At 50.2% G+C, this 288,358-nt stretch overlaps 2 protein-coding genes across 4 annotated transcripts; both read right to left on the bottom strand.

Moving 5' to 3' along the window:
- Positions 1–58,715: 58,715 nt before the first annotated feature.
- LOC138528692 (zinc finger protein 271-like) lies at positions 58,716–222,367 on the bottom strand. Of its 3 annotated transcripts, none has more exons than XM_069640549.1 (3): positions 220,377–222,367; positions 172,113–172,196; positions 58,716–63,267 (listed from the first exon to the last, which is right to left on the bottom strand). In XM_069640549.1, exon 3 carries the CDS (start codon positions 63,262–63,264, stop codon positions 61,942–61,944), a length of 1,323 nt encoding a protein of 440 aa, XP_069496650.1. In that variant the 5' UTR covers positions 63,265–63,267; positions 172,113–172,196; positions 220,377–222,367; the 3' UTR covers positions 58,716–61,941. The 3 variants fall into 3 exon arrangements, with proteins under 3 accessions (XP_069496650.1, XP_069496652.1, XP_069496651.1); XM_069640551.1 differs by having other exon boundaries at positions 220,393–222,367; XM_069640550.1 differs by lacking the exon at positions 172,113–172,196.
- Positions 222,368–233,069: 10,702 nt separating this feature from the next.
- LOC138528695 (zinc finger protein 271-like) lies at positions 233,070–284,428 on the bottom strand. Its single transcript, XM_069640554.1, has 2 exons — positions 284,255–284,428; positions 233,070–237,099 (listed from the first exon to the last, which is right to left on the bottom strand). The coding sequence occupies exons 1-2, from the start codon at positions 284,276–284,278 to the stop codon at positions 235,969–235,971; spliced, it is 1,155 nt and encodes a 384-aa protein (XP_069496655.1). The 5' UTR covers positions 284,279–284,428; the 3' UTR covers positions 233,070–235,968.
- Between the last annotated feature and the right edge of the window lie 3,930 nt (positions 284,429–288,358).

The following is a 288,358-nucleotide window of genomic DNA, read 5'->3' as shown; positions in this document are numbered from 1 at the left end:
ACGATGTTACCCAATTAATTCTGTAAGTGCTACTCGGTAATAGTAAAACAATTGCCAATGGATTCCTAGGAAATGCAATATTTCAAACCTGGTCGATCCTATCAACTACATTGTCATGATCTCTGCTTCCAAAAGATCAGGACTTGCCCGACTCCCTTGGAAGCAGACCCATAACCCCGGTTCCGAGTGCCAGCCAGTCCCAATTGGGACCTTTTGGACCCTGTCCTGGCGCCAGTGCCACCAGGCTCATAAAGATGCCCAGTCCCAGCGCTGGAAGCGCCGGGCTCATAATGCTTGGGTGGACTTACCTGCAGCAGACCATGCTGCTTACTTACCTGCCAGTTGAACCCCTGATCCTCTTCTGTTTGGGACTACTTTTCCTGTTGGGTGGGGCAGGAGCCACTCCCTAGGTTCAGAACACTGGAACTCTTCTGGAAAACAGGAACTCTTTTCTTACCTAGGCGTGGCTGTGGAAGGAGACACCTAAGCACTACAGGAGACTATTTAAACCACACCCGATGGATGAATCTTGCTTTGCGTTATTCTGCATTCTCTGCAGCAGAACGCTCATCGTGTCTTCTGCTTCTGATCCTGGGCCTAAGGGAACAAAGGCTTACCATCCTGGAATCCAGTCTTCAGCAGCACCTGTAAAGACAAAGAAAGAACAGGTTAGCACTACGGTCTTCAGTGGCAGCGCATCTCTTACCTGGTCCATCGGCTGTCACCAACGCCTCGCGCTGCATTCCGGCATCTGAAAGACAAAGGCTTACCTACTCTTCGCATGCTCCGGAGGTCTTCGCACTGCATTCCGGCATCTGAAAGACAAAAGCTTACCAGCTCTTCGCACGCTCCGGAGGCCTTCGGCGCTGCATCCCGCATCTGAAAGACAAAATAAGGTGCGTTTAAAGACATTGGGCAACTTTATTACTCACGTGCCATTACTCCTTCCCACGCCGAATCCAGTGGGTATTCCAGCACCCTTCAGCTTCTCAAAAGCTCCGAACTTGTACCTGCAAGATAAAAGGGACAGTTAGTGCGCATCGTGAAGCAGGCTACAAGCGCTTACTTACGTGCTTCCAGGCGCTTCTATTCCTCACGCGGGTTCGATCCTCAACTCTCATCAGCCCGCCATCCGCCATCGCCGGAACCCTGCAAAACAAGAGATATCATTACAAAAGACTTTTAAGACATTTGAAGTGCCCAGAACTTACCGTTCGTGCAGTTAACGACGGACAGCAGTCCTCTGAGGTCAAGAGGCCTGCACCCTTATCCAGTGAAGAAACTGGTTATGGCACCCTGCCCCGAGGCAGATGGAGAGCTCGGCGTTCACTTACCTAAGGTGAGGGCGTTAACCTTTGGGGTTCTACAGGAGAAGAGAAAGGGAAGAGGAGAGAGGCACCCAATAAACCCAGTTCATTAATCCCATATTTTCTATCTGCAGACATCTTACTCTTCGAGTCAGACATACAGTGCACAGAGGTCCAGCCCAAAGAGCCAGCCGTGTGTTACACATCACCTTAGAAGATACGGTATACGCCCAGTCAAGACCGGCGCCTCTACGGGAATCAGGTGAGCGTTACATACATCACTTCAAAATGTCCTCACCCTCTCACAGTTCCACAACATGTGAATCAGCGTACCTCTCACTTTCCCACAACCCCAACATTTATCACAATCAACCAGACCCAAATCACACATGCGAGCAGGGGTCCAATAGATTTTACCCAAAATCCTCTGATGTATGTAACGTAATTGCAAATCCGTTTTTGCCCATACCGTTACTCTCCAAACCTTATCCCATTCAACCAATGTCAATTCTCTACCCAACTCCTCCATCCATGACAATCTCAGCTTGTCCCACGAATCGATCCACTGCACATCCAACCGCATAGCACACAGATAATCCAAAACTTTCCTAGACCCACAGGTCAGTAGATTAAGAACCCCAGGCTCCTGCAATAGCAGAGCATCCAGCATCCAAATCCTTTCAGACATCAAACACGACAAATCATCGTATCTCCTCAACTCTCTATTTCGTAATCCAAATTTCTCTGCGAGCCCACCAAAAGGAACCATTCCGTCATCACCCCAAATATCCCAAATTTTCAAGATACCTCTGCTAATCCAACTTCTCCAATTCAATGGACTATTATTTATCTGGAGACCAGGGTTGTTCCAAAGGGAGGCCTCTTTATAAATGAATAACCCTTGCTCATTTCCCACAATTAGAGACATCAATGCCACTTTCGTCGCCAAAACTGTCCTCAACAGGCACATTTTCCCTGGCAACTTTCCAAACGAATATAAACACTTAATGTCATATGGGAGGAAGTTTTGCACCTCAATCTGCACCCACCAAGGCAGCTGGTGCAGATCACTAACAGAATAGCTAGACACCCTCTTTAAAAGGAAACCATTAGCATAGTTTTTAAGGACCGGATAGCCAAAACCTCCATCCTTGACACTGCGAGTCATAATATAACGAGGAATTTTAGCCTTCTTCCCCACTCCCCAGAGTAAATCTTGAAACAACCTATCTATCCGCTGCAACACCTTCCTCGTGAAAAGTAAGGGCAAAGACTGAAGAACATACAAGACTTTTGGTAATAAAATCATTTTAATCACGTTAATCTTAGCCCAAATGGTCAACATGAAACGTTCCCACCTCCTAATATCCTTCCGAAGCACCTCCACAGGTTTGCTACATTATACTCAACCAATTTCCCAACATCCCGGATAAGATGTATGCCTAAATATTTAACACTCACATTTTCCCACTTACAATCCCAATCCAACAACTGTTCATGCCTAGGTGAGCTTTTTACCGGAAACACCTCAGTCTTCCCCCAATTAATCCGATAGCTAGACAGCCTACCTACTTCCTCAAAAATGCCCTTCAACAAGACTCTTCCCTCAGCAGGATTACTCAAAATGACTACAACATCATCAGCATATGCCAGCACCTTAAGTTCCCCATCCCCTACACACAAACCTCTAATTCCTCCATGTTGCCGAATATACGCCAACAAAGGCTCTAACACCAAATTAAACAGCAGAGGGGACAAAGGACATCCTTGTCGTGTGCCCCTAAACAGTGTTAATGACTCTGAAAATCCACCATTTACACACACTTTCGCTGTTATTCCCATCTGCAAAGACTGAACTGCCCTAACAAACAGAGGCCCAAACCCCAATTTCAACAACGTGTAATTTAAGAACTTCCAGTTCACCCTATCAAACGCTTTTTCAGCATCCAGAAATATAAGTAAAACATCATCGGTCACAGAATCTGGCAAGTTCAAAACGTTCAGCAACATTCTAATATTATCATACCCATAACAATTCTTCATAAATCCAGACTGTGAACGATCGATCAAACCCCCCATATACTCACTAAGCGAACAGTCAGAATCCTAGTGAAAATCTTCCTATCAACATTAAACAAAGAAATAGGTCTGTAATTACAGCATCTTGTCACATTCCTGTTGTTTTTTATGGCCTGGTACTACACACTTTTATCTTTGGTTAATGACATACACAAGGGGGTGGGGGGTGGGGCTAATTTGATACGAGAAGGATCACACTTAATATGGACTGGAGTAAAGACAATATGGAAAGAGACATATGACATTGATGCTAACGGTACTAATATAATGCAACCTTCAGAACATACCACTGCAGATCCAACAGGGGTTTACCTGTCACGTTTGAGTATAAATATGAGTAATGATTATGAATTGAACATATATGATGGCGACTATTATTGCCCAAGTGATGTAACCAACACAAGTATGCATGCAAAGACAACCATAAACCCTACCTCATATTACGCTGCTGCTACTGATGAGTATACACATGCCATATTGAACAGCAATGATACTGCCTGGGCTGGAATGTTTCCAATACATTACCAGAAAGTGAGAAATAATAAGGAAGGGGGGAAAAGGAGAAGAAAAAGTGGGGTGCAAGGGAAAAGATATGACATTTATCATGACCTAGGGTTAGATAAATTGAAGATCCCCGGCACCCAGATCAATCAAATAAATGGTATTCGGACATGAGTGCCACAGCGAAGCAAGCAATGAATGAAAGCTGCTATGTCTGTTCCCTCATCCGGCATGCATCAGGAACACCGAAAATGTTGGTACCACAGGAAGTGCCCTTGTCGGAGCCCCATTGTTTGATTCATTTGGTTTTGTGCAGGATGAAAAGCACCTTCCAAGCACACACCGTCACGATGGAAAAACTGGAAAACGAGAGAACATGCACAAGCAGACGCCAAGGAGTAATCTGCCTCAACGAGCCATTTCTTATCATCAAAGGGACGAGGTATGCACAAAATAAGTGGCACGATGAAACTATCGAATGCAAGGCAGAAGCACTCTGAGGCCTACCTGATGACACCTTCCAATTGATAAAGAGCATATGCACCCATATCTGGTCGCAACACGTAACTAAGTTAACGTGGGTCACAACCTTGGAAAAACCTATAAAAATACAGAAAGAAGGGCCACATGAACTGTGCTTCCATGGGAAGGGAAAGTAAACATGAGGGAGGTAAGAAAGTGCAACAAGACAGTGATCATACCCGACATGAAGAAGGGTACTGCAGCACTCATGGACATGTGTTAGATTTGCGGCAAACAAGCTTACCTGCACCTCCCTGCATCATGGAAAGGAACTTGTGCCTTAGCCACCCTCCATACAGCCCTGATGGTAATACCAAAAAGCCATATCCAAGGAGCAACGGGAGAATCGGCTGTCATATCGGCAGCAGGACAATTGGCTGAACCATCGACAGCGCCCCAACTAATGATAACAGAAGCTCCAGTTTACGAACTATTGTCAGAAGATGAACTAAAGAAAAAGCTATCACGAAGTAACAGGTCCTCTAATTACATCTCATCAAAATCATTGAAACTCCATGCTGAGATCCCGCAGAAGTACACGCTCTTTTCGTCTGCAGAGATGTTTTTCGCATTACTCCTTGCTCCGGGACTCCAAGCACGATCAAACACCAAATGGTTGCAGATAGTGCGCTGGGAGCTCATCCAGCTGGCTAACGACACTGAAGAAGGATTTAATGTTATAAAGATAGAGTTCCGCGCACTGCGCCTGATGACAATGCAAAACAGATATGTCCTAGATCTCCTCACGTCGATGGACGGTGGTGTTTGGCGAAAAATTTGGAGGGGGCATGTTGCACATTCGTGCCAACTGAAGATGCTGATAACGGGACACTCTCACATGTGATAACAGCGGTACATAATTTATGAGAGAGGATGAGAAGCGAAGGAGGGGCAGAGGAATGTACGTGGTTTGACAATATGTCCAGCTGGATAACATCATGGGTAAATGGGGCAATGAAAATACTCGTCCCCATCATCGTCTTTGTGCTCCTATTCTTCTGCGTGTGCCAACTGGGACTCCAGTGTTGTGAAAAGAGCATGCCTACCTCAACCATGATGATAGTAACAATGGGCCGACCGACAACGGTAGCTACTATGATAGATGCACAAATGCAAATAGGGGAATATACTACACCACAATACAGGATAACAGCCATTTACAGGAAATACGGGGACCGGGTTGATAATTTGCACCACACAACAATAAAAGAACCAGGGGAGCTACAATGGTACAGAGAGGTATGGGTGGACTTAGATGGAGATGGTGGGATCTACTTGATGTGTACACCAGATGAATATGCAAGAAGAGGGAATAGCTTAAGAAGTGTATGCAGGCAATAGATGCCAATAAAGGGCACCCCAGCGTGGGACGAAGCAGTTGCGGAAGCTGAGTACTACCAAAGGGAGAATGAAAAGGATAAAAAATAAATATTTGTTACTTTAGATGTAACGAAAGGGGGGAATGTATCAGAGTGAGGGGCTAGCAGGCCCCTCTCATCCTTCACTTCCCAGTACGAAACTTGGACCAAGTGCCTCCAGTAGTGGGTTTGCCCCCTTGCCCTTATGCAATGTTAACCTAGGTTGACTTTCGTGTAGATGGGACCACTGAGCAGGACACAGGGCATCCATTTTTGTACCTCCTTTCGACTCCATCTTGGTGACCAGGCCTCACTGTGATAGTACGAAACGCTTCTCTCCCTCTCCTCGCTGCAATCAGGCACACCGAGCACATGGCTCCCACCCTCGTTCTCACTCTGACTGGAAAACTCTGCAGCTCCATTCTCACATTGAAGCCAGAGGTATTTGCAACAACTAATAAATGTAACACATCCCTCTTCCTCTAAGATCACTGTCCTGCATGTGAACCGGCATGAACTAAGGCCATAGCTCGTCCATCTCCACAAATGTGTCCTTACCCCCACACCCTCGCCAGTGTAAACTTACTGCCATTCCAACCTCGTGTCCCTGCAAGATATTCCTTTCATGTGCCAGACCACTGACCTCACCATGATGCCACCCAGCAGACCCCCAACTAACATTAAACCCATGCTGCAGTATATCGTGCCCAGTACTAACAAATGCCACATACCTAAGATTCTTGTAAGCATAAACCTACACTCTGGTCATTGTATTGTAGTGGTCAAGACCCCTAACCTATGACTTGTATAATCCAGATGATATAGAAACCTGAGTGACTTTTATAGAGACATGATAACCTACTGAGAGTCTTTTTGAACCACTAGTATTTAGTTCATGCATCGTAGAGAATGAGTTATGTTAGCATAGATAGTGACCACCCTGTTTCACAGCGACCTGACCTTCACCCATCCGGAGCACAGATGTCTGACGTCCATCCTCCCACCAACCGAGCAACCAACCAGAAGGACGAGATACCACACCTAAAACACCATCCTAGCTGACCAATCCAGGTCCAACGTAGTATCATATGTTAGATGCATCATTGTACCTATATAATGTACTGTAACATTAATTTTGCCAGAGCACTCTCAGAGATCTAGATAAACTTTTCCTTGAACTCTCGCAGCCTGCTCTCTTTGCCTTATTCCCCATCTGGGGAGTGTCTGTTTTATTATCTTGCACGTTGAAGACGGGGAGGGCACAAAGACGCGTCACAGTGACATTTCCCTATAGGAGCACAGAATCATGTTGGGATGTCATGATCTCTGCTTCCAAAAGGTCAGGGTTTTCCCAACTCCCTTGGAAGCAGATCCATAACCCAGGTTCCGAGTGCCAACCAGTCCCAATTGGGACCTTTTGGACCCAGTCCTGGCGCCAGTGGCACCAGGCTCATAAATATGCCCAGTCCCAGCGCTGGAAGCGCCAGGCTCATAATGCTTGGGTGGACTTACCTGCAGCAGACCATGCTGCTTACTTGCCTGCAAGGTGAGCCTCTGATCCTCTTCTGTTTGGAACTACTTTTCCTGTTGGGTGGGGCAGGAGCCACTCCCTAGGTTCAGAACACTGGAACTCTTCTGGAAAGCAGGAACTCTTTTCTTACCTAGGCGTGGCTGTGGAAGGAGACACCTAAGCACTACAGGAGGCTATTTAAACCACACCCGATGGATGAATCTTGCTTTGCGTTATTCTGCATCCTCTGCAGCAGAACGCTCATCGTGTCTTCTGCATCTGATCCTGGGCCTAAGGAAAAAGGCTTACCATCCTGAATCCAGTCTTCAGCAACACCTATAAAGACAAGAAAGAACAGGTTAGCATTACGGTCTTCAGTGACAGCGCTTCACTTACCTGGTCCATCAGCTGTCACCAACGCCTCGCACTGCATTCCGGCATCTGAAAGACAAAAGCTTACCAACTCTTCGCACGCTCCGGAGGCCTTCGGCGCTGCATCCCGCATCTGAAAGACAAAACAAGGTGCGTGTAAAGACATTGGGGAACTTTAATACTCACGTGCCATTACTCCTTTCCACATCTAACCCAGTGGGTATTCCGGCACCCTGCAGCCGCTCCGAACTTGTACCTGCAAAATAAAAAGACAGTTAGAGCGCATCGTGAAGCAGGCAACAAGCGCTTACTTACGTGCTTCCAGGCGCTTCTATTCATCACACGGGCTCCATCTTCAACTCACTTCAGCCCGTCATCCGCCATCGCCGGAACCCTGCAAAACAAGAGACATCATTACTAAAGACTTTTAAAGACATTAGAATTACTCGAAACTTACCGTTCGTACAGTAAACGACGGACAGCAGTCCTCTGAAGTCAAGAGGCCTGCTCCCCTTATCCAGTGAAGAAACTGGTTACAGCACCCTGCCCCGAGGCAGATGGAGAGCACGGCGTTCACTTACCTAAGGTGAGAGCGTTAACCTTTGGGGTTCTACAGGAGAAGAGAAAGGGAAGAAGAGAGAGACATTCAATAACCCAGTTCATTAATCCCATATTTTCTATCTGCAGACATCTTACCCTTCGAGTCAGACATACAGTGCACAGAGGTCCAGCCCAAAGAGCCAGCCGTGTGTTACACATCACCTTAGAAGATACGGTATATGCCCAGTCAAGACCGGCACCTCTATGGGAATCAGGTGAGCGTTACAGAACGCAAAGCCTACCTCAAAACTCCCGTCCAGGCGCTATGGAGACCTCGGATACCGACCAGCTAGCCCAGTTGCTTGGGGAACTAAGGGCAGAAGTGCATGCAGCCCGTCAGGAAACGAACGCTCTAAGAAGGGAACTGATTATTTCCAAGGAGCGAACAGATGATCTCGCTAGACAATTGCTACAGTCACAAGCCGGACAGACCCCGTTACCCGCATCTGGGGGAAATCTTCCTTCTACATCCTCTATGAATCCAGTGCAGATCAACCTACCTGAGAATGTACCTCTGGCTCCGCCCGAACGATTTTCTGGTGACCCAAAGAGGTTTGCAGTATTTATCAATCAGTGCCGGTTGCATTTCTTATGCCGGCCAGCAGCCTTTCCAACTGATCAAGCTAAAGTAGCTTTCGTGCTTTCGTACCTTAGTGGCAATGCGGCAGACTGGTCGATCCCTCTAGTAAATCAAGATGATCCGGTCCTCCATGATTTTCAAGCTTTTCAGCTCAGTATGGAAAAACTGTTCGCAAGACATTCACAGGGGCAGGCCTTGGACAATGAGCTTCTTTCGTTGCGACAAGGTAATCAAGACCTTTTGGCTTATATTGCGTCTTTCAACAGACTGATAGTGGAAACTCAATGGCCTGAGGACAAAAGGATTACGCTGTTTTATAGAGGTCTACGTGGATTAGCTGAAAGATGTGTTAGCCCAAGTAGTGAATCCCCCACAAGATTGTTCGGACTATATAGACTTAGTCGTTCAAATAGATCACAGACTGCAGAACAGGAAGGCCGATCGTTCCAAGTTTGATGCTCGAGTATTTTCCAAACCGCCAACTCCTTCCAAAACAATAGACTCCGGGGAACCCATGCAAATAGGGGGCCTGAAAGGTCCTCTAACACAAAAGGAGCGGGAAAGGAGAAAACAGTTGCAATTATGCCTATATTGCGGAAACTCAGGGCACTTTCTTCGAGACTGTCCGGTGAAACCTGCCAAGTAGGCAGTAGGAGCTGCAGTTACCAAAGTTACAAACTCTGAGCAGGGAAACGACCTCGCCCGACAAGAATAGAGGTCCTCTTGCCGAGCGTGAAAACCAGTTCCGTGACCTCGCATTTCGTGATAACTATGGTCCTCATTAGCCCTGATAATCCGGATCGATTACATGCAATTGAAGCTTACGTCGACAGCGGTGCCATCGGCAATTATGTGGATCATGAAATGGTTTTCAGGATGAATCTAACTCTTTGTCCCAAGGCTGTAAAGGACGTCATTACTACGGTGGATGGAACGGAGATAGCCTCCGGACCAGTAACGCATACCACTCAAGAAGTGACACTAGTAAGTCAAGATGGACACCATGAGAAGATCGTGTTCGATGTGATAAAGGTTCCTCAGTTTCAGATTATTCTAGGAATACCTTGGTTAGAGAAACACAATCCTCTGATCGATTGGCGAGCAAGAACGGTCCAGTTTCCAGAATGTGTCTCTACTTGTCACCCTCCACCTGGTGTTGCACTGACAGCAATTTCTTCAGAGACTCCCCAGTTACCTCCCGAATACCTAGAATACCAAGATGTTTTCCGGAAGGATCAGGCTAACTCTCTACCTCCTCATAGGTCTTATGACTGCCAGATAGACCTGATACCTGGTTCTACTCCTCCTTGTAGTAGAATTTATGCCCTCACCGAGCCTGAGAACCTTCACCTGCGACAATACCTGGATCAATACCTGGCAAATGGGTTTATTCGTCCTTCCAAGTCCCCTGCTTCTTCAGCTTTGTTCTTCGTCCCAAAAAAGGAAGGAGACCTTAGAACTTGTATAGATTATCGCTCCCTGAACCAGATCACCGTCAATAATAGATATCCGTTACCTTTGATCCCTGAACTCCTGGACCAAGTCAGAAAAGCATGCATATATACAAAGCTGGATCTTAGAGGAGCCTACCACTTGGTACGAGTAAAAGAGGGCGATGAATGGAAGACGGCCTTCCGCACCAAATATGGGCTATTTGAATATCAGGTCATGCCCTTCGGACTTTGCAATGCCCCGGCCGCCTTTCAATATTTTATGAACAATGTCCTCAGAGAGCTCATAGATGTGTGTGTTGTTGTTTACATTGACGACATCCTCGTTTATTCTTCATCGGAAACACGTGAAAATGGTCCTCGAAAGATTGCGTCAACACAAACTTTTCGCTAAGTTGGAAAAATGTGTTTTCAACGTGACTGAAGTTGAATTCTTGGGATTCATATTATCACCTAGCGGAGTGCGTATGGATTCAAAGAAGGTTGATGCAGTTCTCAAATGGCCATCACCATCCTCCGTAAAAGGTGTGCAAAGCATGTTAGGCTTCGCTAACTTTTACCGCAGGTTTATCCCCGAATTTTCTCGAATAGTCCAGCCCATCACTGCCTTGTTAAAGAAAAACAAACGTTTTGAATGGTCTACCGAGGCGGAACAAGCTTTCCAGGATTTGAAGACTAAATTTATCTCTGCACCAATCTTAAAACACCCTCGCCCCGAACTCCCCTACATCGTGGAAACTGATGCTACAAGCCTTGCCATGGGGGCAGTTCTATCACAAAAGGACCCGGTAACCAATCAGTTGCATCCCGTGGCATTTTGGTCCCGCAAATTCTCGCCTCCTGAAATCAATTACACGATTACTGACAAGGAACTTCTGGCTATCAAGTCTGCCTTTAAGGCTTGGCGGCATTATCTGCTGGGGGCCCGACACACCGTTACTGTGATTACGGATCACCGAAACCTGCAATATTTGAAAACCGCAAAAGCCCAATCCTCTAGACAACTCCGTTGGGCATTATTCTTTGCCGAGTTTGACTTCATAATTACCTATCGACCTGGTACAAAAAACTGTAAAGCTGATGCCCTTTCTCGGATGGGAGTGGAAGAACACTTGATCAACCCTAAACCTGTACCAATCATTCCCGAACAAAGAATTCTGGGTGTAATCGCCACACAATCCATAGAGGAAGTTAAGGATAAAGCCAGGCTACTGGTAACTCCAGCAGACATACAGAATTGGAATCTGCAGGGAAAGGACTTTGCCGTAAAGGACAACTTATTGTATTTCCAAGAACGATTATACCTGCCCAGCACAGATTTACAGAAAAAAGTAATCTCTTGTTATCACGATTCTTTAATGGAAGGACATCCCGGTATGGCCAAGACCTCAGAAAAGATCAAGCGCTACTTCTGGTGGCCGTCTTGGAAAAAAGATATCAGAGACTTTATAATGTCCTGTGGAGTATGCGCCCCAAAACAAGAGTCAAAAGGAAAGACCAGCAGGCCTCTTACGCCCTATTGACATCCCACCTCGCCCTTGGCATACGCTTTCTATGGACTTCATCACCGATCTACCTCCATGCTCCGGATACAATACGATTCTAGTAATCGTGGACTTATTCTCCAAGATGGCGCATTTCATTCCGCTCAAAGGCTTGCCAACAGCAGCAACTCTGGCCCGAGAATTTCTCGAAAACATCGTCCGACTGCACGGTTTTCCTTCGGTTCTAATTTCGGATCGAGGTAGTCAATTTATTTCTCATTTTTGGCGCAGTTGCTGTCGGTCGGCTCACATTGATGTGAGACTATCGACCAGTCACCACCCTCAGACCGACGGACAAACCGAGAGGACCAATCAAACTCTGGAACAGTATTTACGCTGCATGCTGCAACAAACTGAAAAAACTTGGAAAGACATCCTTTGGATAGCCGAATATGCCTACAATAACTCTGTCCATTCGGGAACTGGGAAAACCCCGTTTTTTCTTTTATACGGCAGTCACCCTCGAACCTCGGAGTTGGATCCCCTCCAAGATCTTGAAACACCAGCAGTAGACTACCTGCATTCTACAATCACCCAAGCCTTTAAGGAAGCTGTTTCTCACCTTCAAAGGGCTAAAGAACAATACAAGAAAGGAGCAGATCATCATCGGAAGGAAGCCCCTCAATATCAAGTAGGGGATCAAGTCTGGTTATCCACCAAATATCTACCTCTAAAAGGGCCACGCACATTCAACCCAAGATACCTTGGTCCCTATTCCATCACTACCATAGTAAACCCAGTAGTGGTCAAGTTGGACTTGCCCCCGCACATGAAGATACATCCGGTCTTCCACGTCTCTCTATTAAAACCCGTGCAACCTCAAACCCGACTAACTAAATCTCCAAAACCCATCCTAGTTGATGGAGAACTCGAGTTTGAAGTCAAAAGCATTCTGGACTCCAAGATCTCCAAATCTAAACTATTTTACCTAATTGACTGGAAAGGCTACGGCCCCCAAGAGAGATCCTGGGAACCTGCTGAATATGTCCACGCTCCTCGCCTAATCAAAAGATTTCACCGAACATTTCCTGACAAGCCAAAACCCCCGGAGAAGCCCGGTTTGAGAGGAGCCTTGAGGGGGGGTACTGTCATGATCTCTGCTTCCAAAAGGTCAGGGTTTTCCCAACTCCCTTGGAAGCAGATCCATAACCCAGGTTCCAAGTGCCAACCAGTCCCAATTGGGACCTTTTGGACCCAGTCCTGGCGCCAGTGGCACCAGGCTCATAAATATGCCCAGTCCCAGCGCTGGAAGCGCCAGGCTCATAATGCTTGGGTGGACTTACCTGCAGCAGACCATGCTGCTTACTTGCCTGCCAGGTGAGCCTCTGATCCTCTTCTGTTTGGAACTACTTTTCCTGTTGGGTGGGGCAGGAGCCACTCCCTAGGTTCAGAACACTGGAACTCTTCTGGAAAGCAGGAACTCTTTTCTTACCTAGGCGTGGCTGTGGAAGGAGACACCTAAGCACTACAGGAGGCTATTTAAACCACACCCGATGGATGAATCTTGCTTTGCGTTATTCTGCATCCTCTGCAGCAGAACGCTCATCGTGTCTTCTGCATCTGATCCTGGGCCTAAGGAAAAAGGCTTACCATCCTGAATCCAGTCTTCAGCAACACCTATAAAGACAAGAAAGAACAGGTTAGCATTACGGTCTTCAGTGACAGCGCTTCACTTACCTGGTCCATCGGCTGTCACCAACGCCTCGCACTGCATTCCGGCATCTGAAAGACAAAAGCTTACCAACTCTTTGCACGCTCCGGAGGCCTTCGGCGCTGCATCCCGCATCTGAAAGACAAAACAAGGTGCGTTTAAAGACATTGGGGAACTTTAATACTCACGTGCCATTACTCCTTTCCACATCTAATCCAGTGGGTATTCCGGCACCCTACAGGCGCTCCGAACTTGTACCTGCAAAATAAAAAGACAGTTAGAGCGCATCGTGAAGCAGGCAACAAGCGCTTACTTACGTGCTTTCAGGCGCTTCTATTCATCACACGGGCTCCATCTTCAACTCACTTCAGCCCGTCATCCGCCATCGCCGGAACCCTGCAAAACAAGAGACATCATTACTAAAGACTTTTAAAGACATTAGAATTACTCGAAACTTACCGTTCGTGCAGTAAACGACGGACAGCAGTCCTCTGAAGTCAAGAGGCCTGCTCCCCTTATCCAGTGAAGAAACTGGTTACAGCACCCTGCCCCGAGGCAGATGGAGAGCACGGCGTTCACTTACCTAAGGTGAGAGCGTTAACCTTTGGGGTTCTACAGGAGAAGAGAAAGGGAAGAAGAGAGAGACATTCAATAACCCAGTTCATTAATCCCATATTTTCTATCTGCAGACATCTTACCCTTCGAGTCAGACATACAGTGCACAGAGGTCCAGCCCAAAGAGCCAGCCGTGTGTTACACATCACCTTTGAAGATACGGTATACGCCCAGTCAAGACCGGCGCCTCTACGGGAATCAGGTGAGCGTTACAGGGATTGGTAGAGAACACAAATACAGTATGGCAGTATGATGTCCGTCTCCACAGGATTGGCTGGTCCCGAGCTGATGCTTCGTGTGGCACGTGGGTTAGCCGGACTCATCTGGGAGGCGCAAAGGTCCGGTCAGCTTGGCGGGAGGGGGTCAATGTCTCTAACTAAACTACTTAACATGTTCTGGCACAGAATGAATAATGTAAGACATAAACAACCCCTAGAATGTGGGGTTACCTATAAATTGTACATGCATATAAACACATTCCAGTACAAGCCTTTATAGCGGTGAGAGGTGCAGGGGTCCTGCTCTCCAGGGCATTATCAGTGAGTTAGATCTGAACGGTATTCAAGGGCTCAAGACATTTGATTGATAGGTGTTAGTTTGAGATGAAATATATGAGTACTTAGAGCAGTTATATTGGGGGCACTCTAGGGTGGTCAGCGACTTTAGGTCAAACTTCTGCTTTGTGAAAGTGGGAATGGAGGGGCACTGGGGCAATCATGCAATAACTCCCAAGGGTGTGGGTGAAAGGAGCAAGACCAGGTTTAAGAAGATAGATGGGTTGAAGCGCAGTCACACACAGAGTGATGAGCTCAGAGGAAGGAAGAAAAGAATACACTGTTGAATTGTAACACTTTGTACTAGAGCATCCGTGAGACATGGGTTTGTCTGACACAGGCACCGGAGGAGAAGGTGGGGGCTGTCAGTGTTCACTGTTTGCAGCACTGCAGGAGGGGAGAGGAGGCTTCAAATTAATCGGAATGCTGCCTTCTCCAAAATGGAGTCAGAGGTTTACACAAAATTGACTCTGCCTGGGTCCCGCAGTAGGCCACCTTCTAATGGGGCCAGGACTTCTTCTCTGGCACCAGTGATAGGGGAAGGGAGGCACACCCCCTACTATCACAGGAGCAGGTGATCGCTTCTGTGTTGAATGTATGGAGGGGGGCAAAACGACCCCTCCTTCCCTACAGCATACATAAGCATTATCTGATTTACTTTATTTTGTGCCCTATACTTGACTGGGTAGGGCTAGCAAATGTTTATATTGGATTTGACGTTCTATAAACTGTTTGCTTGCTAAGCCTTGGCTTAAGAAAGGTCTTTCATTTTGACCCAGGATCTCTCCATCGCTGTGTCTCTCTCTTGCCCAGCAGGTCAAGGAGAGCGAGGCCAAGGCGAAACCAGAAGAACTAGGATAATGCAATTTGCTGTAGAGCAAGAAGTCCAGTCCAAGTGAATCGGTGATCCTGTGGGGCAGAGGGAGCATGAGCATTTAAGGTGCACTTGGAGGCCCTGAGAGTGGATCATGCAACAGCGGCAAGGAGAGTCCCTGATACCCTCCCTAGGCAGTCATAACCAAGCATTAGGAGGCAAGCCTATTGCAGAGCAGAAGCAACGGAATCAGAGAAGAATTTACCCAGAAGAAAGATCCAAACCCGGATGAAGCCATGACTTTGCAGACAGACCAGAAGAAAAGGGACAGTGCAACAGTACAGAGCGGGCAGGAAATAAAGAACCCAGACCACTGACAATCAGTGAAGGGCAAAACAGGACAGGAGAAGATTAGAGAAGCAGGAGGACGAAGCAAACACATGATAACATGGTGGGCACAGGTGTGCCAGTCAAGGAAGCATGACAAGTGAAACTGAGTGGCTGCGGTGACATAGAACATGTTCTAAATGTAGCAAAACAGGGCACCTAGCAAATACCTGCAGATATATCAAGCTATTGATATATAGAGAAGTGAGCATTCAACACCACAAGGCGACTTGATCCTGAGTGTTGGTCAGAGGAGATGCACCAACGTAAGGGGAAAACCGTACTAAAGAGTGAGCAGGTGGATAGAAAATCGGAAATGCTTTCAGAGAACTATGCTGAAAAGAACAGTACAAGGAGAAAATAACTTTTGTTGACATGACCTGAAAAAGAAATTCAAAGACCAAAACATATACTGGAAAACTGTACATAAATAAAAGTAGGCCTGAGAAAGAATGGCTGAAAGAAGGAAAGGCCAAAATATTAGCTTGCCCTTTAAGGATTTTTAGTAGGTAAATGCCATACTCTGCGTCTCCTACTTAAGCATTGCTAATATTACCCTAGAAGAGGATAGTAACATTATAATATAATTTACTCGGCCTGCAAGGGACAAGGGACAAGGTCTATGCCAGGTAATGCTTGTACATAGTATAAAGGCAATGCGTATTTAGACAGCTAGAATGCTTTTCACACACAGTGCATGTTTTCCAGGTTTTCAAAGTTCCATTGGACATAGACCTTAACAAATTATATGGTAAGTGTCTGCAATACAAAAACGATTTTGCTGAGCACTTGTACAATCCAACCCAACAATATGACAGTGGGGTATGTTGCATGCAATTTTGTATGTACTACAGAATGATAGTGTACATGCAGATTCACAACATTTTCTTAATTTCCCCTAATATTATGTGGATGCTTTAAATATGTTTTGCTTTCAAAGTATTATGGGTATGCAAATATCCCAGTGAATGCGTTACTGCTACACTCCCCCACATTCTACAGAGCGCTGCCAATTAGTATTGGAGGCTAGCAGAGGAGCCAGAGAAGGATACGCGTGGGGGAGGGTGGTGTGATGCTGGAAATGCATTGGAGGGACAGGTCCTCCTTGTCTTTGTCCTATGCCGCCTTAAACTATGTGTTCTTCTAATTTTCTGCACAGGAGTCCAGGTTGGACACCTGGCAGTGCAGTTCTTCATTTTGTTCTTGGTGAACAGTACCCATGGGACACCCGAAGGGCACCCATGGGTAGGGGCGCAACCCGGTACTCTTAGTGTATGTTTTTGAGCACATGTGTGTTGCCCAAAGAGCAGGGTATAGGCTGGTGGCAGCTACATGTTGATGTGACAGTGCCTCTAGGTATCCTCCATTTTTGGGTTACCCATGTCCTGCCATAGCAATCAATGGAGTCCTACGCAAAGGTAAGATGGCTACTGGTGGCCTCGTGGTTTCCTTTGCCTTACCCCCTCGTTTCTCAAAGTCCCTAGAAGCCCAGGCTCTAGTCCCATTTCCTGCACGGTTGTTGGGTGGAAAGACCATATATGGTTTTTGGGCTGCCTCACACCAGACTGGCTGGAGCCTTCCCAGGAGCTGCATATTGTGGGTACACCCTTGTGGTGGAGCCTACCTGAATTGAGTGAGTAGTCATTATGCAGTCTGTGCTGTGTCTGGTTTTGGTTGTGTGACACATGCCTGAGCAAGCCCTGACTGATACTGGAATGAATGCAGTGTGGTGCACTGAAAGGCTGGGTAGTAGCCCCAATCCACAAACTATGTTGTGGGTGTCTGGTTTCTGGTGAATAGCCTGAATACCTGTGAGCCTGACTGGGTGCTGCCTGCATGAATGCACTTGTGTGTGATTGGCTGGCTCAGCCTGAGTGAATTGGGAGTGTTTAGTATAACAGGGGCCCTCACACTCACCTCCTTGTCAGAAGCTGTAACAAGAAACCTAAAGCTGAAGCTGAATTCATCTTAAAACCTGGAGTCAGGTTGGAGGAAGAAGTCTGCGGCTGCATTTCTTCAACAAATCCGAAAACCACTGTGCTGGCTCAAGAACTGAACCAGAGAGGGCCTTGATAGGTGACCTCTTTCTGAGCTGCGAGCGAACATCGTGCAACTGCTGCTCTTCACCCGAAGTATCCTGTAAACCAGTCCTGTGTGCCTGCTGTCCAGAGAAGGGGTCTTCGTGAGTCCAGAAGAGAAGTTCCTGAACCTCTTGAAACCAAGTAGTTTATCTGTGGTGCCCAGGATGCGGACGAATGTTGGTGACCGCTGGAAGTCAGGTTGCTGAATATCACAAACAGAGACCACTGCAAAGACTGAGAGTGCTGCCTAGCTGACACTGCTTGGTTCCCCCTTTCTTCTCTCCATCGACATCCCAGTGACTCCTTCTTCCATATGGGGGACGTCTTCGAGACGTTTTGTTGAGTAAGGCAAGATATGATATGATATGATGTGGCATGTATAATGCACCTGTACACAAGTGTTTCTAGGCGCGAAAAAAGAAACTCCCCCACTTCGCCTGCCAAGGCACCCAAGGTACTGTGACGAGGAAGAGCATCTCCATCCTCAGGAATCATCCAGGGGTCGCAGATTCATCTGGGATCCTGTTCTACGGTGGCTTCCCAGGTACTTTGGCGTAGTCGGTCCTGTAGAAAATAAGCAGAGTATTATGGAACGTATTTTGACTGGGCTGTAATATACAATCTAAAGTACACCTTAACGTTTCCCTTACAGGTTGCTCGGCGGGGGGGATCCTCACACAGTATTGCCCATCTACTTTAAAGAAAGCAATCGGCCAATGTTCCTAACCTAATCTGCCTTTCTACAGTAATGTCACAGCCATTATCCAGTGCTTTATGACTCCTGTGCTTTTCAATACCTGTCAGCAGTTGGTGCATTCTAAATTGAATCTAATGTACATGGTGGTACCACATAGGTGTGTATATATTTATCCTTATTAGGATAGTGTTGCCTGAGTGCAAAGTGTGTTATTTATTGATGTATATATTTCCTTGAACCTTATTTTATATAAAATAACTGTGTTAGCACTGTGTGTGGACATTCCTTTGTGGGGGCTTGGGGACTCACTGTACTTAAGAACCTGCCTGCATCACCTCCCTTGAGTCTCAGCCTTGGTTGCTCGTCCATTGCTGCCACATAGAGAACCTTGGCTGGGGTGCTCTGTGCTTGTACCCCAAACGTACATGGACAGAAATACAGATACCCTGCTCCCGTCTTTACAGGTGGGTGGTGGGGAATGGCACTGGAAAACAGTCCATGGGGGTGAAGAACAAATCAACATCTTTTAAAAACCAAGCCAAAGGTTTCGGCAGTACAGTGCAGTGAAGGAAATGTGTTGTTTGGTAAAGGATACAAAACTCTAGTCCTAATAGTAGTCTAGGAAACTGCACCTCCTGTTTCTTCCTTTGTTCAGCTGCTGTGGGCTTTTCACTATAATAATGTGTTCTTCCTTTATTGCCTCTAGCATACCGTGCAACTTTTTTAACTGATAACAGTGACTTGCAGAAGAGGTTCCCTAACTACAGGAAAAGGTACAATGTGCTGTACCTCTGAGCATTGCAGCTATTAACTTAAAAGGCTAATATATGTGATTGTCTTCAATGGGGCTCAATAAGAAACCTCAGTAAGGCTCTTGTTGAATGTTCTCTAGGCTGTGGCGTGGAAGGCCGGTCAATACTATGGGCTGCACTATGTGCCCTGTCATTTCACTTCCTATGTTTGGGTTACAGGCAAGGCTCTAATAAGAATGTACTCCCTCTCCCTACTTGCAATCAAATGATTATTCAGGAGAAAACAAGTAATTAGCTTTGCCAACTGGGATACATGATGCTAATTAAAATATGTTATTTCCCTTTAAAATGTGTAATGAGATTGAGTAGTAATATTATTAGAGTCCTTTCTATGTCACTGACCAGATAGTCATTTCTTCAAAAATATCACTGGAGCTTTGTGCCTAGAAGTCGGGGCTAGCTCCTGTATGTACATTGTTTCCCATGTTGGTGCTTAGGGAGTAACATGGGTGGTGTCTATGCCTCTTAGCTGCAAGGCTGGTTTTGAGTAAGTGTGGTCACAGCTCTGGTCACAGGGCAACGTAATGTGTCTTGAAAGCAGAGGCTCAGGCATTCTGATCCTCACTGCTTCTCGTCTCTAAATGAGCAACATAATGGCCCTCATTAGGACTCCGGCGCTAAACCATGGTGCTATTAGCACCATGGTCCATGCCGGAGTCCGCCGTGGAGAAAGGGGGAATTACCATCCCATTCCAAGGTTGGTGGGGTGGTAATTCCCCCTTTCTCCATGGCCCTTCCCCATTCCCATTTTTGCCCCATAGGGCTCAATCGCAAATTGCGGTACCGTAATTGCCATCAAGGTCCCTTTGCGGGTCCCTACTTTAACGGCTGGTCCAGACCAGCCGTTAAGGTCGGGAGTCGCAAAGGGACCTCGTAGTAAGGCATTGAGGGGTTAACGGCGCTGCAGCCTTTTACGGCGCCGTTAATCCGTTAACGCCGGGGTCGTAATGACCCCCAATGAGTGTAATTATATACTGAATTTAAATTGCAAATTAAGATGAGTCCCCAGTCTTTATCATGACCCAGCGCAGTGCAATCTTTAAAAGCAGTTCACGCTCTATAGTGAATATCCGAGGTGAACCATTGCGTATCAGACTGAAACCTCTGTAAATACGCCCACAGGGCAGTACAAGATCATTCTCTGAGGTAAACTGTAACTAGTTTACACCCTTTAAGAAGTTGACCAGTTTCAGCATTGCCAGGTGACTATGCCACCTTCCTCAGGAGTGGGAACACCATCTCAATCGGGGCATCACAGATACAGGATGCCAACACACGCCTACTATTCTAGCTATGTGCAGTCTTCAGGAGACATAGACAAAAAGAAAACAAGGTTATCTAAGCATTTTAATAGAGGACACAGGAAAGGAGACACTATTGTGGTTTCCAATCATTGCTTATAGAGAGACTGAAGATCTGACAAATCACTCACCATCTACTCGGAACGCTGCCATCTCCAAAATGGAGTTCAGGACCCTCGCCTGGACCTCCTGCCTAAAGGTGGTGGCCTTGAGATAGCCACAACGGATAAGGCAAACCCAGTTGGCCATCTGGCGGAAACCTGTGTCTGCAATTTCCAGGCCCACCATGATGGTGTGGTCCGACGCCACCTCACCTTCCTGGAGGATCTCCAAAGCTTCATCCCGTTTGTCATCGGGGAGGAAACCCAGGAGCAGAGCCATCTTGTACCAAAGCTCCCGGTCGTATCTGGCCACGATCGCTAAGGCGTTTACCGTTGCCGCCGCCGATTAGATTACCTTTCTACCCATGGAATCCAATTTCTTCCCCTCTTCGTCCTGGGTACAGATGAAGAAGACGACAAACTCAATTACTTCTTCCTGCCGGCCGCTGAGACTACAGAGTCGGCAACGGTTGAGACCGCAGACACATGGGTGCAGGTTCCAGCACCTGGTACTTTTTCTCAAGACAGTCTTTTTTCGCTGGGGCTAAGGCAGGGTTTTTCAGCAGCACAAACCCCTTTCCCCAGACGTCATCTAGGAGCAGTACTGACAGGATAGTCTTCCTCTTTGCCTCCTGGCGTTGGTACAGGAAGACCTCCTTCTTCTTCTCCTCCGGGGTGAGCTGGAAAAATCTCAGAAAATCTGATGCCCAGGCAATCATGGAATGAAAAGATCCCACTTCAATAAGTGGAGAAGCTCTCAGCACCGGGGATGCAGGATCTCTGAGTCCTGCGCCTTATAATGTATCCGTCGTCACCGTGTCCGTCCCCATGCACCTAGAGGGGGAGGGCAGTGACGGTTGGCATGGAGGCGTAGGATGTCTCCTCCTCCTCTTCACCGTTGGCTGCCCTGGTGTCAATGGGGTCACTGGTGGTGCCACTGGTGGAGCTGTCAGCAACCTCTTCTGATTCTCTGACACCAGCATGTGGAGTGCTGAGAGGATATCCTGCGATAAGTCTCAGCGCCCATGTTGTCGTCGTCACTGCTACCTCCGCCTCCGGCGGGCATCTCTTTGACATTCTCATCATCATCGTCACCACTGTGACGTCCTCGTCGAACGAAGAAATGTCTGTGTCCTGGAGTTCTTCTACACCCCCCCACCCCGCCTGTGGGTCCTGAGGGGTCGGTCGCAAGCTAAGGTCTGGCATCCTCTTCTCCGGAATCTTTTCTATTGGCTTGAATGAAGACTATCGCCTGGCAGGGAGAGACACTCTGGACGGGGTCAGCTACTTTTGCCTTTGAAAGGGAAGCCATCACCATCTTGATTTGGCCTGGATCACCAGGGCCTTCACGGGCAGGTCAGCCATATTGTCCTGCTTGGCCTTCTCCTTCATGGGTAGTTCGGACACCTTGTCCTGCTTGGCCTTCTAATTCAGGGGCAGTTCAGACACCTTGCCCTGCTTGGCCTTCTCTGGTGTCTCCCGAAGCTTCCCCGGGGTAGCTGACTTTCTCTTGGATAAAGAGCTGGAGCGGTGGCTGGAGATCGAGGGCAACAGTGATGATGAAAGCGCCCTGACCATTGCGCAACCCGCTTGTGTGGTGACCCCGACAGAAGCGGGCTAGCAGTGCTTAGCCTTGTGTTGGGCCCCCATTGATGGAGAGCCCTCAAAGGACTTAGAAACCCGCTCAGGTTGGCTGGATCCGGAAGAGTCATGCCCCTGAGAATCACCCAGGCTAGAGGGCCTGGTCTTGAGTCACGTCGCAAACCGGATGTGTCGATCCTTCATTGTGCGCTTAGTAAAGCCACAGCAGATCTCACAATCTTCTTCTTTATGCGCCGGGTGTAGACAATACAGGCAGTGGGAATGCTTGTCATCTGAAAAAACATTCTGCAAACCGCATCTGGTGCACAGCTTGAAGAGGGAAGCTCTGTCCTTCTTCTCCTCCAACATGCTCCGGCGGGTGTAGGCCTGAAGACGTGTGGAAGCTTCCTAGAAGAACACTCAACAATTTCTTCCCTTGAGGCGCGATAAAAGATGCCAAAAACTGGTCCACATTAATCAGAAGGATAAGCGATGGAGCACACAGGCTCAATTGAACGGGAAACAGAGTTTTCCTAGTAAAAAATGCAGAAAGCTCGAAGAGAGAAATGTGAGGCCTCCCAATACTTGAACGTGCAGTAAAAATCAGAATATGGCTGCCAGAGGAGGGGCTTAGGTAGAGGGCGGTCATTGGCTGGGGGCAGTATGACCCAGAGCTCAGTGATTGGTTTATATGAGAAAAGACAGTTTAGAAACAAAACTGAAACTGTTTTTTCTTTTACTGAGGATTCCCAGCCTGACGAAGGGGAATGTTCATGAGAATGTGAATCCATGAAAGACCCCATGCTGGAGAAGGCTACCTTACACAAATAGGCTAAATGCTAAATATGGCTCCTGTGAGAAACCTAGGGTGTTTTCCCAGGTAGAGCCCCGTAATCCCTTATCCAGGTGGCCAGGACACGGCCATCGCTGTTGGATCCAGTTCCTGGGGGTGCACCAGTGAAGGAGCATCACCTGGATAGGGGAACCCGGGGTTATGCTCGGGGAAATGCCCCAGGTGGGACGCAGTATTTTACCGAGGACAAATGAGAGGAGGACAAAATCCTTGAGGCCTTTGTAGGCTGTATTACATTTGCACACCTTCCCCCAAATGAATCCATCTTGTCCAAAAGCAATGGCCCCTCCATATCTGATAAGTCTCATAGGTGCCCAAACCCTGCTGCCATCAAAAACCACAACTCCCAGAATCCTTGCTATCCTGTCTTCTACCCAGATATTCCCAATCATTCTTCTTCACGTCCCTCTGATAATTCATTCCCGAACACCCAATGCATCTTGACAAAACACTACGGTTCCCACAATCCCCTTTGTTCAGTTCACAATCCCAGCTATTCCCCTTTGCTTCACAAAGCTACGAATCCTGTCCTGTTATCATTTTCCGAACTCCCAGTCAAATGTGACCAACAACAACAGTTCCCGCAAACCCTCTTACTCATTTCCCAAACCTTACAAAAAACACTCTTCTGAGATCACCACAAACACCTCTAATACGTGCTTTATAATCCCATGCAACAACTCTCCTCTCTATATCCCGAAGGATATTCTGGGCCTCATTCCGAGTATGGAGGTAGTCATGGCGCTATTTGCCCCATGACTACCTCCTATACTGATGCCGACTACGACTTGGTTCAATGGGGACTTACCAGTGTAGTCCGACCTTTGCGGGACCGGTAAGTCCCCATTGAAATATCCATTCCCCATTCCCATTAGAGCCCTCAGAAGGCTCAATGGGAATGGGGAAGTAGCTTATAACGGTACCGCAATTTGCGGTACCGTTATTAGCTCTGAAGTCCCTTAACGGGTTCCGTCCATAACGCCTGGTCAGACCAGGCGTTAAAGGAGGGACCTGCTAAGGGACCTCGGAATAGGGCGCAAAGGGTTTACCGGCACCGGGGTCCTTACCGGTGCCGGTAATCCCTTTGCGCCCAACTCAGAATGAGGCCCTCTGACACTCTAACCCCACCACCCCATTTTCTGACACAAACACTTTTGACCGACCAAACGACAATGAAGCAACACTAAAACTGTTTACCTGACATGTCACAACCCAAGGGTCAGGCAAAGTCAGGCAATTGACAAGAATCACCTACACTTGACGGCCTTTTCCCTTCCTCACAGGTATAAAAGGTGGAGCCTGAAAGCACACTACAACAAAGGAAAACCGCACGACATGAGAACTACCTCAGCACAGCAGTTCAAGAGGAGGAGAAAGACGGCACATACCGAGGGCGTTACAAGGACACAAGCGACCTCCCCCTTTCCGACTAAGCCCGTTAACCCTCTGCATAAGGAAACGTAAGGCCACAAACAATAGCCAGTGTGTGTTGCAGCAGATGTCAACGATACATGAGACCCTCCTCTGCTGATAACTAAGCCGGGAATAGACGCTGGTCTCCGGAGTACCGACCTTGACTCCAGATATTCCGAACAGCCAAGCGGTTAATTAAATTCAGCGAGTCGAGGGTAGAACTGATGAAAACCGAACTGTGTTGAGTGAAAGCCGCAAAGTAGCAAATTGAGAGAAGTTCAATGAACTGTTAAGAATCAAGGGGAGACAGCTGCAGAGGGGTTCGGCACCATGTGGGTGCTCACTCGAAAGACTGTGGTCTATCCTGTGTTTAGTGAAACTGCAAATACCAGAAGGCCTTGGGAAGGCTGTAAAGGATTGGATAAAGTGGTCATACAGGGGTCTTGCAAAATCCTCTGTACATTTGAAAGACTTTGACCGTCAGGTGATTACAAAAGGTATGATTGATGAAGTTGGAAACTTAGGGGATGGAATGAATGCTACAATTGCAAAGAGTGGGTATGTTTCAAACGTACTGTTGTCGGAAATATTATTACACTGTACAATCAGCGCAAGAACATACGCAAATTATTTTTGTCTCGGGGGATCTTGGGGTGAAAATTTATGTTCGAACGGGAATCGAGGACGTAACTCGAATAAACAACTGTTCCTGTAAATAGACCAGAGATTACTAAAGGCTGAAAAACACATAAGCAAAGAGACAGAACAGTGGAGAATAGGCAAACTCAGGGAGCTTTGAAACTGAGAAGCAACGCGCCGAAGCGTGGAATGAGATGCCAGATATGCAGTCCCTGGCAACGGAGGCAGAGTCTTCTGTGGAGAGCTGAACAACAAGGCTGAAACGCTGCAGGAAGTGCGGTCTTCCATGATGGAAGGAGTAATACCCGGCTTCAACAATGCCAAATGGACCAACGTCTCTTGTGAGACATGACAGTATGCCCCCGCCAAAGGGCAGAGGTGCTGGGCTTCCCAGGGTGGCTCCTATAAAAACGCTGGACCAGACGCAGGGCATGGACTGCAGAGGTAGGCTCCCAAGACCTCTCAGCAGGAGAGTACCCCCTCCAGTCCAGAACATACTGCAGCCAACCATGGCGATAGCAGGAGTCACAGATCCCAGCCGCCTCAAATTCTGCACCTGCTGGAGTAGCCACCGGAGGGGGACAGGCACCACAACCCTGCTGAAAATGGTCTGCCACATTCTTCTTGAGTTGGGATACATGGAAGACTGGATGAATACAGGCCCAGGACACAGGCAACTGTAGACATAAGGCCCAAAGTTGGAGCAACACTTTAAAAGGGCCAACATAACGGGACAACAATTTAGAAGGAACTAAATGCCTCCGTAGACATCTTGACGATTGCCACACCTTACCCCCAGGGAAAATGACAGGTGCCGGAGTCTGATGCCGATCAGCAAATCGTTTGACGCGTTCCTGAGCTTCCACCAATGATGAATGCACCTTCTGATGCCCTTGATGAATGATACGCAATAAACTATTGATGTCCGGAAAAAAGGTTGCAGGAGAGCCCACAACAGGAATGCATACAGGATGGAAACCGTATGTACAATGAAAGGGACTGGTGCCAAGAGAAGCATGAAAGGAATTGTTGTAGGCAAATTCGATGAAGTCTAATAATTCTGTCCAGTTATCTTGAGCTGTAGAAATGTAACATCGGCAATACCCTTCCAAAGTCTGGTTCAGGCGCTCCGTTTGCCTGTTAGTTTGCGGATGAAATCCTGAACTCAGGGCGCGCTTGATGTGAAGGAGGGCACAGACGTGCCGCCAATACTTGGAGGTGTATTGTGGCCCAAGTTCCGAGATGATGGTCTCTAAAAGCCCATGTAGGGTAATGGTATGCAAAATGAAAATTCTGGCCATTTGAGCCCCTTTAGGAACTCCAGGAAGAGACACAAAATGGGCCATTTTGGAGAACGAATCAATAGTCACCATCACTGCGGTACATCCATTAGAAAGAGGCTGATCCGCAATAAAATCTGTCAAGATAATTTGCCAAGGCCTTACTGGTATGGGCATCCTGGTAAGGCTGCCCAAAGGGGATTGACGTGGCCAGTTAGACTGTAAACAAACAGAACATGCAGCAATGTAATCATGAACATCAGAGACGAAACTGGGCCACCAGAAATGACGCTGTATGATTTCGGTAGTATTATGAATTCCACGGTGACCTGCCATAGGGGTATCTTGACACATATGAAGCACCATCTTCTGGAGCTCTGAAGTTGGAATAAACATTGTCTGTGCCTTGAAACAATAACCTTGCTCCTGAGTGAGATCAAGTTGACGGAGGGTTTGTGGCTCCTTTATTCTCATCTTCTGGGTAGCTTTAGAGACAGACTAGAGAAAATCTGAGATCAAATGGATGAATCTTGCCTTAGGGAAAATGGGTTAAATTCAAAACTGTGTGAATCATGCAGATTCTTTCCTCGGCAAGTAGTCTGCCTTAAGATTAACTTTACCCGGTATAAACGTGAATATGACGTCATACGGGCATACGAGGAAAAGAAATGAGCCCAACAAGCTTGTCTGCTGTTGTGAGTTTGCGCATATTGTAGCGCTCTTAAATTATGGTGGTCAGTCTGCACTTCGACGGGATGTGGAGCCCCCAGTAACAAATGACACCATTCTTTGAATGAGCATTTTATGGCCAACAGTTCTTTTTCTAGCACTGCATAGTTCAGAGAGTTTTTGAAAGGTAGGTGACTGGACATTATTCATCCTGGAGATTCTCCTGAAGAAGAACCACACCCAAGGATTGATGGGAAGCATCAGATTCAATGATAAATATCTTGATTGGTCGGGAGCGAGAGGAATAGGAGCAGTGGTAAACTTGATCATCAAAGGCGTGTTGGGCCTCAGTGGACCACTTAAAGGGAATCAATTTTTTGAGAAGTGTAGTCAAAGGAAGTATTAAAGCAGAGGCATTCGAGATAAAACGCAGATAAAAATTGGCAATCCAAGTAATCTCTGGATGTCTTTGATACAAGCAGGAGGAGACCATTCCAGAATCAGAGACACCTTCTGCAGGTCCATAGACACCCCTTGATTGGACAAGATGTACCCCAGGTAAGTAAACTTGTCCCGATGAAATTTGCACTTCTCCAGTTTACAGTATAAGTGGTTCTTCTGAAGCTGGGTTAATACCTCCTTAACATGTACCACATGCTCTGAAGGGGATGAAGAGTATATCAGTATATCATCAAGATAGACTATTACACAAAAAAGTAGAATATCTGCAAATAATTGGTCCATGAACCTTTGGAAGATGGCTGGGGCGCTGGATAATCCGAAGGGCATCACGCAATACTCGTAATGCCCGAACGGGGTATGAAAAGCCGTCTTCCACTCATCGCGAGGTTTAATTCGGATGAGGTGATAAGCACCTCTAAGATCCAGTTTTGTAAAGATCATAGCCCCTTTGACAGCCTCCAGAATGTCCCGTATGAAGGGCATCAGATAATGATCCGGTATTGTAATCCGATTTAGTCCATGGAAATCAATACAAGGATGGAGTTCTGTGGTGTTCTTGGGGATGAAGAATAATGAGGCTCCCGCTGGGGACATGGATTCAGTAATCAATCCATTGTGTTAATTGGTCAGAAAATATTCCTTAAGAACATCCTTCTCTCTAGCCGAGAAGATATACATACGACCAAAAGGTATGGGTTGGTCAGGGACCAGCTTAATTGTGCAGTCATCCCTCCAGTGAGGAGGGAGTTCAGAATAATCAGAGGTTGAAAATACTCCACGTAATGAATGGTACAGTTTTGGGATCTCTTGAATCCGATTTAAGACAGTGGTGTTGGTTTCAAGTTTGGCTTGCGTCGATGCAGGATGAAAGCCCACCGCTCCTTGAGAAAGACAGTGTTCCAGGCAATATTCATACCACAGAACATTTTTACCAGCTGACCAATTGATATAGGGGTTATGCATTCTAACACAAGGTAGACCCAAAATAACAGGATAATGAGCTGTTCTTATGATGTCCAGTATGATATCTTCCCCATGTGGGGCTATCTGCAGAGGCCATGTTTGTTCTCGGATGGGTCCTGACATGAGGGGGCTATGATCCATCTATTCGACCGGAATAGAAATGGACTTGGGCGACTGGGGGAAGCCATGTTTAGAAGCCCAAGTGTCATCAATGAAATTCCTCTCTGCCCCACTGTCTACCAAAGCGGGTACATCGATGGATTGAGTGGAAGCGCTTTTAAACATATTCATCAGAACAACCATGGGAAAGTCAGGTATTTCAGTGACTTGAGACGAAAAACTGGATGATGAGGATCCTACCAATTGTTCCCGAACATTGGTTCCCCTTACGGACAGGTTCTGGCGTTTCCCTGCCACCTGGGAGGAGCAACTGGACAGCTCTGTAACAGGTGGTCCTTGGATCCACAGTACATGCATAATCCCAAACTGCGGTGATGAGTACGTTCTTCTGGAGATAAAGGACCCCTAGCAGCACTGATTTGCATAGGTTCATCAGGAGCAGAAGTTTTATAGGTCGTGGTTTGGAATTCCGATGAGGTCCGAGACCCTCTGTGCTTCTGCTTCTCTTGATGCCGTTCCTGGAGACGATAGTCAAGCTGCATTACCAAAGAAATCATTTCAGCTAAATGACTTGGGCGAGGACCTTGGGACACCTCGTCCTTCAGTTCTTCATTTAATCCCCAACGAAAGAGGGTGATCAAAGCGTCATCGGGCCATGCTGTGTCAGCCGCCATTTTTTTGAATTTGGTTATGAAGCCTAACAAGTTGTGAGATCCCTGCTTGAAATCTAGTTAATGCTCTTGAGAAGATATCGTAATTTCCTGACGCCCAAACATGGCTCTCAAACCGTTTGCAAACGCTGAGTAAGAGTATATAATTGGATTATTTGTAGTCACTAAAGGAGTAGCCCATGCCAAAGCGGGACCGGTAAGATGTGAAATGATATGGCCAACCTTATCTCGTTTGGTAGGAAAAAATGCGGCTTTGAAGGCGAATTTTACCGTGCATGATTCTAGAAATTCTTTTAATTTGTGGGGATTTCTGTCAAACCTCACGCCTGGAGGGAGTTTGGAACAACTAGGCGATTTCACCATCTGCTGGTGCAAAACCGCGTTTTCTTGCTTCATAGCCTGAACTTCGACTGTCAGAGAATGCACTGCCGCAAATAACTTCTGCTGCTGCGCTTGATCCATTCCGAAGCGTAATGATGCCCTGATAACTGATTATATAATCTTTGGGAATGGCTTACTGTAATAATCGAATATCAAACACTGTCAAATCTATATTGATCAGTATTAAACTCACCTAGAACAGGGTCCACCGATCTGAATCTGGGGCAGCTGCAGTGATGAAACTGAAAGCCTCCTGGAGGTCCACTTCCTTCCCGTAGCTAATTGCGCCAGGAAGGGGTGAGAACACCAGGGAAACCCTCTGGGAATAAAACCCTGTCTGCGATGCGGATAGGTGTCCTAGTAGCTGAAGCGTTAATGCTGTCTTCAGGCGTAATCCAAAGGAATGGCTACATCTAGCAGTAAACAGATAGAGAGAGAGAGGGAATAGATTAGTGCTGCAGGGTAGATGATAACCCTAAAGAAAGACAAAAGGCCCTGAATACACAAGGTTATTACCAGAAGTGGAAAGTCGTGTGCAGAGAAAAAAGATCCGCAAATCTTCCTAGAAGGTTTGTTCTGTATAGATGTAGCGAAAAGAGTACACAATGAACACCCTGATAGCTGTGGGAACATAGGTCTGTAATACTATGAGTGAGCTTGCAACAGAAGAGAAAGAATCTTACCGCCGACGCACCAGCGTCTTTCGTGAGCTGTAGCACTGTCTGTTGCACTGTCTGGAGATCTGAAATGGAACGCGTGCGCGCGTCTATGAAGGAAGATGGCGTCTCAGGTTGCTGTAGCAACTTTGGGGACGGAATAAATGCTACGATTGAAAAGAGTGGGTAAGTTTCAAACTTACTGTTGTTGTAAAAATGATTACACTGTGGAATCAGCGCAAGAACATACCCAAATTATTTTTGTCTCAGGGGATCTTGGGGTGAAAATCTATGTTCGAACGGGAATCGAGGACGTAACTCGAATAAACAACTGTTCCGGTAAATAGACCAGAGAGTACTAAAGGCTGAAAAACATATAAGCAAAGAGACAGAACAGTGGAGAATAGGCAAACTCACGGAGCGTTGAAACTGGAAGAGAAGCAACGCGCCAAAGCGTGGAATGAGACGCCAGATATGCAGTCCCTGGCAACGGAGGCAGAGTCCTCTGTGGAGAGCTGAACAACAACACTGAAACGCTGCAGGAAGTGCGGCTCGCCATGATGGAAGGAGTAATACGGGCAATGCCTACCAGGCTCGAACGATGCCAAAAGGACCAACGTATCTTGTGAGACATGACAATTGTTCAATAAACACCCTTGAACTGTGATCACTTGTGTCTGTCTTTACTGTTGCCACCATGAGTTCCTTGTTTGTTTGTTTGTTTTATTTGTAATGCACAAGAATACCCTAAGGTAACAGGGCGCAGCAGTTACATGGATTTGCGAAACTTAGTTACATCAACGATAGTATGTACATACACATGAGCACAAGAAAATGGCAGGAATATATACACATATACAAATTAACACAGGTAAATACAACATATACAAATGGCAATGGATATGCAAGACCTAAGGACTCTGAGTATTAGATGGCTTGCGTCTTCAGCCAAGAGATAGTCTTGGAACGGAAGTTTTGGTAAGGTAAATCCATTCTGAGAGTTGGTGGTAGGGAGTTCCACAATTTGGCTGCTTTCACTGGGAAATTGTTGCCTCCTATGGTGGAGTGTTTATAGTTAGGGACAGAGAGGCAGTCTCTATATACTGATCTTGTGGGTCTCAGAGACGTCTGTCTGTGAAATCTGTCAATGAGGTAGATAGGAGCAGCATTATTGAGGGGCTTGTGGGTAAGTGAAGCGGTTTTAAGGAGAATTTTATCCTTGATGGATATCCAATTGTTCTGTTGGCTGTATACTGTGATATGGTCCCTTCTAGAGATGCCTAGCGCCGCTCTAAGAGCGTTATTCTGGAGAATTTGTAATTTACCAGTGGTAGCTTTTGAGGACCCAAGATAAAGAGCGTTACAGTAGTCCAGACGGGACAATATAAGGGCTCTGGCAAGGGTCAAGCAGCTGGAGTCAGATAGAAAGGGTTTGGCTGCACGGATCAATTTGCACGTGTAAGCCGTGGAGGATGCTAATGAATTCACCTGTCTATTGTAGGAGAAGTTGGAATCTAAGTAGAAGCCCAAAGTTTTAACTTCATTTCCTACCCTGATAGTGTTGCCGTCGATCACGAACGATGAATAGGCAGGGCTTAGTTTCTTTAGGCTAGCCGTAGAGCCCAGGTTGATGAGTTCGGTTTTATCATTATTCAGGCATAGTCCATGTGTGGCCATCCATGCCTGGATGATGATGTACACCCTATTCACCAAGGCCAAATCCTTCGTATAATCTCCAGAAAGCGGAAGGAGGATCTGGGTATCATCTGCATAGTTAGTGTAGGTGACACCGAGATGATCCAGATCATCGAAAAGGGGCTTAGTAAATATATTGTACAGTGTGGGGGAGACACAGGATCCCTGAGGTACGCCACAAGTGATGGGTATGGGGTCTGCTGCATCTGTGGGCGAAAAAACCCTCATGGTTCTGCTGTTAAGGAATGATCTAATCCATGTGATGGCCTCGGCGGAGAAGTGAGCTGATGTGTGTAGGTGTGTGCAGAGGACAGAGTGGTCGACCAAGTCAAAGGCTGCAGAGAGGTCGAGGAGGAGGAGTAGGGAAGCTTGGCCATTATCTCTGAGCATGTCAATCTGTGTTTTAAGGTCAATAAGAGCCGTCTCAGTCCCATGTTGGGGACGGAAGCCTGATTGTCTGGCTCCTAGCAGGTGTTGTTCTTCCAGGTGCTTCTGTATCTGTACATAGGCGACCTTGTCCAGGATTTTTTGCAGAAATGGTACAGTCGTTATGGGTCTATAATTTGTGGGAGTGGTTGGGTCGAGTGTGTTTTTTTTTTAGAAGAGGCAGTACCCAGGATTGTTTTAGATTGGTTGGGATAGATCCGGTAGAAAAGGAGGCGTTGATTAGCTTTGTGATGAAAGGGGAGAGGTTGCGGGCAGCATCTTTGATAAGCTGTGCCAGGCACAAGTCTCCCTTGCAGTTGGAGGGTTCCAGAGACAGGATGGTTTTTTCAACTTCCAGTACGGTCACCTTAGTGAAGTTGAAACGGGTGGTATCTCTTGAAGTCTGCTTTCCAGGTGGTTTGGCCTGGTAGGGGTTATTCAAGGATGCTTTTTTACAGGAGATTTTGTTTTGTAGAGTAGCAATTTTATTGGCTAGAGCCTTTTGGATTTCTGAACACCAATTCTTATCTTTAATGCATGTATCTGGTGGTGCTATGGGGGTTTCTACCTCTTTTAGGATAGAGAATAATAACTTCATATTTGATTTAGCTTGAGAGATATGGGAGTCGAAGGAGGTACGTTTAGCTAGGAAGATTTATTTTTTGTACAAGGCCGCTAGTTTAGTGAGTTTGATTGTATTGGCTGCTGAAGGGACTTTTTTCCAAGTAGCCTCGCAGTTTCTTTTTTGTTGTCTTAGGTTTTTAAGGAATGTTGTATACCACTTATTCAGATGCATTTTGGGCTTACTTGGCCTGAGTTTAAGAGGGGAGATTAAGTCCAGTGAAGTGGACATAATTTTGTTATATTCCTCAACCAAAGTCTCAGGGTCCAAGTTGTCAGGGAGTGTGTTGAGTGTAGGGAGTAAGTTCGGGATAAGTCGCTCCACAGTGATACTCTTTTTATTTCTCGTGAGTGTGGGTGGAGCCCTACTGGTCGGCATAGGTGGAGGTCTAGTGGTGGAGAGTGAGAACGATACCAGGTGGTGGTCAGTCCAAGCAAGGGGTGAGATGTCGGTTATGTTAGCTAGACAGTTAAAGTCTGCGACCCAATCAAGTATTCTACCTTGGGTATGGGTAGGTTTCATGCTTCTTTGGGTGAATCCTAGTTCGGTAAGTGTATTAAGTATGGTGAGGGCAGGTTGGTCTTCTGGGTCATTGAAACCCATGTTAAAGTCTCCAAAGGTGAGTACCTGGGTGGCATGTTTAAGGTTGGTGGAAAGGATGGTATTAATGTCCTCGTCAAAAGTGCCTATTGGCCTGGAGGGCGATAGATCACATGAATGTTAAGAGTTTGGGCATTGCTAATGGGAACTTTGACTGAGAGTAATTTGCAAGACGGGGCATTGATGATGGTAGCCAATCTCATAGTAAGACTACATTTATGGATGATGTCCACACCTCCTCCTCTAGAGTTGGGTCTGTCGTGTCTCAGGATGGAATAGTTTTCTGGGACTGCAAGCATAAGCATAGGGCCAGCTGCCGGATGGAGCCAAGTCTCTGTGATAGCGAGGAGGTTGATGTCTTCTTTGAGGATCAAGTCTGCAATTTCAGTTGCATGAGCTACTAGCGATCTGGCGTTAATCAGGGCTCCCTTGATTTGAGGGCTCGCTGTAGTTGTGGCAGTTGAGGTGGGAGTAGATTCCTGTGCTATTTTAGTACTGCTCAGAGTGGTGGGACTGTGAGGGGGTTTAGGGTGGTAATTCTGAGATGAGTTAGGTTTAGGGGTGTTTAGGCTAGTAGTCGTGGATCTTAGTCTTTGAGGCATTAAACGGGCGAGTAGCTTGTAGATTTTATCTAGTCTAGCTCTGAGTCTTGAGATTCTGTCTATGGTGAGGCAGGGGCGGCTATTAGGTAGCACTGGAAGTGAGTCACCACTTATACCATGTATATCTGGAGGAGAGCTACTGGTGGATTTAATGTTAGGTATAGTCGAATACATAGTGAGTGGAAGTTGGGGTGGCATGCTGAATAGTACTGTAATATTTATAAGGAGCAAGGAGCAGGCAGACAGGCAAATAAACAGGGGAGACATGCTAAGAAGTTATAGCAAATATGTTCATGGAGGGTAATTAGTCTGGTGCTTGGGAGAGAGACTTGGACTAGGGTCGATGGAAGGATATGTCTCTTGGACTGTGTAATGGCAATGGACGTGTCACAGGGCAGGGAGAGGAGCTGATTGCAGTTAAGGGAGTGGGTAGTCTCAGTGCTCTTGAGGCGTGTATCTCTTGCACAGGCAGTGACAGAGCATCAGTGAGCACTATAAAGGAGCTGACCATGCATTGGCAGTGCTATGCCACCATGAGAGGCTGACATTATTTGGAAGAAAGCGGATTGTTTGGGGTGCACGTAGGTGGCACTTGGAAGTAGTCTAGGAACACTGGTGGCTAGTAAGCAGTAATGACCTGTGGGCAGGATATGCTTGCATTATGAGCCATGCTAGCAAGCAGTAATGACCTGTAGGCAGGATATGCATGCATTATGAGCCATGCTAGCAAGCAGTAATGAGCTGCGGGCAGGATATGCATGCATTATGAGCCATCAGAAATCTAGATAAGGCAATAGGGCAGTCTGGCATGAGCAATATGTAGAGTCAAGACTGGGTTAAGGTGACGTGTAAACAGATGCAAATCAAACAGTACAGGTTCACCTAGAAGCACTAGATCCCACTAGGGTAGAAATGGCAGGTATCAATTGAACAGTAAGCGTTCACCAAAATTCGAAAATTACAATAGAGGTTAAAGTGGCAAATGCTAACTTTGGTATGTGCAAGCAACAGCTGTTGAGCAATGTGGAGTCACCTAGCTCTGCAGCGTTATTAGGGACTGGGTTATAATATACAGACAGAAGGTGCCGATTGACACGACGGTCCACTTAGGGTCATGTTCAAAGTAAGTATAGTTTGCAGGGCAGTGACTATAGTCAAGACGGGTAACCAAGAGGTGGTATAGTGTTCCGTGACAATGACATTTCTTTTTTTGAATTTTCTTTTTTACAGACACTCAGAGGAGAGTGTTACTGATGATATGTGAGCAGTGTAAGAGTTATTTGGAGCAATGAGTGGCTAAATAGTACTACCGTTAGGGAGTGTGTTATTACGCTTACCATATCGTAGATGAGTTCCAAACTTATTAGGCTTGCGATGTGATGTTCAAGGAGCAGGGGTTCCGGCCTAGACTCTAGCCATGCTCGTGACAGGCTCAGGACAGGTCCTGCTCCTTTGTGTGTGCTCCTTCGTGGGCTGTTCTGGCATTCGCCTTCCGGTGCCTGATTGGTTGCTATAAAGGAGTGTGGGCCAATGGGTGATCCGGCCAGGATCAGGAAGCAGGGGCAGGTCAGGTAGCTGCACGCAAAGCCCGGCGGCCATTTTTCATTGGGGCATCCTCGAGTGTGGCAGTGGTAGCTCGGAGTATGTGCTCGGCTGGATCCTTTGGGGCATTTTCTGCTCACAAAAATGGTTTTGCATGCCTAGGTGTCACATGCAGAGAATTATAGGGCGATGTTTTCAGTTTTAAAAAAAATGCTGATTTGAGCGCAAGATATGGCATAAGTGCCACAAAGCCTACCTTGCGCTGGAACTGGAATCCCCAGCTCTATTCCAAAGCGGGGTCACTGCTCCTGCAGTGAAGGAGCTCCTGCTCCATAGGAAGGGGACGAATGGGCCACCACCTTACGCTATTACATTACATTCAGGATAGGAGAAGGTCTAGCTTGCACAAATAATTGAAATGCAACATGTGGCTGAAAAACACAACTAGGCTAAATGCAAGATATTGCTACCTTACACTAATACGCTAATGTTTCCTTGTCATGTGTCCAAGGACACAGGCCAATCAGAGGTAGCGAAAAGCAGGCAGGGCCTATGGATTACTAACTGGAAGCCAGGTAAAACCACTTACAAAGGACAGGCCCCCCTGACTCCCTCAGCCTATTGCTATCAAGATGGGAGGAGAGAGGAAAAAGGAACAGAAACAAACAGCGGGCTACACCCCCAAAGGCAGTCGCCTCCAGAAGTTGAACCAGCACTAAAAGTTTGGAAATTCCACTAAAACCACAGACCAAACCCCCCAAAAAGAACCCAAACCAGCTGGAAACTTCTTACCAGGTGCTTGCTGTTCAGGATGCCTATGGATTACTACCTGCAAGCCAGGGAACACAATTTACAAAGGAAAGGCACCCCTAACTCACTCAGCCAATTGCTATCAAGATGGGAGGAGCAAGGAAAAAGGAGCAGAAACAAACAAAGGACTACACCCCCAAAAGCAGTCCTCTCTAGAAGTTTAACCGGCACACAAACGATTTGGAAATTCCACTAAAAACACAGACAAACCCCCACCAAAAATACTACAAACAGCCTGGAAACGTCTTACCCGGTTTGGTAATGGGTGGTTCACAAATGAGATTAATTGTGTGTCATCCACATAGTTGCAGTAGGAGATACCAGATTTATTGGTGATGTCAAGTAGGGGTGTCATGTAGATGTTGAAAAGTAGAGGTGAGAGTGTGAATCCTTGGGATACTGCACAGGTAAGTGGGCGAGGTTGGGAATTATAGGGGCCCAAGATGTAACACTATTAAACCTCTGCATAGGTAGGGAGATGTTGAAAAGAGAAAGATACAAGATTGATTTAATTTGTATTTATATAGCGCTATATGACAAAGCGATGTACAGAGCTAAAATCTGTACAAGTGATGTAAAACAAAATGAAAAGCACAGGTTAACCAGTAAGCAGGAAGGTTTTAAGATGTGAGCAGAACGAAGGAAAAGAAGACAAAGATTGAAGAGAAAAGAAAGCACGTTCCGGCATTTCGGGGGCCAATAGAAAAAATAACAGAAATAGGAATTTGCACAAGGATGAGGAGGAACAGTAATAACAAAACATGACTGAGAACGAAGTGGACGTGATGGAACATGAAAAGAAATAAGAGAAGAAAGATAAGGGGGTAAGACTGTGAAGACATTTGAAAACCATACAAAGAAAGTTAAACAACAAAGAAAGTTAAACAACAGCCGTGTCTCAAAGGGGAGCCAGAGCCAAGAGCAAGGGCAGTAGAATCGCAGGAGGATAACGAGAAAAAAAGGCAAGCAGCTGAGTTATAGATAGAACAAAAAAGAGGGAGATGAACTGCAGGAAGACCTAGTAGAAGAGCATAATGGTAGGGAAAATAAAGAGAAGGAAAAATAACTTTAGTAGCAGAAAAGGAAAGAAATAGTCTAGCCTTCCAAATATTGAAAAGCTGGAACTGACAGGAGTGGGAGAAAGCAGAAATATGAGGAGAGAAAGAAAGAGAAGAGTCGAGAATGACCAAGATTACAGGTAGAAAGAGAAATAGAAAGAGAAGGAGGAAAGGGAATAGAGGGGAATGCAGTGCCATAGCAGGGAAGAAAAGAACTTCAGTCTTGGAGGGGTTTAAAAGAAGAAACCGCACCGTGAAGTACACTGAAGTACTGTTGGCTGCTGGCTGCGTGCGGGCGCTCTCCCCATTTGAAAAGTTGCCAGGATCTTGTGAGCCGGAAACCTTACGGACGTCCTTTCCTGTTACACTGTGCTGCCTGACCTCCAAAAGAGGTGTTTCCTAATTTGCCAATCCGCCCTCCTGGTGGTCACCGCCTCCTTTTTGGAATGAAATACCAGATCCCTCGCGCACCCGCGCCGCGCACCGTGAAGTACACTGAAGTACTGTTGGCTGCTGGCTGCGTGCGGGCGATCTCCCCATTTGAAAAGTTGCCAGGATCTTGTGAGCCGGAAACCTTACGGACGTCCTTTCCTGTTAAAATGTGCTGCCTGACCTCCAAAAGGTAACTGGACTATTGTTAATATACACAACACTACTCTTATAGTGTTTACGTACTTAGGGGGTCATTACGATCCAGGCGCTAATTGCGCCTACTTTACCACCATGGTGTAAACTATGTTTACACCATGGTGGATGGCGGATTTACCGCCCCATTCCAAGGTGAGTGGGGCGGTAAATCCCCATTTCCCATTTTCCCTTCCCCATTCCCATTTTTGCCCCATAGGGCATAATAGGAGTGGGGAAGGCGCTAATTACGCCACCGTAAATTACGGTGGCGTAATTAGCATCATGGCAGGTTAGCGCCATGGATTTTAATGGCTGCTAAGAGCAGCCGTTAAAATCAGAATAGGCGTTAAGGGTTAACGACAGCGTTAACCCTTAACACCTGGGTCGTAATGAGGCCCTTATTAGCCTGATAGTTCGTGTCCTCTTCACATTGTGTTGTTCAAGTGCCACAAGTCACGCGATACTTTCACGTTGTGCCCCCGTGTTATTTTTTCCACGTTGTGACCCCGTGCTGCTCTAAAATTCTATGACACGTGTCTTTCTCACGTGTACATACGTAAGTCATGTTGACAATTGTTATTTTAGTTTTTTCTTTCCCTGATTGGCTCTTCTCTTTTCTTTTGCCTAGAGGTGTGTCATAATTTGCCAATCCGCCCTCCTGGTGGTCACCGCCTCCTTTTTGGAATTAAATACCAGATCCCTCGCGCATCCGCACCACGCACCGTGAAGTACACTGAAGTACTGTTGGCTGTTCGCTGTGCGCGGTGCGGCTCGCGGGGACTGGCTCTCTGCTTTTTCTAGTAGTAAACCTGGGGTAGGAAATTGATTTTTTTTCCTGTTTAAATCATGTGGTTAATTATTCTTGTTCTGTGTTATTTATAGTTCAAGAACCTCTAGAGCTTGTTGTGCCAATTACTGTTGCATTATGGATTTGGCTTTAAGAAATGGGAAAAAGAGGAGGGAGTGTTCCTCTAAAACCCTTCCCTCCGCTGACTCTCCAAAAAACGTAAACAAAAAGAAAAAATTTAGCCCTGTAACCTCACTTAATGGTAAACAATCGTTTCTATCTATGTCAAATCATGACGATGTGTTGAGACCATTTGATGAAGTTGACACTATGGGCCTCATTACACGGATGGCGGTAAGGGTTAACGGTCACCGTTAATGGTACCGGTGACCGTTAACCCTTACTGCCTTAATACGAGGTCCCTTTGCGGGTTGGAGACTTTAACGCCTGCTTTTTGCAGGCGTTAAAAACCAACCTGCAAAGGGACCAGGGAGCTAATTACGGTACCGCAATTTGCGGTGCCGTAATTAGCACCTTCCCCATTCCCATTATGCCCTATGGGGCGAAAATGCGAATGGGGAAGGGCAATGGGGGAAGGGGGAATTACCGCCCCACCAACCTTGGAATAGGGCGGTAATTCCCCTTTCCACCATGGCGGTGCCAGTATTTACCGGCATGGACCAAGGTGCTGATAGCACCTTGGTCCACCGCCGTCCGTGTAATGAGGCCCTATGTCTGAAAAACAAATCGTACCCGTTGGGTCTGGTGAAATTTGTTCGTTAAAAAAAGCAAACGATAATATAACCAATGATCCTTTTGATACAGAGGAACACACTTGCAACATTCAAAACATAATTGCTGACATCCATGACAATAGATATTTACCGATTTCTGACATTTCTATGCTTGCACCTGTAATTATGTCAGACTTAGACAAAAGAGTGCGTTTATCACTCGGCCCCTCCACTCCAGTTTCTACTCAAGGCATGCGGATGGAGCATGTACACTTTCACAAATCTAACATCAAAGAGTTCAATTATCAGTGTACAGACTCAGGAAATATTACAGAGAAAATTGTTGGGCAATTTCCGTCTACCAGTTCGCCTTCAAGAGATCCGTGTCTAATCCACTCACACAAAACCCACTCTTTGAGCAGAAGAATACTTCGGCTCCTGTGTTTAACCTTTCCAATGTACCCGTCATGCCACAGACTCAAGGAACTATTGAGGAGGATTGCTTTGAACAAAAAATCAATGATCTACCTATCTTCATGAAAATTTTAAACTTGTTGGATCGTGGTCATGAATAATCGCATCTTCTATTGCAAGAGTTACAAAGGGAAATGATAAAAAACACTTCCCACATCACCAAAATTGAAGGCTACATCTTGGCACAAGAAGCATGGCAGGGCTATCACATGAACTGCAAAGTGAAGGATGCTGCAGAAACCTACATCCCGCAGGTTGAAAAAAAACAAATGGGTACGGAAACCTCTGACGATCCAATGTTACTAAACGGTGTACCAGTGTCTTTTGCACAAATATTACAGTGTAAGGTTGAAAAAGTAGAAAAAGAAGAGGATAAGGAGTCATCGTCGGAATTTGCTAAGATTGATCATCTGGAAGTTGCTATATTGCAACACGAAAGATTGATACAAGTCGAGAACATCTTGGTCCAGATGAACTCCAAAAATAATATTCTAGACATGCTAAAAGAGGATCAAACCCCCAATGACAGTAAAGACTTGGTAGAACTTGTACCGGACAGTCCGACGATTTTGATTGATTTAATGGATAAAGCCATGGCCAAAGAAGAGCCTCAAGAAAGCGCTGAATCTCAAGCAAAGTTCTATTATACATCACGAAGATCCAAGAAAAATCACTTAAAAGCTTTAAAAAGACGTCACAAAAATAAAGGAATTTCCCTCAAAGACGAGAAAAAAATGCATGATCTGTCTAAAGAACTCTCTTGTGGAAATAAAGAATCCATAAGCACTAACTTAGGTGCTATTTTGGTGAGCTCTCCGGAACAAAAATTAAACTTAAATGAGTTAAATGAGGAGAGCAAAAATGCCCTGCAATTGAAACCATCTCCTATTCATGAAATCGCTCTTAATCAACTGGCTACTCAAAAAAAAAAACACAGAAGCAGCTCGTGAAACATTCTAATGTGGAAGTTGTTGACATGAAAGGAAAAACTAATATGGAAATCGAATCTAAGGCGCAGTCTGAGTTGATGGTTCAACACCATTTAACTTCATTTTTTACTGACATTTCCTCAAAAAAAATCGAATGGGTTCACTAGAAACATAACTCTCAAAAGTAAGGAGGACAGTCATGGAGAGACTGCGTCTACTGCGATTGAAGAAGAAAAACACTCAAAAACCATGCATAGCAAAGAAGTGTTAGAAAAAATCGCCATATTACTAGAATCAATCCCCAAAGAAGAAGGCTCTTGCATAGATATTCACATAATGCAAGGTCAATTGGTTGAAAAGGTTCTGCAGACGAAGGATCCTAGTCAATCTATATCTGATTCCACAGTATCTGCCCTCACTAAAAACATTCTTCCAGAAGCAATCATACAACAAGACCAGGATGGTCAAACAAGGGCTGAATTTATAACAACAAATTACCATGCTGGGTGTGATTTGCCCGAAGAATTGAAAGAGAGCGCTGATGAGGCTTTTCAACAAGAGTGCCCTAATGAAGTAGAAGAGAATCAAACCATCCAGCAATTCCAGAATATCCCCTCAGAAATGAAAAATACAATTGGATGGATAAGTGACGTCAAAATCAATGGGACAGCTCGCATTAACAGATCGTTCCTCATGAACGCCTTATATAAAATTCCTCCACTCAGAAATTTTGTTACGAATGACATAGAATGGATTAGATTGCCGAATATAAACAACAGCAGGATGCTGTCTAAAATGTCTTCTCCCATAATTGCCAAACTGATGTGGGATCACCAAAGTGATCTTTTGATCCTTGGTTTGGCTATGGTTGGTTTTCCACAAATAAATATTGCTATGGACTTTCTGGAGTACCAACCACCTCCTCCGAAACTAAACAGTGACTTCACAGACTCCCTATCTGTGGATAATGCATCGAACAAAAACATTTCGGAACAACTTTCTGCCCTGACTAATGCCCTAAATGGGCTCAAATGGCTGGAGCCTCTCATAAAGTCTGCTGCTAACATAAGTAGATCTACAGCCTCTTCATAAAGTCATGAGCTTACCATTGTGTCGTGGAACTGTTGTGGGCTACTTAATTTACTGAATTGGAGAAGAGCGGCAGAACATAAAATCTTACCTAATATCTTACTTATTCAGGAGTCTATGGCCACGAAAGACATCCAATTTGATGGCTATAAAACCTTTTCCCACCATGCTAAAAAAGGGGTGAAAGGGAGACCTACTGGTGGCATTGCGATCTTGATTGACACCCGTTTAAATTTTACCATCAATAATATATATGAATTGGATATGTTCATTATGTTGGACATTTCCTTTATTTTTAAAACGAATGAAAATCTATTGTTGGTCTCCCTTTATTGGAATCCCGTTCAACTCCAAATTGAAAAAGCGGTTGAGATCTTAGGTGATGCCCTGAACCTTGCACTCTGCAAAGCTCCATCTGCAGAAATCCTTATCGGAGGAGATTTTAATTCCCATATGGGATACCTTGGCATCTCTAAGAGTTCCTACTCACACCATCATCATTCCTCTAGTCTAAAAGGAAAGATTTGGTGTAAATTCCTTAAAACCTGGAATATACACTTAATTGCCCACAGAGACACTCATTGTAATGTCACTTGGAAAAGGGGAAATGCAAGTTCATGGATCAATCACATATTTGCCTCAAATGGACTTTCTCGTTCTATGACTAAAACAAACACCCTTAGGACTGATATGGGAGATCATGTGATGATCACCACCTCAATTCGGAACTATTTTACTTTGTGTCCTCCAGTAGCTCAGTTAGCATTAATTCAAAGTCACAGACCAGGTGCCTCAATTAACTGGTATCCTGCTCCATGCAGAGATTTCACATTTCTTGTCAATAGAAACCTCTGGAAAGATAAAGCACAAAATGGCATGTTTAACTCTGCAATCCTAAAATTGAATTGTGAAATGATTGCCACACATTTGGCTAAAGGTTTTTTTCGTAAGTTTGAGCAACTCTCCTGTGAATATAACAGAGATGACTTTTGTGCTAAGATAGCAGTTCTAAAAAGTAAGAAAAACCCTCATATATGGATGTTAAAGAAGTCTACATGGTGCTCCAATGCCGAGTATTTTGCGCTAAAAAAAAGGTTCTATTTTCATATAAACAAGCAGTAAGGGAGATTCATGATGCTAACAAACTGCTTCAAAACCAAAACATAGTAACTCTTCTTTGCAATCGCAAGACTAAAGACATATGGAATATGATAAGATCTCTAGACAAAGAACCAACGCGTGAGTTTGTCTCTGGCATTGATAGTGCAACCTGGACTTCTTTTTTTCTCGCCAAATATGCTCTCCCAGAAAATTTTAGCGTGCTTGATACTCCACCTGACTGCCATTTACTTCCTAATATTTGTCCTTGGGGAAAGAATGACATACTTGAGGCTATTCAGAAATTAAAACGTTCTAAATGTGCAGGTCCTGATGGACTCCCTCCTTGTTTAATAAAGGACGATCCTTTATTCTGGGCCCCTATTTTTCTTATGATTTTCCAAGAGATATTTAAATCTAAAAGGATGCCGGAGTCTTGGCTTACTTAAATTATCATCCCCTTACACAAAAAAGGCTCAATTGAAGACCCAAATAATTATCGTCCTATAGCGATCATTGATGTCACTGCGAAAATATTTGCTTCTCTAATTCTACAAGAGCTTGAAATATTTGCACGCAACCACGATTCATTGTGTCTGGCGCAAGTGGGATTTCGCAAAGGGATGGGAACTCCCTTTAATGCGTGTTTGATGGCTCATATTATATCTCATTCTACTTGCCCGTCTCATGGCCCTGTTTTTGTTGCCTCCCTAGACCTGAAAGCTGCGTTTGACAGGGTTATTAGGAGCAAATTATGGGAAAAATTGCGGAAAGCAAAATTCCCCCAATACCTCATTACTCTTATTCAAATGTTGCACTTTAGAACTAACTTCAAAGTTAGAATTAACAGGGAAGGCTCACTAACCCAAGCTTTTCCATCTTTTACAGGTGTTAAACAAGGCTGTAATTTATCAGCGATACTATTCAATCTCTACCTCCTAGATATAGAAGATCTATGGAATGCTAAGAAGTTGTTTGCAATTCGTATCGGAGCCTTTACCTTGTCTTGGTTAGCGTACGCTGACGACATCTTATTTTTTGATCGGACTCAGTCAGGTCTTCAAGCTAAACTTGATTGTTTCATGCAATATTGTAACTCTAATAATTTGGTAGTCAATACTCAAAAATCTAACATTATTATCTTTTCAAATAAGAAAAAAGTACGTAAGTTTGTATGGAAAATTGGTGTCTCTCCAATTACAATTAGTCCCACTCTAACATACTTAGGATTGATTCTCTCTAAAAATACCTCCTATAAATTCACGAAAGAACAATTGATTGCAAAAATTGCTCCATTAAAATGCCAAATGAAAATCCTACTAAAGAAAATTTGTACATTTTCTCTATTGCCACTTTTGGAATTTTATTCAAAAAAAGTTGAAGCCATTTTATTATACGGAGTCGAACTTACCTTACATGACCTAAGGCCATTATTGGACCAACTTCAAGAGCTTATTTGGAAAGATGTATTAGGCTTACCTTTATCTATACCTAATGCTGTGATAAGACATGAGTTAAGGATTAATTCCCTTTCCTCCAGATACAATTGGCGCATGTTAAATAACTTTGCTAAAATATTATTTCCTATTAGAAACTCGCTCTACATGGGGCTAAACAGAATGTTAACAGTTAACAACCCTCCCTCTATGGTGCAATTTAAAGAACGCATGCTAACTTTACTGGATAAGATCAATCTCCCAATGGAAGATTTGGAACTTTTTCAAGAGAAAATCAAGAAAAAGCTATTGCTACAGGATTGGGGCGATACCTTTACGAAAATGGAAATCTACCCTTCTTGTGTGGAATATCGCAAATTCATACATAAGCAGAAACCATGCATGTCTTATCTAACACTTTGCCCCTGTTCTAAGGTCCGTCGGACTTTTATGCGCTTCAGGCTAGATTTAATTCATACTCGATCTAGAACGAAAAACTGGTCTAAAGATACATTGGCTGACACCAAAGAGGTTTGTAGTTTTTGTAATCAAGCTCTGGAGACTTTAAAACATCTGTTCTCATATTGCTGTTATTTTGAAAATGTACGATGCATTCTTATAAAGTCCTTGTGCAAGCTAATACGATTCTAGCTAGAGAGTGGATTTGGACTAAATGTATGTGGGGATTAACGGACACTTCTGTAGTAAAAACAATAAACCTTGTAAATACCATTGAGAAAGAAGTGGAAAATGCATCTCTTTTTTAGAGAGCTAATGAATTTTGAGAATTGTTGGTGCTTAAATCAAGTGTACTCTTGTACAAATTTTAATTTACGAATTTGACATTCTATGTTCAACATGTTATATTGATTCTGTTCATATTACAATATCTTATGTTGTCTGATTTTAATAATTTTGTATTGTCTGAAAGAATCACAAATTATTTGTAAGGTCTATATTTTTGACTAAAAACAAATAAAGTTTAAAAAAACAAAAAAAAAAAAAGAAGAAAGTGAGTCGACATCCAAGACTGAATTGCAAGAAAGCAAGAGGTAAGAGAAGAGTGTTTTCCAAGCCCCACTGTCCTCCTTCAGAACCATAAAGCAGCACAGGTAGAAGCCATCCCCTATGGTGGAGGAAGAAACTGTCTTGATTGCTTTCAAAGCCAGGAGCATGGACACTTTTTTGAGATGTTAAAAGCTGGAGGCAGCAACAGAGGTGGGTGTTGTGGGAGTGGGTCTTGGTTGTCTGTACACAAAGCAGACTACAGATATGGTACAATGATCTGATGCGATACAGTAGCAGACCAGAAGGAAGGAGATTCTGCCCCCATCTGGGGAATCAAGGTAATGGGCCTGGAGGCTGCCAATTATTCACCATGTCGGCTAAGGACGGAATTGATCTGAAAATATTTTGCTCACCTCTGGGATTTCTTAGAAGGAGCCTATGAAGAGGAGCCCCACAAATGATGCCTCTGGGATCGATTCTGGAACACCTGGAAGGATCTGGCATGACCACTCTTCTGAACCGAGGTGGATGACTGTATTGAGAGGGCTTTGCGATGGCCAACTCAGCCTTCTCTTTGTGCAATTCCTCATATGTGGTGGGAGAAAAGCCCATCAGACGAGAGGGTCTTTACCTGTTCCTCTGACTCCATATCAATTTAGCTCTTCTAAGCCAGGCCCATGAGCACAAACAAACCAGGCCCATGAGCCTATCCAAGCCAGGACCAAGGACATAGCCAAACCAAGTCACATGCCCCTAGAGGCAGTATCTACATGCCCAGTTACCAAGTTCACAATATCAGTAGGCATCTGACATCCCAACCAAAAACTGGTGTCTCCTTTCTACAGGACAGTTGTGGGCAAACTCTGTCTCTTTCCGAAATGTTGCCTTACATAAAGCTGGGATCGCACCAGAGTCTACTTGTCCGAGGTGAACTGTCTGGTACCCTGCATCCCGGGCCTTATCTTTTTTGCCTGAAGGTGTCAAGGAGGGCTGGAATGCTGAAGATGCTGCTTTGAGAACGGTTTCCCCTTAGCAGAGACCGATGATCACACTGAGGAATGTTTAGGCACATTGAAGGACAGGTACAACTTTTGAGGGAGTGGTACTGTACATTTTGCATTCAGCTTCTTATGAACAAGAGCTCCTGAATGGGGGGCCTCCCACATCTTCCTGACCTCATACAGCACACCAGCCTTAATAGGAATATTTCATTTCTCTGTTTTTGAAGACAAAGAACGGTGCCAGTGTTCCTGTTTCGTGAAGGATGGGGTTGAAATTAGGAATCTCACATCCCAGGGACTACATTACCACCCTAAGCATTTCATGGAAGGCCTTCAGAGGGTGTGGTGGGGCTAACATCTAGATGAGCAGACAGAGGGTCAGCCAAATCAGAACCAATAAGGCATAGAGGTTGCTAGGATTGTAGGGCTCACAAGAAACATGGAACCAGGCAGAACTGATGGGGCTGCAGGCAGTAACGCTGCTGCTGTGGCTAAAGACTCAACCACTGGATCTTAACAAAAAGGTAAAACATAAGGCAACACCACTGACCAGCACAAAATCAAAGCAAAGCCATCCAATAGCCCCTTATGCCACAGCCAACAGCAATGCACAGCATCCACAAACACTGCGTGCACCATCTTACATAACCACATCTTCCACTCACCCCGTGGCTCAGCAAAAAGTAAAGAACACTGTCGCACTCTCAGCAGCACACCGAATGTAATATCAACACCACCAAAGCATCCACCCACAGAAGAAATCTAAACTAGAGCTATCAAACCCCAGGCCATCATCCAGCCACCCAAAGAAGACATCATGCCTTAGGCAACCACATTAAATGGTTGACTCTCCCAAGAGCACAGCTTAGGTCAACCAGCACACATCCAACACTCACGTACTGACGTAACCCAGAAAACAAGTTGCAAAATGCAAAATCAGACCCTCTCCCTACTGGGAACACCAAATAACAGCACCTGTTAATTTATCAAGAACCAGAACAAAGCTAGAGTCAAGCTAGTCTATCCCAAATATTGATCCTGTTGCAGAATAGAGGGAACTCCCTGGAGCATCATCCATGCATGCATTACTAGAATCCAGCGAAAGCCAGGGAATACCAGACAACCACTGACCACTCAGAGCACAGCTAACACCAGAGAAGTTCCTCACCCTAGTGACTACTGATGGAAAACACAGATCATCTTCTTTAATTAACCATACAAGTACAGAACAGAAATAAATACATTGAATAAAAGAATTTTAAAACCTTAACACATACTGATAAATTTATAAGACAGAATAAGAGTCATAAAACATAACAGTCCCATGGAAAATAGCACGGGTAATCACAGTGACGATTATAATTGATAAGTGGCTATAAATTGAAACAACAAGAAATTAGCAGTATTGCAAATAGCTGAAGAGATTAACAATTAAAACAACAATACAACTAATGCTGTAGTTGAAAAACTATTTCAAATGTGCAATACAGAATCAATCACAATAATTATTATATTTAATTACTAGAAAACTGCATACCAATATCAAATTCTGGTATTCAAGGTCCATTTAAATAGAAGAAAGAGGATTAGGAACAGCAGTGGATAGGTAACCCTAACCTTATAATAGTGCACAATCAAGTTGCAACCAGGCACTATAATTCATTATTTCTTGGATGAGTCCATAATGCCTCATGGCAATGCCAAGATCCTGCGCTTTATCCAACAGGCCTGGACAAAATATGTGGAAAACACAAAGATGACATTTAGGTCTTTTGATTTCTTGCACAGAGCTTATTCCTCATTTAGAGACTTTATTCCTCTATTCCTTAAATATGTTATGTTATGAAAATATATATAGCGCAAACTATCACCAACTAGGGCATCATGGCGCTTAGGCAAAGATCGAGAGATACAGCAATGGGAAGAAAACAATTGAATAAAAAAAATAGGCCAAGAACAAGAGAGTTTTAACAGCACACCGGAATGAAAGATGGTTAGAAATGGAACGGTGGGAGTGAGACAAACCGTTTCACAGCTAAGTGGCGGCTACAGAAAAGGAACGTCCCACCAGATGGGCGCGCTTAAAACCTAGCACATCAATAGAGCAGGCTGCACCAGAGCACAAGGCATGAGAGGGAATATAACGCTTGAACTTAGACTGTAGGTATTGTGGGTCTGTATTGTAAAAGGCCCGATGGACCAGGCACAGTGCCTTAAACTTGACACGCTTGACAACTGGAAGCCAATGCAAATACCGAAAAATGTCTGACGTGAAGGAGAGCTGCAAGTCCCAACAGCGACCCAGGTTGCCACATTTTGCACAATTTGTAGGCGGTGAAGGAGATACGCTGGTTGCCCAAGATAAAGGGTGTTGCAATAATCGATAGAGCCAGAGACCAAAGACAAGACAGCCAAAGGACGAAGGTGCTGAGGAAGATATGGAAGAACCTTATGCAGGATGCAAATTTTGAACTGGAAAGCCTTACATACTGCACTAACCTGGTCACCTATCAACAAAGATGCTGATAGCTTGACACCAAGATCTTTTACTGTGGCTGAGGGAGCTGGTAGAGGGGAAAGCTCATCCGGCCAGAATGCTGTGGACCATGGAGAAGAATCGAGTGTAGCACCAACCACCAGGACCTCCGTCTTATCGCCATTAAGATGGAGCCAGTTACTACCCATCCACGCATGTATGGCCTGAAGTCACCCCGAGAGGGACGGGTATGCCCAGATGTGGTTCCCGAGTCTGCCCGGCCTATAGACTCAAGCTACTCCTCACTGATGAGGCCGAACAAGGCTGAAACATGTCTGGGGATGCTTGTGGTCTCGTGCAGAAGGGATGTGACCTAGCAGTTCTGGCTGGACCGCCACTTTTGGGGTAGGACCAATCCTGATTTGCGTATGGTTTTTCCCCTTCTGTAATGGCTTGGAAGGCTGAAAAACGATGGTCTGGAGGTTTCCCAGAGCTATGTCTGTGGTTATGATTAATTCAAAACCTTCCAGTCATCATCTTTTTGTTTTTCTAAAGTCACCCCGAGTGGGACGTGTATGCCCAGACGTGGGTCCCGAGTCTGCCCAGCCTAGAGACCAAAGCTACTCCTCAGTGAGGATGCCCAACAAGGCTGAAACATGTCTGGGGATCCTTGTGGTCTCATGCAGAAGGGATGTGACCGAGCAGTTCGGGCTGGACTGCTACTTTTGGGGTAGGACCAATCCTGATTTGCATATGGTTTTTCCCCTTCTGTGATGGCTTGGCAGGCTGAAAAACGATGGTCTGGAGGTTTCCCAGAGCTATGCCTGTGGTTATGATTCATTCAAAACCTTCCAGCCATCACCTGTTTGTTTTGCGAAAGACAAGCACGACAATGCTCAACAGTGGAAGCGAGGGCCAGGTCAAGAAGGACCAAGATTTGTTTGTCATCCGCGTAAGGGTAATACCAAAAAACAAGAGTGGATATGTTTAACTAGAGGGAGAATATATACATTGAAAAGAAGAGGGGAGAGGGCAGACCCCTGTGGAACTCCACACATGACGGACAGAGGAACAGAGGTGAATGGTTGAAGAGAAAGAGATTGAGAGCGGTCAGAAAGAAAACACAGGAACCACTCAAGGACCTTGCCAGTGACACCAACAGCAGAAAGCCTATTGATCACCATATCATGGTCTATAGTATCGAACGCCGCAGAGAGGTCGAGAAGGAAAATATACATTTATATTTTTGATACCTGCCCCTTTTTGCCTAGGGTACAGAAAGAAAAAATGTTGTAAGGTTTTAAGGGTTTCAGGACAAGATGAACATTGATCGGACTGGTGCTCATTCCAACAAGACTTAAACGAAACGATTGGCAAAGTGCTCAATCTCAATTTCATGTATAATGACATTTTGAATGGATTGTTAATTGAACACAGATTGTCCAATTCCTCTTGGTCCTCCACCGACCCGCTCCCTTCAGCTTCCTCCTCACCTCAGCTACTTGTCTCCAAGCTGTCTTGGAGCAGGTGTCTTCGTGAGAGGTAGTCCTTTTCTTTCTTTCGATGTATCTGCCTGCCTCGAGAGAAAGCGACAGTGGCCGCCTGTAAGCTGCAGCACTGTGGCTCCTATCCCGGGAGAAGGCTGGATATTTGGGGAAAAAGCCCAAAGGCTGAAAAAACCCCTTCCGTTGGATTAGTTGAGATGCAGTGTTCCTCTAAGCCAGAGAAGGGATGATGGAGATCTGTTCCCATAAACAATATCAGAGCTGTGTCCAAGCAGAAGCTGTAGCGGTGCCTTGGCAATGGAGATTGGCAAGTGAAGTACAAAGCCGGCAGCTTCCAGGAAGACCCAGGAAGGAGTAAATACAATTCTGCTTCCAAGATGTCAGAAACGAACCGCAGGAGTGAAAACGGCAACAGCCGAAGCGGAGAGGCAAGTCGGGAAATCAGACCAGTAGCAGAGCCGCAAAGAGACTCAGCAGAGAAAGAAAAACCGAAAGAAGCCAGAGCGTGTAGAGTGAATCACGAAGACAGAAGGGCGGAAGGCAAGAGAGCCACGAGGAAGAAAGGGAGCGCGGCCAGGAGGAAGAAAGAGAGAAAAGGGAAAGAGGAACGCTTCAGTGAGAAGCAGAAAGTATGTAACTGTGACCGTGTAACCAAGCAGGGAAAGGTGTCCTAACGGTTGCAACGCTCCGTCCGCTGGGAGTACAAAGGCTATGTACCTCCCAGAGGCGGCCATGATGAGAAAGACTAGAGCGCTACTTCCCCGTGTTAGAGAACGTGACAGAACAGTCGATGGCGGGGAAGCCGTCAACGCGGCAGCAACCGCCAACAACTCGGGCGCATGACAGTATGCCCCCTATTAGTTCCGTGGAACCCGGGTTTTCTCGAGTGGGCTCGATGAAATCTGTCATGAGGCAGTGGGGCGTGCGCAAAGGAGGCAGGTTCCCAGGAATCCTCCGATCTTGGGTACACTTTCCGGGCGATCAAGTACTCAAGCCGACCCCGGTAGTAACGGGAGTCACAAATCCGAGATACCTTGTATTCAACTTTGTCACCCCCTCGTATGTCCCTATGACAAGAAGCCGGTTTGCTCGACTTATCAGGAACAAAGGTCTTCAGGAGGGAGGAATGGAAGACATGGTGAATGCAGCTGAGATTGGGGGTAGTTTGAGTTTGTTGGCTACTGGGTTCATCTTAGCCAAGATGGGAAAGGGTCCCAAGAAACAGGGAGAAAGTTTAGAGGGACAAACCCAGCGAGGTAGATATTTGGTCGAGAGCCATACTTGAGTGCCTTCTTTCCAGACCGGCAATCCCTGCAATGTCTATCCGCTTGTTCTTTATAAGTCTTCATACTGGTTTCCAGGCTGAGCTTCACTGCCTTTTGTGCTTCTGTTATGTTTGCTAAAGCAGCTTCGATGGCAGGTAAGTTCCAGGGTTAGGAGGTACTGGATGTATGGAACGTGGATGGAGACCATAAGTGCAGTAAAAGGGAGACAGTCCAATTGCCGTGTGTTTTGAGTTGTTGTAAGTGAATTCTGCAGTCGTTAGTAACTGTACTCAATTGTCCTGATGTTGATTGCTATAACACCTGAGGTACTGCTCTAACGTGGCAGTGTGCCGCTCAGTCTGCCCGTTAGTTTGGGGGTGGTATCCTGAGGACAAAGCCCACTCCATGCCTAACCTGCTACAAAGGGCCTTCCAAAACTTCGAGATATACTGACTTCCGCAGTCGGAGGTGATTTTATCCGGTAGACCATGCAAGCGGAATAAATCTCGAACAAAGGTCTCTGCCATGGTGGTAGCTGTAGGCAGCCCATTGATGGGAGAGAAATGTGCCCTTTTTTTTAGGGTATCCACTGTGACCATTATACAGGTACAGGAATCGGATTCTGGGAGTTCCACGATAACATCCGTGGAAATGTGGCCCCACGGGCGAGATGGATCTGACCCCTGTTTCAGGAGACCAAAGGGTTTGCCAGTGGGATACTTGTTCATGGCACACACACGACATGCTCGTAAGTATTCCCTCACATCGTTTCTTAGATTGGGCCGATAGAAGGGTCTACCGATAAATTCAGAAGTGTTGGATTGGCCCCTATGTCCTGCTGTCTTGTTGTCGTGACACCAACTGATGACCTTCTTGCGCAGGGATCCTGAAGGTACATACAGCCGGTTGTTGTGAAAACAGAGTCCTTCCTCCTCCTCGTAGGGAATAGCGGTATGCTTGAAGAGAGTCGATCGTTCAAAAACTGTGGCTTCCTTAACCTCTTGCAGAAACGTGTTGGTATGAGCCAGGATTATGTTCCTGGGGAACATTCGCTCAGCTGGATGCAAACTGGAGTGGTTAAAGGAACCCTTACGTGAAGGGGCATCCGCCAAGGTGTTTTGCGAACCCGGAAGATAAGTAATCCTGAAGTTGTATTGAGCGAAGAATTGCGCCCAGCGGGCTTGGCGGGAATTCACGCATTCCATAGACTGCAGAACGCAAAGGTCTACTACCATCCTCCTTCCCATGTTCTCCCTCCTCTTAGCCTTCCCCCTCTAAGCACTTACTCTTATCATCTGTTCCCTGGACTTTTGATAGCAGCTTGTCTGTCTCCCCTCCTCCCCTCCTTGTTTTTCTCCCTCCTCCCCCACCCCTGCTCTTTACATTTTTCTCTGACAAATTTGCACAGTAGCGTGTCTTGTTCACCTCCTTCTCCCTCTCATATCCCACTGTGCCCCCCTCCGACCCCTCCTCTTGTATACCACCTGCATTACATCAATTGTCATCAGACATAGTAATGTTACTGCTTGCTTTGTTCTCCTTTTTTTTTGTCTCCCTAAAAGGGAGACAGTCCAATTGCTGTGTGTTTTGAGTTGTTGTAAGTGAATTCTGCCGTCGTTAGTAACTGTACTCAATTGTCCTGATGTTGATTGCTATAACACCTGAGGTACTGCTCTAACGTGGCAGTGTGCCGCGATCCATCCCTTCCCTCTTGCCTTACTTGTTCTATGCACTTGCACTATCAGAAATGTCAACAGGCCTATTACGGTAGTTATTTTTCACATTCTGTATTGTTTCAAGGACTTTAACTGAATGTAACTGTATTTTCCTATGTTCCCTCCCTCCTTGAAGTGCTTTGAAACACATTGTGTATAGGCGCTATATAAATCAATATGATCAACAGTCAATCAATCAATCAATCAATCAGTCCTGAGCAGAAAAGGCTGTTGACCAACTAGTAAAAGATGATGCCATTCCTCACATGCTTGCTTCATGGCTAGCAACTCCTTTTCCAGGGCAGAATAGTTGAGTTGGCTGGTGGTAAGTGTCCAAGAAAGATAGGCTATAGGGTATTCGGTGCCTTCCTCCTCTTGTAATAAAGCAGCTCCAATGGCAGCAGCCAAAGCATCGGTTTCCACGATAAACGGCTTGGATTGGTCGGGTTGCTGTAGAATTGGAGCGGAAAAGAAAAGGGTCTTGAGACTGTGAAAGCTGTTATCTGCTGTTGAGGACTACAGAAACCGCCCAGGGTCCTTTTTTAGAAGGGAAGTGATGGGAAGGACTACCTATGAGAACTTGGAGATAAACCGTCTGTAGAAATTTGCCAGACCGAGAAATCTTTGTACCTCCTTGACGGAGGATGGAGCGGGACAGTCGAGTATGGTGGATACTTTCCGTGGATCCATGGTGATTCCATGTTCGGACAGGACAAATCCCAAGTAGGAGATTGAGGAAGCCCCAAAAACACACTTATCGGGTCTGGCGAGTAGATGGTTTGCCTGAAGACAGTCCAATACTTCTAGCACACGCTTGTGATGTTCTTTTGGGTCGGTAGAATAGACCAGGATGTCGTCTAGGTAAATAATGACCGATATTAACATGAGATCGGAAAACATCCGATCCATGAACTGCTGGAACACTGCAGGTGTATTTACCAGCCCGAACGGCAAGACCCGGTATTCATACAACCCGAAAGGAGTGCAAAAGGCTGTCTTCGATTCGTCTCCTGAGTTGATGCGAAGCAAATGGTAAGTGTTACTGAGATCAAGCTTAGTAAACATCTTAGCCCCTTGCACAGCTTCAATGATATCAGTAATCAAGGGCATAGGGTAGTGATCTCTGACGGTTACTTTTTTCAGGTGTCTGTAATCAATACAGGGCCGAAGATCTGCTGAATTCCTCTTCGAAATGAAAAACAAGGATGCTCCTGCAGGAGACTTGTATGCTTGGATGAGACCATTGTGTAAGTTGGCGTCCAAGTAACCGTGCAGAACCTGTTTCTCGGTTTGTGAGAGAGAAAACATGCGTCCAAACGGAACCAGTGCATTGGGTTCCAGGTCTATCGCCCAGTCTTCGGGCCGATAGGGAGGAAACTCGACTGGTATCTTCTCCTTGAACACCTGGTGGTACTGTGCACAAAATTGGGGAAGCGCATGCACTCCTATGTGACCCTCTAGAGATGCCGCCGTCGCATGTACTTTGCTCTAGTTAGTGAGTGGAAGACAATGCGCTTGCAAATGGCGGATTCAAAACATAACTGATTAGCTGCCCAGTCAATGCGAGGATTGTGCTTTCTGATACCTAGAATGATAGGGAAGTGAGCCGCTCGTATGATGTCGAACTTGTGCATCTCAGAGTGTTGTTAAACAGTAACCTGCAGTTCTTCTGTAGTATGAGTTATAGGTCCTGAGGAGAGAGGAGAGCCATCCATACCCTCAACCTTTTGTCCTTCTTTACGAACAAGCCTCCGAAGACCCACCTTCTCCGCCCATACTGTATCGACGAAGTTGCCCGCCGAACCGCAGTCCAGGAGGCCCAGAGACTCGACTTGGCGATGATCGATGTCCACTAGTACTGTGACCACCATCAAACGGGAATCTTCTTGGACTCCAGAGGATGAGATAGAGAGGGATACGTAGTGACTAAGGCCTGTGACTAACACCCGGAAACTTGTCCCTTCTAGGACCGAGGGTGTTCGTTTCCCGACCGCTGTGGCGGTACCTCCGAACAATCCTTGAGGAGGTGTTTATATGAGCCACAGTACGCACACAGTCCCTTCTCTCGTCGGCATCTTCTCTCTTCGGAAGTAAGTTCTACCCTGGTAGCACCGATTTGCATTGGTCGCGCTTTGGAGAGTGAAGGAGTGGTAATAGGGGAGGACTGGGATTCTCCGACGAAGGGGCTCCCTCAGTGACATCATCGCTCCATTTCTCTCTACTGGAGGTGGTATTCGATCTGTAATACAGAGGACAACAAATCCGGGAACGTTGGAGGTCTGGAAGAACCAGCCAACTCGTCCTTTATCTCATCTTTTAAGCCTCTGCGAAAGAAGGCATATTGTGCTTGTTCTGGCCAGCCTGCCCCAGCTGCCAGCTTCTTGAAGGTAGTGATGTAAGAGAGGAGATCCAATGAACCCTGACGAACATCAAGTAGGTCTTCACAAGCCGTGAAAGTCAACTATGGCCATTCAAATGTCTGCTTGAGAAGGGCCTGAAAACCTCTGAAATCTTGCAGAATAGGATTGCCGCTGGTGACCAAAGGGGTAGCCTATGCAAGGGCATTACCAGTCATGTTTGAGATGAGAAAGCCAACCCAAGACTGGTCGGTGGAAAAAGCACAGGGTCTGAAAGTGAAATACATTGTACAGGCTTCAAGGAATTCTTTAAGCCTCTTAGGTGTTCTATCGAATTTACCCGAGGATAAGGTCATAGGTGATAGTTCAGTCGGTTGTTGTTCACGACAGGTTATGAGCTGCCCGAGGACCGTGTTTTATTTCTTAACAGTCTGTAGTTCCTGTGACAGTCTTTGGATAGCTGTCCAGAGCTCCTAGACCTGTTCTGCTGTGGCCATTGCTGTCTTCGGGTGTTGCAAGCTGTCCAATTCCTCTTGGTCCTCCCCCGACCCGCTCCCTTCAGCTTCCTCCTAATCTGAGCTACTTGTCTCCGAGCTGTCTTGAAGCAGGTGTCTTTGTGAGAGGTAGTCCTTTTCTTTCTTTCAAGGTATCTGCCTGCCTCGAGTAGAAGCCACAGTGGCCACTTGTAAACTGCAGCCCTGTGGCTCCTATCCCAGGAGAAGGCTGGCTATTCGGGGAAAAAGCCTAAAGGCTGAAAAAACTCCTTCCGTTGGATTCGTTGAGAGGCAGTGTTCCTCTCTGCCAGAGAAGGGATGATGGAGATCTGTTCCCGTAAACAATATCAGAGCTGTGTCCAAGCAGAAGCTGTAACGGTGCCTTGGCAATGGAGATTGGCAAATACAGTATGAAGCTAGCAGCTTCCAGGAAGACCCAGTGAGGAGTAAATACAATTCTGCTTCCAAGATGTCAGAAATGAGTCACAGGAGTGAAAACAGCAAAAGCCGAAGCGGCGAGGCAAGCCGGGAAATCAGACCAGTAGTAGAGCCTCAAAGAGAAGTGGCAGAGAAAGAAAAACAGAAAGGAGCCGGAGTGCGGAGAGTGAACCGGGAAGACAGAAGGGCAGAAGGCAAGAGAGCCGCGAGGAAGAAAGGGAGCGCAGCCAGGAGGAAGAAAGAGAGAAAAGGGAAAGAGGAACGCTTCCATGTGAAGCAGAAAGGATGTAACTGTGAGCGTGTAACCAAGCAGGGAAAGGTGTCCTAACAGTTGCAACGTGCCGTCCGCTGGGAGTACAAAGGCTATGTACCTCCCAGCGGCAGCAATGATAGAAAAGACTAGAACACTACTTCCCCGCATTAGAGAACATGATGGAACAGTCAATGGCGGGGAAGCCGCCAATGCAGAAGCAACGGCCAATAACTCGGGCGCATGACACAGACACACTTCTATAAGGCTATCTTGCTTTATTTTTAAATAAGAATAGTCTGTTAACAGTGCCAAATACTTATTAATGTTCTTCCCTGTGGTCCACTCTACATGTGTTTCAATGACAGTTCATCTACATTTCATGGTGATCACAGAAGGATTTATCCACAACTCCCCCAGATGTACCCGGTGTAAGTGATCCCTTAGGAGTTTACACCATGGAAGGGAACATGCATGTTGGTGCCCCAGCAGATCTAAGAGGGCTTCCTTATATTTAATCAAAAGTGGATTGGTGGATCAAATGTGTGCCCAACAGAGTACTGGTTTCAATTGGATATAAATACCAATAGATGGTAGCTCAAGTTCTAAATGGAGTGGCATATTTGGTGAGCTGTAGGGGAACAACTATGAGCAGCTTTTTTATAAAATAGTTATCAATCACGCTCAATCTAGGGTTGTTGGAGTGCTCCCACAATTCTGCACTGAGCATCACCGCTGGTAGGCCCTGCATTTGACAGATATCAAACCGTTTGTCAAAGATTTTTCAAACATCAAGATTGCACTGCTACTTTTCCTTAGGATCAAGTTGGTTTATATCAATAAGGTTTTGCTAATTCGTGTTTCACCCAACCCTGATTCTAGTTTCCCTTATGGATAGCTTCAAGCGAGAACGAGATCTAGAGTTTTCCCGTAGCTTTGGAAATCCTATAAATGTGCCTTACAGACTGCTCAGTTTGTTTATAATTTGGGCATATCCCGTTGTTTCTACTAAGTAAATTACTTTGATATAATTTACTTTGTTTAAATTACTTCGAAAATACTTTGATTTTTTGGGTCGGTTCATTTCCTCATCTCCCCTTCCCCTTCATGAACACCCCCACCTCAAACCCTTCCCCACCCTCTTTACCCCCTTATACAAAAATACTTAAAACCTCAAAGTATTTTTGAAGTTATTTCCACAAAGTAAATTACATCAAAGTAATTTACTTCATGGAAACAATGGGATACAACACATTATAAAAAAAAGCTGGGCAGTCTGTAAGCAAAATGTATAGGATTTTCTTAGTTTTGGAGGAGATAGGGGAGGCGTGCCCTAAATCAAGTCCTCCTCAATAGTAACAAGCATTTCATGTAAGGGTTCATACTGAATGTTTAGATCAGCCAAAATGAACAAAATTGTTTTGTTGAATTTATCCTCCACCCAATTGGCTACCAAATGTGATACAATGTACCCATCCCATTTAAGCCACAAGGTCTGCACTGTTATAGATGTTGAATAGCAAAAATGTATCACCTCCTGGGATTTCAATGTATAGGCCTTGTATATCTGGTGAACCTGTATGGATACATTTTATGTGGGCTACAGGTTTCCTGGAAACATACAAGTCTAAAGATCAAATGAAATTGACCCAATTGAGGTCGTCCCGATATGTGTGCAGGCCAGCTATGCTCCAAGACACCAGATTCAGCTCCTGCATAAGATCCCTATCTTGTGTTAATCCAATAAACTGGCAAGCGGGTAGGGAAATGTCAAGCACTTATTAATGCAATGTTGAAGGGTGTCAGTTTTGGGATGGGCAAGGATTGTTGGCACTCCTCTCAGTGAGAAGGTCTGCTGGAGGAATAGTGCTTAAGTACATTGATTGCAAGTTCCTCATTGAGGAAGATCATTTTGTTGTAATCTTGGCCACCTTGCCCAGTGGCGTGAAAACTCCTAGCTTCAATAGTATCAGCTCTCATGATTGACACGCAGTGTTTCTGATGGCGTATCCAATAGATGCATTTATTGATAAAACTGTCTTTCCCCTCCTGTTTTCCTGACATTAATTTTGGTTCATTAGTAATGTATAATACTCCTCCTCTATGGTTATAATCATGATTAGCGGCAAATGTCTTTTTGAAACTGTGGGCCTCATTACAAGGTCGGCGGTAACCCGCCAGTGCTACCGGCGGGTTGCCGCCGACCTCTAACACTGTTCCGCCGACTGAGATACCAGTGCCACCGGGACATTACAAGTCCCGGCGGCCTGGGATGTCAGGTGGCAGAAAGTGTAAGTCCCCATTCCTGTGGAGCCCTACGGGGCTCCACAGGAATGGGGACAGCGAAGCACCGGCTCTGGTGCGTCAATGAAAAACATGCCTGCAGGGGCCGGTGATCTCGGCAGGCCAGACCTGCCAGGAGCACCGTCCTCTGCATGCATTCTCGTAGTCTGGTGATCCGGAAAGGGTACCAGTACGTTGCTACCAGCACCATTATTTCTGGACCGCCAGGCTTAAAATGAGCCCGTATGTCTTTTTGGCATATAATCTCCCCATGGCCGATAACCATTCCACACACCAGTATGAGATACATAACCTGAGGTTTGGTGGCTTTTTATCAGACAGTTTCTAGGTGGAATATGCCCCCTGATTGGGGAAGGATTGCTTCAATATGATTTTCAAACACCTGGAACATTGGATTTGGTTAGTGGGAATTTGATTAGTTAGCAGTAAATGGGTAGATACAGCCATCCTAGGTGGCAGCCGACCCATAGGTGGATTCATCAGAGTAGTTAGGTTTTTCAGATCTTACTTAGCTACGCCAAACTCCTTTTTAAATCCCCAATAGATTGTCACAAACACCTAATTTGAGCCAGTAACAAAAGGCAGTTAGATCAATTCCTCAATGTGGGCACAACATAAGGGGTCTGGGACTTGATTGCCATTTTGCTCATCATGGTTCAACATAGGGGTGGCAACAGTATTATCTGGATTAAGGTCTGCTATACCAGTTCACTGCTCCTTGACCAAATGAGTTAGGGATCAAAGCGATTGGAAATTTAAATTCCTTCAGTGATAAGAAACAGGACTTGCAAGGAGTCTTCCTCTTCTGAATCACCAGTTGATGGTTGATTTTCAGAAAAGTGGTTACAATGCATCTCAACTGGAAGGAAAACATTACACCCCCCCATTTGGTTAGACAGTCTTGGGGTCACAATAGGATTGCAGTCGAAGAATTATGCCATTTAGCAATATCTTTACATGGCTTAGATTTAGAAAAAGATCCTTTAGTTTGGTGGGGCTTCACAGAGCCCTTGCATGTTGTTGCCTTCGGTGCTTCTCGCGGCTTATCTGAAGCAGGGAGGTCTGATACAGGTGCTGCAGCTGTACCATTAATATTGTCTAAGAGGCCCTCAATCACATGTATTAACGAGTTTACCTCTATTAAGAGAGCAACCAGGGGGGCCACTTTCTTTGGGCCATTGACAGGTGCATCTTTAGTCTGCCCCCCTAGCCCCCGTGCTGCCTCTTGACTTCTGAGTACTTTAACTGTTAGTTGTCCAAAGAACCTGTATCAAATGAAGTAAGGAGGCATAGCAAGGGCTGTATTGAAAACATACAGCCTTACATGATCGCAGACCTTCGCAGAGTGCAGCGGACTGTCTCACCTTTTTCTTCAGGCTTCGGTGAGTGCTTGATATCCAGCATCCTTTGAAGCAAGTTGGGCTGGGCTAGCAGAAAAGCAAAGCAACATTACATGGTCCTGTGGAGGATGGATTTTTCCTTGTCCCAAGGCTTTGCCAAGGGCTCGATAGCTAGCATGTATTTGAGCATGGAGAGCGGGCCAACAGACAGGAAAGCAGCAGTACAGGATCCTGTAGAGGTGGTCGACTGCCGCAGACTGCCTTGCCCTTGTCCTCAGGCTTCGGCGAGGGCTCGATATCCAACTTCTGAATTTAGGCAGCAGTTGGTCAACCAGCTGAGCTATCATACCAGAAATGGTGCGTCAGCCATGAAGGTTATACGTAGATATTCGCTGTGGGTGCTTCACCCATTAACTGTTTCTGTTTAAAATCTTTATAATATGCAATAATCATCCAAAAGGTATCCTGGAGCCGAGTGGTTGGACCACAGGAGACGGCAGCAGGGCTGCTGACTGTGGACATATGCATGATTTCCAAGATTCCCAAAAGATCTGATTGTCATCAGGAAATGGAACAGTGGTTGGAAGGGAATTCCACTTGTTGACCCTAGGCTTAAGATGGAGCACTATTTTCTTTGCAAAATATCTCCTGCTTATAATTACAATTAATAATGCATTGTTGTCATGCAAGTCCTTCCCCAACATACACATGGCTTTTAACTATATGAATGACACTTATCTCGCTCTGTACAGTGGTGAGGGTTTCTCTCCAGTGTGGGATCTCGTATGAGTCATTAGGCTTGATGCACGATTAAAGTGTTTACCACATTCTGTACACCCATAGGGCTTCACCCCAGTATGGATCCGTTGATGGCTGCTTAGGGCAGAGGGATCACTGAAGCTTTTCTTGCATTCTGTGCATTGATTTGGCTTCTCACCAGTATGGGTCCTCTGATGCACAATCAGAACCGAGATACAAGTGAAGCTTTTTACACACTCTGAGCACTGGTATGGTCTCACCCCAGTATGGGTCATCTGATGCCTCTGCAGATGTGCGGTCTGAGTGAAGCTTTTATCACACTCAGTACACTGGTATGGTCGTTCCCCAGTATGGATCTTCTGATGTAGCTGCAGATATGAGTTATAAGTGAAGCTTTTCTCACATTCTGTACACTGGTATTGTCGCACCCCAGTATGGATCTTCTGATGCTTCCGCAGATTTGAGCTCTGAGTGAAGCTTTTATCGCACTCTGTACACTGGTATGGCCGTTCCCCAGTATGAATCTTCTGATGCAGGTGTAGATATGATCTAGAAGTGAAGCTTTTATCACACTCTGAGCACTTGTATGGTCGCACCCCAGTATGTATCTTCTGATGCTGAAGCAGATTTGATCTCTGGATGAAGCTTTTCTCACACTCTGTACACTGGTATGGTTGGTCTGCAGTATGGATTTTCTGATGCCTGTACAGGTGTGACTTATAAGTGAAGCTTGTCTCACACTCTGTACACTGGTATGGCCGCTCCCCAGTATGGATCCTCTGATGCTGCTGCAGATGTGAGCTATACGTGAAGCCTTTCTCACACTCTGTACACTGGTATGGCTGCCTCCCAGTATGGATCCTCTGATGCTGCTGCAGATGTGAGCTCTGAGTGAAGCTTTTCAGACACTCTGAGCACTGGTAGGGTCGCACCCCAGTATGGATCTTCTGATGCTTCTGCAGATTTGATCTCTGAATGAAGCTTTTTTCACACTCTGTACACTGGTATGGCTGCTCCCCAGTATGGCTCTGCTGATGCTGGGTTAGATGTGAGCTCTGAGTGAAGGTTTTCTCACACTCTGAACAATGGTAGGGTCTCACCCCAGGATGGCTCTGCTGATGCTGGGTTAGATGTGAGCTCTGAGTAAAGCTTTTCTCACACTCCAAGCACTTGAAAGGTTTTTCCCATGTGTGGGATCTCTGATGCATTGTCAGCTTTGATGTTTGATTAAAGTGCTCATTACATTCCGTGCACTCATATGACTTCTCCCCAGGATGGATCTTCTGGCAGCTGCTCATTCTCTGTTGAAAGAAGCAGAAGTACCCTTTATTATTTTATGTCAATGAACAGCCTAAAAATCAATAGATCTACCTGCAAGCTGTTAATTCTCGTATCAAAACCCACTCATAAACTCATTGGGTGATCCTGTGAGAAGCCGCTTCTGAGCCTTCAACAATCAGGAGAGATACATGGCAAAATGTACTTGTTGGGACAATCTTCACAGACTTACATGTACAATACTGAGTGCAAATCTAGTCGTGCTTGCCCCCATACATGAAGAGATGAGACTTGGGCATGAATTTAATTTTCACTGTTTGATGCAGTATTTTTCTAAAACAGGAAATTCATTAGGGAAAAATAGAATTACCAATGAGTAGCTATTGACTATGGGACTATATTCCATCTAGAGGTCCTGAGGGAAAGCTGATAGACAATGAAAGTGGAGCTCGAGTGTATGATGCCATTAGGTACCAGAGGGGCAATAAACCCCATGACTGATAGCTTCACAATCATAATGTGATGATGTCTATGGCCCCGTGTCGTTTTCATGCTCCATGTGCTGTCCCCAGGGTCCAGAAGTGCAGGGGGTGGGGAGGGAAGGCATGAGGGAAATATATACAACAGCAAAAACAAACCAAGGAGAAACAAGTGCACCACCAACCCCTAACCATCTCCATGACAGTTCCCTAACAGAATCACAGCTTCTGTGCAGTTAAATGCAGTGTGGCCGGTGGCAGCATCAGAGCCAAAGCTTTCACAAACAGCCAGAATACCAGCTCCTGTGTGGCTCCTGTGCAGTCACATGCAGTGTGGCCGGTGGCAGCACCATAGCCAAAGCTTTCACAAACAGCCAGAATTCCAGCTCCTGTGTGGCTCCTGTGCAGTCACATGCAGTGTGGTCTATGGCAGCACAAGAGCCAAAGTGTTCACCACCAGCTCGAATCACAGCTCCAGCACTGTCAGGGAAGCTCTGGCTGTATGTGGCCGGGGTCCTGGGAATGTCCTGCTTCCCTCAGTTCTTATATCATCATCATCATCATGATTAGGCTTTTATTCAACTTTCGTCATTGTGCCAGTAAATACATAAACCATTGTCATAAAAACATTTAACAGTATAAATTCTGACATGATTTACAAGGTGAATGATACAACATTACATCAGCAATATAAACTCAATACATGTGAAAGGGGCCTGATCTTAACCAGTGTCCCAAAAGGAGCGGTTTAAGCAAATCTCAATAATTCTCCTCTAACCTAAACATTGCCTCCAGGTTACATTATTTAAATGAATAATGAATCAGATCCCATGGTTAGCCCCTAAAATATGAAAAATGTGCAAAATATCAGTACAGACTAAATACAGTTTTGAAGTAGATTAAACAACATGATTTAAAAGGGACCTAATGTATACCAATGCTGCAGACGGAGCTGTCTAAACAAGTCTCAGTAATTCAGCTATATCCTAAACATGGCCTCCAACTTACATTATTTAGGTGAATAATGGAACAGTTCCCAATGGTTAGCCATCAGGATATGAAAAATATGCAAGACAGCATTACCGACTAAATACAATTTTGATGTAGATTAAGCAGCACAATAAGTGTAAACATTGGCATATAGTCCAAAACATGTAAAGCATTTTTTATTTATTTTATTTTTATTGGCTTATATAAACCTTTAAAAAATGGAACAAGAAAGAAAAATGTGCACTTTGCACAAAGTTACTTAGTGTCAATATCAGAATCAGTGTGTATCATCACTGCACTTTGTCTGTTGAAACATAATCATGCCTCAGGTTTACCATTGACTCGAGTTATTCCTGTGAGTGCTGTAATGATGAGGGAAACACTGATTAAGGCTCTTAGACCTTCAGAGTCTATATTTTCCAAGCATCTCTCTATGTCTACCAGGATCAATGTTAGTGCAAAGATCAATTTTTTGTTCACCCCGGAGAACAGTAGTTGCCACCACTCTTCAGCGGCCATCGTTGAAAGTCCTTCCATCAATGGGCCTAGGTGAGTGGTTCTCTGCTCTCGGAGAGCGAGGCAAAACAAAGTAAGATGTTTTAGTGATTCTTCGTTGGTGAAACAAAGCCGACACTTTGTGTTCGTCTCACCAGAGCCTGCCCAGTGGCTGATTCTATCTTTGGTCTTGATTAAGTTTAAGCGAAAGCGCAAATAGGCAGTTCTGCTTTTGTTGTCTGGAAATAAGGCCACGTAGTTTTGAAGGCTATTATATGCTCTGGCTTCACTGGGCACATCTTTCATTGATTTCAGTCCCCTTCTTTTGTCCCCAGTTAAAATCCAGTCCTGTTTCCATATTTTTTCCTTTACCACATATGGGTTCTCTTGGAGGGTTTTCACATCTGTGTCATACATGTCTAAGATTTATTTGCACCTTTTGTGCCATAGAGATAGTAGGCACTCAAGATTTCCACTGCCAGGATTGTGTATAATTCTAAACTGAGGAGTTACATCTTTTGTGATTGGTTTTCTAAACAGTGCTAAGGTATTCCAGCTAATTCGGGTTTGGATGGAAATCAAGCTTAACTCGTATCGTATACATACTGAAGGGGTGCCATTAGGTAAGTGAAGGACTTTTACCCAAAAGATGTTTTCCAAGGTCAACCATGTGTCTTCGGAGCAGCCAAAAGCATTTTTCGGCTCCGAATATTAGGGCTGGGACCACTTTCTGCTGATAGAACATTATCACCGGCTTCAAAGAAAACTTCCCATAATTTTTGTTCAGTATCTTGGCCTGGCAGGCGAATTGCCGACACCTTGCTTTAACAATCTCCACCCAACGCCCATCATTTATATTTGCAATGATCTGCATGTCAAGATATCTGGTGTTTTTGACAGTGAGTCAGGATTCTGTTCCTAGGTGCCATTTGAATTTTTTGTTGGGCCCTTGCTGGCCGGTTTGCAAGTTTTGCAACGTAAGTATTTCAATCTCGGCATTGTTTATTAGCAGGCCAATGTTGTTAACGTAGCTTAGCAATGCATCCATTTTACGCTGTAGGCCGATCAGAGTGGTATTTAGCAAAATTAGGTCATCGGCATATAGCATCCAACTGGCCCATGAATTTTGGGGGAGAAGGATCGAGGACCTTCAACTGCAGTGCCAATATCTAACAGGAACAGATTGAAAATTATGGAGGCTAAGGGACAGCCTTGCTTCACACCGCAGTAGGTGTTAATGTCGTCCGTAAGAAATACAAATGTACTCAGTGTGCAAAAAGGCAGGTTGCTATTTCGGCCCAAAGTTTAGCGCATGCTCAGAGAGGTCCCTTTGATCATCTTCTTAGTTTAAATGGTATACAAGCTACTCTGGGCAACTGAGGATACGCAGACCCTTCATTAATACAGATATCGATAAAAACGGTTGAATTGTGCAAGTCAGCAAAGGTAGGTACAATATCGTAATGGGCTAGGGAATGAATTCCCTATTTCCCCAGCCATCAATTTTCTAGATCTTGTACACGACGCCTAGTGGAAGCAGCTAGCTACACAATATACAATACTGATATCGTTAGATCGCTTAAACCATAAGGGTGCTTGATTTACAGTCATACACTGTGTGCTTTGCAAACCGTTTTCAAGTACCTCCATCGGGCCACTCAGTAGCACTGACGAAAAACAAGAATTGCCCTAGTGTCTCCCTGGCTGAGCCACACACTGGTCATGAATCACTTCCAGTTGGAGATCATTTACCTGCACGGTGCGCCAGATTCAGTAGGTTTAGTCTAAACTTCAAAAAAAACTATGAGCCAAATGCGGGTTTACCACATCGAGATACTTTTTGAATCCCAGTTAGTGCTTACCAATCATATATGACTCACCCATTGCTAACACGCTACAGGCAATAACAAGTTAAATTTTTCGTCTGCTCACGTGGGACCCTCTTTACCAATTCCACTGTACTTTTCGCAATACCTAAAGGGTTAAACCATTCCTCACTTAAGTTCAAGTTAATCAAATGTATCTTGGCGTGTACAAACCAAGGCAAAGATCTACCCCCATCAGAGCTCAGAATATGTACAACTGAGTTCAGGGACTGTCCACACTCTCAGCCTGTACAGGACTGGCCCAAGGCTTGCATCCCTGGTAATCGGTCTGAGGCCCAGCTCTAGATACAGGGGACAGACCGGGCATGCAGAAGCATTTGAGGAAGGATCTTTCAGCCAACCCCAATTTACTGGCCACAGCATGGCCCCAGGTTTCCACTCCATACAGGGATGCAGATTTCTCCTCTGCGACATACATACTGCGCCCAGATAATCATAGCATCGGACCGGTTCTAAAGCAGTGCCAGTGATGTATAACTTGAGTTTGGTAAACTGTTTAGGCCAAAAAACTATAGAGATCTAGTTTTCCCAGTATTCAGCTCAAACTGGAGCTCTGTGCATTTCTCCACAAATGCTTCCAGGGTGGTGTCCAGGCCCCTTGCTGATGTTGACAGGAGAACAGCGTCTCCAGGAAAGAGCAACATTGGGATGGCTATGGTTGGTCCAAGCGTTTAGATCTAACATGGCTTGTGACTTCATCTATGTAAATTGGGAACAGCAGAGGGGCGAGGCCATAACTGTGCCTCACCTCTCTGGTCACAACAAAGGAGTCAGTCAACTCGCCACCCAAACACCAATGTACAGAGGCTCTATTATTGGTATCAGGTAATATTATCCCATTATATATGGTCGCCGTATATATTATCGCCGGGAAAAGTTGTGGCGATATTATATGGGTGACCTTATATATAGGGACAGGGGCAGCAACAAAAAAAAAAAAAGGGTTTGGGGTTGCAGCGGTGTCCCCCTCATTTTCCATGCAATAATGTCCCCACAAAAAACGTCAATTTCTCGGCCACATTTTTGCATGGCGATATTTTTGAGGGGACATTATTACATGGAACACTATTATTTGAATAAAATGATTCAATGATTTCCAAAAGGTTACCTGGAACCCCCCTTCTGGCCAATACAGACCACAATGGATTTTGATTGTGAATATTTCTAATGTGCACCAAACAGATTAAACTATATACAGGCACATATGTCAACTTTTAGATAGCATTTCAGTGTATGAATTCATTATTTATTCTGTAAAGAGGGCAGACTATCTAAATGAAAATGTTTTTAAACTCTTTCTGAACAATATTAGGGATTTACATGACCTAATATCTAACGGTAGTTGGTTCCATAATTTTGGCCCAAACACTACAAATCAGGAGTTTGTCGCCAGAGCTGAGATCTCTGTGTGGACAATATCGGGTGATCTTATCCACAGATATTCAGGGGTGAGTACATTCAAACACTTATAGATCAGACACGCCACTTTACATTTTATTCTGTCCTCTACCTTGAGCCAATGTAGGGATCTGTGTAAGGCAGATACATGGTTCCTTTTCCCAAGGTGTCCAATCAGCCTGATTGCAGCATTTTGAGCTCTCTGCAATCTGTCTGGCTGGGACTCCTGCCAGAAACGTGTTACAGTAGTCCAGGTGGGGGTTAGTCATGGCTCCCACAACTACTGTATGATCTTCCTGCCGGGATAAAATGAAGCACATTCCTCAACACCCGCAGTGCATGTCCTGCAAGGATAGCTCAGCGGCAACGTGCTCGCCTTGGAAGCAAGACGACACAGAGCAACAAGGGTTCAATCCCCGCGTCTGTGCTTAGAAACCTCTGGGTATTAAGCTTGTTATAAATAACCTATCATGTCTATCATGTCATAGAAGACTGCCTTAACCTTAGTCCCCACCTGGACTTCACTGCCAAGGTTCTCATGCCATATACAGCCTAAATGTCTGGTTTTGTTAGCATATTGGAGTTGGTCCCCCAAGATCAGTGGGGGTAACCTCTGTCTCTCCAATAACATTTTCCCTTTTAGGCTGAACAGTATCACTCAGTCTTAGCAGCATTCAGCTATAATTGATTATCTGCCATGCAACCATTAAGCTCATTCATACACAGATTCATTTTCTCAAATGCTTCCTCCATATTCTTTATCTCAGTGTTGATCTGTGTATCGTCCGCATAGGAATGGAACTGTAGGCCATGCTTCCGAAATATGTTAAACACTGGACAGAAGTACAGATTAAAGGAAAAGTGCACTCCAAAATATTATTTTTCCGATCGTTCGGGCATGTGGTTTTAAGCAAACTGTGATCGATCGTAAAAACATTTCCTATGCACCTTACCTTAGTCTTCCTCACTTTTACACATGTGAAAGCAACGAGCAGGGCGCGGCCATTTTGAGCTAATCTTATCTGTTGATCCATCACCCTAAGTTCAAGTTCCCCTGCGGCACTAAATCATATCCCCTGCCCCTGAAACTGAAATCACTATTTCTAGCGATATGCTCCACCTATGTTCACGCTGTTAGTTGACAGCGTAGCCAAATGTGCCTCATCATCACACACGTATAAACGTCATTTGACGCAGAACCCAGAATATCAACACACACATCCTCTCACAGCACAGCGTGTCCCAAATCTGAATCGAAAAAACTATTTTTAATGGAAACACCAATAAACGCTCCGAGAACAATTAATTTCGTTGTATCCGAGCATCAAATCTTCATTGAGCGGTAAAACGTGTTCTTTTCGGGAAAAGAAACGCATTTGACACACCTTGAATTGCAAGGCTTCAGCATCAGCTTCTTGCTAGACCACCGTAAATGATGACAGGTTGCTCCTCGTCGCTGGTACTGACAAAGGGCATATGGGTCCCGGGCGATCGTCCCACAAAAGCGTGATCGTCATCCATCCGTTTATGTGAATATGACACTGTTGAAGAAGCCCGTCACTTGGAATCTGGAAATGATGACATTCGCAGAAAGGAAGAATATATTTGTATTGAAAGAAAATAACAAAAATATATTTCAGTAGCAGTTCTTTATTCCAATTTATCCATTTACCCTTTAATTCTGTTCCGGGTGAAACCTAATAATGAACACAAACCATAAACTAATGGAAACACAGTGAACAGATTTTGCAAAGTTGAAGTCTACAATGTCATTGAGAGGTTAGTGCCGTAGAGTATGTTTAGCTCGCAATGGGATGCGGAAGCTGACGGAACAAATGGAAAAAAACACATAGACGGCATTATAACGGAATATTAGCAACAAACCTGGGGGTGTTGGAACGTGGGAGAACCCAGATGTGCACTCCCAACTAACAACCTATTACAATGTAAGCAAGCAATACAGGTCAGAAAATAAAACCTTGACTCGCTCGTCTATAAACTCGTCTTCAGCCAAACTTACATTATATTTGGTATTTCCATTCTCTTGGCGTAACGCAGAGTGCCCGCTCAGATCAACGGTAATGAAATTACATGTTCCTTTGTCCGGTCTTAAAATGTTAAACCTTATCATTTTTGCGGGTAATAAACACCTCAGCATCTGTGAAACTAAAGCAAATCCTCCCTTTCTTCCAAGGTCCAACAACAACTGAACATTTTTTTGAGCGCGTTTGCAAGTATCGTTTTGCTGAAGGGAAGCCACAAATCAAAAACATACTGTACAAGATGCATTGGTGTGAACTTCCTACAAGCAACTTCAAACGCTGTGATTTTCACTCCATGGGTGCAATTACCCACGCCGACTAACGTGGCATTTGAAATATGTTCAAAAAATAAACCAATTTGTTTGCTGGCATCCACCAATGCTGCGCTATCGTGAATACTTTTTTTGGTCATCTATATTGCTAATAAAGGCTGGCAACGTAGCATGCACATGTCCAAATGGACAGAATAAATGTTTGATACTTGCTAAAGGCAACATTGAATGACTGTAATTTCAGTGAGAACTTACTCGTGCAGAGCTGGCAATGGGTGGAGGTGGCAGGGGCTGGCTGTGCACGGCGCTGAGAGAGGGAGAGGCTGAGAATTTGGCAGAGGGACAGAGGCCTACAAAAAGATGTTGTTCGGACTAGACAAAATGGAGTGCAATCTGCACATATTAGCAAAGGTTTTATACACCTATAACTAGGATGGGGGATGCTAATATATGCAATATTGTTGGAGATGTGTCTTCTCTTAGATCACACTTCATATACTTATGGCGAGAATGATGCCGGGGGGGGCAAAACACACCACTCCTACCAGATAACGAGGAAACCATTTTCAAATAGGCCCAATGACACTGACAAGTCATATCTTCAAGTGCCCTTTCATCTTCAATGAACTTCCCGTGCACTAACAACCTAAACCCTGCCAGGCCTCAGCCCACCAGCTCCGACAACGCAGTTCCTTTCATGCCAATATCCATCTGACCCTCAGTGAAGGACCCACAAGAGTTGACCGAAAGCGGGAAGGGGAAAAACACAGAGTTACACTGTATGGAATCCTACAATAGGCGCTTCTTGCAGAAAAAGGTGACAAAAAAGATGATACATTTGAAATCACAATTTGGAGGTTATTGCCACCTATTTCTAGCTCCACAGACATGCATGTTATCATTAGGACATTTAAATTAATGATTCATAAACTGGATTAATGTGCATAATTCAATACTTAATACTTTTAATAGATTTGAAATTCGAGTTAAATAGCATTCAATTGTTCATGTACAATGTACAAACATTGGCGAACATAGCCCAACAGTTACAGTCAGCACATTATGAACACTGCTACAAATCATTTATACCGGGAAGTCAACCGGGAAGTCAACTGTTCAACGAGTTCAGCTTTCGGCGGACATGGCTCGTTTGTAATGTCTTGAGGCAATGTTTATGCCCTAGAAACATAATCAGGATCAATTACGTGAGTATGCATGGCCAGCACAGTCAAAGTGAAATTTTTCACAAAATCAAATTCCATTTCCTGGTATATTGGCTTGGCCACCCATTGTTTGCTTTGTTTTGCAAAGTTCATTGTGTAGCGAGGCATCCCAAAGTTTCCTGCAGTTCTCAATTGTTCTCTATGAAGATTCTCATTATGCGCTAATGCGGCTAGTAATGTCCTAGCTTGCATCCCATCAATGCTGAAATGCAACCTCTTGGGCCTCTAATTTAGGCACATATTGTGGAACAACTCCAAATCTCCACTGTGACAGAATTCTGTGATTCCCTTTAAGCCTCTTGAAATAGTTTTATCAAACACAAACTTCTCAAGAGCTTTATGTGTAGATGAAGACAGAACCAACCACTTTATCTTGCGTTCCTGCTCCTCCGATAAAGGTCCATGTGCACATTCATGAAGATGTGTGTTTTCTGTCCATGAGTGAACATTGGAACAATGGTGCATCAATGAGCGCCATTTTTCAAGTAGAATTTCCACAGACCCATCACAAGTTTTGGAGCTCCACCAATGATGATTGCTGAAAGAATGAGACCACTGTAAAATGTTTCCCAAACCTTTTTTTTTACCAGCAGCAGTGATTATTTTATTCACTGATTTTGCAACGTGCCATACATCAAATTGATGACGAATGTTTTGAAACTGATCTCACATGACCTTGGCTATTGAAACATGTCTGTCAGTGGCTATGAGGTCTATTTGAATTCCCCTCGATTGAAGATGTTCGACAGATTTTATGAAACCATGTTTCTCCATGGCCACAGAAGACTTACATTGGATCACCTGCACGATCTCAGAACTCCGAATTTCTTTAATTTCCATGTCCTGAAAGTGGTATGTGCAGTACTTTGCAGAAATTCCTGGGCTATCACATTGTCCGTCACCAGCTAGCCTGAACCGTTTGCCAGAGAATGTACTTTCAATTGACATATGTTCAATTTGCCATGCTTGACTAATAGCGGGGAACAAAAATGATCTTTGATATTTGTAGTACTGGCTTTTAGCAAGGAACTGAACTCTCAGAAATTGACAGAAACTGTACAACTTACCAAAAGTGGAGCCACTGAAAAGTAAAGCTGCTGAACACAGTAGATTTCCAGCTGGCACTTTGCCCAGCATAGGTTGAGCGGACCATGAAAATGTGTTAGGACGGTGGACACAGGTTGCTTTGATGTTCAGGTTAGTGTCTAGCAATACACGAGTCACATTCACCAATGGCTCCCCGCATATTTTTCCCCTCTCTCGATGGACACATTTCAGCATCAGTATAATCTCTATTAGGCAGCTGTCGAATACAATGGGCCTCATTACGAGGCGGGCGGTAAGGGATTACCGGCACCGGTAAGGGCACCGGTGCCGGTAATCCCTTACCGCCCCAATACGAGTTCCCATCGCGGGTCCTCCCTTAACGGCTGGTTTTCCCAGGCATTAAGGACGGGACCCGCAAAGGGACTCTGGAGCTAATAACGGTATCTCAATTTGCGGTACCGTTATTAGTGCCTTCCCCATTCCCATTGAGCCCTATGGGGGCTCAAATCGGGAAGGGCCCTGGTGAATGGGGAATTACCGGTCCCGCCAACCTTGGAATGGACCGGTAATTGCTACATTCACCAGGGCGGAGTCCAACCTCGTATTGAGGGCCAATGTATTTGTGCTCCTTTATTAGCCAATCGTCCTGCATGAATGTGGTTTGGGACTCATACGTGGTGGATAAATCGCCCAAACTGCCCACACTGAAGTCGAGATCATTGGCAAGTTCATATGTCAATTGCATTGAAGCTTCAGTCTCTGTTAGTTCAGCTTGCGCAATTTGTACACGAACTGGTGAAACCGTCAACTTCAAAAGTTTATTGGGTGGAATGCTTTTTGCAGGTGTAAATTGTGCCAAGTGGTCAGCGAGGTATTCCAATGCATCTTCATTATATTCAGTATCATCTTGTCTATTTCTCACATTGTAGCAATGGTCCAATAACACTTTGCTGGTCACATTCTATTCAGTTTCAGGCCGTTGGACATAAGCATCTCGAGTCTGCTTATTGACTAGACCACGCTGCGCATCAAATAGTAGTTGCTGCATGGTGAAATCGGTTTGGCAAGGGGCATCTTTGGTTTCATTTGTTGTCTGTGTCTTTATACTTCTTTTCCTTCTGGGCCTCTAGAAGATGGGTCAGAAAAACATGTTCAATGTATAGCACACACACAGATGAGTGTGCTTCATTTGAAAAAACTTGTCATTAAGAAAATACAAGTCCACAACACTTCTAGAAAACAAAATTGTTTCTCATTTACCCGTGTTTTACCCGCATATTCTTGATTTTCTGTGAAACCGTGGTGTTCTCTGTAACATAGATATCACTACTTTTTTTTTACCTACTTTTGGGCTGTTTTTAAAAAAACAAATGGACAGATTTACACCACATTTACAAAAAGCACACTATCGGGACCAAGCTGTCACTCCGCCCGCAAATTTGGTGAACATTGGTCCAGAGGTTTGGTCTGCAGACATGAGCAAATTCTTTTTGCCACTGAGCCTATGAGGATTTCCACACATTTTGGTACCCCCCCTATAATTTTGCCTCCCGTTGACAAAACTGCACCAAACTTCATAGAAACATTCCAAGGGGGCCATATGTTTTTTTTGCAATGTTGGTTGACTATTCGTCCAGGGTGAGCAAAGTTATAAGCCGCCCAAAAAGTGCTTTCTATGAGTTGAACAACTTAACCATAACCACACGGCCGCTACTGCAGGCCATGTAATTATATATATATATTCACTAAAAAACACTTAGTTAAAGGGACGTTATGGTTCCAAGTAAAACCTAAAAACCCCTGAAATTCACCAGTTATGGTAAGCTAAGCAACCATAACTCCCGCCACCACTGTGCACTGCTAAGACTAACACCCAGGACATCAAAGATGACATCACAAATGTCATTGATGACATCCCTTTAACAAAGTGTTTTTTAGAGAATTGCATAGGTTTTTAGTAGCACAACTTAACCATAACGTCCCTTTAACAAAGTTTTTTTATTGAAGTGCATACGTTTCTAGCAGTGGCACGTAACCATAATGTAAAGTAACATCTGACTTCATTGCACACCTTCCGGAGAATGGCACATGACCATATGCTGGCGCACAGCACAGTGACGTATCGGAGAATCCGTACACACTTAAAAATAAGATCTATGCCTCGTGCACAGTGTTGAACTACATTTTTTACTGATGTAGGAACTTGCACCTTCAACATTTCCCTTGCACAGCTCCAACACCTATTCGTACTCAGACATTAACAATGTAGTACACAGTACATACTTTTAGCAAAAGTACTATTTATCTGAAACCGACATGAGCTAAGGCCACCCCTCCTACCCAAGAAACAGCACCACTGCTGTAATGAAGGAGCATGAGTAACACTGCCCCTACCTTAGAAAAAACACACGCACAACATTTTCCCCCATTCACCTACCCCTCCATATTATAGTTTGGTGCCTCTTTGCTAATTACCGTCCGCATTCTTCCTTTTTACCTGTCCTTCAAAAACAAAAAAGCCATCCGTAAACAAAGTAAATGTTCCTTTAAGAACCACCTTTTACAGTTTACAAATATAAATTAAAAAAATCGCATACACTCCATGTTCTTTATGTTTCTCAGTAAAGTACATAGATGCAATAAGATTTTTCAACATTTCCATTTGCAGTTTGTAGTATGCTAATGGAAATATTGTAGCATTCGTCCTCGGTCCTGGGACTGGAATGGTTAATAAAGGGAAAGCAGGTTAAGTTATCAGCCCATTAGAAGCGAGAGTGCATAACGCATTCTCTGGATCATTACCCCCCTCCAACCCCTGAAATGGGGGATGAATGCCATTAACAATCTAGATTTCCAAAGCAGTAACCCGTACTACTAAAAAAGAGGATTTTTCGTCGTAATCCAGGACGCCACGGGCGTCCCGGATTACAAAACAAAATCCTTTTCCAAGATGGCCACCATAGAAAGGGAAGGCAGTTGTTCCATACAGGGTCCCTCTTTGCTTTCCATGGCAGTCTGCAGAACGCAAAAAGCAAACCCTGTTAATATATCATCAGTAGTACTTTTTTCTTCCCTGTGAAAAGAAAACAGTAACATTTTAGAATTTGTAAAGTGCTTTTATTTCACAATAAACTGCCTGAGACCATCAGACTATTCCCATTTTCAATCAAATTGTAACTTTGTTTCTTCGGTCGTCATTGAAAATGGTAATCGTGAGGCACACGTTGTTCTTTTCCCATACACGAAGTAATCGTTTTAGATAAAGTAACCGCTTCTGTCGCACAGTGATTTCCAAGACGTCGGCATGAACTTCGGCCTACACGACCATAAAATATGTTATTTTATTACTTCTAATGGCCACTGCAGCGTACGGACAAATGGGTCCTGGGCGATCATCTCACAAAACTGTGATGGTTAGGTAGGCGGTCACGAGTACGTGCATAAGGCGTGCAAAAAATCTGTCACTTGGCATCTGGAAAACATGGCAATAACAGTAAGGCAGGATGTAGCTGGTCGGAAAACATAACAGAAAATACTTATCAATACCCAACCTTTAGCAAACAATTTCAAAAACGACAAAAAGAACGAGGAAAGTGATAAAGAAATCGACGTGGCCATACATGACATCTTAAAGAAATATTAGCATTCAACATGAGTGAATCTCGTGATAGCCTACAAATCCTGAGAAGCTACACTTTCCATAAGTAAAAAAAAATGACTACTACACAAAAAGATAGTACTTGAGTTACATTGCCAAAATTAATATTCAGATAATAAAAAATTAAATCGCGTGATTTCAAAAAAGATAAAAAGAACGTGGAAACTGATACAAAAATTGATGTGGTCATACATGACATTTCAAAGAAATATTAGCGTTGAACATGGGTGAATCTACTGATAGCCTACAAACGCCAAGAATGTGCACGCTACATAAGTTAAAATAAACTACACAGAAAGATAGTACTTCACTTACATTACCTAAAGTAATGTTCTCGTAATAAAAAATGAAATCTTGTTCCGGTGTAGAGTCGTCAAAAGTAAACTTACACGATATTCACCATCTCCATTGTCTTCGTAAAACTCAGACAGCAATGTACTTGCACCAAAGAATCTTCTTCAACTGATATTACATGTGCCTTACAAACGGTTTGAATAAATAACCTTATCAAACAGTATTTTTGCAAACTTTCACTCCCTGCATTTTTACTGAATTTTCCCTTTGGCTCAAGGTCAAAAAACAATTGACCTTATAGCTTCAGTCGGATGCAGGGGCCTACTGAGCTCGCAACCAAAAAAGCAAAGCAAGTGACCTTCGCTCAGAATGCAAATACATTCTGACTTTGCAACACCATGTCTCAATGCATTCATGAGAATTGGTACTCCCATACACTTGTAGACCCGCTGTTTCTATCAAACAGTGCAGGTGGCTGCCTCAGATTTCAAACTCTAGGAGGCCAGTCTGGCTGCAATATTATTTTAAATAGATTGTAACACAGACACAGTAAATCTTCACCTGCACTTAATGGACACTACATTGAGCAGTAACTTTCCATTTACCGTATGACTTTGGTGACAGGAAAACACCACTTTTTCACTTCCTGCTGCCACTTTCCATCCCAGCCTCATTAAGCCTCACCTTCCGAGACAGTATTTCATAAGTTTAACAAGTATAGCAATGTTGTGTTATGTTATATGTGTTAGCGGCGATGTCCGCGTACACCAAAAGACAAATGAAAGATGGCGGGCGCAGTGAAACAATCTGACGCACTTCACGCTGGTCAACATCCAACAGTAAATGCATCACATGTCCGCGGACATGACGCTTCGGATTAGCCAATCGTTATCTTGTCCGCGGAGCGAACAGGGAAGTGTGACCGCGGAGCGGACATAGATATCACTAATTTTTTGAGACATAGTTTTACAGAAAACGACTGCACGGATTGGCACCAAATGTACAAAAGCACACTTTCGGGACAAAGCTCCAGCTCCTGCCGCATATTTGGTGAAAATCCATCCAGCGGTTTGGACTGTAGGCGTGCACAAAATTTTTCCCCCATTCAGTCTATGGTAAAAAAAACGTTTTGGGACCCCCCTATAATTTTCCCCCGCTTGGACCAAACATCACCAAACTATGCAAAGAAATTCAGAGTGGGCAATATACTTTTTTTGCAAAGTTTGGTGAGGATTCGTCCAGGGGGAGCAGAGTTATAAGCTGCCCAAAAAGTGCTCTTCCTATGGAAACAGCAACTTAACCATAACTACTCAGCCACTAGTGTGGCTGTGTAATTCAATGAAAAAACTTTGTTAAAGTGACGTTATGGTTAAGTTGCACTAAAAAAAAACTATGCAATTCAATGAAAAAACTTTGTTAGGACTCCCCCTCTAATTTCGCCCCCTCTGGAGAAAATCCCACCAAACTTTGGAAAACCATTTATATCTAGATCCAAAATCGATTTGCCAAATGTTGTGCAGATTCATCAAATGACACCACATTTATATGCCTTTACAATATTTTGGGACCCCCCCCTCTAATTTTGCCTCCTCTTAACAGAATCCCACAAAACCTTCTAAAACCATTCAGGATTAGTTCTAGAATAGAATTGCTAAATTACATGCAGTATCATTGAGTGGCGCAAATGTTATAAGTCATCCAAAAACTGCTTTTCCCCAACCCTGTAATGCAGAAATAGGTATAGATGTCCTAGGACATCTGAAGTGTCCGTGAACACCACATGACTGCCCCAGGACATCTGGAGTGTTCACGGACTTTGGAGGGGTGAAACAACCAATTTTTTGGCTTCTTATGGCCATATCCAATCCCATCCTTATCCCCCCCACATCCCCAGAGATTGTTTGTCGAGTTTGACAAGTGAAATGCTGCTTTTTTTTAAATGTTTTCACCGCGCTGTCCTCGGACCCCAAAAATGTCCACAAATCCAAGATGATGGGCGCTTCAGGAAAACCGACGCATTTCATGTTTTCTCACCAGCCAATCAGCGAGCGTGTCCCGATGACTGTGGACCACACAAAAGTCTGCGAATTTTCAGGCCAATTGGAGGCCAGTCTGCCGACAGAACAGCCAATCAGAGGCCAGTCCACGGACCGAACAGGGAAGTGAGTCTGCAGAGCGGACATAGATATCACAAATTGTTTTGCCTCACATTTTGGTCATTTAAAAAAAACTACTGGACGGATTTACACCAAATTAACAAAAGCACGCTTTCGGAACCAAGCCGTCGCTCCTGCCGCAAATTTGGTGAAAATCCGTCCAGCGGTTTGGGCTGTAGGCGTGGGGAAAGTTTTTTTACCATTATGTCTATGGGGGAAAAAAGACATTTTGGGACCCCCACTATAACATTGCCCCCCCTGGGCCAAACCTCACCAAACTTTGCAGATTTAGAGTGGGCCATATACTTTTTTTGCAAAGTTTGGTGAGGATTCGTCCAGGGGGAGCGAAGTTATAAGCCGCCCAAAAAGTGCTCTTCCTATGGGTTTAGCAACTTAACCATAACTGCATTGCCGCTAGCGCAGGCCATGTAATCAGTACAAAAAACGTTGTTAAAGGGACATTATGGTAAAGTTGCGCTACTAAAAACCTATGAAATTCAGTGAAAAAAAATGTGTTAAAAGGAGGTTATGGTTCCAAGTAAAATTGAAAATCACCTGAAATTCGCCAGTTATGGTAAGTTAAGCAACGATAACTTGCGCCACCACTGTGTACTGCTAAGACTAACACCCAGGACATCAAAGATGACATCACAAATGTCATTGATGACGTCACTGATGACATCACATGTCTGACTCCCTCTTTTTTCATTTACTGACATATGTATACAAAATGCTTTTCTTCAGTAACAGTTAGTAAATCAAAATTCAAAAGGTACTATATTTGTAGACTTATCCTTCAAATATTTTCTAACAGTAAATCCCTTCGGGTCCACTCATAGCATATGAAACATATACATAGGGAAAGACACAGGCTTGAAAGACAGCAATGCTTTCGATGCATGAAGATAATCAGTAAGGTTATCAACACTTTCTTATAGTTCTGCTGTTTTTTACTACTGTACTTTCCTTGGATATGCTCATATTTGTATACTTTGTACTCACACTACTTTCCTTACGGTCCAGTCACATCATGTTATACTTATAAATAGGGGAAGTAGCAGCTTTGAAGCAGAGCAATCATTTCTGTGCATGAAGATAATCAGTTAGGTTACGAACATTGTCTGGTAGTACTGCTGCTTTTTTGCTTACTTTACTTTCCCTGTATATGCTTATATTTGTATGTGTTGTTGTCTCTTTGTGTTTTGTCTGTACTAATCAATTATGTAGTAACTGGGTTTTATTAACTACTTATTAAATGTTTCACTGTACGCAAAAGTCTAATAAGAAAGCATTTATCATTTTACTATTCAACATGGTAAGATTATTAATATTGCACCTCCATCAAGTATGCTGCACACAATGCCTATGTTTCTACATGAGTAGCTTAGTATACTGGAAAGAAATTCATAATAGAATGCTATTTGTATCAATGCATTGCTTAATGCACTACGTACCTCATGATAATTATTCCAATGATCCTTGACATGTTTTTTTATCAACATTACAATATGAATCCCTTGTACAGACTTTTCATGAAAAGTAAATGCACATGTGATGCCATCAGTGATGTCCTGGGTGTTAGTCTTAGCAGCGCACGGTGGTGGTGCGAGTTATGGTTGCTTAGCTTACCATGACTGGCGAATTTCAGGTTTTTTTTGGTTTTACTTGGAACCATAATGTCCCTTTAACAAAGTTTTTTTCACTGAATTTCATAGGTTTTTAGTAGCGCAACTTAACCATAACGTTCCTGTAACAAAGTTTTTTCACAGAATATAGATATATAGATAATGTAAATTTGATAAATGTTCACTAGGATGCCCTTAGTTTATATGCATATAACATAGAACATACTGAACCCTGCGCTAGTAGGTCTGATATCCGCGAACCATGCCATGCGCCTGTTCACGGACGGACTTGGACAACATCAACACTATCCAAAAACTCAGGGGGCATCGTACATTGTTATATCATAAAAAAAAAAACACTAAACATGTTCAAAAAGCAGCACATAAATAAATTACATTCAATAATAAATAAGAAGTGAAACTGTGTATGTAAGACACTAACAGTCCAATTACATAGCATATGCAACAAAGTGGAATATACCAAAACACAATAAATATGCATCCAACGGAATGACCTCACGGAAATTGCAGAGCAAAAATCAACAGGACACCTACGCAGCAGGAACAGCAAAACCTAGCAAGAAACTAGTGAGTACACTACATTTATTGTATATATCTATGAACGTTCTATATTAGGTACACTAAAACTAATATTTATTTTTTTACTCAGAAATGTCCAGTACTTTGGAATGGCTGGAAGAAAATGTTCCTCGGGATGAAATGGGTGAAGACAGTGATACTAATAGTAGACACTACATTTCTCTATATAAACCAATTAATAACCATTACTTTATGTGTACTTAACACATTTTCTTTTTTTAATAGACCATTCAACAATAAATACAATATACCAAGAGAGACATTAGAAAATCCTCTGCAGCGAATGGAGCTAAAAATGGATCTGTTAATGAAAAATGTCATTCTTATAAAAAACTTTGTGCAGGACCATATAAAAGACAAAAAAAAATATCATTGTCCAACATGTACCTGTTCCCCCTCTCCATGTCCCAGCCAACTATCCCCAAAACCTCCTCACCAAGAAAAGCGTTACGATGAGACTTCACTCCCTTCCTCATGTCCAACCCCTAATTCCCCTGTATTTGTTTCAGTTTCTGGATCCCCCTCTCTTTCATGATTTTTATACTTTTATCCAATAATAAAATATTAAGTGTGTTGTTAGTATATTCCTCTGTGTCTTATTTTTTCACAAAGGCAGTTAGGGTATCCGCAGACAGCGTGGCTGTCCGGGATGTCCTCAATTAACCAGAATGGGGGTGTCCTAAGGACAGTATACCTGTTTGCATTGTTGGCAATCAAAATGGAGGTGTCCTTAGTACACACAAGATGTCCGCCTGTCCGCAAACAAACAAAATGGGGGTGACCTAAGGACACTATACCTGTTCGCACTGTCCTCAATCAAGATGGAAGGGTCCTTAGGACACACAATATATGTCCGCCTGTCTGTAATTAACCAAAATGGGGGTGTCCTAAGGACACTATACCTGTTCGAATTGGCCGTAGTCAAAATGGGGGTGTCCGCAGAACACTAAAGACATCCGCATATTCGTAGCTATGCAAAATAACGTGTCCTAAGAACATTCCCCCTGATCGCATTGTCCGTAACCAGAATTAATATGTCGATAGAACACATAGCCCGTCCGCCTGTCCGTAAAGTTGTGACGCAGATTTGTTTTGTTCGGGGACCTGAACACTGTCCGTAGAACACCCGCGCACATGCGTAGCACACCCTTCCCCTACGAACATTGTGCTTGTCCGCAACTGTCCACTGCACGTTTGTCACACTTTTAATTAGTTTGGGGACTGCAACACTGTTCATAGAACACCCGCACACATGCGTAGACCTGACCTCGCGCATTTGGTGCCCTACAGACAGCTGTCCTATTCGCCAACGTGTCGTTGACGTCATCATGTGACTGCACCCGCGCTAAGCATAACAAACACTGTCCGGGCCCCCTGGACACCTAAAAAGTGTTTTTTCAGCAATACAAGGTATTTTCCTGGGAAAGTTCAGCCTTGCACATGTCCCACATTATCTCCCTGGCTATCTGCATACTTTTTGGAATTATTAGAGCCCTCTCTTGGTGTTCGAAATGTTCAGGAACAGCGCGGGTGTCAGCGGACACATCGAAAAATCTGAGCGTGGGGAATTAAAATGTAAATAGTGTGCCCCATTTCCTCTTTGTGGTTGGCTCTGAAAAATGCATTTTTTTGTTTTTTTTGCAGATGCCTCAGAAACACCTTTTATTTTGTATTTATTTTTTTGGGGGGGTTCCTTCTTTTCCTCCAAAAATCTACACATTAACTTCTCCAAAGAAACCCCTATGTTCCAAAACAGCATGGCATTTCCCGCAAAAGATAAAGACATGCTATCTTCTTTAAAGTAATCAACATTTCCAGAGTCAATGTTGTCATTGTTGCAAAAGAACATGCCAGCTCTAAACATAAAAGCAAACATGCCTCGGTTGATTAAACACCTACCAATAATTTGCTGAGGACAAAAAACAGAACTATTGTCCCATATTGCCCTAGGCACCAAACCACAAAAAATTATCTTGCCATTTGCAAGTAGTTTCATTACTGCTTGAACCAAGTTTTCTAGATCTTTTAACAAAGTAGGGGCAGTGACATAACCCAAATGCAAAGCATCACAGTGCAGGACAACCACATGGGGACTATTTAGCCTAGCCATATCTTGGCAAACTTCTACCATTGCCTGCAAATTCAAACCAGGCACAGTGCTCCACACCACCTCCACTCCTTTTACATCAAAATTCTTTCCCACATTCCTACATTTTGCATACTGCTCCAAACCATTCACAAACATATCTCCAAGCACCACCACCCTGACTTTCTCCACCTCCGCCATCTTCACTACACACAGCCTCTCTCAATATGAAGCAGAACCTCAACACCTAATTGGCTAATCCTCAAAAGACACTCCCATTTCATGCTCGGAAGCCCCGGATGTGGCATGCCATGTCTGCGAACAGCCACGCTGTCCACGGGGCATGTAAGTAACACTGGGGCAGCCCGTCTAGCCTTTCCGTTTCACTCTCTGCACCATTCCATCATTGGCTACTGTTAAGCAGTCACACAACCATCCACCAATCACATGCAAGACCTCTACAGCTAACTCGATCATCACAATTCAGCACTTTAGATGTACTGTTGATTACTCCGAGTACAATTGAGCTCTGACTGCAAAGCACCTACAGCAACTACTAGTAAACTCTCCAACATTTCTACTTGCAGATTCATGCACATCCACATGCATGAACACAAAGTACAGGTATGAATATTTTTTGTACAGTACATCATACATGCCAACATTCGACCCACCTGGGAGGCACATTTCCCCCGAAAAATTGGGAGACAATATTTGTGTCACAAGAAAGCATTGGGCAAAGATGTATTTTCGGTGGGAGAACATGAAAAATAACAATATTTTTCACTGAAAAATGTGGAGTCTTCTGACAAAATCAGAAGGATTGGCATGTATGGTACATGTACATCTCTTGTATAAATTCTTATAAACAGAGTAACTGCCACTTACCTTGTGTAACCTCTAAAACAAGCTTACTGTCATTTCTACCATCTGCTATGATCAAGTGTCACTTGCAAAGTTGTCTGATTTTTATTTACCCATATTATTAACTGCAATGTGCAAACTGTTATTTTTTTCATTCATTCTATCATTTCTGTAACCACTGCCACATGTTTAACCACATTTCAACCATGATAGCATTTCATGCATTTTAGTGCATACGATGCACATACAATTTCCTTTCTATGCATTCTCCATACTTCACATACATTCTATCATTTCAACTTCCTTTACAATGACTGTATTAGTAATCAGACACAACACACATAGCTATCTAACAAAAAGTGCCATTTCATGTTAAAAGATGGGAGAAATAACAGTATCATTATGGAAAAAGGCTTTCTAGTGTGTCATAAAATTACACGCAGCCAGGATGAGTACATGCATCTTTATGTATGCACACAGATAGCCAATATCATTTGAAATATCATTTGAAAGGCTCCCAGCTGAAACAACACCAAAGCCTACACAACTCTTCTTCCAGTCTACACAGCTCTCTCATTCCAGCTGGTTGCCCATTCCGTTCTAGATTTCACAACAGCATTCAGCTATGCAAAGGGGCAGTCATTTCTATCACATAATCTACAACTATGTACAGTGTTGTAAAGCAAGACATACAACATCTCCCCCCTTCCCTTCAGTCTGCAACACAAGCACCAGGTCCTTCCTTGCAGGTCCTTCCTTGCAACCCTTACTTTATTTCAGACTCTCCCATCTCCAAGCACCACAGAATCACCCACTGAGTAATAAGCTGCTGACCCCATCAAATCCTTCTGATTTATTTCCCACACCTTCACAAATACATACATTGCATACTTTTCCAAACAGTTCTTGCCATTTCCCCTGTAAAAATAGCAAACAAAGCATACAATTATTTGTTCTATCTCCTAACATCCAATAACACTGACTTACAAAGCCAAGTTTGCTCTGTGCGCTTACTATTGTACTCATTTCTAAAGCACATTCAACAAACATATTCTAAATAAAATATACAGAATGCACATATGCAAAGAAAAGTGCATGTACATGCTATGCACAGTTATCAGAAAGCACTACTACTGCAAAATTAAACAAATCCATGTGTATATTAACAACAGAGCTATTAACACACATATTTACTAACTTCTTTCTTTCACAATTGCAGTGAAGACCACTCTCCTAAAAAGCAGCAGTGTCTGAAGTACGAACGAGAACTCAGAAGAAAACTACTCTTTCCATCCAAAAAAGTAAGTGCAATACTGCCATAATGTTCTAACTGTTACGCAAACAGTGTAGAATTTTAGTATTCTAGAACAAATAATTGTATCAATCCTGCAACATAAGATTCAGTATTAGTGCTTCCCCTCACCAGCTCCATACTTTCTATTGCAATCTGAACACCAGTATATTAACACACAAATACAAGAATAGCCTTCCCAACTTGATGTAGTAGCCCATTGCACAATCACACACCTCTACATACATCCTTAACATCATACTCAGACACTCATGCACAAAGCACACATACACTGCACAAAATCCCAACCCACACTTTCTTTTTTTCTCCTCCAGACCACAAAGAATGCCTACCAAAAAGCAACTCTGTAGAAAACAACGCAAAAGTAAACAAAATCAAACTAAAACTCTCCAAAATAAGCATCCACCTCTAGCAGAATTTGAACAAAAGGTTCAAACAAAACAGCTAATACAGTCACTAAGCAAAACAAAACAAGCTTCCAGTATAGAAACGTTGCCTCCTCTTTCAAAATGTAAAACATAACAGAAAGTGATTAACAAGACAGCAGTTACCACTAGTGCTAACACTGCACCTATAAATCTTGATGTAGCGGCAAGTAAGCATACCAAAAGAATTCTTTCACAAAAAATGTTCCACCACAGAGTCCTTCAGAATCTTATAAAAACAGGAGAGATATCACGCACAACATAGAAAATTAATCCTAGAAGCTCTTGTAGACAGTGCAATACCTCTCAAAAGGAAATGATTTATTTTTAGTTTTAAACAGAATGAAACCACTAACAAAACTAACAAAACTAAGTACTGAACTACAAAAAAAGACTTCTCAATAAACGGAATATCAACAAAGATAACTTCACAAACATCCGTGGAGGTAAGTGGAGTCACACCACAAGCACAGAACCATATTTCAATGAAGAAGCATACAAACAAAAGCAAGCAAACCTAGTTGCCAAACACAGCAGTGGACAAGGGTATGAAAAACCTAATAATACTATTATGGAACAAAAAATGCTGCTCACACAAATATCCCCAGAAAACTCAGTATCACCTGTCCATTCCACTCAACCAATACGTCCAGTCTACAAATGGCTGTGCACATCAATGTGTAACATTGCCAAAAAAATCTTTCAAATCTTTGCGCCAGTTCCTCAATCAGTATGTGAAAGGCAAAGACAAATTCAAAAATAAACTACTACAAAATATGGACCCCTGTCCAGTGCACAAATACACAGGACTACAAGGACATTCATTAGCCTGCATTTGTGGACCTATATGCAAAAGCACCTTCCACAATATCAAAATGATATCAACACATCATTCAACTATAAGACATCTGGTCCATAAACCATACTATACTAAAGGTCCTGCTTTAGCATTAGGCAATTTAAATAACAATCTTCTACAAGGTACAGCCAAACAACTACTGGAAGAAATAGAGCATAGCCAGAGAAAATATTTTGGAATTGAAAGCCACTTACAAAATGCAATAGATTTACAACAGATTAGCAACAACTGTACAGATGGCAACCTTCTTTTACACACATACAAAAAAGAAATATTAAAGTTTAAAAGTACATCTGCTGAAGTACCAAACCATGTGTGTTGCCGCAGGACTTTTAAAAAAAAAAAAAAATAGCACAAAAACTATAGACATAATGTACAAAATAGAAGACAATGAAGATTCCAAATGGTTCCAATTAGCTCTCTATCTTATAGCAGAAAACAAATATGAGATTACTGACCCCTTAATACTCTGCAGTTACTGTACTGCAAGACTTGACAACAACCAAACACCTTCACGTGCGATCACAAATAACTTGGAATTATTCCCATTACCAAAACCCGTTGCAACAACTCGACTTATATGAGAGCATCATAATTCAAACAGTGCACCCATTTCAAGCAATAATATGCCTTCAACCAAAAACAGCAAAACAACCTCACTCTGAATTAGTGAAAGGCATTTGTGGCAAAGTAGTTTATTTGCCAATAGATATCAAAGGAAATGTACACACTCTGGGAGTGCAACGTCCAATAGATCAATCTTTAATTATCTTAGTAAATGGCGTACTTGCAAAAGACAAACCAATTTGGCAACAACTCGTGGACTTACATAAAGTTAGAGAAGCCCTGCAATATCTAAAAGACAACAATGAATACTACAGAGAAATTAATATTGAAGAAAACCTGAAGGAAACCACTGAAATAATTCAAGAGTCATCAGAAACTGGTAAATTTCAACTTCTAGATCCTGCTACAGAATCCAATATTTTAGACCAATATACAATTCACCCATTACACTCTAAAGACACCATAGTTGATGCACTGAAAACGTACCAAATGCGACAAGCCACAGGATCTCCAATCAGCATATGGGAAAAAAGTATAGAAGCACGTGCCTTTCCTCTACTCTTTCCTACTGGAAAAGGAGGAATGTATGATGATAGACCCACACAAATAACAGCATCAGAATATCGCTCTTTACGAATGTATTCAGAAGACCCCAGATTCAGACAAAACATGGAATACATATTCCACCTTCTCTTTGAAAGTAAACTAGCAACACTATGCTACGGAGTTGCACAGGCATTGAAATAAGGTACCCATTTTCAAAATAAGTCAGCTATGCAATTACTACAAAAAGTGCAATAAAAAGATGAGATTTTACAGTCAAGCATTACAAATCTTTTAGCAAACATGCGTGGTACAAAAGAATACTGGTTCCGACATAACGGAGATGTACGCTGTATGATAAGAAACGATTGGCCCACCCGTGTGGTTTGTGACATTAAGTTGTGCAGAGTATGCATGGGAAGATTTACATGATTTCCTATGCATAGCAAACAAAAACAAAACAAACATAGATATAAAAACACCAGAAGAACTCTGCTCTCTAGATCCTGTGAATGTATCAAGATATTTACATCATTGCTTCATTGCTATGCTACACTTCATTTGTAATAAAACTGTTCCTCCCCTTGGAGAAGTGCAACACTTCTTTTGGAGAAAGGAATACCAAGCCAGAGGAGCACCACACATCCACATGTTTTGTGGATTAAAGATGCTCCTAGATTTGTTCAGGATAGTGATGCCACTGTTTTGCAGTTCATCCAAAAATAAGTCACTTGTGAAATCCCTTCACAAACAACACATAGTGACTTTCATGCACAAAGTTTACAATTTCAAAGACACAAATGTGGAAAATATTGTTGTCGCAAATTTAAAAACAAAGGGAAATACTGCAATAAATGCTGCTTTGGTTTCCCTAGACCAGTTTCAACAACAGGTCAAGTAAAGAACGCCATGTCTTCAGTTAGACATAGTGTCAAAGGTAAATCACCTATGAACACATATTACATAAAAAGAACAGAAGAATCAAAATACATCAATGATTACAATGCAATCATTGCCCTCCTATGGAATGCAAACATAGATGTGCAGTTCATTGCAGACATGTCCACTGCAGTAGCACAATATGTCACAGCCTACTTAACCAAAGCAGAGAAAACAGAACTTCAGGACCTCTGGGATGACATATCATCTGACAAAACACTATCACAGATATTGTACAGCTTAGGCATAGAAATGCTCTCCCATAGAGAATGTGGCTGCTATGAAGCTGCAGACCATGTAACCAGTACTGCCTTGTATGGAAAATCTGACAATATAGTATGGCTAAGTATTGGCCCTGCTAAATCTAGAAAAAGAGTTCTCAAATCATATGAGGACATATAAACAATAGCCAAAACTGATCCCACAGCCAAGACATTTTGAAAAAAATGCACTAGATACATACTACCCAGACAGGAGTACCAATTTGGAAACCATGTGTCTCCACCACGTAGCCCAAAACTTCACATACAAAAATAATATTAAACCAGATGAAAAGAAAGGAAGATACAGAGTAGCAAATTGGGAAGGCAGCTTAGTGAAACTTACCAAACCCAGCTTAATTAATCATATCAAATTGTCATTATACATGTCCCTGCTACAACTTTTTAAACCATGGAGAAAAGAAGAAGAGTTACTGGATACGTATGACTCCTATGAAGATGCTTTCAAAGCAAATGAAAGCACTATAAGAAACGTAAACTTTACACAGAACCAAACAATGTTGCACAGTGAACAGCAACAGGAAGAAGAACTCCAGACCCAACTAGATGTGGACACTCCTGACAGTAGTCAACTTCCTGTAACAGGAAGCCAAGAACCACTTGGACAGCCACTAATAGCAAATGAGGCAGAATTAGCCAAGACAGAAGTAGAAAACACCATGTGTCATTATGAGCAATCTACAGAAGACTGCTGTACTGAAATCACAACTAAACACAGAGCAGCGTAGCATTTTCCAAGAAATAAAACAAATTGAACATGGTGTGCAGCATGAAAATAAAAAAACTGTACCTGCCAAGATTACAAACCTATACTACTATATGTGAGTGGTCAAGCTGGTTCAGGCAAAACATTCTTAATCAAAATCATCAGCAAGTTCCTCCAACAATTGACAAACAACAAACTGTCAGCTATTGTAACTGCCCCCTCAGGTTTAGCTGCCTACAACATCAGCGGTGTCACTTTATACCGATTACTACTCCTTCCAGTAGAACACCAAAACAAATTAGTCTATTACAAACATTCTACAGAATCTGCAATGGAACTACGCAGAGTTTTCAAACAAATGAAAATGTTGTTAATAGATGAGGTGAGCATGGTATCCAACCTTATGTTGGCTTTAATTCACCTCAGACTACAAGAGGTCCTCAAAACAGACTACGGAGAGCTCTTTGGAGGAAAACACATTATTGTTTTCGGAGATCTTCAATTAACACCAGTGAAAGATGAACCTATTTTTAAAACCTTAGGGCACAAACTGTGCCGTAAAACTCTTGGCAGCATAGGAAATGTCAACCTTTGGCAACATTTCCAATACAGAGAATTAACAGAAAACATGCGCCAGTCTGCAGACCTCACCTACGCCAACATTTTAAAAAGTATTAGAGTTGGTGAACTATCTCAAGAAGCACAAGCAATATTAAAATCCTGGCACATCCATGCACTTTATGGCCATAACTCATGTGCTACTGATGCCATGGAACAATTAGCACACCAAAATATCAATGGTATGTCCTTAACCCCAACTCGTGGAAGCTGTTCCAAATTCAATGAAACAATGTTCCAAAAAGAAATGCAACCAATAGTTCAAATTGCCTCCACAGACAAACTGGACGTACATGGTATGACGCTACCCATGTGTCAACAAGCCACAACAAGGCTAAAGACCTTGGAAAACTCTATCTCTAACATAGCTGATTTTGAGAAAATATTAAAATTATCTTTAAACTGTAGAGTAATGCTTAAACCTAACTTTGACGTGGACCAAGGACTAGTTAATGGAGCACTTGGTACAGTTGTTGGCTTATAAACATACCCACGTGACAACAATATTCAATAACCTTCACAACAATAGGTATAATCTACCATGCAGGAGCTACAACCAATGCAGGTCACTACACTGCATATATAAAAAAGAATTGTGGATGGTTCAAATGTAATGATAGTACCATTACTCTAAAGCAGAGATAACCAGCAAATCTTGTGAACGCTTGCTTAATATTATTAAAACTAAAATGTAATAATTAATCTGTGTATGAACATAAACAAAACTAGAACTTCAAAACTATGACCAGTTAGAATACACCAACAGGTATCTAACGCCCCAAGAATCTGCAACAAAGAAACAGATAAATGAATACCACTAACATTAAACAAGAAATAAACAGTTGGAATACGCCAACAGGTATCTAACTCACCCAAAAACCTGCAACAGGCCAACAGATAGATGAATACCACGAAAATGCAAAAAGAAATAAACAAATACAATACATATCTAATAATATCTAATTGCAACAATACTACCACCACTTCCAACTGAAAAACCATACACCTATTCAATTCCACCTATTGAAATCAATAAAAGAAATATATTGTACAACAGCGTAGAAAGTTTTTTTTTTAATCCAGCATGGATTTCCTTCTCACAGACCCAATGATTTAATCAACAAACACAGGAACTTAGCAAATTGCCAGTACACTGGACTCACAAACACCACAGCATAACACACCCATTAAAGCAAACACCTGACCATAAACCACAATCCAAAATGTTTGCTCCCATGGGTATCTTATGCTGCAGCGCTTGTGGCCAAACAATACAATCTTGACTGCATGCCTGGCCAAAACTCTTCATACAGCCTCAACAAAGGAAAGAGTAAGTATATAATAATTAAACTCACAAACACTGCAACATAACACAGCCATGCAAACGAACACCTCACCAATAAATACAACCCAAAATTATTAGAGTCTTCAATACCAACATTCTGAACACAATGCGACAAACAAGCAAACACACATCATCTCACTATCCTATAAACACTATTATACTACTACCAATCAGTACTCACATTTTTGAAAACATATCCCCTAAGCAGCCCACATACAACAATCAAAATGTTTGGTAGCATTGTAGACTTATGCTGCGGTGGTTGTGGCCATGCACCCAAGACTCTAGGCCCTGGCCACAAAAACCGCAGCATAACACGCCCATAGAAAGAAACACCTACCAAACGACCACAACCAAAAAAATAATACATCCACCTCAAAACTGTGCACTTCAATTAACATTCTAAAAAATAATTACAACCAATGTACAAACTCTTCAATACATACCCTCTTCACCCAATGCTCTTCTAACGACCCAAAACCAACATCATACTAAACTAAAATAGCCAGTAGTGCGCCCAGTGTTTAGTACGTCCGCGGACAAAAATATGAGCATATACAGGGAAAGTACAGTAATAAAAAAACATCAAAATTATCAGAAAGTGCTGATAACTCTACTGATAATTTTATTGCACAAAAAGGATTGCTGTCTTTCAAGGTTGTGTCTTCCTCTATGTATATGTTTCATATGATAGGACTGGACCATAAGGGAATTATTGTAAGAATATACTTGAAGGATAAGTCTACAAATATAGTACATTTACAATGTTTAGTTCCTGACTGTTACTGAAGAAAATCACGTGGCCTAGATATGTCAGGAAAGGAAAAAAGGGGGCGTCAGACATGTGATGTCATCAGTGATGTCATCTTTGATGTCCTGGATGTTAGGCTTAGCACTGCACGGTGGTGGCGCGAGTTATGGTTGCTTAGCTTACCATAACTGGCGAATTTCAAGGGTTTTTCGGTTTTACTTGGAACCATAACGTCCCTTTAACAAAGTTTTTTCACTGAATTTCATAGGTTTTTAGTAGCGCAACTTAACCATAAAGTCCCTTTAATAAAGTTTTTTCACTGAATTTCATTGCTTCTATTAGTGCAACTTTACCATAACGTCCCTTTAACAATGTTTTTTCATTGATTTTCATAGGTTTTTATTAGTGCAACTTAACCATAATGTCCCTTTAACAAAGTTTTTTCATCGAATTTCATAGTTTTTTATAAGTGCAACTTAACCATAACGTCTCTTTAACACATTTTTATAATTGAATTCCATAGTTTTTTATTAGTGCAACGTTACCATAACGTCCTTTTCAATGGATGAAGACCACTAGCATCCTAATTTCTCAAAGTGGGAACCCGGGGTGGTAAAAAAAAGATTTTTCTTCCCAAACCGGAACGCCTGAGGCATCCCGGTGTAGGAAGGAAAATCTTTACCAAGATGGACACCATGGAAAGGGAAGGCGGGGTGTATAAAGAGAACACAACAGGGCATGGGTAGGGGGGACCAGGAGGGAGATACGGGGCATGAGAGGGGGGTTGAGGGGTAACAGGAGAGAGAAACGGGGCATGAGCAGGGGGTGGGGGGAAACAGCTGGGAGACATGGGGCGTGAGCGGGGGTGGGAGGCATCAGAAGGGAGACACGGGGCATGAGCGGGGGGTGGGGGGTGACAGGAGAGAGACACGGGGCATGAGCGGGTGTGGGGGGCAACAGCAGGGAGACACGGAGCATGAGCGGGGGTGGGGGGCAACAGCAGGGAGACACGGGGCATGAAAGGGTGGTGGGGAAAACAGAAGAGAGACACGGGGCATAAGCGGGGGTTGAGGGGTCAGAGGAGGGAGACACGGGGCATGACCGGGGGGTGGGGGGCAACAGGAGAGAGACACAGGGCATGACATGGGGGTGGAGGGCAACATGAGAGAGACACGGGGCATGAGAGGGGGGTGGGAGGTAACAGGAGAGAGACACGGGGCATGAGCGGGGGTGGGGGGCAACATGAGAGAGACATGGGGCATGAGCGGGGGTGGGGGGCAACAGCAAGGAGACAAGAGGCATGAGCGGGGGATGGGGAGAACACGAGGGAGACACGGGGCATGAGAGGGGGGTGGGGGTAACAGGAGAGAGACACATGGCATGAGCGGGGGTGGGGGGCAACAACAGGGAGACACAGGGCATGAACGGGGGTGGGGGGCAACAGATGGGCAACACGGGACATGACCGGGGGTGGGGGAAACAGGAGAGAGACACGGTGCATGAGAGGGGGGTGGGGGTAACAGGAGAGAGACACGGGGCATGAGAGGGGGGTGGGGGTAACAGGAGAGAGACACAGGGCATGAGCGGGTGGTGGGGGGCAACATCAGGGAGACATGGGGCATGACCGGGTGATGGGGGCAACAGGAGAGAGACATGGGGCATCAGCGGTGGTGGGGCCAGCAGGCGAGAGACACGGGTCATGAGCGGGGGGTGGGGGGTAACAGCAGGGAGACACGGGGCATGAGCGGGGGGTGGGGTCAACAGCAGGGAGACACGGGGCATGAGCGGGGGGAGGGGGTTAACAGGAGAGAGACATGGGGCATGAGCGTGGGGTGGGGGGGAACAGGAGGAAGACACGGGGCATGAGCGGGGGGTGGGGGCAACAGCAGGGAGACACGGGGCATGAGCAGGGGTGGGCAGAACACGAGAGATACACGGGGCATGAGCAGGGGGTGGGGGGCAACAGCAGGGAGACACGGGGCATGAGCGGTGGGTGGGGGGCAAAAGCAGGGAGACACGGGGCATGAGCGGGGGGTGGGGGGAACGCGAGGGAGACAAGGGGCATGACTAGGGGGTGGGGGGCAACAGGAGAGAGACACAGGGCGTGAGAGGGGGGTGGGGGTTAACAGGAGAGACATGGGGCATGAGAGGGGGTGGAGGGTAACAGGAGAGAGACACGGGGCATGACCGGGGGTGGGGGTCAACAGCAGGGAGACACGGGGCATGAGAGGGGGTGGGGGGCAACACGAGGGAAACACGGGGCAAGAGCGGGGGTGTGGGGGGCAACATGAGGGAGACACGGGGCATGAGCGGGGGGTGGGGGGCAACAGCAGGGAGACACGGGGCATGAGCGGGGGCTGGGGGAACACGAGGGAGACACGGGGCATGACCAGGGGTGGGGGGATTAACAGGAGAGACATGGGGCATGAGAGGGGGGTGGGGATTAACAGGAGAGACATGGGGCATGAGAGGGGGTTGGGGGATAACAGGAGAGAGACACGGGGTGTGAGCGGGGGTGGGGGGCAACAGCAGGGAGACACGGGGCATGACCGGGGGAGGGGGGCAACAGAACAGAGACACGGGGCATGACCAGGGGGTGGGAGGCAACAGGAGAGAGACACGGGGCATGAGAAGGGCGTGGAGGGTAACAGGAGAGAGACACGGGGCATGAGAGGGGGGTGGGGGATAACAGGAGAGAGACAAGGGGCATGAGAGGGGGGAGGGGGGCATCAGCAGGGAGGCACAGGGCATGACGGGGTGTGGGGGGTAACAGGAGAGAGACACGGGGCATGAGAGGGGGTGGGGGGCAACACGAGGGAGACACGGGTCATGAGCAGGGGGGTGGGGGCAACAGGAGAGCGACACGGGGCATGAAAGGGGGGTGGGTGGTAACAGGAGGGAGACACGGGGCATGAGTGGGGGGTGGGGGGAACAGGAGGGAGACACGGGGCATGAACGGGGGGTGGGGGAACAGGGGAGACACGGGGCATGAGCGGGGGTGGGGGGAACAGGGGAGACACGGGGCATGAGCGGGGGTGGGGCGTAACATGAGAGAGACACAGGGCATGAGCGGGGGGTGGGGGGAAACAGCAGGGAGACACGGGGCATGAGCGGGGGGTGGGGGGCAACAGCAGGGAGACGGGTCATGAGCGGGGGATGGGGGGAACACAAGGTAGACACGGGACATGAGCGGGGGGTGGAGGGCAACAGCAGGGAGACACGGGGCATGACCGGGGGGTGGGGGAAACAGCAGGGAGACACGGGGCATGAGTTGGGGGTGGGGGGAACATGAGGGAGACACGGGGCATGAGAGGGGGGTGGGGGGTAACAGGAGAGAGACAAGGGGCATGAGCGGGGGTGGGGGGCAACAGCATGGAAACACAGGGCATGACTGGGGGGTGGGGGGCAACAGAAGGGAGACACGGGGCATGACCATCGGGTGGGGCAACAGGAGAGAGACACGGGGCATGAGAGGGGGGTGGGGGGTAACAGGATAGAGACACGGGGCATGAGACGGGGTGGAGGATAACAGGAGAGAGACACGGGGCATGAGCGGGGTGTGGGGGGGGCAACAGCAGGGAGACACAGGGCATGACCGGGGGGTGGGGGGCAACAGAAGGGAGACACGGGGCATGACTAGGGGGTGGGGGGCAACAGGAGAGAGACACAGGGCATGAGAGGGGGTGGGGGTGACAGGATAGAGACACTGGGCATGAGAGGGGGTGGAGGGTAACAGGAGAGAGACACAGGGCATGAGCGGGGCGTGGGGGGGCAACAGCAGGGAGACACGGGGCATGACCGGGGGGTGGGGGGCAACAGAAGGGAGACAGGAGCATGACTGGGGGTGGGGGGCAACAGCAGGGAGACACGGGGCATGAGAGGGGGTGGGGGTAACAAGAGAGAGAGACGGGGCAAGAGCAGGGGTGTGGGGGGCAAATGGAGTAAGACACGGGGCATGAGAGGGGGCTGGGGGTTAACAGGAGGGAAACATGGTGGAGCAAGAGCGGGGGGTGGGGGGAACAGGAGGGAGACACGGGGCATGAACGGGGGTGGGGGGGAACAGGGGAGACACAGGGCTTGACCAGGGGGTGGGGAGCAACAAGAGAGAGACACGGGGCATGACGGGGGTTGGGGGGCAACAGCAGGGAGACACATGGCATGAGAGGGGGTGGGGGCAACACGAGGGAGACACGGGGCAAGAGCGGGGGTGTGGGGGGCAACAGGAGGGAGACACGGGGCATGAGCAGGGGGTGGGGGCAACAGGAGGGAGACATGGTGCATGAGCAGGGGGTGGGGGGCAACAGCAGGGAGACATGGGGCATGAGCAGGTGTGGGGGGAATACGAGGGAGACACAGGGTATGAGCGGGTGGTGGGGGGTAACAGGAGAGAGACACAGGGCATGAGCGGGGGTGGGGGGCAACAGCAGGGAGACACGGGGCATGAGCGGGGGGTGGGGGTCAACAGCAGGGAGACACGAGGCATGAGCGGGGGTGGGGGGAACGCGAGGGAGACACGGGGCATGACCAGGTGGTGGAGGGCAACAGGTGAGACACAGGGCATGAGAGGGGGTGGGGGTAACAGGAGAGAGCCACGGGGCATGAGCAGGGGGTGTGGGGCAACAGCAGGGAGACACGGGGCATGACTACAGGGTGTGGGGGGCAACAGAAGGAAGGCACGGGGCATGACCGGGGGTGGGGGGCAACAGCAGGGAGACACGGGGCACATGACCAGGGGTGGGGGCAACAGAAGGGAGACACGGGGTATGACCAGGGGGTGGGGGGCAACAGGAGAGAGACACGGGGTATGACCAGGGGGTGGGGGGTAACAGGAGAGAGACACGGGGCATGAGAGGGGGGTGGGGGGTAACAGGAGAGAGACACGGGGCATGAGCGGGGGTGGGGGCAACAGCAGGGAGACACGGGGCATGACCGGGGGGTGGGGGGCAACAGAAGGGAGACACGGGGCATGAGCAGGGGGTGGGGGAACACGAGGGAGACATGGGGCATGAGTGGGGGTTGGAGGGTAACAGGAGAGAGACACGGGGCATGAGAGGGGGGTGGGGGGTAACAGGAGAGAGACACGGGGCATGAGCGGGGGTGGGGGCAACAGCAGGGAGACACGGGGCATGAGCGCTGGGGGTGGGGGGCAACAGCAGGGAGACACAGGGCATGAGCGGGGGGTGGGGGTTAACAGGAGAGAGACATAGGGCATGAGCGGGGGTGGGGTTAACAGGAGAGAGACATGGGGCATGAGCAGGGGGTGGGGGGCAACAGGAGGAAGACACGGGGCATGAGCGGGGGTGGGCAGAACACGAGGGATACACGGGGCATGAGCGGGGGTGGGGGGCAACAGCAGGGAGACACGGGGCATGAGCAGGGGGTGGGGGGAACACGAGGGAGACACGGGGCATGACTGGGAATGTGGGGGGCAACAGAAGGAAGACACGGGGCATGACCGGGGGTGGGGGCCAACAGCAGGGAGACACGGGGCATGACCAGGGGTGGGGGCAACAGAAGGGAGACACGGTGTATGACCAGGGGGTGGGGGGCAACAGGAGAGAGACACGGGGCATGAGAGGGGGGTGGGGGGGTAACAGGAGAGAGACACGGGGCATGAGAGGCGGGTGGGGGGTAACAGAAGAGAGACACGGGGCATGAGTGCGGGTGGGGGCAACAGCAGGGAGACACGGGGCATGAGAGGGGGGTAGGGGGCAACACGAGGGAGACACGGGGCAAGAGCGGGGGTGTGGGGGGGCAACAGGAGGGAGACACGGGGCATGACCGGGGGGGTGGGGGGCAACAGAAGGGAGACACGGGGCATGAGCAGGGGGTGGGGGGAACATGAGGGAGACATGGGGCATGAGTGGGGGTTGGAGGGTAACAGGAAAGAGACACGGGGCATGAGAGGGGGGTGGGGGGTAACAGGAGAGAGACACGGGGCATGAGCGGGGGTGGGGGCAACAGCAGGGAGACATTAGGCATGAGCTGGGGGTGGGGGCAACAGCAGGGAGACACGGGGCATGAGCGGGGGGTGGGGTCAACAGCAGGGAGACACGGGGCATGAGCGGGGGGTGGGGGTTAACAGGAGAGAGACACGGGGCATGAGCGGGGGGTGGGGGTTAACAGGAGAGAGACATGGGGCATGAGCGGGGGTGGGGGCAACAGGAGGAAGACACAGGGCATGAGCGGGGGGTGGGGGCAACAGCAGGGAGACACGGGGCATGAGCAGGGGGTGGGCAGAACACGAGGGATACACGGGGCATGAGCGGGGGGTGGGGGGCAACAGCAGGGAGACACGGGGCATGAGCGGGGGGTGGGGGGAACACGAGGGAGACACGGGGCATGACTAGGGGGTGGGGGGCAACAGGAGAGAGACACAGGGCATGAGAGGCAGGTGGGGGTTAACAGGAGAGACATGGGGCATGAGAGGGGGTGGGGGTAACAGGATAGAGACACGGGGCGTGAGCGGGGGAGGGGGGCAACAGCAGGGAGACACGGGGCATGACCGGGGGTGGGGGGCAACAGCAGGGAGACACGGGGCATGACCGGGGGTGGGGGGCAACAGAAGGGAGACAAGGGGCATGACCAGGGGGTGGAGGGTAACAGGAGAGAGACACGGGGCATGAGAGGGGGTGGGGGGCAACAGCAGCGAGACACGGGGTATGGGGGGGTGTTGGTTAACAGGAGAGAGACTCTGGGCATGAGAGGGGGGTGGGGGGCAACACGAGGGAGACACGGGGCATGAGCGGGGGGTGGGGGAAACAGGAGAGCGACCCGGGGCATGAGAGGGGAGTGGGTGGTAACAGGAGGGAGACACGGGGCATGAACGAGGGGTGGGCGGAACAGGGGAGACACAGGGCATGAGCGGGGGGTGGGGTGGAACAGGGGAGACACGGGGCATGAGCGGGGGGGGTGGGGTAACAGGAGAGAGACACAGGGCATGAGCGGGGGGTGGGGTCAACAGCAGGGAGACACAGGGCATGAGCGGGGGATGGGGGTAACAGGAGAGAGAACAGGGCATGAGCGGGGTGTGGGGGGCAACAGAAGGAAGACATGGGGTGTGACCGGGGGTGGGGGGCAACAGCAGGGAGACACGGGGCATGACCAGGGGTGGGGGGCAACAGAAGGGAGACACAGGGTATGACCAGGGGGTGGGGGGCAACAGGAGAGAGAAACGGGGCATGAGAGGGGGGTGGGGGGTAACAGGAGAGAGACACGGGGCATGAGAGGGGAGTGGGGGGTAACAGGAGAGAGACACAGGGCATGAGCGGGGGTGGGGGCAACAGCAGGGAGACACGGGGCATGACCGGGGGGTGGGGGGCAACAGAAGGGAGACACGGGGCATGAGCAGGGGGTGGGGGGAACACGAGGGAGACATGGGGCATGAGTGGGGGTTGGAGGGTAACAGGAGAGAGACACGGGGCATGAGAGGGGGGTGGGGGGTAACAGGAGAGCGACACGGGGCATGAGCGGGGGTGTGGGCAACAGCAGGGAGACACGGGGCATGAGCTGGGGGTGGGGGGCAACAGCAGGGAGACACGGGGCATGAGCGGGGGGTGGGGTCAACAGCAGGGAGACACGGGGCATGAGCGGGGAGTGGGGGTTAACAGGAGAGAGACACAGGGCATGAGCGGGGGTGGGGGTTAACAGGAGAGAGACATGGGGCATGAGCAGGGGGTGGGGGGCAACAGGAAGAAGACACGGGGCATGAGCGGGGGTGGGCAGAACACAAGGGATAAACGGGGCATGAGCGGGGTGTGGGGGACAACAGCAGGGAGACACGGGGCATGAGCGGGGGGTGGGGGGAACACGAGGGAGACACGGGGCATGACTGGGGATGTGGGGGCCAACAGAAGGAAGACACAGGGCATGACCGGGGGTGGGGGGGCAACAGCAGGGAGACACGGGCATGACCAGGGGTGGGGGGCAACAGAAGGGAGACACGGTGTATGACCAGGGGGTGGGGGGCAACAGGAGAGAGACACGGGGCATGAGAGGGGGGTGGGGGGGTAACAGGAGAGAGACACGGGGCATGAGAAGGGGGTGGGGGGTAACAGGAGAGAGACACGGGGCATGAGTGGGGGTGGGGGCAACAGCAGGGAGACACGGGGCATGAGAGGGGGGTAGGGGGCAACACAAGGGAGACACGGGGCAAGAGCGGGGGTGTGGGGGGAACACGAGGGAGACACGGGGCATGACTGGGGATGTGGGGGGCAACAGAAGGAAGACACGGGGCATGACCGGGGGTGGGGGGGCAACAGCAGGGAGACACGGGCATGACCAGGGGTGGGGGGCAACAGAAGGGAGACACGGGGCATGAGCAGGGCGTGGGGGGAACATGAGGGAGACATGGGGCATGAGTGGGGGTTGGAGGGTAACAGGAAAGAGACACGGGAAATGAGAGGGGGGTAACAGGAGAGAGACACGGGGCATGAGCGGGGGTGGGGGCAACAGCAGGGAGACATTAGGCATGAGCTGGGGGTGGGGGGCAACAGCAGGGAGACACGGGGCATGAGCGGGGGTTGGGGTCAACAACAGGGAGACACGGGGCATGAGCGGGGGGTGGGGGTTAACAGGAGAGAGACACGGGGCATGAGCGGGGGGTCAGGGTTAACAGGAGAGAGACATGGGGCATGAGCGGGGCGTGGGGGCAATAGGAGGAAGACACAGGGCATGAGCGGGGGGTGGGGGCAACAGCAGGGAGACACGGGGCATGAGCGGGGGGTGGGCAGAACACGAGGGATACACGGGGCATGAGCGGGGGGTGGGGGCAACAGCAGGGAGACACGGGGCATGAGCGGGGGGTGGGGGGAACACGAGGGAGACACGGGGCATGACTAGGGGGTGGGGGGCAACAGGAGAGAGACACAGGGCATGAGAGGCAGGTGGGGGTTAACAGGAGAGACATGGGGCATGAGAGGGGGGTGGGGGGTAACAGGATAGAGACACGGGGCGTGAGCGGGGGAGGGGGGCAACAGCAGGGAGGCACGGGGCATGACCGGGGGTGGGGGGCAACAGCAGGGAGACACGGGGCATGACCGGGGGTGGGGGCCACAGAAGGGAGACACGGGGCATGACCAGGGGGTGGAGGGTAACAGGAGAGAGACACGGGGCATGATAGGGGGGTGGGGGGTAATAGGAGAGAGACACGGGGCATGAGCGGGGGGTGGGGGCAACATCAGGGAGACACGGGGCATGACCTGTGGGGTGGGGGGCACCAGAAGGGAGACATGGGGCATTACCGGGGGGTGGGGGGCAACAGCAGGGAGGCATGGGGTATGGGGGGGTGGGGGTTAACAGGAGAGAGACTCGAGGCATGAGAGGGGGGTGGGGGGCAACACGAGGGAGACACGGGGCATGAGCGGGGGGTGGGGGAAACAGGAGAGCGACCCGGGGCATGAGAGGGGAGTGGGTGGTAACAGGAGGGAGACACGGGGCATTAACGAGGGGTGGGCGGAACAGGGGAGACACAGGGCATGAGCGGAGGGTGGGGTGGAACAGGGGAGACACGGGGCATGAGAGGGGGTGGGGGGTAACATGAGAGAGGCACAGGGCATGAGCGGGGGGTGGGGGGCAACATCAGGGAGACACAGGGCATGACCAGCGGGGCAACAGAAGGGAGACATGGGGCATTACCGGGGGGTGGGGGGCAACAGCAGGGAGACACAGGGTATGGGGGGTGGGGGCAACACGAGGGAGACACTGGGCATGAGCGGGGGGTGGGGGAAACAGGAGAGTGACCCGGGGCATGAGAGGGGAGTGGGTGGTAACAGGAGGGAGACACGGGGCATGAACGAGGGGTGGGCGGAACAGGGGAGACACAGGGCATGAGCGGGGGGTGGGGTGGAACAGGGGAGACACGGGGCATGAGCGGGGGGGTGTGGGGTAACAGGAGAGAGACACAGGACATGAGCGGGGGGTGGGGTCAACAGCAGGGAGACACGGGGCATGAGCGGGGGATGGGGGTAACAGGAGAGAGAAACAGGGCATGAGCGGGGGTGGGTGGCAACAGGAGGAAGACACGGGGCATGAGCGGGGGGCTGGGGGGCAACAGCAGGGAGACACCGGGCATGAGCGGGGGTTGGGGGAACACGAGGGAGACATGGGGCATGAGCGAGGGGTGGGGGGTAACAGGAAAGAGACACAGGGCATGAGCAGGAGGTGGCGGGCAACATCAGGGAGACACGGTGCATGAGCGGGGGGTGGGGGGCAACAGCAGGGAGACACGGGGCATGAGCGGGGGGTGGGGGGAACACGAGGGAGACAAGGGGCATATCCAGGGGTGGGGGGCAACAGGAGAGAGACACGGGGCATGAGAGGGGGTGGGGATTAACAGGAAAGACACGGGGCATGAGAGGGGGTTGGGGGGTAACAGGATAGAGACACGGGGCATGAGCGGGGGTGGACGGCAACAGCAGGGAGACACGGGGAATGACCGGGGTGGGGGGAAACAGAACGGAGACACGGGGCATGACCAGGGGGTGGGGGGCAACAGGAGAGAGACATGGGGAATGAGAAGGGGTGGAGGGTAATGGGAGAGAGACACGGGGCATGATAGGGGGGTGGGGAGTAACAGGAGAGAGACACGGGGCATGAGCGGGGGCTGGGGGGCAACAGCAGGGAGACACGGGGCAGGAGAGGGTTGGGGGGTAACAGGAGAGAGACTCGGGGCATGAGAGGGGGGTGGGGGGCAACACGAAAGAGACACAGGGCATGAGCGGGGGGGTGGGGGAAACAGGAGAGCGACACGGTGCATGAGAGGGGGGTGGGGGCAACAGCAGGGAGACACGGGGCATGAGCGGGGGGTGGGGGGAACACAAGGGAGACACGGGGCATGACCAGGGGTGGGGGGCAACAGTAGAGAGACACGGGGCATGAAAGGGGGGTGGGGATTAACAGGAGAAACACGGGGCATGAGAGGGGGTGGGAGGTAACAGGAGAGAGACACGGGGCATGAGCGGGGGTGGGGGGCAACAACAGGGAGACACGGGGCATGACCAGGGTGGGGGGCAACAGAACAGAGACACGGGGCATGAGCAGGGGGTGGGGGGAACATGAGGGAGACATGGGGCATGAGTGGGGGTTGGAGGGTAACAGGAAAGAGACACGGGGCATGAGAGGGGGGTGGGGGGTAACAGTAGAGAGACACGGGGCATGAGCGGGGGTGGGGGCAACAGGAGGGAGACATTAGGCATGAGCTGGGGGTGGGGGCAACAGCAGGGAGACACGGGGCATGAGCGGGGGGTGGGGTCAACAGCAGGGAGACACGGGGCATGAGCGGGGGGTGGGGGTTAACAGGAGAGAGACACGGGGCATGAGAGGGGGGTGGGGGTTAACAGGAGAGAGACATGGGGCATGACCGGGGGGTGGGGGCAACAGGAGGAAGACACAGGGCATGAGCGGGGGGTGGGGCAACACCAGGGAGACACGGGGCATGAGCGGGGGGTGGGCCGAACACGAGGGATACACGGGGCATGAGCAGGGGGTGGGGGGCAACAGCAGGGAGACACGGGGCATGAGCGGGGGGTGGGGGGAACACGAGTGAGACACAGGGCATGACTAGGGGGTGGGGGGCAACAGGAGAGAGACACAGGGCATGAGAGGCAGGTGGGGGTTAACAGGAGAGACATGGGGCATGAGAGGGGGGTGGGGGGTAACAGGATTGAGACACGGGACGTGACCGGGGGAGGGGGGCAACAGCAGGGAGACACGGGGCATCACCGGGGGTGGGGGGCAACAGCAGGGAGACACGGGGCATGACCGGGGTGGGGGGCAACAGAAGGGAGACACAGGGCATGACCAGGGGGTGGAGGGTAACAGGAGAGAGACACAGGGCATGAGAGGGGGTGGGGGTAACAGGAGAGAGGCACAGGGCATGAGCGGGGGGTGGGGGGCAACATCAGGGAGACACGGGGCATGACCGGGGGGTGGGAGGCAACAGAAGGGAGACATGGGGCATTACCGGGGGGTGGGGAGAAACAGCAGGGAGACACAGGGTATGGGGGGGTGGGGGTTAACAGGAGAGAGACTCGGGGCATGATAGGGGGGTGGGGGGTAACACGAGGGAGACACGGGGCATGAGCGGGGGGTGGGGGAAACAGGAGAGCGACCCGGGGCATGAGAGGGGAGTGGCTGGTAACAGGAGGGAGACACGTGGCATGAACGAGGGGTGGGCGGAACAGGGGAGACACAGGGCATGAGCGGGGGGTGGGGTGGAACAGGGGAGACACGGGGCATGAGCGGGGGGTGTGGGGTAACAGGAGAGAGACATAGGGCATGAGCGGGGGGTGGGGTCAACAGCAGGGAGGCACGGGGCATGAGCGGGGGATGGTGGGTAACAGGAGAGAGAAACAGGGCATGAGCGGGGGATGGGGGGCAACAGGAGGAAGACACAGGGCATGAGCGGGGGGTGGGGGGCAACAGCAGGGAGACACCGGGCATGAGCGGGGGTTGGGGGAACACGAGGGAGACACGGGGCATGAGCGAGGGGTAGGGGGTAACAGGAAAGAGACACAGGGCATGAGCAGGAGGTGGCGGGCAACAGCAGGGAGACACGGTGCATGAGCGGGGGTGGGGGGCAACAGCAGGGAGACACGGGGCATGAGCGGGGGGTGGGGGGAACACAAGAGAGACACGGGGCATGAGAGGGGGGTGGGGATTAACAGGAAAGACACGGGGCATGAGAGGGGGGTGGGGGGTAACAGGAGAGAGACACGGGGCATGAGCGGGGGTGGGGGGCAACAGCAGGGAGACACGGGGAATGACCGGGGTGGGGGGAAACAGAACGGAGACACGGGGCATGACCAGGGGGTGGGGGGCAACAGGAGAGAGACACTGGGCATGAGAGGGGTGTGGAGGGTAACAGGAGAGAGACACGGGGCATGAGAAGGGGTGGAGGGTAACAGGAGAGAGACACGGGGCATGAGAGGGGGGTGGGGGGTAACAGGAGAGAGACACGGGGCATGAGCGGGTGCTGGGGGGCAACAGCAGGGAGACAAGGGGCATGAGAGGGTTGGGGGTAACAGGAGAGAGACTCGGGGCATGAGAGGGGGTGGGGGGCAACACGAGGGAGACACGGGGCATGAGCGGAGGGGTGGGGGAAACAGGAGAGTGACACGGGGCATGAGAGGGGGTGGGGGGCAACAGCAGGGAGACACGGGGCATGAGCGGGGGGTGGGGGGAACACGAGGGAGACACGGGGCATGACCAGGGGTGGGGGGCAACAGGAGAGAGACACGGGGCATGAGAGGGGGGTGGGGATTAACAGGAGAGACACGGGGCATGAGAGGGGGTGGGGGGTAACAGGAGAGAGACACGGGCATGAGCGGGGGTGGGGGGCAACAGCAGGGAGACACGGGGCATGACCAGGGTGGGGGGCAACAGAACAGAGATACGGCGCATGACCAGGGGGTGGGGGGCAACAGGAGAGAGACACGGGGCATGAGTGGGGTGTGGAGGGTAACAGGAGAGCGACACGGGGCATGAGAGGGGGCGGGTGGTAATTGGAGGGTGACACACGGGGCATGAGCGGGGGGTGGGGGGAACAGGAGGGAGACAGAGGGCATGAACGGGGGGTGGGCGGACCAGGGGAGACACGGGGCATGAGCGGGGGGTGGGGGGGAACAGGGTAGACACGGGGCATGAGCGGGGGGTGTGGGGTAACAGGAGAGAGACACAGGGCATGAGAGGGGGTGGGGGTTAACAGGAGAGACACGGGGCATGAAAGGGGGCTGGGGGTAACAGGAGAGAGACACGGGGCGTGAGCAGGGGTGGGGGCAATAGCAGAGAGACACGGGGCATGACCGGGGGGTGGGGAGCAACAGAAGGGAAACACAGGGCATGACCAGGGGGTGAGGGCCAACAGGAGAGAGACAAGGGGCATGAGAGGGGGTGGGGGTTAACAGGAGAGACACAGGGCATGAGAGGGGGGTGGGGGTAACAGGAGAGAGACACGGGGCATGAGCGGGGGTGGGGGGCAACAGCAGGGAGACACGGGCATGACCGGGGGGTGGGGGCAACAGAAGGGAGACATGGGGCATGACCAGGGGGTGGGGGGCAACAGGAGAGAGACACGGGGCATGAGAGGGGTGGAGGATAACAAGAGAGAGACACAGGGCATGAGCGGGGGGTGAGGGTAAAAGGAGAGAGACACGGGGCATGAGAAGGGGTGGAGGGTAACAGGAGAGAGACACGGGGCATGAGAGGGGGGTGGGGGGGCAACAGAAGGGAGTCATGGGGCATGACCGTGGGATGGGGGGCAACAGCAGGGAGACACGGGGCATGAGGGGGGCTGGGGGTAACAGGAGAGAGACACGGGGCATGAGATGGGGTGGGGGGCAACACGAGGGAGACACGGGGCATGAGCGGGGGGTGGGGGGAAACAGTAGAGCGACACGGGGCATGAGAGGGGGTGGGTGGTAACAGGAGTGAGACACAGGGCATGAGCGGGGGGTGGGGGGGAACCAGGAGGGAGACACGGGGCATGAACAGGGGGTGGGGGGAACAGGGGAGACACGGGGCATGAGCAGGGGGTGGGGTGGAACAGGGGAGACACGGGGCATGAGCGGGGGTGGGGTAACAGGAGAGAGACACAGGGCATGAGCGGGGGATGGGGTCAACAGCGGGGAGACACGGGGCATGAACGGGGGGTGGGGGTAACAGGTGAGAGACACGGGGCATGAGCGGGGGTTGGGGGGCAACAGGAGGAAGACACGGGGCATGAGCGGGATGAGGGGAGCAACGCGGCAGAGAGAGATGGGGCATGAGCGGGGGTGGGGGGAACACAAGGGAGACATGGGGTATGAGCGAGGGGTGGGGGTAACAGGAGAGAGACACAGGGCATGAGCAGGGGGTAGGGGCAACATGAGGGAGACACGGGGCATGAGCGGAGGTGGGGGGCAAAAGCAGGGAGACACGGGGCATGAGCGGTGGGTGGGGGGAACATGAGGGAGACACGGGGCATGACCAGGGTGTGGGGGGCAACAGGAGAGAGACACGAGGCATGAGAGGGGGGTGGGGGTTAACAGGAGAGACAGGGGGCATGAGAGAGGGGTGGGGGGTAACAGGAGAGAGACAAGGGGCGTGAGCGGAGGTGGGGGGCAACAGCAGGGAGACACGGGGCATGACCGGGGGAAGGGGGCAACAGAAGGGAGACACGGGGAATGAGATCGGGGTGGAGGGTAAGAGGAGAGAGACACAGGGCATGAGAGGGGGTGGAGGGTAACAGGAGAGAGACACGGGGCATGACCGGGGGTGGGGGGCAACAGCAGGGAGACACGGGGCATGAGAGGGGGTGGGGGGCAACACGAGGGAAACACGGGGCAAGAGCGGGGGTGTGGGGGGCAACAGGAGGGAGACACGGGGCATGAGCAGGGGGTGGGGCAACAGGAGGGAGACACGGTGCATGAGCAGGGCGTGGGGGGCAACAGCAGGGAGACACGGGGCATGAGCAGGTGTGGGGGGAACACGAGGGAGACACAGGGTATGAGCAGGTGGTGGGGGTAACAGGAGAGAGACACAGGGCATGAGCGGGGGTGGGGGGCAACAGCAGGGAGACATGGGGCATGAGCGGGGGTGGGGGTTAACAGGAGAGACACGGGGCATGAGAGGGGGGTAACAGGAGAGAGACAAGGGGCGTGAGCGGAGGTGGGGGGCAACAGCAGGGAGACACGGGGCATGACCGGGGGTAGGGGGCAACAGAAGGGAGACACGGGGAATGAGATCGGGGTGGAGGGTAACAGGAGAGAGACACAGGGCATGAGAGGGGGGTGGAGGGTAACAGGAGAGAGACACGGGGCATGACCGGGGGTGGGGGGCAACAGCAGGGAGACACAGGGCATGAGAGGGGGGTGGGGGGCAACACGAGGGAAACACGGGGCAAGAGCGGGGGTTTGGGGGCAACAGGAGGGAGACACGGGGCATGAGCAGGGGGTGGGGCAACAGGAGGGAGACACAGTGCATGAGCAGGGGGTGGGGGGCAACAGCAGGGAGACACGGGGCATGAGCAGGTGTGGGGGGAACACGAGGGAGACACAGGGTATGAGCAGGTGGTGGGGGGTAACAGGAGAGAGACACAGGGCATGAGCGGGGGTGGGGGGCAACAGCAGGGAGACATGGGGCATGAGCGGGGGTGGGGGTCAACAGCAGGGAGACACGGGGCATGAGCGGGGGGTGGGGGGAACACGAGGGAGACACGGGGCATGACCAGGGGGTGGGGGCAACAGGAGAGAGACAAAGGGCATGAGAGGGGGGTGGGGGTAACAGGAGAGAGCCACGGGGCATGTGCAGGGGGTGGGGGGCAACAGCAGGGAGACACGGGGCATGACTTGGGGCGTGGGGGGCAACAGAAGGAAGACACGGGGCATGACCGGGGGTGGGGGGCAACAGCAGGGAGACACGGGGCATGACCAGGGGTGGGGGGCAACAGAAGGGAGACACGGGGTATGACCAGGGGGTGGGGGGCAACAGGAGAGAGACACGGGGCATGAGAGGGGGGTGGGGGGTAACAGGAGAGAGACACGGGGCATGAGAGGGGGTGGGGGGTAACAGGAGAGAGACACGAGGAATGGTTGGGGGTGGGGGCAACAGCAGGGAGACACGGGGCATGACCGGGGGGTGGGGGGCAACAGAAGGGAGACACGGGGCATGAGCAGGGAGTGGGGGGAACACGAGGGAGACATGGGGCATGAGTGGGGGTTGGAGGGTAACAGGAGAGAGACACGGGGCATGAGAGGGGGGTGGGGGGTAACAGGAGAGAGACACGGGGCATGAGCGGGGGTGGGGGCAACAGCAGGGAGACACGGGGCATGAGCTGGGGGTGGGGGGCAACAGCAGGGACACACGGGGCATGAGCGGGTGGTGGGGTCAACATCAGGGAGACACGGGGCATGAGCGGGGGGAGGGGGTTAACAGGAGAGAGACACGGGGCATGAGCGGGGGGTGGGGGGCAACAGGAGGAAGACACGGGGCATGAGCAGGGGGAGGGGGGCAACAGCAGGGAGACACGGGGCATGAGCGGGGGGTGGGCAGAACCCGAGGGATACACGTGGCATGAGCGGGGTGTGGGGGCAACAGCAGGAAGACACGGGGCATGAGCGGGGGGTGGGGGGCAACAGCAGGGAGACACGGGGCATTAGCAGGGGGTGGGGGGAACGTGAGGGAGACACGGGGCATGACTAGGGGGTGGGGGGCAACAGGAGAGAGACACAGGGCATGAGAGGGGGGTGGGGGTTAACAGGAGAGACAAGGGCATGAGAGGGGCGTGGGGGTAACAGGAGAGAGACACGGGGCGTGAGCGGGGGGTGGGGGGAAACAGTAGAGCGACACGGGGCATGAGAGGGGGTGGGTGGTAACAGGAGGGAGACACAGGGCATGAGCAGGGGGTGGAGGGAACCAGGAGGGAGACACGGGGCATGAGCAGGGGGTGGGGGGAACAGGGGAGACACGGGGCATGAGCAGGGGGTGGGGGGAACAGGGGAGACACGGGGCATGAGCGGGGGGTGGGGTAACAGGAGAGAGACATAGGGCATGAGCGGGGGATGGGGTAACAGGAGAGAGACACAGGGCATGAGAGGGGGGTGGAGGGTAACAGGAGAGAGACACGGGGCATGACCGGGGGTGGGGGGCAACAGCAGGGAGACACAGGGCATGAGAGGGGGGTGGGGGGCAACACGAGGGAAACACGGGGCAAGAGCGGGGGTTTGGGGGCAACAGGAGGGAGACACGGGGCATGAGCAGGGGGTGGGGCAACAGGAGGGAGACACAGTGCATGAGCAGGGGGTGGGGGGCAACAGCAGGGAGACACGGGGCATGAGCAGGTGTGGGGGGAACACGAGGGAGACACAGGGTATGAGCAGGTGGTGGGGGGTAACAGGAGAGAGACACAGGGCATGAGCGGGGGTGGGGGGCAACAGCAGGGAGACATGGGGCATGAGCGGGGGTGGGGGTCAACAGCAGGGAGACACGGGGCATGAGCGGGGGGTGGGGGGAACACGAGGGAGACACGGGGCATGACCAGGGGGTGGGGGCAACAGGAGAGAGACAAAGGGCATGAGAGGGGGGTGGGGGTAACAGGAGAGAGCCACGGGGCATGTGCAGGGGGTGGGGGGCAACAGCAGGGAGACACGGGGCATGACTTGGGGCGTGGGGGGCAACAGAAGGAAGACACGGGGCATGACCGGGGGTGGGGGGCAACAGCAGGGAGACACGGGGCATGACCAGGGGTGGGGGGCAACAGAAGGGAGACACGGGGTATGACCAGGGGGTGGGGGGCAACAGGAGAGAGACACGGGGCATGAGAGGGGGGTGGGGGGTAACAGGAGAGAGACACGGGGCATGAGAGGGGGTGGGGGGTAACAGGAGAGAGACACGAGGAATGGTTGGGGGTGGGGGCAACAGCAGGGAGACACGGGGCATGACCGGGGGGTGGGGGGCAACAGAAGGGAGACACGGGGCATGAGCAGGGAGTGGGGGGAACACGAGGGAGACATGGGGCATGAGTGGGGGTTGGAGGGTAACAGGAGAGAGACACGGGGCATGAGAGGGGGGTGGGGGGTAACAGGAGAGAGACACGGGGCATGAGCGGGGGTGGGGGCAACAGCAGGGAGACACGGGGCATGAGCTGGGGGTGGGGGGCAACAGCAGGGACACACGGGGCATGAGCGGGTGGTGGGGTCAACATCAGGGAGACACGGGGCATGAGCGGGGGGAGGGGGTTAACAGGAGAGAGACACGGGGCATGAGCGGGGGGTGGGGGGCAACAGGAGGAAGACACGGGGCATGAGCAGGGGGAGGGGGGCAACAGCAGGGAGACACGGGGCATGAGCGGGGGGTGGGCAGAACCCGAGGGATACACGTGGCATGAGCGGGGTGTGGGGGCAACAGCAGGAAGACACGGGGCATGAGCGGGGGGTGGGGGGCAACAGCAGGGAGACACGGGGCATTAGCAGGGGGTGGGGGGAACGTGAGGGAGACACGGGGCATGACTAGGGGGTGGGGGGCAACAGGAGAGAGACACAGGGCATGAGAGGGGGGTGGGGGTTAACAGGAGAGACAAGGGCATGAGAGGGGCGTGGGGGTAACAGGAGAGAGACACGGGGCGTGAGCGGGGGGTGGGGGGAAACAGTAGAGCGACACGGGGCATGAGAGGGGGTGGGTGGTAACAGGAGGGAGACACAGGGCATGAGCAGGGGGTGGAGGGAACCAGGAGGGAGACACGGGGCATGAGCAGGGGGTGGGGGGAACAGGGGAGACACGGGGCATGAGCAGGGGGTGGGGGGAACAGGGGAGACACGGGGCATGAGCGGGGGGTGGGGTAACAGGAGAGAGACATAGGGCATGAGCGGGGGATGGGGTCAACAGCGGGGAGACACGTTGCATGAGCAGGGGGTGGGGGTAACAGATGAGAGACACAGGGCATGAGCGGAGGGTGGGGGGCAACAGGAGGAAGACACGGGGCATGAGCGGGATGAGGGGAGCAACGGCAGAGAGAGATGGGGCATGAGCAGGGGGTGGGGGGAACACGAGGGAGACATGGGGCATGAGCGAGGGGTGGGGGTAACAGGAGAGAGACACATGGCATGAGCAGGGGGTGGGGGGCAACATGAGGGAGACACGGGGCATGAGCGGAGGTGGGGGGCAAAAGCAGGGAGACACGGGGCATGAGCGGGGGGTGGGGGGAACATGAGGGAGACACGGGGCATGACCAGGGTGTGGGGGGCAACAGGAGAGAGACACAAGGCATGAGAGGGGGGTGGGAGTTAACAGGAGAGACACGGGGCATGAGAGGGGGGTGGGGGGTAAGAGGAGAGAGACAAGGGGCGTTAGCGGAGGTGGGGGTAACAGCAGGGAGACACGGGGCATGACCGGGAGTAGGGGGCAACAGAAGGGAGACACAGGGAATGAGATCGGGGTGGAGGGTAACAGGAGAGAGACACAGGGCATGAGAGGGGGTGGAGGGTAACAGGAGAGAGACACGGGGCATGACCGGGGGTGGGGGGCAACAGCAGGGAGACACGGGGCATTAGAGGGTGTGGGGGCAACACGAGGGAAACATGGGGCAAGAGCGGGGGTGTGGGGGGCAACAGGAGGGAGACACGGGGAATGAGCAGGGGGTGGGGCAACAGGAGGGAGACACGGTGCATGAGCAGGGGGTGGGGGGCAACAGCAGGGAGATACGGGGCATGAGCAGGTGTGAGGGGAACACGAGGGAGACACAGGGTATGAGCAGGTGGTGGGGGGTAACAGGAGAGAGACACAGGGCATGAGCGGGGGTGGGGGGCAACAGCAGGGAGACATGGGGCATGAGCGGGGTTGGGGGTTAACAGGAGAGACACGGGGCATGAGAGGGGGGTAACAGGAGAGAGACAAGGGGCGTGAGCGGAGGTGGGGGGCAACAGCAGGGAGACACGGGGCATGACCGGGGGTAGGGGGCAACAGAAGGGAGACACGGGGAATGAGATCGGGGTGGAGGGTAACAGGAGAGAGACACGGGGCATGACCGGGGGTGGGGGGCAACAGCAGGGAGACACGGGGCATGAGAGGGGGGTGGGGGGCAACACGAGGGAAACACGGGGCAAGAGCGGGGGTGTGGGGGGCAACAGGAGGGAGACACGGGGCATGAGCAGGGGGTGGGGCAACAGGAGGGAGACACGGTGCATGAGCAGGGGGTGGGGGGCAACAGCAGGGAGACACGGGGCATGAGCAGGTGTGGGGGGAACACGAGGGAAACACAGGGTATGAGCAGGTGGTGGGGGGTAACAGGAGAGAGACACAGGGCATGAGCGGGGGTGGGGGGCAACAGCAGGGAGACATGGGGCATGAGCGGGGGTGGGGGTCAACAGCAGGGAGACACAGGGCTTGAGCGGGGGGTGGGGGGAACACGAGGGAGACACGGGGCATGACCAGGGGGTGGGGGCAACAGGAGAGAGACACAGGGCATGAGAGGGGGGTGGGGGTAACAGGAGAGAGCCACGGGGCATGAGCAGGGGGTGGGGGGCAACAGCAGGGAGACACAGGGCATGACTGGGGCGTGGGGGGCAACAGAAGGAAGACACGGGGCATGACCGGGGGTGGGGGGAAACAGCAGGGAGACACGGGGCATGACCAGGGGTGGGGGGCAACAGAAGGGAGACACGGGGTATGACCAGGGGGTGGGGGACAACAGGAGAGAGACACGGGGCATGAGAGGGGGGTGGGGGGTAACAGGAGAGAGACACGGGGCATGAGAGGGGGTGGGGGTAACAGGAGAGAGACACGCGGCATGAGCGAGGGTGGGGGCAACAGCAGGGAGACACGGGGCATGAGCAGGGGGTGGGGGGCAACAGCAGGGAGACACGGGGCATGAGCGGGGGGTGGGCAGAACCCGAGGGATACACGTGGCATGAGCGGGGTGTGGGGGCAACAGCAGGGAGACACAGGGCATGAGCGGGTGGTGGGGGGCAACAGCAGGGAGACACGGGCCATTAGCGTGGGTTGGGGGGAACGTGAGGGAGACACGGGGCATGACTAGGGGGTGGGGGGCAACAGGAGAGAGACACAGGGCATGAGGGGGGTGGGGGTTAACAGGAGAGACATGGGGCATGAGAGGGGGGTGGGGGTAACAGGAGAGAGACACGGGGCGTGAGCGGGGGGCAACAGCAGGGAGACACGGGGCATGACCGGGGGTGGGGGGCAACAGAAGGGAGACACGGGGCATGACCAGGGGGTGGGGGGCAATAGGAGAGAGACACGGGGCATGACCAGGGGGTGGAGGGTAACAGGAGAGAGACACGGGGCATGAGAGGGGGTGGGGGTAACAGGAGAGAGGCACAGGGCATGAGCGGGGGGTGTGGGGTAACATCAGGGAGACACAGGGCATGACCAGGGGGGTGAGGGGCAACAGCAGGGAGACACGGGGCATGGAGGGGTAACAGGAGAGAGACTCGGGGCATGAGCGGGAGGTGGGGGGCAACAGGAGGAAGACACGGGGCATGAGGGGGAGTTGGGGGGGCAACAGCAGGGAGACACGGGGCATGAGCGGGAACACGAGGGAGACACGGGGCATGAGCGAGGGGTGGGGGGTAACAGGAAAGAGACAAAGGGCATGAGCAGGAGGTGGGGGGCAACAGCAGGGAGACACGGTGCATGAGCGGGGGGTGGGGGGCAACAGCAGGGAGACACGGGGCATGAGCGGGGGGTGGGGCGAACACGAGGGAGACACGGGGCATGACCAGGGGTGGGGGGCAACAGGAGAGAGACACAGGGCATGAGAGGGGGGTGGGGATTAACAGGAGAGACATGGGGCATTTGCGGGGGGTGGGGGGCAACAGGAGGAAGACACAGGGCATGAGCAGGGGGTTGGGGGGGCAACAGCAGGGAGACACGGGGCATGAGCGGGAACATGAGGGAGACTCGGGGCATGAGCGAGGGGTGGGGGGTAACAGGAAAGAGACAAAGGGCATGAGCAGGAGGTGGGGGGCAACAGCAGGGAGGCACGGTGCATGAGCGGGGGGTGGGGGGCAACAGCAGGGAGACACGGGGCATGAGCGGGGGTGGGGGGAACACGAGGGAGACACGGGGCATGACCAGGGGTGTGGGGCAACAGGAGAGAGACACGGGGCATGAGAGGGGGGTGGGGATTAACAGGAGAGACATGGGGCATGAGAGGGGGGTGGGGGGTAACAGGAGAGAGACATGGGGCGTGAGCGGGGGTGGGGGGCAACAGCAGGGAGACACGGGGCATGACCGGGGGTGGGGGGCAACAGTATGGAGACACGGGGCATGACCAGGGGGTGGGGGGCAACAGGAGAGAGACACGGGGCATGAGAGGGGCGTGGAGGGTAACAGGAGAGAGACATGGGGCATGAGAGGGGGGTGGGGGGTAACAGGAGAGAGACACGGGGCATGAGAGGGGGGAGGGGGGCAACAGCAGGGAGACACAGGGCATGAGGGGGTGTGGGGGTAACAGGAGAGAGACACGGGGCATGAGAGGGGGTGGGGGGCAACACGAGGGAGACACGGGGCATGAGCGGGGGGTGGGGGCAACAGGAGAGCGACACGGGGCATGAAAGGGGGGTGGGTGGTAACAGGAGGGAGACACGGGACATGAGCGGTGGGTGGGGGGAACAGGAGGGAGACACGGGGCATGAACCGGGGGTGGGAGAACAGGGGAGACACGGGGCATGAGCGGGGGTGGGGGGAAAAGGGGAGGCACGGGGCATGAGCGGGGGTGGGGGGAAACAGCAGGGAGACACGGGGCATGAGCGGGGGTGGGGGGCAACAGCAGGGAGACGGGGCATGAGCGGGGGAAGGGGGGGAACGCAAGGTAGACACGGGGCATGAGCAGGGGGTGGAGGGCAACAGCAGGGAGACACGGGGCATGACCGGGGGGTGGGGGAAACAGCAGGGAGACGCGGGGCATGAGTTGTGGGTGGCGGGAACACGAGGGAGACACGGGGCATGAGAGGGGGTGGGGGGTAACAGGAGAGAGACAAGGGGCATGAGCGGGGGGTGGGGGGCAACAGCATGGAAACACAGGGCATGGCCCGGGGGTGGGGGGGCAACAGAAGGGAGACACGGGGGAGGGATGACCATGGGGTGGGGCAACAGGAGAGAGACACGGGGCATGAGAGGGGGTGGGGGTAACAGGAGAGAGACACGGGGCATGAGCGGGGGTGGGGGTTAACAGGAGAGAGACATGGGGCATGAGCGGGGGGTGGGGGGCAACAGGAGGAAGACACGGGGCATGAGCAGGGGGTGGGGGGCAACAGCAGGGAGACACGGGGCATGAGCGGGGGGTGGGCAGAACCCGAGGGATACACGTGGCATGAGCGGGGTGTGGGGGCAACAGCAGGGAGACACGGGGCATGAGCGGGGGGTGGGGGGCAACAGCAGGGAGACACGGGGCATTAGCGTGGGTTGGGGGAACGTGAGGGAGACACGGGACATGACTAGGGGGTGGGGGGCAACAGGAGAGAGACACAGGGCATGAGGGGGGTGGGGGTTAACAGGAGAGACATGGGGCATGAGAGGGGGGTGGGGGTAACAGGAGAGAGACACGGGGCGTGAGCGGGGGGCAACAGCAGGGAGACACGGGGCATGACCGGGGGTGGGGGGCAACAGAAGGGAGACACGGGGCATGACCAGGGGGTGGGGGGCAATAGGAGAGAGACACGGGGCATGACCAGGGGGTGGAGGGTAACAGGAGAGAGACACGGGGCATGAGAGGGGGTGGGGGTAACAGGAGAGAGGCACAGGGCATGAGCGGGGGGTGTGGGGTAACATCAGGGAGACACGGGGCATGACCAGGGGGGTGAGGGGCAACAGAATGGAGACATGGGGCATTACCGGGGGGTGGGGGGCAACAGCAGGGAGACACGGGGCATGGGGGGGTAACAGGAGAGAGACTCGGGGCATGAGCGGGAGGTGGGGGGCAACAGGAGGAAGACACGGGGCATGAGCGGGGGGTTGGGGGGGCAACAGCAGGGAGACACGGGGCATGAGCGGGAACACGAGGGAGACACGGGGCATGAGCGAGGGGTGGGGGGTAACAGGAAAGAGACAAAGGGCATGAGCAGGAGGTGGGGGGCAACAGCAGGGAGGCACGGTGCATGAGCGGGGGGTGGGGGGCAACAGCAGGGAGACACGGGGCATGAGCGGGGGTGGGGGGAACACGAGGGAGACACGGGGCATGACCAGGGGTGTGGGGCAACAGGAGAGAGACACGGGGCATGAGAGGGGGGTGGGGATTAACAGGAGAGACATGGGGCATGAGAGGGGGGTGGGGGGTAACAGGAGAGAGACATGGGGCGTGAGCGGGGGTGGGGGGCAACAGCAGGGAGACACGGGGCATGACCGGGGGTGGGGGGCAACAGTATGGAGACACGGGGCATGACCAGGGGGTGGGGGGCAACAGGAGAGAGACACGGGGCATGAGAGGGGCGTGGAGGGTAACAGGAGAGAGACATGGGGCATGAGAGGGGGGTGGGGGGTAACAGGAGAGAGACACGGGGCATGAGAGGGGGGAGGGGGGCAACAGCAGGGAGACACAGGGCATGAGGGGGTGTGGGGGTAACAGGAGAGAGACACGGGGCATGAGAGGGGGTGGGGGGCAACACGAGGGAGACACGGGGCATGAGCGGGGGGTGGGGGCAACAGGAGAGCGACACGGGGCATGAAAGGGGGGTGGGTGGTAACAGGAGGGAGACACGGGACATGAGCGGTGGGTGGGGGGAACAGGAGGGAGACACGGGGCATGAACCGGGGGTGGGGGAACAGGGGAGACACGGGGCATGAGCGGGGGTGGGGGGAAAAGGGGAGACACGGGGCATGAGCGGGGGTGGGGGGAAACAGCAGGGAGACACGGGGCATGAGCGGGGGTGGGGGGCAACAGCAGGGAGACGGGGCATGAGCGGGGGAAGGGGGGGAACGCAAGGTAGACACGGGGCATGAGCAGGGGGTGGAGGGCAACAGCAGGGAGACACGGGGCATGACCGGGGGGTGGGGGAAACAGCAGGGAGACGCGGGGCATGAGTTGTGGGTGGCGGGAACACGAGGGAGACACGGGGCATGAGAGGGGGTGGGGGGTAACAGGAGAGAGACAAGGGGCATGAGCGGGGGGTGGGGGGCAACAGCATGGAAACACAGGGCATGGCCCGGGGGTGGGGGGGCAACAGAAGGGAGACACGGGGGAGGGATGACCATGGGGTGGGGCAACAGGAGAGAGACACGGGGCATGAGAGGGGGTGGGGGTAACAGGAGAGAGACACGGGGCATGAGCGGGGGTGGGGGTTAACAGGAGAGAGACATGGGGCATGAGCGGGGGGTGGGGGGCAACAGGAGGAAGACACGGGGCATGAGCAGGGGGTGGGGGGCAACAGCAGGGAGACACGGGGCATGAGCGGGGGGTGGGCAGAACCCGAGGGATACACGTGGCATGAGCGGGGTGTGGGGGCAACAGCAGGGAGACACGGGGCATGAGCGGGGGGTGGGGGGCAACAGCAGGGAGACACGGGGCATTAGCGTGGGTTGGGGGAACGTGAGGGAGACACGGGACATGACTAGGGGGTGGGGGGCAACAGGAGAGAGACACAGGGCATGAGGGGGGTGGAGGTTAACAGGAGAGACATGGGGCATGAGAGGGGGTGGGGGTAACAGGAGAGAGACACAGGGCGTGAGCGGGGGGCAACAGCAGGGAGACACGGGGCATGACCGGGGGTGGGGGGCAACAGAAGGGAGACACGGGGCATGACCAGGGGGTGGGGGGCAATAGGAGAGAGACACGGGGCATGACCAGGGGGTGGAGGGTAACAGGAGAGAGACACGGGGCATGAGAGGGGGTGGGGGTAACAGGAGAGAGGCACAGGGCATGAGCGGGGGGTGTGGGGTAACATCAGGGAGACACGGGGCATGACCAGGGGGGTGAGGGGCAACAGAATGGAGACATGGGGCATTACCGGGGGGTGGGGGGCAACAGCAGGGAGACACGGGGCATGGGGGGGTAACAGGAGAGAGACTCGGGGCATGAGCGGGAGGTGGGGGGCAACAGGAGGAAGACACGGGGCATGAGCGGGGGGTTGGGGGGGCAACAGCAGGGAGACACGGGGCATGAGCGGGAACACGAGGGAGACACGGGGCATGAGCGAGGGGTGGGGGGTAACAGGAAAGAGACAAAGGGCATGAGCAGGAGGTGGGGGGCAACAGCAGGGAGACACGGGGCATGAGCGGGGGGTGGGGGGCAACAGCAGGGAGACACGGGGCATGAGCGGGGGGTGGGGGGAACACGAGGGAGACACGGGGCATGACCAGGGGTGGGGGGCAACAGGAGAGAGACACGGGGCATGAGAGGGGGGTGGGGATTAACAGGAGAGACATGGGGCATGAGCGGGGGGTGGGGGGCAACAGGAGGAAGACACGGGGCATGAGCAGGGGTTTGGGGGGGCAACAGCAGGGAGACACGGGGCATGACCAGGGGTGGGGGCAACAGAATGGAGACACGGGGCATGACCAGGGGGTGGGGGGCAACAGGAGAGAGACACGGGGCATGAGAGGGGCGTGGAGGGTAACAGGAGAGAGACACGGGGCATGAGAGGGGGTGGGGGGTAACAGGAGAGAGACACGGGGCATGAGAGGGGGGAGGGGGGCAACAGCAGGGAGACACAGGGCATGAGGGGGCTTGGGGGTAACAGGAGAGAGACACGGGGCATGAGAGGGGGTGGGGGGTAACACGAGGGAGACACGGGGCATGAGCGGGGGGTGGGGGCAACAGGAGAGCGACACGGGGCATGAAAGGGGGGGGGTGGTAATAGGAGGGAGACACGGGACATGAGCGGGGGGTGGGGGGACAGGAGGGAGACACGGGGCATGAACTGGGGGTGGGGGAACAGGGGAGACACGGGGCATGAGCGGGGGTGGGGGGAAAAGGGGAGACACTGGGCATGAGCGGGGGTGGGGGGTAACAGGAGAGAGACACAGGGCATGAGCGGGGGGTGGGGGGGAACAGCAGGGAGACACGGGGCATGAGCGGGGGTGGGGGGCAACAGCAGGGAGATGGGGCATGAGCGGGGGAAGGGGGGAACACAAGGTAGACACGGGGCATGAGCAGGGGGTGGAGGGCAACAGCAGGGAGACACGGGGCATGACCGGGAGGTGGGGGAAACAGCAGGGAGACACGGGGCATGAGTTGGGGGTGGCGGGAACACGAGGGAGACACGGGGCATGAGAGGGGGGTGGGGGATAACAGGAGAGAGACTAGGGGCATGAGCGGGGGGTGGGGGGCAACAGCATGGAAACACAGGGCATGGCCGGGGGTGGGGGGCAACAGAAGGGAGACACGGGGCATGACCATGGGGTGGGGCAACAGGAGAGAGACACGGGGCATGAGAGGGGGTGGGGTAACAGGATAGAGACACGGGGCATGAGACGGGGTGGAGGATAACAGGAGAGAGACACGGGGCATGAGCGGGGCGTGGGGGGCAACAGCAGGGAGACACGGGGCATGATCGGGGGGTGGGGGGCAACAGAAGGGAGACACGGGGCATGACCAGGGGGTGGGGGGCAACAGGAGAGAGACATGGGGCATGAGAGGGCGGTGGGGGGTGACAGGATAGAGACACTGGGCATGAGAGGGGGTGGAGGCTAACAGGAGAGAGACACGGGACATGAGCGGGGCGTGGGTGGGCAACAGGAGGGAGACACGGGGCATGACCGGGGGGGTGAGGGGCAACAGAAGGGAGACAGGGGCATGACTGGGGGTGGGGGGCAACAGCAGGGAGACACGGGGCATGAGAGGGGGTGTGGGGGTAACAGGAGAGAGACACGGGGCATGAGAGGGGGGTGGGGGGCAACACGAGGGAGACACGGGGCATGAGCGGGGGGTGGGGGCAATAAGAGAGCGACACAGGGCATGAAAGGGGGGTGGGTGGTAACAGGAGGGAGACACGGGACATGAGCGGTGGGTGGGGGGAACAGGAGGGAGACACGGGGCATGAACCGGGGGTGGGGGAACAGGGGAGACACGGGGCATGAGCGGGGGTGGGGGGAAAAGGGGAGACACGGGGCATGAGCGGGGGTGGGGGGAAACAGCAGGGAGACACGGGGCATGAGCGGGGGTGGGGGGCAACAGCAGGGAGACGGGGCATGAGCGGGGGAAGGGGGGGAACGCAAGGTAGACACGGGGCATGAGCAGGGGGTGGAGGGCAACAGCAGGGAGACACGGGGCATGACCGGGGGGTGGGGGAAACAGCAGGGAGACGCGGGGCATGAGTTGTGGGTGGCGGGAACACGAGGGAGACACGGGGCATGAGAGGGGGTGGGGGTAACAGGAGAGAGACAAGGGGCATGAGCGGGGGGTGGGGGGCAACAGCATGGAAACACAGGGCATGGCCCGGGGGTGGGGGGGGCAACAGAAGGGAGACACGGGGGATGACCATGGGGTGGGGCAACAGGAGAGAGACACGGGGCATGAGAGGGGGTGGGGGTAACAGGAGAGAGACACGGGGCATGAGCGGGGGTGGGGGTTAACAGGAGAGAGACATGGGGCATGAGCGGGGGGTGGGGGGCAACAGGAGGAAGACACGGGGCATGAGCAGGGGGTGGGGGGCAACAGCAGGGAGACACGGGGCATGAGCGGGGGGTGGGCAGAACCCGAGGGATACACGTGGCATGAGCGGGGTGTGGGGGCAACAGCAGAGAGACACGGGGCATGAGCGGGGGGTGGGGGGCAACAGCAGGGAGACACGGGCATTAGCGTGGGTTGGGGGAACGTGAGGGAGACACGGGGCATGACTAGGGGGTGGGGGGCAACAGGAGAGAGACACGGGGCATGAGAGGGGCGTGGAGGGTAACAGGAGAGAGACACGGGGCATGAGAGGGGGGTGGGGGGTAACAGGAGAGAGACACGGGGCATGAGAGGGGGGAGGGGGGCAACAGCAGGGAGACACAGGGCATGAGGGGGTGTGGGGGTAACAGGAGAGAGACACGGGGCATGAGAGGGGGGTGGGGGGCAACACGAGGGAGACACGGGGCATTAGCGGGGGGTGGGGGCAACAGGAGAGCGACACGGGGCATGAAAGGGGGATGGGTGGTAATAGGAGAGAGACACGGGACATGAGCGGGGGGTGGGGGGACAGGAGGGAGACACGGGGCATGAACCGGGGGTGGGGGAACAGGGGAGACACGGGGCATGAGCGGGGGTGGGGGGAAAAGGGGAGACACTGGGCATGAGCGGGGGTGGGGGGTAACAGGAGAGAGACACAGGGCATGAGCGGGGGGTGGGGGGGAACAGCAGGGAGACACGGGGCATGAGCGGGGGTGGGGGGCAACAGCAGGGAGATGGGGCATGAGCGGGGGAAGGGGGGAACACAAGGTAGACACGGGACATGAGCAGGGGGTGGAGGGCAACAGCAGGGAGACACGGGGCATGACCGGGAGGTGGGGGAAACAGCAGGGAGACACGGGGCATGAGTTGGGGGTGGCGGGAACACGAGGGAGACACGGGGCATGAGAGGGGGGTGGGGGATAACAGGAGAGAGACAAGGGGCATGAGCGGGGGGTGGGGGGCAACAGCATGGAAACACAGGGCATGGCCGGGGGTGGGGGGCAACAGAAGGGAGACACGGGGCATGACCATGGGGTGGGGCAACAGGAGAGAGACACGGGGCATGAGAGGGGGTAGCGGTAACAGGATAGAGACACGGGGCATGAGACGGGGTGGAGGATAACAGGAGAGAGACACGGGGCATGAGCGGGGCGTGGGGGGCAACAGCAGGGAGACACGGGGCATGATCGGGGGTGGGGGGCAACAGAAGGGAGACACGGGGCATGACCAGGGGGTGGGGGGCAACAGGAGAGAGACATGGGGCATGAGAGGGGGGTGGGGGGTGACAGGATAGAGACACTGGGCATGAGAGGGGGTGGAGGCTAACAGGAGAGAGACACGGGGCATGAGCGGGGCGTGGGGGGGCAACAGGAGGGAGACACGGGGCATGACCGGGGGGGTGAGGGGCAACAGAAGGGAGACAGGGGCATGACTGGGGGTGGGGGGCAACAGCAGGGAGACACGGGGCATGAGAGGGGGGTGGGGGTAACAGGAGAGAGACATGGGGCAAGAGCAGGGGTGTGGGGGGCAAATGGAGTAAGACACGGGGCATGAGAGGGGGCTGGGGGTTAACAGGAGGGAAACACGGGGCATGAGCGGGGGGTGGGGGGAACAGGAGGGAGACACGGGGCATGAACGGGGGTGGGGGGAACAGGGGAGACACAGGGCTTGACCAGGGGGTGGGGGCAACAAGAGAGAGACACGGGGCATGACCGGGGGTGGGGGGCAACAGCAGGGAGACACAGGGCATGAGAGGGGGGCAACATGAGGGAGACACGGGGCAAGAGCGGGGGTGTGGGGGGCAACAGGAGGGAGAAACGGGGCATGAGCAGGGGTGGGTGCAACAGGAGGGAGACATGGTGCATGAGCAGGGGGTGGGGGGCAACAGCAGGGAGACACGGGGCATGAGCGGGGGGTGGGGGTCAACAGCAGGGAGACACGAGGCATGAGCGGGGGGTAGTGGAACACGAGGGAGACACGGGGCATGACCAGGGGGTGGGGGGCAACAAGAGAGAGACACGGGGCATGACCGGGGGTGGGGGGCAACAGCAGGGAGACACAGGGCATGAGAGGGGGGAGGGGGGCAACATGAGGGAGACACGGGGCATGAGCAGGTGTGGGGGGAACACGAGGGAGACACAGGGTATGAGCGGGTGGTGGGGGGTAACAGGAGAGAGACACAGGGCATGAGCGGGGGTGGGGGGCAACAGCAGGGAGACACGGGGCATGAGCGGGGGGTGGGGGTCAACAGCAGGGAGACACGAGGCATGAGCAGGGGGTAGGGTAACACGAGGGAGACACGGGGCATGACCAGAGGATGGGGGGCAACAGGAGAGAGACACAGGGCATGAGAGGGGGGTGGGGGTAACAGGAGAGAGCCAAGGGGCATGAGCAGGGGGTGGGGCAACAGCAGGGAGACAAGGGGCATGACTGGGGGTGTGGGGGGCAACAGAAGGAAGACACGGGGCATGACCGGAAGTGGGGGGCAACAGTAGGGAGACACGGGGCATGACCAGGGGTGGGGGGCAACAGAAGGGAGACACGGGGTATGACCAGGGGGTGGGGGGCAACAGGAGAGAGACACGGGGCATGAGAGGGGGGTGTGGGGTAACAGGAGAGAGACACGGGGCATGAGAGTGGGGTGGGGGGTAACAGGAGAGAGACACGGGGCATGAGCGGGGGTGGGGGCAACAGCAGGGAGACATGGGGCATGACCGGGGGGTGGGGGGCAACAGAAGGGAGTCATGGGGCATGTGCAGGGGGTGGGGGGAACACGAGGGAGACATGGGGCATGAGTGGGGGTTGGAGGGTAACAGGAGAGAGACACGGGGCATGAGAGGGGGGTGGGGGGTAACTGGAGAGAGACACGGGGCATGAGCGGGGGTGGGGGCAACAGCAGGGAGACACGGGGCATGAGCTGGGGGTGGGGCAACAGCAGGGAGACACGGGGCATGAGTGGGGGGTGGGGGTTAACAGGAGAGAGACACAGGGCATGATCGGGGGGTGGGGGTTAACAGGAGAGAGACATGGGACATGAGCGGGGGTGGGGGCAACAGGAGGAAGACACGGGGCATAAGCGGGGGTGGGGGGCAACAGCAGGGAGACACGGGGTATGAGCGGGGGGTGGGCAGAACACGAGGGATACACGGGGCATGAGCGGGGGGTAGGGGGCAACAGCAGGGAGACACGGGGCATGAGCAGGGGGTGGGGGAACACGAGGGAGACACGGGGCATGACTAGGGGGTGGGGGGCAACAGGAGAGAGACACAGGGCATGAGAGGGGGGTGGGGGTTAACAGGAGAGACATGGGGCATGAGAGGGGGGTGAGGGGTAACAGGATAGAGACACGGGGCATGAGCGGGGGTGGGGGCAACAGCAGGGTGACACGGGGCATGACCGGGGGTGGGGGGCAACAGAAGGGAGACATGGGGCATGACCAGGGGGTGGGGGGCAATAGGAGAGAGACACGGGGCATGACCAGGGGGTGGAGGGTAACAGGAGAGAGACACGGGGCATGAGAGGGGGTGGGGGGTAACAGGAGAGAGGGACAGGGCATGAGCGGGGGGTGGGGGGCAACATAAGGGAGACACGGGGCATGACCAGGAGGGTGGGGGGCAACAGAAGGGAGACATGGGGCATTACCGGGGGGTGTGGGGCAACAGCAGGGAGACACGGGGTATGAGGGGGTGGGGGGTAACAGGAGAGAGACACGGGGCATGACCAGAGGGTGGGGGGCAACAGGAGAGAGACACAGGGTATGAGAGGGGGGTGGGCGTACCAGGAGAGAGCCACGGGGCATGAGCAGGGGGTGGGGTAACAGCAGGGAGACACGGGGCATGACTGGGGGTGTGGGGGGCGACAGAAGGAAGACACGGGGCATGACCGGAGGTGGGGGGCAACAGTAGGGAGACACGGGGCATGACCAGGGGTGGGGGGCAACAGAAGGGAGACACGGGGCATGACCAGGGGGTGGGGGGCAACAGGAGAGAGACACGGGGCATGAGAGGGGGGTGTGGGGTAACAGGAGAGAGACACAGGGCATGAGAGTGGGGTGGGGGGTAACAGGAGAGAGACACGGGGCATGAGCGGGGGTGGGGGCAACAGCAGGGAGACATGGGGCATGACCGGGGGGGTGGGGGGCAACAGAAGGGAGTCATGGGGCATGTGCAGGGGGTGGGGGGAACACGAGGGAGACATGGGGCATGAGTGGGGGTTGGAGGGTAACAGGAGAGAGACACGGGGCATGAGAGGGGGTGGGGGGTAACTGGAGAGAGACACGGGGCATGAGCGGGGGTGGGGGCAACAGCAGGGAGACACGGGGCATGAGCTGGGGGTGGGGCAACAGCAGGGAGACACGGGGCATGAGCGGGGGGTGGGGTCAACAGCAGGGAGACACGGGGCATGAGTGGGGGGTGGGGGTTAACAGGAGAGAGACACGGGGCATGATCGGGGGGTGGGGGTTAACAGGAGAGAGACACGGGGCATGAGCGGGGGGTGGGGGAACACGAGGGAGACACGGGGCATGACTAGGGGGTGGGGGGCAACAGGAGAGAGACACAGGGCATGAGGGGGGTGGGGGTTAACAGGAGAGACATGGGGCATGAGAGGGGGGTGGGGGTAACAGGAGAGAGACACGGGGCGTGAGCGGGGGGCAACAGCAGGGAGACACGGGCATGACCGGGGGTGGGGGGCAACAGAAGGGAGACACGGGGCATGACCAGGGGGTGGGGGGCAATAGGAGAGAGACACGGGGCATGACCAGGGGGTGGAGGGTAACAGGAGAGAGACACGGGGCATGAGAGGGGGTGGGGGTAACAGGAGAGAGGCACAGGGCATGAGCGGGGGGTGTGGGGTAACATCAGGGAGACACAGGGCATGACCAGGGGGGTGAGGGGCAACAGCAGGGAGACACGGGGCATGGAGGGGTAACAGGAGAGAGACTCGGGGCATGAGCGGGAGGTGGGGGGCAACAGGAGGAAGACACGGGGCATGAGGGGGGGTTGGGGGGCAACAGCAGGGAGACACGGGGCATGAGCGGGAACACGAGGGAGACACGGGGCATGAGCGAGGGGTGGGGGGTAACAGGAAAGAGACAAAGGGCATGAGCAGGAGGTGGGGGGCAACAGCAGGGAGACACGGTGCATGAGCGGGGGGTGGGGGGCAACAGCAGGGAGACACGGGGCATGAGCGGGGGGTGGGGCGAACACGAGGGAGACACGGGGCATGACCAGGGGTGGGGGGCAACAGGAGAGAGACACAGGGCATGAGAGGGGGGTGGGGATTAACAGGAGAGACATGGGGCATGAGCGGGGGGTGGGGGGCAACAGGAGGAAGACACAGGGCATGAGCAGGGGGTTGGGGGGGCAACAGCAGGGAGACACGGGGCATGAGCGGGAACATGAGGGAGACTCGGGGCATGAGCGAGGGGTGGGGGGTAACAGGAAAGAGACAAAGGGCATGAGCAGGAGGTGGGGGGCAACAGCAGGGAGGCACTGTGCATGAGCGGGGGGTGGGGGGCAACAGCAGGGAGACACGGGGCATGAGCGGGGGTGGGGGGAACACGAGGGAGACACGGTGCATGACCAGGGGTGTGGGGCAACAGGAGAGAGACACGGGGCATGAGAGGGGGGTGGGGATTAACAGGAGAGACATGGGGCATGAGAGGGGGGTGGGGGGTAACAGGAGAGAGACATGGGGCGTGAGCGGGGGTGGGGGGCAACAGCAGGGAGACACGGGGCATGACCGGGGGTGGGGGGCAACAGTATGGAGACACTGGGCATGACCAGGGGGTGGGGGGCAACAGGAGAGAGACACGGGGCATGAGAGGGGCGTGGAGGGTAACAGGAGAGAGACATGGGGCATGAGAGGGGTGTGGGGGGTAACAGGAGAGAGACACGGGGCATGAGAGGGGGGAGGGGGGCAACAGCAGGGAGACACAGGGCATGAGGGGGTGTGGGGGTAACAGGAGAGAGACACGGGGCATGAGAGGGGGGTGGGGGGCAACACGAGGGAGACACGGGGCATGAGCGGGGGGTGGGGCAACAGGAGAGCGACACGGGGCATGAAAGGGGGGTGGGTGGTAACAGGAGGGAGACACGGGACATGAGCGGTGGGTGGGGGGAACAGGAGGGAGACACGGGGCATGAACCGGGGGTGGGGGAACAGGGGAGACACGGGGCATGAGCGGGGGTGGGGGGAAAAGGGGAGACACGGGGCATGAGCGGGGGTGGGGGGAAACAGCAGGGAGACACGGGGCATGAGCGGGGGTGGGGGGCAACAGCAGGGAGACGGGGCATGAGCGGGGGAAGGGGGGGAACGCAAGGTAGACACGGGGCATGAGCAGGGGGTGGAGGGCAACAGCAGGGAGACACGGGGCATGACCGGGGGGTGGGGGAAACAGCAGGGAGACGCGGGGCATGAGTTGTGGGTGGCGGGAACACGAGGGAGACACGGGGCATGAGAGGGGGTGGGGGGTAACAGGAGAGAGACAAGGGGCATGAGCGGGGGGTGGGGGGCAACAGCATGGAAACACAGGGCATGGCCCGGGGGTGGGGGGGCAACAGAAGGGAGACACGGGGGATGACCATGGGGTGGGGCAACAGGAGAGAGACACGGGGCATGAGAGGGGGTGGGGGTAACAGGAGAGAGACACGGGGCATGAGCGGGGGTGGGGGTTAACAGGAGAGAGACATGGGGCATGAGCGGGGGGTGGGGGGCAACAGGAGGAAGACACGGGGCATGAGCAGGGGGTGGGGGGCAACAGCAGGGAGACACGGGGCATGAGCGGGGGGTGGGCAGAACCCGAGGGATACACGTGGCATGAGCGGGGTGTGGAGGCAACAGCAGGGAGACAAGGGGCATTAGCGTGGGTTGGGGGAACGTGAGGGAGACACGGGACATGACTAGGGGGTGGGGGGCAACAGGAGAGAGACACAGGGCATGAGGGGGGTGGGGGTTAACAGGAGAGACATGGGGCATGAGAGGGGGGTGGGGGTAACAGGAGAGAGACACGGGGCGTGAGCGGGGGGCAACAGCAGGGAGACACGGGGCATGACCGGGGGTGGGGGGCAACAGAAGGGAGACACGGGGCATGACCAGGGGGTGGGGGGCAATAGGAGAGAGACACGGGGCATGACCAGGGGGTGGAGGGTAACATCAGGGAGACACGGGGCATGACCAGGGGGGTGAGGGGCAACAGAATGGAGACATGGGGCATTACCGGGGGGTGGGGGGCAACAGCAGGGAGACACGGGGCATGGGGGGGTAACAGGAGAGAGACTCGGGGCATGAGCGGGAGGTGGGGGGCAACAGGAGGAAGACACGGGGCATGAGCGGGGGGTTGGGGGGGCAACAGCAGGGAGACATGGGGCATGAGCGGGAACACGAGGGAGACACGGGGCATGAGCGAGGGGTGGGGGGTAACAGGAAAGAGACAAAGGGCATGAGCAGGAGGTGGGGGGCAACAGCAGGGAGACACGGGGCATGAGCGGGGGGTGGGGGGCAACAGCAGGGAGACACGGGCATGAGCGGGGGGTGGGGGGAACACGAGGGAGACATGGGGCATGACCAGGGGTGGGGGGCAACAGGAGAGAGACACGGGGCATGAGAGGGGGGTGGGGATTAACAGGAGAGACATGGGGCATGAGCGGGGGGTGGGGGGGCAACAGGAGGAAGACACGGGGCATGAGCAGGGGGTTGGGGGGGCAACAGCAGGGAGACACGGGGCATGACCAGGGGTGGGGGCAACAGAATGGAGACACGGGGCATGACCAGGGGGTGGGGGGCAACAGGAGAGAGACACGGGGCATGAGAGGGGCGTGGAGGGTAACAGGAGAGAGACACGGGGCATGAGAGGGGGGTGGGGGGTAACAGGAGAGAGACACGGGGCATGAGAGGGGGGAGGGGGGCAACAGCAGGGAGACACAGGGCATGAGGGGGTGTGGGGGTAACAGGAGAGAGACACGGGGCATGAGAGGGGGTGGGGGGTAACACGAGGGAGACACGGGGCATGAGCGGGGGGTGGGGGCAACAGGAGAGCGACACGGGGCATGAAAGGGGGGTGGGTGGTAATAGGAGGGAGACACGGGACATGAGCGGGGGGTGGGGGGACAGGAGGGAGACACGGGGCATGGACTGGGGTGGGGGAACAGGGGAGACACGGGGCATGAGCGGGGGTGGGGGGAAAAGGGGAGACACTGGGCATGAGCGGGGGTGGGGGGTAACAGGAGAGAGACACAGGGCATGAGCGGGGGGTGGGGGGGAACAGCAGGGAGACACGGGGCATGAGCGGGGGTGGGGGGCAACAGCAGGGAGATGGGGCATGAGCGGGGGAAGGGGGGAACACAAGGTAGACACGGGGCATGAGCAGGGGGTGGAGGGCAACAGCAGGGAGACACGGGGCATGACCGGGAGGTGGGGGAAACAGCAGGGAGACACGGGGCATGAGTTGGGGGTGGCGGGAACACGAGGGAGACACGGGGCATGAGAGGGGGGTGGGGGATAACAGGAGAGAGACAAGGGGCATGAGCGGGGGGTGGGGGGCAACAGCATGGAAACACAGGGCATGGCCGGGGGTGGGGGGCAACAGAAGGGAGACACAGGGCATGACCATGGGGTGGGGCAACCGGAGAGAGACACGGGGCATGAGAGGGGGTGGGGGTAACAGGATAGAGACACGGGGCATGAGACGGGGTGGAGGATAACAGGAGAGAGACACGGGGCATGAGCGGGGCGTGGGGGGCAACAGCAGGGAGACACGGGGCATGATCGGGGGGTGGGGGGCAACAGAAGGGAAACACGGGGCATGACCAGGGGGTGGGGGGCAACAGGAGAGAGACATGGGGCATGAGAGGGGGGTGGGGGGTGACAGGATAGAGACACAGGGCATGAGAGGGGGTGGAGGCTAACAGGAGAGAGACACGGGGCATGAGCGGGGCGTGGGGGGGCAACAGGAGGGAGACACGGGGCATGACCGGGGGGTGAGGGGCAACAGAAGGGAGACAGGGGCTTGACTGGGGGTGGGGGGCAACAGCAGGGAGACACGGGGCATGAGAGGGGGTGTGGGGGTAACAGGAGAGAGACACGGGGCATGAGAGGGGGGTGGGGGGCAACACGAGGGAGACACGGGGCATGAGCGGGGGGTGGGGGCAATAAGAGAGCGACACGGGGCATGAAAGGGGGGTGGGTGGTAACAGGAGGGAGACACGGGACATGAGCGGTGGGTGGGGGAACAGGAGGGAGACACGGGGCATGAACCGGGGGTGGGGGAACAGGGGAGACACGGGGCATGAGCGGGGGTGGGGGGAAAAGGGGAGACACGGGGCATGAGCGGGGGTGGGGGGAAACAGCAGGGAGACACGGGGCATGAGCGGGGGTGGGGGGCAACAGCAGGGAGACGGGGCATGAGCGGGGGAAGGGGGGGAACGCAAGGTAGACACGGGGCATGAGCAGGGGGTGGAGGGCAACAGCAGGGAGACACGGGGCATGACCGGGGGGTGGGGGAAACAGCAGGGAGACGCGGGGCATGAGTTGTGGGTGGCGGGAACATGAGGGAGACACGGGGCATGAGAGGGGGTGGGGGTAACAGGAGAGAGACAAGGGGCATGAGCGGGGGGTGGGGGGCAACAGCATGGAAACACAGGGCATGGCCCGGGGGTGGGGGGGCAACAGAAGGGAGACACGGGGGATGACCATGGGGTGGGGCAACAGGAGAGAGACACGGGGCATGAGAGGGGGTGGGGGTAACAGGAGAGAGACACGGGGCATGAGGCGGGGTGGGGGTTAACAGGAGAGAGACATGGGGCATGAGCGGGGGGTGGGGGGCAACAGGAGGAAGACACGGTGCATGAGCAGGGGGTGGGGGGCAACAGCAGGGAGACACGGGGCATGAGCGGGGGTGGGCAGAACCCGAGGGATACACGTGGCATGAGCGGGGTGTGGGGGCAACAGCAGAGAGACACGGGGCATGAGCGGGGGGTGGGGGGCAACAGCAGGGAGACACGGGCATTAGCGTGGGTTGGGGGAACGTGAGGGAGACACGGGGCATGACTAGGGGGTGGGGGGCAACAGGAGAGAGACACGGGGCATGAGAGGGGCGTGGAGGGTAACAGGAGAGAGACACGGGGCATGAGAGGGGGTGGGGGGTAACAGGAGAGAGACACGGGGCATGAGAGGGGGGAGGGGGGCAACAGCAGGGAGACACAGGGCATGAGGGGGTGTGGGGGTAACCAGGAGAGAGACACGGGGCATGAGAGGGGGGTGGGGGGCAACACGAGGGAGACACGGGGCATTAGCGGGGGGTGGGGGCAACAGGAGAGCGACACGGGGCATGAAAGGGGGATGGGCGGTAATAGGAGAGAGACACGGGACATGAGCGGGGGGTGGGGGGACAGGAGGGAGACACGGGGCATGAACCGGGGGTGGGGGAACAGGGGAGACACGGGGCATGAGCGGGGGTGGGGGGAAAAGGGGAGACACTGGGCATGAGCGGGGGTGGGGGGTAACAGGAGAGAGACACAGGGCATGAGCGGGGGGTGGGGGGAACAGCAGGGAGACACGGGGCATGAGCGGGGGTGGGGGGCAACAGCAGGGAGATGGGGCATGAGCGGGGGAAGGGGGGAACACAAGGTAGACACGGGACATGAGCAGGGGGTGGAGGGCAACAGCAGGGAGACACGGGGCATGACCGGGAGGTGGGGGAAACAGCAGGGAGACACGGGGCATGAGTTGGGGGTGGCGGGAACACGAGGGAGACACGGGGCATGAGAGGGGGGTGGGGGATAACAGGAGAGAGACAAGGGGCATGAGCGGGGGGTGGGGGGCAACAGCATGGAAACACAGGGCATGGCCGGGGGTGGGGGGCAACAGAAGGGAGACACGGGGCATGACCATGGGGTGGGGCAACAGGAGAGAGACACGGGGCATGAGAGGGGGTGGGGGTAACAGGATAGAGACACGGGGCATGAGATGGGGTGGAGGATAACAGGAGAGAGACACGGGGCATGAGCGGGGCGTGGGGGGCAACAGCAGGGAGACACGGGGCATGATCGGGGGGTGGGGGGCATCAGAAGGGAGACCCGGGGCATGACCAGGGGGTGGGGGGCAACAGGAGAGAGACATGGGGCATGAGAGGGGGGTGGGGGGTGACAGGATAGAGACACTGGGCGGAGGCTAACAGGAGAGAGACACGGGGCATGAGCGGGGCGTGGGGGGGCAACAGGAGGGAGACACGGGGCATGACCGGGGGGGTGAGGGGCAACAGAAGGGAGACAGGGGCATGACTGGGGGTGGGGGGCAACAGCAGGGAGACACGGGGCATGAGAGGGGGGTGGGGGTAACAGGAGAGAGACACGGGGCAAGAGCAGGGGTGTGGGGGGCAAATGGAGTAAGACACGGGGCATGAGAGGGGGCTGGGGGTTAACAGGAGGGAAACACGGGGCATGAGCGGGGGGTGGGGGGAACAGGAGGGAGACACGGGGCATGAACGGGGGTGGGGGGAACAGGGGAGACACAGGGCTTGACCAGGGGGTGGGGGCAACAAGAGAGAGACACGGGGCATGACCGGGGGTGGGGGGCAACAGCAGGGAGACACAGGGCATGAGAGGGGGGCAACATGAGGGAGACACGGGGCAAGAGCGGGGGTGTGGGGGGCAACAGGAGGGAGAAACGGGGCATGAGCAGGGGTGGGTGCAACAGGAGGGAGACATGGTGCATGAGCAGGGGGTGGGGGGCAACAGCAGGGAGACACGGGGCATGAGCGGGGGGTGGGGGTCAACAGCAGGGAGACACGGGGCATGAGCGGGGCGTGGGGGGGCAACAGGAGGGAGACACGGGGCATGACCGGGGGGGTGAGGGGCAACAGAAGGGAGACAGGGGCATGACTGGGGGTGGGGGGCAACAGCAGGGAGACACGGGGCATGAGAGGGGGGTGGGGGTAACAGGAGAGAGACACGGGGCAAGAGCAGGGGTGTGGGGGGCAAATGGAGTAAGACACGGGGCATGAGAGGGGGCTGGGGGTTAACAGGAGGGAAACACGGGGCATGAGCGGGGGGTGGGGGGAACAGGAGGGAGACACGGGGCATGAACGGGGGTGGGGGGAACAGGGGAGACACAGGGCTTGACCAGGGGGTGGGGGCAACAAGAGAGAGACACGGGGCATGACCGGGGGTGGGGGGCAACAGCAGGGAGACACAGGGCATGAGAGGGGGGCAACATGAGGGAGACACGGGGCAAGAGCGGGGGTGTGGGGGGCAACAGGAGGGAGAAACGGGGCATGAGCAGGGGTGGGTGCAACAGGAGGGAGACATGGTGCATGAGCAGGGGGTGGGGGGCAACAGCAGGGAGACACGGGGCATGAGCGGGGGGTGGGGGTCAACAGCAGGGAGACACGAGGCATGAGCGGGGGGTAGTGGAACACGAGGGAGACACGGGGCATGACCAGGGGGTGGGGGGCAACAAGAGAGAGACACGGGGCATGACCGGGGGTGGGGGGCAACAGCAGGGAGACACAGGGCATGAGAGGGGGGAGGGGGGAAACATGAGGGAGACACGGGGCATGAGCAGGTGTGGGGGGAACACGAGGGAGACACAGGGTATGAGCGGGTGGTGGGGGGTAACAGGAGAGAGACACAGGGCATGAGCGGGGGTGGGGGGCAACAGCAGGGAGACACGGGGCATGAGCGGGGGTGGGGGTCAACAGCAGGGAGACACGAGGCATGAGCAGGGGGTAGGGTAACACGAGGGAGACACAGGGCATGAGCAGGGGGTGGGGCAACAGCAGGGAGACAAGGGGCATGACTGGGGGTGTGGGGGGCAACAGAAGGAAGACACGGGGCATGACCGGAAGTGGGGGGCAACAGTAGGGAGACACGGGGCATGACCAGGGGTGGGGGGCAACAGAAGGGAGACACGGGGTATGACCAGGGGGTGGGGGGCAACAGGAGAGAGACACGGGGCATGAGAGGGGGGTGTGGGGTAACAGGAGAGAGACACGGGGCATGAGAGTGGGGTGGGGGGTAACAGGAGAGAGACACGGGGCATGAGCGGGGGTGGGGGCAACAGCAGGGAGACATGGGGCATGACCGGGGGGTGGGGGGCAACAGAAGGGAGTCATGGGGCATGTGCAGGGGGTGGGGGGAACACGAGGGAGACATGGGGCATGAGTGGGGGTTGGAGGGTAACAGGAGAGAGACACGGGGCATGAGAGGGGGGTGGGGGTAACTGGAGAGAGACACGGGGCATGAGCGGGGGTGGGGGCAACAGCAGGGAGACACGGGGCATGAGCTGGGGGTGGGGCAACAGCAGGGAGACACGGGGCATGAGTGGGGGGTGGGGGTTAACAGGAGAGAGACACAGGGCATGATCGGGGGGTGGGGGTTAACAGGAGAGAGACATGGGACATGAGCGGGGGTGGGGGCAACAGGAGGAAGACACGGGGCATAAGCGGGGGGTGGGGGGCAACAGCAGGGAGACACGGGGCATGAGCGGGGGGTGGGCAGAACACGAGGGATACACAGGGCATGAGCGGGGGGTAGGGGGCAACAGCAGGGAGACACGGGGCATGAGCGGGGGGTGGGGGAACACGAGGGAGACACGGGGCATGACTAGGGGGTGGGGGGCAACAGGAGAGAGACACAGGGCATGAGAGGGGGGTGGGGGTTAACAGGAGAGACATGGGGCATGAGAGGGGGGTGGGGGGTAACAGGATAGAGACACGGGGCATGAGCGGGGGTGGGGGCAACAGCAGGGTGACACGGGGCATGACCGGGGGTGGGGGGCAACAGAAGGGAGACATGGGGCATGACCAGGGGGTGGGGGCAATAGGAGAGAGACACGGGGCATGACCAGGGGGTGGAGGGTAACAGGAGAGAGACACGGGGCATGAGAGGGGGTGGGGGGTAACAGGAGAGAGGGACAGGGCATGAGCGGGGGGTGGGGGGCAACATAATGGAGACACGGGGCATGACCAGGAGGGTGGGGGGCAACAGAAGGGAGACATGGGGCATTACCGGGGGGTGTGGGGCAACAGCAGGGAGACACGGGGTATGAGGGGGTGGGGGGTAACAGGAGAGAGACACGGGGCATGACCAGAGGGTGGGGGGCAACAGGAGAGAGACACAGGGTATGAGAGGGGGGTGGGGGTACCAGGAGAGAGCCTCGGGGCATGAGCAGGGGGTGGGGTAACAGCAGGGAGACACGGGGCATGACTGGGGGTGTGGGGGGCGACAGAAGGAAGACACGGGGCATGACCGGAGGTGGGGGGCAACAGTAGGGAGACACGGGGCATGACCAGGGGTGGGGGGCAACAGAAGGGAGACACGGGGCATGACCAGGGGGTGGGGGGCAACAGGAGAGAGACACGGGGCATGAGAGGGGGGTGTGGGGTAACAGGAGAGAGACACAGGGCATGAGAGTGGGGTGGGGGGTAACAGGAGAGAGACACGGGGCATGAGCGGGGGTGGGGGCAACAGCAGGGAGACATGGGGCATGACCGGGGGGGTGGGGGGCAACAGAAGGGAGTCATGGGGCATGTGCAGGGGGTGGGGGGAACACGAGGGAGACATGGGGCATGAGTGGGGGTTGGAGGGTAACAGGAGAGAGACACGGGGCATGAGAGGGGGTGGGGGGTAACTGGAGAGAGACACGGGGCATGAGCGGGGGTGGGGGCAACAGCAGGGAGACACGGGGCATGAGCTGGGGGTGGGGCAACAGCAGGGAGACACGGGGCATAAGCGGGGGGTGGGGTCAACAGCAGGGAGACACGGGGCATGAGTGGGGGGTGGGGGTTAACAGGAGAGAGACACGGGGCATGATCGGGGGGTGGGGGTTAACAGGAGAGAGACATGGGGCATGAGCGGGGGGTGGGGGCAACAGGAGGAAGACACGGGGCATGAGCGGGGGGTGGGGGGCAACAGCAGGGAGACACGGGGCATGAGCGGGGGGTGGGCAGAACACGAGGGATACACGGGGCATGAGCGGGGGGTAGGGGGCAACAGCAGGGAGACACGGGGCATGAGCGGGGGTGGGGGGAACACGAGGGAGACACGGGGCATGACTAGGGGGTGGGGGCAACAGGAGAGAGACACAGGGCATGAGAGGGGGGTGGGGGTTAACAGGAGAGACATGGGGCATGAGAGGGGGGTGGGGGGTAACAGGATAGAGACACGGGGCGTGAGCGGGGGTGGGGGGCAACAGCAGGGAGACATGGGGCATGACCGGGGGTGGGGGCAACAGAAGGGAGACATGGGGCATGACCGGGGGTGGGGGGCAACAGAAGGGAGACATGGGGCATGACCAGGGGGTGGGGGGCAATAGGAGAGAGAGACAGGGCATGACCAGGGGGTGGAGGGTAACAGGAGAGAGACATGGGGCATGAGATGGGGTGGGGGGTAACAGGAGAGAGGCACAGGGCATGAGCGGGGGGTGGGGGGAAACATCAGGGAGACACGGGGCATGACCAGGAGGGTGGGGGGCAACAGAAGGGAGACATGGGGCATTACCGGGGGGTGTGGGGCAACAGCAGGGAGACACGGGGTATGAGGGGGTGGGGGGTAACAGGAGAGAGACTCGGGGCATGAGAGGGGGTGGGGGGCAACACGAGGGAGACACGGGGCATGAGGGGGGGTGGGGGAAACAGGAGGGCGACCCGGGGCATGAGAGGGGGGTGGGTGGTAACAGGAGGGAGACACGGGGCATGAACGAGGGGTGGGCGGAACAGGGGAGACACAGGGCATGAGCGGGGGGTGGGTGGAACAGGGGAGACACGGGGCATGAGCGGGGGGTGTGGTGTAACTGGAGAGAGACACAGGGCATGAGCGGGGGGTGGGGTCAACAGCAGGGAGACACGGGGCATGAGCGGGGGGTGGGGGGTAACAGGAGAGAGACACAGGGCATGAGCGGGGGGTGGGGGGCAACAGGAGGAAGACACGGGGCATGAGCGGGGGTGGGGGCAACAGCAGGGAGACAGGGGGCATGAGCGGGGGGTGGGGGGAACACGAGGGAGACACAGGGCATGACTAGGGGTGGGGGGCAACAGGAGAGAGACACGGGGCATGAGAGGGGGGTGGGGATTAACAGGAGAGACAGGGGGCATGAGAGGGGGGTGGGGGGTAACAGGAGAGGGACACAGGGCATGAGCGGGTGTGCGGGGCAACAGCAGGGAGACACGGGCATGACCGGGGTGGGGGGCAACAGAACGGAGACACGGGGCATGACCAGGGGGTGGGGGCAACAGGAGAGAGACACGGGGCATGAGAGGGGTGTGGAGGGTAACAGGAGAGAGACACGGGGCATGAGAGGGGGGTGGGGGTAACAGGAGAGAGACACGGGGCATGAGAGGGGGAGGGGGCAACAGCAGGGAGACACAGGGCATGAGGGGGTGTGGGGGGTAACAGGAGAGAGACAAGGGGCATGAGAGGGGGGTGGGGGGCAACACGAGGGAGACACGGGGCATGAGCGGGGGGTGGGGAGCAACAGGAGAGCGACACGGGGCACGAGAGGGGGGTGGGTGGTAACAGGAGGGAGACACGGGGCATGAGCGGGGGGTGGGGGGAACAGAAGGGAGACACGGGGCATGAACGGGGGGTGGGGGAACAGGGGAGACACGGGGCATGAGCGGTTGGTGGGGGGAACAGGGGAGACACGGGGCATGTGCGGGGGTGGGGGGTAACAGGAGAGAGATACAGGGCATGAACGGGGGGTGGGGGGAAACAGCAGGGAGACACGGGGCATGAGCGGGGGTGGGGGGCAACAGCAGGGAGACGGGGCATGAGCGGGGGGAGAGGGGGAACACGAGGTAGACACGGGGCATGAGCGGGGGGTGGGGGGCAACAGCAGGGAGACACGGGGCATGACCGGGGGTGGGAGGTAACAGGAGAGAGACACAGGGCATGAGCGGGGGTGGGGGGCAACAGGAGGAAGACACGGGGCATGAGCGGGGGGTGGGGGGGCAACAGCAGGGAGACACCGGGCATGACCAGGGGTGGGGGGCAACAGGAGAGAGACACGGGGCATGAGAGGGGGGTGGGGATTAACAGGAGAGACACGGGGCATGAGAGGGGGGTGGGGGGTAACAGGAGAGAGACACGGGGCTTGAGCGGGGGTGGGGGGCAACAGCAGGGAGACACGGGGCATGGCCGGGGGGTGGGGGGCAACAGAAGGGAGACATGGGGCATGACCGGGGGGGTGGGGGGCAACAGCAGGGAGACACAGGGCATGAGGGGGTGTGGGGGGTAACAGGAGAGAGACACGGGGCATGAGAGGGGGGTGGGGGCAACACGAGGGAGACACGTGGCATGAGCAGGGGGGTAGGGGGCAACAGGAGAGCGACACGGGGCATGAGACGGGGGTGGGTAGTAACAGGAGGGAGACACGGGGCATGAGCGGGGGGTGGGGGAACAGGAGGGAGACACGGGGCATGAACGGGGGGTGGGGGAACAGGGGAGACACGGGACATGAGCGGGGGGTGGGGGGAACAGGGGAGACATGGGGCATGAGTGGGGGTTGGAGGGTAACAGGAGAGAGACACGGGGCATGAGAGGGGGGTGGGGGGTAACTGGAGAGAGACACGGGGCATGAGCGGGGGTGGGGGCAACAGCAGGGAGACACGGGGCATGAGCTGGGGGTGGGGCAACAGCAGGGAGACACGGGGCATGAGTGGGGGGTGGGGGTTAACAGGAGAGAGACACAGGGCATGATCGGGGGGTGGGGGTTAACAGGAGAGAGACATGGGACATGAGCGGGGGTGGGGGCAACAGGAGGAAGACACGGGGCATAAGCGGGGGGTGGGGGGCAACAGCAGGGAGACACGGGGCATGAGCGGGGGGTGGGCAGAACACGAGGGATACACGGGGCATGAGCGGGGGGTAGGGGGCAACAGCAGGGAGACACGGGGCATGAGCGGGGGGTGGGGGAACACGAGGGAGACACGGGGCATGACTAGGGGGTGGGGGGCAACAGGAGAGAGACACAGGGCATGAGAGGGGGGTGGGGGTTAACAGGAGAGACATGGGGCATGAGAGGGGGGTGAGGGGTAACAGGATAGAGACACGGGGCATGAGCGGGGTTGGGGGCAACAGCAGGGTGACACGGGGCATGACCGGGGGTGGGGGGCAACAGAAGGGAGACATGGGGCATGACCAGGGGGTGGGGGGCAATAGGAGAGAGACACGGGGCATGACCAGGGGGTGGAGGGTAACAGGAGAGAGACACGGGGCATGAGAGGGGGTGGGGGGTAACAGGAGAGAGGGACAGGGCATGAGCGGGGGGTGGGGGGCAACATAAGGGAGACACGGGGCATGACCAGGAGGGTGGGGGGCAACAGAAGGGAGACATGGGGCATTACCGGGGGGTGTGGGGCAACAGCAGGGAGACACGGGGTATGAGGGGGTGGGGGGTAACAGGAGAGAGACACGGGGCATGACCAGAGGGTGGGGGGCAACAGGAGAGAGACACAGGGTATGAGAGGGGGGTGGGGGTACCAGGAGAGAGCCACGGGGCATGAGCAGGGGGTGGGGTAACAGCAGGGAGACACGGGGCATGACTGGGGGTGTGGGGGGCGACAGAAGGAAGACACGGGGCATGACCGGAGGTGGGGGGCAACAGTAGGGAGACACGGGGCATGACCAGGGGTGGGGGGGCAACAGAAGGGAGACACGGGGCATGACCAGGGGGTGGGGGGCAACAGGAGAGAGACACGGGGCATGAGAGGGGGGTGTGGGGTAACAGGAGAGAGACACAGGGCATGAGAGTGGGGTGGGGGGTAACAGGAGAGAGACACGGGGCATGAGCGGGGGTGGGGGCAACAGCAGGGAGACATGGGGCATGACCGGGGGGGTGGGGGGCAACAGAAGGGAGTCATGGGGCATGTGCAGGGGGTGGGGGGAACACGAGGGAGACATGGGGCATGAGTGGGGGTTGGAGGGTAACAGGAGAGAGACACGGGGCATGAGAGGGGGTGGGGGGTAACTGGAGAGAGACACGGGGCATGAGCGGGGGTGGGGGCAACAGCAGGGAGACACGGGGCATGAGCTGGGGGTGGGGCAACAGCAGGGAGACACGGGGCATGAGCGGGGGGTGGGGTCAACAGCAGGGAGACACGGGGCATGAGTGGGGGGTGGGGGTTAACAGGAGAGAGACACGGGGCATGATCGGGGGGTGGGGGTTAACAGGAGAGAGACACGGGGCATGAGCGGGGGGTGGGGGAACACGAGGGAGACACGGGGCATGACTAGGGGGTGGGGGGCAACAGGAGAGAGACACAGGGCATGAGGGGGGTGGGGGTTAACAGGAGAGACATGGGGCATGAGAGGGGGGTGGGGGTAACAGGAGAGAGACACGGGGCGTGAGCGGGGGGCAACAGCAGGGAGACACGGGCATGACCGGGGGTGGGGGGCAACAGAAGGGAGACACGGGGCATGACCAGGGGGTGGGGGGCAATAGGAGAGAGACACGGGGCATGACCAGGGGGTGGAGGGTAACAGGAGAGAGACACGGGGCATGAGAGGGGGTGGGGGTAACAGGAGAGAGGCACAGGGCATGAGCGGGGGGTGTGGGGTAACATCAGGGAGACACAGGGCATGACCAGGGGGGTGAGGGGCAACAGCAGGGAGACACGGGGCATGGAGGGGTAACAGGAGAGAGACTCGGGGCATGAGCGGGAGGTGGGGGGCAACAGGAGGAAGACACGGGGCATGAGGGGGGGTTGGGGGGGCAACAGCAGGGAGACACGGGGCATGAGCGGGAACACGAGGGAGACACGGGGCATGAGCGAGGGGTGGGGGGTAACAGGAAAGAGACAAAGGGCATGAGCAGGAGGTGGGGGGCAACAGCAGGGAGACACGGTGCATGAGCGGGGGGTGGGGGGCAACAGCAGGGAGACACGGGGCATGAGCGGGGGGTGGGGCGAACACGAGGGAGACACAGGGCATGACCAGGGGTGGGGGGCAACAGGAGAGAGACACAGGGCATGAGAGGGGGGTGGGGATTAACAGGAGAGACATGGGGCATGAGCGGGGGGTGGGGGGCAACAGGAGGAAGACACAGGGCATGAGCAGGGGGTTGGGGGGGCAACAGCAGGGAGACACGGGGCATGAGCGGGAACATGAGGGAGACTCGGGGCATGAGCGAGGGGTGGGGGGTAACAGGAAAGAGACAAAGGGCATGAGCAGGAGGTGGGGGGCAACAGCAGGGAGGCACGGTGCATGAGCGGGGGGTGGGGGGCAACAGCAGGGAGACACGGGGCATGAGCGGGGGTGGGGGGAACACGAGGGAGACACGGTGCATGACCAGGGGTGTGGGGCAACAGGAGAGAGACACGGGGCATGAGAGGGGGGTGGGGATTAACAGGAGAGACATGGGGCATGAGAGGGGGGTGGGGGGTAACAGGAGAGAGACATGGGGCGTGAGCGGGGGTGGGGGGCAACAGCAGGGAGACACGGGGCATGACCGGGGGTGGGGGGCAACAGTATGGAGACACTGGGCATGACCAGGGGGTGGGGGCAACAGGAGAGAGACACGGGGCATGAGAGGGGCGTGGAGGGTAACAGGAGAGAGACATGGGGCATGAGAGGGGGGTGGGGGGTAACAGGAGAGAGACACGGGGCATGAGAGGGGGGAGGGGGGCAACAGCAGGGAGACACAGGGCATGAGGGGGTGTGGGGGTAACAGGAGAGAGACACGGGGCATGAGAGGGGGGTGGGGGGCAACACGAGGGAGACACGGGGCATGAGCGGGGGGTGGGGCAACAGGAGAGCGACACGGGGCATGAAAGGGGGGTGGGTGGTAACAGGAGGGAGACACGGGACATGAGCGGTGGGTGGGGGGAACAGGAGGGAGACACGGGGCATGAACCGGGGGTGGGGGAACAGGGGAGACACGGGGCATGAGCGGGGGTGGGGGGAAAAGGGGAGACACGGGGCATGAGCGGGGGTGGGGGGAAACAGCAGGGAGACACGGGGCATGAGCGGGGGTGGGGGGCAACAGCAGGGAGACGGGGCATGAGCGGGGGAAGGGGGGGAATGCAAGGTAGACACGGGGCATGAGCAGGGGGTGGAGGGCAACAGCAGGGAGACACGGGGCATGACCGGGGGGTGGGGGAAACAGCAGGGAGACGCGGGGCATGAGTTGTGGGTGGCGGGAACACGAGGGAGACACGGGGCATGAGAGGGGGTGGGGGGTAACAGGAGAGAGACAAGGGGCATGAGCAGGGGGTGGGGGGCAACAGCATGGAAACACAGGGCATGGCCCGGGGGTGGGGGGGCAACAGAAGGGAGACACGGGGGATGACCATGGGGTGGGGCAACAGGAGAGAGACACGGGGCATGAGAGGGGGTGGGGGTAACAGGAGAGAGACACGGGGCATGAGCGGGGGTGGGGGTTAACAGGAGAGAGACATGGGGCATGAGCGGGGGGTGGGGGGCAACAGGAGGAAGACACGGGGCATGAGCAGGGGGTGGGGGGCAACAGCAGGGAGACACGGGGCATGAGCGGGGGGTGGGCAGAACCCGAGGGATACACGTGGCATGAGCGGGGTGTGGAGGCAACAGCAGGGAGACACGGGGCATGAGCGGGGGGTGGGGGGCAACAGCAGGGAGACACGGGGCATTAGCGTGGGTTGGGGGAACGTGAGGGAGACACGGGACATGACTAGGGGGTGGGGGGCAACAGGAGAGAGACACAGGGCATGAGGGGGGTGGGGGTTAACAGGAGAGACATGGGGCATGAGAGGGGGGTGGGGGTAACAGGAGAGAGACACGGGGCGTGAGCGGGGGGCAACAGCAGGGAGACACGGGGCATGACCGGGGGTGGGGGGCAACAGAAGGGAGACACGGGGCATGACCAGGGGGTGGGGGGCAATAGGAGAGAGACACGGGGCATGACCAGGGGGTGGAGGGTAACATCAGGGAGACACGGGGCATGACCAGGGGGGTGAGGGGCAACAGAATGGAGACATGGGGCATTACCGGGGGGTGGGGGGCAACAGCAGGGAGACACGGGGCATGGGGGGGTAACAGGAGGGAGACTCGGGGCATGAGCGGGAGGTGGGGGGCAACAGGAGGAAGACACGGGGCATGAGCGGGGGGTTGGGGGGGCAACAGCAGGGAGACACGGGGCATGAGCGGGAACACGAGGGAGACACGGGGCATGAGCGAGGGGTGGGGGGTAACAGGAAAGAGACAAAGGGCATGAGCAGGAGGTGGGGGGCAACAGCAGGGAGACACGGGGCATGAGCGGGGGGTGGGGGGCAACAGCAGGGAGACACGGGGCATGAGCGGGGGGTGGGGGGAACACGAGGGAGACACGGGGCATGACCAGGGGTGGGGGGCAACAGGAGAGAGACACAGGGCATGAGAGGGGGGTGGGGATTAACAGGAGAGACATGGGGCATGAGCGGGGGGTGGGGGGCAACAGGAGGAAGACACGGGGCATGAGCAGGGGGTTGGGGGGGCAACAGCAGGGAGACACGGGGCATGACCAGGGGTGGGGGCAACAAAATGGAGACACGGGGCATGACCAGGGGGTGGGGGGCAACAGGAGAGAGACACGGGGCATGAGAGGGGCGTGGAGGGTAACAGGAGAGAGACACGGGGCATGAGAGGGGGGTGGGGGGTAACAGGAGAGAGACACGGGGCATGAGAGGGGGGAGGGGGGCAACAGCAGGGAGACACAGGGCATGAGGGGGTGTGGGGGTAACAGGAGAGAGACACGGGGCATGAGAGGGGGTGGGGGGTAACACGAGGGAGACACGGGGCATGAGCGGGGGGTGGGGGCAACAGGAGAGCGACACGGGGCATGAAAGGGGGGTGGGTGGTAATAGGAGGGAGACACGGGACATGAGCGGGGGGTGGGGGGACAGGAGGGAGACACGGGGCATGAACTGGGGTGGGGGAACAGGGGAGACACGGGGCATGAGCGGGGGTGGGGGGAAAAGGGGAGACACTGGGCATGAGCGGGGGTGGGGGGTAACAGGAGAGAGACACAGGGCATGAGCGGGGGGTGGGGGGGAACAGCAGGGAGACACGGGGCATGAGCGGGGGTGGGGGGCAACAGCAGGGAGATGGGGCATGAGCGGGGGAAGGGTGGAACACAAGGTAGACACGGGGCATGAGCAGGGGGTGGAGGGCAACAGCAGGGAGACACGGGGCATGACCGGGAGGTGGGGGAAACAGCAGGGAGACACGGGGCATGAGTTGGGGGTGGCGGGAACACGAGGGAGACACGGGGCATGAGAGGGGGGTGGGGGATAACAGGAGAGAGACAAGGGGCATGAGCGGGGGGTGGGGGGCAACAGCATGGAAACACAGGGCATGGCCGGGGGTGGGGGGCAACAGAAGGGAGACACGGGGCATGACCATGGGGTGGGGCAACAGGAGAGAGACACGGGGCATGAGAGGGGGTGGGGGTAACAGGATAGAGACACGGGGCATGAGACGGGGTGGAGGATAACAGGAGAGAGACACGGGGCATGAGCGGGGCGTGGGGGGCAACAGCAGGGAGACACGGGGCATGATCGGGGGGTGGGGGGCAACAGAAGGGAGACACGGGGCATGACCAGGGGGTGGGGGGCAACAGGAGAGAGACATGGGGCATGAGAGGGGGGTGGGGGGTGACAGGATAGAGACACAGGGCATGAGAGGGGGTGGAGGCTAACAGGAGAGAGACACGGGGCATGAGCGGGGCGTGGGGGGGCAACAGGAGGGAGACACGGGGCATGACCGGGGGGTGAGGGGCAACAGAAGGGAGACAGGGGCATGACTGGGGGTGGGGGGCAACAGCAGGGAGACACGGGGCATGAGAGGGGGTGTGGGGGTAACAGGAGAGAGACACGGGGCATGAGAGGGGGGTGGGGGGCAACACGAGGGAGACACGGGGCATGAGCGGGGGGTGGGGGCAATAAGAGAGCGACACGGGGCATGAAAGGGGGGTGGGTGGTAACAGGAGGGAGACACGGGACATGAGCGGTGGGTGGGGGGAACAGGAGGGAGACACGGGGCATGAACCGGGGGTGGGGGAACAGGGGAGACACGGGGCATGAGCGGGGGTGGGGGGAAAAGGGGAGACACGGGGCATGAGCGGGGGTGGGGGAAAACAGCAGGGAGACACGGGGCATGAGCGGGGTGGGGGGCAACAGCAGGGAGACGGGGCATGAGCGGGGGAAGGGGGGGAACGCAAGGTAGACACGGGGCATGAGCAGGGGGTGGAGGGCAACAGCAGGGAGACACGGGGCATGACCGGGGGGTGGGGGAAACAGCAGGGAGACGCGGGGCATGAGTTGTGGGTGGCGGGAACATGAGGGAGACACGGGGCATGAGAGGGGGTGGGGGTAACAGGAGAGAGACAAGGGGCATGAGCGGGGGGTGGGGGGCAACAGCATGGAAACACAGGGCATGGCCCGGGGGTGGGGGGGCAACAGAAGGGAGACACGGGGGATGACCATGGGGTGGGGCAACAGGAGAGAGACACGGGGCATGAGAGGGGGTGGGGGTAACAGGAGAGAGACACGGGGCATGAGCGGGGGTGGGGGTTAACAGGAGAGAGACATGGGGCATGAGCGGGGGGTGGGGGGCAACAGGAGGAAGACACGGGGCATGAGCAGGGGGTGGGGGGCAACAGCAGGGAGACACGGGGCATGAGCGGGGGGTGGGCAGAACCCGAGGGATACGCGTGGCATGAGCGGGGTGTGGGGGCAACAGCAGAGAGACACGGGGCATGAGCGGGGGGTGGGGGGCAACAGCAGGGAGACACGGGCATTAGCGTGGGTTGGGGGAACGTGAGGGAGACACGGGGCATGACTAGGGGGTGGGGGGCAACAGGAGAGAGACACGGGGCATGAGAGGGGCGTGGAGGGTAACAGGAGAGAGACACGGGGCATGAGAGGGGGGTGGGGGGTAACAGGAGAGAGACACGGGGCATGAGAGGGGGGAGGGGGGCAACAGCAGGGAGACACAGGGCATGAGGGGGTGTGGGGGTAACAGGAGAGAGACACGGGGCATGAGAGGGGGGTGGGGGGCAACACGAGGGAGACACGGGGCATTAGCGGGGGGTGGGGGCAACAGGAGAGCGACACGGGGCATGAAAGGGGGATGGGCGGTAATAGGAGAGAGACACGGGACATGAGCGGGGGGTGGGGGGACAGGAGGGAGACACGGGGCATGAACCGGGGGTGGGGGAACAGGGGAGACACGGGGCATGAGCGGGGGTGGGGGGAAAAGGGGAGACACTGGGCATGAGCGGGGGTGGGGGGTAACAGGAGAGAGACACAGGGCATGAGCGGGGGGTGGGGGGAACAGCAGGGAGACACGGGGCATGAGCGGGGGTGGGGGGCAACAGCAGGGAGATGGGGCATGAGCGGGGGAAGGGGGGAACACAAGGTAAACACGGGACATGAGCAGGGGGTGGAGGGCAACAGCAGGGAGACACGGGGCATGACCGGGAGGTGGGGGAAACAGCAGGGAGACACGGGGCATGAGTTGGGGGTGGCGGGAACACGAGGGAGACACGGGGCATGAGAGGGGGGTGGGGGATAACAGGAGAGAGACAAGGGGCATGAGCGGGGGGTGGGGGGCAACAGCATGGAAACACAGGGCATGGCCGGGGGTGGGGGGCAACAGAAGGGAGACACGGGGCATGACCATGGGGTGGGGCAACAGGAGAGAGACACGGGGCATGAGAGGGGATGGGGGTAACAGGATAGAGACACGGGGCATGAGACGGGGTGGAGGATAACAGGAGAGAGACACGGGGCATGAGCGGGGCGTGGGGGGCAACAGCAGGGAGACACGGGGCATGATCGGGGGGTGGGGGGCAACAGAAGGGAGACACGGGGCATGACCAGGGGGTGGGGGGCAACAGGAGAGAGACATGGGGCATGAGAGGGGGGTGGGGGGTGACAGGATAGAGACACTGGGCGGAGGCTAACAGGAGAGAGACACGGGGCATGAGCGGGGCGTGGGGGGGCAACAGGAGGGAGACACGGGGCATGACCGGGGGGGTGAGGGGCAACAGAAGGGAGACAGGGGCATGACTGGGGGTGGGGGGCAACAGCAGGGAGACACGGGGCATGAGAGGGGGGTGGGGGTAACAGGAGAGAGACACGGGGCAAGAGCAGGGGTGTGGGGGGCAAATGGAGTAAGACACGGGGCATGAGAGGGGGCTGGGGGTTAACAGGAGGGAAACACGGGGCATGAGCGGGGGGTGGGGGGAACAAGAGAGAGACACGGGGCATGACCGGGGGTGGGGGGCAACAGCAGGGAGACACAGGGCATGAGAGGGGGGCAACATGAGGGAGACACGGGGCATGAGCAGGGGGTGGGGGGCAACAGCAGGGAGACACGGGGCATGAGCGGGGGGTGGGGGTCAACAGGAGGGAGACATGGTGCATGAGCAGGGGGTGGGGGGCAACAGCAGGGAGACACGGGGCATGAGCGGGGGGTGGGGGTCAACAGCAGGGAGACACGGGGCATGAGCGGGGCGTGGGGGGGCAACAGGAGGGAGACACGGGGCATGACCGGGGGGGTGAGGGGCAACAGAAGGGAGACAGGGGCATGACTGGGGGTGGGGGGCAACAGCAGGGAGACACGGGGCATGAGAGGGGGGTGGGGGTAACAGGAGAGAGACACGGGGCAAGAGCAGGGGTGTGGGGGGCAAATGGAGTAAGACACGGGGCATGAGAGGGGGCTGGGGGTTAACAGGAGGGAAACACGGGGCATGAGCGGGGGGTGGGGGGAACAGGAGGGAGACACGGGCATGAACGGGGGTGGGGGGAACAGGGGAGACACAGGGCTTGACCAGGGGGTGGGGGCAACAAGAGAGAGACACGGGGCATGACCGGGGGTGGGGGGCAACAGCAGGGAGACACAGGGCATGAGAGGGGGGCAACATGAGGGAGACACGGGGCAAGAGCGGGGGTGTGGGGGGCAACAGGAGGGAGAAACGGGGCATGAGCAGGGGTGGGTGCAACAGGAGGGAGACATGGTGCATGAGCAGGGGGTGGGGGGCAACAGCAGGGAGACACGGGGCATGAGCGGGGGGTGGGGGTCAACAGCAGGGAGACACGAGGCATGAGCGGGGGGTAGTGGAACACGAGGGAGACACGGGGCATGACCAGGGGGTGGGGGGCAACAAGAGAGAGACACGGGGCATGACCGGGGGTGGGGGGCAACAGCAGGGAGACACAGGGCATGAGAGGGGGGAGGGGGGAAACATGAGGGAGACACGGGGCATGAGCAGGTGTGGGGGGAACACGAGGGAGACACAGGGTATGAGCGGGTGGTGGGGGGTAACAGGAGAGAGACACAGGGCATGAGCGGGGGTGGGGGGCAACAGCAGGGAGACACGGGGCATGAGCGGGGGGTGGGGGTCAACAGCAGGGAGACACGAGGCATGAGCAGGGGGTAGGGTAACACGAGGGAGACACGGGGCATGACCAGAGGATGGGGGGCAACAGGAGAGAGACACAGGGCATGAGAGGGGGGTGGGGGTAACAGGAGAGAGCCAAGGGGCATGAGCAGGGGGTGGGGCAACAGCAGGGAGACAAGGGGCATGACTGGGGGTGTGGGGGGCAACAGAAGGAAGACACGGGGCATGACCGGAAGTGGGGGGCAACAGTAGGGAGACACGGGGCATGACCAGGGGTGGGGGGCAACAGAAGGGAGACACGGGGTATGACCAGGGGGTGGGGGGCAACAGGAGAGAGACACGGGGCATGAGAGGGGGGTGTGGGGTAACAGGAGAGAGACACGGGGCATGAGAGTGGGGTGGGGGGTAACAGGAGAGAGACACGGGGCATGAGCGGGGGTGGGGGCAACAGCAGGGAGACATGGGGCATGACCGGGGGGTGGGGGGCAACAGAAGGGAGTCATGGGGCATGTGCAGGGGGTGGGGGGAACACGAGGGAGACATGGGGCATGAGTGGGGGTTGGAGGGTAACAGGAGAGAGACACGGGGCATGAGAGGGGGGTGGGGGGTAACTGGAGAGAGTCACGGGGCATGAGCGGGGGTGGGGGCAACAGCAGGGAGACACGGGGCATGAGCTGGGGGTGGGGCAACAGCAGGGAGACACGGGGCATGAGTGGGGGGTGGGGGTTAACAGGAGAGAGACACAGGGCATGATCGGGGGGTGGGGGTTAACAGGAGAGAGACATGGGACATGAGCGGGGGTGGGGGCAACAGGAGGAAGACACGGGGCATAAGCGGGGGGTGGGGGGCAACAGCAGGAAGACACGGGGCATGAGCGGGGGGTGGGCAGAACACGAGGGATACACGGGGCATGAGCGGGGGGTAGGGGGCAACAGCAGGGAGACACGGGGCATGAGCGGGGGGTGGGGGAACACGAGGGAGACACGGGGCATGACTAGGGGGTGGGGGGCAACAGGAGAGAGACACAGGGCATGAGAGGGGGGTGGGGGTTAACAGGAGAGACATGGGGCATGAGAGGGGGGTGGGGGGTAACAGGATAGAGACACGGGGCATGAGCGGGGGTGGGGGCAACAGCAGGGTGACACGGGGCATGACCGGGGGTGGGGGGCAACAGAAGGGAGACATGGGGCATGACCAGGGGGTGGGGGGCAATAGGAGAGAGACACGGGGCATGACCAGGGGGTGGAGGGTAACAGGAGAGAGACACGGGGCATGAGAGGGGGTGGGGGGTAACAGGAGAGAGGGACAGGGCATGAGCGGGGGGTGGGGGGCAACATAAGGGAGACACGGGGCATGACCAGGAGGGTGGGGGGCAACAGAAGGGAGACATGGGGCATTACCGGGGGGTGTGGGGCAACAGCAGGGAGACACGGGGTATGAGGGGGTGGGGGGTAACAGGAGAGAGACACGGGGCATGACCAGAGGGTGGGGGGCAACAGGAGAGAGACACAGGGTATGAGAGGGGGGTGGGGGTACCAGGAGAGAGCCACGGGGCATGAGCAGGGGGTGGGGTAACAGCAGGGAGACACGGGGCATGACTGGGGGTGTGGGGGGCGACAGAAGGAAGACACGGGGCATGACCGGAGGTGGGGGGCAACAGTAGGGAGACACGGGGCATGACCAGGGGTGGGGGGCAACAGAAGGGAGACACGGGGCATGACCAGGGGGTGGGGGGCAACAGGAGAGAGACACGGGGCATGAGAGGGGGGTGTGGGGTAACAGGAGAGAGACACAGGGCATGAGAGTGGGGTGGGGGGTAACAGGAGAGAGACACGGGGCATGAGCGGGGGTGGGGGCAACAGCAGGGAGACATGGGGCATGACCGGGGGGGTGGGGGGCAACAGAAGGGAGTCATGGGGCATGTGCAGGGGGTGGGGGGAACACGAGGGAGACATGGGGCATGAGTGGGGGTTGGAGGGTAACAGGAGAGAGACACGGGGCATGAGAGGGGGTGGGGGGTAACTGGAGAGAGACACGGGGCATGAGCGGGGGTGGGGGCAACAGCAGGGAGACACGGGGCATGAGCTGGGGGTGGGGCAACAGCAGGGAGACACGGGGCATAAGCGGGGGGTGGGGTCAACAGCAGGGAGACACGGGGCATGAGTGGGGGGTGGGGGTTAACAGGAGAGAGACACGGGGCATGATCGGGGGGTGGGGGTTAACAGGAGAGAGACATGGGGCATGAGCGGGGGGTGGGGGCAACAGGAGGAAGACACGGGGCATGAGCGGGGGCTGGGGGGCAACAGCAGGGAGACACGGGGCATGAGCGGGGGGTGGGCAGAACACGAGGGATACACGGGGCATGAGCGGGGGGTAGGGGGCAACAGCAGGGAGACACGGGGCATGAGCGGGGGTGGGGGGAACACGAGGGAGACACGGGGCATGACTAGGGGGTGGGGGCAACAGGAGAGAGACACAGGGCATGAGAGGGGGGTGGGGGTTAACAGGAGAGACATGGGGCATGAGAGGGGGGTGGGGGGTAACAGGATAGAGACACGGGGCGTGAGCGGGGGTGGGGGGCAACAGCAGGGAGACATGGGGCATGACCGGGGGTGGGGGGCAACAGAAGGGAGACATGGGGCATGACCGGGGGTGGGGGGCAACAGAAGGGAGACATGGGGCATGACCAGGGGGTGGGGGGCAATAAGAGAGAGAGACGGGGCATGACCAGGGGGTGGAGGGTAACAGGAGAGAGACATGGGGCATGAGATGGGGTGGGGGGTAACAGGAGAGAGGCACAGGGCATGAGCGGGGGGTGGGGGGCAACATCAGGGAGACACGGGGCATGACCAGGAGGGTGGGGGGCAACAGAAGGGAGACATGGGGCATTACCGGGGGGTGTGGGGCAACAGCAGGGAGACACGGGGTATGAGGGGGTGGGGGGTAACAGGAGAGAGACTCGGGGCATGAGAGGGGGTGGGGGGCAACACGAGGGAGACACGGGGCATGAGGGGGGGTGGGGGAAACAGGAGGGCGACCCGGGGCATGAGAGGGGGGTGGGTGGTAACAGGAGGGAGACACGGGGCATGAACGAGGGGTGGGCGGAACAGGGGAGACACAGGGCATGAGCGGGGGGTGGGTGGAACAGGGGAGACACGGGGCATGAGCGGGGGGTGTGGTGTAACTGGAGAGAGACACAGGGCATGAGCGGGGGGTGGGGTCAACAGCAGGGAGACACGGGGCATGAGCGGGGGGTGGGGGGTAACAGGAGAGAGACACAGGGCATGAGCGGGGGGTGGGGGGCAACAGGAGGAAGACACGGGGCATGAGCGGGGGTGGGGGCAACAGCAGGGAGACAGGGGGCATGAGCGGGGGGTGGGGGGAACACGAGGGAGACACAGGGCATGACTAGGGGTGGGGGGCAACAGGAGAGAGACACGGGGCATGAGAGGGGGGTGGGGATTAACAGGAGAGACAGGGGGCATGAGAGGGGGGTGGGGGGTAACAGGAGAGGGACACAGGGCATGAGCGGGTGTGCGGGGCAACAGCAGGGAGACACGGGCATGACCGGGGTGGGGGGCAACAGAACGGAGACACGGGGCATGACCAGGGGGTGGGGGGCAACAGGAGAGAGACACGGGGCATGAGAGGGGTGTGGAGGGTAACAGGAGAGAGACACGGGGCATGAGAGGGGGGTGGGGGTAACAGGAGAGAGACACGGGGCATGAGAGGGGGAGGGGGCAACAGCAGGGAGACACAGGGCATGAGGGGGTGTGGGGGGTAACAGGAGAGAGACAAGGGGCATGAGAGGGGGGTGGGGGGCAACACGAGGGAGACACGGGGCATGAGCGGGGGGGTGGGGAGCAACAGGAGAGCGACACGGGGCACGAGAGGGGGGTGGGTGGTAACAGGAGGGAGACACGGGGCATGAGCGGGGGGTGGGGGGAACAGAAGGGAGACACGGGGCATGAACGGGGGGTGGGGGAACAGGGGAGACACGGGGCATGAGCGGGTGGTGGGGGGAACAGGGGAGACACGGGGCATGTGCGGGGGTGGGGGGTAACAGGAGAGAGATACAGGGCATGAACGGGGGGTGGGGGGAAACAGCAGGGAGACACGGGGCATGAGCGGGGGTGGGGGGCAACAGCAGGGAGACGGGGCATGAGCGGGGGAGAGGGGGAACACGAGGTAGACACGGGGCATGAGCGGGGGGTGGAGGGCAACAGCAGGGAGACACGGGGCATGACCGGGGGTGGGAGGTAACAGGAGAGAGACACAGGGCATGAGCGGGGGTGGGGGGCAACAGGAGGAAGACACGGGGCATGAGCGGGGGGTGGGGGGGGCAACAGCAGGGAGACACCGGGCATGACCAGGGGTGGGGGGCAACAGGAGAGAGACACGGGGCATGAGAGGGGGGTGGGGATTAACAGGAGAGACACGGGGCATGAGAGGGGGGTGGGGGGTAACAGGAGAGAGACACGGGGCTTGAGCGGGGGTGGGGGGCAACAGCAGGGAGACACGGGGCATGGCCGGGGGGTGGGGGGCAACAGAAGGGAGACATGGGGCATGACCGGGGGGGTGGGGGGCAACAGCAGGGAGACACAGGGCATGAGGGGGTGTGGGGGGTAACAGGAGAGAGACACGGGGCATGAGAGGGGGGTGGGGGCAACACGAGGGAGACACGTGGCATGAGCAGGGGGGTAGGGGGCAACAGGAGAGTGACACGGGGCATGAGACGGGGGTGGGTAGTAACAGGAGGGAGACACGGGGCATGAGCGGGGGGTGGGGGAACAGGAGGGAGACACGGGGCATGAACGGGGGGTGGGGGAACAGGGGAGACACGGGACATGAGCGGGGGGTGGGGGGAACAGGGGAGACACGGGGCATGAGCGGGGGTGGGGGGTAACAGGAGAGAGACACAGGGCATGAGCGGGGGGTGGGGAGAAACAGCAGGGAGACACGGGGCATGAGCGGGGGATGGGGGCAACAGCAGGGAGACGGGGCATGAGCAGGGGGTGGAGGGCAACAGCAGGGAGACACGGGGCATGACCGGGGGGTGGGGGAAACAGCAGGGAGACACGGGGCATGAGTTGGGGGTGGGGGGAACAGGAGGGAGAAACAGGGCATGAAAGGGGGGTGGGGGATAACAGGAGAGAGACAAGGGGCATGAGCTGGGGGTGGGGGGCAACAGCATGGAAACACAGGGCATGACCGGGGGGTGGGGGGCAACAGAAGGGAGACACGGGGCATGACCATGGGGTGGGGCAACAGGAGAGAGACACGGGGCATGAGAGGGGGGTGGGGGGTAACAGGATAGAGACACGGGGCATGAGACGGGGTGGAGGATAACAGGAGATAGACACGGGGCATGAGCGGGGCGTGGGGGGGCAACAGCAGGGAGATACGGGGCATGACCGGGGGGTGGGGGGCAACAGGAGAGAGACACGGGGCATGAGAGGGGGGTGGGGGGTGACAGGATAGAGACACTGGGCATGAGAGGGGGTGGAGGGTAACAGGAGAAAGACACGGGGCATGAGCAGGGCGTGGGGGGGCAACAGCAGGGAGACACGGGGCATGACCAGGGGGGTGGGGGGCAACAGAAGGGAGACAGGGGCATGACTGGGGGTGGGGGGCAACAGCAGGGAGACACGGGGCATGAGAGGGGGGTGGGGGTAACAGGAGAGAGACACGGGGCAAGAGCGGGGGTGTGGGGGGCAACAGGAGAGAGACACGGGGCATGAGAGGGGGCTGGGGGTTAACAGGGGGGAAACACGGGGCATGAGCGGGGTTGGGGGGAACAGGAGGGAGACACGGGGCATGAGCGGGGTGGGGGGAACAGGGGCGACACAGGGCTTGACCAGGGGGTGGGGGGCAACAGGAGAGAGACACGGGGCATGACTGGGGGTGGGGGGCAACAGCAGGGAGACACGGGGCATGAGAGGGGGGTAGGGGGCAACACGAGGGAGACACGGGGCAAGAGCGGGGGTGTGGGGGGCAACAGGACGGAGACACGGGGCATGAGAGGGGGTGGGGGTTAACAGGAGGGAGACACGGGGCATGAGCGGTGGGTGGGGGGAACAGGAGGGAGACACAGGGCATGAACGGGGGGTGGGGGGAACAGGGGAGACACAGTGCTTGACCGGGGGGTGGGGAGCAACAGGAGAGAGACACGGGGCATGAGAGGGGGGTGGGGGGTAACAGGAGAGAGAAACGGGGCATGAGCAGGGGGTGGGGGCAACAGCAGGGAGACACGTGGCATGAGCGGAGGGTGGGGGGGCAACATCAGGGCGACACGGCGCATGAGTGGGGTGTGGGGGGAACACGAGGGAGACACGGGGCATGAGCGGGGGGTGAAGGGCAACAGCAGGGAGACACAGGGCATGAGCGGGGGGTGGGGGGCAACAGGAGAGAGACACAGGGCATGAGCGGGGGGTGGGGGGCAACAGCAGGGAGACACGGGGCATGAGCAGGGGTGGGGGGCAACAGCAGGGAGACATGGGGCATAAGCGGGAGGTGGGGGGAACACGAGGGAGACACGGGGCATGAGTGGGGGGTAACAGGAGAGAGACACAGGGCATGAGCGGGGGTTGGGGGGCAACAGCAGGGAGATACGGGGCATGAGCGGGGGGTGGGGGGCTACAGCAGGGAGACAAGGGGCATGAGCGGGGGTGGGGGGCAACAGCAGGGAGACACGGGGCATGAGCGGGGGTGGGGGGAACACGAGGGAGACACGGGGCATGAGAGGGGCATGGGGGGTAACAGGAGAGAGACACGGGGCATGAGCGGGGGGTGGGGTGCAACAGCAGGGAGACATGGGGCATGACCGGGTGGTGGGGGGCAACTGAAGGGAGACACGGGGCAACAGGAGGGTGGGGGGTAACAGGAGAGAGACACGGGGCATGAGAGGGTGCTGGGGGTAACAGGAGAGAGACACGGGGCATGAGCGGGGGGTGGGGGGAACACGAGGGGGACACGGGGCATGAGCAGGGGGTGGGGGTAACAGGAGGGAGACACGGGGCATGAGCGGGGAGTGGGGGAACAGGAGGGAGACACGGGGCATGAACGGGGGGTGGGGGGAACAGGGGAGGCACAGGGCATGAGCGGGGGTGGGGGGAACAGGAGGGAGACAGGGGGCATGAGCGGGGGGTGGGGGGGAACGGTGGAGACACGGGGCATGAGCTGGGGGTGGGGGGAACACGAGGGAGACACGGGGCATGAGCGGGGGGGTGGGAACAGGGGAGACACGGGACTTGAGCGGGGGGTGGGGGGAAACAAGAGAGAGACACGGGCATGAGCGGGAGTAAGGGGTACAGGAAGGGTAGTGTCATTCCATGTACATCTAGTTTGTCTGTGGCGCTAATTTCCATTATTGTTTGCGTTTCTTTACTTAACATTATTTCATTGAATTTGAAACAGCTTGCAAGAGTTGGCATTAAGGCCATACAATTGACATTTTTGTGGGCTAATTGTTCCATAACATCTATAGCACATGCATTATCACCATAAAGTGCATGAATGTGCCGGGTTTTCAATATTGCTTCTGCTTCTTTAGAAAGTATACCAACTCTGATACTTTTTAAGATCTTGGCATAAGTGAGATCTGCAGATTGGGCATGTTTTCTGTTAATTCTCTGTATTGGAAATGTTGCCAAAGGTTGACATTTCCAATGCTGCCAACAGTTTTATGGCAGAGTTTGTGTCCTAATGTTTTAAAAATAGGCTCACCTTTTACTGGTGTCAATTGAAGAAGATCTCCGAAAACAATAATGTGTTTTCCTGCAAAGAGCTCTTCATAGTTTGTTTTGAGTACTTCTTGTAATCTGAGGTGAATCAAAGCCAACATTAGGTGGGACACCATGCTCACTTCATCTATTAGTAGCATTTTCATTTGTTTCAATACTCTGCGTAGTTCCATTGCAGCTTCTGCAGAAAGTTTGTAATAATCTAATTTGTTTTGGTGTTCTACTGGTAGTAGTAATCGGTGTAAAAAAACACCACCTATGTTGTAGGCAGCTAAACCTGTGGGGGCAGTGACAACAGCTGACAGTTTGTTGTTTGTCAATTGTTGAAGGAACTTACTGATGATTTTGATTAGGAATGTTTTGCCAGAACCAGCTTCACCACTGACATACAATAGTATAGGTTTGTAATTTTGACAGGTGCATTCTTTGTTTTCATGTTGTACACCATGTGCAATTTCATTTGTTACTACTTGAAAAATGCTATGGTGTTCATTGTTTAGCTTTGATTGTAGTATATTTAAGTCTTCTTTTTCTTCATACTGACACATGGGGCCTCATTAGGACCCTGGCGGAGAGGGTATTACGCCAGCGTAGTGCATGGCGTACCTCTCCGCCATACTACGAGTTCCCGTAGCGCCATGGAGGTTTTCTCCGCCTGGTTTTACCAGCCGGAGAAAACCATGGCGCTACGGGACCTCGTTGTTAATTACGCCACCGTATTTTACGGTGGCGTAATTAACTCCTTCCCCACTCCCATTATACCCTATGGGGCAAAAATGGGAATGGGGAAGGGCAGAATGGGGATTGGGGATTTACCGCTCCGCCGAGGTCGGAATGGGGCGGTAAATCCGCCAACCCCCATGGCGCTATCGGCGGCTTTCCGCCATGCTTCGCGGTGCATTTAGCACCGCGAAGTCCGCCTGGGTCGTAATGAGGCCCATGGTGTTTTCTACTTCTATCATAGCTATTTCTGCCTCATTTGTTATTAGTGGGTCTCCCAGTGGTTCTTGGCTTCCTGTGATAAAAGGTTGACTACTGTCAGGAGTGTCCTTATCTAGTTGGGCCTGGAGTTCGTCTTCGTGTTGCTGTTCATTGTGCAACATTGTTTTGTACTGTGCAAAGTTTACATCAGTTATACTGCTTTCATTTGCTTTGAAAGCGTCTTCATATGAGTCATAGTTATCTAGTATTTCTTCTTCTTTTCTCCATGGTTTAAAGAATTGTAGCAGGGACATGTAATATGGGATACATTACTCACCGCAATCATATTTCTGATGCTTGTATCTGCTTAGATTCACATGATGTGCATAGGCCGACATCTAGTGGAAGCTGCAGAGTGTTTTCCTAAGCGGTCTGGTCTTGTTTACGTAGTAAAGGACCATCCTACGCACATCTAGGGTGTGTAGTTTAACCTCAGCCAAGCTTTGTGGGTTTTGGAAGAAAGCCGGAAGCTTCATGGACTGGTTTACATGGAATTTAGAAATAAACATAGGTGAGAACCTAGGGTGTGTCCGTAAAACCAGCTTATCCTTATGAATAGTAAAAAAGGATCCTGCACTGACAGAGCCTGAATTTCACTGACCCTTCTTATGGATGTAATGGCTACTAATAAGGCAGTCTTATAGGTCAGGTGTTTGAGACTTGTCTTATGCATGGGCTCGAATGGGGGGCCCATGAGTTTAGATAGCACCATGTTCAGGTCCCATCCTGGTGGTGGGTTAGATATAGGAGGATGAAGTCTCTTTACTCCCTCCATGAAGGCTTTAACCACGGGTACCTTCCACCACGACACCTTGCTATGTGAGGTGGTGTACGCTGACAGTGCTGCCAGGTGTACCTTTAGTGAGTTGAAAACCAACCCTGCGTCCAACAGGTGGAGCATGTATGTCACGATTGTGGAAGGAGTGCAATCAACTGGTTTGATTTGTTTATATTGGCACCAGATAACAAATCTCTTCCATTTGTCGAAGTAGCAATGCCTCGTGTTCAGTTTCCTAGACTCTTTTAGGATGTCCATACACCTCTGTGGTAAATTGAGATGTCCAACCTCTATGACCTCAGGAGCCATGCTGCTAGGTTCATGGAGTTGGGTTGAGGATGCACCTTCTGACCTTGGTGCTGGGACAAAAGGTTGTACCAGCCCGGGAGTTTGATGGTATCGCACACCGAGAGTCTGCATAGGTGTAGAAACCTCAGTTTTCTCGCCCACATGGGAGAAACTAGGACGAGCGTCATCGACTCTCTGTTCATCTTGTTCACCACCTTCCTGATGAGAGGAGTTGGTGGAAAAGTGTACGCAAACATCCCTGACCAGTTCATCCACAGGGCGTTCCCCAGGGAGTCTGGTTGGGGAAACCTGGATGCGAATCCTGGGCACTGTCTGTTTTCACTTGTGGCGAATAGGTCTATCGTGGGGAAACCCCACTGAGAGAAGAAATCTTCTACGACATCTCTGTGTAGACACCATTCGTGTTCCTCCGGAAGGGGATCTCTGCTCAAAGCGTCCGCTAGAGAATTGAGATCCCCTGGAACATGTTGAGATGACAGAAAGATGTTCCGTCTGAGTGCCCATATCCAAATTTTCTGGGCAAGTCGGGACAGATTTGGCGAACGAGTCCCTCCTTGCTTGTTCAGGTAGAACATGGCTGTCGTGCTGTGCGTCCGGATCTGCACCGACAGGTTCAATAGGTGGGGCTCGAACGCTTGAAATGCTCTGAAAACTGCCAGAAGCTCTAGCAGGTTGATGTGATTCTTGGCCACTGTGTGAGACCAGAGACCCTGAGCTGTGTGGTGGAGATGGTGAGCTCCCCATCCTGTCAGGCATGCGTCCGTCGTGACTACCGCCTGTATCTCAGGATCGTAAAAGGGTTTCCCCTTGGATAGATTGTCTCTTGTCCACCAGTGGAGGCTTTGTACAAGTGTTGGCGAAACGGCCACTAGATCGTCCCACTGACCACTTGCCTGAGACCACAGTTTCGCCAACCATTCTTGCATGGGACGCATGCGCAGGCGCGCCTGGGGGACCAGGTAAATACATGACGCCATCATGCCCAGCAAACGCATTGCTTTGCGTACTGTTATCTGGCGACCGGTTTGATATTGCAGAATTTTCAGTAGTATATTCCGAATTCTTTCCTCTGAAGGAAAAGCCTGCCCCTCTTGAGTATTTAGAACAGCTCCTAGGAACTGCTTGGAGGTGCTGGGCACCAGACTTGATTTTTTCTCATTTATAGAGAAGCCCAATTCAAAGAGGAGGTCGATAGTTCTTTGAATGTTTGTCCTGCAAATTACTGGGGTCTCCCCCGTGATGAGCCAGTCGTCCAGATAAGGGTACACTGGGATTGCCTTCCTGCGTAGGTGTGCCGGCGCCACCGCCAGTACCTTGGTGAGGCTATCCCGAAGGGCAGTACCTTGAACTGGTAGTGCTGACTGTCCACCTTGAAGCGCAGATATTTTCTGTGCACTGGGAACATGGAAATATGAAAATAGGCATCTTTCATATCCAATGTTGCCATGTAATCCCCCTTTTTTAGGAGGGGAATTACCTCTTGGAGAGTAGTCATGCGAAACTTTTGGGGCTTGACATACTTGTTTGCAGGCCGTAAATCCAATACTGGGCGCATTGTCAAATCTTTTTTTGGCACAAGGAAGTAAGTTGAATAAATACCCTTGTTTACCTGGTGTCCCGGGACGAGTTCTATCGCGTCCTTTGCGAGAGGAATTTCAATATCTTCGAGTAGGATCTTCTGGTGGTCTAAGGAGTGTATTCTTTGTCGTGGAGGGTGGTTTCGGGGACGCTCTAGGAGTTCTATGCAGTATCCTGCGGACACTGTGGACAGCACCCATCTGTCTGATGTGATCCCTTCCCAAGCTTGGGTGAAGATGGAAATGCGTCCCCCTACTGGGGATGCATGAGAAGGGACCCTGAACGGAGCGTCACTGGTTTAGTGGAAGCGTGCCCCGTCCTTTATTGAGACTGCCTCTACCCCTACCACGACCTCTTTTGTTACCCCTGCCATAACTCTGGGTAGACTGCTGGTTAGTGTTCCATGTAGTACCCTGGCCTTGGGAATAGTTAGAGCCTCTTGGGGAGTTTTGTCCGCAAGGCCGACGAAAATTGCCATTCCCTCTCTGGTTAGGGGGTTTGTTGGTTAGTTGCCCTAGGGACTTGAGTGTCTCGTACTCGTCCTTGGCATTCTTTAGCACGTCCTCGACCGCCTTTCCAAACAATAGATCCGCTCCACCGGCTTATCTATCAATGATGCTTGGGTCTCGGCCTTGAAACCAGACTGCCATAGCCAAGCATGCCTCTTGATGACCGTGCTTTCAGCAATTAATCTGCCGGCGTTATCCGCGGCATCAAAGGTTGATTTTAAAATGCAACCTGATACGGCTCTCCCCTCGGCCAAAACTCGTGCCAATTGGCTTTTTAAGGGTTCTGGGGCGGAGTCTATGAGAGCCGCGACTTCTTCCCATTGATGGCAGTTGTAACTAGCCAGCAGGGTGGTGGAGTTTGCAATCCCTGCCTGGTAAGCGGAAGTGGAGGCTACTTTCCTGCCCAAGCCATAAATCTTCTTGCTCTCCTTGTCGGGGGGAGCTTCGGACGATGACAAGGGTGTTCCCGCCCTCTTACGGGTGTTTGTAACAACCAGGGAGTCCGGTTTGAGATGTCCCCTTATGTATAGTGGGTCAGATTGGGCTGCCCTGAAAAGTTTTTCAATTCTGGGGTTTACTGCCCTAGTGAGATTGGGGTTAACAAGGGAAGGATCTATCCTCCTTTGTATTGAATTAAGGATAGGGATGGCCTGAGCAACAGGTCTCCTTTCTCCCACCAGTTCCTCTGCAAAGTCCCTCTCTTCCTGAGCACCTTGGGTGTCAATGTGGAAGTGCTGTGCCGCTCTGGACAGGACCTCATTCAGGAGAGGTTGGTTGTCGACCGGGGAGTCGGTAACCGCGGGCTCTTTCTCTACTGGGGAATCTACCCTGTATGTATCTGGGTCGTCCTCTTCCTCCTCCTCCTCTTGGTCCTCATCATCCCTGTAATAGCCTGTCCCAGTTTGTTCTTCGAACATGCCCACGTCTGGATCCTCAACAAAGGATGGATCTTCCTGGTATTGCGAATAGGGCTGTATATAGAAGGGGTTTGAAGATAGAGTTGGTGCTTCAACCCGGGACTTCCTACTTGGGGGTATTGGATCCTTCGGGCCTGAGGGAGTTGACCCTTCTGGTGTATAAGAGAGAAAGTGTTCCGGGTTTTTGGCATAGAAATCTGCCAATGATGACATCCTTGACATTACTCTGTCTATGTCCTCACTGGACCATTCCTTTGAACTGGGAATAACTCTCTCCTGGAGTGCTTTCCCTGTTTTATCCTGACTAGACCTACTGGTTTGAACAGGGGTCTTAGGGACAACAGATTGAGATTTGTCCTGGCTAGACCTACTGGCCTGAAGGACAGGGGTCTGAGACTTGTCCGTCTGTTTAGGTGGAGTAGAATGTAGTTTAGGAGTGGAAGTAGGCTGGGACTGCTTACTTCGTTGTTTTCCCCCCTCCCCGTGGGTGGAAGAGTGCTTCCCCGACTTTTGGGCCCTATCAGAGCTTTTCGATGCCTGGCGTCAAAATTCGGGGGTAGAGTCCCTGGAGAGTGTAAGGGATTCGGTAGCACCCTTGCCGCTGCCTGCAGATGCCGGCTTCTGGAGTGCGGCTTGGGGGTAGAGGTCGGCGTCGTCCTCCGACGACCGAACCTCAGTCACTAAGGGGAGCGAGGCAATTTTAGCAACAGTGGAGGGTTGCTTGGTGTCATGAGGCGATCTTGAACGCGAACGCCCAGAGGACACCGACTCGGTGGACCGTTCTCTACGTGCCTCTTGCCGAGAACTCGACGTGCGCGTCGAGTCTTGGTTGGACTTCTGTTTGCTGGAAGTGGTGTGGGTAGCGCTCGTGTCACCAGGGGTCTTCCCCATAGCTGCCCTGCCGGACAACCTTCCGAGGTCGGGGACTTGCGCTTGGCTGTCCATCGACGCCACATTGCCCTCGCCGTCCGAAAGTACGGCGTCGCTGCCATCGCTGAAGGCACCCTCCGCGGCCATGGCCTCTTGTCGCCTGGCGTGGTCGGCCCAACGCTTTGTTGAACGGTCCTTAAGGGTCTTCGGTTTAAACCGACTGCACGCTCTGCAATTCGCCTCGGGGTGGTCCCTCGGCAAGCAGAGGTTACACGTGGCGTGTCTGTCAACCCAAGGATACTTGCGGTTGCACTTGGGGCAAAATTGAAAGGGGGTACCCTCCATACGCACCCTATGGCAGCGGGCTGGGAGTGTAGGAATATAAGTAATGTACCTATATTAAACAGAGTGTAGGATATGTGCCACCCCCCACTCTCCCTACTTGCAGGGCCGAGTCCAGAGGACTTCCGAGGCCCACGTCAAGGCCAGAGGCCTTCCGAGGCCCAAATCCGTCGCTGTAGTCCGGCGGTTGAATTTTCTCCGATCCGGCGTCGAGTGCCGATGTTCAGATACTCGAGGTAGAGGTGGAATAAACGGGGAAATATATAACAATATTAGCAAAATCTGACTAAATCAGGGAACTCCGCTCAGTGCTTCCGACCAGCATGGCAGAAAAAATCAATCTGAGGGTCCTAGACGCGTGAGAGATCATGGGTACAGTGGACGTCACACTAGGGATAGTATTACTGGCACGCCCTATGTCGACGCCCAATTTTCGAGTTTCAAAAACAAACTGTAATACTCCGCAGCTTCCCCTAGATGTCGGCCTATGCACAGCATGTGATCTAAGCAGATTCCACATGCCTCTGAAACTTCTTTATGTTGAGGAGTCTTTAATGACAATTTGATATGATTAATTAAATTTGGTTTGGTGAGTTTTACTAAGCTGCCTTCACAGTTTGTCACTTTGTATTTACGGTTTTGTTCATCAGGTTTTATATTATTTTTGTATGTGTAGTTTTGGGCTATGTGGTATAGGCTCATGGTTTCCAAAGTGGTACTCCTGTTTGAGTAGTATGTGTCCAATAAATAGTTTTTTTAAATGTCTTGGCTGTTGGGATCTTGTTTGGCTATTGTTTCTATATCTTCGTACGATTTTATAACTCTTTTTCTAGATTTAGCTGGACCAAGACTTAGCCATACTATATTTGCAGATTTACCATACAATGCAGTACCAGTTAATCGATCAGCTGCTTCATAGGATCCACATTCTCTATGGGACAGCATTTGTATGCCCAAGCTGTATAATTTCTGAGACACTGTTTTATCTGATGACTGGTCATTCCAGAGGTCTTGGAGCTCTGTCTTTTCTGATTTGGTTAAGTATGCTGTGACATATCGTGCAACTGCAGTAGAATTGTCTGCAATGTACTGCACGTCTATGTTTGCATTCCATAAGTGGGCAATGATTGCATTGTAATCATTGATATATTTTTCTTCTTCTTTTCTTTTTATGCAATATGTATTTTTAGGTGTCTTACCTTAACACTATGTCTAACTGAAGACATGAGGTTGTTCACTTGACCTGTATTTGTAACTGGTCTAGGGAAACCAAATCGGCATTTGGTGTAGTATTTCCCTTTGTTTTTGTATTTGCGACGACGATATTTGCCACATTTGTGTCTTTGGAATTGTACAATTTTTGCATGAAGATCACTATTTGCGGATTCTGATGGAATTTCACAAGTGACATATTTTTCAATAAACTGTAAAACAGTGGCATCACTGTCTTGACCAAATTTAGGAGCATCTTTAATCCATAAAAGCATGTGGACATGTGGTGCTCCTCTGGCTTGGTATTCTTTTCGCCAAAAGAAGTGTTTCACTTCTCCAAGGGGGGGAACAGTTTTGTTACAAATAAAATGTAGCATAGCAATGAAGCGATGGTGAAAATATCTTGAAACATTAACAGGATCCTGTGAACAAAGTTCTCTAGGTATTAGTATATCTATGTTTGTTTTGTTTTCGTTTGATATGCGTAGGAAAGCATGTAAATCTTCCCATGCATATTCTGCACAACTTAATGTAACAAACCAAGTAGGTGGGCCAAGGTTTCTGATCATATAACGTACATCTCCATGACGTCGAAACCTGTACTCTTTAGTACCACGCATATTTGCTAATAGATTTGTAAGATTTGCTTGTAAAACCTCATCTTTTTGTTGAACTTTTTGTAATAATTGTGTAGCTGTCATATTTTGAAAGTGTGATCCTGATTTTAATATGTGTGCAACTCCGTAACATAAAGTTGCTAGTTCACTTTCAAAGAGTAGGTGGAATATGTATTCCACATTTTGTCAAAATCTGGGATCTTCAGAATACATTCGTAATGAGCGATATTCTGATGCTGATATTTGAATAGGTCGATCATCGTATCTTCCTCCTTTGCCAGTAGGAAAGAGTAGAGGAAAAGCACGTGCTTCTATACTTTTTTCCCATATGCTGATTGGTGATACTTTTGTTTGACGCATTTGGTACGTTTCCAGTGCATCTTCTATGGTGTCATTAGAGTGCAATGGATGAATTGTATAATGGTTTAAAGTGTTTGATATTGTTGCAGGATCTAGGAGCTCAAATTGACCAGCTTCTTGTGTCTCTTGAATTATTTCAGTTGTATCTTTCAAGTTTTCTTCAATATTAATTTCTTTGTAATATTCATTATTCTCTTTAAGATATTGCAGGACTTCTCTAACTTTATGTAAATCTACCAGTTGTTGCCAAATGTTTTTGTCTTTTGTAGGTACTCCATTTACCAAGATAATTAAAGATTGCTGCATTGGACGTTGCACTCCTAGAGTGTGCACATTTTCTTTTAGATCTAATGGTAAATACACTTCTTTTCCACGAATACCTTTTACTAATTCAGAGGGAGGTAATTTTGCAGTTTTTGGTTGAAGGCGTATTATTGCTTGAAATGGGTGCACTGTTTGAATTATGATCCTCTCATATAAATTAAGTTGTTGAAGGGGTTTTGGTAGTGGATATAATTCCAAGTTATTTGTGATAGCACGTGAAGGAGTTTGGTTGTTGTCAAGTTTTGTAGTGCAGTAACTGCAAAGTATTATGGGGTCAGTTATTTCTTAGTTGTTTTCTGCTATAAGGTAGAGAGCTAATTCAAACCATTTAGAATCTTCATTGTCTTCTATTTTGTATGATAGGTCTACAGTTTTTGTGTTACTTTTATAAAAAGTTCTGCGGCAACATACACACACGTGGTTTGGTACTTCAGCTGAAGTACTTTCAAATTTTAGTATTTCTTTTTTGCATGTGTGTAGTGAAAGGTTGCCATGTGCAGATTTGTTTCGAAGTTGGTTTACAGCTAATTCATCTTGTAAGTGGGTTTCACTTCCAAAATATTTTGTCTGGATATAGTCAATTTCTTCTAGCAGGTCTTTTGCTGTACCATTTATTTATTTATTTATTTATTTAAATTTGTATAGCGCGCAAGCAGCCCAGGGGCATTGAGGCGCTGTTACTTGCATGAGCTTAGTTACAGGCATAGTATCAGTAAGAGGCGTAATACAGATAGGAACAAGCAAGGTTATCATTACAGCTTATGCGGTTGGTCAATACAGATTAGGCAGTGGGTCATATGGTTGGTATTATGCAGCTGCGAGGGACCTTATGAGAAGAGGGTGGTTTTCAGTGCTTTGCGGAAGGCTAGGAGGGAGGGCTCACCGCGGATGGTGGGAGGTAGGGCATTCCAGTGAGTGGGTGCGAGATAGGGGAAGCTGGATCCCCCTGCTCTGGATCTTTTTACTAATGGCACAGAGAGCATGTTGGTGTAGGGTGATCTTGTAGGTCTTGTGGAGGCGACGGATTTGATTCTTTGTGAGAGGTAATCGGGGGCAGTGAGATGGATGCATTTGTGTGTCAGTGTGAGCGCTTTGAAGATTATTCTTTCCTTTATTGGGAGCCAGTGGGCTAGTTTTCTGGCTTCCGAGATGTGGTCCCTTTTGGCAATAAGTTGGGCTGCTCGGAGAGCATTATTCTGGATTACTTGTAGCCTCTCCAGGTTTTTTTTTGAGGTTCCTAGGAAGAGTATGTTGCAGTAGTCTAGCCTGGAGCCGGTGATGGCTCTGGCTATGTTTGTGCAGTTGTCTTTGGAGAGGAAAGGCCTGACTGCGTTGATCAGTTTAGCATGATATGCGGCTGAGGAGGCAATGGCGTTGACTTGTCTGTCCATGGAGAGGTTAGAGTCTAGATAGACTCCAAGAGTTTTGACTGAGTCTGAAACAGGTATTTTGATGGTGTCGATGGTGAAGTGACTGAATTGGGAGTCAAGTTTTTTTAGCGTTTCGGGGGAACCTACCAGTAGGAGTTCTGTCTTGTCAGAGTTGAGGCATAGTCCATTGTGTGCCATCCAGGCTTGGATGGTGTTGTAGAGGTTGTTAAGGGTCATGGAGTCGGTGTCGTAGTTGCCTGTGAGGGTAAGGAGGATCTGGGTATCGTCCGCGTAGTTAGTGTAGGATATACCCATAGCGTCGAGGATGAGGAAGAGGGGTCGTGTGAAGATGTTGTAGAGTGTGGGGGAGAGGCATGAGCCTTGGGGCACGCCAAAGAGTATGGTAGTGGGTGAGGCAGAGGCTAGGTCGGAGAATACTTGCATGGTTCTGTCTTGTAGGAAGGATTTGATCCATGCTGTGGCGTCAGGGGAGAACTTGGCAGTGAAGGAGAGATGATGGCAAAGGACGTCATGATCTACAAGGTCGAACGCTGCAGATAAGTCAAGGAGTAGGAGAAGAGCTGATTTGCCCATGTCTCTGGCATCGTCCATTTGGTTTTTCAGGTCAAGTAGGGCGGTTTCAGTCCCATGTCTAGGGCGGAAGCCGAATTGGCGGAGTCCCAGGAGTTTGTTTTCTTCGATGTAGTGCTGAACCTGCAGATAGGCTGCTTTGTCGAGTATTTTGAGGAGGAAAGGGACGGTGGTGATGGGTCTATAATTGTTGGGGGAGGTGGGATCGAGAGTAGGTTTTTTTAGGAGGGGCGGACCCATGCTTCCTTGAGGGAGGTGGGGACTTTCCCTGCTGTGAAGGAGGCATTAACAAATGCTGTCAGGAAGGGAGCAATTGCTTCAGTGCAGTCCTTGATGAGAGTGGCTGGGCAAGCATCACCTTTACAGTTTGATGCTTTGATGTTCTTCATTATGTTAATGATGTCCTTTTCCTGTATAGGTTTGAAGGAGAAGGGTTGGGGAGGGTCTTGGGCTGGTGGTGGGACAGGGATATGAGTATTGGGCAGGGCTTGTTTGGTAGCTAGTATTTTGCTTTGGAGGCGGCTCAGTTTAGTTAGCATTGCCGTTTGAATTTCGTCGCACCAGGCTTTGTCTTTGGTGAAGTTCTGGGGGGTGGGAGTAGGAGTCTCTAGCTCCTTAAAAATAGCAAAGATTTCTTTTGTGCTGGATTGGGCTTCCGAAATTCTGGATTCAAAGGATTTGGATTTTGCCCGGGTGATAGCTTTTTTGTACTCGGTGGAGCAGGCTTTAAAGATCAGCTTGTCTTTGTCAGTGTGGGACGTTTGCCACTGAGTAAGTGCTGCCTTTTTCTCGTTTCGGAGTGCGAGCAAGTCTGGGGTGAACCAGGAGTTAGAGTGGGTGGTAGGTTTGTATTTACGGGGTTTTAGTGGGGCAATGGAGTTGATAGCTGCTTTAATGGCAGCATCGTAGGTTGATGCAAGAGTTTCTGGGTCTGCGGAGAAAGGTGGTCTGAAAACTGGGCCTTGTAGGAAGGGCAGTAGTCTTTCCTTAGTGAGCTGGCGGGAGCTTCTCGTGAGGCAAGGTGGTAGGGGTTGGGGTGGCGGGGTAGAGGAGCTGGTGGTGAGGATGCTAAATGTGATGATATGGTGGTCAGACCATGGGGTGGGAGTGTTTCCAGTGATGATGAGTGGGCAGTTGTGCTGAGCAATCCAGTCGAGTGTTCTGCCCTGAGTGTGCGTTGGGTTAAAGATGGTGTTCTTATAGCCTAGTGTTGTTAGGGCTAAGTCAAAGGATTTAGCTGCTGGGTCCTTTTTATCCTGGAGGCCTAAATTGAGGTCCCCAAGGAGAATGGCTTTCGAATGTTTTTTGAGGTTGTCAGATATGAGATGGATGAGGGCGGCTTGGAAGTCTTCTAATGGGCCAGGAGGGCGATAGACAATATGAGCGGTAATGGTGCAGTTGGGGGAGAGGATAAATTTGACCTGGAGGTAGTCATAGTTGCTGTGTAGGGGTTTTTCTACCTTTCTAATACTATAGCAGTCCTTAGCGATGATTGCGACCCCTCCACCTTTAGAGGGGCGATCTTGTCTGGTGATGGAGTAGCCAGAAGGGAGTGCCAGGGAGAGCGCAGGGCCAGAGGCATCGTGCAGCCATGTTTCTGATATCATGAGCAGGTCAAGGTCATGGGAGGTTATGAGGTCGTGAATGTCTAGGGCGTGGGCGCTGATGGATCTAGCATTGATCATGGCGCATTTGAGGTGGGGTTCTGTGACGACTAGGGAGGGGTATGTGGGAGGAGAGGGTGAGGTGATGGGCATGGTCGGTGTGGAGCTGGGGGCTCCAGTGGTGTTGTGGTGGACGGCAGTAGAGGAATTGGATATGAAATATTTAGCACTGGGGGGCGCAGTTTTGGTAGTGGTGGGCACAGGTGAGATCACATTTGGCACAATAGCATTCACAATGGGGGTAGAAGAATTGCATATCACACATTTTGCACTGGGGGGGCGCAGTTTTGGGAGTGGTGGGCACAGGTGAGATCACATTTGGCACAATAGCATTCACAATGGGGGTAGAAGAATTGCATATCACACATTTTGCACTGGGGGGGCAGTTTTGGGAGTGGTGGGCACAGGTGAGATCACATTTGGCACAATAGCATTCACAATGGGGGTAGAAGAATTGCATATCACACATTTTGCACTGGGGGCGCAGTTTTGGGAGTGGTGGGCACAAGTGAGATCACATTTGGCACAATAGCATTCACAATGGGGTAGAAGAATTGCATATCACACATTTTGCACTGGGGGGCGCAGTTTTGGGAGTGGTGGGCACAGGTGAGATCACATTTGGCACAATAGCATTCACAATGGGGGTAGAAGAATTGCATATCACACATTTTGCACTGGTGGTAATTGAGAAGGCTTTAGGCTTTGTGGTTAACCGCCTGGATATGGCCATGTAAGTGGGTGGGTTGGGTTGCGAGATACGGGAGCATAGCCGCGCATTGCGGATGTTAGTGGGAAGGGGGTTGGAGCTGATGGTGGGCTCTATAGTGCGAGCACGTAGTCTGGAGCTCCTGGTGGCCAAGTCCTGGTGTAGGAGGAGGCAGTGGGCAAGCTCCTTACCTCTGTGATGATGCATAGTATCGTGGCAGATGGCAGCCGAGCAGCGAAGAGCTGCAAAGAGGAGTGCAGGCCTTGTCCTCTGGCCTTGTCCTCGCGGCTTCGCCTGGCGGTGAGCCCCGTCTCCCTTCATGGTGGGGGGGGGTGGAGCCGGCAGGGCGGGAAGCCGTATCAGGCTGCGGGCTGCGGGCGGGAAGCGGTGTCGTTTCGGCGCGAATTTCAAAAGATGCTTTAACAAAAGCATTGTCGGCGGTGATCATGCCTTCCATGGCGGAGGCCTTCGCGATGTGCGCGAGATGCGTTGGATCAGATGGAGCTCCGTAAAGCAGATGGAATTCATGTAGAAGAATGTTATTTAAATTGGCTAGTGCTAAAGCAGGACTTTTAGCATAGTACAGTTTATAAACTAGATTTCTTATACTTGCATGATGTGTTTATATCCTTTTGATATCATGGAAGGGTGTTTTGCAAGTAGGTCCTGTAATGCAGGCCAATGAATGTCCATGTAGTCCTGTGTACTTGCGTACTGGACAAGAATCCATATTTTGCAGGAGTTTAATTTTGATTTTGTCTTTGCTTTTCACATATTGATTGAGGAATTGGCGTAAAGACTTGACATTTTTTGGGGGATTTGGGAATGTTACTCATTGACGTGCATGGCCATTTGTACACTAGATGTTCTGATTCAGTTGAATGGAGGGGTAAATCTACGTTTTCAGGGCATATTTTTCTAAGGAGTACTTCTTGTTCCATTATGGTATTATTAACTTTTTCATAACCTCGACCACTGCTATGTATGGCAATTGTATTTGTTTGCTTTTGTTTGTAGGCTTCTTCATTAAAGTATGGTTCTGTGCTTGTAGTGTGACTCCATTCACCTCCACAGATATTTAAGAAGTTATTTCTGTTGACATTTCGTTTATTGAGAAGTCTCTTTTGTAATTTAGTTATTAGTTTTGTTAGTGGTTTCATTCTGTTTAACACTAAAATAAATAACTTTCTTTTGAGAAGAAGTGAACTGTCTATCAACGCTTCTAAGATTACTTTCCTACGATAGGTTTGAAGTGTTGAACCTGGTTTTTATCCTGTTTTTATAAGATTTTGAAGGACTTTGTGACGGAACATTTGGCTAAAATACTTTTCTTGGTATGCTTACTTTGTACTATATCAAGATTTATAGAATACGTTTTATTTGTAGTGATAGTTGATTTTCTGTTAATTGTTTTTTGGGTTGTTTTACTTTTTGATAGAGGAGGAAAAGTTTTTGTACTAGAAACTTCTTCTGTTTCACTCCATGACTGTATTAGCTGTTGTGATTCAACTTTTTTTTGCAAATTCCAAATTCTGCTGCAAATGGATGTTTATGTTGGAGACTTTTCTTTTCATTTGCTCTACTTCTGCGTTCCTTTCTACGGAGTTGCTTTTTGGTAGGCATGCTTTAGGGTCTGTTGAATAAAATACAGAAGGTATGGGTTAGGGTGTTCTGCAATGCATGTGTGTTGTGTGCATGAGTGTTTTAGTTACATGATAAAGATGTATGTAATGGTGTGTGATTGTGCATTGGGAAGTACAACTACTAGGGATGGGTATTCTTGAATTATGTGTTAATAAACTGGGGTTTAGATGACAGAAAAAAGTAAGCCAGTGGTGTGGAGAAGTATAAATAGTATATCTAAAGCTATACAATTAAAACAGTTGTTTCTTCTACAACATCTAAATTGTAGTGGCTGAGTTGGGTGATTTGTGTGGTGAAAAATAGGAATTTCTGGGCCATTCTGCCAGTAAATCACTGTTTAAGACGGGAGGATTTTTGGTCAGAATGGTGCAGAATCTCTATTTCTAGGTACAGAAGTAGCATGAATTAACATTAGAGTGTGTTTGAGTAATAATTCTAATATTAGGGTAACAATCTACTTACTTTTTTTCTAAAATGAGCAGTTTGCTTCTTAGTTGTTCTTTGTAATTCAAATTCGGCTGCTTATTTTCAGGAGAATGGTCTTCACTGCAATTGTAAAAGAAAGAAATTAGTAATTCGGTTTGTATACTGCACTGTTTTTAATTTAGACATAGATTTTTTAAATTGAAATGCTCAGTGCCTTTCTCAAAACCATTAAAACTATCTTATGACTAACTGTAGGAAAGAAAATATCTTTACTATGGCTTGTCAAAATCATAATGTACCACTGTATACCACTATTCATGTAACTAAGCTTGTCCACGTAATAGTGAGTCCATGTGATAGACTGCTTTTCCACATAAGAGGGAGTCAATGTCATAGCCTGCTTGTCCTATATAAATGTAAGTAATTATATAATCTAAAAAAATTAAAACCAAGTATGTGTTTGTACAAATATTATTCTTTGAGATTTGATGATAGAGTGTGCATGTAATTTTGTTTGATCATATGAAGTCTATATATTGTTATTAGTTTAACATTATTTGTGTGTGTGTGTGTGTACAAAGAAATTAAACGGTATAAAGGTTTGTAAGTCACAGTTCATTTTAGGAGAATAAATAAATGATCGTAGATTCATTTTACAGATTATACAAGGTATAAGTCGGTTAGATTCTGGAATGTTGGTGAACAAGGCAGCAGCTTAAACCAACTGCTCCTGCTCCCTCCCAGCCTATGGATAATAATAATATGGGAAATTGAGAAAAATGAATCCTGCGCTGATATCAAAGAAGAAGATTGAGATCCCTGACAACCCCAACTCCAAAAAAGCTAAACAAGGGGAGAAGATGGGTGAGAGTTCAGAGAATGGTGACATGTATGCACTGCTTCTCCAGATTGCCCAGGATGTGAAGGAAATGAAGTTTACCCTCAGTGAATTGTCCTCTCAAGTCGGTCGCCTGGAGAATAGAGTCACCAAAGTGGAAGCAGAAAATACAACCTTGGCCACGGAGGTTGCAGGGAGTTATAGGGCCTACAAGGAGTTGAGATATGAAGTTTCTGATTTGAAGAGGAGGAACCTGATGTTGGAGGCTGATCAAAGGAACTTGAACTTGCGCTTGCTGGGTGTGAGTGAAGACCCTGCTTTGGACAAAAACCTCGATCACAGAGTCAGAGGAGTACTGGAAGCAACTTTGGGTAACAACATCCTAAAAGAAATGGACATGGATTACTCCTTTAGAGCTGGTAAGCTGGTCCAGGCCGGAAAACCAAGACAGATCATCATGGTGATGTCCAGAGTGAGTGCAAAGGAAAGGATTTTAAAGGCTGCGAGAGAAAAAGGAAAACTTCTGCTAAATGGAGATCAATTGGCGATCTATCCAGATTTCCCTAAGGAAATAGTGGAAATGAGGAAGGCGTTCAAAAGTGCAAAAGCTTTGGCACAAGAAAAGGGGATTAAAACTCTGCTGGTGAAACCAGCGACACTGAAGATATTTTTTGGATCAGGTGTCAAAACCACAGAGGATCCAGTTGAAGCTGAAAAGTGGCTGAGGGCTGGGGGCTTAAACTTGGATAATAGTATTGCAGATTGATGTGATGCATGATGTATGAAGCTGTGAATATGTAAGGTTACTTTTCTTTATTGATTCATTTTTTCCTGAATTTATTAGATGGGAATTGGTTTGTTTAGGTATCAGAGCGTTATTAATGTTTCAAATATGCTGTAACGGTTTTTCGCTCGAGCGTAGGCTTGATGTGGGCTCGGATAATGGGTGCTTTACTCTACGGCAGTACGCGCTCTATAGATTTTTTATAGGTGATGGTGCTTGTTTTTGTTTGGACGGAGTGCGGGAGGTGTCGTGCTGTCCGGAAATGTCGGCCATGCGACACCATTCGGAGTCTTGCCAGCAGTGGTGTGTTGGATTGGTGGATGCGTGTGACCGGCCACTGTTGACGCACATTTGAGGTAAGGCGTAGTGGCGCGTTCTCCTTTGGGGCCGCAGCACGCGTGTTCCGGGCAATGTGCCTTGCTGCATGCTCAGGTGTTTGGGGGGCACAGTGGGTGTAGAGGCTGGGGTGCATGTGTTGTGGCTGAGGGGAGGGGAATGCTCTTTGCACGGCTTTATCCCGGACTGCTGTGGTACGTTGATCACATTGTAATGTGTTTCCATAGCCAGAATTAGATGAAGGAATGCCACGTTTGCGAGTATGCTGCCCAATGCTAATCCCCTGCACATGTAACAGTTGTTCTTGTCCTGGTTGCACACCCCTGACATGCTGAGTGGGGTATATTTGACATGTACTTGTACTGTAATAACGAAGCCAACTGTATGCCATTACCATCACTGCATAAAGAAGGTGCGAGTTGTCACTATTGGGTACCTGGGGTTCCACTGTAGTCTACACCTTTTACTTTGCATGGGTACGTTTCCTTTCGTGCAGTAACGAAATCAGCTGTGAGAATGTAATAGTGCTGTCATCTAATGTGAACACTGACGAGGCCTATGGTTAAGATATGACTGTGCACCTCTGTCTACTTACCAAATCACAGACAGAATTTTCCATTAGGTTTTTTTTTGCAGTAATGCTTACGTTGGAGAGGGTTTGATTCCATTCTCAAAGCGCAATGAGTGATGTGCCAACACGTTATATCTGGAGTGCCCAGTTATACAGTACATTTGGATTAACACGGTGGGGGTTGCAGTTTTGTGCCATGGAAGTCACATGGGGGAATGTAGTGTCCAGGAAATACCGGAGATTCTGATTTTTATGCTTGACAAGGTGAGTGGTAAGGCCACCGGGAAAGTCATGGATTGGTGTGTGAATGCCATGGAAAAGTTTAATGCTGTATCTGGCTTCTAATCTCATTTGGTAGGGTGCAGGGACACAGGTATTTTGCAACTCTCTGTACACTTGCTCACACTTTCTAGTGATGATTCACGCTCAATTGCTCAGCATGCCCGCAGTAGTTGGGATTTGTGATGTTTACACTGATGGTTGTGACGGTAGGTGGATTAGTGTGATTCGTTGATGGTTATAATAAGAGAATTCAGGTTTTGTCTAGGCATGCGATTGACACATGGTGTGGTATTTAGCGTTTTTGAGTAGGGGATGTTGCATCTATTCAGGAATGCTCTTATTTGTGCTTTCATTTGCTGGAGAGTTGTGGGAATTCCTTTAGACCAAATTGTATTTTCAACTTCATTTGAATTTGACCAAATGTGGTCTGTGACACCCTTTATGGGCTTTCTATAGGCTGACCTAAGGGAGGGAGGGGGGTAGTCCCTTTCAGCGTGTAGCTGGAAGGGATGTTCTGGATGGTTGGGTGGTTCAAGCCCAGGAGTGTGTTTTTTTTATTTTTTATTTTATTTCATTTCTTTACCTGACTATAGGTTTAGGTAGTATTGCGTCTTGTGAATTCATTGCAAGGATTGGGAAACGGGATCTAGCAATGTCTTACACTTATCAGAGGAATTTCAGAGTGGTATCTTGGAATGTGAATGGTGCACATTGTGCTGTCAAGAGGAAGGTGATTTTGAGTAAACTAGGGGAGATGGGGGTGGATGTCGCGATGCTTCAGGAGACTCATTTGTTAGATGCGGATATAGATAAGTGGAAAAAGGAGTGGGTTGGTGATGTTTATGGTTCATCGTTCACTACTGGTTCTAGGGGTGTGTGTATTCTTTTTAGGAAGAATCTCCAGATCACTGGGATGAAGTGTGTGAAGGATGGGGATGGAAGGATAGTATGTGTCACTGCACATATTCAGGATGCTCAGTATTGTTTCTGCAATATATATGCTCCGAATGGGGGTGATGGTAGTTTTTTTGTAGCTTTAACGCAAATGTTGCAGAATGTAAATGCGATTAATGTGATTTTGGGAGGGGACTTCAATGTGGTTTTAGAACCTGGACTTGATAAAAGTGTGGGGGGTGTGGACAATGCCAACGCTCTGAAAAGAACAGCATTAAAGAGACTAATTGATGAATGGAACCTCACAGATGTTTGGAGATTGCAAAACCCTTCTACGAGACAATATACTTTCTTCTCTGCAAGGCATAATGCTTATTCGAGAATCGACCTCTTTATGACCTCTGGCCTCTGTACACAATCATTCCAAAGGGGTAACATCGGATCACTACTTGTTTCGGACTATGCTCCAATCTCAATAGACTTGCGATTGACCTTCCCGGTTCCTAGGTCTAACACCTGGCGGATGAATGTCTCCCTCTAGGACGACGATGAAATTGTGGACAAAATTGTTCAAGAAGCGAGATTCTTTATATCTGTGAATTAGACTGGTGAAGTCAGGGTGGAGTTTGTGTGGGAAGCCTTCAAATCATATATGCGAGGATTGTTGATTGGTTTGTCCAGCAAAAAGAAAAAAATGAGAGATGCAGAAGTGAAAAAGCTTATTGTGGACATTCAGGATCTTGAGAGAAATAATATGCAAAACATTTCAGATGAGACTATTAAAATATTGAAGCAGAAAAGGAGACGATTGGAAGATTTGTATTCTTCGAAGGCTGAGTGGTTGCTTTTTAGAACCAAAAGCAACTACTATGAAAAAGGAGAAAAATGTGATCGACTTCTGGCACATCGGTTGAGGGTTATGGACAGTGGCAGATCTGTCAATGCAGTGGAAAGACAGGATGGGTTGGTGACTTTTGATCCTGTGGAGATTAATGCAGCATTTCTGTCGTATTATAAAACCCTGTACTCTTCAGAGATCAACTTATCTGAGCGTACAATTGGTCAATTCATTGATGACTGCCATCTGAAGAAAGTGAGTTTGGAATCCTTGGAGTGTATGGAAAGAGATTTGAACGTGGAGGATCTCAGGTTGGCTGCTTATGCGCTGAATTCTGGGAAGTGTCCAGGCCCGGATGGGCTACCAGCTGAACTTTTCAAAATTTTCCCAGAAGAGGTGTTTGCTTTGATGCTAGAGATGCTGCGCGCCTCTTTGAGGAATGGGTGCCTTCCAAGTTCAACAAGACATGCTTCAATCTCCGTTTTTCTGAAGGAGGGACGATCACCAGTGAAAACTGGCAGCTATAGGCCGATCAGTTTATTGAACACGGACAACAAGATTTTCGCCAAGGCGTTAGCTTTGAGGATTGAGAATGCGCTGATGGATATCATAGATGTAGGCCAATCTAGATTTGTAAAAGGCAGACATGTTTCAGAAAATGTGAGAAGATTGTTGCTGACACTGTATGAAAGCAAAGAACACCATAATGATGTGGTGACGTTGTCCTTGGATGCTGAGAAAGCTTTCGACCTTATTGAATGGACATATCTTTTAAGTACATTGAAAGGCTTTGGTTTTGGAGATACCATGATCGGATGGATAAGACTGCTGTATTCCCGGCCGACTGCTTGTGTTCGGACTAATGGCATGGACTCGGGCATTTTTGAACTTGGGAGAGGGACGAGGCAAGGCTGTCCACTGTCGCCAATTCTGTTTGTGATCGCCATGGAATTGCTGGCTGTGAGGATAAGAGAAGAGGATATAATTGAGGGCGTACGCTTTGGTGCAGCCTCCCAGAAAGTTTGGTTGTATGCGGATGACATGCTGTGGTGGTTCAGAATGTGGAGAGCTCCATTCCGTGGCTGATGGAGTTGATCCATGTGTTCAACAAGCAATCTGGATACAAGATCAATTGGACCAAGTCGGAAGCGCTGCCGGCATCAACCACTTGCACTGTTTTGAAGATGCAGGGTTTTCCCTTTAAGTGGTGTCCGAATAAGATGAGATACCTTGGGATTTGGCTAACGAATGATGTCTCGAAAATAATGGATGTCATGTGATTCAATCTTTGGAGGTGGACCTGAAGAGATGGAATGCACTTAAATTGAGTCTCTGGGGGAGAGTGAATGCCATCAAAATGACATCAACACCGCAAATCAACTATGTGCTCAGTGTGCTTCCCCTGGACGTAAAGAAGGGCCATTGGCGGACAATTGAGAGTTTAATCCAGTCTTTTCTCTGGGAGAACAAACAGCCACGCCTCAGCTTGTGGAAATTGCAGCTGCCCCAAGACTGTGGAGGTTTGGGGGTTCCTGACTTTGAGAATTATCATTTGGCCTTTGGAGCCAGGCATCTGGTTCCATTTATTGAAGATTCGGAGGATGTTTGGACGCTGGCGGAATCAAGTAGTTCTTCTCCGTTGCCGCCTAGGGCCATACTGTCCACGGTGGATGGATCTGGTTATCGCTCATTTCCGCCGACAGGATTCCTGAGAACTTGTTGGAGGGAACTATGGAAGAAAAGTAAGCGTAAGGTATGTGATAATGATTACATTCCTATCTGGTTGAATCCAGGTATTTTGCTGAATGGGAGGCCGCTATTGTGGTTGAACTGGCTCCTGAGTGGTGTACTATGGTTGAGTGATCTGATGGAAGACGGCAAATGGATCAGCTATAGAAGACTTTCACAAATTAAAGATCTCAGAGACTGTACAGTGGGTGAATACAGAAAATTGAGAGGTTTGCTGCGGAACCAGAGAACTGTTGATGGCGGTGGTTGGCAGTTATGGCTACCTGAATATAAGACATTAGGTGGTATGGCGTCCAAAGTATATAGAAATCTGAGCCAACAGTACACGCCAGCAGAGGGGTTGTTAACTAAGTGGTCTGAGGTCCTTGGCTCTGATATGACTGTGGAGAGGTGGAGGTTTCTTTGTAAAAACGTAACTCTGACATCCATTAATCTTGGAGAACAATGCCGCCAAATCAAAATTCTTAATAGAGGGCCTCATTACGACCCTGGCGGAAATCGAAAAACGATGGCGGAAATGCAATACCGCCATCGAATAGCGCTCGGTGCGACTATGACCCGTCACCGCAAAGTACGAAGCCATTAGCGACACCGTAGTGAACGCCAACGCTAACTGCACCAAGTACGCGCGCGCGCGCCATGCCAAACCGTAAATACCACCATGGCGCAAGGGTACACGAATTCCGACCCTAGCGGACATGTACCTAACGCCATCAAGCATGGCGGAAAGTACCATTCCGCCATGGTGAGAAGTACGGCATCGCGAATCAACCGTAAACGGCCCCACTGAGTGCCTGTACACCGCTCCCTGCCCACAAAGTACAACTCCCCGTAGGTGCAATGAAGTCACAATGCAACCAGTGAAATGTACAAGTCACCCATGCATGCCAACGAACAAAAGATTCACAAGAGGGGCCAATGGGAGCTGCAGGGCACAGATGGCACGAATACAGAAGCCATTCCAATGGACATGACCACAGTCCCCCCCCCCGAAACGCACGCAAACACAGGCACCTGTGACCAGCAATATTCCGAAAATCACATCATTCCACCAGTCCACCTGGCTGACCGGCATCTGTTACACAAAACCCAATCCCCCGCCCCTGAGCATGACAACATTCAAACAGTCATATTGGCAGCCCCCATCCCTGACCTCACTGGGCTACGTAGGCAAACGCGCCCAGCACAGTACCACGCAACTAAACTCCGAAGCTGGAACCAATGCAGATCTCCTCACAATACATCGCTCCCCAAATAGGAATATGCCACATCACTCGCAAAGAAGAACGCTACACGGCCCATATCAGAATAGAAATTTAATGCACAACAAAATCACCAAGCCCATACAGCCATTAGGCCATGAACTCCAAAACACATTTCACCATTGTGGGCTGCATCCGCAAGAAATGACCAGCTACTACTTGTGTGACGCCCTGTCCCATCATGGTACACAGAGCCACATTCACGTACGAAAAGGCAACATGGAAGCGCACAGAACCGCAGGGCCGTCCCAATGGGGAGGCACTAGTCCAGCTGAAAGGCCGAAATGTTGCTCCGAGCCACTAGTACTGCGTAAGGGCATGTGGCCCATTGGCGATCGTCCCATAAGATCGTAATGCTGCTCCACTGATTAACACGAAGCAGCAGGTGTCGGGAGTAAAAGCCATCTGCAGGAGTGGCATACAGATGGCAGTGGCAAAAGGGGAGGAGATACCTGTCAACCAAAAGAAAAGAAAAAGAACAGAATGGCCATCAGAACTACATTCGAACAACTCACTTCAATGATCACACTAAATCCACAGCCATATGCATGCTAGCCCACTCCAAAGGATCAACACCACCCCAAAACCACTTGCGACTCATAACCATCTATATCGAGGTGTAAACACCATCACAAACGAGTGTACCTGTGCATGCGTCTGTCAAAACAGAATCCATCAGATGGGAATGTTAACGTGCATGGACACAAGTGTCTGAAGGCGCGTCGAGACAGGGAGGGCTCAACAAGGCCAGATAGACGATGGTCCCACTATGGCAGCCCTGCATCACATAGCGCAGGGGAGGCGGATAGATTCCAAGAAGCCCTGTACATGGCAAACTCTGTATCAAATCATCTGTCCATGCATCCATTCATCATTCCCTCATCCCGGTATGAAAACGCCTGAATATTTACTCACATAACATTAGAAATATCCATTGAGTCTGTGCGTTATGCAGCCTGCAAAATCCACAGTGCCCCAGCCCGTAATTCCAGTGTTGTGAAGTAACATGTATTTGGGAACGTCCGGCCTCATCGCCCACGTCGCTATTGCGCATCCCAAACTATTCATATCAATCATTGCATCCTCGCCATGGCCCCTGTCTCAAGGACATTGAACAATAGAACGTTATATTTGCAGTCAGACCTGTGGGCATCTCCTCGCCGCCAGCTGAAAACCGAAAGCGCCGCCCTTCGAATTCCTCATTTGCAACATCACGTCGAAAAGGCATCTGTGGCCGTTTGAAATCACAAATTAATCCATCTAGTGCGGCTGTGTGTGAAAATGGCAACTGCCTTCACCCACAAATGGGACGCCCCGCCCGTCGGTGCAACTCGGTACAGTGATGCATGAGGGCCCACCGTTACTCGAGTACTACGTTCCACTGACCCTTCACAAGTCTGTTCGCGACTGCTAAGATTGCATGTGAAACAATGGGACCATAGCCGAATGTACATATCAACAAATGTTACACGGCCATCGGGTACAAATACATGATTGCAATAGCAAGATGCCATTACTCGAATTGCAGCGTTGCGTGCGGGACGTGCTCGGCCAAAGGGGAGAGCAGCTTGCACAGGTGGAATGAATCACCACAGGTGGAGGCCATACAGCCTGAAAACACATAAATTGCACACCCAGTCTCCTCCCACAACCACACCCACTCCGAAATGCTACCGGCAGGACTCGCGATGTTGGCCCTGGGGGACCTGATAGCACTGCAAGTACTCCAACTCCAAGAAGAAGACGAACACCAACTACAACCGGCCGCACGGAGGGGACGTAGGAGGAGGAGGAGGCCAAGGCAGGGCCAGCAAGGGCCGCCAGCACAGCCACTACCACCACGCAGGCAGCCCGCAATCCCACGCCTCCGAGCACATCCGTTCAACCTCACTGATGAGCAGATCCACACCCTCTACCGTTTGGACCGGGACACCATAGCCGCCATTGTGGACATGACACAGGCTGACCTTGTCAGCATGATAGATAGCCCAACCGCCATCCCACCCCTACTGAAGGTGGTGTCTGTACTACACTTCCTGGCCACAGGCACCTACCAGCACACAGTCGGACAGTTGCATGGCATTTCTCAGCCACTGTTCTCACGGACACTATTGCAAGTGCTCGATGCCCTCCTGCAGCACGCAGACGACTACATCTCTCTACCACGCTCGGAGCAGGAAATTACCAACACAAAAGTGGGATTCCATGCACTTGCCGGCATACCGGGTTGCATTGGTGCCATCGACTGCACCCATGTGGAATTGGTCGTCCCACATGCCATGGAGGCCCAGTACCGCAACCGAAAACAATTTCATTCCCTGAATGTACAAATGGTGTGTGACTCCAACAGGATCATTACACATTGTTGTGCCCGATTCCCTGGATCAACCCATGATTCTATGGTCTTGAGGAACTCTACAATACCACGCTACATGGAGCGACACGCAGGGAACAGATCCTGGCTACTCGGTGAGTCTCATTACATGCATGATAATGTGGGGTATGTGATTCGGCAATGACCTGGCAGGAAGGGGGGGGGGGTGCGTACGTAGCAATGGCAATCCACATCATATGTTTATCGTCCACATACAGGTGATGCTGGATATCCACTGAAGAGATGGCTCCTCACACCAGTCCGGAACCCACGGGACCAGCATGAGGAGGACTACAACCATGCCCACTCACGTACCCGTGTAGTCATTGAACAGGCATTCGGCCTACTGAAGACTCGTTTCCGCTGCCTCAGCAGGTCTGGCGGGGCACTCCTGTACCGCCATGAGAAGGTTGCAAAGATGGTGATGGCATGTGTCATGCTCCACAACATGTGCGTACGTAGAAATGTGCCCATGCCCCCTGACGCAGAACTGCAAGCACCTGATGATGGTCATGATGAGGGTGGGGATGTGGCAGCACCTCAAGGAGTCTGCGAGGCACCGGAGGGCCGTGACATTCGTCAGCATCTCATTGATGCATGCTTCTAGCACTCACGCCTGGTAGCTGATACATGGACACGGGACTCGTGGCACTGTGTGTGTCTGGTACATGCACAATATGGACTGTACGCCTATGATGGCCTAGTACACAAAGATCATTGTCCACACATCTCATTGGTTGATCGTGCACTGTTTATGGCATATGTGATATCATATTGAACACCCTATCGACCCGCCACCCAAGTGAGCCCAACACACCCCCTCCACCCTCCTCCCTCCCCCCCGAACACCAGTGTCCAAAGATGCTCATTGTCAGTGGGCTGTCGCTATTGCAAGCCCCCTCTGCGGGTATCAGGGGCACCCCTGCCTGTGGAGCGCAGGTTCCTCCCAGATCTACGTTGGGGGCTGCCCTGGACGGAACTTGCAACGGATGATGTCTCGGCCTGCTCACGTCCATGCATGTCCCTAAGGGTTTGTGAGAGCTCAGTGAGAACACGGCGCACTGCGGCAAGTTCGGCACATACGTCTTTGGACGTCGCATGCAGTTCCCCCCTCAGGCTCTCGGTGCTTCTCTCCATTTGGACTCTCAGGCTCTCGGTGCTACTCTCCATTTGGACTCTCAGGCTCTCGGTGCTACTCTCCATTTGGACTCTCAGGCTCTCGGTGCTACTCTCCATTTGTGCCCTTAGTGTCTCTGTACTCCTCTCCATTTCTGCCCTAAGTGTCTCAGTTGATGTTTCTATGTCTGCCTTAGTGCCCAAACATTCATCGGCATGGTCCTTGAGGAGTGTGGCCAGTTGCTGCTGTTGCACGATTAACTGGTCGAGGGACTGTTGCCTCTGCTGGGCCATGGCCATTTGCGGGGGTGTCACAGAGGGGCTGGTGACCTCATGTTGCCTTGCCACAGGGCTTGTGGGGGATGGCCAGTCGTCGTCTTGTGGGTGCCCCTGCGTGGTATCCTCATGTTGTACGGGATGGGACAGACAGGGGGATTGGGACAGGTCATGGATGGATCTGACTTCGACATCCCCGTCTTCTGTGTCGGAGCATGCTGCCATCAATGGGGTGTCACCTATGGTGCTGCTGCCACCAGAGGCAGTGCCTTCTGTGGCATCCGTTGGGGGGACCTGTGATGGTGGTGTTGTGGGCATGCTGGCTGCTGGGGTGCCTGTTGATGTTCCCTCCTCTGTGCTGCCACCTGATTTGTGCTGCTGCCGTGTCTTGATGCGTGCAGCTGAGGTGGAGGGTCTTTGGCCGTTGGTCTTGGCCCTCTTTGCAGGTGTGCTGGTAGGGGTGTCCTGATGCTCGTCGTTTGGATCGGACCCTGTGGTGGAGTAAAGGAGGGCGAGGGTTATTAATGGGTCTGTGGGTATTGGAATGGCATTGTATCACATGCATTGGGGTGGTACCTGAGGGTGATTTGGGTCGGGGCCTTGGAGGTGCTTTCATTTGTGTGTGGAGTGAGGGTGCAGTTGTTTGGCAGCCTGCAGTTAGGGTGTGCCTGCTGCACGTGTAGTGGGTGTTTTAGGGGTTTTTAATTATTTATGTATTTATTGTGAGTTTTAAAGTGCGCTATCAGGCCGATGTGTGTGGACGTTCTCCTGGACATGTGTTTCTGTTGCACTATGTGGACACATGGTACTTCACATGATTGGACATTGTGGATTTAGCATTGTTTTATTTGGCCCACCTACCTGAATCTTCGGATGTCTGCACTCCTTTCTCCATCCCTCCGACTCCCTCTATGCTCTCCATTCCGATGGTGGAGGCACAGATTTCTTCCCAGGGGGTCAACTTGATAGGTGATTCAGGACCTCCCCCGGTGGCTGTGGCAATGTTGCGGTTGGCAGAAAGTATGCTGCGGACGCGTATCCGCAGGTCGTCCCATCGCTTTCTGCATTGCTGTGGGTTGCGGGGTGCGGTCCCCACCGCACTTACACGCTGTGCCACCAGAGCCCATATGGCCTTCTTGTTCGCAAGTGCCGTCCTGGTCATTTGCGTGGAGAAGACGACGGCAGCATTCTCCTGGAGGGTCTCTGTTAGCACGGTGAGTTCCTCACGGGAGAAGTGCACCTGCCGCTTGCGGTCGCACGCTTTCTTCGCTACTTTTCCCATTTTTCTTGGTTTCGCTAGGGTGGATGACGGGTTGGGGTGTGTCTCAGGGTAGTGTTTTTAGTGGTTGTGTGGATTTTGTGGTTTTATAGGTGTACGGCGGGATGTTTCCCGTTCCGGGCCCATGTTTTTACTTCCGTTTCCGTATATTTACGGTCACCGTACCTTCCGGTTGGCGGTCACTGCGGTGTCCGCTGTGATGGGTGGCGGTATTGCACCTAGGGCGCCGTACGGCGGCGGTGTGGGCCGTTTTGGGGTCATTTCCGCCATCGCGGACTTTGCACTTCCGCCATGGCGTGGTGCTCGTGCCCGATGGGTCGGAATGGGCCGCACTTTGCTCCATCGTGCAATGGCGGAAACGCTATTTACGCTGTGGCGGTCCGGTCAGTCACTTTCCGCCAGGGTCGTAATGAGGGCCAGAGTGTTTTGGGCTCCCCAGAGACTTTATGCGAGAGGGATGATTGACTCAGAGTCCTGTTGGAGGTGTAAGCATGATGTCGGCTCCTTTGAACACTTGATCTGGGACTGTTATGAACTGAGGACATTTTGGAGGAGTGTCACTGAAAAGATTAATGAGGTTCTATTACTGCAAGAGGATTTTGATTATAACACTATCATCTTGGGTGAGGATGATAAAGTGGAAGATCTCACTTATCCACAGAAATGCTGGTTTTTTAGGGCTACAAATTCTGCGAAAAAAATTGTTTTGAGAAAATGGAAATGTGATGAGAGACCGACCTGTTCAGAATGGGTGGAGGACTTGAGGCAAGTGGCCAGAATTGAGAAGGTTATCCTTCGCAGGAACAAAAAGTTGAAATTGTTTGATGATATGTGGGGTGGGTTTTTGGATGACATGTGATAATAAGTTGGCCTGTTTTGCTTTTTAGATTCTGTGAAGGTTGGGGATGGATATGGGGTGTGGATTCTATGCAATGAGTTCTACGATTACAATGCTGATAAGTTTGTTGCTTGTATGTTTTCTATAAAATTCAATAAACTTAATAATAAAAAAAAAAGGTATAAGTCGGTTAGAAAATGTGTTCATGTACTGTATAGAAAATATGCATACCTGTAGTTTGTGTTCATGCATATAGATATGGAAGAAGCTGCAAGTAGAAATCTTGGAGACTTCTCTAGTATTTCTCGTAGATCGTGCTTGCCAATGGTATGAGATTTGTAGTCCGAGAGATTCACCGTACATTTGCAGTGCTGATCTATGATCATGCAGTTACATGTAGAGGTCTTGGATTTGATTGGTGGATGGTCATGTGATTTCTTAGCTACATCCAATGAGGGAAAGGCACAGAGAGTGAAGTGGAAATGGTAGAAGGGCTCTCAATGTTACGATATGTTCGCGGACATGGTGGTAGTTCTAGGACACCGCGCATTACATCTGGGGAATTTGGGGTGGGGAGGCATGCAAATGAGATTGAATGTAGCAAGGGATTGGTCAGTAAAGTTTAGTGAGTGTGTTGTGCTAGGAGAGGTTTTCTCAGATATTCTTTTTGCTGAGAGAAGAACAGATAGCTATGGCTGAGTGTTTTAAAAAACAGATTGTGTGGATTTTGGGAGACTCGTGGATACATTGGTTGAAAGTGCATGCAAAAGCTGTGGAGTATCTATAGATCTTGGATTCCCACACGTGGAAATGCACTGGCATGGAGTCAGTGGAATGAAGTGGCTGGACTTGCTACCTCTCTGTGCAACTTTGAAGATAGAGGAAAATCCAGACATAATTGTAATTTATTGTGGAGGGAACAATTTAGGACATGTGTCTGGAATTTCTTTGCAATTTGCAATGAAAGAAGGACTTCAGAAGATCATGGACATGTTTCCAAACTCCAAAGTAATTTTTTCACGGATTGCGCAGAGACAAATGTGGCTTCGTTCTTTCTCATGTGGTCCACAAATGGAGAAAGCAAGGCGTAATGTCAATAAGGCTGTTTGTGCCTTCCTAAGAGATTTTGACATGTCCTTTTTTCACAATGAAAATATTATGTTTTGTAGTACATACATTTTTCGCAGAGATGGTGTCCATCTTACCTATGCTGGCAATCAGATTTTTCTGAGAAATGTATAAAATGCATTGCGATCTTTTTTAGAAATGCAGCATGAATTTCGAAGTAGGTGTTAAGTATTTATAATTTTTGACATACAAACACCTCCCAAAGGCTCTTTTCAGAGCCACCACTTCCTCCCAGAGAAAAATGCAATGGTTACAATAGGGTAGCATCCCAATTTTTTTTATGTTCGCGAACTGTCCGCAGACTTTCAAGAAATAGAAAGGGCCCTGCGTTATTTATCTTTACTTCTGTTTTTTAACTGTGAAAGGTGGCTCTGAAAAGAGCCTTATTATTTTTTGGGGGATTTTTGTTATTTTGTATTTTTTTTTGTTTTTTACACACGACACACTGGGAGAGGAGGGGAAAGGAGGGTAAAGGGGCGGACACCAACCACAGGGATAAGAAAGGGTGAGCTGAGAGAGGAAGATGTAGAGTGGGTTTTATTTGGGTAGTGAGCAGGTCTCCTCGTGCTCTGAGACGATAGTCTCAAAAGCACTGCAAAGTCGCTCCCCCCTGCAGAGTACTGTGTCACAGTACATACATACAACTGTGACCCTCGAAAGGTAAGGGTCATCAGAATTCTGTATGGCCTGTGAGGCAGCTTGAGGAAGACGCTATCCCAGAGAGGTGTTCCTTGTGGTGACAGGATCAGAAACGGAGGATGAAGTAGAGGCAATCAACCTACTACGCTATTCGCAAAGGTACAACCTTGCAAATGGCCCCAGTGTGGAATGAGTTCAGGTGTCGCTTCATGGTCGTACACCCAAAGCTATACGAACCATGCCTGACGGGACTGAGTATTTTGCACTCATTGCAGGTGACATGGTTCGCACGAGCCTTAGGACCATTCCCATGAACGGTAAACAACCGCCACACCCAGGAATCACGCCGAGGGCGAGTAGTAGGGTTTTTCTCTACCTCATTCTCATCATCCTCTTCTTCCTCCTCTGTATCCTCACTCCTGTTCCCCTCTTCAGGCCCTTGGGAAGGTGGGGGTGGTGCTGAGGCAGATACAGCACCAGGTGGCAGCAGTGGAGCCATAGAAACCATCAGGTTGAAGATGGAAATCTGCAGGTTGCAGCAAAAATCTCTGTGCTCTGTAGAATAGCCAGAAACACAATGAGAATGAGCTCTAGGGCGTGGTCTTTTATGGGGGTGCTTGTGAACGGTTCGCGGACATGCGCGCCGTCCGCAAGACAGATCGAACACCAAAAAAGTTTCAAAAATTCACAAAAACTATGTGGAAATTTAGGATTAGTATGTGGGATTTGTGGTATGTTGAGTTTTTAATGAGAAATATTGTGGATTACTTGGAAATGTACTTTTAAAGTGTTCGGGGACACGAACAGTGTCCGCATTCAGAACACGCGAGCAACGTGGGCGCGGTCACATGATTGTTTCATGAGCATGTTTGCTAAGGTAGCAGCTGTCCACAGGACACCCAATGTACGGACATTGTTTTGCGCATGCGTGTTGATGTTCTACGGACAGTGTTCGGGTCCTGAACTAATTAAAAGTGCGTCACACGTAAAACAAACAGTTACGGACAGCCATTTGTTCTTAGCACAGTTTAATTTACTTGTGCACAATACGGACAGACATAGCGTCTCAAGCACACCTCCATTTTCGTTTATTTACAAACAATTCAGGACACCACAAGTGTTCTTAGAACAGTTTCAACTTGCTAGCGAACACTACGAACAGGCATAGTGTTCTTAAGGACACCTACATTTTCGTTTACTTATGAACATTTCAGGACACTACGAGTGTTCTTAGAACATTTTCAACTTGCATGAGAACATTACGGACAGATATAGTGTCCTCAGGGCACTTAGATTTTCGTTTCTTTACGAACATTTCCGAACAACTGCGCTGTCCGTGGACACCTAAATTGGTTTTACCACAAAGAACTGAAAGTAATTACAACACAATATAAAAAAGTAACTTTATTTAAAATATATAAACAATTTATGACTGAGAAGGTGGGGCAGAAACGGAAACAAAAACAGGACAATTAGGGTTTTCAGTATAAGTGGGATCAGGTGAAGAAGGGATGGAAATCTCATCAAAACGTTGTGGCCCATGGAGAGAGTTTGGGGTTAAATGAATGGGATATGGTGAGGGGGGACAAGTACAGGTGGGCTCAATGGTATGTTGTTGGTGGTTTTAGGTGATCTTCCACAAAGTTCTTTAAATCCGTAAAATTTGCCATACGTTGGTCCATTTTGTTGGTAATGTGTTCAAGAGTGTTATCCACCGCTTCTTTTTCTTTGGAAGTTGCAATTTTTGTATGGTCTGTAAAAATAAATGTATATGTTGAATGTATACAAAATAATATTTATTAATTGGTTTATATAGTAAAGTGTGTACCATTAGGTGGACTATCTTCTAACATTTCCTCTTGTGGGAAATGCTCCTCTAGCCAGTCCAGAGTACTACACATTTCTGTGGGAAAACAAAAAAGTAATATGTTTTTTTTTCTAATATAGAAAGTTTATAAATATATGAGTAAAATGAAGTGCACTTACTATTTCTGGTAAGATATGTAATCAGTAGTGTATACGTCTGGTCTTGCTCTTAGTTGTGGAGTGTCTGTGAGGTAATTACGTTGGAAGCCACTTTATCTTCTTTTGGTATATTCCATTTTAGAACATATTGTATTTAAATGAATGGTTAGTGTGTTACATATATGGGTTACATTTCTTAAGTATTACTACATATACTCTGTATGTCTGCTGCTTTGTGAATTTGTTAAATATTCCTATGTTATGATATAACAATTACACATACCCCCCCAGAGTTTTTAGGTGCTGGTACTGTTTTCCGAACATGTCCGCGGACCGTCAAATTCAGTAGAAAGGGTTCAGTATGTTCCATATTACATGTACATAAAGTCAAAGTTATTATTGTTAAGTTGTGCTACTAAAAAACTATGAAATTCAGTAAAAAAAACATTGTTAAAGGGACGTTATGGTTAAGTTGCGCTACTAAAAACCTATGAAATTCAGCGAAAAAACTTTGTTAAAAGGGACGTTATGGTTAAGTTGCGCTACTAAAAACCTATCAAATTCAGTAAAAAAACTTAAAGGGAAGTTATGGTTCAAAGTAAAACTGAAAAACCCCTGAAATTCGGCAGTTATGGTAAAATAAGCACCATAACTCGCACCACCGTGCACTGCTAACACTAACACCCAGGACATCAAAGATGACATCACAAATGTCATTGATGACATCACTGGTGAAGAAGTTGCATGTGCGAAGCACAGCAATTTGTGACAAAGTTAAATAACAGAATCACAGTTTCACTCTTGGCTCTGTGTTTTCATTTAGTTGTTGGGGGACCACTAGCACAGCCATTTCTCACAGCAACCCCACAATGGGAATCTTTATTTACGGGTCAGTGATGACTTTCGCTCTGTTATGGAGTGGGCAGTGTGAGGGGTCAAAAATGAGAGGCAGACACAAAGTGGTATTGTTTTCAACATCAGACATATTTATTTAAAGAAAAGGGTTGGGTAAAGGCCTCTCTGTCCCTATCCCAAATAGTTTCTCTACCTAGGAAACTAAAATTAAAGATTAGTCTGTGTCTCGACAATAACATTATATAAACTGGGTCATCAAGAGTCTGGCGGTAACCCTTAAATGTTGCAGTAATGCTATTATCGCTGCATTTAAGGGTCCGCCAAAATTGTGCTTGGCAGTCTTTACCCCCAGCTCTAAGCTGGGGATAAATCTGCTGTGATTTCAGCGATATTACCGTGTGCTTATACCGCCGGCGGTAGTAGCACTGAAAAAATCCCCCATTGGGCACAATGGGGAATGGGGAATTCCGGAATGGCCGCAATGGGGAATAGGAAATTACTGTTCCGCCAAACCTGTATAATAGTGCTCAGGGGTTTGGCAGTAATCCTAATAGCCCTGGCGGTATCCCGGTGGTATTACCGCTGGGATATCACCCAGCTTGTGATGAGACCCAAAGTGTCCTTCTGCCTGATCACGAGTTTGGTGGTAAACTTTAAATGCGGCGGTAACACTATTACCGCCACATTTAAGGGTCCGCCAAATCACGGGGTAGGCAGTTTTTACCTCCAGCTCTGAGCTAGGGTTAAATCCACCAGGAAAATTCCAATTTTCGGCCACAATTAGCGCTGCGCTATTAGTGCGCACTAATTGTGCCGAAAATTCCCCATTGGGTCCGGGAATGGGGAACTACTGTTTTCGCCAAACCCGTGATCTGGTGGAATGGTGTTAATCCCCATTCCCATTGAGTCCCCTAGGACTCAATGGGGATGGGGATCATGGAAACACCGGCACCATCTCGTAATGGTGTCAGTGTTTCCTCGTCCGCCTGCAGGCGGGCGGTTTTAAACCTGCCAGGTCAGACCTGGCGGGTTTGACGCCTCCGCCTGCAGGAGTTGTGATCGCCTGGCATGGAATCAATGGTGGCGGTGTGTTTACCGCCACCGTTGTTTCCATACTGGGCGAGTTATAATTAGGCCCAATGTCTTTTTCTTTCATACACTTTAAGGGTATTCCCTGGTGTACTCTCCTGCCAGGAATCCCCTTCTGAGTTTTATAGATCCCTGGTGTACTCTCCTGCCACCCCAAAAGGCTTGATGCCTAATATATCTACTTTATTAGGGTTTGTTTCAATGTTCTCTCTGTTTCTCAGTAAGCATAGTTGAAGCATAGTTGTACGCCTGCACTGTCTATACTTCATTGACTTCAAATACTACTTGCTCTAAGCTTCCCCATATCGACATCTAACACAAGTAGACTTGGTCAACTTCTGTCTTCTAACTTCTTCACTAGTATTCCTTTGCTTATAGCAACGCTTGCTCCAGCTTTCCCCATACCAACACCTCACATATGCAGACTTGTGCATGTTTGTCGTACAGCTTGTTCAATAACATTCATCTGCTTGTGATAATATTTGCTCCAACTTTCCCCATATTGATGTCTTAGGTATGAGGAATTATGAAAATGTGGTCTTTCTCATTTATATTCAAAATGCACTTTTAATTGTCCATGTGACTGTCGGTACACCCCGGGGTTCCCACCATCAAGTGTTTCATAGTTTATCCGACCATGGTATGTTGCCGTGGTTTGTTTGTTTGTTTGTTTTATTACTTGTATTGCGCACCAGACCCAGGGGTAACAGGGCACATTGAATACGACAACTTACAGTTTAGTTACAATAACACAAAGGCAAATATGGAGACAATAAATATACACAATAAGGCAGAACAATGGTACAACATTTTTACAATCCTGCTCAGTCAGGCGCTAAATACTAAGTGTTAGATATGTACAAAGATACAGTCAAGCAGTGGAGGGACATGCAGAGTAGGTCAAAGCAGTTAGTAGTCTGTTTATTTTTCCGCATCTTTGATCCACCTTGTAAGGTTTTGTCGGAAAGTGGGGTATGGTTGATCTGCCCACAAGGTAGTTGGTAGGGAGTTCCATAGTTGGGCTGCTTTGACCTGGAAGCTACAGCCTCCAACTCTGGACAGTTTGAATCTAGGTGTTGAAATGTTGTTGGAGTTAGAGGATCTGGTGAGTCTTGTTGGATTTATTCTAGTGAATCTCTTGGAAAGATAGCGTGGTGCGGCATTGTTTAGACATTTTTAAACAAGTGAAACCACTTTTAGCTGGATTTTCTCATGAGTCGAGAGCCAGTTATTGGCTCTTCTAAATTCAGTGATATGGGCTCTCCTGTGAATACCTAGTGCTGCTATAAGCACATTATTCTGCAAGATTTGAATTATTTTGATGATTTCCTTGTTGGCCCCAATGTAGAGCGAGTTGCAATAGTCCAACTTCGATAATATGAGAGCTCTAGCAAGTATAATGCAGCTGTTATTGGATAGGAAGGGTTTGCCTGCTCTCATCAATTTAAAGGTGTAAGCCATGGCAGAGGCCATCGCGTTGACCTGCTGTTGAAAGAGAGGGTAGAATCCAAGAAGAAACTCAGAGTTTTTACTGCATGAGCGGTGGTGATTTGATTGTTATCAATGTTAAAAGAAGAATAGTTGGGACCCAGTTTTTTGAGGGTAGGGGGTGTGCCAAGGATAATGATTTCAGTTTTGTCGTCATTCAGGCATAGTCCATGAGTGGCCATCCATGCCTGGATGATGAGATACACCCTGTTCACCAAGGCCAAATCCTTGTCGTAATCACCAGTAAGTGGTAGGAGAATCTGAGTATCATCGGCATAATTAGTGTAGGTGATACCAAGAAGATCCAGATCGTCGAAAAGGGGCTTTGTGAAGATGTTGTAGAGTGTAGGAGAAACACAGGATCCCTGGGGCACTCTGCATGTGATGGGAATAGAGTCTGCTGCCGCTGTGGTGGAGAAGACTCTCATGGTCCTATTATTGAGAAAAGATTGGATCCATGCTGTGGCTTCTTCAGAGAAGTGTGCAGCCATGTCCAGATGCCTACAAAGGACCTTGTGGTCAACAAGGTCGAATGCAGCTGATAGGACCAAAAGGAGGAGTACGGCTGGTTTCCCTTTATCCCTGAGCTCGTCGATTTGTGCCTTTAGATCTAAAAGGGCTGTTTCCATCCCGTGCTGAGGACGGAAGCCAGACTGATGTATTCCTAGCAAGTGGTTGGTTTCTAGGTGTTTCTGTATTTGTAAATATGCCATTTTATCTATGATTTTTAGGAGGAATGGCACGGTAGTGATTGGGCGGTAATTAGTGGGTATGGTTGGGTCTAGTGTCTGTTTTTTAAGCAGGGGGAGTACCCAGGATTCTTTTAGGTTACCTGGTATGGACCCTGTTGCGAATGAGGCGTTGATAAGTTTTGAGATGAAGGGAGCCAGGTCTCTGGCTGCGTCCTTTATCAGTTGGGCTGGACATTGGTCTTCCTGGCAATTTGATGGTTTGAGTGACAGTATAACTTTTTCAGTGAAGTCTTAACTCGGGAATGGCTTCTTCCACTTGGCAGACCCTCCTTCAGCTCTTCCACCGGCCTCGCATTCACTCGCTGGTGAAGGTGCTGCTGTTCAGCATGACTGTGTCCTTGACAGCCTCTCTGCTGCTGCCGGTACCTTTGTGGCTCTTCCCCGGAGTCTGCCATGCTGCCCTGGATCTCCTGCCACTCCTGTTAGAAATGTTGACAAGCAGCAGCTTGAAAGTACCTGCCTCCTTCAGAACGGTTTGTTCTTGTGCGTCTGCCTTCACTGGCGGTTCTGCTTCCAGCTTCGTCCAGGCTGCTTCTCTTCTTTCGGTCTTCTTCATTTACAAGGGAAGTATACAGCATCCCTCCTGATGGGGTCACCACATCTCCCCCCTGACAGCCATCTCCTCCCATGTGATCCTGCCTCATAGTAACACCCCCAGGGTCTGGATCGGAAAGCAGCTGCTGTTCCCTGGCCCAATGGGAGGAGATCTCAGGCTGGGGATCAGTGACGACTCAACAGGATTCATCACAGCTGGCCCCATGCTCAGTCGTCCTCATACAGCTTATGAGATATTGCCAACACACTCCCACTGGCAGGAACATGCGCCCTCTTGTAGAAAGCTGTTGTCAGGCAGTGTTATTGTAACACAGCAGCCACAGGATGCCCTCCTAGGCCAGTGTCTCCTCGTGAAGCAGGTCTCTGCCAGTATCTGAGATGTAGCCATAAACAGGCTCTTTCAATTCTCTCCACTTCCACATCTTAGTCTTTCATGTTGAACGGGTCATGGGTGCACCATTCTAGGCTATAGGAAACACTGGGAGAAAGGACTAGTCTTGCACTGTTTTCTGGGACATGACCTTGCCCTCCTGGCTCTGACCAAAGTTTGTGTTCTTCCTCTGCACCTTCTCAGTTCAGGTCGGCAAACTGGGCCATGCCACGGAGTACAAGGTTGTGGGCTATTGTGAAGTGATGTTGATTTTTTTGATGTTTCACTCAACGTTTTGATTGGCTATTCCCTGGTCCTGTCAATCTCCTAGAAAAGGAATTGTTACTTCCCTTTTGTTACCCTGCAGGTGTTTGGCATCTTTCTTCAATGGTTGCCATGTGAATCTTCTGAATACTCCATTGATGGCAAATTTTCTTGATTGGATTCTCTGTGGCAGTGACTGTCAACATAAGAAGCCGGGCCGTCACCTAAGTGTCAGGCAAAAGGTCCAACATGGCATGGATCTGCAGCATGGGGCGGTTTCCCTTGTCTCTAGCAGAGCAAGAGAGTGGGGGAAGACTCCACTGGTAGCCAACAAGCATTGAAGGGAAGAAAAATACCACTTGTGAAAGATGTATGGAGTGAGCAGCTGTTGCCAGATGTAGGTTTCCTATGGATGAGGGTGTGTTGTGGCAACTTCCTAAAATGTAGGATAATGTTTGGAGCTAGAACCCAAACTGGTCTACTCTATATGAGTCACCCATGCATTGAAAGTGTTTTTCACCATGTCCCCCTGTCAACAGCACACACAAAGGGTGGGAAGGTGGAGGAGCTTATGCCAATCCCTCATATACTGCCTCATGGTAGCACTTCATACTGCGGGTGGGCGTCCCTGTACCCAAGGCGTGAGTGGCTGGTGACAGAGAGTAGTTTATAGACAGCAGAGGACTGAGTGGTGACAGTGCCTGGAGATAGTTGGGAGTTTACAGACTGCAAAGCACTGAGTGGTGACAGTGCCTGGAGAGAGTGGGGAGTTTACACACTGCAAAGCACTGAGGGGTGACAGTGCCTGGAGAGAGTGGGAAGTTTACAGACTGCGAAGCACTGAGTGGTGACAGTGCCTGGAGATTGTGGCGAGTTTACAGACTGCAGAGCACTCACAGGTAGCTGCACCTGGGGACAGTGAGTAATTTAGAAAGTGTAGAGAACTGAGGGGATAATGTGACTGGGGAAAGTGGGGAGTATACAGTTAGCATTGCATTGTTGAGGACAATGTCTGGGTACAGTGAAGAAAGTGAAGAGCGCTGAGGGAAAGCGGGGAGTTTAGGGAAAGCAGAGTACTGACAGAGAGTTGTGTAGACTGCATAGGAGTGAGGGTGGGCAGGGCCTGGTCTGTTTGGCTAGTTGTTTTTTACTGCAGTGGGCTGAGGAGTGGCAATGCATGATAAGAGTGCATTGGCAGAGTCCGGCAGGGGGCCAGTGGGCAGTTTAAACCCTTCATGTTACTTGGGCTGACAGTGATTGATTAGACTGGGTGGTTCAGAGACAGCAGAGCAGGTCGTTTAGAGACAGCAGTTTACTCTCCTCCCTGAGCGATGGACAACACAAACTGTGGCACTGCCTCACCTGCCACTCTCCTCCCTCAGACATGGATCACCCACCAAGGCACTGCCTCACTTTTACAATCTCCTCCCTGTGACATGGATGAGCCACCATGGCACTGCCTCACTTGCCACTCTCCTCCCTGAGGCATGGACCACACACACCATGGTGCTGCCTCACTTGCACTCTCCTCCCTGAGGCATGGATCACACACACCATGGCACTGCCTCACCTGCCACTATCCTCCCTGAGGCATGGACCACACACACCATGGTGCTGCCTCACTTGCCACTCTCCTCCCTGAGACATGGATCACACACACCATGGCACTGCCTCACTTGCCTCTCTCCTCCCTGAGACACTGATCACACTCCATGGCACTGCCTCACTTGCCACTCTCCTCCATGAGACATGGATCACCCACCACGGCACTGCCTCACTCGCCACTCTCCTCCCTGAGACATGGATCACGCACACCATGGTTTTGCCTCCCTTGCCACTCTCCTACCTGAGACATGGATCACACGCACCATGGCACTGGCTCACTTGACACTGTCCTCCCTGAGACATGGATCACACACCATGGCACTGTCTCACTTGCCACTCTCCTCCTTGAGTCATGGTTAACACACCATGGCACTGCCTCACTTGCCTCTCTCCTCCCTGAGGCACTGATCACACTCCATGGCACTGCCTCACTTGCCACTCTCCTCCATAAGACATGGATCACCCACCATGGCACTGCCTCACTTGCCACTCTCCTCCCTGAGACATGGATCAGACACACCATGGCACTGCCTCACTTGCCACTCTCCTCCCTAAAACAGGGATCAGACACACCATAGCACTGCCTCACTTGACACTGTCCTCCCTGAGACATGTATCACACACACCATGGCACTGTCTCACTTGCCACTCTCCTCCTTGAGTCATGGTTCACACACCATGGCACTGCCTCACTTGCCACTCGCCTCTCTGAGGCATGGACCACACACACCATGGTGCTGCCTCACTTGCCACTCTCCTCCCTGAGAAATGGATAGCCCACCATGGCACTGCCTCACTTGCCGCTCTCCTCCCTGAGACATGGATCACACACACCATGGTTCTGCCACCCTTGCCACTCTCCTCCCTGAGACATGGATCACACACACCATGGCACTGCCTCACTTGTCACTCTCCTCTCTGAGACATGGATGACACACACCATGGCACTGCCTCACTTGCCACTCTCTTCCCTGAGAGATGGATAGCCCACCATGGCACTGCCTCACTTGCCGCTCTCCTCCCTGAGACATGGATCACACACACCATGGTTCTGCCACCCTTGCCACTCTCCTCCCCGAGACATGGATCACACACACCATGGCACTGGCTCACTTGCCACTCTCCTCCATGAGAAATGGATCACACACACCATGGCACTGCCTCCCGTGCCACTGTCCTCCCTGAGACATGGATCACCCACCATGGCACTGCCTCACTTGCCACTCTCCTCCGTGAGACATGGATCAGATACACCATGGCACTGCCTCACTTGCCACTCTCCTCCCTGAGACATGGATCAGACACACCATGGCACTGCTTCACTTGCCACTCTCCTCCCTGAGACATGGATCAGACACACCATGGCACTGCCTCACTTGACACTCTCCTCCCTGAGACATGGATCACACACACCATGGCACTGCCTCACTTGCCTCTCTCCTCCCTGAGACATGATTCACACACACCATGGCACGGCCTCACTTGCCACTCTCCTCCCTGAGACATGGATCACACACACCATGGTTCTGCGTCCCTTGCCACTCTCCTATCTGAGAAATGGATCACACACACCATGGCACTGGCTCACTTTCCACTCTCCTCCATGAGACATGGATCACCCACCATGGCACTGCCTCACTTGCCACTCTCCTCCCTGAGACATGGATCAGACACACCATGGCACTGCCTCACTTGCCACTCTCCTCCCTTAGACATGGATCAGACACACCATGGCACTGCCTCACTTGACACTCTCCTCCCTGAGACATGGATCACACACACCATGGCACTGCCTCACTCCTCCTTGAGTCATGGTTCACACACCATGGCACTGCCTCACTTGCCACTCTCCTCTCTGAGGCATGGACCACACACACCATGGTGCTGCCTCACTTGCCACTCTCCTCCCTGAGAAATGGATAGCCCACCATGGCACTGCCTCACTTGTCACTCTCCTCTCTGAGACATGGATGACACACACCATGGCACTGCCTCACTTGCCACTCTCCTCCCTGAGAAATGGATAGCCCACCATGGCACTGCCTCACTTGCCGCTCTCCTCCCTGAGACATGGATCACACACACCATGGTTCTGCCACCCTTATGGACCACTGCTTGAACTTTGAGTTGCTTACATAGTTAGAAATGCCAGGTTGCCACATGATTTGTTTTGTCTTATAATGAGAGAACCTTGAAGCTGTACATAAGCACGAGTAATCTGCAAACCCAGGTGCCGTTCTGTCTAGTTAGGCCATTATAGCAGCCAGTTATAGCAGGCAGCTAGAAAGAATTATACATGGCTGTATGTGTTCCACCGCAGGAGTTGTTATTCATTTCTGCTCCTCCAGAACTATCTGACCTTAGCACAGAGAGATGGTAAGGCAAGGAATGCCACCTCGTTATAGGGAACACAATATGTTTTCCTCCATCCAGATGGACCCGGTTCTCAGATAGTAAATTGTCTTGGCACTGGCAGCAAGAGTGTAGAATGTTTTAGTATAATGAATTAGGCAGTAACCCCTTGAACTCTAGCCTGATGATGTCTGAACAAAGGGGGCCGGGCAATGCCTTCTAAGGCTGTGAAGTATGCTATATATGTGCCTGTTGTACTTGTGCTCACTCACTCTCTCCTTACGGTGTCCTGACACGTCGTGGGGCACTGAGATCCATTTTGATCAAATGCTGTTTGTTGAATAAATATATTCGACTTTGAATCCTCATGACTGGCGTGTCATTAGTATATGGTTGGAGGCCTTAATTCCGGTCTTTGATCCATCAAAATGGCTCCCAAATAGGGACCCTCCCACTGATGCCCCATCATGGAGACGAGCCAGGACGAGGTGACCGGACCGAGATCGGTGTGTGTCTTAGGGGTGCCCCTATGCAAAATGAGAAGTGATTCCTCCGCAGATCTGTGCACAGCCCTTCTCTGGCCGACAGACCGCGTCTTGCGAGCACGGCGGCGAGGGTCTCGGAATTGAGGCTGTTTGAGCCAGGACACGCCAGACACCACGACTGCGTCTTTCAGAACGATTGTTGAAATCAGGTGAGTCGTGCCCTGATATCCGATATCCCTGATATTTGTTGTTGAGAGTTGCCTTGCAAGAAGCAAATGTCCAGGCAAAGAGAGTATGGTTTGTAACTATGCCTGGAAAAATTGACCCCATGCTTTGCCAGATTTTTGCATTGCGGCACTCGATCATTGGAATATGGCCAACCGGCGCCACCCGAAGGTTCGCCGGCATATGAAATGTACGTAAAGTACGGACTGGGAGCAATAGTTTTTAATACGATTTGGCACAGACAAACTAGGCATGAATCCGAACTTCAATGGCCGGATTACAGCAGTTTTGAGCTAGCCCGCATAGCACACTTAGAAACTGTACTGTTATGCATAAAGGCTAGGCCCGCTGCATTTGACACTATCAGGGACTGGAGGAAGGAAGCGATACAATGCTTGCGAAGTAGAGAGAAACATGCACGCAAACACAAGACTAATGCTGAGAAAGCACTAGAACATGACCAACAGACGCAGGAAGATAAAATTAGGGGTTGGGCAGGGCATTCCAGCTAGAGGTACAGAAGATATATCCCTCTCAGGATATGCATGCAACAGATGAGTTGATAAACAAAATATTGAATGAGCGAAGGTCTGACCCAGTTGATGATTCCACTGCACCGCCTCCCTATGTACCGCTTCCGACATTTGCTCCACTTGCACCCCCTCCTGTATTGGCACCTGTGCCAACTGTTGCAATTGCTACTCCCTGTCTCCCATCTGCCCTGCTGGCATCATTTCCTCCACCACCTAGCGAGGCAGATTTGCTTGCTGAGCCTTGCCCGAGTGGCTCTGCTTCATTGTCGGAGGTTTTTAATGATTACAGGGAAACCCGTAGTACAGTTAGCAAAGAAAGGAAGATGGAATTGCACCGGTGGGCTGAAAAATATATTGAAGGGGGGCGATGAATGTGCCACTTTGTCCTCTTTATCCGATCATGGGGATTTCAATGACCAAAAGGTACTGATTGAAAGAATGGCTTCATATTTGGTTGAGATATGGGGTGATTTAACGGATGAAGTTGCGCCGCAAGATTTGCCTGATCAGGTGGTCCTTGCCCGGACTTGTAGTAATGGTGCAAAGATGCGAGAATATCTGAGTAGAATATTTGTGTTCTAGAGGGAACTTGACTGTTTGCACAAATTACTTGTATATAAGCCTAAGATGCAAGCATCGTATGTCCAGAAGCGGTATTTCCCTCCTTCGAAACCGGTTAGTGAAGAGATGCGTATTTGCATAAGTGATGCCCTTAGGTGGATTTCAGATGCCACTCATTCCCCGATTGAAATTCATGATACGTTTTTCCAGTACACAGCTGCGATACAGAGCAAAGTGTTGCAAGTGATGGTTGAGTATTTACAGGATGATTGTATGAAACGAAACGCATGTTGTCTGGCTGATTTAATGTTGATTTACAAAAGAGCTTTTTCTCCAGAAACTGCATTGACCGCATTGTCCCTTGATCTAGCCCTATTGTTGAATAGACGTTTAGATCTTCCCCTGATTGACCCGCCACCTATGCAGTTACCGATGAGAGAAGTTCCGCCAACATTTGTCCCCAGGGTAGAGGTCCCAGCCATTGATCGAGGTGCCGCACGCACAATTGAAGCGTATTACATTTTCCAGTTTGCCCATGTCCCATTCTCCCATCAAGAAGTAATACCATTAAACAATCGATTCCAGATATTAGAAAGAATCCCTCTGGATTCTATAAAGAGATTGAGTCGTCTTACATTGATCGGCGTTTACATTGGGTGATATTGATTTGTTATTTCCTGTGATTCTGCCTGCTGACATATGGAAACAGATTAGGTCATTGGATGACGGGACAGGATTGGGCAAAACATGGGCTAACATGACACAAACAGACAGGGATAGGAAGGCTGGTGAGCGACCGCTACAGATTATCTTAACATTGCCTATGAACATTGTCACTAAATTGAAAACAATTGTCCCAGAAAAAAGGATTGTTTGGGACAAACTCACTTCTTGCATGCAAAACAAGTCGGAAGGTGCCACATAATAGTGGACAAGATCCGAGTACGGAACCAGGTAAAAGATTGTTTGTCGAGACGTTTGTGCAAGGTTTGTTGCCCGAAATACAGACACTGATTATGACGTCTGAAAGCGCATGGCAAGCAAAGTCGCAATCTGAGGTTCTACACATGGCTCATTATTATGAAAATATAGTGAATGCAGAGAAGGATAAGGTGGAGAAATAGAAAGGTGAATTGAAAACAAGGGTTTTGCTTCAGCAAGTGGCAAGGAGAGCTAGAGGTGGTAACACACAGTTTAAAGGATAGTACGCACCACAGGGCCAGGCCCAATTAGGTCCCCCATCCATTAACCAATGTGCATACTGTAGACAAGAAGACCATTGGCGCGCACAATGCCCAATTCTCCAGCAGAGAGCGAATGGTACCCTATCTAGGCAATCGAGGGGACGTCCAGGGCTAGGGGGCCCTGGAAGGAATAATTATGCAAATAATCCACAATCACAGTCACAGACACAACCCCAAGAAGGCCAAGGGAACCAACAACAGAATACAGGTGGCAGGAACATATTCGATAATCCCTCCAATGCATATTACACTGAAGACTTTACATCTGATGATGTACTTTTCCCATAGGACAGCCCAAAACAGGGTCTGGAACCAGTACCTATTCCCATTGAACAAAAAGGGCCCTACGTAGAGATGAGAATTGGGAATAGGGAGCATGTATTCTTAGTAGACACCGGTGCACAAAAATGCTCAATCAACCATCAGCGGGTTCCAGATATACCATTGTCAGGGCAAAGCATTGTTTCCGTAGGGTTCTCAGGTACACCAGTAATTTGCCCGATTTCAAAGCCGGTGTCCATTACATTGGGTCCTTTCACTAAGCAGTGTCCATTCCTACTGACTAAGAATTGTGGGGCGAATTTGTTGGGGTTAAATTTGTTGAAGAAATTGAATACTGTGATTTATTGTTCTCCGGATGGAGTGTATTTATTTATTTATTTATTTATTCGCATTTGTTGAGCGCACATCAGACCGAAGGCATCGTGGCGCTAGTTACAGTGTTGCTTATACTTAGTTACATACATGTTCATGTCCGTAAGGTTACATTGGGCGAGATATACTTATGCAAGAGCAGCAGGAGTGCATGAAAACGGGTTTAGTTGAATAGGGCAGTTTTGAGCTTTTTTCAGAAGGAGAAAAGAGATGTATCAGCTCTGAGGTGAGAGCGTTGTTTTGGGTTGTTTGGAGCCCAGATAAGTTTTTTTGGGAGGTGCCGGCTAGGAGCGCATTACAATAGTCTAGTTTGGCTCCTATAGTTGCTCGGGCGATGGAGAGGCAGCTATCCTTGGTTAGGAATGGTTTTATTGCGTTAATGAGTTTAGTACTCAGTGCTGAGGCCGAGACTATGGCGCTGACTTGTTTGTCCATGGATAGTGTTGTGTCTATGTGAACCCCCAGTGTTTTGACTGAGGATAGGACTGGGATGATACAATCGTCTATGTTGAAATTGATGTACAGTGGGTTGAGGTTGGAGAGGGTTGATTTCTGTCCTAGAATGAGGAGTTCGGTCTTGTCCCCGTTCAAGCAGAGGCCGTTAGTAGCCATCCATGCTTGTATGGTAGAGTAGATTTGCTGTAGGGTAGAGGCGTCTTGGTGATAATTCCCTGTCAGGGGGAGAAGAACCTGCGTGTCGTCGGCGTAGTTTGTGTAAGTGATCCCCAGCGCGTCTAGTTTATCAAATAGTGGCTTGGTAAAGAGGTTATAGAGCATGGGGGCAGTACAGGAACCTTGTGGTACCCCACAGTGGATGATGGAGGGTGCTGCATGTGCTGAGTTAGAGAACACTTTCATCGCTCTTCCCTCTAGGAATGATGTTACCCAGGATGCTGCGTCCTTTGAGAAGTGCGCAGCGTGTGTCAGGTGACTGGTAAGAGTAGTGTGGTCTACCAGATCAAACGCCGCTGAAAGGTCAAGGAGAAGGAGGAGGGCGGGCTTGCCTTTGTCTAGGATGTTGGTAATTTTGTTTTTTAAGTCTAGAAGGGCGGTTTCAGTACCGTGTCCCTTGCGGAACCCAGATTGTCTTTTACCTAGGATTGCGTTCGATTCAAGGTATAGTTGAATCTGTTTGTGGGCGGCCTTGTCAAGTAGTTTCAGGAGGAAAGGGACTGTGGTTATGGGTCGGTAGTTGTTAGGGTTAGCAGGGTCTAGCGTCGTTTTTTTTAAGAGAGGGCGTACCCAGGCCTCTTTAAGGCTGTCTGGGACTATGCCCGTTTTGAAGGATGCATTGATGAAGGCGAGTGGTTCTGCGCAATCTTTGATGATTTTTGGGGGGCATACATCACCCTTACATTGTGAGGGTTTGAGGTGTCTGAGAATGTCAGTGACCTCGGTTTCGGAGATTTCAGTAAATGCAAATTTGGGCATGTTTCTTACTTTTACGTGTAAGGTTTTGAAGTGGCGGGATATTTTGTTTTGGAGGAGGTTTATTTTTGTAAGCATGGCTGATTTAATGCCTGTACACCATGCCTCATCTTTGACGATCTCATCAGGGCATGTAGGTGGTACGGTTAGCTCTTTGAATATATTGAAAAGTTCTTTAGAGTGGGAGTTGGCATTGGAAATGCGGTGGTTGTAGGTTTCAGATTTAGCAAGGAAGATTGCGTCTTTGTATTTTTTTGCTATGGATTTGAAGTTAGCTTTTGTGGTATCGCATGGGTTAAGCTGGCAATTTTTTAGGGCTAAGCGTTTGTCTTTGCGCAAAGTCTGGAGTTCCTGAGTGAACCAGGAATTGGAATGGAAGGATTTTTTTTCTTTTTTGTTTTCTAGTGGGGCAACAGTGTTGACAGCCATTGTGATGCTGTCTTTGAATATTTCTGCGAGGATGTTGGGGTCATCGGAGAACGGGGGCGCTAGGCATGGTAGATTGAGGAGTGCACTGATATTGTCTGCAGTGAGTTTTTTGGCGCTTCTTGCTAAGGTCGCCGGTGCTTTAGTAGGCACTTTAGCGCTTAGTAAGACAGGGATGTCAAATAGGAGAAGGTTGTGGTCTGTCCAAGGGAGGCTACTAATGGAGGTGATGGCTGTGTTACAGTTGTGGTCTACAATCCAATCTAGGATGCGTCCTTTAGCATGAGTAGGCGAGGTGCTCTTTTGAGAGAAGCCTAGGTCTTGGAGGTCCTTGGCTAAAGAGATAGCAGCATTGTCCTTAGAGTCGTTGAATCCTAAGTTAAGGTCACCAATAAGTAGTGATTTTGTGGATTTTTTAAGGTTGTTTCTTAGGAGGTGATTGACTTGACCTATGAAGTTAGCGGTTGGGCCAGGTGGACGGTATACAGTATGAATATTTATTGTGCTATTTGGAGAGAGTGCTAGTTTGACTGATAGGATGTCTATATTATCTTCCTCTTGGTGGGGTACGGTTCTGATAGAGAGGGTTTCTTTGTGAATAATGGCTACCCCCCCGTCCTGTTCTGGCTATCCTATCTTGTCTAAGGATGGCATACCCTTGTGGTAGGGCTAGTGAAATGGCTGGGCCGGAGGCTTCGTTGAGCCATGTCTCTGTGATAGCGAGTAAGTCTAGGTTTTGGGTAGTTATTAGGTCATTTACTTCTAATGCGTGGGCATTGAGTCATCGTACATTGATTAAGGCGCATTTGTATAGCGTTGGGCAAGGGCAAGAGATTTTTGAAGGTATGGTGTGGGTGTCTGCTTTAGGTACAGTGGTACATTGAGAGTAGGAGTTACCGCTCGGTGTAGTAAGTGTGTGTTTAAATTTGTGGCATATGGATGTGTTATCATGGATGTGGAGTGTGTGCACTTTAGAGGTGCGTGAGCTAAGTCTGCAGTTTCTGTGTGGTATGTGTGTAGGAGTGGCATGGTGGTGGATAAGGATGGTGCGGGCTCTGAGTCTGTCTAGTCTGAGGTTGAGGTTAGGTATCATTAGTGCTGTGTTATTTGGAGTGTGTGAGGGCTTGGGCAGGGGGTCCATCGGGTGTATTCGATGGTGCGGGCTGATTTGATAGTGGTGGGGGTGCTTTAATGTAGAAGGGTGTGGTGTGGTCATAAAGGTGAGTAGCGTGCTAATTAAGCAGGTGAGGACGGGCAGAGAGTACATAGCAAAATAGCAGTGGCAACCTGCCTAGATTCCAATATCACAAAATGGGGCAAAATGCAGTGTTTAGGCAATAAATAGCAGTGGCAACCTGCCTAGATTCCAATATCACAAAATGGGGCAAAATGCAGTGTTTAGGCAATAAATAGCAGTGGCAACCTGCCTAGATTCCAATATCACAAAATGGGGCAAAATGCAGAATTTAGGCAATAAATAGCAGTGGCAACCTGCCTAGATTCCAATATCACAAAATGGGGCAAAATGCAGTGTTTAGGCAATAAATAGCAGTGGCAACCTGCCTAGATTCCAATATCACAAAATGGGGCAAAATGCAGTGTTTAGGCAATAAATAGCAGTGGCAACCTGCCTAGATTCCAATATCACAAAATGGGGCAAAATGCAGTGTTTAGGCAATAAATAGCAGCGGCAACCTGCCTAGATTCCGTATTTGACGATCTCACCACAACAAAATCTTGTTTCACAGTTTGTATCCATGCCATTGCCAACTGAATTAAGTACAGTCCCAGCATGTATATGGGCCGTGAATGATAATGATGTTGGTGTCTTGCAAGTAGAGCCAGTCCACATTGCTTTGAAACCAGGTGTTGCCTTGCCACGTATTCCGCAGTATAGAATCTCGGTTGAAGGTGAGCAGGCCTTGAAAAGCATTGTCTCTGATTTGGTGCATAGAGGAGTAATTGAAGAAATTGCAAGGAGTGTGTGTAATAGTCCGATTCTTCTGGTGTACAAGAAAGGGGATAATGTGATCCCGTTCCGTTTTATTATTGATTTGCGTGCGATTAACAAGATTGTTGCTCCACAGTTCCCGATTGTCCCAGATGTTACTACAATTCTAACTATGATCCCCGCTACCGCCACTCATTTTAGCATGATTGATTTGAAGAATGCTTACTTTAGCATTCCAGTACATGCTGATAGCAGATATTTGTTCGCTTTCACATTAGGTGGGCGCTCCGTCACCTTTACACAAGTACCAGAATGCTATACAGAAAGTCTGAGCATCTACAGCAGGGCCCTGAAAGAACAGTTGGACATGTAAGAACTACATTCTACATGCACATTATTACAGTACATTGATGGCTTGCTGATAGCCGCAGATTCAGAGGACGCTTGCAAGGAGGGCACTGTATTGTTATTGACACACTTAGCAGAACTAGGCCATAAAGCGTCACTTAAGAAATTCCAGTATTGTCGACAGGAGGTGGCCTATATGGGTTACCTCCTGTCGAAAGAGGGTAGACGCTTGACGCCAGAACGAATTCGGAGCATATCTGATAGGTCTGTCCCACATACGTACAAAGAGGTAAGAGCTTTAATTGGCATGGCCTCATATTGTAGACAGTGGATCCCAAATTTAAGTCTATGTTGGCATTGACGAAGAAGGATATTCTTTCTCCCCTGCCATGGAACATGGACTGCCAGACAGTATTCGATTCTCTCAAAGCTGCATTGTGTTCAGCTCCAGTTTTGGGCACACCGAATTATGAAAAATGTTTTGTCCTGTACGTGCATGAAAGGGATGGTTGTGCTTTGGCTGTGTTGACGCAGGACCATGGGGGGAAGAATAGACTGTGCGGTATTTCTCCTCCACTCTGCATCCTGTAGTATGCGCTTTGCCGCGTTGTTTGAGTGCTGCCGCTGCGTCAGTAAAGCAAAGTGAGGGGTTGATTCTGGGTCACTCGATAACCGTCATGGTACCTCACTCAGTAGACGTTCTGCTGAATAAAACGCAAACACAATATCTCACGTTGGCTCGGCTAACAAGGTATGAGCTGATTCTCTTTGCTCTGCATATCCAAATTAAGAGATGTTGTGCTTTGAATCCAGCTGAATTGCTACCTTCTCCACAGGATACAGAAAACTGTGACATTGTATCACATGATTGCCTTTTTGTAACTGAACAAGATACTAAGGGAAGGGTTGACCTCACTGACACACCCTTGAGAGAACCAGATGGAGAGCTATTTTGTGATGGCTCCTGTTTCAAATGACCAGATGGCACATCCACTGCTGCCTATGCTATCACCAAGTTGACTACTGTTGTAGAAAGTAAACAAATCCCACATAACTCGGCCCAAGCCGCAGAAATAATCGGCTTGACTAGAGCCTGTGAAATATCTGACGGTCTTAGAGTAAACGTATTTACCGATAGCCAATACACATTTGGGGTAGTTCATAACTTTGGACATCTGTGGGCTGAGAGGGGCTTCTTAACATCACATGGTATGAAGATCCAGCATGGCACTTTGATAGTACAGTTTGTGTTGGCACTCGCAATCCCATCCAAACTAGCAATAATGAAATGTGCCGCACATCACAAAGTGACGGACAATGTGGGAAAAGGAAATCCTTTTGCCAATAGAATTGCCAAGCAAACTGCAAATGACGTGCACTCCAAAATGTACATTTTAGATTCAGCAAAATGGGTCACTGACACTTGCATAATGGAGGAAGGGATTGGTAGCATAAAGGAAATTCAGACAGAAGCTACTCCCGAAGAAATCAAACAATGGTCGGAGGGTCCCGCGGGACTAGACAATGAGGGTTGTTGGGTTGATCATGCCAAACAAAGATGGATGTTACCCAACGCATATGTTACTGCCATAGTCACCATGGCACATGGTACGACACATATATGTGCAAAAAAGATCTGTCAGCGTTTAGACCCTGTCTGGTATAATAAGAACAACCCAAAGGTTGCTGAACGACTTGTCCAAAACTGTATGGTCTGTCTGCAACATAACACTGGAAAGGGAACACCGACACCAAAGGGTAGTTTTGGTCCTCCCTCCATGCCATTTGAAGTGATACACATTGACTTCATTGAGATGGAGCGTTGCCAGAACTACAAATATGTCCTGGTGGTAATTTGTGCTTTTAGTAAATAGGTTGAGACCTACCCACTGAAAGATTGTACAGCTATGTCTACAGCCAAATCCACGTTGAAAGAGTACTTCCCCAGGTTTGGGTTGCCAAGAGAAATTTGGTCTGACAATGGCCCACATTTTGTTGCAGCAGTAATACTGCAAATATGTGCAGGCCTGCAAATTGACAAAGGTTTTCACTCAGCGAGGCATGCATAGAGTGCTGGACTTGTGGAACGTCACAACGGAATTCTGAAAAATAAACTGGCAAAAATATGTGCCCAAAGCAAATTGAAATGGCCAGATGCCTTGCCCTTAGCCTTACTCTCAATGCAGACAACCGCGCAGTCAAGAACAGGGCTCTCCCCGTATGCAATTATCATGGGGAGGCCAGCAAACGTATGGAATGTACCCAGGCCCAAGAAGTTGAGTGACATAGAATACCCTCTGTTGGCCGATTACTGTTATCAGTTAACTCAAAACTTGCGTTTGATTCATCAGCAGGTGCGAGAGGCTGATCCTGCCAAATACGAAGGGCCAGGTCATTATCTGCGGCCAGGGGACTGGGTTCTCACAGAAAACTTTGATCGAAGAAACTGCCTTAAACCTCGGTGGAAGGGCCCCTTCCAGGTCCTCCTGGCCACGCAGACTGCAGTACATGTCGAAGGCCGAAAGCACTGGATCCATGCCACACACGTTAAGCGGATCTTGCTTCCTCTGCCCTACGACAAGTGGGAAGACAAAGACGTCGGTGACTCCATCTCCCAGAATGCATCAGCACAGATCGACACGCAGAATGCCAATTCTGAGTTGAATCTACTTCCTGAGCCTGAAGGGCCTGGGGAGCTTGCAGCACCATCTTTGCTGCTTTCCTTATTGTCTGCATCATCTTTCACCATGGCTGTCTCTGCATCTGCACCTGTTCCTGGAGACAACAGTGTTTTGTTTTCTGATCACTCCCTGCCTGGTGCAACCAGGTACAATCTGCGACCATGTGACAAGAAGAACGCTACAAATTTGCAGTAGCCTTTACATTCGGCCCTGCCAACTCGAGGGCCGGGGAGAGGGGCTAGGGAAATGGAGCATATGAGCCAGATGGAGGCACTGACACAAGCTTTCCCGGTGCTTTTGAAGGTGTACGGTCATTGGTCCTTGTGGAGACAAGCAAGGTCATTGTTCTGACACCTGTGTGATCTACTTGCGTTCTCTTTGAACCAACAAATTGAAGGATACCTGAATCACGCCAGCCCCCTCATCAAACCTCGGCTGGAAGTTTGAAAGAGGGCAAGAGGTTGACAAGGACAGACAAGCTGCCTACAGACTAGACTAACAGTGCGATCAGGTGCTGCCTATGAAGAAACTGTAAAAGCTTGACAGCAAAGCTCTAAAACAGACGCTGAGAAACTTTTAGGGAACTATGCCTCTGTTTGGGGCTGCCCGTACAGATAATGCTGATGACCAGTTTGATGAAGTTAGACATGTGCAGATGAAACGATGGTCCTTGAAGGCCAAATGTATATTGATCACAGTATTTGCATTTGTTGAAATAGCTCTGATAATCCTGTTATGGTATTTGGAGCACTTACATCCGCTTGAGACTATGTTACCAACTATGAGCACGACCACAATGGTTACCCCACACGTCCTTTCTCATACTCTACGTCCTTGGGACGTTTAACATAGAGGGTGTTATGACAACAACACCCTCTTGCTGATAATGAACGCCACCCATGCCATCCTGAACAAAACAAACTGCTGGGTTTACTCACATCTACCACAGCATTGGGAAAGAGGGATGGGTTGGTACATACATCCTCTCTCTCTGACTACTGCATGTTATGCCTCTCTTAGGGCACTATTTTTTGTAAGATGGAATGATAGTGGCAGAGGGAACTTTGATGGTGCTAACATTAATGACTTTGAGAGACTTGTATTGACACCATTGGGTTGTTTGATATTTTCAGACAAAAGCTAACCAAACTTTGCATCCACCAGACCTGTCGATAGGCTTTCCAGACCTTATCAATCTATGATCACTTTCAAGATGTCTCCCGTGGGCAAAAGGGATGCCATACCACCTTCCTACACAATCAACCATAGTCCACAATCTGTTCCATTTAGAATGCGAAAAAATGACACTCGCCAAATGGGAAAATTTGATAGGTGCGCAAATACTGCTATTTTAGGGCATGAAGACAGACCATTGTACATAGGAGGTCCCGTTTATTTTGTATGCGGGGAAGAGGCATACCCATGGCTACTCAGGGATTGGGAAGGTACCTGCTACTTGGGGATACTCTTACCAGGAGTATACCTTGCAACAACTTCCGAAATTTCAAAACCACACCCCCAGACAGACAGATGGTGATACAGCCTGGGACATTGTTGGGGATGTGGCAAAATCTTTTGTACCCTTCGGGGGACAGGCAATCAACTCGTGCAGCATTAGGAGATTGGCCAGAGTCCTGGAGAAGACAATCAATGAGACAACAGACATAATGTATAATATGACATTAGAGCAAAAGGCAATCAGGCTGCTGGCCCTTCAAAATAGGATGGTGCTTGACGTCATCCTGGCAGAACGTGGTGGTGTATGTAAATTAGTGGGGTCCGCGTGCTGTGTTTTCATACCTGACTCCTCCCCCACAATATTTAAAGCAATAAAAAGGTTACATTAACTAAGTACAGAAATTCTTGTCACCAAGGGTGATTGGAACATTGGTGGCTGGTTCTGGGACATGCTAAGATCCTGGGGTTGGAAGATATTCTCATTCTTGGCCATAATACTCAGTATCGTACTATTCTGTTGTTGCTGTGTGCAGTGTCTACCCACCATTTGTACCATGATATGGGATAGCTGTGCGCAGGCTGTCACAAAGATCAAGCTGAAACCCGAACTGTCCCAAATCACCAACAATGCAATGGTAGCACAAGATGCCACGATTGAAGAATTCATGTCCATTGACATTTTTGATGAGAATGATTCAGGTTGTTCCGATGACAACAGCTCAGACAATTGGTCTGAGGAAGATGCAGTTTTTGGGGGATTCTCTTGGCTTAGGCCAAAATGAGTCTTTGTAGAAATGTAAACGCAACTATGCCGTCTGATTATATATTGGCCTAAGCGCACTCGTATCACTTTTGCATCATGAAACAGTGTTGCAACATGTGAACCTGAAACCATTGCTTGAGAAGCCATTTTGTGTAAGGAGGCCATTTTGAGTTTTTGTTCTGCTCTCTGCTCATAGCACATATATATATATATATATTCTGGTTTTCAGCTTGAGCACAGTAACCAACCGCTGCTTGACCTTTGAGTTGCTTACATAGTTAGGAATGCCAGGCTGCCACATGATTTATTTTGGCTTATAGTGAGAGAACCTTGAAGCTGTACATAAGCACAAGTAATCTGCAAACCCAGGTGCCGTTCTGTCTAGTTAGGCCATTATAGCAGGCAGCTAGAAAGAATTGGAGTTGTTATTCATTTCTGCTCCAGAACTGTCTGACCTTAGCACAGAGAGATAACATTGGCTGGTAAGGTAAGGAATGCCACCTCGTTATAGGGAACATGATATGTTTTCCTCCACCTAGATGCACCCGGTTCTCAGATAGTAAATTGTCTTGGCACTGGAAGCAAGAGTGTAGAATGTTTTAGTATAATGAATTACGCAGTAACCCCTTGAACCCTAGCCTGATGATGTCTGAACAAAGGGGGCCGGGCAATGCCTTCTAGTGCTGTGAAGTTTGCTATATATGTGCCTGTTGTACTTGTGCTCGCTCTCTCTCTCCTCACGGTGTTCTTACACGTTGTGGGGCGCTGTGATCCATTTGATCAAATGCTGTTTGTTGAATAAATATATTTGACTTTGGATCCTCATGACAGGCGTGTCATTAGTATATGGATGGATGCCTTAATTTCGGTCTTTGATCCGTCAACTGCCTCACTTGCCACTCTCCTCCCTGAGACATGAATCACACACACCATGGTACTGCCTCACTTGCCACTCTCCTCCCTAGGACATGGATCACACACCATGGCACTGCCTCACCTTCCACTCTCCTCCCTGAGACATGGATCACACACACTATGGCACTGCCTCACTTGCCAATCTCCTCCCTGAGCCATGGATCACACACCATGGCACTGCCTCACCTTCCACTCTCCTCCCTGAGACATGGATCACCCACACTATGGCACTGCCTCACCTTCCACTCTCCTCCTGAGCCATGGATCACACACCATGGTACTGCCTCACCTTCCACTCTCCTTCCTGGGACATGGATCACACACACCATGGCACTGCCTCACTTGCCACTCTCCTCCCTAGGACATGGATCACACACCATGGCACTGCCTCACCTTCCACTCTCCTCCCTGAGACATGGATCACACACACTATGGCACTGCCTCACTTGCCAATCTCCTCCCTGAGACATGGATCACACACACCATGGCACTGCCTCACTTGCCACTCTCCTCCTGAGCCATGGATCACACACCATGGCACTGCCTCACCTTCCACTCTCCTCCCTGAGACATGGATCACCCACACTATGGCACTGCCTCACTTGCCAATCTCCTCCCTGAGACATGGATCACACACACCATGGCCGTGCCTCACTTGCCTCTTTACTCCCTGAGACATGGATCACACACACCATGGCACTGCCTCACTTGCCACTCTCCTCCTGGGACATGGATCACACACCATGGCACTGCCTCACTTGCCACTCTCCTCCCTGAGACATGGATCACCCATACCATGGCACTGCCTCACTTGCCATTCTCCTCCCTGAGACATGGATCACACACACAATGGCACTGCCTCACTTGCCTCTCTCCTCCCAGAGACATGGATCACACACACCATGGCACTGCCTCACTTGCCACTCTCCTCCCTGGGACATGGATCACACACAATGGCACTGCCTCACTTTTCGCTCTCCTCCCTGAAACATGGATCACACACACCATGGCACTGCCTCACTTGCCTCTTTCCTCCCTGAGACATGGATCATACACACCATGGCACTGCCTCACTAGCCTCTCTCCTCCCTGAGACATGGATCACACACCATGGCACTGCCACACTTGCCACACTCCTCCCTGAGACATGGATCACCCACACCATGGCACTGCCTCACTTGCCACTCTCCTCCCTGAGACATGGATCAATACACACAATGGCACTGCCTCACTTGCCACTCTCCTCCCTGAGACATGGATCACACACACCATGGCACTGCCTCACTTGCCACTCTCCTTCCTGAGACATGGATCACACACACCATGGCTTTGCCTCACTTGCCTCTTTCCTCCCTGAGACATGGATCACACACCATGGCACTGCCTCACTTTCCACTCTCCTCCCTGAGACATGGATGTAACAAAATATGGCACTGCCTCACTTGCCACTCTCCTCTGTGAGACATGGATCACACACACCAGGGCACTGCCTCACTTGCCAATCTCCTCCATGAGACATGTATGACCCACCAAGGCACTGTTTCACTTTCCACTCTCCTCCCTGAGACATGGATCACACACACCATGGCACCGCCTCACTTGCCTCTCTCCTCCCTGAGGCATGCATCACACACTCCATGGCACTGCCTCACTTGCCACTCCCCTCCCTGAGACATGGATCAGACACACCATGGAACTGCCTCACTTGCCACTCTCCTTCCTGAGACATGGATCACACACACCATGGCACGGCCTCACTTGCCTCTCTCCTCCCTGAGGCATGCATCACACACACCATGGCACGGCCTCACTTGCCGCTCTCCACACAGTCTGTTTCTTCCACGCTCCTAAACTAGTGAATGGGGAATAAGTCTCATGATCAACAAGGCTTGCCCATCCCTCCCTCTTCCCCCCTGACTTCCTCTCTTCTTCCTTCCATCATATTACTCTTCTGCTCCTCGTGCCTACCTGACATACTATCATCCTTGCATATCAGACCATTGCATGCTCAAATGTAATTTGTTCCAGACGTGCACCTCAGTCTTTCCTACTCCCCACCTCTGCCCCTCCCTCATCAAATCCCCTCTCATCTTCTTGGGTGGTTGCAACCTCCCAAACATCTCCAATGCCCATCGATTTGAGCTTGACTGACTCCTATCTGACCACATCCTGGTTGCCCTTCACCAATATCCCATCCACAGTCATGGCATCTCTCTGGACCTGGTCTTCATCTCATCATCTCTCTACGCTACTCCCTGCTACATTGATATCTCCCTCCAGGGGCCACTGCCTCCTTCTCTGTCTCTGTTCCTCGTCCACTCTCCCTCTCCCCCTTTCCTAAATACAAATTAAAACGTGACTCTAAGGCTGTCTACATAGCCAGGGTTAGGACTTAATACTTAGCCCACTCTGCACTCCATGCCAGCCTCATTGAGCAAATGTTCAAGGAGTGTAACTCTGCACTTACCTCTCCCTTTGAGCTTACTATCCTCTACCTGCTCATTCTACTGCTCTGGATTCAACAAAGTCCAAGTACTACATCAACCATATGTTCTCTCTGCTCAGATGTGTTTAACTACATGGTCGCCCACCTGGAGATCAACAGACTCTTTAAAATGCTCCAATCTGGGGTTTGGGAACAAGCACATACATGTCCATCCATCGAATCAGCTCCCACATACAACTCCATCCATGGAGCCAGCTCACACTTACACCTGCATCCATGGGACCAGCTCAGTGCTGCCTTTGACACTGTCAGCTGCCCCCCTCCTACACACACACCCTCTCTAACAGGGTCATCCACTGCACTGCCCATCAGTGGATCTCTTCCTACCTAATGGACTGGTCCTTCCACACCACCCCTCTCTGAGTGGGTGTGACACAGGAACCGGTTATTTGATCACTACTCTTCACACTTCGCATCTCCTCCATCCACAAACCAATCTCTTCTTTTGACGTCTCCTACCAGGTCCCCTATTCACCAACAACACCCAAACCTCCTTCCCTTTCCCATTGTTCACCACTGAGTGGTGCACCTGTATATCTAATGGTCTCACTGCCACAGTTCACTGGATAGCACTCCAGTACTGAACGCTCAACTGCCATAAAACCAAAAGGTGTCTCACAACTTGCAACCCCCCAATATCCATCCTCTATTCACATTAGCCCCAAGGCTTGCAACCTTGGGGTTCTCTGAGAATGATGCAAAGCTTCAACATTGCATTACCTCTACAGTGACGGCCACCAGGATCAACACTCTGAACAGATGCAAAATCCACCCCACCTCACTAAGCACTCTAATAAAACCTTAATTCCCAATTGCTCATCTTCTCAGGACATGTGACGACTGATCTGGCCTTTCATTAGGCCTTCCTCACTACTGTATTGCCTCTCAACAGTATACTCAACTTTCTGACTCACACCATTGCAATCCACCATGTTTCTCTCATGCCGCGGTTCGCTGCCTTCATGCCTTATTTATCTTCATGCAGGATGGCTCAGTTACCCACAGCCTTCATTTAGGATCACTCCACCACATGCCGCCTTCATGCGGTATGGCTCAGCAACCCAGGGCCATCATGCAGGCTGACTCCTGCACATACTGCCTTCATGCAGGATGGCTCAGCTACCGATCACCTTCATGCAGGATGGCTCAGCTACCCACATCCTTCATGCAGGATGGCACTGCTACCCACCATCTTCATGCAGGATGGGACTGCTACCCACCGCCTTCATGCAGGATGACTCCGCTACCCACCATCTTCATGCAGGATGGCTGTGCTAGCCAACCTCTTCATGCAGGATGGCTATGCTACCCACCGCCTTCAAGCAGGATGGATCTGCTTCCCAATGCATTCATGCAGGATGGCTCTGCTACCCACTGTCTTCATGCAGGATGGGTCTGCTTCGCACCGCTTTCATGTAGGATGGCTCTGCTACCCACGCCTTCATGCAGGATGACTCTGCTCAATACAGTGATATGAGATTGGCACACTAAGAAGCACAGTCCTGTACACTCCAAGAGTACTCCAAATAGCCATTGTAGAATGGGTAATGGTTTAAATAGCACTAATGAGGGCTCTTTACTGCTTCACAGGAAATTAAAGAGCATTTTGGAGAACATATAAATGACTACAGAGGTTTATCTTTGACAAATATCTTTGTGATAGAGTGGTTGTATGCTTGAATTGCTAAGTACATGAGGCACAGCAGGTGAGATTTGCTATTAGACCTCAGAAGGTCAGTGACCACGACTTGTTAAACATCTGTCTTAGAAGGGAAGGTGGGAGGGGTAAGCAAGAGAAGATGAGTGATGTGGCTATGTGGAATTGTTGCACTTGCTTATGCATAAAAGCACAAGAGGCAAAAAGGATAGATGAAGGATTAAGGGATAAGCTAAGGGAAGTTCCTTCTAACACTGACAATAGGGGTCTTCTAAAAGAATTTTCCAAACCAATGGGTAGGGGTCAAAAGGCCCAATGGTCACAACATCATGTCTATTATTTGAAAATAGTAAAGAGATAAAAGGGCCTGAGAAAGGATGTTAGATTGATCAGAGGTGATGCTAAACCCGATAAATTGGAAAGGATTAGGAAACTCCAGCAAGTGTATAAAAATTGGTGCAGGAGCTCAAGACATTTAAGGGCACAAAAAGATGCTGAGTGCACTCTATGAGCAGTTTGTGAAAGAAATTCAAAAAGCACCTGGGAGTTGTTTAATAATTGTGGAGTGTTTAGAGAGGCTAATATGTTGGCCATGGTACCAGAGAGTGATTGGATCAAACACTACCAAACTCTATATGCCGATCCTGGAGGAGATTTGAGTGAGATCAAGGTAGTGGATGCGCCCAGATGTTTTTTTTCATTTGACGAACATGATGCATGCTTAATGATCGGTAACTTGAGTGCCTCGCGAGCGGCCGGACCCGATGGCATATCAAACCAAGAATTTAAAAAAAATTAAGATCTTTGGTGTAAAATTCTTGTGATCATGTTAGAGCAAATTATGAAGAATAAAGAATAAGGTGATCCCCCCTTCATGGAGAGAGGCGTTAATTGTGCCGATCTGTAAGAAGGGCGATAGGGCGGATCCTAGAAACTACAACCCTATCGCCCTTTTGTATTCTATTGGCAAGTTATTTGCCTCTGTACTCTTGCGAGACCTGAGAAAGTGGGATGTGAAGAGGGAGATCTTAGACCCGAGACAAACATGGTTTGTAAGGGGAGTGGGCACGGTCCTTAATCTCTTTATTATAAATCTATTAAAGGAAGCAAGACTTGAGGTGAAATCTAACCTGTTCTTGGCATTTATGGACCTTGACCAGGCCTTTAACGGGCTCATCAGGGGGCGTCTTTGGGCGAAACTCAGAGCATGGGGATGTCCAGGAGACTTAGTGGAGGCTATAGAGGCCCTATATGTGGGCACGTCTGTACGGATACGGATTATGCTGTCTGGGAAGGGCACACTAACCCATAAAATCCTTACATTTAGAGGGCTAGAGCAGGGATGTGCTTTGGCTCCTCTACTCTTTTGCATGTACATGGCGGATCTGCCATCCTCTCAGCTAGAGGTGAGAGCTTTCCCGCCAAAAATAAATGGAAGTGTGGTTCCCTGGATTCTCTTCGCTGATGATCTAGTTTTTCTGGATCTTACCCCGATTGGACTCCAGCGCTGCCTGGTGGCTTTTGAAGCCTACCTACACAAGAATGGCATGAAGATTAATGCCAAAAAATCTAAAATGCTTGCCATAAAAATGCGCAAAAGGTAAGAAGGGACAACTTCACTTGGAAAGTGGGAGGTTCCACTCTAGAAAGGGTTGAATCAATAGTATATCTGGGAGTTACACTTAGTAAGAATCAAAATGACTCGTCCCAATTGACCTATTTGTGGTCGAGAATGATCCCACTGATAAATCAGGGTAGAGTGTTCCAGCGTCGATATGGGAAATTCACCCTCCTATCTATAACAACTTTTTACAAGCAAAAGGTTGCACAAATACTCACATATGGGGCTGAGGCGGTGCTCTCACTTTCTTGTCATTGCTGGGAGAAAATGGAGGCCCATTTGTGGCGTAAGGTATTGAATCTCCCTGATAGTTTACCTGTGTGTATGATAAGGTTGGAATTAAGGCTACAATCTTTGGAATCGATGGTGGCTTGGAAAATGGTCTCCCTATACAGGAAATGCCTCCCATCAGAGGACATGAAGCCCTTTGAGATCTTGGCTCTGGATAAACACCTGGTAAAGGGGCCGTTAGAAAGGTGGTGAATAAAGGTGGAAGCCTTTTTGCAGGATACGGTTGTGCAGATAAAGACACTACTGCACAACCCAATGGCGGCTAAGAAGAAATTGCTGATTAGTGATTGGATCTCCACGGTTGATCAATGTAATGATATGAAATTGAGGAAATTTGTGCGGGTGGATACGGAGATGGTTAATGAATTGCCAAGGTGTCTGAAGAAATTTCCCTCCCCAAAATACCGGGACATTCTGCTCAGATATCGTCTAAATATTTTAAAGACTAGGGAAGTACAATGCAGAAGGAAAATGCCTGTGGTGGATATTGCCGCTTGTCGGTACTGCAGATTGACGCTTTCAATTGAGACCCCGGAACATTTAATAATGCATTCTGATACCTTATCAGAGATCAGATCCCTTTTACTGGATGAATTTAGACATATGGGGGAAACCGTGACTAAAAGTGAATGGTGGGAATGGGTGTTGATTGGCGACCAGACCAGGTTGGTCATCGCTGTTATGAAAATGCTGGCTACATTATTGTCCATAGATGAAGATGTTTGAAGGTGGGGGATCATAGATAATCTGTTGGATGTGAGGTCCGACGAGGAACATTTTTTTTTTAACAAGGTGAATGTTAAAGGTTTATTTTAGTTGACATATGTGTGTTTTGTTTTACTGTATATTTGATTTGTAACCAACAAAACATTTAAATAATAAAAAAATAAGGCACATTATTATAGTGCCCATTTAATTCTGCACAATGCTACCCATGTATTTAGGGTGCCATATGCTCTCACTCAGACAGCCCCAGACTTTGGCTTTGATGATAACGGCTGTAACATCTGCATTGTTACTTCTTTTCCCATATGAGGAGGGCCTCATAATCTTTGAGAAACCCACCACATTTTACAAGAGGATAGGCCGGGTCTCAGGCTACTGATGTCTGTGCATTTGGGGATCTGTGCATGCACATACATCCTCAGAGAATGATACACTTAAGATGATAGAGAATGCACACACAGTGAATGCATTGCAATGCTGCTGGCCCAAGTGAGACTTAGATTTGGGGTCTGCTGGGAATGTTAAACCTCCTTTTGTACACCCCCGGGCGAGTGCAAGGTACACGAGGGCTCCTGGAGCGACACATTTGAGGGTCACAGCCTGTAGAGAAACGTGGCATGTGCAGTGCTCAGCACAGCACCCCACCCATCTCCATGGTGCCGCCCTGCAGAATGGCAGAGGGAGTGGTTGCCAGACATTTATTCTCATTATTACAGCCAAAAGCAGAGGCCGGGAGACAGCGTGTTGTTGCTGGATACTCGCCTGAGTTGCAGGAGACTTGTAGGTTTGCTACAGTACCATCCTCCCTCCCTATTAATCCCCAACTTAACTTCCTTTGCAGGGATTATAAATTTAAATAATGTATATGGTGTATTGGCAATCTATACTGCCCCTTGCCCAGGTTTGCCACTTATATTGTCCTCGCCTGCCACCTCCATCAGTTCCTGATCACTATTCACTACCATTGTAAAGTGCCCTGTTAGGCCATTGGTCCACTCACCCACCTTCTAACTTATGCACTGTGTTTATGATAGAAGCACTCATCTTCCTCTTCCATAAATACAATTATTCGTGCTGCACACCTGGAAAAAAGGCCCCATGCCTTAAAGGACACCTTTAGGCAGTCCTGTTTGTTTAGACAACAGTGCGCTGCATGCTGGGAATTCTAACACGTAAAGGCCCATCCTTAGTGGGTTACCTGAAACTACAACTCCCAGGATCCACAGTATTGTTGGCTAAAATGCTGAAAATGAGCCCCATGACATGGGTCCAGTTGGCAGCAAATGCTCAAGTCCCCAAAGAAACAGCCCCGGGGGCACCTCACTCACCTCATCTGGCTCTTACCCAGCCATTGCTCTCCAGTGATCTGGGATGGATTCCCCTCCAGTGATCTTGGGTGGATTCCCCTCCAGTGATCTTGGGTGGATTTCTCCCTAGAGATCCTGAATGGATTATTCTGCAGTGACCTCTTGAAGGATTCAGAGCAATGTGATGGGGCGTTTCCCAGGACTGCACTGAGGCTGCACAGAACAGGAGACACTAATCACCAAGTACAAGAGCCACTAATCACAAGCCCACGAGACACTACTCTCCTGAGCATGCGCAGAGACTACCACTACCGAAGCTCCCCAAAGTCTGAGTTATCTGGCTCCTAGAGCACCCCATGCCCTCTTAGGAACCACGGTGAGAAAGAGTGAGAGTAATCTCCTTGCCAGATATCAGCTAAATGCCGCTTTTACAGGTCGGCTATTGGGCAGCTCCTCCTGGGCATCTGTCTACCATCTCTCATGAAATGCCATGTTTAATGCGCTCGAGCATCAGATACAGACTTGGAATATATTCATTCTTTTCTTTCTTTCTTTCTTTCTTTCTTTCTTTCTTTCTTTCTTTCTTTCTTTCTTTCTTTCTTTCTTTCTTTCTTTCTTTCTTTCTTTCTTTCTTTCTTTCTTTCTTCCATAAAGAGAAATGCTACTTAACATTTCCCAGGAACTTCTCGGGCAGTTGGAATGCTTAAATAACAGTTCCCAAGCAGTTTAAAGCATGTCCCTCCTGCACACAGATAATGTATTGTTTAATCATGTGCAAGCTGCTTATACAATGCTCACTGACTATTCATTAGCATGTATTGAACAGTTACAAAATGTTTATTAGATTCTAAAATCATACGATCAAATTAACATGTACCCCTCCCCGGAAGGCCTTTAAGGATGGAAACCTTCTCCAACTTACCACTCGTAACTCTCGCTCAGCCATCAAACACTCCTCAGACATCTGCCGTCTCCTGGAAAACTTGACCTCGATGACCGAGACATGGTTCACGGCCAGCTCTGTCATGATCTTTGACACTCTCCTTCCTGATGGCAACAAGATCCTCTCCGCGCCCAGATCCAACTGTTCTGGTGGGGGTGTAGCCCTGATTTTCTGGGATGGGATTCCTGCCTCTGTCTTTCCTATGCAGACCTACTCCTCATTTGAAAGCCTGACCTGTAGGCTTTCTCTCTCCTGGCCACTCTCATATTGGTCACTATCTACCGGCCACCTGGTCAGAACTCCCCTTTCCTCTCCGAATGGGCGGATCTCTCCTCCTCCCTCCTACCCTCAACCACTCAACTCCTCCTCCTCGGTGGCTTCAACATCCACCTGGATGCTTCCTGTCCCGCCACCGGACTCTTTTGCAACCTTTGCAACTCTCTCTCTCCATCCATCCCTCTGGCTCAACTCACGCTGCCGACATACTCTGGATGTTCTCATCTCCTCTGACCTTCCCCTCTCTAACCCTCTCACCACTCCTCTCTCCTGGAGTGACCACGTTCTCCTCTCTTCTCATCTCTCTGCTACACCTCAGGCCATGCCTACCTCCACATTGCCACCCACCTTCTCAGTCATTCGACACATGAAGCGTGTGTCAGTTGAGGCTTTCGGCGCATCTTTCTCACCCCCTCCTGCACCACGGGCTGACTCACACCCTGACACAGGCCTCTCCATGCTCCACTCTGCTATATCTGATACACTCGATGTATTTAACCCTGCCATGAGGATCTGCATGAAGCCTAAAGCCAAATGGAACTCCTGGTATGACTCAGATCTCATCACCCTTAAATGCAAGTGTAGGGTGGCTGAGAGGAAATGGCTAGCTTCTTGCACATCCTCTGACAAACTTGCCTGCCGCCTGCTCCAAAGGCAATACCGACTCTCTGTCCTCACTAAGAAGGGAGCTCACATGCAAGCCAGCATTTCTGCGGCATCTAACAACTCACCCAAACTCTATAAAATCTGCAAGGAGCTGGCCAATCTCGCCACCGCCTCTACCTCTCCTATTCCCTCCCAGGCCCTCTGCACGGCCCTGGCTTCCCACTTCATCCCAAAAACCCAGGACATCCTGTTCAACCTCTCAGCTTCTCCTGCTTCACCTTCCAGTCTCCCCTCTTCCTCCAGCCCTCCTGCACCCCCCCTCCTTTCTTTGCTATTCCTCCCTTCTCCCCAGGTGAGATTTCTAGACAAGTCTGATCTACGAAAACCTCATCAAATCAGGTTCTTCCCTGTTCTTCCCAAACCATCAAGGACCACATTGACACCCTCGCTCCAGCCTTGGCTGACTTATGCAATCCCTCTTTCGCCTCGGGAACCTCCCCCTCCCCTTTGAAACACTTGCTTGTGCACCCTCTTATCAAGAAACCATCTGCCGATCCCTTCCTTTCAGCTATCACCCGATCTCTATCACTCCTTTTCTGGGCAAACTCCTTGAAAAGCTGGCCATCTCCCAGCTCAATCTTCACACTGAATCTGTTGGTCATCTCCATAACCATCAGTCTGTCTTCAGAGCTGCTAGAAGCACAGAGACTGCTCTTCTGAACATCCGTGAAGACCTGCTCTCTAACCTTGATTCTAACATCCCCTCTGTCCTCATCCTACTTGATCTCTCCTCTGCCTTTGACACAATCAACCATGCCATCCTGCTCAGCTGGCTCCATGATAACCTGGGTAACACTGATCAGGCTCTGTCCTGGGGCCTTCTTTCCTCTCCCAGGTCCAACTAGGGTCCCTTCCTCTCCTCTTTCTCTCCACTGTGGTGTCCCCCAGGGGTCTAATCCCTCTCCCTGGTTGTTCAACCAATACCTGGCACCTCTCGCACACTGCATTGCTGATTTCTGCGCTAACTTCCAGTATTATGCGGATGACACCCAGCTGGCTATCAGGCTCCCCACTGCCGCCTCTTCTCCTTCTCTCACCCCGGATTGTCTCTCTTCAATCCAAGAGTAGTGCACCGCCAATGATCTCTGCCTGAATGCGAGCAAGATGGAGATCCTCCTTATTGGTACACCAGTGCCCATGTTTCCCCTCACTCTCTGGCCGGCCTCCCTTGGCCCCCTCATGCTACCACCTGCGAGGATAAGAACATTGGGGTTATCCTCAACTCCACACTCTCCTTCTCTCCTCACATCTCCGACGTCTCCAAGAAGTCAAACTACCAACTGCACCTCCTCAGAGGTATTGTCCCTCTCCTCTCATTCCCCCAGAAGCTCACAGTTTCTAGAGCCCTGTTTCTCTCTAGGCTTGACTATTGTAACAGCCTCTTTTTAAATCTGCCTGCCTCTATTCTCCATATCTCTCCAGCACTGAAATCCCTCCATTGGCTGCAAGGATCAAATGCAAGACCCTTCCCACTGTCCTCAAGGCCTTCTGGGAACAAAGTATATCCAGCTTGTTCTTCTGAAGTATCTTCCTACTCGAGCCCTTCTCTCCTCCACCTCCAACTCCTTGAGGGTGAGGCATTTTTCCACTCTGGAATAGCTGTTGGGAAGGAAATAGTCATAGCCTACTCTCCTTTACATGATACATGGAGGAAAACTCAAAAGAAGTGAAACCGCCCCCCATCTGACACGTGTACAGAGTCTTATACCATAACAAAGTAGAGAACTAATGCTGCCTATCCTCTTCATACTAACACTCTATCCTCTATTGCACCACATTGCATAATAGTGTGCCTAGACGCAACCTTTTACTAGGCCCAAAAGCCTACCATTCAGTGAATCTGCAACACCCACACCGCAGGCCTCTCTCGCAGAGGGACCAAACAGCATGACAAAACAGGCCAGCACCGCATGGGCCATGTTCTCACGGAAGTTCATCCGTTCCCTGTCCTCTGAATGTTGCAATTCTTGAATATCATTTTTGATCCGAATGTGCCCAGCGAGGAGCGTGAGACAGGAACAGGCTGCAGCACAAATGTCCATCCATCTCCACTAACCTGCCCGTGCCCTCTCCCCCTCCACCCTGCCAGGCCAGAGCTCGCCCTCCTTCAGCTTTGCCATCTCTTTCATGATACGTATCTAACCCTGTCACCTCTACAATTCCACAACACCCACCGTAAACCGATCTCTTGGGTAACCATATATTCGCCCCAAGAGACAACCCATGTCTGCTACATCATAAGGATAGGTGGTAAAGCGTGCCCCCAGGAGAGGTGCAGATTGCAGGTGGTGCAGTATCAATGAAAGTCTGAAATGCGGAGGTTGCCCAAACAATATTTTATTCCCAATTTACAAAGACCCTGTTGATGAGAGGCCCAGATATCTATCATTATTCAGTTCCTGTTGTTTAATTTAGACAGAGAGGAATGCAGCACCAGCTCAACCTGACCTTCACCGGTAGATGAGCGCAGCTGACCCACGTTCATCACGATCAACTGAAATGCATTGGCAAATGAACGCCTAGTATCCCCTATGTAATATATGTTCCCCACCAAACCTAAGCAGCGGAACTACCAAAATCTAATGATGTCACTGATGACGTAATTGTCTTTTATAATGTGCTGCACGAGTAATTTTTGGCAGTGCGCTCTCGGGCAGCAGAGTCCTTTGCCTGCATTTTTTCATTATTATATAAACTGTGTCATCCTTGCAACTCATCTCTTGGTCTCATTCCCTGACAGGGTATAGTATCTTATTTTTCCATTGGTATTGCGGCACGTCTAATATTGGGTACCTTCACAGCCTCCCTGCCTCTCTTAAACTTGAGCAGAACCACCTCCATTTCCGGAAGCAGCTCAAGTCTCACCTCTTTGCTTCTGCCTTCTCTCTTCCTCTTCCCTGCTGAACCCCTGTCTGATAGTGCACTAGTTACCTGGCTACCCTCTGAACCACGGGCCCAGGTCCCTGCACCCCCCTGCCCCCCCAAGCTGCACACCTGCACTGCCCCCTGGCAACCCTGCACTTAGGGCTGTATCTGTAACCCTACAGTCCCCTACCTGCACTATATTTCAATTGCTGATCTGCACTTAACATTGCACTGCCACCTGTTGGCCGCACTTCTTGTCTCTTAATGTTTAGATTCTATGTCCTGCACTTGCTCCTCCTCTCCTCTGCACTTTTTCCCTTTCATCTCTCCCGTACACTTGCGTAATCTCAATGTCACAGGGCCTAGTAAGATCATTGTCTTGTCTCCCCCTGATCCCTCCTCTGCCTCGGCACGCTTTGAATCACTTGTGTATGGGCGCAGTATAAATAAAATATCATATCATATCATAACATACATGACAACCCTCCCGATTTAGGCAAGAGACTCCCAATTTTTCAATTAAAAATACTGTTTCACTGCTCCCTTTCTGTGGTGAAGTCTTCCACTGAGGGGCTCCAAAATGTTGGCATGTCTGTATTAACCACTTCCTTGCATAGGACTTGATTATCAGCTTCAAGTATTTACTTGACATTTTCAAATCAGCACATAAGCATTATCCAATTTACTTTATTGTTATGCCACATACTTGTCATATAAGTGTAGGAGAGTATGAGAACATGGGCACATTTATTCAACGTCCCAAACCTACACAGAACTATAAGCTGCGAGAGTGACTGTGAGAATAGTGTGCTGGAGCGAAGCACGCAGCCCCATTTGGCAAAAGGCTTCATCCTTCATGCTTAGGTCCAAAGATCCTTAGCAGCCACACTTCAACCAGGCCATAACACACTTTTCTTAGATCAACATAGTCATGTACCTTTATCTAAACTCAGCTGCATTTAACATCAATTAGGCAAACATAGAAGAAGTGTTTCTATTGATGGATACATGATCTCCAATATTTTACACACGCTGAATCCATTGCACGTAGGGCTCTTGATTTAATTAGCTTCTCCTGCAGAAAGAATATCTCCCCATTACCCCCATACAGGAAACGGCAGTCAGACCCTCGCTGGAAGACACACCTTCTGAATTGCAACACTAACACAGCCACAGACAGAATGCTGCGCAGGGATTGGCTAAGGCAAGGGAAGGCGAGAGCTTTCCCAGGGTTTAGTTTGCAGTAGTGAGATCATGGAAGAGCAACAGAAAATGATAACAGACCCCGGGGTTGAAGAATAAAACACTGTACACCGATTGGGCAAACCACAGCAGGTCTGACAAGTTTCCACACCATGTTCCTGCAAAGTATAACAACTTGTGCAGAATAACCAAAGATTTTGCCACTGCTTGGAGGGAGATTTTGTAACAGAAATCGGGAGAATAAAATGTTCCCATTTGAATGTATTGGCTTAAGAAACGTCTTTCATTTTGACCAGGAATCTCTCCAACATAGTTCATCTTTTTTAAACTTTATTCTGGTTGTAAGTAACAATAAAATTACCAAACATAAATAAATGCATTGACTAAAACAATTTTAAAACCTTAACACATACCGATATATATTTATAAGACAGGAAAAGAGTTCCATCAATAGCACAGGTAATCACAGTGATGATCATAATTCATAAATGGCTATACATTTAAACAACAAGAAAAGTGCATTATTGAAAATAGATGAACAGGTAAAAAATTAAAACAACAATAAAACTAATGCCGTAGTTGAAGAACTGTTTCCAATGTGTAATAAGCAATCAATCCCACTAATTATTATAAAACTTCATAAAAATATCAGATTGCGGCATTCAAGGTACATTTAAATAGAATAAACAGGAATAGGAACAGTAGTGGAGAGTAAACCCTAACCATTGTAAGTGAGAGGCCCCCAAAAATACAATCAATTCGCTCAATAGAGTCAATCAAGACGCATCCCGGAAGGAAATGAGACTAAGACCAAGTGCTGATGTTAAAAAAGGTTGTTTATCTAAATAGGGCCAGCAGAATATACTCTGCTCAGGCCAAGAGCACTCTGCAGAAAACATGTTCCAAACTATTTTTATACAACAATATCGTCATCAAACAGGGAGAAGACCTAAGGGGCACATAATCGATTGGGATTGGTTACTAGGGGCGAACTCCTATAGATGCCATAGGGTTGGAGACGCTTGGTTGGCTAGGAGCACGTGGTGTGGCGATGACGCTTGGGTCAGTAGGTCAGCTGGGCTCATCGGACTGGCATGTGAGAACGGCAACTGTTGATGTTGTGTCTTTGTTAAATAACCATGTGACATTTGCCCTTGTGGCCACACATTCCCATTCATTCTCTAGCATAATCTGCTTGTCCAGCGAGCTCAAAGACTTATGGCCTAAACACCTATGAAAACGTTGGTTCAAATACAGGTTAATTTATCATTGGGCAGAGGTTGTGATTCATCCATTAAATGCAATGCTTGATTTGTTCAGACAGTTCAGAATGTAATGGCTAAAGAGGTATAACTCTTAAGGTCACGGTGTGATCTGGGATGTCCATCTGATAAACAACAAAGGAGGGCTCTAAATCTACGACTAGGAAAAATAGGTCACAAGAGGCACATACCATCATGGGCATACATTTCATTGTGGGGGTTTAATGGTCGCTTGTCCAAACATCATTAAATCTCTGCTAATCTACCTTGACACCATAAGGGGTAGAGAAGAATCGAAACCTCTTTGCAGTGTGATTCCACGTTGCACAAAGAAACAGGGCCTTTATACATTGCTTGCTGTGTTACATTCCGGTTATGCTAATTTAAGAATATACTATATTTTCCAACTACCCAAATAGTCTCATTGCAGCAAAAACTCATAATAGAATCAAACATGCACTCGTTCTTCATTAAAAAAGTTCATAGCTCAAGGTCTGTGCATACAGCCTTAACACATGTTGCCATAATATGAACATTCTGGTCAGGACGACTAACTACTGCATTGGTTTTACTTAATATTATGAATGTATTTACATTCTAACTACAAGATGAGGTAGCTTAGTGCTGGTGTGTACAGTATTATGCTGGTTATGCATGCCATTTCTCTTAGCAGCATCGTTTCATACGTTAATATATGTCACACTTTCAAGACCAATTTCTAATGTTAATACTTCTGTTACACTTATGTTGTGCGTTATGATAATATCCTTACATTATTTTATATGAAATAAACAGCTTATTCAGATAGCGAGCAATTAAACACTTTGGTTTTCTTCTATTAAGGCACGAATAATGGAGTACACGTAAAGGTCACTTCTAACAGTTTAATCCTGCTTTAAGGAGCATTGGGCAGGGTATCCTTTATGACCAGGGTCTGCTGGGTGGGGGCAGGTTTATAGAGATGAATGATTTCTGTGCTGGCCCCTGTAATGGGCTGTGTCAGTGTCAGTGAAGTAAGACGGAAGACAGAAGATACAGTATAATGTTTGTTGCATTCTCGCGGCTAGTCTCTCATGAGAACCGAACAACTGCAAAGACGGCAGAGGGGAGGAGGCTGTGTGTGCCTGGCTGGGAGAGCTGCAGGCCTGCGTTGACACTTCACAACTATCCTGCCATTACAAAATGGAGTCAGTAGCTTACAAATTACAAAATGGAGTCTCGTTCAACTCTGGTCTTACGCTCTATCAAGGGGGGTCACAGTTCCATGGGGTATTCCCACACAAGTGCTCTGCGGCTGGGGCCCTGGACCCAAAGCAGCCGCCGTTGGGCCTACCCAGGAAGTGTGAAGAATTGGGGGGAATTTCCAAGACCCCCTCCTTCCACTCACTGTATAATAGTCTGCTATCAAGTTGCAGCCAGGCACTTTAATTAATTCTTTCTTGGATGGGTCCATAATGGCTCATGGCAATGACAAGTTCCTACATCTCATCCACAGGCCAGGGCCAAGTAGGTGGAAATCGCAACGATAATGTAGCCCATGTTCTAGATGTAGCAAGATGTTTGGTGGGCTGTGGCGGGACGACTATGAGCAGCTTTTTTATTTAAAGAGTTTTCAATCACTAGAGATGTTGCCGTACTCCCACAATTCTGCACTCAGCATCACCGCTATTAGGGCCTTCATTTGATAGATTATTAAAGCCGAGAGGAGAATATTGTTACCAAAAGATGTGGCATACGACAGGTTTGCGCTGCTCCTTTTCCTCAGGTTGGTTTGATAAATAGGGTTTTGCTAATTTGTGTTTCACCCAAACCTGATTCTGAGGTTATCAAAGAAAGGGACATCATCGATTTTAGTTTCCCTTATTCATTGTTGCATGCGGGAACAAGATGTAGAGGTTTCCCGTAGCTTTGGAAATCCTATAAATTTGCCTTACAGACTTCCCAGCTTGTTTATAATTTGAGAGTATCCAGCTGTTTACAAAAAGTAAATGACTTCGTTGAAATTACCTTGTAAATACTTTGACATTTGGGGGGTTTGATTCCCCATCCCCCTTCCCCCTCATGACCACCCCCACCGCAAAACACTTCCCCACCCTTTTTTCCCCCTTGTCCATAAATACTTAAAACCTTAAAGTATTTTTGAAGTTATTTCCACAAAGTAAATTACATCAAAGTAATTTACTTTATGGAAACAATGGGATACAACACATTATAAAAAAGCTGGACAGACGGTAAGGAAAATGTATAGGAGTTAGGGGAGGAGAGTCCCAAATCAAGTGCTCCTCACTAGGAACAAACATTTCATGTAAGGGTTCATACTGAAGCTTTAGATCGTCCACAATTAACAACATTGTTTTTTGTTTAATTTATCCTCCACCCAATTGGCTACCAAATGTGATACAATGCACTCATACCATTTAAGTAAAAGGATATGTACTGTTATAGTATCACCTCCATGGATTTCAATAAATAGCTCTTGTATATCTGGTGAACCTGTATCGATACCATTTTTGTGGGCATTCAATTTTGCAATAACCCACAGACATACTCCCCTGCTTGGCCATCCTATTTTATGAGAGGGGCAGACTGTGGAACCGTGAAACACATATAACCCTCCAAATATAGAGGGCTACAGGTTTCCTGGAAACATATGAGTCTAAAGATCAAATGAAATCAGCCCAATCGAGGTAGTCCAGATGTTTGTGCCGGCCAGCTGTGTTCCAAGACACCAGACTCAGCTCCTGCATAAGATCCCTCTCTTGTGTTCATTCAATAGTATTACAAAAAACTGGCAAACGGGGAAGGGAATGTCAAACACTGACTCATGCGATGTTGAAGAGTATTGGTTCTGGGTTGGCCTCGCTTCAATTGTATCATCTCCCATGATTGGCAAGCAGTGTTTCTGATGGCATATCCGATAGATGCATTTATTGATAAGACTGTCTTTCCCCTCCTGTTTTCCAGATTTTAATTTGGATTCATTAGTCATGTATAAAACTCCTCCTCTATGGTTATAATTATGAATAGTGGCGTATGTCTTTTCGAAACTATGGGCCTTAATACAAGGTTGGCGGTAACCCACCGGGTCAGCGGGTTGCTGCCGACCTATAACGCCATTCCGCCCTCCTGGGGTTTCAGGTGGCAGAAAGTGGGACTCCGCGGGAATGAGGACACAGAAGCACCGGCTCTGTTGCTAACGGTGCCAGTGCATCTGTGAAAACCATGCCTGCAGGGGCCGGTGCTCCCAGCAGGGCAGACCTGCCGGGAGCACCGGCCCCTGCAGGCATTCTCGTAGTCTGGCGGTCCGGAAAGGGTGCCGGTACATTGCTACCAGCACCATTACTTCTGGACCGCCAGGCTTGTAATGAGGCCCTATGTGTTTTTGGCACATAATCTCCCCTGGCCCGATAACCTTTCCCCACAACAGTATGTGGTGCATTATTTCAGGTTTTGTGGATTTATACCACCTAATTTCTAGGTGGAATATGCCCCTTATTTGGGGGATGGATGGCTTTTAATGTGATTGTCAATTAGTTAGGTTGTTCAGATCTTGCTTACTTATGCCAAACTCATCTTTAAATCACCAATATATTGTCACAAACTTCTAATTTTAGCCAGTAACAAAATGTAATTGGAGGAATCCCTCAATGTGTGCTCAAGATGAGGGGTCTGGGACTTGATTTCCATTTTGTTCATCATAGTTCAATATGGGGGTGGCAACAGTATTATCTGGATTAAGGTCTGCTATGCCAGTTCACTGCTCCTTGACCAATTAGTGGATCAAAGCAACTGGAAATTTCAATTCCTTCAGGGATAACAAACAGGACTTTTAAGGAGTCGTCCTCTTCTGAATCATCACTTGATGGTTGATTATTGGAAAAGTGGTCACTTGAAGTAATCGCTGTGCCCTTCCTGGTGCAATTCATCTCAACTGGAAGGACATCATTACATCTCCCATTTGGTTAGATAGTCTCGGGGCCACAATAGGATTGCAATGGAAGAATTATGTCATGGTTTAGATTTAGAAAAAAGATCATTGTGTTTGGTGGGTTTTCACAGAGTTCTTCCATGTTGTCCCCTTCGGTGCTTCTGACTGTTTATCTGAAACAGGGAGGTCTGATACAGGTGCTGAAGCTGGACCATTAATATTGTTTTAGATGCCTTCAATCTCGTATATTAACAGGTGTACCTCTGTTAATAGTGCAGCCAGGCGGGCCACTCCCTTTGAGCCATTGACAGGTGAAACGTGTGGCATAGCTTGATGCTTCAACATCCTCTTTGAAGTGGAATTCAAAGAATAACATAAAGTATGGAACCAAGTCAGTGGCGTATGCTTCACTGGTTCAAGGGCAGCTTGAGTCTATCTCCCCACCGTTCAGCCTCCAAACAACGTTAATCTTTCTAAATAAAAGCAGATGCACATCATAGGCCAGCCCCACTGGACTTCTGAGTACTTTAACCATTAGTTGTCCAAAGAGCCTGTATCAAAGGAAGTAAGGCGGCATACCAGGGGCTGTATTGAAAGAAAAAACAGCCTCACATGATCGCAGGCCTCGCAGAGTGCAACGGACTGCCTCGCCTTTTTCTTCAGGCTTCGGTGAGTGCTTGATATCCAGCGTCTTCTGAAGCAGGTTGGGCTCGGCCAACAGAAAAGCAAAGCAGCATTACATTATCCTGTGGTGGAGGAGGACGGCCTTTCCCTTGTTCCCGGGCTTGGCCATGGGCTCGATATCTAGCGTGCTTTTGGGCATGGAGAGTGGGGCCAACAGAACAGGAAAGCACCAGTACCGGATGCTGTTGAGGTGGCAGGCTACCTTGCCATTGTCCTCGGGCTTTGGCGAGGGCTCGATATCCGACATCTGAATTTCTGCCGCAGTTGGTTAACCAGCTGAGCTATCAAACTGGAAATGGTGCATGAGCCATGCATTTTATAAGTAGATATTCACTGTGGGCGCTTAACCTATTAACTGTTCCTATTTAACATCTTTATAATATGCAACATTCCCCAAAAAGTGCTTAATCACAGGAGAGTGCAGCAGGGCTGCTGATTTTGGACATATTCAGGATTTCCAAGATTCCCAAAAGATCAGATTATTTATTTATTTATTTATTGTTCACCTGGTAGGTGCTTATACAGCAAGTACATTCTGTTTCAAAGCACCCACAGGGCAAAAGGGAGGGTACATGGGAATGAGATATTAAAATACATTGGGCCTCATTACGACCCTGGCGTTGGACCATGGTGCTATCAGCACCATGGTCCATGCCGGATTCCGCCATGGTGGATGGCGGATTTACCGCCCCATTCCAAGGTTGGCGGGGCGGTAAATCCCCATTCACCATGGCCCCTTCCCCTTTCCCATTTTTGGCCCATAGGGCTCAATGGGAATGGGGAAGGCGCTAATTACGGCACCGTAAATTACGGTGCCGTAATTAGCACCAAGGTCCCTTAGCGGGTTGGACTTTAACGCCTGCAAAAAGCAGGCGTTAAAGTGTGAATCGGGCGTTAAGGGTTTAACGGCGCCGCAGCCTTTTACGGCGCCGTTAACCCCTTAACGCCAGGGTTGTAATGAGGCCCATAAAATATTAAATACAGTGGCGGGGAATAAAGGACACACCTACTATGCCTTGTGAGTATTCAGAAAGTGCAAGTGCAGGAGGGAAGGGCCAGGGGTGGGGGGTAGGTGCTGGGGTGCCCTTGCCCATGGGTAAACAACAAATCAAGTACAAGGTATTGTAGGTGCAAGCCTCCATAAGAACCAACCAAAATGTATTGTGCAATAAACTGAAAACTTACATCAACCTTGGAACAGTATACAAATAACTGATGGTAAGATCACAGTGTTGTCTATTTCCTGGTATCCTGTGATGTATTAAAGATGTCTTTGAAACTCAGCTCAAGTGTCTGTCTGCCTCCCTTCTCCCTTCTAAGTGTCCAGTCTCAGCTCCCTGGTCCACAGATGCCAAAAGCCCAGGGGTGGTTGGGAATTGGTCCCTCCTCTTCAGTGCCACCATTAATGGAAGAGGATGTGAAAGGGGATAGAGTAGAGATGAGATGAGAAGTACGTAGGTCTGGAGAGGGGACAGAGAAAAGATTATTGGTACAGATCTCGCTGGAAAATGAGCCGGCATAGGTGTCTGCGATGGGATGGCCAGGATGTGAAAACAGAATGTCTTTTTTGTGCTTTGTTCATCCAGACTGTGTGAGAGAGGGAGGATAGGTAATAGTGTAGCAGTATTAGAAGATAGGAGAGATGGTGAGTGCCATCTCAGTGGCACACAATAGATGAGAGAAAGAAAAGGGGGGGCTGCACTGCACAGTCCTGGCCCTTCTCCAAGGTGGCCTAGCAGTAAATAGGGCATACATACAAATGCAGGGCAATAGGTGGGGCGCAGGATTCAATTATAAAAAGGATCACAATGCAGTGCACAAAATTGGTGCAAGATGTAAAGCACACCCACCTAGATACAATTTCAAAAATGATCACAATGCAGAGCACAACATGGATGCAAGATGTAAACACAACCACCTATATACAATTTCAAAAAGGTTCACAATACAGTGCACAGTATGGATGCAAGATGTAAAGTACACCCACCTAGATACGATTTCAAAAAGGATCACAATGCAGAGCACAGAATGGGTGCAAGACGTAAAGCACACCCACCTAGATACGATTTTAAAAGGATCAACATGCAATGCAAAAAATGGGTGCACAATGTGAACACACCCACCTAGATATGATTTCAAAAAGGATTACGAATGAATGTGGTGCACACAGGGATGTGTGATGGAAAAGAAGAAGCACAACTTGAATGAATTTATCTTTGTAGGACACAGAGTGCAGTGAAGGAAAAATAGGTGGTTGAGGGAGAAAAGGCAGAATAGGATTGGCACAGTTATGGTTCAAGGAGATAGGTGGAGGAGGCAATAGGACAGTTCAGCCATCACTCACATTTGAGCAGAGGGAGCCTGGAAGTGCTGGGTTACAAGTTTGTGCAAGAGCAAGACGTGCACAGGAGGCTGCAGCATTGTTTGTAGAGGGACACGAAGGTGGGGAGCCCTTCCATACCCAGATAGGCTATACGTACCTTACAGAATCCAATCTGAAGGCAGGCATCTGCGATACCATGGTAACATGGGGAGTTCTGTGTTGCTGGTGGGGGGAGGCGTCCCCGGTCACCTGGGAGAGTCTTCCCCTCCTTGGAGATTTCACATTCTTTTTCAGCAAATCCCACAAATATGGGAGGGCAATCAGCCGAGGCCGTTCAGCGCGGCAAAGAGAGAGAAATGGAAGAAATGATGGTGTTTTGTCATGCCAGTGCACCGTTGCCCCTGACGCTTTACTCCACGTCGCTGTATGCTGGTATGAGAGTGGGGAAGGCGAGGATAACCCCTCTGATGCGACCGGGTGGCGTGCTACACAAGATAAAGACCGGGCACAGACAGGACCTTTTGTTATGGGCCTTGCGTGTGGGGTCCGGCTAAGAAACCTGCTGGTTTCTGATTGGCTAGATGTAGCTTACAGTATCCAATCCGAAGGCAGGCATCTGCGTTACCATGGTAACATGTGGAGCTCTGTGTTGCTGGTGGCAGGAGGCGTATCCGGTCACCTGGGTGAGTCTCCCCATGGTTAAAGACTCATCCTTGGAGATTATCATCAGGAAATGGAACAGTGGTTGGAAGGGAATTCCAATTTGTGGCCCGTATATCACATCTAGCCTTAAGATGGAGCACTAGCTGTTAAGCATATACATGTTTTTCTTTGTAAAATATCTCTTGCTTATATTTACAATAAATAATGCACTGTTGTCATGGAAGTACTTGCCCAACATATACGTGGCTTTTAACTCTATGAATGAAGCATATCTTGCTCTGCAAACTGTTGTGGGTTTCTCTCCAGTGTGAGATCTTGTATGAGCCAGCAGGCTTGATGCACGATTAAAGTGCTTACCACATTCTGTACACCCATAGGGCTTCACCCCAGTATGGATCACCCGATGCACGATCAGAAACGAGAAACAAGTGAAGTTTTTCACACATTCGGAGCACTGGTATGGTAACCCCCGCAGTATGGATCCTCTGATGCTGATGCAGTTCTGAGCTGTTAGTGTAGCTTTTCTCACACTCTGTACACTGGTGTGAGTTTCAACCCAGTGTGGTATCTCGTATGAGTCGTTAGGCTTGATGCACGATGAAGTGCTTACCACAATCTGTACACCCATAGGGCTTCGCCCCAGCATGGATCATTTGATGACTGCTCAGGGCAGAGAGGTCACTGAAGCTTTTCTTGCATTCTGTGCACTAATTTGCCTTCTCACCAGTATGGATCATCTGATGCACAATCAGAACCGAGATACAAGTGAAGCTTTTCACACACTCTGAGCACCGGTATGGTCACTCCCCAGTATGGATCTTCTGATGCAGGTGCAGATGTGAGCTATAGGTGAAGCTTTTCTCACATTCTGTACACTGGTATTGTCGCTCCCCTCTATGGATCTTCAGATGCTTCTGCAGATTTGATCTCTGAGTGAAACTTTTCTTACACTCTGTACACTGGTATGGTCTCTCCCCAGTATGAATATTCTGATGCAGGTGCAGATATGAGCTAGAAGTGAAGCTTTTCACACACTCTGAGCACTGGTATGGTCGCTCTCCTGTGTGGATCCTTTGATGACTGCTCAGGGTGGAAGGGTCACTGAAGCTTTTCTTGCATTCTGTGCATTGATAGGGCTTCTCTCCTGTATGAATCCTTTGATGCAGGTGCAGATATGAGCGCCGAGTGAAGCTTTTCCCACACTCTGTACATTGGTATGGCCGCTCCCCAGAATGGATCATCTGATGCTGATGCAGATTTGATCTCTGAGTGAAGCTTTTCTCACACTCTGTACACTGGTATGGTCGCTCTGCAGTATGGATCTTCTGATGTCTGTACAGATGTGATTTATAAGTGAAGCTTTTATCACACTCTGAGCACTGGTATGGTCTCTCCCCAGTATGGATCCTCTGATGCTGCTGCAGATGTGAGCTATAAGTGAAGCCTTTCTCACACTCCGTACACATGTATGTCCGCGCACCAGTATGGATCCTCTGGTGCTGCTGCAGATGTGAGCTCTGAGTGAAGCTTTTCAGACACTCTGAGCACTGGTAGGGTCGCTCCCCAGTATGGCTCTTCTGATGCTTCTGCATATTTGATCTCTGAATTAAGCTTTTCTCACACTCCGTACACTGGTATGGTCGCTCCACAGGTTGGATCCTCTGATGCTGCTGCAGATGTGGGCTCTGAGTGAAGATTTTCGGACAATCCGTAGACTGGTATGGTTGCTCCCCAATATGGCTCTGTTGGTGCTGTTTTAGATGTGAGCTCTGAGTGAAGCTTTTCTCACTCTCCGAGCACTTGAAAGGTCTTTCCCCTGTGTGGGATCTCTGATGCCTTCTCAGCTTTGAGGTGTTATCCATGTGCTCATCACATTCTGTGCACTCGTAGGACTTCTCCCCAGCATGCATCCTTTGATGGCTGTGCCTTAGCTGTTGAAAGAAGCAGAGGTGCCCTTTATTATTTTATGCAATCGTACAGCCTAAAAAACAATAGATCTAGCACAGTGCTCTTAATCCTAATTTTACTCCCCACTCACAAACTTAGTGGGTGATCATGTGAGAAGCCACGCTTCTGAGCCTTCACCAATTAGGAGAGAGACATGGAAAACATGTACTTGTTGGGAGAATCATACACCGACGTACATGTATAATATTTAGTACAAATCTAGTCGTATTTGCCCCATGAATAGATGGGACCTGGGCATATGTAATCGTGTTTACATAGGCAGTACCATAAGGGAGCTAAGTGTTAGAATACATGAACACATCTCATCAATCGGCAGTCAGGACATATCTTTACTACTTGCGCAGCATTGGCAAGCAAACCATCAGATGGATGATGAACAGGACTTGAGATTTTTAGTACTTCAAAAAGTCTCCCTTGGAAGGAGAGGAGGAAACAGGGAAATCATGCTGAGGCGAGCAGAGGCACCCATAACATGTAAATTTCGCACAATTGACTTCGGACTTAACAGAAATAATGAAACGGTGTATATTTTGTAGCTATGTGTATATCTGTGAACATGTCATTAAGAAATGGTGTAATTTGATAACCATATGTTCTCGGGTCATAATTGTATAGAGCACATTCGACAAACTGCAAGTCGTGTAAATGACAGTCTAATAATGTTTTGAAACAGTAAGACATTGTTTGAAACAGTGGATATATATGTATTATTTTTGCATCAGGGAAATGGTTATCCGTAGCACATTAAGTGACACAGCAATTACTAATGGTTATGAGAAGCAGTCTCGTTTTATGTTTTTGTTAATGCCCTTTATCTTGTTTTGTGGACCGTTCAAAAGAAATAACTGAGTCTGCTCCATTTAAAATTCCGATTTTCTTTTCAAAACTAGATTTCTTATTTTTTGACCAAACGCTAAAATAGTTAGTCCATAAATAGTATGTCCACATTTATTGGATTATATATACAAAGTACACAATCATTATGCAGCCATTTCAGAAAAACTCCCAAGTATGGCGCACAGGAGTAGTGCTGTTGGCTGTATTTTCGAGCCCATAATATGGTGCCCGGGAAACAGACCAATCGACATTGAGAAAGGGCTATCGGGAACCATGACAACAGGGTGAAGCCAGGTACGTGGCTGCTAACGCCATTCAGACTTGAGCGAGCCGACGCGAGGAGACGGGCCAGTATCTTTTTAGGTAAGCCCTAACTTTTCAAACTATTAAGCATGAATGGAAGGGATATCATGCGCGATATTCACTATTTGGAACTTGTATGAACATTGTATCAATTAAAAGGAGTGTCCTAAGGGGACGTATACACTAAACACATTTGGTTTGTTTTACTAATGTTACCATTTGTCAAACCCTTAATAGTCAACGAGCCAGAATGTAGAAGAATCATTCAAGATGTTTACGAATTAGCACTTGTGTTAAGATGGATTTCTGAACTCTGTCCTGGAGGGGCAGAGGTTCAGAAGGCCAGCCTAGTTTCTTGGAACAGGGTAACCTCTGGACAAGCCAGACCAATCAAGGTAGCGATCGCGGCGGTCAAGACTAGGTCTCAAGAGGGTTGAGGGTGACTGAAAGCCCGCAATGAGCACACAAAGCAAAGACGCTTACAAATTACTCCAAGCAGGTGTTATATTAAGACTTGGGAACGCCAAGTGTACGAATCGTTTGAGAGTGGCAAGGACTCGTAATACAGCAGCAACCTGATGGCGGTTACAGAGCAAGACTCCTGGGTAGGCTGGTCAGTCCACTGGATGGCCCAGAGACACTTCCGAAGGCTTACGTGCAGGAGATGGTGAAGATGCCGAGAATAGTTGTTCCCACTATTCCAAAGGGTTGAAGTACCAGTACAGGCCTTCTCATTCGATCAGAGGTAGAAAGGGTTTCACAAAGCGACAGCAGTGCAGAGGGGCAGTCCTTCAGCGGGTCACCAGCGATTCCTCGGTTCAGCCTCGTAGTTGCAGGATACTTGGCTCCTGTATCCCTTTGTTCGTGAGAACTCAGAAGATCGACTGGTAGTGGTGTTTCCAGCCTCCTCTTATCCACGGTTCCCTTCGTGCCAAAACGGAGAGGACCCAATGGGAGATCTGCTCACCAAACATTCACACCATACGTGGACCTATCACGGACCACGGTGGTCCCAGGCATTCACGACACACTAGACTCTCTGGCACCCAGGATGTGTATTGGGACCAGACATCCCAGCCCACATCCTGGAGGCACGCACAAGGCCTGTAGAAGCCCGCGAAAGCATCTGTGTTTCGTGGGAAAGTACATGCCCAAATAAGGAAGGCCCCGGGTTGGCTCGACCTGGGGAAGGTTAAGGGGGCAAGACGGTCAGCGGGCAGGACAAAGAGCCTTGTGGTCAGGCCATTGTGGGAGCCAGGCCACCATGTTGGGCTAAGTGCGAGAAACGTGCTTAAACAGCCAAAAGGAGCTCAAAACACAAAGAAATGATCGCTGCCACCAGTCCCGTCCGTGATTCACTTGCACCATTTGTTAACAATCCAAAGAGAGTGTCTAGGGCCTGTAGAGTGACTAGAGACCCAAGAGAGCAGTAATTTAGCTTACAGTGCCCTCTTGTGTCATGTTGCGCGAAAGCTGCAACATGATAAAAGAACTACGGAAAGCGTTTCCCGGTACTGACTGTCATAAGGGCATGTCAGTTTTCCCGTAAGAATGGAGCGAAATCCCAGCGGAGTGCGGCGGAAGGCTGCGCTTCTCTGGCAAAGTCTAGATCATGGTGAAAACAACAGCAAAAACTTTAGGGGTTGCCACATGGAAGGAAAATTACCCACAATTAAGAAATCTTTCCTAACAACTTGCAAAAATATAATGGCATAAAGACAAATGTCACTTACAATGGAGGAACATACACGTTACTCTTTTTGAGCCGTACTTATAACGTTATTTATTTTTTAACTTCAAATCATGGCGGGACGAACGCCACAAATATGTTCATTAGCCGATACAACCAAATAGAACTAAAGTGCATTTTTTACAACTCTGTTTTAAATGTCACATGGATCGGTGACAGAATGAAATGAATTCCAAATACACAATATTATAAGTTGAAGTCTTTAACATGTAGAAATTGCATAACTATAGCCACAATGTATTACAGGTGGGATTGAACCCTGAGAATTGTTAAACTGAAAGTTAATGACGATGAAAACGAAAGTGATAATCTGATAACCTGGTAAGGCGATATGTCATGAATTTAAATAAACTTGTCTTTGCCTTAGCTAGTACATGGATCCACGATTAGGAAGAACATATTGTTCAATTCAATTCTTAGCACTGTATGAAGAAAATGTGATCACAACTATGCATCACATGCACCAATTACTTTTCTCACTAACCTATTGTACCCGTTTTGTTCTGTTTTTCTTGCAAAACTCACCTAAGCCACCAACCACCCCTCCTTAATATCTGCATGTTAACAAAAATTGTTTATTTTGATTTTTTGTATATGGAATTGATGGAATGTGTATATCAAGTGATTTAAGTTCAATGCATTTATTTGCCCTGATTTGAAAAAGGCAAATGCAGTGCAGAAACACATGTAATCAAAAAGGGCCTTTCTATACCAATATATAAAGTTTTTTAAAGTTAACTAATAAGTGTGGTGCCGTTTTTTTTTTTCTGTGAAGAAACCATCCAATTGCCTTTTTATTCAGGGGAAGGGGACTGTGCCCCTGTTTTTCTTCACACACTTGCGACACAACCATACTATTTATTGATTTGGGCGCAAGGCCAAAGAAAGTTGGTACAAACAAAAATCTTCACCACAAATTGGATCACATCCTTCCTGGATGAAAGATCCATCACAGGATTCACTGAGAACGCCAGCGCCCCACCAGCACCAATCACCTGTGGTGTGCCACAAGGATCTTGTGTATCCCCAACACTATACACTATATTTACAAAACCACCTACAAAATCTCCTGTACAAACTATGCCGATGACACGCAAATTCTTCTCCCACTTTCTGGCAATTACCATGAAGACTCAGCTTTCCTAAACTCTGTCTACTCAACCATCCAGGCCTAGATAGCCACACACCGCATTTGCTTAAAGAAAGAAAAGACAGAGATCCTGCAGGTGGGTGCCCATTGGTGTTAAAAATCTTCGACCCACAATACTCACCCTTCAACATTGACGGCAACTTAATCCCAATCTCTCCATCAGTGAAGACACTGTCACTCTCTCCGCAAGTAAATGCCATTGCCTCTTCAGCCACCTACACAACCAAACTAATAAATGCGGCCAAAACTTTCTTATCCCCAGCTGCTTGACTATCGCCAGAGAGCCCATTGACTCAAGGCATGACTACTGCAATACGCTCTTTGCAGGCACATCGAAACAAAACATTAAACAGATGCAGACTATTCAAAACATCCCTAAACAGGAATATCTCGGCAGTCAGGAGAAATGCCCATTGGCTCCCCAAATGCCAGTGGAGTCTATTTAAATCACTATCAATCACCCACGGATGACTCTCCAATGAGGGCCCCCCTATCTACCACGGAAGATAACCAAGGAAAGCACCTCGAGATCCAAGAGATCAGCCGACAACTATCGTCTGTCCCAACCCAAATGTAAACAGGTTAACTGGAGGCTTAAGTGTTGCATCCTTTGTCGACAAACATTGGAACCTGCTCCCACCCATCCTGCGAGCTGAAACATCATACTGGAAATTACGCAAATCTCTAAAAACATTACAATTTGCCAGATTGATGCCTTGTATCTATGCAACTTCTTTCCCTGCCTCACTGTACATGGCCGGTCGTTACGTGAAACTGGCTATGTATTCAGCGCCTCAATGCCTCCGGGCTTAGTGCGCTCTACACATGTAAAAATAAACAAATACATAACATCCATCTCAGAGGTTCTGAGGGAAAGCTGATAGACGATGAAAGCAGAGCTTGGGTTTATGACGCCATTAGGTACCTGGAGATGGAATATACCCCATGACTGATAGCTGCCCAATCATAATGTTATGATGTCTGTGTTTTTTCACACTCTATGAGCTGTCCCCAGGGACCAGCAGCACAGGGGGTGGGAACAGAAGGCATGAGGGAAATATATACAAGAGCAAAAATATAGTTACACACAAGTGCACCACCAACCCCCAACCATCACCATGACAGTTCCCTAACAGAATCACAGCTCCTTTGCGGTCAAATGCAGTGTGACTGTGGCAGCACCAGAGCCAAAGCTTTCACAAACAGCCAGAATCACAGCTCCTGTGCGGTCAAATGCCATGTGACCATGGCAGCACCAGAGCCAAAGATTTCACAAACAGCCAGAATCACGGCTCCTGTGTGGTGTTAAGATGGATTTGTGAACTCTGACCTGGTTGGCAGAGGTTCAGAAGGCCAGCCTAGTTTCTTGGAACAGGGTAACCTTCTGGACAAGCCAGACCAATCAAGGTTGCTTGGCGGCGGTCAAGACTAGGTCTCAGGAGGGGTGAGGGTGACTGAAAGACCGCAATGAGCACACAGGGTGAAGGACACTTATAAATCACTCCCAGTCAGGTGTAGATATATTACAATGCAAATACATTTATTTCAAGGCCTTTATTTCAAGGCCTTTGAGTTTCAACACATAAATCAATTCACAGTAATACTTATTAAGCCAACACAATCCTATCTAAATACATACATACAAGACCAATGGGGTCTGAAGTGTTAATGCATGAAATGGGTCCACAACCTAAAGGGGGAGGATACAGGCAGTGCAAATAATCTTTAGTCCCTTCTTCATCCAACACACTCCTAACTAAGAGTCAGTCCAATCCCTAAGAAGTGTGGAGCCTAATGCTCAAATGTACATGTGGTAGTTCAAATGGGCGAAACAGGGTCTCTTCAAGGGTCTGTAGCAGCTCAGAAAGGTGGGTGAGGCGATGAAGAATAGGTTAGCACTATTTGAGGAGGGTCTCCACTTGAGGGCAGAGTCGATTCCAAGAGTCGGGAATAGTTTGCTAGTTCGCACTAGCAGTGGAAAGGAGAGGGGCCCGCAGGGGCCAGTCATACTTAAAAATGGATGGAAGTTCTAGGGGCCACCGGTTAGTGTTGCGATTACTCACCCACTCCCGGCGCACTTCAGACCAAACTTCGGCAGTCAAGTCCACATTGGTTGCAGGTTCAAGTACAGCAATTTGACGGCTCTGCGGCTTTCAGCAGCAAAGATACAGTGATGATTCCCAAACGGGACAGTGCTGATTTCTCTGCACCTGGTGGATGGATCATGCCAGTTTGACTGCAGCAGGCTTCAGGGGCAAGAGGGGCACAAATGCAGCGCACCTGCAAAGTTTGTCACCACGGCTGGGCAACACGGTAACTGCATATACTGCGGTTCTGGCTCAGTCGCTTCACTTCAGACCTGGGAAAGCCAAGTGTATGAAATTCGGTGTGAGGATACCGTGAATACAGAGCTAGCGATATATCAAGTTTCCAGGGCCTCCTCAAAATGGCAGCAGTATTAGGGCAAAGAGTCTGCGTAAGCTGGTCAGCCCACTGGTTGGCCCAGGGACACTTCTGGGAAAGGCTTATTTGCAGGGTTTGATGAAGGTGTCGAGAATAGTTGGTCCCACTATTCCAATGGGTTGAAGCGTCTTCGCAGCCCTTCTAGGACGACCAGATGCAGAGGGGTCTGAAATGATCTCCGGACATGATATATATATATATATAAAAGGTATTTATTAAGTTAACAGGTTAAAGCCCACTGGCTCAGCAAACGACACACTATCAACTGATCTCTATAACATTATAGTCCTGCATCTTTCCCTTGATGTTCTATGTTCCATCTTCCAGGCCCCATGCTCCACACACTCCCATAGACATAACTGTCATAGGCTCCTGCCTTGCAATGTAACCTTTAGCGGAATCATCACAGTTACAACATTCTTTAATTAATCCTTCTATTTCCAAATCCATGCCAGGCCACCAATAATCCTGCCTGACAAGTTGTTTTGTCTTTGTCACCCTTGATGTCCCTCATGTGCTACTTCTAATATCTTGCACCTTAACCTTAACCTTAACTTGTCACCCCTCAAAACCATTTTTTTTTTCAAAAACAACTCATCATATACTTGTCTAACAGCCTCAGGTAAAACACCTTTCCTGATTTCATTACTGTTTACTCCCTCTTCAATACACGTCTTTATTTTGCTAAGAACTTCATCCAACTCCATAGCCTTTGCCCGTTCATTCTCAGACACCACTTCCTGCTTCATATCCAATATTTCCTCATCATTGTTATCTTCTTCATCATTATCTTCAAAGTTTGTCAACCTTGATAAACAGTCAGCACATTTATATTTGACGCCAGGAACAAACTCCATCTCCTAATTGTATTCCTGCAATGTTGCCACCCATTTTCTGATTCTTGCTGACACCTTATCCAAACCTTTGGTACCCACAATTTACCTGAGGGGTTTGTGATCCGATCTCACAACAAATGTTGCTCCCCACAAGAATGAACGGAACTTCTCAATTGACCATGTCACTTCCAACAACTCTTTTTCAATAGTTGAATAATTGTATTCTGCTACTTTCAGTACCCTTGAAGCAAAAGCAATAGGCTATTCAATGCCCCCTTCAATTTGGGATAAAACAGCACCCAAACCATGATTGCTTGCATCAGTGGTAAGAATGCTTTTCTTGTTGGGCTTGAAAGACCTCAAGGTAGGCGCACTGTTGAGATCTTTCTTTATCTCACTAAATTCACCTTCACATTCAGTATCCCAAACACATTTCACATTCTTTTTTGCCAACTTCCTCATATGAAATATATTGTGACTAATATTCTGCCATCCCCAAAAATGATATAACCTTATCTTTGGTATCTGGACTGGGGACATTTTAAATTATTTTTACCATTTCTTCCTTGGGTTTTATGCCTTTGTCAGAAATGTCATGTCCTAAATACTGTATATTTGATCTATTAAATTTACATTTCTCCTTGCTAAGAGTTAAACCAGAATCTTGAAAAACATAGAAAAACTTACACATTCTGCTATCATGTTCTTTTTGATCTTTCCCATAGACTAGAACATTATCCTGAAAGCGAAGTACACCTTGCATATGATGGAATAAATTGTACATCACACGCTGAAAAACAGCTGCTTCAGAAATTAAACTAAAAGGCATCCTTCTACATCAGAACAAATCTTCAGTAGTAATAAAAGCTGTAACATTTTTTGATTTGGGATGTAACATAATTTGATGATATGCTGATTTGAGGTCTAGAGTACTCATTATCTTCGCATCTCTTACAGTCCCTAGCATTTCTGTTATATGTGGCAAAGAATGTCTGTCTGGGATTATACATTTATTTACAGACCTGAGGTCAATACATAACCTGAGTTTTCCATTGGGTTTATGCACTAAAACCAATGGTAACACCCATTCGGAAGATTTAACTCGTTCAATAACTCCTTGTGCTTCCATTTTTCCCAGTTATTGTTTTACATCCTTTTTGATTTCCAAAGGTCTGACCTTATGTACAACAGGAACAGTATAATTTTTCATACGAATTTCATGCCGAAGGTTCTTCAAACTCCAAAGTTCATCTCAGAACACAGGATGATGTTCAAAATGTTCAGATTTCCTCCCCTGATCTACTGCATATACCATCTCTTCTGGGCTCTAGTTTTATTGTTAATCTTCTCTGATGAGACCAGCTTAACAAAGGATGCATTCCTTTCTTGGAGACATATACTTTCCCCTTTGCTGTTCTGTCTTTGAATTTCATGGTCGACCAAAACCAACATTCTAACTCAATGTGTTTTCCACCATACGCGACGGGCTTCACATCAATTTCTTTCAGAGCGGTGCACCCTTTGAAGTGTCCCTCGAAAGGCATTCTTGGTAACAAATTATACTTGGCACCAGAGTCAATAACCATCTTAATTGTTGAGTCACCAACTTGTATGTCTGCCATAGGCTTTTCAAGATCAGCATCTTGATCTTCTACTACATTGACCCTTGAATCTTCAATTATAAAAGTACATTCTTCAACTTCTTCAAATAGTTCTTCGATGCAATCTATATTCTCTAATTTAGTTTTACAACAATTTGTCAAATTACCTTTTCTATTGCATCTTCTGCAGATTTCTTTTAGCGCCAGACATTTTTCACTGCTGACAATATGATACATGCTACCATACCCATAGCATTTTCTTCTGTTATCATCAATGTCTCCCTTTTCCTTGAATGTGGCTCCTCTTTTCTTTTCATAACTTTGATCTTTTTTACTAAATTGTCCCCTTTTTATTGTGTGTTTATTTTGTATAGCCAACACTTCTGGCAATTCAGATGCTTCAGACTTGTTATATGTATCTTCCTTCATTTCAAGTTCTTTCACTCATTTATATCTATGTTCTACTTCTTTTGCTGTCTTTACAATCTAACATAGACACCTATATATATATATATATATATATATATATATATATATATATATATATATATATATATATACATATAATAGGGATTTATTAAGTTAACAGGTTAACTCAGCAACCAACACACTATTAACTGATCTCTATAGCATTCCAGTCCTGCATCTTCCCCTTTACGTTCTATGTTCCATCTTCCAGGCTCCATGCTCCACACACTTCCATAAGTTAGAAATGAATGAAACATGATGCATGTACATGGAACACGTAATCCAAGATACCAATCACGGACCACAGTGGTTCCGGGCATTCACAGTACTCCAGACTCTCTGGCACCCAGGATGTGAATTGGGAACAGACATCCCAGCCCACATCCTGCAGGCACACACACAAGGCATGCAGAAGCTCGCGAAAGCTTGGCACTTTGCGGGAAAATGCATGCCCAAATAAGGACTGACCTGGGTCGGCACGACCTGGGGAAGGTGAAGGGGCAAGATGGAAAAAGGACAGGACAAAGAACGTCGTGGCATGGCCATTTTGGAGCCAGGCCATCTATTTGTGCCAAATGAGGTAATCACAGTTTACCTGGGAGGAAAGGGTTAAAAATATGCGAAATGATGCGCTGCCACTAGCCCTGTCCAAGGCACATCTGCACTTCTCCTACAAAATCATTCGAGAGTATCTAAGGCCTTTGGAAATGGCTAATAGACCCAAGTGCACAGTGCTGGAAGGTACATTGTACATTTGTTACATGCTGCAGAAAAGTTGCAAAATTGGAAAGGACGAAGGGAAACAAAGTCTCCCAGTACTGACTGTCTTAAGGGCATGTCAGTTTCTCCATAAAAAGTGAGCGAAAAGCCCAGAAGAGTGCAGCAGAAGGCTGGACCCCCCTGGTAAAGTCATACTATAGTGTTTAACATCAGCAAAAAGTTGGGGGGTACACAACTGAAGGGGAAATTACACATGAAATGGAAATCTTTCCTAACACTCACCCCTGCCAGACCAAGGACAGGGGGAATTAATCCACCCTGGATGAGTCCCATGTTCAGGTTGGTTAAGCATTCTGGACAATCCATCAGCATTGCTATGTTGGACACCTGGCAAATGCTCAATATTGAAGTCAAAGCCTAGCAGACTTATGGACCACCTGAGCAACTTTGGAGTCTCTCCCTTCATGTTCATTAGCCACTTTAAAGGCTTATGGTCAGTTTGCACAGTTAAGTGTGTCCCATAGAGGTAGGGCCTCAACTTCCTTAGGGCCCAAACATTCATTCTCTACTGTAAACCATCAGAGCTCTCTGTCCTTAAACTGGCGACTAATTAAGCCAATAGGGTGTTCCTTACCCTTCCCATCTACTTGTGATAGTACAGCTCCTATCCCAGTGTCAGAGACATATGTCTTCACAATAAAAGGTATTTGGTAATCAGGGGCCCTGAGAACAGGGGCCTGGCAAAAGTTTTTTTTGTTTGTTTTGCCATTGAATACCTTCCCACACTCTTCACACCAAGTTACCTTCTTGTATTTCTTAGGAGTGGTGTGAGCAGTCTGAGGGGCAGCTATGGTTCCATAGTCTGCCATGAAATTCCTGTAATACCCAGTGATTCCTAAAAAGGCTCTCACTTGGGTCTGATTGGTGGGGGTAGGCCAGTCTTGTACTGCTTGTATTTTACTGGGTAGAGGTTGTATCCTCCCTCCACCTACTTCATGCCCAAGGTAGACCACTGAACCTTGTCCAATCTGGCACTTACTGGCCTTTATGGTGGGCCTTCCGAAGAGCCTGCAACACATTCCTAAGGTGTTTCACATGGTCTTCCCAGGTGGCAGTGAAAACTGCTATATTATCCAGATATGCAAGAGAGAATTCATCCCGCCCCTTAAGCACATGATTCACAAGCCCCTGGAAAGTGGCAGGGGCATTCTTCAACCCAAAAGTCATTACCCTGAACTGGTAAAGACCCTCTGGTGTTGAGAAAGCTGTCTTCTCCTAGGCATGGTTTGCAAGAACTATTTTCCAATAGCCTGCAGTAAGGTCAAATGTGCTGGGGTATTTGGAAGAACCCAACGTATCCACCAGCTCATCTGTTCTGGGCAAGGGGTGTGCATCTGTCTTGGTGACAGCATTCAGCGCCCTGTAATCCACAAAGAACCTTAACTCAGAGGTATCTATCTGCCTTTGGAACCAAAACAACAGGGCTGGACCGTGGACTACTAAAGGGTTCAATAACCCCAGGATCCAACATTTTGTTGACCTCTGTCTTCCTCAACATCTGAAGCAGTGCAGCAGTTTTAACTCTTGGGATGAAAGCCTTCAGCCTATTTACATGGAACACTTTTGAAGCCTGACCAGTCCCTCCAAGGTTCACTAAATAGTTGACCTCACCCAGTGACTCCACCACTGTGTAATGGCCTGACCATATATTCCTATATGGTAGCATGGTCGACTAGTACCAGGATAAAACTATTGCCTGAGGATGTTTGGGGTTCAAGGGGACCAACAATGTCGATCCCTACCCTCTCAAATGGTACTCCCACAACTGGGAGTGGTACCAGTGGAGCTTGGATTGTTGTGCCACTCTTACCAGATAACTGGCAGGTGGCACAGCTCCTGTAGTGACTTTCAACATGCACCCCCATCTTGGGCCAGTAGAAATGCATGGAAAACCTTTTTTGGTTCACTTGATACCACAGTGAATAGCAAGAGGCACTTCATGTGCCAGCTGCAGGAGGAAGGATCTGACAGCAAGGGGAACTACCAACCTCCTATGGTCTCCTTCTGTAAACTCTGTACACTCACTGTAGAGGACCCCACCTTCCCAATAAATCCTATGCTTCCCAGGAGGTTCACCCTCAAGCTGGGAGCAGGCCTGTCTCCTTAGGCCTTCCGGAGATGGGCACTCACGTTGGCCCTTACTGAATTCATCCCTGTCAGGACCACCTTCTACTAACAAGTATTTTAGTTCAGGATGGTCATTTGGATCAAATACTTCAGGTAACAGCTCTACCTCGTCAGGTCCAGGTGTTTGACCAACTACCTCCACCTCAGTGGTAGGTGATTTAGGGGGTATGTTTTCTTTCCATATTTTTCCTTTCTTGACTCGTTTAGCCTTAGGTTTCCCCTTTGGCTTGGGCATTGCAGTGGTCTTGGCCAGTGCTGCCCTTGTTTGAGACATTGTGCAGGGTCTGTCTGCTGTATCTCCCACAAGCCCTAAGGCTCTGAGATCATTTCCCAGCAAGACCTTTCCTGGGACATCTCTCTGAATGCTCACTGGAATCCTGACTACTGTACCATTTATAGTATGATTTACAGGTATAACTGGGAACTGGAGTTGTGGGCCATGAGCCAACTTAGTGGGCATCAGAGGAGCTCTGGCATCTTCCTCTGGGTCTACCAAGGTAGAATCCACTACAGTCCTGATGAACCCACTATCCCTAAGAGCAGGAGTATCTACTCGATTAATCAGCACACTGTACTTAAAGCAGTGTTTGGTATTGACTGGAATCCTAGCATAAACCTCTGAGACATTAGGCTCCCAGGAACCCAGGGAAACTAAAACTACCTCAGAATCTATCCCATTGGGGAAGGAATCTGAGGAGAAGGATGCCCCTGTAATCTCTTCTTCCTCATACAAGGAGATGTCCATATTAGCAGAGTGGACCCCCAAGGTTTTGACCTTACATTTGGGGTCCCCCTTCACATGGTCACTTGCTCCACAAGCCATACAAGATCCACTGGATCTGTTGACACAGGGAGGCTTACTCTAACCCGAATTCTCTTTTGGAGGGTAACCTCCACTACCTCGTGTGTCCTCTTGTGACTTACCCTTATTTTTCTTTTTGTGGCCCTTCTGGGAGGATGTTTTATCAGATCCCCCACACTCTTTATCTTTGAACTTGTTCCCCCTCCTCCTGCTTACCAGGATGGATATTGTCCTTATGGGACAGTCTATGTGACACCCACACATCTGCTGCAATGGCCAGCTTCTTAGGATCTAACTCTTTAGAATCTGCTAACTGCTGCTTAAACTGAGGGGAACAAGATAATATGTTCAAGCATGACAAGGCATATCATACCCTCAAAGGTGGAGACCTTATAGCCTTCAATCCAGCCAGTCAAGTTTTTCAAAGTATCAGTCACATATGACACCCAAGTACTTCATTCTTTCTTTTTGTACTCTGTAAATCTCTTCAAGTATTGGGCAGGAGTCTTCGCAAAATTCAAGATGAGAGTTTGCTGCAACATTATATTATCTCCATAATAGCACTGCAGCCAGAATGGGGCAGTCTGCTGAGCAACCAGGCAATTTTAACAGCATTTACAACCTCTTGAACTTCACATGCATTCTCAAATGCATTCAACCAGTCCATAAATTCATTCTTCTCATCATACACACTGAGCAGAACTTTAGGAAATCTTGGATGAGAGGAGGCCCCAGACCCATGTCCAGATCCCTTGGAGCCATTTGAAACTTGAAGCTTGGCCAGTTCCAACTGGTGATCCCTGTCCTTCTGTTTTTTCTGCCTGCTCTATCTTCAGCTTAGCCATGTGAAATTCAAGCTCCTTCTGCCTAAACAGCAGCTCTTTTCTCTTGAATTCCAGCATGGCCTCAGCATCAGCATTTGCAGAGGAAACATTGGACATTACATCATCCACATCCTAATGGGCACCATGAATGAGGGCAGCGACAGAAGCTATGACACTGAGTTGCAACTCTTGCCATTCCATGACTCTCTGGATCATTTCCAACTCTGTACCTTGAGCAGGTAAACCCCTCTGAGTACAAATTGTTCTCAATGTTTCTGATCTAGAAGCATTTAAGGTTATAAAGGTACTTGTTTCCATTACATTAGATAGGTCTATGGCATTTACAGTTATCACTACAAAGTCACTATGTGTCCTGGGTAGGAATAACTTGAAATGCCTTCACTAGTGTGCAACACTGGATACCTCCAGTCCTATCCCACCACTGTACACCGATTTGTTAAGATGGATTTCTGAACTCTGACCTAGTGGGCAGAGGTTCAGAAGGCCAGCCTAGTTTCTTGTAACAGGGTAACATTCTGGACAAAGCAGACCAATCAAGGTAGCTTGGCGGCGGTCAAGACTAGGTCTCAGGAGGGATGAGGGTGACTGAAAGACCTCAATGAGCACACAGAGTAAAGGACACTTACAAATCACTGCCAGTCAGGTGTCGATATAGTAAAAATACAAATACATGTATTTCAAGGCCTTTGAATTTCAATACACAAACCACATCACAGTAATACTTATTAAGCCAATCCTATCTAAATAAATACATACAAGACCAATGGGTCTAAAGCGTTAATGCACAAAATGGGTCCACAACCTAAAGGGGGAGGATACAGGCAGTGCAAATAGTTTTTAGTCCCTTCTACATCCAACACACTCCTAACCAAGAGGCAGTCCAATCCCTAAGAAGAGTGGAGCCTAATGCTCAAATGTACATGCAATGCTAGCGCACGCGTTAGTTCAAATGGGCAAAACGGGGTCTCTTCAAGGATCTGTAGCAGTTCGGGAAGGTGGGTGAGGCGATGAAGAATAGGTTCCCACTATTCGAGGAGGGTTTCCACTTGAGGGCAGAGTCGTTTCCAAGAGTTGGGAATAGTTCGCTAGTTCGCACTAGCAGTGGAAAAGAGAGGGGCCCCCAGGGGCCACTTATGCATAAAAATGGATGGAGGCACAAGGGGCCAACGGTTAGGGTTGCGATTACTCACGGACCCCTGGCACACTCCGGACCAAACTTCAGCAGTCGAGTCCACTTCGGTTGCAGGTTCAAGTGCGGCAATTTGACGGCTCTGCGGCTTTCAGCGGTGAAGATACAGTGTTGATTCCCAAATGGGACAGTGGCAATTGCTCTGCTCCTGGTGGGTGGATCAGGCCAGTTTCACTGCAGCAGGCTTCAGGGGCCAGAGGGGCACAAATGCAGCGCACCTGCAAAGTTCGTTACCAGGGCTGGGCGACATGGTAACCGCGTATACTCTGGTTCTGGCGAAATTCGGTGTGAGGGTGCCGTGAACACAGAGCTAGCGATATACCAAGTATCGAGGGCCTCCTTGAAACGGCGGCGGTATCAGCGCAAAGAGTCTGTGTAAGATGGTCAGCCCACTGGTTGGCACAGGGACACCTAAAATGATTACTTGCAGGGTTTGATGAAGGTGCCGAGAATAGTTGTTCCCACTATTCCAATGGGTCGAAGCGTCTTCGCATACCTTCAAGGACGACCAGGTGCCGAGGGGTCCCACGGGACGACAGCAGGCTCAGGGTGTCATGACTCAGCTTCTTAGTTTCAGGATACTTGGATCCTATCCTTCGTTCACTGAGAAATCCAGAGATCGACATGGTATGTGTTTTTGGGGCCTTCTCTTATCCAGAATCTCCTTTGTACCAAAACGAAGAGGACCCAATGGGAGATCTGCTCACATACAGGCATACCATACATGGACCAATCAAGGACCACGGTGGTCCCAGACATTAACAACACTCCAGACTCTCTGGAACCCAGGATGGGTATTGGGAACAGGCATCCCAGCCCACATCCTGGAGGCACGCACACATGGCATGCAGAATCCCGCGAAAGCTTGGCGCTTCGAGGGAAAATGCATGCCCAAATAAGGACTGACCCAGGTCGGCTCGACCTGGGGAAGGTGAATGGGCAAGATGGCTAATGGATAGGACAAAGAACCTTGTGGCATGGCCATTTTGGAGCCAGGCCACCTATTCGTGCCAAATGCTGTAATCACGGTTTACCTGGCAGGAAAGGTTTAAAAACATCCAAAATGATAAGCTGCCACCAGCCCTGTCCAAGGCACATCTGCACTTCTCCTAAAAAATCTTTCGAGAGTATCTAGGGTCTTTGGAAATGACCATGAGACACAAGTGCACTGTACTTGAAGGTACATTGTACACTTGTTACATGTTGCAGAAAAGTTGCACCTTTGCAAAGGACTAAGGGAAACAAAGTCTCCCAGTACTGACTGTCTTAAGGGCATGTCAGTTTCCCCATAGAAAGTGAGCGAAAATCCCAGATGAGTGCAGCGGAAGGCTGGGCACCTCTGCTAAAGTCAGACTATGGTGTTTAACACCAGCAAAAAGTTTGGGGGTACACAACTGGAGGGAAAATTACACATGAAATGGAAATCTTTCCTAACATGCAGTCACATGCAGTGTGGCCCGTAGCACCAGAGCCAAAGCTTTCACAAACATCCAGTATCACAGCTCCTGTGCGGGCACATGCAATGTGGCCGGTGGCAGCAACAGAGCCACAGCTTTCGGAAACTACCAGAACCACAGCTCCTGTGCGGTCAAATGCAGTGTGGCCACTGGCAGCACAAGAGCTAAAGCTTTCACAAACAGCCAGAATCATGGCTCCTGTGCGGTCAAATGCAGTGTGGCTGGTGACAGCGCCAGAGCCAAAGCTTTCACAAACAGCCAGAATCACGGCTCCTGTGCGGGCACATGCAATGTGGCCGGTGGCAGCAACAGAGCCACAGCTTTCGGAAACTACCAGAAACACAGCTCCTGTGCGGTCAAATGCAGTGTGGCCACTGGCAGCACAAGAGCTAAAGCTTTCACAAACAGCCAGAATCATGGCTCCTGTGCGGTCAAATGCAGTGTGGCTGGTGACAGCGCCAGAGCCAAAGCTTTCACAAACAGCCAGAATCACGGCTCCTGTGCGGTCAAATGCACTGTGGCCAGAGGCAGCGCCAGAGCCAAAGCTTTCACAAACAGCCAGAATCATGGCTCCTGTGCGGTCACATGATTTGTGGCCGGTGGCAGCACCAGAGCCAAAGCTTTCACAAACAGCCAGAATCACAGCTCCAGAACTGTCAGGGAAGCAATGGCTGTATGTGGCCGGGGTTCTGGGAATGCCCTGCTTCCCTCAGTTCTTATATCATCATCATCATCATCATTAGGCTTTTATTCGACTTTTGTCATAAAAACCTTCAACAATATAAATTCTGACATGATTTACAAGGTGAACGATACAACAAAACATCAGCAATATAAAAACAATACATATTAAAGGGGCCTGAACTTAACCAGTGTCCCAAAACGAGCAGTTTAAGCAAATCTCAATAATTCTGCTCTATCCTAAACACGGCCTCCAGGTTACATTATTTAAATGAATAATGAATGAGATCCCATGGTTAGCCCCTAAAATATTAAACATTTGCAAAATATCAGTACAGACTAAATACAGTTTTGAGGTAGATTAAACCACATGCTTTAAAAGGGACCTAATCTATATCAATGCTCCAGACGGAGATGTCTAAACAAGTCTCCAACTTACATTATTTAGGTGAATAATGGAACAGTTCCCAATGGTTAGCCACCAGGATATTTATAAAGCGCTTGGTGTAAAGCGCTTTATAAATAAATCAATCAATCAATCAATATAAAAACTGTGCAAGACAGCATTACAGACTAAATACAATTTTGATGTAGATTAAGAAACACAATGGGCCTCATTCTGACCCTGGTGGCCGCGGTATGAACGGTGCCGGTAAGGTACTGGCACCGATCATACAGGCAACCGCGAGCAGACCAGGATGCTAACAACTGACCCGTCATTAACGGGTCCGTTGTTAGCATCCTTCCCAGTCCCATTGAGCCCTAGGGGGGCTCAAATGGGAATGCGGACGTACCGGGTCCGAGTCCCGCAAAAGGGAATTACCGGGCCCTCCAAGGTCGGAATGGCCCGGTAAGTCCCCTTTTGTGGGACCCGGATCTGGGCACGGACCCTAGTTTGGAGGTAGCCACGCCGTTAAAAGCAGCATGGCTATCTCCAAAATCGTAATGAGGCCCAATGATTGGCATATAGTCCAAAACATGTGAAGAAATACAAATGTACTCAGTGTGCAAAAAGGCAGGTTGCTATTTGGTCCTAAAGATAAGCGTATGCTCCGAGAGGTCCCTTTGATCATCTTCATAGTTTAAATGGTATACAAGATATTCTGGGCTACCGAGGATACACAGAGCCTTCGATAATGCAGATATGGATAAAACCAGATAAATTGTACAAGTCAACAAAGGCAGGTTTGTACAATATTGTAATGGGTTAGGGAATTAATTCCCTATTTCCCTGGCCTTCAATGATCTAGATCTTGTACAACACGCCTAGTGGATGCAGCTAGCTACACAATATACTATATTCATACCGTTAGATCACTTAAACAATACGAGTGCTTGATTTACACATCATACACTGTGTGCATTGCAAACCGTTTTCAAGTACATTCATCGGGCAACTCGGTAGCACTTACTAAAAAACAAGAAGTGACTTACAGGCCGATTCATGGAATTAATGTGCGCCGAAAATTTCGGCGCAAGCGTGCGAAAACGTGCGATTCGCAGTGAAAGAGCGAAAATCGCAGTGCAAGTGCGAAAATCTCAGGGAAACCAGCGCACATCGATTCATGGAAGTCTGTGCGCGAGAAAAATATTGGATGTGCGCTGAAAAAGTGCGCGGCGCATGCCGGCACACAGGTCATCTAACGGCGTGCGCCACGGCCACAGCGAAATCGCACATAGCGCGGTTCACATAACAAAAGTAGGCGGAACACGGGGCGTGACACGCGGAATGGGGAACAACTCGTGAAAATATGGGCGTCACGGGGGAAGTACAGGAGGCAAGTGCGCGGAACGCCCACACGCTCGCCCACAACACGTATTCATGGAATCGAATAGGGCAAACCAGCGCACGGGCAAAGACGCGCACAGGCCCATACACGTCCGCCACACGAAAGCAGGCGGTAGCGTCCCTCCGCATGAAAAAGATGTGCGCCAAAATGTGCGCTGACAAAAAGCATGTATACACAGCTCTGAGGAAAGTCCCATACTGTGGCCCTCTAGAACAAATGACGTGCAAAGGGGTACGCGACAAACACGGACACCCGCTGTGTGAATAATAGCGTGTGCGTGTATTTCGTGGGTGCGCGGGACGTTTTACACGCGATCGTGCCTGGGGGAGCGGGGTACGTGTATTTCAGGGGCTCGCGCGAAGTTTAACACGCGATTGGCTTCGGGGAGCGGGTACGTATATTTCAGGGGCTCGCGGGAAGTTTAACACGCGATCGGGCCTGGGGGAGTGGGGTACGTGTATTTCAGGGGCTCACGGGAAGTTTAACACGCAATTGGCCTGGGTACGTGTATTTCAGGGGTGCGCGCAAAATTTTACACGCGATTGGCCTGGGTACGTGTATTTCAGGGGTGCACAAGAAGTTTTACACGCGATTGGCCTGGGGGAGCGGGTACGTGTATTTCAGGGGCTTGTGGGTGGTTTTACACGCGATCAGGCCTGGGGGAGCGGGGTATGTGTATTTCAGGGGCTCGCGGGAAGTTTAACACGCGATTGGCCTGGGTACGTGTATTTCAGGGGTGCGCGCAAAGTTCTACACACAATTGGCCTGGGTACGTGTATTTCAGGGGTGCGCGCAAAATTTTACACGCGATTGGCCTGGGTACGTGTATTTCAGGGGTGCACAAGAAGTTTTACACGCGATTGGCCTGGGGGAGCGGGTATGTGTATTTCAGGGGCTCGCGGGTGGTTTTACACGCGATCGGGCCTGGGGGAGCGGGGTACGTGTATTTCAGGGGCTCGCGGGTGGTTTTACACGCGATCGGGCCTGGGGGAGCAGGGACCCACTCACCGTCTGCCTTGCGTGTAGAAGAACACGTAGCCAACACCCACCCGCTGTGAAGTAATAGCGTGTGAACCCCAACGCCTGCAAAACACACGCACCGCACCCCACGAAAAGCACGTACAGAGCAATGGAAATCCACGTGGGATCTTCAAGCCCTGCCAGGGCAACGCCCGTGTGCGATACGTCACAGACGCGCTTACGCGCTAAGGGCCTTTGGTCCAATGGAATCACGTATGCGTGCTGACGCGCTTATGCGCTAAGGGCCTTTCCTCGAATTACACGCTGACGTGCAGAATTTTCACGTGCCAAATCACTCCGTATCAAGCTGGCCATGCATAAGCACACATAAGACCATGCTCCTGCCCAAAAGGCCGAATTACTGCCCCCCAGAGCCCCAAGCAGCCTCCCACGAGCCATCTGCTGCTGCCTGCCTGCCTGCCTGCCTGCCTGCTGCCACCGTGCCCTGCCATTTGGTGCCTGCACATCAGCCATCTGCAGGGGTCCAGTTGCTGTGTCCACCCCTGCTGGAACAGAAGACTCCCGACTGGGATACCATCGCTCCACAGCCCAGCCCCAGGACCCAGTTGCCCACCCACGACTGCCTCGGGGGTCGCCATGTCGGGGCAAACACCATCCGAGACCACTCGCGACCCCCAGCCAGAGGGGCAGAGGGCCGCCAGCTTCAGTCAGAAGGAAGTTGGTGTCCTGGTGGAGCTTGTCCTGTGGCATTATGGTGCCCTCTTTGGATCATCAAGCACCGACAGGGAAGGACGGGACAGGATCTGGGACGACTTTGTGGTTGCCATCAACGCGGAGGGGGTGGCAACCCGCAACATCAAGCAAGTCAAGAAGCGCTGGGAGGACTTCAGGTCCAGGACCCTCATAAAGGCCCGGCGCCTCGTGGAGGGGGGACGGGGCAGCATGAGTACCAGCCAGCTGAGGGTCCTGGAACACGTACGCCCAGCGCTCCATGCCCAGATCCTTGAGAGGCAGACCCGTCTGGAGTCGAGCGGTAAGTGGCCAAGCATTGCTGTGTGAGAAAGGGCATGTTGCAGTGTGCTGGTTGTCTGATACTTGCCTGTATGTGTGACATAGGCCATGTACGCGTGTGTGTGTGCAGGGACATCATGGTCATGAATGTGAGACCAGTAATGTGTGAAGCACACGGTTGGTGTATGTGTTTAAATGCAACATGGGGAGCCCTATGCGGAATGGACACATGACAGCATGCCAGTCTCTGTTCCTGGACATGGGTGGGGGTGAAGGATGGGTGCTGATGCCATGTACATGAATGGTGTCCATGTCTGTGTGTCTGACCTGCGTGTCTGTGACTTGTGAATGCCATGGATGCATGACACATGTCTGTAACAATGTTCAGAATCACTGATGCAGCCTAGTTATCCTTGCATCCACTGTGTCTGGGGTGTACGAGTCCAGATGGATGAAAGTACGGTGAAGTGTGTGCATGTGATAAGCATGACCCATGATGCATGTGTGTTCAAAAACAACATTGTAGCATGCAAACATGCAAATGTCCCTTGGACATCTTTGCTAATGTCATAGCATGCGCCATGCCTGGTACTGCATGTGTTTTGCCTGTACTGACCCATGTGTTGTGGAGGGACATGATGGAAGTGATCTTTGACAGTGCCACTTATTGCTATTGCTTCCTGTCTAGGGGACCATTGTACAGTACCCTGATGCTTGTGTTCTATGTCTCCCTCTACACAGCGCAAAGTGAAGAAGAGGGCGGAGACGGCGCTGTGGAGCAAAGCGGCGGGGATGCCCCCACGGCTGCAGCGGAAGGGGTGGGTGAGCCCCCACATGGGCTTGCAACAGTGGAAGACGGGGTGGAGCCATCCAGGTTGGTGGTTTCCACAGAGGAGGAGGAGGCCGCTAGTGAGCCGCACATGGGGCCTGGTGGGGGCATCCCTGCTGGTGCAAGTGGTGCAGTCCAGGGGCAGGGGCAGGAGGCAGCACAGCACAGGTCGCCGTGGAGGTGCCTGTGCATGTCACTGTCCCTGACACTGTGACTGCACCACCATGCACCAGCAGGGATGCCCCGTCCCAGGCCCGTCCGCAGGTAGGGGGGATGTCCATGTCATCTGACTCCCCTCCACCTGCGGACGAGGGGACCCCTGGCCGTATGGAGAAGGTCCTGATTGGTGTCGCGTTGCGCACGGCTGTCATTCGTGATGAGGTGCGTTCTTCCCCGGGGGAGCATGCACGTCATCACGAAGAGCACCGTGCCAACGTGGCCCAGTTGGGAGCGGCCGTGGTCGGGGGTTTCGTACATGTGTCGGGCACTCTGGCGACCCTCTCCTCCTCTGTGGAGGCTATGCGCCAGTCGTTCTCCATGCCGTCTTCCGGCCCAGATGCCACCAGGGCCCCCTGTGGACCTGCCCCGACCAACGCAGCCAACTCGGTGGGGATCCCATCCCTGCCACAGTCGGGAGTCGGAGGTCCAGCAGGGGTGGACACACCAGCAACTGGACCCCAGCAGATGGAGGATGTGACGGCATCATCGGGCAGGGCACGTGCACAACGGCGTCGGTGGATTCCATCAGCCTGGATGCCGTCGTGCTGGCACAGGCAGTTGTGTCGGAGGCAGCGGCAGGCTCGACGTGGGAGGCATCATGGCTCGGGGCCATCAACATCAGGGGGGCAGGCATCGGCGGAGGGCAGGAGAACCCTGGAATGGGAGTGTCTTCCGTGTGGGAGCGGTTGGGCCAGCAGATAGGTGCGGAGCGGCAGCGGGCAGAGGAGGAACGGCTCACAATGGTCAGGGCGGAGAACTCCATGGGGAGGGCGCTGAGGCAGCCTGAGTGCCTCGAGGGTATTCGCAGGGAGTTGGAGCTGGACACTGCATTATCCCTGCGAGACCTCGGGGCCAGGGAACATGCCCGCCTCCAAGCCATTGAACAGGAGTTCGATGATGCCCTGGCCCATGACAACAACCAGTGAGCCGTCGGACTAGCCCGCTGCCCTTGTAAATAGTTATGTAGTTAGTGTTAGGTTTCCTTTGCTTTTTTATTTATTTTGGACCTTTTGGACAATGGACCACATTTTTGTATATAGTTATTTTATTAGGTAGTATTTTTAGATAGGTTTCATTTCTTCAGTTGGGATCATGGACCCTGGATTGTTTATCTGTATATAGTTGACTGTTGGATTTTAGTTTTTTTTTGGGATTTACCCATGGAGCAATGTTTTTCGGTTTTGTTTTTCCCTTGGATTTACTTTTTTGAACTGTGACTTTGGACACCTTTCCTTTGGATTATGATTTGTGGTTTTTCATTATTTTACGGACATGCTGCTTTTGGTTTTTAATTCCCATTGTCGTTTGTTTATTTTTAGTTCCATTTATGTTGCTTTTAATACATTTTTTTCATCACACTTCAATGTGTAGTATCATCTCATTGGTTTCATGCATATCATGATATGGGTTTTGACATTCACTTACACCCATTGTGTGTATGTGAGGGACATGTGTTCATTTACATACTTGCCATTTGGGTTGTATCATGTAATTGGCATTTCTAAGTGGGTGGATGCAATACTTGGGTGGGTGTTTGGCATGTGGAGGCTGCCCATAAGGGCCAGGGATCTAGATTGTGATGACGTGTTGGCTGGGGGACATGTTTCAGGGCCTGCTGGCAGGTGCCCCACAATGCTGGGGGGTGGGGGTGCAGGGGGACATGAGTGGGACATGAGTGGGGGCCTGCTGGCAGGTGCCCCGCAATGCTGGGGGGTGGGGGTCCAGGGGGACATGAGTGGGACATGAGTGGGGGCCTGCTGGCGGGTGCCTCGCAATGCTGGGGGTGGGGGTGCAAGGGGACTTGAGTTGGTGATCAGTAGTGCAAGGAGACATGTGCCTTTGCTGGGGGGCATGCCCATGTTGGGTGGGCTGCCTGCGGGACATGTCCAGGGATGCAGGGTAGTCCCCTGTGGTGTGGGCTGCCTGCAGGGGCCGTGGAGGGTGTACAGGGAACACCTGGGAGGACCCACACTGCCAAATCACATGTAGGACTTCCCGGCACCCCCGAAATACACGTACTCTGCTGAAATCGCTTGTGAAACTTCCCGCGGACCCCAGTAATACACGTACCCTGCTGAAATCGCGTGTGAAACTTCACGCGCACCCCAGTAATACACATACCCTGCTGAAATCGCATGTGAAACTTCCCGTGCACCCCAGTAGTACACGTACCCTGCTGAAATCGCGTGTGAAACTTCCCACGCACCCCTGAAATACACATACCCAGGCCAATCGCGTGTGAAAACACCCGCGCACCCTTGAAATACATGTACCCAGGCAAATCGCGTGTGAAAACACCCCTGAAATACACGTACCCAGGCCAGTCACGTGTGAAAACACACACGCACCCCTGAAATACACGTACACAGGCCAGTCACGTGTGAAAACACACGCGCACCCCTGAAATACACGTACCCAGGCCAGTCGCGTGTGAAAACACACGCACACCCCTGAAATACACATACCCAGGCCAATCGCGTGTAGAACTTCCCGCGCACCCCTGGAATACACGTACACTGCTCGCCCAGGCCCGATCGCGTGTGAAGATTCCCGCGCACCCCTGAAATACACGTACCCAGCCCAATCGCGTGTAAAACTTCCCGCGCACCCCTGGAATACACGTACACCGATCCCCCAAGTCCGATCGCGTGTAAGACTTCCCACGCACCCCTGAAATACACATACCCAGGCCAGTCGCGTGTGAAAACACACGGGCACCCCTGAAATACACGTACCTAGGCCAATCGCGTGTAGAACTTCCCACGCACCCCTGGAATACACGTACACCCCTCCCCCAGGCCCGATCGCGTGTAAAACTTCCCGCGCACCCCTGAAATACACATACCCAGGGCAATCACGTGTAGAACTTCCCGCGCACCCCTGGAATACACGTACACCGCTCCCCCAGGCCCGATCGTGTGTATGACTTCCCGTACACCCCTGAAATACACGTACCCAGCCCAATCACGTGTAGAACTTCCTGTGCACCCCTGGAATACACGTACACCGCTCCCCCAGGCCCGATCGCGTGTAAAACTTCCCGCACACCCCTGAAATACATGTACCCAGGGCAATCACGTGTAGAACTTCCCGCGCACCCATGGAATACACGTACACCGCTCCCCCAGGCCCGATCGCGTGTATGACTTCCCGCGCACCCCTGAAATACACGTACCCAGCCCAATCGCGTGTAACACTTCCCGCGCTCCCCTGAAATGCATGTACCCAGGGCCATCGCGTGTGAAACTTCACGCAAACCCCAGTTATACACGTACCCACTCGCACAGGCCGTTTCGCGTGTGGAAGTTACCGCGAAACCCGTAATACACGTTCCCCGCTTGGCGTTTGCTGTTTGGCAGTCCGGTAAACTGGTTTTGGGTTGTTGCAGACCTTTGCGCTGGATTGGGGATTTTGATGCCTTTTCCTTGCCCAAGGGCGTTCTTGGGGGCGTACCTGGCGCTGCTGTAGGGTCGCTGCGCCACTCTGCACCACGGCTGGTTTTGGAGGCTAAAATCCATGAATACGCTGTGCGCTGAAATGGATGTTATCGCAGGCGGCTGGCGCACTCTATTGCACGGGAACACTGTGCGCCAGCCGCCTGCGCCACTTTTGTGGGAATTTCCATGAATTACCCTGTTAGTGTCTCCCTGTCTGACCCACACACTGGACATGAATCACTTCCGGTTGGAGACCATTTACCTGCGCGGTATGCCAGATTCAGTAGGTTTAGTCTAAACTTCATAAACAAACTACGAGCCAAAGGCGGGTTTACCACTTTGAGATACTTTTTGAATCCCAGTGAGTGCTTACCAATCAATTATGACTCAACCATTGCTAACCCGCTACAGGCATTAACAATTTTATGGCTTCCTCATGAGAGACCCTCTTTACCAATTCTACTATACATTTCGTAATACCCAAAGGGTTAAAACATTCCTCACTTAATTTCAAGTCGATCAAACGTTTCTTTATGTGTTGTTACGCTCACCTGGTCTCTGCGGAGGCGTTGGAGCATGGTTGCAGCCCTCCCTGAACTTGAATCACCTCCCTTCAGGCCTCTCCCTCAGTAGAAAAGCTGTGCGCGGTGGTACGTGGTGAGACTGCTCCTGTGAATTATGGAAGATAAACTCTCCATCCTGCCACTTCTGGCAGGGTCACGTCGAATGGGATCTAGTTCCTTCACTGATCCCTGATAAGGATTAGTCCAGTCCAGCTGCGACTATGCTTCTCCTTAAGATTGGTAAGTCTTTCTTGAGCTCTTGTGATGCTGTTCGTTCTGTTTAATGTCGTTATATGTTGCTCCTAATTATGCCCGCGATAATGTCTCTCTTCTGTTTTCTTCCCTTAGATGGAAACGCGGACTAGATGCAGCTGTTAGACGTCAAGACGCGGCCGGAGGGAAGATGGAGGCTACCGCAATGTTCGACAGCAGGTAAGCAAAGGTTTAAGGTAAAGCGCGAGGTATGGCGAAGCGCAACCTTAAACTGACTGTTTTTTCAATGTCTAACCTTGTCTTCTGTTTCTCCTTGCAGGCGCTGCTGTCGACAATGGAACTTGTCGTGCTGCGGTGCGAAGATGAAGATTTTGGCATTCCCGAAAGTGTAAAGATGAATACTTGGCTCGCCGAAGAGATGTACCGGTTAGAACAGCTTCCCTGAGTTGGTAAGTATGCTGGCAGGAAGCAGGATGTCCAGAAAGCAGAATCTTCAAAGGTAAGTCTGACCTCAGGTGACGGTGAGCGTTACGCTGCTTGCAGAATATCCCAAAGCACTGGCCTTAAGGATGAGCAGCTTATATAGCTGAGCTTCTGAAGCCATGCCCACTAGGTTCAGCCTGCCTGCCACACCCAAAGGCAATCCATTAGCAGCCACACCCAAGAATACACTTGGGCTGCTTAATGAATAGAATGCTCAGGTTAATGAATTCTGCTTAATGGATGGAATGTTCAACGTTAATGCATCTGCTTAATGGATGGAATGTTCAATGTTAATGCATCTGGAGTGCTATGTCCATAATAAAGGCTTATGGTGTCAAATGGATGTTCTTGTTTACCTTTGTTCATGAGCATGGCACCAAGGCACCAGGGCAGTGTCCACCCAGGTCTCCTGTGCATGCGACCCCTGCATGCCTGTGCCCCTGACTTCATGACCATGACAGCACTCCCCCTCAAGGCCCCTCTCAAGGTTGGTTCTCCTCCAGGTCTTGGTTTGGTGTGATTATTGCGATGGAACTGTCTGATTAAACGTGGAGCATGGACGTGTTCACTGGGTTCCCAAGTTCGGTATTGAGGTCTGTAACCTTTCCAGTCAATTAGGTAATACAATTTTGATCGAACCACCTTGGAATCCAGGATGGATTTGACTTCATATTTTAGCTCTCCATCTATTACTTCAGGCTCTGGCGGAGAACTAAGCCGTGTTTCATTGGTTTGAGGAGGGAGGCATGAAATACGGGGTGAATTTTCATGTGAGATGGTAACTCCAATTTCATGGCGATTGATTATGGACTTTATAGTATAGGGGCCCAGGTATCTTGGTCGGAAAGCTCTTGGCCCCTTCAGGGGAATATATTTGGATGCTAACACCTTTTCGCCAATCTGGTAGGCAGGAGCTTCCTTCCGATGTCGATCAGCAAACAGTGTTTGTCTTTCTTTAGCCTTGATCAGATGTTCTGTCGCCTCCTTAAAAACTTGAGTGATGGTTTTATGCAAGTTTTTTATGGCTGGCATTTCCAGGGTATTGGGTGGATCAAATACTGATGTCCTTGGATGTCTTCCGTGCACAGTGTAGAATGGAGTTTGCCCTGTGCTTGTGTGAACTGAGTTGTTGTATGCATACTCAGCTCTCCAGAGTATATTTTTCCAAGAGTCCTCGGACTGTTGCAACATACACCTGAGATATTGCTCTAAAGTTTGGTTTGTTTTTTCAGTTTGCCCATCAGTTTGAGGGTGATGGCTTGTGGACAACCGTAGATCAATCTTGGCCATCGTACAACACGTTCTCCAAAAGGCAGAAACAAATTGAGTTCCACGATCAGACACTAATATTGATGGAAATCCATGCAATCGAACAATTTGCTCTAGGAACACAGAAGCGAGAGTTGACGGAGTTGGGAGTCCCTTCAGAGGGATGAAATGGGCCATTTTGGAAAATAAATCCACAACGACTAATATGGTGTTGTATCCCTTGTAGGGTAGAAGATCTGTGGTGAAGTCCATCGACAGGGTATGCCAAGGTGCTGGCAGTACTGTTAGGGGATGTAGTAAGCCAGCGGGGTTCTGTTTCTGAGACTTGTGTTGTGCACAGACTCCACAGGTTTCAATAAATTGAGCGATGTCCTTTCGCCAGGTTGGCCACCAGTAGTTTTGTTTTACCTTAGCCTGAGTTTTGGCTATTCCTGTGTGTCCTTCCACCAATGAATCTTTGTAATTTGTGATGATTTGCTTTTGCAGTTCTTGGTCTTGGACATATAATCTTCCTTGGAAATATGGTAGATTGTCTTTGATGGTGTACTGGTCACCTTTTAACAGCCATTCCTGTTGTGTTGATTGATCCATCAGTGATTTCAAAACGGTTCTTTGGTCATCCACACGCGTGGTGGCAGCTATTCTGGTTTGAATCCTTTCCTCAGGAATTATGGCCACGGGGTCGGATGTTGTAAAAGCCTCTTTCTCTTCACTCATGCGTGATAGAGCATCTGCTTTCCCATTGCGTACTCCAGGTCTATAAGTGATAATAAAATTGTATTCCTCGAAGAAGAGAGCCCAACGCAGTTGGAGCAAGGATTGTGCTTTGGCGGTTTTCAAGTATTGCAAGTTACGATGGATGTCTCACCCCTAGAAGGTGATGTCTCCAGGCATTGAATGCTGCCTTAATTTCCAGTAATTTCTTATCTGTGATTGCGTAGTTCAACTCGGGAGCTGAAAATTTGCGGGACCAGAATGCGACTGGGTGTAGCGTCCTGTCTCGGGGTCTCATTGTGACAATACTGCTCCCATGGCGATTTTTGAAGCATCTGTCTCAACTATGTAAGGTAGGTCTGGTCGTGGATGTCAAAGGACTGGTGCTGTAGTGAATGCTAGTTTCAACTTCTGGAAGGCTTCTTCAGCTTCTGTCAACCAATGGAACTTTTGATTTTCCTTTGACAAGGAGGTAATTGGATGTACAATTTGTGAAAACCCAGGTATAAACCGACGGTAAAAGTTGGCGAACCCAAGCACGCTTTGCACTCCTTTCGTGGATGTTGGTGAGGGCCATTGTAGGATTGCATCCACCTTTCGTGTATCCATATGTACGCCTTGTGGTGTGAGCATGAAACCGAGAAACTTGACTTCGGTTACATGGAAAAAACATTTTTCCAACTTGGCATACAATTGGTGTTGTCGAAACTTCTCTAAGACCGCCCGGACATGGCCTACTTGTTCTTCCATGTAATTTGAGTAGATAAGAATGGCGTCAATGTAAACAAGAGCGCAAACATCTAGTAGTTTACGAAGTACATCATTCATAAAGAATTGGAACGCTGCTGGGGCATTGCATAGCCCGAAGAGCATGACCTGGTATTCAAAGAGGCCGTACTTCGTGCGGAAGGCCGTTTTCCACTCGTCTCCCTCTTTTACTCTTACAAGATGGTATGCTCCTCTTAAATCCAGTTTAGTGCAGATTTGGGCATGTTTCACTTAGTCCAAGAGCTCTGGTATAAGCGGTAAAGGATATCGATTTTTTAATGTGATCTGATTGATGGCTCTATAGTCGATGCAAGTTCTTAAGTCCCCCTCCTTTTTAGGCACAAAGAATAAGGGCGAGGAGGAAGGGGACTTGGACGGGCGAATGAAACCGTTCACCAGGTACAGATCCAGGTAAGCTCTAAGATGCTGATTTTCCTGTTCTGTCAGAGTGTAAATTCAGCTGCAAGGGATCTGGGCTCCGGGTTCAAGATCTATTTGACAATCGTAGGGTCTGTGCGGGGGCAGAATGTTAGCTTGCTCTTTTTTGAAGACATCCTGGTAATCTTGGTATTCAAGCGGAAAGGAGCTGGTGAGGCCCAACACAATTCCTTTCTTCGGTTTCAGATTGGTGTCATCTTTTTTTGTAACATGTGTCAGCACAATCATGAGGAAATGTCAGAACTCATTTTCGCCAATCGATCCTAGGATTGTGGGTCTCCAGCCAGGGCATTCCCAATATCATCTGGAAGTGAGGACCACTGATGAGATCGAAAGTAATTTCCTCTTGATGCCCGTCCTGACATAAAAGCTTGACTTTCTCTGCGTATTGTGTCACTGGGCCAGATGATAGCTGAGAACTATCCACAGCAGTGACGTTTTCCAATTTCTGATTCTGTCGGAGAGGAAGACCTATTCGGAGAGCCAAATCTTGGTCAATGTAGTTACCCACAGCTCCATAATCAATATATGCCTCCAAGACATGTATTTTTTATGGTTGCTTGTGATTCACCAAAAGCACTGGAAGGACTAGATGTGAGGTCTGTACAGATTCCTTTTTCATGCTCGACAAGCAGACCCCTACACTTGCCGGGCATTGGCGATTCCCAAGTTCTGTTCTTCTTCCTCAGTTTTGTCTGTTGTCCCAACCGTTTTCTTGGGTGATTTTACCGGACAGTCGCAGAGGAAGTGACCTGCTTGTCCACAGTACAAGCAAAGCTGTTGTTGTCTTCTTTTTTCCCTTTCTGCTTTGGTAAGGGGACTTCGTAATCCACCAAGTTGCATTGGCTTAGACTGTTCATGTGGTTTAGTCTGATTTTCACAAGGTCATACGTAAACTGACCATCCCTCTGATCTAGCTCGATCCATTTTACGATTCTGCAACCTATGATCAAGTTGCATTGTCAGGTCTATGTAGTCCACACACCTCTCAGGGGGATTCACCACCTGCGCCAACACATCCTTAAGTTCTCCGCGTAACCCTCGGTAAAAAAGTGTAGTCCTCTTCTCTTCTGGCCATTTGGTCTGGGCTATGAAATGATTGAAGGTTGCAATATAGGTTAATAGATCTTTATTCCCTTGTCTGAGTGACAACTCATTGTCCAGAGCTTGTCCTTGTGTATGGCAGGCAAACAATTTCTCCATCTCATGTTGGAAATTCCCAAAGTTCCGGAGTAAAGGGTCATCTTGATTTACCAAAGGTATATAGACCAGTCCACCGCACTACCTCCTAAATACGAGAGAACAAACGCCACTTTGGCTTGGTCATTAGGAAAGGCTCCTGGTCTGCAAAAGAAATGAAGACAACATTGGTTCATAAATACAGCAAACTTGTTTGGGTCACTGATGAAGCGGTTCAGGAGGAGCTAGAGGCACTGCTCCTGGAAGAACCACCTGAACCGGTATAGATTGTTGTGGTGTGAAAGAATGAGAAGATTGGTTCATTCCAGGCAGTGGAACCTGTCCTGCTTGTGCTTGTAGCATGTGTCTTGCCAATTTGTCAGTTCTTTCTCGAGTTACAATAAGATCCCTCCGTAATGCATTGGTTTCCTGTCTTGAAGCATGTACTTCAGCCCTTAATTCCCCTATCAAGAGGGCTAAGTGATCTGTTTCTGAAGTTTCCATAATGCCCAGGCAGAGAGTATTAGAGGCTTTGCATTCTTTTACGCTCACCTGGTCTCTGCGGAGGCGTTGGGGCACGGTTGCAGCCCTCCCTGGACTTGAATCACCTCCCTCCAGGCCTCTCCCTCAGTCGAAAAGCTGTGAGCGGTGGTACGTGGTGAGACTGCTCCTGTGAATTATGGAAGATAAGCTCTCCGTCCTGCCACTTCTGGCAGGGGCGCGTCGAATGGGATCTAGTTCCTTCACTGATCCCTGATAAGGATTAGTTCGGTCCAGCTGCGACTATGCTTCTCCTTAAGATTGGCAAGTCTTTCTTGAGCTCTTGTGATGCTGTTCATTCTGTTTAATGTCGTTATATGTTGCTCCTAATTATGCCCGCAATAATGTCTCTCTTCTGTTTTCTTCCCTTAGATGGAAACGCAGACTGGATGCTGCTGCGTCAAGACGTGGCCGGAGGGAAGATGGAGGCTACCGCAATGTTCGACAGCAGATAAGCAAAGGTTTAAGGTAAAGCGCGAGGTATGGCAAAGCGCAACCTTAAACTGACTGTTTTTTCAATGTCTAACCTTGTCTTGTGTTTTTCCTTGCAGGCGCTGCTGTCGACAATGGAGCGTGTCGTGCTGCGGTGCCAAGATGAAGATTTCGGCGTTCCGGAAAGTGTAAAGATGAATACTTGGCTCGCCGAAGAGATGTACCGGTAAGAACAGCTTCCCCCAGTTGGTAAGTATGCTGGCAAGAAGCAGGATGTCCAGGAAGCAGGATCTTCAAAGGTAAGTCTGACCTCAGGCAACGGTGAGCGTTACGCTGCATGCAAGTGCAGAATAACGCGGAGCACTGGCCTTAAAGATGAGCAGTTTATATAGCTGAGCTTCAAAAGCCACGCCCACCAGGTTCAGCCTGCCTGCCACACCCGAAGGCAATCCATTAGCAGCCACACCCAAGAATACACTTGGGGCTGCTTAATGAATAGAATGTTCAGGTTAATGCATATGGAGTGCTATGTCCATAATAAAGGCTTTTGGTGTCAAATGGATGTTCTTGTTTACCTTTGTTCATGTGTCTGGCGCCAAAGGCACCAGGACAGTGTCCACCCAGGTCTCCTGTGCATGCGACCCCTGCATGCTTGTGCCCCTGACTTCATGACTATGACACGTGTACAACCTAAGGCAAAGACCTGCCCCACTCAGAGCTCAGAATATGTACAACTGAGACCCAGCCCTAGATACAGGGGAGAGCCCGGGCATGCAGAAGCATTTGAGGAAGGTCTCTTTCAGTCAACCCCAATTTACTGGCCACAGCATGGCCCCAGGTTTCCACTCCATACAGGGATGCAGATTTCTCCTGTGCAACATACATACTGTGCCCAGATAATCATAGCATCGGACCGGTTCTAAAGCAGTGCCATTGATGTATAACTTGAGTTTGGTAAACTGTTTAAAGTCAGGCTGAAAGACTAGAGATCTAGTTTTTCCGGTATTCAGCTCAAACTGGAGCTCTTTGCATTTCTCCTCAAATGCTTCCAGGGTGGTCTCCAGGCCCCTTGCCGATGTTGACAGGAGAACAGCGTCATAGGGAAAGAGCAGCATTGGGATGGCTTTGGTTGGTCCAGGCATTTAGATCTAACATGCTTGTGACTTCATCTATGTAAATTAGGAACAGCAGAGGGGCGAGGACACAACTGTTCTTCTCCCTTCTGGTCACCGCAAAAGAGTCAGTCAACTCGCCACCCAAACCCCAACGCACAGAGACTCTATTATTTGAAAAAGTTATTCAATGATTTTCAAAAGGTTACCTTGGACCCCTCTTTTGGCCAATAAAGACCACAGTTGACCCAGTGAAACACTGTCAAAAGCAGTTTTGAGGTCAATGAACACTGTACAAAGATTCATATTTCTCAAAACGGTGTATTTCTGTATCATTAGATACAAACTAAAAACTTGATATATGGGGCTTGTAGATGGTCTTTTATGCCCTCCTGAACTACCCAATCTGTAGTTGTTTGTGAATTACTCTTGCAAACACCTTCCCCACATTCTCCAACAAGGATATTGGCCTGTAATTCCCGGGATGCTGTCTCCCTCCTTTTTCATAAACAGGAATGATAGAAGCATTTTGCCAAGAGGGAGGCACCTTGTTGATCCTGAGAATCACATTGAACAGCCCCCATAAAACCTGAGTCCGGACAGTCAATTCATACTTAATAATCTCTACAGGAATAAAATCCAGTCAAGGAGCTCAGCTCCCACCACTCGTTGAGATAAGATAGCATTCTCAACTTCCAATAGCTCAAATTGGACAGTGCCCAGGTTACTTTCATTGACTGAACTCCCATCCTCCACTTGCATTACCGAGTTCTGCAGAACATCCACATGCTCTATCAAGCAAAGTGATTCTTCCAAATACTCAGGGTGACATTAGCATGATATGATATGATATAATATGATATGGCATTTGTAACGCGCCGACACACAAGTGTTTCAAGGTGCGACGAGGCAAGGAAGGGGGAACAGAGGGAGGACAGAGACAATGATCTTACTAGGCCAAGTGACATTGAAATTGAGCAAGTGCAGGGGAGGTGGGATGGGAAAAGTGCTGGGGGTAAGGGGAGGGGGAAGTGATACACATGGGATCAAAACAATAACAAGAAGTGCGGCCAGCAGGTACAAGGGTAAGTGCAAACAGCAGGTGTCCAAAAGTGCAGGTAGGGGGACCGTAGCGTTACAGATACAGACCAAAGTGCAAGGGTTGCCGGGAGGCAGTGCAGGTGTGCAACTGGGCTGGCAGGGACCTTGGCCCAAAATAAGAGGGTAGCCAGGTGACCAGTGCAGTATCAGACAGGAAATCAGCAGGGGAGAGGAAGAGAGAAGGCAGAAGCAACAAGGAAGGTCTGAGGTGCTTCCAGAACTGGAGATGGTTCTCCTCATGTTTCAGAGAGGCGGGGAGGCAGTTCCAGAGGGAGGCCCCAGCCGAAGAAATAGATCTACCACCAACTCGTTGCTTGGAGAAGCGACTGACCCTGAGAGAGTTGGAGGTGGAGGAGTGAAGAGCTCAAGTAGGAAGGTATTTACAAAGGGAGAGCTGAGGGATTGAGGACACAGGAGCCAGAAGGCCTTTTGGACAATGCAGAGGGTCTTGAACTCAATCCTCGCAGCCACTGAGAGCCAATGCAGAGATTTCAGTGCTGAAGAGATACGATCCCTGGGCTTAAGGCCAAGAACAAGTCTCGCAGTCTGTTCTGGATGAGTTGTAGAGGGCAGAAAGTAGAAGCAGGCAGATTTAGAAAGAGGCTGTTGCAGTAGTCCAGCCTACAGAGAACCAGAGATCTAGAGACAGTGAGCTTCTGGGGGGAGGAGAGGCAAGGAAGAATACCTCTGAGGAGATGCAGTTGGTAGTTTGACTTCTTAGAGAGGTCAGAGATGGTAGGAGAAAAGGAGAGTGTGGAGTCGAAGGTTCTTAGCCTCACAGGTGGGAGCAGGAAGAGGGCCAAGGGAGGCTGGCCAGAGAGTGGCAGGAAAGGAGGGTGCAGGTGTGCTGATGAGGAGAATCTCTGTCTTACTGGCAATACGTCAGAGATCGTTGGCAGCACACCACTCTTGGATAGCAGACGGACAGTCAGAGATGAAAGGAGGAGAAAAGGTGGCAGGGGGAATCTGAAAACGAGCTGAGTGTCATCAGCATACCACTGAAAGTTGGAGCAAAGAGTGACAATGTGGTGGGAGAGATGGGCAAGGTATTGGTTGAACAGCCAGAGAGAGAGTTTAGACCCCCGGGGAACACCAGGTAGAGAGTGAGATAGAGGAAAGGAAGGACCGAAGTTGGACCTGTGGGGGTCGATCAGAGAAGAACGAGGTCAGCCAGGCCAGGACCTGATCAGTGATACCAAGGTTATCACTGAGACAAATGAACAGGATGGCATGATTGACCATGTCAAAGGCAGAAGAGAGATCGAGTAAGATGAGGACAGAGGGGAGATTAGAATCAAGGTTAGAGAGCAGGTCTACACAGGTGTTCAGGAGAGCAGTTCCCATGCTTCTGGCTGCTCTGACACCAGAATGATGGTAATGGAGACAACCAACAGATTTGTTGTGAAGATTAGGCTTGGAGATGGCCAGCTTTTCCCGGAATTTGCCCAGGAAAGGAAGGATGGAAATGGGGCGATAGTTTGCGGGCAGGAGGCGTCGGCTGAGGGTTTCTTGAGAAGAGGGAGCACAAGAGAGTGCTTCAAGGGCAAAGGTTAGGCTCCAGTCAGTGGTGAAGGAGTGGTTGCAGAAGTCAGCCAGGGCAGGAGCGAGGGTATCAATGTGGTCCTATATCTATTTGACCCAGAAGTACAAGAATGAAAAAGAAAATTAAGAAAACCAAAAAAGTAGCCTTGCAGAGACCTCCTTACTAGAGAGCAAAGATATTGAAAAATATCAGATGGAAATATAACAACTGGGTACAAACTAAAAAAATACAACTCAGCAAGATGGTCAAAGGATGATAACAGCAATGTATGAGAAGAATTCAGCTCAAATATGGACATTATTACATGCAGCAAATCATATTTCTCAACTGCCAATACACATAAATGGTGTCACAGAAAATCCGTGGATACACCATTATACTCAGTTATATGCACAACCATCTAGTATTGGCAACCGTCGCTTTTCCCAATCTGCTATCACACAACAACTAAAAATGACTGAGGATGATGTTCTTTACTACATACTGAAATCAAGTAATTTGCGGGCACCTGGCCCTAATGGGTTAAACAATAGGATGCTCAAGCAACACCCTGATGCATGGACAATGATCCTTTATAATATTTTTCACCATATTATTTCCACCAATAAAATTCCTGAATCATGGTGAAACTCTATAATCGTTCCCATTTTCAAGAAGGGTGATCGGTCGTGTCCATCCAACTACCGCCCGATCGCCCTTCTTGATGTTCCGGGTAAATAAATGCAAGATTTATTCTTAAGAGATTTCAACCTGCGGACCTTAGAGAAACAGCGACGTAATCGTTTTCAGACGGGATTCGTGGCAGGACTGGGTACAGTGATTCATTTACTTACCATCACCACCATCTTGGCACAACATTTTGACTCTAGGCAACCTCTATATATGGCCTTTGTCGATTTCCAGGCCGCTTTTGACTTGGTCCCAAGGAAGCTCCTTTTTGACAAATTACACCACACAGAGTGCCCCCCTCATATTGCCTCATTCATTGAGACATTACACGCAAACACTAGAGTTCAGGTGAGAGTATCACTGAAGGGTGATTTGACTTCTTTTATTGACACACATCGAGGCCTGTGGCAGGGAGGCATCCTTGCCTCAGCTCTCTTCAATGTATGTATTGCAGACATGGGTGATCACTTCGAAAACATCGATAGTGATGCTCCGAAACGAAGACACCAACAGATCCCAGCCTTATTTCCGTGGATGATCTTGTTCTAATGTCCAAAACTCCTCAAGGTCTACAACGACTGTTAGACGCATTGTCAATTTATGTACAACAAAATTCACTGACTATTAATATAAATAAAACAAAAGTCAACACTTACAATCCTAATGGACGTGACAAGCTATCTAGGAGGTGGCTTTTACAGAGCACGATTTTGGAAATTGTACAGCAATAAACATACTTGGTGTCACACTCAGTTATAGACAAGATGACAAGCCATATTTCATAAGTTAGGACAGAAAACGTACAACAGCCGTATCACAATCCTGCACTATTCAAGCGAAATATGGCAAGTTCTCGCTAAATCCTGTCCTAATATTCAATAGACAGAAGGTCACTCCAATATTGTTATATGGTGCAGAAACCAAGCCAGTTTTGATTGAAATAACGTTACAAAAATGTGAAAGCAAATACTGGCGGCGCCTACCAAAACTACCAAACTGTGTACCGATCGCGTGGATTCAATATAAAGTGGGATTGACTTCCGTGTATGTTAGATACTTGTGGCAGCTCATGGCATTATTCAGGAAATGTCTGATAACACCAAAGTCAAGCATGCTTATAAGTAGTTTATCTGAATATATGTTTACTACGAAACATCAATTCATGCGAAAATGGAATGACACAATAATACATACTTTGGCACAAGCAGATATAATGCTACAAACCTTGATAGAGAATCCAACTAGAGCAAAAACAAAATTGTTTCAATATGACTGGATCAGAACAAGAGATAAGTGCCAAAATTATGAAGATTTTAGAAATAATCCTTTTTCGAGCCAAGAAATATAATGGGCCTCATTACGAGTCACCCGGTATGGAAACAACGGTGGCGTTAAACCTGCCGCCACCGTTGGTTCCATACCGGGTGATATTGAGTCCTGCAGGCGGAGGTGTCATTCCTGCCAGGTCTGACCTGGCGGGTTTAACACTGCCCGCTTGCAGGCGAACGTGTGGAAACACCGGCACCATCACAAGATGGTGCCGGTGTTTCCATGGTCCCCATTCCCCTTGAGTCCTATGGGACTCAAGGGGAATGGGGATTTACCGAATTCTGCCTCCGGAATTCCCGGGTCACCGGGGTTGTAATGCCCCGGTAATTCCAGGAATCACAGAGGCGGAATGGTAAAACGAGTCCGGCGGTAACCGAGCCGGAAAAACCGGCAGGTTACCGCCGGACTCGTAAGGAGGCCCAATGTCTTTCAATTATATCTAATTAAATCACCCTCAGTATTGCACAGACTTGACTTTCTGTGCATGAGATTTAATGTTTGGCCTACAAGCGATATCCAGAGTAGACATGGTGAAATCTCCAAATGTGATAATGTTTGTCGCTTTTGCTGGATTGCAGGGAACAAAGAAACTCTGCAACATTTATCAATAGATTGCCCTATGCTACAAGACAAGCGCATTATGAATTTTAAGAAGCGTCTTCAAGATTATCAGACAGTCACTCCTGAGCTGTTACGGACAATTGTTTTCTCTGGTAAAATGATAGCAATTAGAATTGCTGTTCTCAACTGCTTATATTCACTGAAATTGATGTGAAGAAACCGGACATGACATAAGTAAGAGTGATTAACTAATGAAGTTCTTTATGTTAACTGAGTTACAACTGAATGAATATAACAACTTTCATCACGTTTTCTTATTTTTCCTATTTTTGTTTTTAATGCTACTTCAAACTGTTTAAAAGAAATTTTATACAATTGTATTTTTTAAATAATTTTGTAAACATTTGTATAATTCTAAAGTTGATTAAATCAGCTGAATCAATTAATAAAAATAAAATATAAAAAACAATGTGGTCCTTGATGGTTTTGGAAGACCATGGAAGAACCTGTTATGACAAAACTTTCATAGATCGGACTTGTCTAGAAACATTGTCAAGGGAGACCAGAGGAAAGGCAGAGAAAGAGGGAGCAGAGGTGACCACCGGGGGGCCAGAGGTAGAGGAGAGAATAGAGCGAGGAGACCATGGGACCAGATCCCACTTACATCTCCGTCCATGGTATCATCTCCTACTTACATCTCCATCCATAGGAAAAGCTCCCACTTACATCTCCATCCATGGAGCCAGCTCCCACTTACATCTTCATCCATGGGACCAACTCCCACTAACGTCTATATCCATGGTGCCAGCTCCCATTTACAGCTCCATCCATGGGGCCAGCTCCCACATCCATTTCCATCCATGGAGCCAGCTCCCACTTACATCACCTTCCATGGGACCAGCTTCCACTTACATCTTAATCCATGGACTCAGCTCCCGATAGCATCTCCATCCATGGAGCCAGCTCCCACTTACATCTCCATCAATGGGAGGAGCGCCCACTTACATTGCCATCTATGGGAGCAGCTCCCACTTACATCTCAATCCATGGGACTAGCTCCCACTCACATCTCCATCCATGGGACCAGCTCCCACTTACATCTCCATCCATCGGAGAAGCTACCACTTACATCTCCATCCATGGGACCAACTCCCACTTACATCGCCAACCATGGGACCAGCTCCTACTTACATCTCAATCCATAGGACCAACTCCCACTTACAATCCCATCCATGGAACCAGCTCCCACTTACATCTTCATCCATGGAGCCAGTTCCCACGTACATCTCCATCCATGGAACCAGCTCCCACTTACATCGTCATCCATGTGACCAGTTCCCACTTACATCTCCACCCATGGAACCAGCTCCCACGTGCATCTGCATCAATGGTACCACTGCCAACTTACATCTCCATCCATGGAGCCAGCTGCCAATTACATCTCCATCACAAGCTCCCACTTACATATCCATATTTCTCACAACTGCTGACCACTCCAAAATCCCGATTCTCACCCCCTGATCTCGGTGCTGCCTTTCACAATGTCAGCTGTCCCTCCCTCCTACACACACACCCTCTCTTACATGGTCATCCACTCCACTGTCCTTCAGTGGATCTCTTCCTACCTGATGGACTGGTCCTTTAACACCATCCCTCTCTTAGTGGATGTAACACATGAACCTGTTATTTGATAACTTCTCTTCACACTTCACATCTCCTCCATCTACAAGTCAATCTCTTCTTTTGACGTCTCCTACCAGGTCCTCTATTCACCAACAACACCCAAACCTTCTTCCCTTTCCAATCCTTCACCTCTAGAGCAATCCATCCATATATGTGACTGTCTCACTGCCACCTGTTGCTGGATAGTACTCCTGTACTAAATGCTCAACTGCTATAAAACCAAAAGGTGTCTCACAACGTGCACCACCCTCCCCCATATCCTTCCTCCTTCCTCTGTTCACACCAACCCCCAAGGCTCGCAACATTGGGATTGAGAATGAGCCAAAGCTTCAATATTGCATTACGTCTACAATCAGGGCCGCCAGGATCAACACACTCAACAGATGCAAAATCCACCCCACCTCTCCTAGCACTCTAATAAAACCTTAATTCCTACTCGCTCTTCTTCTCATGCCATTTGATGAATGATCTGGCCTTCCACTAGGCCTTCCTCGCTACTACATTGCCTCTCAACAGGATACTCAACATTCTGACTTGTGCCATTGCAATCCCCCATGTTTCTCTCCTCCCGCGGCCCACCGCCTTCATGTCAAAGAATCTGCTACCCACCGCTATCATGCAGGATGACTCTGCCACATACCGCCTTCATGCCGGATGGCTCTGCCACATACTGCCTTCATGCAGGATGGCTCAGCTACCCACCACCTTCATGCAGGATGGCTCTGCTACCCGCTGCCTTTATGCAGGATGGATCCACCACATACTGCCTTCATGCAGGATATATTTTATTTATATTGCGCTCATACACAAGTGTTTCAGAGCGCTACCAAGCAAAAGGAGGGGAACAAGGGAGAATAAAAACAACAATCTTACTAGGCTCAGTACATTAATAATGTGCAAGGGAAAATAGGGGGAAAATGGGAGGGAGAGGGAGAAGTGGAAAGTGCGGCACAAAGGAGAGAACAGAATAAATAATATGTGCAATAAATAAAAGCAATACAAAAATAAATAAGTAAATACAGGCAGAGGCAAGAGCGTGATTTGTCAGATAGGGTATATCTGAAAAGTGCAGAAGAAAAATGGGGGACAGTATGGGTACAGATACAGATCCCAGTGCAAGGGGTGGCTCGGAGGCAGTGCAGGAGGGTGCGCACGTACCTGGGCCCGAGGGATAGTGGGTGGCCAGGAGCATAGCGTCAAGAGAGAAAGCAGATCGACAGGGGAGAAGAGGGGCAAATGTAGAAGCAAAAAGGAAGGTCTTGAGGTGTTTACGGAACCAGAGATGGTTCTCCTTAAATTTCAAAGTGGCCGGGAGGCTGTTCCAAAGGGAGGCCCAAGCCGAAGACAGAGATCTACCCCCAGCTCATTTCTTTGAAAAACGACTGACCCTGAGGGAGTTAGAAGTAGTGGAGCGAAGGGCTCGAGAGGGGAGATATTTACGGAGGAATAGTTGACAGTATTCTGGACCCATGCCCCAGAAAGCCTTGTGGACAATGCAGAGGGTTTTAAATGTAATCCTTGTATCCATTGGGAGCCAATGAAGGAATTTCTGAGCTGGAGAGACACGATCCCAGGGCTTGAGACCAAGGACAAGTCTTACCATCCTGTTCTGGATTAGTTGTAAAGGGCTGAGCGTGGAGGCAGGTAGATTGAGAAATAGGCCATTACAGTAGTCCAACCTGGAGAGAACCAGAGCTTGGGAGACAGTGAGCTTCTGTGGGAAGGAGAGGAAAAGTAGAGTACCTCTAAGGAGGTGCAGTAGGAAGTTAGACTATTTAGAGATGTGAGAGATGTGTGCAGAGAAGGAAAGTGTGGAGTCAAAGATGACCCCGAGATTATTAGCTTCGCTGGAAGGGGTAGGAGGAGGGCCAAGGGAGGCCGGCCAGAGAGTGAGGGGAAAGGATTGTGCAGGTGTACCAATGAGGAGGATCTCAGTCTTATTGGCATTTAGACAAAGGTCGTTGGCGGCACACCAATTTTGAATGGCGATTAGGCAATCAGAGATGAGGGAAGGAGAGGAGGTGTCTGAGGGAAGCCTGAAGATGAGTTGGGTGTCATCAGCATAGCACTGGAATTTTGAGCAGAAAATGGAAATGCAGTAAGCGAGAGAAGCTAGGTATTGGTTGAAAAGCCAGGGCGAGAGGTTAGACCCTGGGGAACACCGTAGGTGGAGAGGGAGATAGAGGAAAGAAAGGACCCAAGTTGTACCTGGGAGGGTCGATCAGAAAGGAAAGAGGTCAGCCAGGCCAAAACCTGATCAGTGATACCAAGGTTGTCACGGCGAAGATTGAACAGGATGGTATGGTGGACCGCGTCGAAAGTAGAGGAGAGATCAAGAAGGATGAGGACAGAGGGAATGATAGAGTCAAGGTTGGAGAGCAGGTCCTTGCGGATGTTCAGGAGAGCAGTATCCGTGCTTCTGGATACTCTGAAACCATATTGGTGGTCATTGAGAGAACCAACAGAGTTGGAATGAAGATTAAGCTGTGAAATGGCTAGCTTTTCCAGGAGCTTCCGCAAAAAGGGAGTAAAGGAAATTGGGCGATAATTAGCTGGACAGGAGGGATCTGATGTAGGTATCTTGAGAAGAGGATGCACAAGGGATTGCTTGAGAGGGGAGGGGAAAGATCCAGAGGCAAAGGAGTGGTTACAGAAATCGGCAAGGGCCGGAGCAAGGCTATCAATGTGGTCCTTAATAGTTTTAGAAGAACAGGGATGAACCTGTTTTGATGAGGCTTTCATAGATCGGACTTGTCTAGCAACCTCTTTCGGGGTGAAAAAAGGAAAGGAGGAGAAAGAAGGGGGGTGTCAGAAGGAGGGACAGCTGGATGGGAAGGAGAAGTGGGAGGACAAGATGTCCTGAGTTTTGGAATTGAAGTGAGAAGCAAGGGAGTTGCAGAAAGCCTGGGAGGAAAGAGGAGCAGTGGATACTGCAGCAGGGTTGGCCAGCTCCTTGCAGATTTTAAAGAGTTCAGCCGAGTTGTTGGATGCCACAGAGATGCAGGCTTGAATGTGGCCTCTCTTCTTAGAGCAGGCAGCAAGACTGTATTGCCTTTGGAGCAGGCGGCAGGCCAGTTTGTCAGAGGATCAGCAGGAAGCCCTCTATTTCCTCTCAGCCGCCCTACACTTACGTATAAGTATAGCTAGGTCAGAGTCATACCAGGAATTACACTTGCCTTTGGACTTCAAACAGATCTCATGACAGGGGCAAGAATATCAAGAGTAGCAGAATAACACAGGGAAAGAGCTGTGTCAGGGTGTGAGTCGGCCTGAGGTGGGGGAGGGGGGAGAAGGTGGCAGTGAAGTCCTCGAGTGAAACTTGCTTCATGAGCCGGATGTCCAAGAAGGTGGGTGGCAGAAGATGGAAAGATGAGAGGAGAGGAGGCAGTGATCACTCCAGGACAGAGGAGTGGAGAGGGGAGTGGAGAGGGGGAGACCATAGGATATCAAGACATCCAAAGTGTGACCGGCAGAATGAGTGGGGCCACAGGGGCGGATAGAGAGGGAGAGTGAATCGCAGAGGTCATGAAAGAGCACAGATGAGTAACAGGGAAAATTGAGATAGATGTTGAGGTCACCAAGGAGTGTGAGTTGAGTGGTTGAGACCAGGAGGGAGGAGGAGAGGTCTGCCACCTCAGAGTGATAAGAGGTAATTTGACCAGGTGGGCGGTAGACGGTAGCAACAGTGAGAGAGTGGCTAGGAGGGAAAGCCTGCAGACAAGGCATTCGAAAGAGGAGTAAGTCTGAGTGGGGATGGTAGAGGCAGGAATCCACTCAGGGAAGATCAGGACTACACCACCTCCAAGCCGGTTGAGTCTGGGAGCTCAGCTACCCACCACCTTCATGCAGGATGCCTCTGATACCCACCACCTTCACGCAGGACAGCTCTGCTAACCACTGCCGTTATGCATGATGGCTCTGCTACCCACCGCCTTTATGCAGGATGGCTCCACCAGATACTGCCTTTATGCAGGAATGCTCAGCTACCGACCACTTTATGCAAGATGGCACCACTACTCAACGTCTTCATGCAGGATGCCTCTGCTACCCACCGCCTTTACGCAGGATGACTCCGCTGCCCACCACTTTCATGCAGGATGTCTCTGCTACCCACCACATTCATGCAGGATGGCTCTGCTACCCATCGCCTTCATGCAGGATGGCTGCGCCACGTACCGTCTTCATGCAGGAGGGCTCAACTACCCACCACCTCCATGCAGGATGGCTCTGCTACTCAACGTCTTCATGCAGGTTGGCTCCGCTACCCACTGCCTTCATGCAGATGGCTCCGCTAGCCACCGCCTTCATGCAGATGGCTCCGCTAGCCACCACCTCCATGCAGGATGGCTCTGCCACCCAAAGCCTTCATGCAGGAGAGATCCCTCTCACTCTGTAGGAGATATTTGTGCTGTTAGGTACATTTCTGATTGATCCACCTCAGCGGCTGCTGACAGGATGACAGCCAGAACACAAGATCTGTCTTGGAAGAGTGGAGTTGATTTTTTACAGTTAATGGTAATATGAGAACAGCAGTACCCCCATAGGAGGGGAGCGGCCTAGTATTTGGAGACAAACTTAGTCATTGTGTTTGTCCTGCTGTAAAGCAGGCATCACAATGTGGGTGCACTGTCCATTTGCCGGATTTGAAGGGGACGCGGATAGGCTCCGCCTGCAGGGGACGTGATGGGGTTCTAACAGACCATTGAAGTCGACAAAGCACCAGGCTGCAGGCTCTACAAATGTGCTTGCATGTTCCATTCTTTGTTAATTATTAGTGTCTTTGCTACTGTAATAAATGTGCTGGTTTCACAGCACTGGCAACTAGTGACCCTCCTGCAAAATTAAGCATTGCCTTGGAGCTCACAGAAGAAGCAGATCATTGGTTTCAATCGGATCACATCCCATTCCTGGAAGTAAGGACATCTTGAAAAACAAAATGGTGTATATTTTTTGCAAAAGGTGGTATTAAAAATAATGAAATTATTTAATTGTGCTTCAATTTTTACATTTAAAAAGAAGCAGTTTAAAATATTAATGTATTATTCTCACCATAATACACATGTTACAATTATGAAGTAAAGCACATGATTAAAACCTAGAAAAACCCTATTCATTATTTTCTGATATTAGATGCATGAAATATATTCTGATGATTGTTCTTAATTATAATGATAGCCATGTGATGTATTTGATCAATTTACATTTGATTTATCTTTAAAATGAATCGTAATGATACATTATTGCAATGAATTATGTATATATTATGTCCATTTTCTTTTTGTAATATGTATAAGGTTTGATGCAAACCAAAACACAGTAAAAAAAAAAAGATTCTGATATGAGATTGTCACTAAGAAGCACAGTCCTTTACACTCCAATTGCACTATAAATAGCCATTGTAGAACAGGTAATGGGATAAATAGCACAAATGAGGGCTCTTTACTGCTTCACATAAAATTAAAGAGCTTTTTGGAGAACACATGAATGACTACGGAGATGCATCTTTGACAAATAGCTTTGAGATAGAAGGGTTGTATGATTGAATAGCCAAGTACATAAGGTACATACTATGGTGTTCATTTAATTCTTCACAATGCTAACCCATCTATTTAGGGTGCCATATGCTCTCATTTAGACAGCCTCAGAGTTTGGCTTTGATGATAACAGGCTGTGGCATCTGCTACTCTGTTGGGGTAGCCATCCTTCTTCTTCTCCCATATAAGAGGGCCTCGTCATTTTTGAGAGACCCACAACATTTTAGAAGAGGATAGGCCGGGTCTCAGGCTATTAATGTCTATGCATTTGGGGATCTGTGCATGCACAGAAATCCTCAGAGAATAACACACTTAAGATGATAGAGAATACACAAATAGTGAGTGTGTTACAATGCTGCTGGACAAGTGAGGCTCAGATTTGGGTCTGCTGGGAATGTTAAACCTCCTTTTGTTCACCCATGAGTGAGTACAAGGTACAAGAGGGTTCTTGGAGCGACAACTGTCAGGGTTACAGCCTGTAGAGAAAAGTGGCATGTGCCCATCTCCTAGATGATGCCCCGCAGAATGACAGCGGGAGTGGTTGCCAGAGAGTGCATTTAATAGCATTATTAAAGCCAATAGCTGGAGACTCTCCTGCGTTGCAGGAGACTTGTAGGTTTTCTACAGTACCATCCGCCCTCTCTATTAATCCCCAACGTTACCTTCCTTTACAGGTGATAATAATGTTATGGTATTGTTTATTTATATAGCGCCTATAGACAGGCAAGTGTTTCAAGGCGCTCAAGAGGGTGGGAGCATGGGGAAAAAACAAACAGTCGCTCAGAGCCCTTGACATTCTGAGACGATAATAGTCTGCACAGGCAGAGTAAGTGAGTAAAAAATACATTTAACTGTTTGGGAGACAGCAAATAGGCCTTTCAGTGATTCTGCAGTTTTAACAGTGCAATTAAGGGGTGAAGAAAGGGGAGAATAGACATAAGATCTTCAGGTGTGGTGTATAACGATCGAGCAAGTGCAAGAAAGTAGAAATAATGTACATGGTGTACTGGCAATTTATAATGTCCCTTTCCCAGGTTTTCCACTTTTATTTTCCTCCTCTGCCACCTCCATCATTTCCCGCTCACTATTCACTACCATTGTCACCAACCTTCTAACTTATGCACAGAGTTTCTGACAGGAGCACTCAGCTTTCCCTTCAAGAAATATAATTATGCGTGCTGCACAACTGGAAAAAGCCCCCATGCCCTAAAGGGCCCCTTTAGCCAGTCCTGTTTGTTTAGACAACAGCACCATTGCATGCTGGGAATTCTAACACTTAAAGGCCCATATTTAGTGCGACAAATGAAACTACTACAACTCCCAGGATCCAAAGTATTGTTGGCTAAAAGGCTGAAGATGAGCCCCTTGACATGGGTCCAGTTGGCAGCAAGGACTCCTGTCCCCAAAGAAACAGCCCCGGAGGCACCTCACCTCCTCTGGCTCTTTCCCAGCCATTGCTCTCCAGTGATCTTAGGTGGATTTCTCCCCAGTGTTCTTCGGTGGACTTCTCCGTAGAGATCCTGAATGGATTACTCTGCAGTGACCTCTTGCAGGATTCAGAGCAAACCCACTAAGGAAGCGAGGAACGTCCTGGGAATATGATTGATGGGGAGGGTCCCAGGACTTTACTGAGGCTGCGCAAAACAGGAGACACTAATCACCAAGGACAAAAGACACTAATCACAAGAGTACGAGACACTAGTCTTCTGAGCATGCACAGAGACTGTCACCATTGGAGCTCCATCATGCCCATGTTAATGGCGCCTAGAGCACCCCACGCCCCTGTGGCCCCACAGGAACCACTCTGAGAAAGAGTGAGAGTAATCTCATTGGCTAGATGTTGGTTAAATGCCGCTTTTACAGGTCGGCTATTGGTCAGCTCCTTCTGGGCGTTCCGTCTCTCATTAAATGTTTTGTTTAATGCACTGGAACATCAAGGACAGACTTGGAATCAATCCTTCCTTCCTTCCTTCCTTCCTTCCTTCCTTCCTTCCTTCCTTCCTTCCTTCCTTCCTTCCTTCCTTCCTTCCTTCCTTCCTTCCTTCCTTCCTTCCTTCCTTCCTTCCTTCCTTCCTTCCTTCCTTCCTTCCTTCCTTCCTTCCTTCCTTCCTTCCTTCCTTCCTTCCTTCCTTCCTTCCTTCCTTCCTTCCTTCCTTCCTTCCTTCCTTCCTTCCTTCCTTCCTTCCTTCCTTCCTTCCTTCCTTCCTTCCTTCCTTCCTTCCTTCCTTCCTTCCTTCCTTCCTTCCTTCCTTCCCTCCCTCCCTCCCTCCCTCCCTCCCTCCCTCCCTCCCTCCCTCCCTCCCTCCCTCCCTCCCTCCCTCCCTCCCTCCCTCCCTCCCTCCCTTCCTTCCTTCCTTCCTTCCTCCCTCCCTCCCTCCCTTCCTTCCTTCCTTCCTCTCTCCCTCAAGAGAAATGCTGCTTAACATGTCTCAGGAACTCCTCAGGCAGTTGGAATGTTTAAATAACAGTTCACAAGAAGTTTAAAGCTTTTCCCTCCTACAATCAGCTAATATATTCTTTTGTCATGAGTAAGCTGCTTATACAATGCAAACTGAATATTTATTCATTGGCATGTATTGAACAGTTTCAAAATGTTTATTACATTCTAAAATAATACGGTCATGTTAACATACATGCCAACTGTTGGGGGTCGCCTGCCATGGTCATCCGGCAGGCGCCCCTGGGTGCTATCTCTGTTAGCACCACGCAGTCCCACTATGTGTGGGGGTTGGGGCCTGCCCTGGACATCCGGCAGGGCCCCTGGTGCTATGGGGCATCAGCACCATGAAGTGGGGTCAAGCCTGCCAGGCCTCTGACCGTGCGGACATCGGCTGCCACCCTGGCATGCGGGTCCCACGGCATCAGGGCGTGCAGGCCTGTGCCTCCACGTATAGGCCTGCAGCCTACATCAATAATGAGACACGGACTCAGTTGTTCCTCTTTGGAGTCTGCAGCCACTCTGTCTCACGTGCCTGCAAGAGCTCCTTTTATTGCCTTGTGCCATGACACCGTAAAGGGGCAATACACTTGGGAGGGTCACACCTAAGACTCCTCCATTTTCATAACGAACAAACAAACGTTGCTATACCACACATGCGTCCCACCCGTTTCAAAACAACAAAATACTTATCACTCAGAATTTACAGGATAGACCAATAATGGGATATGCCACGGACCCATAGATAACTAACTCCGACAGTTACAAACATAACATATACTAACCTATTTCTAAACACACTCAATAGATGGCAGTCGTGGCCAGTGAGCTGCCGGAGGAATATAGGCAGTTCTCCCACAGTTTGCAAAACCCTTTATTAACCTGGGGTTCGGCACGGCCACTACACAAACACCTCATGACTGCGGGATCACAGCCTCACCTTATTATTCTTTACTGAGATCACTTAACGCATGTGGTTACTATGCAGGTTCACAGCATCAAAACACACAGGATTACTGAGTCCTCTTTAAGCAAACTGCAGGGCAGCAGGGGACCAGTTCATCTTCCATCAGCACCCGTTCAGGAGTCACTTCCCGAGCCCAGGCCCATGGATGGTACAGTTCACGGCCGGCAAAGCCACACCTGGCGGGTACCAGGGGCCACATCGGCATAGTCTCCTGATGTTCAGAGCCGGGCAGCGAGACGCAGGTGTCAGGGCGTCCAGGCTGCTCCCTGTGCTGTGGGTCGGGCACGGGTGACAGGACATCACTCACCCCTTCTGTGTGATGCTCCCCCAGTCAGGAGTGTCTCTTTCCTCCAGGGCCGCAGGAGGGCGCACGAGCACTCAGGACGAGCCGCAACCCATACCCTGTCCGCTGCACCACTTCTGGGTGGTGGTTTGGTCAGACACCAGTTGTTGGCTGAGTTCAGGGGGGCTGACAGGTACCTCCCCCAAGGCCACGTTGGACTAGCCTTGTGACAACATGGCATGTGGGGCGACAACCGTGGCAGGCAGTTGAGGACCCTTTTGTGGCTCGGTGTCAAGGCCACCTGTGGGACAGGCAGGGTGACCGTGGCGGTCCAGTATTGTGGTTGCTTGCTGCTTAGGTCTGTCCACAGCAGTGGGGGCGCCCTCGGGTTACCAGATGGTGCAGAGCACTCGTGGTCCAGCGCTTGAGGGCCTTCACAATTGACTAGTCCTGCGCATGCAGCATCTATTATGGTGACCCATTGCTGCCTTCAGTGTGCAGAGTCCGTCCTTTCCCTTATTCCGACCCGGAGGCCTGGCACATCAATGTCCCCTTCAGTTCTGGTGGAACGGGCAGCGTCTTACTTCCTGGCCCAGATGACCAGGGCTCATCACTGTCCTTGTGCTAACATAGAACACTCTTCAGTTGGAGTGGCAGTGCTCCTTCTTCTCTGCCACCCATGCTTGGGGAGTATAGGGGGGGGGGGGACTGCATGCCTCGGTGTAGATGTGGGGATAGGGAGTCACAACAGACGTGAAGCAGTCAACAGTTGATTGGCGCATGATAGCTTCTGACCACTTAGGTTTTCACACTCCGAAACCAACATCTGAGTGCCCATGTGCATTGGCAACGGACGGTTGTTTCTCCTTTGCTGCTGGAGCTACCCATGGTATCTGGAAGCAACTAAACCAGCCCCCCCTGGATGTCTTCGTGACACCAGTCCCCTTACTGATGTGCTAGGGCTTTCAACGACCACCTCTTATCAGCTGCGGCATAGATATGCTGGGGCGAAAGCACAGTCCTTGTCCCTGAACCCTGAAGTGGCAAACCGAAGAGTGTCCCATCATGCAGCAACCTGCTTTTATGCCGTGGGATATGCGTGAAGGTGCCCCAGTGGAGAGCGTTTCAGCTCAGTTGGCAGACGTGGGTGGCCCACGGTCTACTACAGCAGGAACTCAGTGTTGCCGATCCAGCCCACAAGGGAGGGTGCTTTGGTGGGATGTCTGGCACCAACTGCCCATTTAGGACTCCTCCAGCCCCTCTGAGCATTGGCATACACCTGACACATTTGTAGAGAGCTGCGCACCTCCAGGATACAGCAGAGCGTACCAGATGGACCACCTATTGGCAGCATTTATTTATTTATTTATTTATTTATTTATTTATTTATTTATTTATTTATTTTACGCGTTACAGCCGGGTCCCCTTCTGTTTGATGCACACACCTCTTACTGTCCTTTAAGACTTCACTGCACAGGCAGCCCGTAGACAGTGAGAGTCGGCACCGCAGGATGCACGCTTGGGGCCAGTTGTTTTTCTGTTCTTTTGAGATTTGTTCCCAAATTCACAGCAGGCATCTTTCTCCTCCAGCAGGAAACAAATGACGAAGGCACTGTTGGGCTAGAGAGTTACACTGACCTTGCAGATAGTTTTGTTTCTTAGTAGTAACCATCCAAATACTCATCTGACTAGCAATGCGACATGCGTTGCTGCCAGTGGATTGCCCTTCTCGATCCTTCTTTGCTTCTGCTGCGACCCGTGGCACTTCATTGTTCCGCGCCGGTGTGGCTCAGGCTCACTGTGAGGCCCATGTGCTTCTGTTCGCATAGCGCCAACCTGGAGCGCTGC

Source organism: Ambystoma mexicanum, chromosome 7q, assembly GCF_040938575.1.
Source record: "Ambystoma mexicanum isolate Mex_15411 chromosome 7q, UKY_AmexF1_1, whole genome shotgun sequence".
NCBI classification, from domain to species: Eukaryota; Metazoa; Chordata; class Amphibia; order Caudata; family Ambystomatidae; genus Ambystoma; species Ambystoma mexicanum.
This window is presented reverse-complemented; position numbering and strand designations above follow the sequence as displayed.

Coding starts and splice junctions, on each gene's coding strand:
- LOC138528692 (XM_069640549.1), bottom strand. CDS start 63,264: ATGAGCAGCTGCCAGAAGATCCATCCTGGGGAGAAGTCATATGAGTGC.
- LOC138528695 (XM_069640554.1), bottom strand. CDS start 284,278: ATGGCTGGGAAAGAGCCAGAGGAG. Junction 237,100..284,254: donor CTGGGAAAGAGCCAGAGGAG/GTGAGGTGCCTC, acceptor TTCTTTCAACAG/CTAAGGCACAGCCATCAAAG.